Source organism: Poecilia reticulata, chromosome 2 (genome assembly GCF_904066995.2).
Source record: "Poecilia reticulata chromosome 2, P_reticulata-male-v2, whole genome shotgun sequence".
NCBI lineage: Eukaryota > Metazoa > Chordata > Actinopteri > Cyprinodontiformes > Poeciliidae > Poecilia > Poecilia reticulata.
In genome coordinates this window covers 34,027,732-34,267,322 of record NC_088831.1, presented here as the reverse complement: position 1 = coordinate 34,267,322, position 239,591 = coordinate 34,027,732, and the positions used below count along the sequence as shown (strand labels likewise).

At 37.3% G+C, this 239,591-nt stretch overlaps 13 protein-coding genes across 25 annotated transcripts; 8 read left to right on the top strand and 5 right to left on the bottom strand.

Annotated features, from left to right (window-relative positions):
- Positions 1 to 2,768: 2,768 nt before the first annotated feature.
- Positions 2,769 to 8,847, bottom strand: pofut2 (protein O-fucosyltransferase 2). The gene is made up of 9 exons (XM_008403886.3): positions 8,593 to 8,847; positions 7,774 to 8,027; positions 7,535 to 7,679; positions 7,227 to 7,337; positions 6,326 to 6,392; positions 5,986 to 6,111; positions 4,841 to 5,021; positions 4,432 to 4,555; positions 2,769 to 3,452 (listed from the first exon to the last, which is right to left on the bottom strand). The coding sequence occupies exons 1-9, from the start codon at positions 8,766 to 8,768 to the stop codon at positions 3,299 to 3,301; spliced, it is 1,338 nt and encodes a 445-aa protein (XP_008402108.1). The 5' UTR covers positions 8,769 to 8,847; the 3' UTR covers positions 2,769 to 3,298.
- Positions 8,848 to 9,500: 653 nt separating this feature from the next.
- Positions 9,501 to 14,072, bottom strand: LOC103461627 (tubulin alpha chain-like). The gene is made up of 4 exons (XM_008403887.3): positions 13,834 to 14,072; positions 11,165 to 11,384; positions 10,829 to 10,977; positions 9,501 to 10,665 (listed from the first exon to the last, which is right to left on the bottom strand). Exons 1-4 carry the CDS (start codon positions 13,834 to 13,836, stop codon positions 9,691 to 9,693), a joined length of 1,347 nt encoding a protein of 448 aa, XP_008402109.2. The 5' UTR covers positions 13,837 to 14,072; the 3' UTR covers positions 9,501 to 9,690.
- A 2,774-nt stretch (positions 14,073 to 16,846) lies between these two features.
- LOC103461628 (tubulin alpha chain-like) lies at positions 16,847 to 19,765 on the top strand. The gene is made up of 4 exons (XM_008403888.3): positions 16,847 to 16,925; positions 17,044 to 17,263; positions 17,527 to 17,675; positions 17,767 to 19,765. Exons 1-4 carry the CDS (start codon positions 16,923 to 16,925, stop codon positions 18,739 to 18,741), a joined length of 1,347 nt encoding a protein of 448 aa, XP_008402110.1. The 5' UTR covers positions 16,847 to 16,922; the 3' UTR covers positions 18,742 to 19,765.
- A 373-nt stretch (positions 19,766 to 20,138) lies between these two features.
- On the top strand, positions 20,139 to 22,968 carry tuba8l3 (tubulin, alpha 8 like 3). Its single transcript, XM_008403889.2, has 4 exons — positions 20,139 to 20,269; positions 21,292 to 21,514; positions 21,603 to 21,751; positions 21,871 to 22,968. Exons 1-4 carry the CDS (start codon positions 20,267 to 20,269, stop codon positions 22,846 to 22,848), a joined length of 1,353 nt encoding a protein of 450 aa, XP_008402111.1. The 5' UTR covers positions 20,139 to 20,266; the 3' UTR covers positions 22,849 to 22,968.
- Positions 22,969 to 24,931: 1,963 nt separating this feature from the next.
- dnajb2 (DnaJ heat shock protein family (Hsp40) member B2) lies at positions 24,932 to 34,693 on the top strand. Of its 5 annotated transcripts, none has more exons than XR_533161.3 (11): positions 24,932 to 25,545; positions 26,684 to 26,779; positions 27,085 to 27,194; positions 27,503 to 27,556; positions 27,719 to 27,832; positions 28,071 to 28,145; positions 28,298 to 28,421; positions 28,547 to 28,617; positions 30,861 to 31,820; positions 34,144 to 34,217; positions 34,354 to 34,693. XR_533161.3 is itself a non-coding variant. In XM_008403892.3 (11 exons), exons 2-10 carry the CDS (start codon positions 26,715 to 26,717, stop codon positions 34,170 to 34,172), a joined length of 927 nt encoding a protein of 308 aa, XP_008402114.1. In that variant the 5' UTR covers positions 24,945 to 25,545; positions 26,684 to 26,714; the 3' UTR covers positions 34,173 to 34,217; positions 34,354 to 34,693. The 5 variants fall into 5 exon arrangements, 2 of the variants coding, with proteins under 2 accessions (XP_008402112.1, XP_008402114.1); XM_008403892.3 differs by having other exon boundaries at positions 24,945 to 25,545; positions 30,861 to 31,145; XR_014086380.1 differs by lacking the exons at positions 34,144 to 34,217; positions 34,354 to 34,693 and adding an exon at positions 29,326 to 29,651 and having other exon boundaries at positions 24,938 to 25,545; positions 30,861 to 31,057.
- Positions 34,694 to 35,379: 686 nt separating this feature from the next.
- On the bottom strand, positions 35,380 to 59,164 carry ptprna (protein tyrosine phosphatase receptor type Na). Its single transcript, XM_008403893.3, has 24 exons — positions 58,804 to 59,164; positions 52,985 to 53,035; positions 48,067 to 48,177; positions 47,677 to 47,794; positions 47,436 to 47,583; positions 47,075 to 47,270; positions 45,239 to 45,385; positions 44,995 to 45,120; positions 44,824 to 44,858; positions 44,449 to 44,699; positions 44,235 to 44,321; positions 44,047 to 44,126; positions 43,829 to 43,893; positions 41,278 to 41,487; positions 40,533 to 40,799; positions 40,296 to 40,443; positions 40,040 to 40,113; positions 39,703 to 39,780; positions 39,203 to 39,322; positions 38,844 to 39,010; positions 37,293 to 37,346; positions 36,991 to 37,055; positions 36,531 to 36,604; positions 35,380 to 36,402 (listed from the first exon to the last, which is right to left on the bottom strand). Exons 1-24 carry the CDS (start codon positions 58,877 to 58,879, stop codon positions 36,331 to 36,333), a joined length of 2,820 nt encoding a protein of 939 aa, XP_008402115.2. The 5' UTR covers positions 58,880 to 59,164; the 3' UTR covers positions 35,380 to 36,330.
- Positions 59,165 to 66,773: 7,609 nt separating this feature from the next.
- Positions 66,774 to 73,648, top strand: desma (desmin a). Its single transcript, XM_008403894.3, has 10 exons — positions 66,774 to 67,472; positions 68,871 to 68,931; positions 69,084 to 69,179; positions 70,458 to 70,619; positions 70,691 to 70,816; positions 70,933 to 71,043; positions 71,267 to 71,376; positions 71,468 to 71,520; positions 72,048 to 72,133; positions 73,083 to 73,648. Exons 1-10 carry the CDS (start codon positions 66,892 to 66,894, stop codon positions 73,122 to 73,124), a joined length of 1,428 nt encoding a protein of 475 aa, XP_008402116.1. The 5' UTR covers positions 66,774 to 66,891; the 3' UTR covers positions 73,125 to 73,648.
- A 1,502-nt stretch (positions 73,649 to 75,150) lies between these two features.
- On the bottom strand, positions 75,151 to 110,118 carry tmem198aa (transmembrane protein 198aa). The gene is made up of 7 exons (XM_008403895.3): positions 109,152 to 110,118; positions 90,464 to 90,760; positions 85,004 to 85,242; positions 84,357 to 84,569; positions 83,484 to 83,607; positions 79,019 to 79,329; positions 75,151 to 78,474 (listed from the first exon to the last, which is right to left on the bottom strand). Exons 2-7 carry the CDS (start codon positions 90,600 to 90,602, stop codon positions 78,325 to 78,327), a joined length of 1,176 nt encoding a protein of 391 aa, XP_008402117.1. The 5' UTR covers positions 90,603 to 90,760; positions 109,152 to 110,118; the 3' UTR covers positions 75,151 to 78,324.
- Positions 110,119 to 111,351: 1,233 nt separating this feature from the next.
- bin1a (bridging integrator 1a) lies at positions 111,352 to 129,022 on the top strand. Of its 5 annotated transcripts, XM_008403896.3 has the most exons (20): positions 111,352 to 111,694; positions 113,499 to 113,579; positions 113,700 to 113,754; positions 113,851 to 113,945; positions 115,138 to 115,233; positions 115,533 to 115,643; positions 115,731 to 115,823; positions 116,638 to 116,723; positions 116,857 to 116,932; positions 117,336 to 117,391; positions 118,267 to 118,311; positions 119,365 to 119,434; positions 119,901 to 120,023; positions 120,243 to 120,326; positions 121,511 to 121,531; positions 123,851 to 124,237; positions 124,707 to 124,766; positions 124,996 to 125,070; positions 125,280 to 125,381; positions 125,677 to 129,022. In XM_008403896.3, the coding sequence occupies exons 1-20, from the start codon at positions 111,608 to 111,610 to the stop codon at positions 125,776 to 125,778; spliced, it is 1,905 nt and encodes a 634-aa protein (XP_008402118.2). In that variant the 5' UTR covers positions 111,352 to 111,607; the 3' UTR covers positions 125,779 to 129,022. The 5 variants fall into 5 exon arrangements, with proteins under 5 accessions (XP_008402118.2, XP_008402119.2, XP_008402120.2 ...); XM_008403897.3 differs by lacking the exon at positions 118,267 to 118,311; XM_008403898.3 differs by lacking the exon at positions 120,243 to 120,326 and having other exon boundaries at positions 111,353 to 111,694.
- An 834-nt stretch (positions 129,023 to 129,856) lies between these two features.
- LOC103461635 (indian hedgehog B protein-like) lies at positions 129,857 to 140,554 on the bottom strand. The gene is made up of 4 exons (XM_008403902.3): positions 139,489 to 140,554; positions 137,390 to 137,547; positions 137,047 to 137,150; positions 129,857 to 131,931 (listed from the first exon to the last, which is right to left on the bottom strand). The coding sequence occupies exons 1-4, from the start codon at positions 139,792 to 139,794 to the stop codon at positions 131,195 to 131,197; spliced, it is 1,305 nt and encodes a 434-aa protein (XP_008402124.1). The 5' UTR covers positions 139,795 to 140,554; the 3' UTR covers positions 129,857 to 131,194.
- A 30,553-nt stretch (positions 140,555 to 171,107) lies between these two features.
- Positions 171,108 to 180,444, top strand: snx4 (sorting nexin 4). The gene is made up of 14 exons (XM_008403903.3): positions 171,108 to 171,274; positions 171,882 to 172,006; positions 173,542 to 173,683; positions 173,802 to 173,951; positions 174,377 to 174,424; positions 174,574 to 174,629; positions 174,993 to 175,065; positions 175,406 to 175,467; positions 175,746 to 175,811; positions 175,966 to 176,055; positions 177,093 to 177,192; positions 177,406 to 177,551; positions 178,745 to 178,859; positions 179,021 to 180,444. The coding sequence occupies exons 1-14, from the start codon at positions 171,128 to 171,130 to the stop codon at positions 179,066 to 179,068; spliced, it is 1,368 nt and encodes a 455-aa protein (XP_008402125.1). The 5' UTR covers positions 171,108 to 171,127; the 3' UTR covers positions 179,069 to 180,444.
- A 3,482-nt stretch (positions 180,445 to 183,926) lies between these two features.
- On the top strand, positions 183,927 to 206,652 carry LOC103461637 (uncharacterized). 3 transcript variants are annotated; one of them, XM_008403905.3, is made up of 11 exons: positions 183,930 to 184,250; positions 190,938 to 191,047; positions 191,363 to 191,933; positions 192,780 to 192,859; positions 192,964 to 193,018; positions 195,510 to 195,545; positions 199,181 to 199,207; positions 200,124 to 200,147; positions 201,236 to 201,346; positions 203,162 to 203,224; positions 203,316 to 206,652. In XM_008403905.3, the coding sequence occupies exons 1-11, from the start codon at positions 184,187 to 184,189 to the stop codon at positions 203,360 to 203,362; spliced, it is 1,188 nt and encodes a 395-aa protein (XP_008402127.2). In that variant the 5' UTR covers positions 183,930 to 184,186; the 3' UTR covers positions 203,363 to 206,652. The 3 variants fall into 3 exon arrangements, with proteins under 3 accessions (XP_081460463.1, XP_008402127.2, XP_008402126.2); XM_008403904.3 differs by having other exon boundaries at positions 192,771 to 192,859; XM_081604337.1 differs by lacking the exon at positions 195,510 to 195,545 and having other exon boundaries at positions 183,927 to 184,250; positions 192,771 to 192,859.
- Positions 206,653 to 210,081: 3,429 nt separating this feature from the next.
- arsh (arylsulfatase H) lies at positions 210,082 to 220,073 on the top strand. 3 transcript variants are annotated; one of them, XM_008403908.3, is made up of 11 exons: positions 210,082 to 210,175; positions 210,651 to 210,806; positions 211,508 to 211,629; positions 211,749 to 211,871; positions 212,867 to 213,069; positions 213,711 to 213,931; positions 216,266 to 216,402; positions 216,625 to 216,762; positions 216,846 to 217,005; positions 217,253 to 217,374; positions 219,037 to 220,073. In XM_008403908.3, exons 2-11 carry the CDS (start codon positions 210,658 to 210,660, stop codon positions 219,429 to 219,431), a joined length of 1,770 nt encoding a protein of 589 aa, XP_008402130.1. In that variant the 5' UTR covers positions 210,082 to 210,175; positions 210,651 to 210,657; the 3' UTR covers positions 219,432 to 220,073. The 3 variants fall into 3 exon arrangements, with proteins under 3 accessions (XP_008402130.1, XP_008402128.1, XP_008402129.1); XM_008403906.3 differs by having other exon boundaries at positions 212,837 to 213,069; XM_008403907.3 differs by lacking the exon at positions 210,082 to 210,175 and adding an exon at positions 210,248 to 210,272 and having other exon boundaries at positions 212,837 to 213,069.
- The last annotated feature ends 19,518 nt before the right edge of the window (positions 220,074 to 239,591 follow it).

Sequence of the window (239,591 nt, the reverse complement as noted above, 5' to 3'; positions counted from 1 at the left end):
AAGGAAGAAAGCATTTAGAAATGCAGCAGCCAGCTATGTATAGAAAAGGGGCAGGATTTCAGACAAAAGAAAAACAAAATGAAAAGCATGTAATTTAAGTTGAACCACTTTTCCTTATACAGACGTTGTATAACCGCATGGCGCTGCTCTGAAGTTTTATCTAAGCCTGGTAAAAGAGCAGCTGTCAAGCAAGCTGAGCAACAAAGACATTCTTTCCATTGCAGTTCTTCTGTAACAACGTGAGCAAATGAAAGACTCTGGGTTGGGCCTTGTGGGGTTACGAGGGACATGTGACACCTTTGCTTTGCAAAAATATCAAGATGTCATCCATCATTAAGGTAGATAGACCGGTTTTTTATGCTGATATCATTATGTGAGGGTTAAAAGGTGTCACAGATACAGTAAAGCACGGTGTAACTATACTCAGTTATTTTTTAACAATAATTAACTTGTCTTAACAGCGAACAGACTTTTGAAGAATTAAGATGGTATATCAAAGTAAATAAATAAATGCAGTCATATTAATTAGAATGTTATTAAGAGGCACATTTTTGTCAGTAACTTAATTCACTAAGCCTTTATTTCTGTTCACTATGACGAGCCTTAACTTACAGCTAATGAAAACTTGACATTTTAGATTAGAATATTACATCATAGACGTAACAAAATCTGTTTTAAAACAGGAATGAGGGCTTGATGAAAAGAATGCTTTACATCTGCACATAGGTTGTCATTTTCAAACGGTATCTTTAACATGTTAATCCAACTTCACCAGAATGAATATTCAAATTGAACACGATTATATTCCAAAAAAAGTAAGCCAAATTCTTAGGTTTGGAAATCCACTTGAAAAAACGGTTTAAATTTTTTCTCAGAAAAAATAAGTGGTTTCATGTAAAATACATTTTTAAATGCCAAAATATTTTTAATGCAGAAACTGAATATTTGTAGCCACATAATTAATTTACTTGAGGTACAAGAATAAATTTCCATAGTCTTTAGAAATGATTTGTGAAGTCATGTTAATTGCTGGTGTTGGCTGTGATAAAAGCCAGTACAGGTTGCTTTACGGAGATGCTTATTTAATTTGCCAACACGACTTGGAACCTGCTCATAATCACTTCTTGCTTAAATAATCTGGGAATTGATACCACAGAGACATCTTTCATCAAGAGAAAGATGTCTTTAACTATATCAACGTTAGCAAGGCCATTGCCTTCCTGTGCAATTCCACTTGAAAAAAAATTCTCACTTGCAGCACATTCTGAGCTTTCTCCCCTTGACTTGGATTGTCTCCGGTAGATTTTATTTATGAGGCTAATTAGCGAACAGAAGGAGAAGTTGTGAACAATTACATGAATTTTCTGTGCTGTTTTTATTATTGTAGTCCGCCTGTAGTTTCAGCCACAGCAGCGGAGGAAGTGAACGGAATGGTTCAGTTTGTGTTGGCCATGCTTCTCTCTTTGCAATGGAGGACAGTTGTTTACACTGCAGACAATTTTCGTTAAACTTCTGAAGATCAAACTGGCACATGATATCTGCAATCGCTTCTCAACAGCCAAGAGCGAAGACCCTCTGTATGAAGCAAATAGGGGCTAGATTTAACCAGGCTGCCACAACGTAGTCTTGGAGCTATAGGGTAGGGTGGCAGCATCAAATACACACTACGCTGTTGTTGAGAAGGTATGATTCTCCACTGGGATTAGTTACACTGTAAACTAGGAGAATCCACTGGGATAAGTCATGAGGGAAAAACTGAGACTTTTTTTCCTTCCCAGCAATTCCCCTGTCTAGTAAATGATGAAAGCTGTCTTAGAATAAGAGTCCACCATAATACAAAGACTAAGGGTAAGATCAGAATAAAAAGCTGAATGGAAAAATTTGTTTAAGTTTCACATTTCCTTATACAAAAACGCATAACTATGAGAATGCTTGCACTAAGCTTTTACTTTATGTCAAAGGAAGTTCCAGAAAAAGGAGCAGTCAAGCAGGCCGAACAACAAACACATTCTTTCCATTTATCAGCAGAGGCTACAGCAGCCTAGCTACAACATGAGCAACAGAAAGCTTCACTGTTGGGCCTTACAGGGTTATAGGTGACATATGGCCATTGCTTTGTAAAAGATTGAGACCTCGTCACCAAGATAACTATGGAGCTTTCTTTCAGTCCTGCTAATATCATGTGGTGTTCATAGCCACAAACATAAAGGTGAAGGTGTAGTTAAAAAGTGAAGGTGTAGTTAAAACACCTTATGTAAGAGGGTCGTTTTCTAAGACTGCAGATGAGGATTCAGACTGACCTTTAAAATAGAGATATTACATAAAATCAATGTTTTTGAGGTTTATATATGTTATTCCCTCATCAAGAACAGAGCTGCTTTGATTCTTTATGCATTTCTGAGAAATCCTTGAATCTTTTGTCATGTCTATGATGGCAGCCATTCAGCGGTGGTTAGGCGCTTGCTCTCACAAAGAACCGTCTATTTCCACAAAGTTCCTCTTGAAGCAGGAGTCTCAAGCCAAGCTTCCCCGGTCCCTGTCCCCCTCAGTCCTCAGACTAGCAGTAGCAGCAATTAGCAATCACCTGGCAGAAGTACACATGTATCAAGCTCATCTTATGAACTACTTCTCAGTATTTCTGTGATGACGTCCTGTCATATATATAATGATGATGTCAGGATTTATACAACATTTTTTCATTTAAAAAAATTATAAATGAAGATAACATGTCTAAAATTTAACTATGTGCCTAGAAAAAAAGCATAATATCAAATCTTTAATCATTTAATAAAAAATGAATTTCAGTTCTGCGTACACTTTCTGTAAACAAATCTTCATTGGATGGTAGACCTTTACACCTAGCAAGCTTTGGTTCCTTCCTCTTGATGTGCTTTTGATTTTTTTTAATATACATTATTCTTAAAATACTTCATAAATCTTAAAACAGTAAAAAACATTTTTGATAATAACAAATCTAAATCAAATAGTCATACACTAGTGTCAGTCTCCACTTAACATAATTCACACCACATGTGAGTTAGAAATATAATGCATGAAATACAATACCCTTTTATGAAAGATTCACAGACCATCAATCTAAATAAAACTATATACAAATTACATTTCTGAAGCCTACACTGTTGAGCAGCAGAGCTTGAGCCTTTTGAGCACAGAGTTCAAACACAGTGGCCATCTAACACTGAAACCATGGAAAATAACCAAACAGATCTTTTTTTATAAATCCGTCAGTCGTAATACTGCTTTTGGCACTTGTGCTTTAGAAGAGGCGGAGGTAAAGTTAATAAACAATTTTCCAGTGTGTGGGCTGTTCACATTTTTTCTCAGAGTCTCCACAGAATCGATTGTACGTGGCTTTGGGATCAAACCCCAGGATTTCTCTTTCTTCGTGAATCCGAAAAGAGAAGGTGGAAACGGATGTCCCGATGAAGAACCTGGAAACAAACAATTAAAGATATAAATTAAGTAAATCTGTGAGAAAAAACAGCAAATAGAGGAACAAAAGACTATAAAGGTGCTTGAGAATGTCACTTGTGGTGAGAAACAGCACGAGTCACCCTGTCCAGCTTATCAAGTTGGGTGATTTTTACTGACAATCTGAAGATGTGGCTGGAAGATCTCATTACAGTCTATGAGCTTAGTATTTATACCCTGAAACATTGTGTAAAACAATGATTTAGAAACTTATCAGATGTCCTAAAACAATGCTCTCATATAACAAAGCAATTCAGTATCTTACCAGTCACAACTCACCAACTGTACATGTTTTAGTTTTACATGCTGTATTAAAAATGTGTTTTAGCTTAAAGCCTACCATTTGCAATTTGACCATAATGCTGATAATCAAAAATTTAAACGTGCAACATACCCTACAACTGTTAGTATACTACCACCGCCACTTTAGTCATTAAATTAAGGAAACAAATGAAAAGTAATGTGATCTCATTGACGTAAAAAAAACCATTCCAAACTATGATGATTGCATTTCACTTAGTCATCAAGAGAGGAATTCAATTCTCATTAAACACCTACTCTGGCAATAATGCTTTGCTGTAGAATTGGTCAAAACCTCAGTATTATTGCTAATATAAGTAAAAAAATAGATGGTATAGTAATAATATGGGGTATGACAGCTTGTCAATCACATTAAAAAAAGCTTTCAAATGAACATGTAATTTACTTCTATCTTCTGGTAAAATGAAAAGTTGGCAGGTCTGTATGTGTACCTGCATATTTAAAAATGTTACACTTCCTCATTTCAAAATTGTTTGAATCACTTAGGTTACTAGGCAGCAATTTAAAAGTGGCTACAGTTTTTGAAGCTCTAAAAACAACAAAAAAAGTAAAATATTTTTTTTATGAAAAATACCGCTAACGGTGGTCAGTAAAGTACAACCTGTCAAAGGAAATTACCTTGCATGAGCACATATCCACTGGTCAATAATAGCCACTCCTCCATCTCTGAGCAGCTCCAGATCCTCTTTGGATGGCTCAAACCGCACCATGTCTGGCAACAATCTTTTCAGCTCTCTCAGTTCTACATGGATAATAAGATCATTACCACTTGCTTGTTCTGTTGTCTTTATAACTTTTTATGGGATTTATTTGCTTGTTGAATCAAACATGATCTAAAAGGCTAATGGATTAGAGTTTGCATGTGATCAGAAAAAACAAACAAAAAAAAAAAAAGAATCACAGGTAGTAGAAATAATATTTAGGAACACAGGTCCAAAAGCAATTGGCAATGCATAAATGAGTGAAACAAATACACACGTTATTTTGAAAGATTTATTTCTTTCATTGAAGCTGGTCTGCCATTTACCTTCTCCGTCCGCATCAGTTGCAACAAACAGTGTCTGAAGTTTGTATTTCTTCATCATACTGCGTATCTTTTTGGCTGCCCCTTTCAGGCTGGGCACATCATCTCTGTGACCCCAGATGAAGTCCTTCCTGCGAAGATGAACCCCAATATATGGACCTCCGATAGCAGAGCCAGGCTTGGACTGACAGGAATTTAAAGGAACAAGTTTAAATTGTTGAATTATTGCTAGTTCTGCTCTACATAACTGTGTCTAACAATTATGTAGAGCAACAATATAGACTTATGTTACATTAAGCTAGATCTGCTAAGAAAAAAAGGCACACCTTCGACATGATGCTGCCAATATTTTTCCAAAGGTGTTGCACTGTTTTTCTGGGTGTTTGTTTTTTCCTTCTACTTCACAATTCCATGTTATTTTGAGAGGCTTTATCATAATAAAATACATACTGAGATTTGTTGTCGTGTACATGAAAAGATATAAAAAAAACATAATTCCTTCTACAAGGTCCTATGTAATCAGGATAATTTTCAGCACTGGGATTGTGCTGAAATCCCAGTGCTGTGATTTGTCACCCCCTCAAATTGCAGAATTTGCTGGTTCAATAAGCAATCAGATAACTAAACAGGGACGGGTAATATCTTATTCTTCATCATCACCTAGGAAAAGAAGTACTGATGATCTAAAATGATCTCAAATTGATCTCCAGATGTTCTAAAATGCTAAAAACTTCTAGCTTGAATGGGGACTTTACTGCTTCAACCATCATGAGAGCATCAGAAGGTGTTGTATTGAGATTTCAAAATTTGATCAAATGGAATTATTGTAGACTGAAAGCTGTGAAAAAATACACTCTAACAAACATTTGTTTCTTTTATTTATTTATTTTTTTAACTGGCTGAGATAAAATATATTTAGCTGGTTTCTGTTTGTATTGCTAATTGTCCGTCCCATGGAGTCATTACTTCTGTTTTCTTGTCAAAAAGGGTAGTGGTTTTACATAGATCAATACATTATATAATCCATCTACTTGAAAGAGACAAAATATCCCCCCACAAGGTTGTGACTATGGTCATATGGCAAACATTTCATAACATGAAATTTTCTAGGAAGCAGATATGTGATAATAGAGTACACAATGACTCACTTTCATGTGGGTCCAGTCTTCATTATATAGTGTGCGGTCTGTGTCATCTGTGGAGTTCAGATATTTTGCTCTGAAATCATCCCCTATGAGACGCAGGTGCTTGGCAAAAACCATGCTGCGCCGGGTCTAAATGAGGCGAAATAAATGTAAATATCTCTGTATTACCTAACAGAAAACATCCTTTAGCATGCAAATAAATGTTACATGGGCTTTCTCAGCGAGAGAAGAGCAATGCCCCAGGATAAGTCAACATTAACCTAAATTGTTATTAAGGAAAAAAACAAACAAAAATCATCCTTTTGTAGACCAAAACGTATAATACAGAGGTAGTGTTACTTACATTCCAGTAGTCTTTTCCAGCATAGTGATCATGTAGGAGAGTCTCTGCTCTGTCAAGCATGACTGAGCTAAAAAAAACAGAAAAAAACATCACACAACAATGCCCAAACAAGTTGATTGAATCTGAGTTTCAGTAAGGCCAACGAGAACAAACAGAGACACATCACTCTAAAACAACAAAGAATTCAGATCATTCTTCCCTGGACACAAACAAAGGATAGGGATGGGTTACCTTTGCAGGAATTTTGCACCTAATCTTTCTCAGTATTTGATAGAGTAGAACCTTTTTTTAGTTAGATTTAAATTTTGCCTGATTCTGTTTCTTCCCCCCTAAGGACTGAAACACATAATTGTCCTTTTATCCAAATAATAGCAGTTTTGTATCCCACAAAAAATAAAGGAACTACAAAGTAATTCTAATTTATGGATCACAGCATAAGCCTCTAACTTTGATCAGACTTTTATTAATTATTGTCAAGATGTGCATCAAAGTATATTCACATTGGTGAGCATTCTTAGATATGATAAATAATAATAAAAAATAGCTAAAGAAAAACACAATTGTTTTTTTTTTCAGTATTTGAGCTGCTGATTACCGATATGTCAGTCAAGGAAAACTGGAGGATTCTGATTTCTGGAAAACTAACTGGAGCATCGTCAGTGCTAAAGTGAGATCATGACGTAGTTTCAACAGTTTAACAGTAAATTCAATGCAGAAGCATTTCAAGTTAAACAAAACTGATTCACCCCAATGTATTTGGGAATTATGATTTATATCATTATATTCAATATTTTCTTTTCTTTGGATTTTATCATTTTTTTGGATTAAAAATGTGTAATTGTATATGGTATTTCAGAAAATATTTATGTTTGAGGAATGTGAGATATATTTGTGGACTTACACTGCTGTGAAGTTTTTCTGAAGAACTGGGGCCATGATGGATGCATGGCCTTGAGCTGATAAACATGTCACATTTCGAGCCCTTGTTTCTTCATAGCCCCAAAACCAGCCCCTGCAGAAACACACAGAATAGTGCCGAAAAAGAGCCTGTTTCTACATGTCTGATTAAACATTTCATCAAGATGAATTTATTTACTTGACATTTATTCTTTATCATTTCTACTGTGCTCTCAAGCTGGTGTATATTACACATATAGCCTCTTGGTCATGGACTATGAAAACTTGATTTGTATTGTATTATTGTTTTACCTGTAGTAGCCCTGTTTATCTTTGGTGTACAGTAGCTTCTCAATGCATGAACGCTCATCAACTTTTTCCTCCCATTTTCCATCAGTCCATCCCTCGGCATAGTTCTGTAGCACAAGCACCTGGTCTATGAAAGGGCCTCCATTTTCTAAATTGAAAAAGGGAACAAGTTCAGTTTGGCACACTGGAGTTGACATTTATATCAACAGTATAGTTTAAAATGTGCAAATTGGTGTTCTCACCAGCAATAAATTCCTCATACTCAATAACAGGTACGTTGGCTTGCAGGCTGGTCAGGCTGAAGAACTCTCCCCATGGGATACGAATCTGGTGGATATCAGGACTTTGCCAGTGATAGAGTCGACCCCAAGGGGGGAGGACCAATACCCAGTCATCCCCCTCTTTCCTCAAAGTCTTGACCAGTGAGGCCATGCGGATGTAGACATCTCTTCGCAAATTAAACCCTTCAGGTGGGTTTACGTCATATAAAAGGTACCTGATATGCAAAAAACATACAAACAAAAAAACATAAAAATAGAGATACATTTTAGTACTAACTTTACAATTATACCTGTTGTAGATCAAGTCTACATTTTGCTTATAGTGTTCTTACAAATCATAAGATTAGGTTTGATCGAACACGTCACCTTTTGACGATGGACAAAAAAACAAAGTTTTCAACTATTGCGGGCAATTTTACCACTGTAGGGACAAATTAATACTAGGTCTAGATTAAGGTCCATGAAATAATATTTTATCATTTATTCTCTATGCCGAATACATATACAGCACAATGATGTTAGGTTAACCTAGGTAGGCATACACATAAAAAGGGTTACTAAGTCGTATAGGTAGAAAGAGATTAAGATAACGTTTTTAAAGGAATCATGTGTAACGCTCGTCGGAGGAAGAGGGCTCGAATAATAGACACGAGGTAAACACTTAAAAGTCGAAGACTGTTGCCAAATAGTGACGTACAAATCAAAGTAAACACCAACTTGTAAAGAAAAAGCGACAATCTTCAATTTAGCATTTCTGACAAGCTAGGACAATAAACTCACCGAAGATCCCTTGCTGCAGAAATTGACACTGAAGCCGTGCGGCTCGCACTGAACTCATCTTCAGATTGTATTGTTTGTAATCCTGCAAAAGCGACGAAAATAGACAAAAAGAACGGGCTAAACGAATTCGTTGATGCCACACATATAAGAGGCATATGCAGTGGGCTATACGCCATTTTTCCTCCCAGCCACGCATTTCCGGAAGCTGGGAAAGCGTCTGTAGTTGCCAAGCAACTACCAAGAACTTCTTCTTCTTTTCTATTATGGCGGATCGTAAGCAACTTTCAGATGAGTACGCCATCTACTGCACATTAGTGCGTATCAATATAACTTACACCATTCGACTGTATTTTTTATATACATTTTGCATTATGAAGATAAACATTGCTCTCTTTAATCTAAAAGTATCATCTATGTTTCCTTGTTACCAATATTCATTTAAGCCCCCATTCATGTCATGTCCTTATTTTTCTTAATCCGTCTTTTTCAGGCTCATGTATGCGATTAATGTGTGTTCTACATTTTCTTTCTCTCAACAACCTTCACGTTTATCATTTTTCCTCCCAGTTAGACATAAAATGTAATTTAAATACATACATTATAGCATATTTTTTTAACTTGAGAATAACTAAAGTTTAATGATGCTAGATGAAATGCCATAGCTAATGCTTAATGTAAGATATGAAGTAAAATTGTTTACAGATACAAATACTTATTTTTATACCTCAAATTGTTATGCTACAAAACCTAAGCTCAACTTGTATGCTTGGGAAAGCCTTTTGAGAATATGGATTGTGATTGGGCTTTAAAGGCAAGCCATGAAAGACATAAGACTATGGGTATGTACAAACAAAAACAAATTATTTTCTTTAGCATGAGCATTTATTGAACAACAACAAAGTCAAAAATAAGATTAATATGTTTTAATGTTCTGATATGAATAAAAGACCAGCCAAACACTAAAAAACAGAACTTCACTGGGACAATAAAAAGAGGTCAAGAAGCAGTTTAAAATGGTGATTACTACAAACCAAATATTTGAAAATATGCAAGAAGTGGGTTCCATTCTTTAATAAATGACAATATCTTACTTTTTATTTAATATTCATCTCCTTCCTCTTCTTCTTCAAATGAGTCGGTGCCCACCTCTTCATAATCCTTCTCCAAAGCAGCCATATCTTCTCTGGCCTCTGAGAACTCTCCCTCCTCCATTCCCTCTCCAACATACCAGTGGACAAAGGCTCTCTTGGCATACATGAGATCAAATTTGTGGTTGAGCCTGGCCCAGGCCTCAGCTATGGCGGTGGTGTTGCTCAGCATGCACACAGCTCTTTGCACCTTAGCAAGGTCTCCTCCAGGAACCACAGTTGGAGGCTGGTAGTTTATCCCCACCTTGAAACCTGTGGGACACCAATCCACAAAGTGGATGGTGCGTTTGGTCTTAATATTAGAAATGGCTACATTTACGTCTTTGGGTACAACGTCGCCACGATACAGCAGACAGCAGGCCATGTATTTACCACGACACGGGTCACACTTCACCATCTGATTAGCTGCCTCAAAACAGGCATTTGTGATCTCAGCCACAGACAGCTGCTCATGATAGGCTTTCTCAGAAGATATAACTGGAGCGTAGGTGGCCAGAGGGAAGTGTATACGAGGATAAGGCACCAAGTTGGTCTGGAACTCTGTCAGGTCAACATTCAGGGCTCCGTCAAAGCGGAGAGATGCTGTGATTGAAGACACAATCTGACTGATAAGGCGGTTCAGATTGGTATAGGTTGGACGTTCAATATCAAGGTTCTTGCGGCAGATATCATAGATGGCCTCATTGTCCACCATGAAGGCACAGTCGGAGTGCTCCAGGGTGGTGTGGGTAGACAGGATGGCGTTGTAAGGCTCCACTACTGCTGTAGAAACCTGGGGTGCCGGGTAGATGGCAAACTCAAGCTTTGACTTCTTGCCGAAGTCAACAGAGAGTCTTTCCATGAGCAGAGAGGTAAAACCAGAACCTGTTCCACCACCAAAAGAGTGGAATACCAAGAATCCCTGGAGACCACTGCACTGATCAGCCTGTAGATGCAGAAACATAAATACTAATCAAACTATTCTAACAGCCTGTGTTATTTCTTGCATGGACTGTTGCTGAGTTTGATTGGATATGATCATTGACAGACTAACTCTGTAATGTTCTTAGAATTTAGGTCCAAATAAAAATATGATTCAAGTGCCTTACCAGTTTGTGGATCCTGTCCAGGACAGAATCAATAATCTCTCTGCCAATAGTGTAGTGACCTCGGGCATAGTTGTTCGCAGCATCCTCCTTTCCAGAGATCAGGTTTTCAGGATGGAAGAGTTGACGGTATTTTCCTGTTCTCACTTCATCTGATAATTTAGAAAAATAAACATATGACTGTTAGATCAATCTAATCAGTGAAAATTAGCAAAATTTTGACAATTTGACATTTACGTATCCCAAGAAAAGAAGTAAACAACTCCCAAAAATGTACTTATATATATATATATATATATGAAAAGAAATAAAATAATAAAAGAAATAAAAAATACTGACCAATCACAGTGGACTCCAGATCAACAAAAACTGCCCTTGGGACATATTTCCCAGCACCTGTCTCACTAAAGAAAGTGGTGAAGGAGTCATCACGACCTGTGGGGGAACTGCTTTCCATCTGGCCGTCTGGCTGGATACCATGCTCCAGACAGTAGAGCTCCCAGCAGGTGTTACCCATCTGCACACCCGCCTGGCCCACATGGACAGAGATGCATTCACGCTGCAACAGAATAAAGACTTTATGAGCAACTTCAAAAGGTTTGAAATAGTGTTATTATGCATTTCAGCCACTAGGTGGAAGCAAAACCAAGATGGTCATGGTAGCAGATGTCCCTAGATTTCATGTAGATGCTACAAGTAGAAGTGAACTCATGCTTGTTTGTTGGCTGGTACATCAGGTTAGCAGTTGCAATTCAAATGCAATCAACCAAATTTTATTTGTATAGCACATTTCAGAAGCAAGGCATTTCAAAGAGCTTTATATAATAAAAAACAGCATGTGACATTGAATAAACAGTAAGAAAGAGAAAGAGATTTTGAAAAAAAAAAGATTAAAAAAGATAAAAACATTAAAACCCACACCCCTCTTAGGACTTCAGTTAAACGTCGTTTAACTGGGACTCTAACCCTCTGGGACTTTAGTCAAAACGCTGTTTGACAAGGACTCCAACCTTTAGGTTTTTAGTTGAAATGCTGTCAACTTGGACTCTAAACCCCGTAGGACTTCAGTTATACGCTGTTTAACTGGGACTCTAACCCACGTTTTCTATGAGTGGGGGACAGTACCCGCGCCTCTCCTTTGGGGCTTTACATCAAACTAAACACAGCGTAAACGGTGAGAAAGAGAAATAAAAATAAATTAATAAATAGATAAAAAGTAAAGATAAAAACATTAAAAACATTGAAGATATCAAAACCCACACTCTAACCCTAATTTAGCCATAAGCAACTCTAAACAGGTGGGGTTTAAGTTGAGATTTAAAGGCACCCAGTGTTTCATCTGACATATCTGAACTTTGGTATCAACTATGTACATGATAAATATAAAACTCTACCTGGAACAGTTACCCCTTTTTTTGCTGTACTGGAGTCATCTAGAAAGTTGGAACTTGGATCTTAAAGATTAAGGTCTGCTCCATGTTCTAGTTGTATGACAGAACAGTAGGATTTGTCAACTGATGTGGTTGGTAACCAAGCAACAATGTATTTGTCTCCTTCTGTGCCTGTTGCCTCCATCAATGGGTTTTAAATTGATGGTAGTTAAGGGAGTTTAGGGTTGTGGCTGACATTTTTCTCCTTTGGAGTGCTGATTTCAGAGGACCTTCTCCCAATGTATTCAGACTTTTAATTTTCAAATGAAACACAAACTGTATTTTTCAATCAAAGATGTTTTTTAATGTCACAAAAAACACAATAAACTTGAAGGCCCAATTGTAAAAATACTTTAAATTGTCAGCATGTGGCATTTAGAGAACTTAGATTGGTGATTCACTCTTTGAGAGTTTACTGAGGTGATACTTGTAAGATGTAAAGGAACCAAAAGTTGGATGCAAAAGTTTTATTGGTTAACAGTTTCTTAAGCAATGTTGTACATTACAAATAAAAACTATAACCACTGTTGCTTACAATAGGCTGCAAAGTGAGTGCTGATGGTAGCAGCTGTTAACAGTACAGGCAATTTCCAAAGTAAAGTTCCCTGTTTTGAATTTATTACGAAATAAGGCTGAATGGGTAATTTGTTTTACTTGCCCATCATAATCAACAGTAATCATGTGGGAATTGGGTGGGAAACACCTTAAACACAACTGGTCAAAATGAAGATTGATTTTTTTCCCATCCAACTCTACAATTTTAACATTTATATGATCAAAAATTACTACACCAACAACAAAGGAACTAAATGTTATGCATCTAATTTTCTTTGGCAGGGCAAACATACAGCACCAGTGTACTCGGTAAACACTGATGACATTTCGTCTTTTACAGCAATTCTGTCTCTAACAAGCTGTGTTTACAGTACACAGTGCAAACAGAACACAGAGGGCAAAAATGTGGTAAAAACATAATTTTAAACAGTAAAATGACTAAAGTTTATCTGCTAGATGGGCCAACTTAAACAGACATGAAAGTGTTCTTCTACAACTGCAAAATGGTATTTATTCTAATTCTTAAAGCTTCTGGAGAAACATATTCCAGTGAACTCAGAAGAAGTATTTCCTGTTCTGCAGAGTTATTTGCGTCATCTTAGTTGCAACTGGTTTGTCACCTGACGTGTTCTTATCACCTAACCATCTAACTACACTGCTTCTACAATCATATTTAGTTTTTAAAAAATGTTACTTCATAGAAACAAGCATTTTTTTATTTTGGTTCACATAAAACAAATGCATTTAAGTAATGTTGGGAATGCAAACAGACATTTTGTATATTGGATGTCTTTTTAATGTTTTTCATTCACCTGATAATGACAATATAGACAAGTCATCAGCACCTGCTCTCACATCCAGCTCAGCTTTTACTGACGGTCTGACAGAGGGGTCCTGCTCCAGCAGGCCACACTAGGAAGCACATAAGGACTATTGTATCATTTTAGCACGATCTATCCAAATTCCGAAGAGACATCATACAAACAAAACTTTGGAGTGAAAGGCATACATGATTATACTTACCATGGTTTTAGAAGAGTAACCGCAAAAAAGAGGACTTTTTCAGACTGAGCTTTGCTTTCGTAGCGTCTCACAGCGGCCCTCAACGTGGTCCTGGTGAGTAGGTTCTGCCAGGTGCCAAGAGCTGCCACGAACTGCTGTGATGCATGCCACACCCATCTGTCAATTTGACGTGGACGTGCATTTCGAGCACGCACAGGTTGTTTTGAGGTAGGAATGTTAGTCCTCACCCAAACTCATTCCGCTGGAAAATAAATAAATAAATGAAAACCAAAATCAGATCTAACCTTCTCGAAAAAAACAAACAACAACTGACATTTAATCGTATTTGCAGTGTGGCTTGTTAAACACAAGGGGTCGCAGTTGGAATAAGCAGCAGTGCAAGGCGCCAGATATACATGCACGGTTCACATTGGACAGGGCGCAGGGCAGGACCTACTCAAACCTTTTCAGACTGGTATTGAAAACTATTTTTTAGTTTTAAATTGTGAACACTAGAGGTCGTAGTTTGTGTGAACAGTAGTTTGATGTGTCATCTACAGTCATAGTCAAGGAAATGGAGATGGAGAAAATAAACAGAATTTTCACGGATTTCACAGTCTTGTTGGAAGAAACGTTTTAAATGAATTGAGAGCATCAAAAATGTTCTCAGTACAGATGAAAATCTAGGGAGACTTGTGTTTCACAGTGATGACGACTGTGACGTGCTCTGTCATGCTGGAGAAAATATTGTTTATTAGCAAAATGTTCTTGGATCACTGGCCATTTTAATCTCATTCTTTCTGTGGTCAATGCAGCATTTTCAGGCAGAGCTGTGAGTGAGCTGACTCCCTTCGTAGAAAAGAAGCAACCTCACACGAATAGTCTTAATATTTTTCAATGTTGGCATAACGCAGTCCTTATGTTAAGAATTCACTATTTCTTTTCTACACAGATTCCTAGACCTCCCAAATAGTTGAAAATGGGTTTTGAAGGAAGAAAATTACTTTATCTCAGGTTCCTGCTGTCTAATCCATGTACGTCCTGTTGAGCGCCAAACTGTCCTTTGATACTTTGTAGCTCTTCTTTACACGAGGCCAGTGTCCAAAAGCTGCTGACTTGTTACTAAAGCAATTTATCCTTTGTATTTTAAATTCTTGATGATTTGATTCATAATGTATGTGGTTATAATTCTGGCAAGAGCACCTTTAATAACTTAATATGTATTAGAAAACAGCAAGGATATAAAATATAAAATTAGCGGCATTTTTTGCATGAGTCCTTTGCATGACCATTAAATTTATGTTCATTTTACAATTGTGTTATTTAGTAAGTCTGGTCATTGCTACTTTCTTGTCTACACATGTAGCAACCAAAACATCTTACCCCAACAGGCTTAAAGAAACATTTATAGAGAAATTTTAAACAGCAAGAGGGAAAGAGTCAATCAAATCTTCTCCCTACATGGCAAGTTAGGTAAAGAGGAATATCTAAACACCTGTAGACATTTCTGGAACTTACCTTTATTCTTGTGTTCACTGCAAGAAACAGAAAGGAGGAACATAAGAGAACTTTGGCCATTGTAGGGAGGAAATGGCTGGCGGTAGCTTCTGTTTACCTAAGCTACAGAATGTCTTGTACATGAAATTAAGCAAACAGTGCATTCACTACTGCATCGAAAGCTTTACAGTCCATGAACTAAAAGCTGTGGGAGGCATGATTAGACAACTTCAAAGCTTTTATTTCTGACAGGCTTCACACAGTGGAAGTCAATCAGAGATTTATGACTGAACCAACACCTCTAGGAGGCTAGTGTGGAGCATAAATATGGTAGATGGAAAAAATAGGTTGTGTGTTTCTCTCTCTTTTTTTTTTTTTACTATTTCATAGGGTTTTTATTAAGGTGTTCTGTTAAAATGTACACCTTAATGACATTCAAATGACATAACTTTGCACATTCATAGTACATACCAATTTCTTTGCAATTTCATGCTTTAATACATATGTTCACATGAGAAGGAGAAAAAAAGTTGCCTGACAATGAAGTATCACTTTAACCTTGGTCCCCTTATCTGTATCACCAAAAAACTTCAAAACATTCAGCTATTTGTTCAGTGCTCATTCACAAGGGCTTGAGCTTTCTATTAACCAGAGACACTTTCATTGATTTATCAGACACACAGGCTCTTGCTGAGTCAACAGCCCCATGTAGTTTAAAGTACCAGTAATGTGGATGCATCCTGATCTCGAAAGTAGTTTGACTTGTTTTAAAAACCTGGCAGAAAACCTGACAAGACCATGGCAGTTTACTAAGTTTAGGTTTTGGCTACTAGCCGAATAAGAAACACATGACATAAGGAATTTAAATTAATCAAAGTAAAAGTTTAGGTGTTCTGGGGCTTCTTTATTTTATGTTGTTGAATTTTGTTTTTGGCACAACATAAGAGGTCATTATTGTCTTTTCTACATTATACAACCTAGGGTCCGGTGAGGCATTTCACATGTATTTTATTCCACTTTAGGAACTTTAAAAGTCAGAATATATTTGTATAGGTTTCACCTTTGAAGTATCACTTCAAACTATAATAAAGATTTAGGATACTTATCTTAAATGTTAGTCATCCTGTTGATCAAATGTTTAGGTTGACATTATTCTTCTTGCTCTTATTGGGAAATTAAAACATTAAAAACAATAATGTTGAGGACCTATATTGCTGCTCTTTGAGAAAGACCTTTTCTCCATTCTGTTTGATTTAATATAATACAACACAAAAACATAACTTCAGAGCCAAAAGACTTTTTGTTTTCAAGATTTAACTTCCCAACCTCTGAATCTGTGGTTTTGCTTCTGCCTTCTGAAATTTGAGGTGCACACACACGGGAACAAAACACCACACATAATGAGCAGGGTGGTGACCTCCTTTAGCATTGTGTGTGTGTTTGTAAAATGGGCGATCTTATCCTGGTTTCACAAGTAAAGTTCTCTGATTTCATCTCAGGTTGAATCACAGTATATTATAGCTGTACGTGCTGTATATAAAAGCAGCGTACCATAGGCGTTTCCAACACTATCCTCTTTCTGATACCTGAACGTCAGGCAAGAGACAGAAAATATGGTAAGTTGGACATACCAAGTTTCTATTTTAGATTTTGGTGATTTTTTTTTTGTATTATGTCTAACTCTATAGAAAGCAGTATGCTTAAGTAAAGTTACATTTATTGTTGTGTTTGCAGCGTGAATGCATCTCCATTCATGTGGGCCAAGCTGGGGCTCAGATTGGTAATGCTTGCTGGGAGCTGTACTGTCTGGAACATGGGATCCAGCCAAATGGACAAATACCAAATGACAAGACCACTGGAGGGGATGATTCCTTCAATACCTTCTTTAGTGAGACAGGGGCAGGAAAACATGTTCCCAGGGCCATCTTTGTCGACCTTGAGCCCACTGTCATTGGTAAGTGACAGATATCTTTTATATATGTTAAATCTATACATGGGCATTTGAGAATTTGAGAGTGTTTTGTATTTTTCTACAATTTATTAGCATAGTTTAAATATGTACAAATGAATAATTACCTGCTTTATATGTTGTAAGTTTCCTTGTGCCATCATTTAGTGTGATGCTAGAGTATTTTAATGTTAAGTATACGTAGCAATATTTATATATTTATATGTATTGTTGTCTATTTGTTTTGTTAATTTATTGCTCATTTACAGATGAGGTGCGTACAGGAACCTACCGTCAGCTGTTCCACCCTGAACAGATGATTACAGGAAAAGAAGATGCTGCAAACAACTACGCCCGTGGTCACTACACCATTGGCAAGGAGATCATAGATCTTGTTTTGGACAGAACACGTAAACTGGTGAGTCTACGAGAGCTAAGGTCACTAGTTTGTAATGTGCAAGCATATCACTATTTGGTTATTTTAAAAAATATGAATATGTGATTTTCAGGCTGATCAGTGCACTGGTCTGCAAGGTTTCCTCATCTTCCACTCCTTTGGTGGCGGTACCGGCTCTGGTTTTACCTCCCTGCTAATGGAGAGGTTGTCTGTTGATTATGGGAAAAAGTCAAAGCTTGAGTTTGCCATCTATCCAGCACCCCAGGTTTCTACAGCAGTAGTGGAGCCTTACAACTCCATCCTGACCACCCACACCACCCTGGAGCACTCCGACTGTGCCTTCATGGTGGACAATGAGGCCATATATGATATCTGCCGCAGAAATCTTGACATTGAGAGGCCAACCTACAGCAACCTGAACAGGCTCATCAGTCAGATTGTGTCTTCAATCACAGCATCTCTCCGCTTTGATGGAGCCCTAAATGTTGACCTGACAGAGTTCCAGACCAACTTGGTGCCTTATCCTCGAATCCACTTCCCTCTGGCCACCTACGCCCCTGTGATCTCTTCTGAGAAAGCCTATCATGAGCAGCTGTCTGTGGCTGACATCACTAACACCTGCTTTGAGCCAGCTAATCAGATGGTGAAATGTGACCCACGTCGTGGTAAATACATGGCTTGCTGTCTGCTGTATCGTGGCGATGTTGTACCCAAAGATGTCAATTCGGCCATTGCCGCTATCAAGACCAAACGTACCATCCAGTTTGTGGACTGGTGTCCCACAGGTTTCAAGGTGGGGATAAACTACCAGCCTCCAACTGTGGTTCCTGGAGGAGACCTTGCTAAGGTGCAAAGAGCTGTGTGCATGCTGAGCAACACCACCGCCATCGCTGAGGCCTGGGCCAGGCTCGACCACAAGTTTGATCTCATGTATGCCAAGAGAGCCTTTGTCCATTGGTATGTTGGAGAGGGAATGGAGGAGGGAGAGTTCTCAGAGGCCAGAGAAGATTTGGCTGCTTTGGAGAAGGATTATGAAGAGGTGGGTGCTGACAACGTAGATGACGAGAATGATGAAGAGGAATACTAAGCATGCTTTCAACTAAAACAAGTTGAAATATAAAAAACAGAGACCCTATCCAACATTTGTAAATGTGGTTACATATTAATCCAAAGTTAATTCCATTATGCAGGTTCAAAATAGGACAACTGTGGAAAATAAGTCAAACTACGTTTTTTCCATCTCCGTTTTTTTTTTTTTTTGATATCCAGATATGATTGTGTACCCAACTTTTTTGCTGATGAAACTTTTGTTCAGCTACCAATAAAGTAGGCAATTTTTCTTTTGGCTAAGGACCTGCTTAACACACAAACAAAACTATGAAATAGATGAAAACTCAACATATTTATTCAAATCAAATCCCAATGATCTTACATTTGAAAGGCATAAACTGCACATTGTGGCACTCAGTAATAAAATAAATTTAATTTCACTTGTCCAAGCATTGTCTATTTTGAAAATGTACTGATTGTATTTGTAATCGTTTGGTGTGGTGCCATCAAAATGTTTCCATTTTAAACAGAACGCGGTTGTTTTTTTGTTTGAGCATTTCTTTTAGCTTTTATGTCTGGCTAGAAAACTTACACCAAACCCTCCACTTTGTTCCCCTCCCCCCCAGTATCCTCTCCCATGAGGAATGCAAGTTATGAAAGGACTCCTATGTCAGTTTCTACGTACCGTTCAGCTGTGACTCAGTTAGAGTGAGAACCATAGAGAATAACTGATGTCCTCACTGGCTGGGGTTGTTTGTGCAGCTCATTCTCAGACAGCGGGCTGTAGCAACAATAAGATCCCAGTTCAGTTTTGCATGCATGTATGAATAACAGCTTTGTGATTCTATTAGGGCAGTTTTATTTTGTCTAGTCTTGTGTTATGCTGTACTATACAGTTGTTTCAATGTTTTAACTCTGTTTTGAACTGATCACAAATTATATACATAAAAACCAGTGTACCATTAGCATTGTCATTATGTGTTCTCCACTTGTTCTATAATTAAAGCTTACGTCTGCCATGTTTAATGCCATCAATAAAAAATAATTTTTATTCCATCCAATTGAACTTTGTGTGATTATTCATTAAATTATTCACTTCATAAATTTGGCCATGAAGGCAAGTGTGCAGAAACAATTGCAAAAGTTTATTACAGTAAAATTTGTGCTTGTAAATGATTCAAGGTAACAAACAAAAGTAATTCTAGCATTTTAGGTATTGTTCGCAAATATACATGAACATATAGAGACCATTAAAAATTGCATAAAAGGTCAGACAGGGGAATTAAACTGATACCTTCAGAACTTGTAAGTGTTTTTGCAACGCCCTAAACACGGTATAAATGTGTTTTAAGGTGGCTATAATGAAAAGCAATGGCAGGAACTTGCCTCTTTTTTTCTCTTAACTGCTGTTCCCTCCCGCCAATAAACTATGCAGCTGCTTTCTGTGGTTTACTGCCAGCCCCCTTCACATCCTTGTGTATATAAGCCCTGGCTCTCCCTTTTTCCTGCACTTCTCCCTTGTGTCTGAATCCTCATCGTCAGTCGAAGGACAAGCAGACAAAATGGTGAGTAGCTGCTTAGCTGATGACATGGCTTGGAAATTTCCACTGTCTATTTTCATTGTTTACCTTCAACATGTGAGCCTCTTTAAAGCTAAGTTGCCTCTGCTGCAATAAATGTTTTGATACAAAGGAAACTTTTTACCCTGTGACAGTAACCAATGAGAATGAATTTAACATTACAAAGCCTTTCAGAGAGTGTTCATTGACTATTTGGAGGAGGGAAGTGAGAGTATTCGTAATTCAGGAACAAATTAACAATTGACTTGACAAAACTTGATCAGAAAACGGAGAATTCATATGTTACAAAACGTTTACTACTAGACGTTTTGTATGTCTTGTTAAGAAGCAGAAAACATATCCAAATAAGGACAAAGAAAAAAATCTAGATTTACTGTTCTCTTTTCTCAGTGGGACTGGTCATGGTAATCGTGGCAGTGGGAGGGATGAAATAAACAGGAAAGAGAAAAGAGGAGTGGTTTGCCTGCAGTGCAAGCTAGATGGCAGACATTTTGTAAGGAATCTTTGCTTTAGGAAATGTGGAGAAAGAGGAAGAGAGAGAGGGAGAGAGAGAGAGAGAGAGAGAGAGAGAGAGAGAGAGAGAGAGAGAGAGAGAGAGAGAGAGAGAGAGAGAGAGAGACAGAGAGAGACAGAGAGAGACAGAGGGAGAGGGAGACATCCCTAAGTGTTACACAGCACTACAGTCTGCAGCTGTGGACAGGATGGGAGGAGGGATTCAAATGGGGGAGGGGATGAGGAAAGGAGGAAAGGGAGGGATACAGGAATGGGAGGTGTGGGTAAGAATTTTCCATCTTCTTGACGCATGGCCTTCCTGTCTGCCAAATATTCTATTTTTTGAAAACTAAGACACAATGGAGACTTCCTCATATGTTTCAGTGACTCCCAGATATGCTTTTTAGTTACTCTAGTGCCTGCAGTGTTTGGTGCTCTGTGTGCAAAACATTCTCTCAAAATGTATGAATATGTACTGATAATAAAGTAATCAACCTTCTCTCCTCTTTCTTTAGCGTGAGTGTATTTCTATGCATGTTGGCCAAGCTGGAGCCCAAATGGGCAATGCATGTTGGGAGCTGTACTGTCTTGAACATGGAATCCAGCCAGATGGTCAGATGCCTTCTGACAAGACTATTGGAGGAGGGGATGATTCCTTCAACACCTTCTTCAGTGAGACAGGGGCAGGAAAGCATGTACCCAGAGCCATCTTTGTCGATCTGGAGCCTACTGTCATTGGTCAGCAGTCTGTAGATGAACAATCACTTAGAAATATTTGACATTGTGAATTAGTTGTCATTTTAATCTTTTTATTGCTCATTTACAGATGAAGTGCGTACAGGAACCTACCGTCAGCTATTCCACCCTGAGCAGCTTATTACAGGAAAGGAAGATGCTGCAAACAACTACGCTCGTGGTCACTACACCATTGGCAAGGAAATCATAGATCTTGTTCTAGATAGGACACGTAAACTGGTGAGGGTTTGAAGGCTATTTGCTGTAGCTTTACAGGATTTTGATTTATTGAGAGGTTGTGGTTAACTTATACTTCTGGCTGGAGGCAACTTCTAATTCGTCACAAACCTTTTTTTCAGGCTGATCAGTGCACTGGTCTGCAGGGTTTTCTCATCTTCCACTCCTTTGGTGGAGGAACTGGTTCTGGTTTCACCTCCCTGCTAATGGAAAGACTCTCTGTCGACTATGGGAAAAAGTCCAAACTTGAATTTGCTGTCTACCCAGCCCCCCAGGTTTCTACAGCAGTAGTGGAGCCTTACAACTCCATCCTCACCACCCACACCACCCTGGAGCACTCCGACTGTGCCTTCATGGTGGACAATGAGGCCATCTATGATATCTGCCGCAGAAATCTTGACATTGAGAGACCAACCTACACTAACCTGAACAGGCTTATTGGCCAGATTGTGTCCTCAATCACAGCATCTCTCCGTTTTGATGGAGCCCTGAATGTTGACCTGACAGAGTTCCAGACCAACTTGGTGCCTTATCCTCGTATCCACTTCCCCCTGGCCACCTACGCCCCTGTGATCTCTGCTGAGAAAGCCTACCATGAACAACTATCTGTGGCTGACATCACCAACGCATGCTTTGAACCAGCTAATCAGATGGTGAAATGTGACCCACGTCATGGCAAATACATGGCTTGCTGTCTGCTGTATCGTGGCGATGTTGTACCCAAAGATGTCAACTCGGCCATTGCCGCCATCAAGACCAAACGTACCATCCAGTTTGTGGACTGGTGTCCCACAGGTTTCAAGGTGGGGATCAACTACCAGCCTCCAACTGTGGTTCCTGGAGGAGACCTTGCTAAGGTGCAAAGAGCTGTGTGCATGCTGAGCAACACCACCGCCATCGCTGAGGCCTGGGCCAGGCTCGACCACAAGTTTGATCTCATGTATGCCAAGAGAGCCTTTGTCCACTGGTATGTTGGAGAGGGAATGGAGGAGGGAGAGTTCTCAGAGGCCAGAGAAGATATGGCTGCTTTGGAGAAGGATTATGAAGAGGTGGGCACCGACAGCGTGGGAGATGAGGATGAAGAGGGAGAGGAGTATTAAGGGGGCTAAAACCAGCTCACATTCCAAATGCTGCTCTGAATAGAGCACATTCCCAGCAGCATCCATAAATGCTGAGAAGGTGATCTGTCAGTATTATCAATAAAGGCTCAAATGAATGAATTGGGTGAATTGTGTTCTTTTTGAAAGTTAAAGGCATAGCAAATATGGTTAAAAGACTTATTCATCATGGGGTTCAATTGTGCAAAGCAAATGAATAAGCAAAAGCAATCAGGAGACTTTTTATTCTGTGACACACTCACATGACTGCCTGAGAGGAACTGCACAACTGTAGTATAAATGTGACTCATAATCAGAGTTGGCTAGAATATTCAAATATTGTACTCAAGTAAGAGTAGCACTTAATCAACATATTTTTACTGAATTAATACTAAGAAAGAATTGTCCAAGAATTTACTCAAGTAATTGAGTCCACATTAAGAGCAAAAAAAGTATTATGTAAAAAAGCTACTTAAGTACTGCGAACTTATCAGAAAATGTTATTTATAATTTAGAAAGTCAGACATACAAAAATATGAACTTATTTGCAAATTCTTATGTTTTATAGATTAAAATTGAAATTAATTCAATGAATAACATAACATTATATTGCATTACAAAATAACAAATACAGGAAGAAGAAACAGGAGGAACTTTCCAGATCAAATTAGTTCATTATAAAACATATAAACTATCACTCACAGTAGGTAATGTAAATACAACAGGGTACTTTTGGTGACAATACGTAATCTTTTTTTTCTAATTTTCTCCTAAAGTGACAGAAGTTTCCGATGATAGAAAATAACATTAAAATAATAAAACCTGTGGAAAAACAACAGGCCTCACTAAGCTGTAGATGTGTGTTTGTGTCTCACAAAATTTTGGTTAAAACAAGCTTGTTCTTGAAGGTGATAGAGTATTCAGAAATTTTATTCAAGCAAGAGTAGCAAAGCCTATGATGAAGTAAAACTACTCCTAAAAGTTTTTATTTCCAAAGTTACTCAAGTGGATGTAACTGAGTAATTGTAACTATTTACTACACCTCTGCTCATAATCAACATTAACCTCATTATTCAATAAGTACATCAGCAACAGTTATGAAAAGCCTTATTTTAATATATTAGTCATCAATAAGTACAATGTTTGCAGGTTTGAGGATTAAATACTTACATTTTGTGTTGAGTGAATTATTATTTACAAAAATGTTGAGCTCATTTTTGTTTAGTCATGGATACAATTGCCTACGTTAACCTTTAGACAGCAGTAAACACATCGTTTAGACCGAGCGACGTGGCGAGCTCGTTCAGTCACTCACCACTTACAACTTGAAAATTAAACAACAACAACAACAACAACAACAACAATCTCTGATTGTTTTTATGTGAGTACATCTATGCAGTAAAATTACCCCTGCTGGACATAAACGCCGTCACAGCAGTCTTTGACCAGGGCCGGGTCGCTGTTTGATGAATTTCAAAAATATAAATGTAATCCGTTTTATTTGCATCCATTCGTTAAGGATAAATTGGTTACAAAAGGTTTTGTTTCTAACTAAACCCAGGCTATGGGTTGTTTTAAATCTAACTAAACTTCTTGTTGAGTTAGAAACACCATAGCGCCACCTTCTGGCCTTTCTCCAGATCAGTTCAGATTGCGGAACTGTTTCTGGCTTTGTTTTTGTATTTTTCCCCCTCCGTGGGCTGCCACCTTATCGTAGTGGAAGGGTTTGAGTGCCCCAGTGATCCTATAGGGCTCTATTTGCCGGGGCTAACTGATCTTAAGTGAGGGATCGGACCAAGAGCAGCCCAAAGATCGCTTAGAAATATGAACACAGAATGTTCCTACTTAGAGATGGCGATATAGACGGGGTTCCCGCTTACAACCAGAGCTATAGACAGAAGTCTATACGGCATTGTAAGTTATTCAATTGAAATGAGGTGTAGGATTAAATAAGTGTTCTTCCATATTAATGTGCAAAAAGGAGTTTGCGGTGATCTGCATTTGTCTGTGTTTAATTTAATTTTGATAAGAACTTTCCCCTGTCTGATACTATTTTATTCTTTCTGTATTTAAAATATATTTTTTTAAAAGGTAGGATATTCTAAAATGATTAGCGCATACAACTTCGATAGCTTTTCATTTTAAACGGATAGGATATTCTTGATGAAGGAAGTGCTATTTTTTTGTGGTTTTGTCATGTATATAAATTGTTCCAATGACACGCCAAGCATAACTCCAAAGCTTCGGTCTCGTCACTCAAAGAATTCCACCCAACGACGATATTTAACATTAACGCAACCCGCTATAGTTTTCGGTTTGTAAACATGACAGTAGAAGTTTTCGACGAGAGTGGGCGGGGCTTGTGACGTCTAGTAAACGCTGGTATTTTCTAGACGCCTTCTGTCCACTCGCAGTGACGTAGCGGGCACGGCTCAGATCAGCCGCACTCAACGTAAACTGGGTTATCCGTCTTCATGTCCTCCCTACTGAAAACACGGGAGCACAGCACGAGGGCTTAACCATAACCTGCAGTGACACTGTATCGCCGGAAAACATATTCGTGACGAGACATCTTGGAAGCAAAACAGAAAAGGGAGGTGGCTACTTGGTTGTCACAAGAGAAAATTATTCCACAAGACATTAACTGTCATCTGTAAGGAGGGCAAACGGCTCAACTGCCTAGATCGTAACACTTGAAAGGTAGGTAATTTTTGTCTGCAGCATGTAAGGTGGTGGCTACCACCAGCTAACATTAACATTACACTCAGTTGTTTGTTTATAATAAGTGGAAATTCACCATAAAAGGAATATGTGGCTCTGATATTATGAAACAAAGGTAACTCCCCCAACTGTACGCAGTGAAACAGCCACAGCACCTGTGCATGTAAGTACATTTGCCGTGTTTAGGCTTCTTATGGCCGAGTGTCATGACAGCAGCAGTTGTCAGATGCCACTGTCCTGCATATAACACTTGTGTGAGCGCACGGAGTTCCCCGAGGGGAGATAAAAAGTTAAGTTTAGTTTCGTTTCTCCTGAGCCCTGAAGCCCCCCACTGCTTGGAAACTGCTGCAGGAGGAGACTAATGAGATTGGCATGATGGTTAACGTGTTGTGGCTATTATACATTTGCTGACTACACTAAGGTCAAGGACACTACAATACTTACTTTCAAAAACGTTTTTAATGCTTTAAGCAAGCTAGTATTTCTATCTGCATTTAGCTGATGGTTGGGATTTGAAGAGATTTTTTACTATTTTAAAAAAGTACTTAAAAATAACCGTAACTGATATACTTTAGAAATGAGCACAGGATTGTGTTTTTTTTTATCATCAATTTGCAATGCATGCGTCACATTTGTTATTATTATTATTATTATTATTATTATTATTATTATTATTATTAAAACAACATAGGCATTTTTAATCATTTTTAATGAAAGTTAACCCATTATGGATTTTTTATTAGCAAGCACATTAAAAAAAGTCGTGTTTTATAAATCTGATGCATGATTAACTCCTCAGATAACTTTACTTTCCAAACCATATACCTGTAAAGGAAGAAATAGTTTGAAATTTTAACTAAAATGTAAAGCACAAGATCAACTGGAGAAACTAAACAATCCACTATGCATTTTTCATGCACAGTATTATTTTTATTTTATGGCACCTTTGCTAAAATACCTATCAAGAATATTTAATATTATTTTGATAGTTAAGAAGTTTTGGTGATTCTGCCACAGCTGTTTAATTAAATTTTTTTTGTAATTGCCTTAGTGGACAATAATAATATTCAGAAAGATATTCACCCAGATTAAATATGAGTATATGATTGAATTTCAGAGTGGTGTTTTAAAGAGTGGCGGGAGGCGATATGGTGAACTATTATAGTGTGCTGGGAGTGTCCAGGAATGCCTCGCAGGATGACATCAAGAAGGCGTAAGTACAATAAGAGCATTTGATGGTTGTCTGTGGTATGATCAAGTGTGTATATATATATATATATATATATATATATATATATATATATATATATATATATATATATATATAAACGCTATTTCAAATGTAACTTATTGCTGGCTTGGCCATTTAGACGTGGCTAAATGAGAGGGCATTTATAATTCTTAGTTTCAGTTCAATTAATGCAATTAATTTTATAATAATACTATGCTATAAAACATGTTTCAATTGGTGTGGTTGTATATTTGGTATTGGCATTTGTTTTTGAATATCTGGTGCAGGTACAGGAAATTGGCCCTGAAATGGCATCCAGATAAAAATCCAGACAACAAGGAAGAGGCAGAGAAAAAATTCAAAGAACTTGCTGAGGCCTATGAAGTTCTGTCTGACAGTAAGTCATAACTTAAAGATTTGTGTTGGTGTGTTTTAAACTCTTCACACTATACTCAATTAAACAAAAATTAGAAAAAAACAAAAAAAACAACAAAAAAACAACAACTACCAGTCAGTCGATGAGATCCTCTTTCAAACAATCAAAGAAAAAAAAAAGAGGTCTCTTATTCTCAATGTACTAACGGAGCAGCATTTAATATTCAGCTTTAACATATTTAACATATTTTTCAACCTAACTCTTGTGTGTTTATTTGTGTTGAAAATTGTAAAAACACAGTCATTTAAGGGTGGGTTTTTTTTCAACAGAAAGCAGACGAGGTGCTTATGACAGATATGGAAATGACAATGTGCCACACTCGGGTAAATACACGTACCCTGATGTATGAAAGATCAATAGTTATTAGGCAACTTACTTTAATTGCTAACATTTGACGTTAGCAATCTTCATCTTGTTTTCCAGTTATTAATATAGTGATACTTGCTTTTTCCTCATCCACTAACTCTGACGTCATAATTTCCCAGGTTTTACCACTACGGACTTCTCAGACCTCCCAGGATTCACCTTCACATTTCGCAACCCGGATGAGGTGTTCAGAGAGTTTTTTGGCGGACAGGATCCTTTTGCTAGCTTTTTTGGTATGTCAAACTGTTGGGACAAGATTAAATTATTTTCTCTTCATGACTTTAAAACATTTTGGAACTTTCTTCTCAGTTAGGAAATAGATGTACATTAATGAAAAAGTCATTTAAGTAACAGATCTCACGTGTACTGGACAAAAATTACATTAGTGGAAATCATCATCCCTTTCCTTGATGCTATTCCTTCTATATTTATGCACTGGTATATGCTAACATGACTGCATTTCTCATCCAGATGACTTTGCATCGTTTGGAGTCCCACATTCTCACCTTGGCCCCAGTCGATTTTTCTCTTTTCCCTCAACTGGAGGTAAACACCTAAGGGCTTAATGCGGCAATAAGCAATTTCATAATATGTTTTCAGTTAAAATAGCTTGTTAGCTCTTATCTTTTAGCAAATGCTGGCTATCTGCAAAAATTCCTGTTTTCTTTCTTTCTTCTTTTTTTTTTGCTTTTCTGCAGTTGAATTTAGCTCCTTTTCCTCTTTCGGTGGTCTCGGTGGGGTGGAGAGCATGGGAGGATCTAACTTCAGATCGGTTTCTACCTCCACTCGCATTGTAAATGGAAAAAGCACCACCACCAAGAAGTATGTGAAACCTCCCCTTATAAAACCATTCAGCCAATTAAATACTTCCTTTAGAGTATTTTTTTTTTCAGATGAAGTGCATCTTTTTCTTTTTTTTCACTAATCCTAGTTTGTTTTATTTGCAGGATAAAGGAAAATGGGACGGAGAGGATAGAGATTGAAGAGGATGGGGTATTAAAGAGTGTCCTTATCAATGGTAAGAAACTGAACACTGGAAGTCGTGAGAAAATTTTAAATATATTATTTTAGTCATTAGTTTGTTTTTCCATTCTCACTTCATTTGGTAACCCTGTTAACCTTTCTCCAGTTTCATTTTTATAAAATGGAATAATTCCTATTCGATCTATTATGAAGAATATAGCCTTCATATTTAACTTCCTTAAATAAGAGATAAGAGTTGTATTTACTTTTATTGTTTGTTATTATTAAACTCTCAAAAGGACACAAATGCCTGTTTAAATTACTGATATCTGAAACCTAAAAAAAATGAGACCATAGTAAATCACTTCCAAACCATTTCCATCTTTATTGTGACATGTATAATATGCAATTCAACCCAAATACAAACAAGTCTGTTAATAGGGAATACATGTTAAACTAAAAAAAGTTAACATATGGGTTCTCATTCTTAAAGCTACAGTATGCCTTGTTGTTAAAACTGTCACTATGTTGTGACAGCATGGTGTAAGAGATAATCTGTGAAAAAATCTATCTCCTCCAAAAATTTTATAAAAATAATCTTCAAAAACTAGGAGGAGTTGTATAGTTGTGACTATTTTGGAAGTCATTGATCATGTCTACTAGTCCAAAAGAGTATATTAAAAATCCTTTTTATTGACCGCGACGTCCCAATGCTTAATTTTCTTAAAGGATTTTCTTGGACTAATCCAATGAAATCCTTCAGACCTTCTTGGCCTGTCCCTCTTCTCTCTTCCGAGGTTATACATTTTCATTTCATCTGACCAAAGTAGAGAAGCAAGTGGATGTTTGGTGGGGTGGGCCCAGAAAAACTGCGAGAAGAAAAGCAAAAAAGCCCCTAAATGGACGCAGAAAAGCCAAACTAACTCATATGTGTACCACATGAACTTCGACCGCTAAAACTGATTGAGGGATGGAGATGCAGGGAGAATTAGCGATACAGTGGATTCGTCATCGTCGGAGGAGGATGATGAGAGAGACGTGATCCAGAGACAGATTGAGGAAGAGGTCAGATTAGCTGCTGTCACCCCGGTAAGAAGGAGTCGAAATGTTCATGTAGACGCATATTTTACATGGGGAAGAGGGTAAATATTTTAGAGGGGTATCCTACATGTAAGCTGGCAACACAAAGAGCAAAAAAGTAGAACAGTTAGAAAAATGTGAAAGAAAAATTATTAGAGACATTTTTACTAAATAATATCTGGGGGAGTTGTAGCCAAAATGCGGAAATGCTCAGCATAAGAAATGACCACAAAACTTATTTCATTTAATCAAATTTAAAACTTGGCTAATAATATTATGTTGCAATGTTATGAGGGGTTGTGTAAACTGTGTCACTGTGTAAACTGTGTAAAAAACTGTGTAAAAGAGATGAGATATAACTGCTTTTATAGCGGTTGTTTTATAATAATGCTATGCTAAATTAATATGGTATTTGCTGTGCAACTTAGTAAGTTATTTTGATATACAAAGTTATGGTTTGCAGCAAGTGTTACACCCTCCAGTAATTTTTTCATAAAATCTTAATGAAACATTGCTTTGGTGAGATATTTGAATAGTTTATGGAGCAACTTAGATGAAGAGCTCTTTATTTTACATGGATAATTATGGTCTCATTGTGACCATAATTATGTTTTTGTATAAACAGTAAATTACAGAAAACGGTGAGAAGAACTCTCTAGAAGAGTTTCCTTGACATCCATTTTTCCACTCCAGTGTGGGAATTGTGATACTGTGACCTGAAGGGTGGTGAAAGAACATCTACGTTTTTTTTACCATGTACACTGTAGCCTCCTCCATGTAGGCTGCTGTGCTTTATTTAAAATTTTGAAACAACACACCCTGCATATATATCTTTTGGCATGTCGCGTACCTTCGCATATCATATAAATAATTATGACGGGCAGCCATGGCCAGAAATGGCCAGTGCCGTTTCTTTGATCCCAGTCCAGCCCTGTATTGCAGCCCTACTCTGTTTCATTCTGCAACAGCTTTGAATTAATTTTTATGCCTACTTGCATTTTGATATGTGAAAGTGTTTATTGTAGCCAATGTGGCAATTTTTTCCCTAAAAATGAAAATGTTTTATCCAATTCTGAAGGTTATAATGGTGGGATTGTTTCAACCACAGCTCTAACACTACTACATATAACATGAAGACTAATCTTGAGTATAAGCACTTAATTTGTTTGACCATATGTTATATAAACATAACCACGTCTTGGTGTGTGTTTCTCATAGGTGTGGAAGATGAAATGGCTCTCGCAATGGAGCTCAGCAGAAGAGAAGGAGAGAAGTCCTCTCAGAATCCCTCCATCACGAACGGATCAGCCCGCCACTACGACCGCTCTGCGACTCCACATCGCTCATTTAGTGCAGCTCCCAGCTACAACCATGTGGCTACAGGGGACAGTGAAGATGATGAAGAAGAAGAAGAAGATGATGAAGACCTTCAGATGGCTTTGGCATGCAGCCTGTCAGAAATGGAGGCCCAGCAGAAAGCCAGTTCTACCACCTTCATACCAGGTGCTGGGGGTAGGGGTAGAACCAAACGCGTTAACATCGGGGGCTGCATGGGAGAAGGGCTTGTAAATGGACAAAAAGTTAATTTGTCCAGTGGCTGCAAAGTAGCTGCAGGGGAGCAAGATGACGGAGGTCACTTTAAATCTGGCACAAGATCTGGAAATATTATTGAAACGAAGCAAAAAGGAACCAAAGAACCAGACACAGCTGCTGCCACTGCACTTCCGAGTGAAGAAAAGGTCAAACCTTCAGCAAAAACATCTGAAGGCTCTGTGAAAAAGAAAAAGTGTGGGTGTGTTATGTGCTAGTGTGGTTTAAATGCATACAGTATTTGGGAAGGCTTCCCATCTTTTTACTTACCATGGTGTCAGCTCACCACATTGCATTGTGAGTGCAAAAATCCTTCTTCAAGGCTAACGATTATGATGTCAAAAACAGCAGTTGAAAGAAACAAACTTTAAAGTTTTGCAGGTGTTTGTTTTCAGTGTGTAATCTTGACTTATGCACATGTGGTCAAGTGAACCTCAAAATTAAACTTGTTTGGATTTGTAGCTGCAAAGGACATCAAATGATTGCTTCTGAATGACTGTGCACGTGCCAGTTTTAATATTTCCACAGATGGGAAAGGGAATGTCTGAGTAGGATGAGAGCTGACAGGTGCAACGGGTAGGAAGTTAGGTGAGAAACGCTTTGAGTTTTGTATTCTTAAGAGAAATTGTTAGAGATTGGGGATAGTGTGTTTTTGGATTTGAGCTACAAGAGGTTTGGTTTTAGTAAAAAAGTTTGAACTGGGATTGTTCTTTAGCATGTTGGTGCTAAGGAATTAGATGAAAAATATTATGTTCTTATTAAGGAACAAGAAAAAGCCTTTTATAACAATAAAATGTGTAAGACTGCTTTCTTTCTGTGTGTGAGTGTGTGGGTTAACTGCAATTCTGCCACAGAATGTTCTTGTTCAGACTCTATGGCAAAGACTGAGTAATCGAAATGTGCCAAACCAATGTTAGTCTGAAACGACAAACTAAAATCAAAAAGCATCACACAGGACGTTCTCTGGTAGTTTTTATCTGTTTGATTACATAAGTCTTCTGTAATTACCTGAGAATCATTGATTAAAAATGAAATTATTTGAAGCACAAAGTTTGAACTTAGACATGTTCAAAATGCACACAATTTTCTTAACAAACTACCTTAAAGAACAGTGTAATTAAATGTACAGTGCCTTGGGAAAGTACCTCTTGGATAATTCCACCTTAAACGTTTTCTGCAGCCAATGTAGACAAAAGGCGTGCCAAATGAAACTTTTTGATCTAGATGATAAGCACCTTAAAGAATACCCAACCTAACACAGAACATCACCTTCAAGACACCATCCCCATTGTAAGACATGGTGGTGGCAGCGTCATTCTGTGGGTATGTTCTTCTCTAGGGAGAGTGAAGATGGTCAGAGTTGACTGGTCGGTCAATAGAAGTACAGAGAAACTGTTGTAAAGGCAGCCATAGCTACAGGAGAATGGTTTAGATCAAATAATCTTTATCTGTTAGAAAGGCCTAGTCAAAGACTTTAAAATGGATGCTCACTGATCAAATCTATCCAGTCTAACTAAGCTTGATCTGTTTTATGTTTTTGGTTAAAAATGCCTTTACATATGCAAAGATGTGCAAAGACATACTCTAATGGATCAGGAGAGCTGATGTTGTTGAGGTAGAGCTTCAGAATACTGTCAGAGCTACACTTACCTTGAATTGGATTGTTGTGACTTCAGGGAGGTAGTTGGTCCTTCAACTGGAGGTCACTGGTTCAATTCCCAACTTTCTCAGTTTTCATTCAGTGGCCTTGGACAAGAGACTAAAATCCCACGTTGCTTCACAGTGTGTTGATAAGCATCCTCTTACCTGATGAAGTGTAACTTTATAATTTCTATTCTTTCTTTTTAAGAAATAACCAACAGATTAAGACGACAGCAAATAAATTACCTTACTAATTCACAAGAATGTGAGGTTCACTAATAGCTGCCCTTTATATTTGTATGGACTCTATACTCTCACCTTTGCACTGTAATGGCACATTACTTAAACTACAGTAATAATTCTTTATGTGCAGATCAAAGTGTAGGAATTTAATAGGGTCAGAGAGCTTGTGTCTATGCGTGTGTGTGTGTGTGTGTGTGTGTGTGTGTGTGTGTGTGTGTGTGTGTGTGTGTGTGTGCGTTTGCGTGCGTGTGTGTGTGTTAGTGTGGACTATAGCTATGATTGGTGCCGTCTGATTTGAAAAAACCTTGTTTTAGACCTTAAATGAGGTAAAAATCATGTTAAATCATGGTACAATAATAACTGTGAAAAGGATTGTTGTTTTTGTGAAGATTGCATCTTAAGTTAAGAACAGTGTTGTTGGTGCCAAATGCCAAAACATTAAAAGTAAGTTACCAGTAGTGTCTAGTGTTAAAGGTATATTTCAGGCAGCATCTGTCTGACTTGATTTTCTGGCTCCTCATACAGCAAAACGTTAATGTTCTGGCACACACATTTCATCAGTGCTTTCATTGTTTTTCGTTGTGACTGTTTTCTATAAAATTATTACTATCACTGGTAAAGGGCAAAGAAATGAATTATTTTGAAAGAATAAAAGATCATTCCTACTCTTAATTGTTAGTGTGAAGAACAACACACTTAACAATAAAGAGGAGGAATGGTAGAATGTTGTATCAGTTGCCTTGCAATATTGTTCTAGTTTGCACTACGATGTTATTTTTTTAAACATTGCTTAATGGATAATAACAAATAAAAATTGAGCCTAAAGATGAGTTTGGATTATTCTTTTCAGGTTTTTATATTGCCTCTTTCAATCATCTTACTGTGTCTGAAATGATAGTTATATATTTTTTTTATTTCCGAGTGGTATGACTAAATCCTGTCTCATGATTTACATGATCAAATATTTAGTTTTAATCTCGGTGCATGAGTGAAAGCCCTGTCTTATACTTCCTGCTTCCTGTTTCAGACTCAGACTTCAAGGCCTTCACAAGCTAACCTGATTGGCTCTTGCTGCTCTGTGCCCTTAAGCTCAACTCAGAGGTAAAGGACCAGTGTGACTCTTGAGACACCCTGAACATTAAACATTTTTCTCTCCTTCTTTTTGATCCCAATGTAGCTTCCTAATGATCATCTTTAATATAAACTGTAACGCCTTTTTTAACATCTGTTTTTGCAGGTCAAAGGTCATACTCGCTACAATGCACTTTCTCTGCCCAAGATGTCTCCCATCTCGGAATTAAACTTTAAAAAGCATTGTATTTATTACTTTGTGTGTCTGTATTTGTAGCTGTTGGCAAAGAAAAGGAATGGTTTGAAAACCAAGAAAAGAGTTCTTTGTACTATAAAGTCTTTGACTGATTCTTACTAAAGTTGTGCTTTAGAAAACTGGTACAAAATATGTAAATTCTGTTCAAAGATTAGGAAATGACATATTTGCTTAATGAAGTTATTGGACAAATTAGGAACAATATCTTCAAGACATAAAGACGAGGAAATAAAGATTTTCCCACTTTTTACTTGGATTAATTTTGTGTTAATTTCCCTGTTGTTGGAAGAAGGATTAATTGTAATCATGGATGCACAGTGAAATCTGATTTTGATCAGAATCAGCTGAATTGAACTTGATTGGGCCTGAAAGGCTGGTTTAAAACTCAATTGGTAAGTGAGATTTGGAAAGAGTTTCAGCAGATAACAGGAAGGCTACTTTGCACAATCAAGTTGCTCGGTTTTTATTCTTTTTGAGTTTCAATCTCTGTCGTGGAACATTCTGGATCTGGAAGTGTTGGCAACATTTTGGAAAAGTTAGGATCTACATTCTCTGGGGAATGCACAGAGCAAAGCCAACTAGACTAATCACTAAAATAAAATTCAGAATATGCTTTGAAAATAAATGTCCCTAATACTTTTTATTTATTTTATTAATGTTGGTAAAACCTTGTTTAAAAGCAACTGCTTTCACACTGGATTGACGGCTAGAATTTGATCTGTTTTACATATGTTTAGCTAGAAATTGTAATCACCTGAAGTTGCTATCAGAGAGTCAAAGCTTCACAGGTACTGGGCATCAGTTGCAACATAATTGTCACATCTCTAATGGCAACTATTTAAGATGGAAATCAGTGAAAACAATTGAAACCTAATTTTTCTCTCTCCTCCATATCATTTGATAAAGCCCACTGTAAAGCAAAACGACTCAGAAATGTTTTTTTTTTCTGCTGCATCACATCACAAATTTATTTAGGTCAAGTCAAAAATACATTTTTATAGATATTTTCCGTTTGTCTGCTACATGAAGTAAACACAATCATCAGCATGAATTATTTACATTAATCACAAGGGCACACATTGACTAAGATGGCAAAAGAATGCGAACAAAGCAACGTCGTGTGCAGAAATAGAAAGATTTGGTAATAGCAATGGACGGCATCCGATGCTTAAAGAAGCACAGCTGGAAGAGAACATTTACATCGGCAAGGCAAAGACAAAGCCTCGAAGGAAAAAGGAAAGAAAAATGTTGACACCACTGACACTTCTTGTGACACAAAACACCACATCCAAAGATTTAAACTCAACAGTAGGCTAACCTTGCTTTGCCTTAGTAAAATTGATGGGACAGACATTGTTTTAATTTTGGTCTACTTATCAATGCAGCAAAAACGTCAGTTTGTCAGCGGGCACTGAGATCAATTTTATGACATCATAGTCACATGGAGGTATATTGCAACTGTTTGGTCACATATACATATACTTCCTTCACTCATTGGAGACGTTGTGTAAAACTTACATCTGTATTCAAACAGGCACAATTGTTTTAATTTTACACCAGATGGCTGAATCCTTTTGTAGTAAGGTGGGCTTATCAGAGACCAACGATAGATATTACATTTGTATTGTAATTGTGAATAAATATTGTCCTATCTGTATCCAGCCAGAAACCAGTCAGCACAATTTTTTCATGTCATTAAGCTCCAAACAGCTTAAAAAACAACAACAAAGGAAACAGGGAAACAAGGCTGTGATGACAATATTTCAGCAAGACCGAGCAGACTCTTCTCAGCATAATGAACCTAGATGAATGGTGAATATCTCCTTTGGAGCACATATTTTGGTGTGCCTGCAGGTGTTGCGGTCATGTTCCTCAGCTGCTGCGTCTTCACTGCGGCAGGGCTTTCAGAATGGCGTTCACCTCCTCAGCAACTGCTGTCAATGCAAACTCAAACTGGTCCTGATCAGGAGGTGCAAGGGAGAGGAAAACATTTGAGTTATGATGAACTTCATCCAGACAAAAAAAAAAAAAGTCAGAAAAGTTAAGCTGAAATACTTCACACACAACCAGATAAAAGGAGCTGGTACCTTGGTGCGAACCAGTCCAAGCCTTTGGTCTCTGATGTGCTCCAGTGTGGCTGCGATGTCAATCTCTTTCACTCCTAATGAAGACAAACAGGTACAAAAATATATTGTGATGGTATTGATACCACTCATTGAAAGTAATTGCTTCCATTCTGTGGCCAAACAAAATTTATGTCAATAGATAATGTTTCTGAATTTGGGGTTTTCATTTGCTGTAAGTCATAATCTAGCTCAGCATCTAATGAATTTGCACAATGTAAATCATATGTACCTGTCTATATCTATATCTACATATAGATACAGATATATAGATGCACCTGAATTGGTGACTATAACTCCCTCTGGTGTCAACTTATGTAAATTAAACTTTGACGTGCTAACAGCATGCCACATGTCAAATACTGGATCTTTGAAAATGTTCTTGAAATTTTCCAAATTGTGTGTGGATGTGTGAGTGACTCACCCTTAGCCATGCGATTCAGTACCATGTCGATGAGGATGTACGTGCCAGCCCTACTAGTCCCATCGCTGCAGAAAACCCCCCAAAATATATATTTAGTAAAGTTAACCTAAACAGAACATTCATACCACATATTGCATATATATATATATATATATATATATATATATATATATATATATATAAAAATATATATATATATATATATATATATATATATATATATTATATATATATATATATATATATATATATATATATATATATATATGTGTGTGTGTGTGTGTGTGTGTTTCTTTTTTTACCTGCAGTGAACAATTATGGGGCAGGATCGACCTCGGTAGCATTTATTCACCTTTCTGAAAAGAACAACCAATGGACAGTAAAGAAAGAAATTCTTGATTACAAATCACAAACTTCATAATATGATTTTTTTTTTAATTGAGAAATACATTGCACAATTTTCAATATGCTAGAAATATTAAAGGCATACAATGTGTGCCTTGCAAAAGTATCCATACCCACATTTTGTCCCAATTCAAACACAGACATCAGTTTTACTGGAACTTTTTGTGATACAACACTAAAAATTCCTTGTCAACATTTTATAAAACCACAATTCACTGTGATGACAGCTGAATTTTTTTTTTTTTTCACATTTCTTTCACCGTTGCAACTTTGGAGACTCAAGATTCAGTCAGACTGGACAGAGAACATCTGTAAAGATTCAACTTTCAATTCTTGGCAAAGTTTATCAATTGGATTTACCTCTGGAGTTTTACTGTGCCATTCCAACAAATAAAAGTAGCTTGACCTAAACTATTTCTGTATCTCTGGTTACATGTTTCAGAGTTTTGTCCTGTTGGAAGATACACTTTCTCCCCAGGCTCAAATCTGTTGCAGTCAGAAACAGATTTTCCCTTGTTTTTAACACCATTAAGAATTCTGAGAAAGGTACATCTTAGTTTTATTTGATACTTTATCCAATACATGTCTTGTTCCAAATGTTAAACTGTATTTCTAATGTTTTTTGTTTGTTTGTGTGTTTTGGACACTCTTCTATAAAAGCTACCCATATGGAGAGCAAGACAAAGAGTTACCATGCTGACCGATGCTGCGGATCTCAGCAGTTCCCCCATAGTAACATTATACCTTTTGGCTACTCCCAGTTTTGGTGGACTCACACAAGATCGAAATTGTGGTTGAAAGGTGTCACAATGCCAAAAAAACTAATAGGTAGAATAACTTTTGCAAGGCATTGTAAACACTGAGGCTTAAGCAGTTACAGGCTCATGTGGTTACTGCTAAAATGAATGACAATAAACTTTGTGGAAGCAGAATAAATATGGAAATATTCATTTAAAGGATCAGATTTGTGGCGAGAGACACACTGACAGGGCTTATAAAGGTTGCAAGTTTGACGTGAAGATGTGGGGATAGGACAGGAGGAGAAGGAGAAGCCTGCAGCAGCCAGTCACACCTTCCAATGTTCATTTTTGTGACTATGCAACTGGAGCCAGAGTACTAGCTGCAAACCACAAAAATGACACTGGGAGATGTTAAAATACAAACCTATCAACCTGCATACTGGGAAAGAAGGACAGGGAACCGGGGTGATTGATGGATGGATGGATGTGGTATGAAATAAAAAGCAAGAATGCCTCATTATATTACAGCGGTCAATGGTTGGAAAGGTACGAGAAGAAAGAAAAACATGGATTCGATGAAAGTATTTAGAAGTACTTAAACGCGTCATTCAGCAAACTGCACCCTTTTTAAATTATAGAAACGACTGAATTATGAGTAATGTTCATATGACGTACTAGCTGTTCCTGCACACTGTGCAGTTTCTGTACCTGCGAAAGTCGAGCAGCGGTCTTGTAGAGGTGGGAATGCCGTCACCAGGCCAGCTCAGCAAGTGAAACTGCGTCAATGTCCTTGTCTCCTGCGTCTGAACGTTCTTCAAGTAGAAGCTGCGCACCAGGAAGTCCTTACACCAGATATGCTCCGATACCAGATTCACCTGGGTGAGAAAAAGACAAAAGCAGGATAAAAAAAAATACAGGGGAAGGGTTTAAAATGTCTTGCTTACAAAAACTTGCAATTTTGCAAAAACCACCCTAGATATTCATGTTACAAAAAGGGGGTAATACTTTTTCTTACATTTATTTGTGATTCCCCATCATCTACTTAAGGGTTGCAGCTGAAAACAAACCTCATAGATGTGGTAGAGAGAAGAACCTTCATCAGGCCAATATCGTTCGCTTTGCTTCTCCCCATCTTCCACCAGAGCAGTCATCATCACAATCACTGTGCAGCCGTTCTCCCAAACCATCTGCATTTCAAAGAGACCACTTTGATTGTCACAGAGAATTAAGAAATGAGAAATGTCCCGTTTTCTGTTGAACCACATATTTGTAACGTTGCGATCATATCTTGAGATTTATTTTTCTAGTCAGATTTGTCCAGTTAATGACAAATGATGCATTCTGGCACCTGAGCCATTTTCTCTAGAGTTAACATGAAACCTGATTGTTTCTCTCATTAATGTTCTTCTAAATACTTTTGAAGTGCACCATAGTTTTATTACATTTTGTAGTACATTATACTGTCTTATATAAGTTGTCCCATACTTTATTCCACAGTTTCTTTGAAGAACAAATGCATCGCAATGCAAGGATGGGAGCACAAAAACCAATAAAAAGTCTAACTGACCTGCCAGAAATCAGCAACAGTGTGGGGCAAAGGTCCCTGTGTGGCAATATAGGCTGGTTGGCGAGGGTCATGATCAAACTGAAAGAGAAACAAGAGTCATGCAGATCTTCTGTTGGCAGGAAAGAAAATTAGGTGAGGGGTGAAAACTGTGAAACATAAACAAGGTTTCCCATTTCAATTTGTATACGTTAAGTGTTTGTCTTTTCATTATTATGTATTCTCCTAATTTAGATAATTGATTTTATAAAATCTTCACATTTAATAAGTGGAAGATAAAATCAGACTTTTTGGGGAGATCATATAGGCAATATTAATCATTGCATCAGTGATTTCTTACAATAAAACTGGCGTTGATGTAATCCTGTTTATTGGGGTTAACTTCTTGCTTCAACTTCACACGAGAGTGATCATCTGAAAAAGAAACATTGCTTGTAAAGAGTCTCCAGCCAACCGGTGTTTAAAATATTTGTAGAAAAAAGAAAAAAAAAAAAAAGCAGTCTCGTGCTTCTTTTCACTTTTTACATCAGCACTCGTTCCGCAGAGCAAACACAGTGACAGAAATGAACAGAAAGAAGGATTGATTGGTGACTAACAGGGGAGGGCTTCAGCGTGACGATTTCGGTCCATGTTGGAAGCCTCCTGGGCCACAGACACAGAGCAGGGCTCAGCCTGATAGGAGCACAGAGCCTCCCACTCCTTCTGCAGCCGGTCCTTGTTACGCAGGTGATCCTCCATGTATGCCTGGCCGACGCAAGAGAATTCAATATTCACACTGCATGCACCTGGAAGTACTTTTCCATTACTCTTTCTGTGCTCTGTTGTCCCCTCACCAGTATCATGTGGCCCGTGGAGATGTCCATATTAGACTGAGCTGGCTCTTCGCTCCAGGACGGGGTAGAGCTGTGAGTGGAGGACGGGCTGTGCTGCGGCCCGTCGCTGAACTGGGACGACACGCTGCTGACACGGGACGTGTCTGTGCCCCTCCGTCCGCCGGCTCCGGCTCCTGTTGCAGGCCCCGCCATGCCACTGCTCACCCCTCCAACACAATCTTGACGGCAGAGGGAAGATTTGGAGGCCATGTGCTGCCGACAGAGCTCCTAAATAAAGTGATAAAATGCATGTGTGTTTAATGCATTGAGCTAATGATACTGTACAAGCTTTACACAATAAAACGCATGCTAGAATTATGTGTCGAACTCTAGCGTTATCCCCAATTTCTCAATTTTGCTCCCATAGGCGACAGGAAGGAAGAGACTTTCTTTCCATTTTTTAAAATGTCCTCTTCAGTTTTTCTGAAGGTTTTATGGTAATTTCTTCTCGTTCTGAGTCTGGTGAACTAGATAGCATGCTGCATAATTTGTGCTTTAGAAAACAGCGTGAAACAAAGGAAAAGGTGCTAGTCCTCAAAATGATCTGCACCAGAGAGGTAGATTCTAAAAGTCAAGTTTTAAGCAATATAGAATAAAACTCGGAAAGAAATCTGACAGTTAAGCAAAATAAAAGCTAAATTTACTGTGTTCCATTTTAAGTTTGTAAAATACCCCTGCTAGGTTTACACGTTCTCTGTAGTCTCACCTGGTAGTCAAAGTGCGTTTCTGCTCCTCCTTCTGGCCCCAAGCCAAGTTTACCATTGGCTACTTGATGGAAATAGTGCCTGAAACAAGCTATGCCCATTGCCAGTACGAGCACACCTCCGACCACTGCCATGGAAACGAGGGTGATGACTGTACCACTGGATCCTGGAGGGACCCTAATTACCTGAGGGAGACCTCGTGCATTTGTTCTCTGAAAAAAAAAAAAAAAGAAGCAGCAAAAATTAGAGTGTACAACTTTAAAGAAAACTTAGTATTATCAAATAAGTGTTACTGCATTCTTGTCTTGAACTCCAGTTGTCAAGCTGCTTCAGAATCTGTGCTTTGTCATGACTCCGACTTAAAGGTCGCCTAATGTTGTTTTCACAATTGATTTGATTCTCTGTAACAGCACAAGGCAGCTGTGTGTGCTCATCGAGCAACGAGGTTGAGTTTCACAGACAGATGTCTGAAAGGTCAGAGTGCTGTGCTCTATAAATCTAGTAAAAAGACAGCTGAGGTCTCCATAAAGACCAACCAACCATCCCACGGGTCGCTATTCAACGCTATTCAAGCAATGCCAGGCCACCTGTTTGTAAAACAGTTTGTAATATGCAACCCACAAAGACAGAAGGAACAGTTACAGTTGTAAGATCTTGTGTTTTTACATTTATGTACAAATTATTAATCTCAATAAAAAAAACCCATAATTTTCCAAAGTAATGAAAAAGGCTTAAAATTAATTTGACGTGCAATCTGCATTAAGAAAATCAGCAGATGAGCTTAATTTCGATAGATTAGTTACAAATAAAACATGAATAAAAACACCTTTCTTAATATTATCAGTGATTTTCTTATTTATAACTTTACTTTTAGCTAAATTGGACATGCAGGGCTCGTTGCTATGATCAGATAATATAAAGGTCGGCTTTTAAAATGGCTACAATATTACATTAGTTCTTAAATATATTACCTACAGTGAGACTAAAGCAAACCACTCATTTTAAAGCAAATTTTTAGAAATGAATTTTTAAAAATCACTAACTATGAGCAACTCAAGAATAACTGAAGCATGTGCAATGAGTAAAACTATGAATTATGGAATGATTTAAAAGATAAAATACATAATATGGCAGGAACAGTAGCATATCTATTGTTGCAAATCATCTATGCTTAATTTGTCATTAACCTTTCATGCACAAAGCAGGAGATGTGGGGGACGCTCATTGTGTGAATGGCAGATACTGAGGTCACTGATGCTTGTATGACAGTTGCCATGGCACCTGGGATCTGGGAGTGAGGGGTGGGAGGTGGAGGAGTTTAAATGCCATGGCAACAAGTGAAGTACTGGCTTTCTGGAAGTGTCGCTTGACTTACTAGCTCTGGCTACAGATTTATGCACATACACACACACACAGGAGAAAAAAAAATGACTCACAGCATCACAGCTTTAAAGGTAGTGGGGGATGGAAAACAGTCCTTGAAGGTAAGATACATGCACTGCTGGTGTTTGTTGTGTAGCAAGGTTTAACAGTTGAGAACTAAATAATACAGCTCTAAACACTCAAAAATGATACTAGATTCCTGAATCAAAAATATGTATTATAATTTCAGTGCTAAGATTTAACTGTCATGAAAGGCACCCGACAAAACGAGTTAAAACAGAAGGTCAAACCTCATGCAAAGCACACTGTCTCACTTTTAAACTAAGAGTGGTGTATGGATTAGAAGTATTTTTGTCTTGATTTGCTGCAAACGTTTGTTTCACGCTTTCTTTTCTTTCCTCGTAGTGGTTAGCTATTGCTTGATTCTTATCCCATTTGATTCTTGGTTAGATTGGTTGTCTTCTATCCCTAATTCTTTACATTTGCGACCTGCGTCAAATTTTGTGCTGATTTTTTATGACTTTTGAATGAAGGGAATAAATAATCTTGGCGATTTTTTTTTATTTCAATATGCAAAGCTTTCTAGAAAGTAAGATAAAACCTTGCTTTCAGATTGGTTTAGATAATTTTTGAGATTGAATGTTTTATATATCTTAATGTAACCTAATGTATATTAAGGTATACAATGCACATGGAATACTTTTCAAGGAAGGAGCTGATGCTTTCCAAAATCAATCCCCACAATCAAAGTTGTTTTTGTTAATAACAGGGTGATGCTGCTTTCGCCTTTCACAGACTTTTACTTCCGACAAACAGTGGCAGTGTATGAGTCATCGTGGCACGGTTGTTATGGCTATTAATTCCTAAGTTTAAAGTCACGTCCTCAGCAACACTGAAAAGTTCTTAACCTGCTCATTAAAATAAGCACTTTTTTTTGCTTTCTGTAGATGGCAACTGTGATGCAGTCTTACCATTTTGTACAACAATAGGCAAATCAGGTAGACAATTGGTTTAAATTGTGTTATTTTATTTCGCCTCCCGCTCTAATGAAACTTGGGTAGAAGTAATTGTAGTGATCACAAAAAATAAATGAAAAGATGAATCAAAATAACCAACAGTCAAAAGTAGTTTGACTTTCTGTCAGTCTCTTTAACCATCTGTTTGAATTACCTCTCCTACACCAGTCTGGACGATTTTCAGGCCAGTCTCAGACTCCAGAAAGTTCTTCTCAGATTCTGTTGAGGTGGAAAAAGCATCTCAAAAAAAAAAAAAAAGACTGGAGAAAAGCACAAAACTGCAAGTGTGACTGAATAAAGTGCCCACGCACAATGCCCATGTGTATGTGTGGCTATGCATCATAAGTGTTAGAGAGAATGTGTGCATCTCACCGGCTTTGGCAGCCACCTCTGCAGCCGTCATGTTGTGTTCATTCTGGCGGATGCGGAAAGTCAACGCCTGACCCACCACACTGGTGACGCACAAAAAAAGCAAAAAAAAAAAAACAGCATTCATGTTGAAGTCTCATGAAAAAGTAAAATAGTTTCCCTCTGGCATGGTGACACTGTTTCACCTTTACCTAATGTTGATGAAGCTGCTGGTTGTCAGGTGTATTTTTTCAGCCAGAAGTTGCAAAAGCTTCACTCCATCATACAGACTCAGGGGACTGCAGAAAAAAAAAAGTTCCCAGTTAAATTAATCTTGTTGAACGCATTAGCTGTTCTTCTTTTTTTTTTTTTTTTACAAATGATTATAAATAATAAGTGTACATTGATATAAACACAAATGCTGACCTTTGGTTAGTGACGATGTACCCATACTCCTCTTTGCCTTCCATACCCTCTACTAAAGGCTCTTTAAAGCTTTTCTCAACTTCAACAGGAGCAGCCTGTGGAGGCTTGGAGGCAGATGTGGGGATGCTGGGGCTGTTAGGTAGAGCTTTATCAGGGACTATAGCAGAGGAGGCAGCAGGAGAATCAAGCGGACCAGGAACAGGAGCAGCCTTATCTGGTTTGGACACACTTTCTTTTTTTAACAACTGCATCTAAAAAGGCGATAGGAGACCAGTCTATCAGTCCAGATAGTCTTATCTGGCTGAACAATGTAAAAATGTATATGATAACATGTTTCGATTACTGCTAAATAGCTAAATATGATGGTTGACATACCTCTTTAAGAGCGATGAGATCCTTCTCATTTGGGTCTATTTTCAGAGACAAAGCTCAGTTTCAGACTAACTCATTAAAACATGATACAGCTTGCCTCCTAAAAAAATGAACCTTTTACTTTATTTTAAAAGAGGAGCAGAACTCGAGAGAAGTAAATATTTCATGCTGTACCTGTCTTGTCCTGCCCTGGCAGCAGCTTCAGTATGAGAGCCAGCTTGTAGAGTTGCTCCTGACTGAGTTCCCTGGGATCAATGTTGTACTTCTGCAAGACACCTGACATCCTCTGAAGCAAGCCATCTAGCATGGAAGAGCAGTGTATTTACACAGCTAGCAAGCAGGTTGTGCTAGATTTTACTTAGAGGTATTACACAACTAAAAAAAAAAAAAAACTGCAATCATAAGCCCTTTTGTTCACCATTATTTGCAACCAGGGGAGCAGACTCCTGTGGAGCTTTCTTATTCTGAATGTTTGGTTGTCTTCCTGCAGTACCAAGCCTCTCCTCTAGAGTGTAGTCTTCCACATAGTCCACTGGTATCTCTAAATCTTCATAATAAGGCAAACCTGCACATAAAAACAGAAAGTTATCATGAATGAATTGTGTGTGTTTATGATTTATCTGATATTTTAGCACGAATAGTCAATCATTACATAATTCCACCAACAACAGTGTTATCTACAATAATGATCTGTTAGATTTTAATTGCTTATTAAAATCTTTAAGACTCTGGCTTTTCCCCTTATTACAGGTCAGTTTCCTACCTGCCTGTTTTAATATGAACATATTTTGCTGTAAATTTGATCTAGAAAGCAAATAGTTGTTCTTTAAATAGAACTTAAAAAAATGCGTCATAAAAATACCATTCAAAGTTTTTAGTTTGACGCTGTCACTTGCAGTGTGCTGACAGTAACCAAATTCTTCTGTTTTTTGTATTTACAGAAATGCCAATCAAAACACAGTTTGACTGACATTTGACTGACATTATTTGGTCTTACAAAAACTGGAAGAGGGCTATTAAATAGGAACTTGTAGCACAAAAGAAAAAAAAGTGTCATATCTAATTATACAGCTGAGTGAGAGTAGTTTCTAAAAGTCAAATATCTAATAAACGGGGAAAAATGAGAATTGTAAAAAAATGTGTATATACTAAATTCATTTAATCAATCTATAGTACTGTATATTATTGGTGCTAATTTACTCCTTTCTTGTCTGACTTTAAAATTTTCCGAATTCAACTAAAGAAAAGGTAAAATATTGTTTATGATTGGCTGTTGTAAATAGAAAGACTGATCTAAAACTTTTTTTTTTTATCCGGTGCCTTCACAGCAGATTCATCATTTTGAGTTAAAATGTTCCTTTAGGTCTAAATAATTCCTGCCAGAAGAAAGTGGCCTAAGAAGTAATAATAATAAAAAAAAAAACTGTACTGCTCTCCTAAAATGTTGCAAGGGCTGGAATCACAGTACATTTCCATCCATCCATTTTCTGTACACCCATAACCCTTAGTGGGATCAGGAGGGTTAGTAGTACATTTCAGTAAACAAATAACTTTTATTGAAGATTTAAAAGATCACAAAATGCGTCTTGAAGTAAAATGTACTGCAATTTTCAATAAATTAGTGAGATTATTCATTCTGATGAGGCTCCTTGCTTTTTATAATTAACAATCTTCAAACATGCTTTTCATTATCCCCACATTTTTTAATCAAAACGCTTTTCTTTATATTGTTCTGATGTGATATTCTGATTTAAAACATCATATTTCCATTAACTGTCAGCATAAAATTATCATAATTACAAGAAATAAAGGCTTAAGTGATGTTTCACTTTTTAAATTGAGTTACTAAAATAAATTAACATCTAATATATATATATATATATATATATATATATATATATATATATATATATATATATATATATATATATATATATATATATATATATATATATATATATATATTTGATTGTTTCTTCATAATGAGTTTAGATTTAAGTGGATGTTAAGCGATTGCACAGTTACTAAGCCTGCACTCAGTCTCAAAAAAAAAAAAAAGTTATTCTATCTTCTCTCCCATCCACACGACACACCTGCTCGGTTCAAAATGATTCACCTATAGACTACACTTACAAGTTCCCAGAAACTTATAGCACAAATTCACAGTGCCTTCTCAAATAAAACGGATATTAAATATAGTATTAACAACAATCATAATAATATAAAACAATAAATAAGATGAATATGGATTTACCTGCAGGAGCTATGGGAGCAGACCCTCTATGCCGATAAGACGGCTGCGCAGACGCCAGGTATAGAGACAGGACTTCCTGCAGTAGCTGCCGGTCCCGCTCTTGTTCCCTCTGGCTGCCCTGAGACCTTGAAGAGGGGCGAGCATATCCGCCTCCTCCATTCAGAAGAGATCTCTCCACTTCGTCTTGGTATCTGTGCTGTGATCGATCAAGATTAAAAAACTATTAAATATAATGTGAATCGGCTCCATTGAGGATTGATCTTGGCTTGAGTTTAGATTTAAACGTTTGACTGCTGTGAAACTATGACTTCAAATTAAACCAGTCAACTTCGGCAAGTTTATATCAAGCGAGCTTTTATACCTGGTGATACATGTATGGATCCAAGGGTGCTGATTGCACACGCAGTGGGGACTGAGGAGGCTCAACATACATGTAGTCCACATATTTACCACCAGAAGATGTGGACCCTGACTTAGAGCTGGGATGGTGGGAGATGTGCTGTTTTGAGCTGTTAAACAGTCCAGAAACACAGACAAGAGTTACATGGGTATTGCTCTGCATGACTGTAGCTTGACTCAAGCATCTGAGTGCAAATGCTCACTGAGATGAATGAGAAGAGGGTGAAGAGGAGATTGGCTTTGAGAGAGCAGTGGTATGGGGAACTCTCTTCAGTTCTTTTGATAAAATGTACTGGGTGATGTCATCTTGCCATGACAGACCTGCACACAAAGCACACCAAAATTAAGCAAGACCATAAAAGATCCGCTTTAGGAGAGTGTGTGAAAAATGGATGCGTGTCAGAGGAAAATTTCTACATTTATTTATAGAATTTTTTTATATCATGAAAGGTTTTATGTCTAACATCACTCAAAAACATTGGGGGGTGACTTTATGAAGCACTACTCTCCTAACTGAACATAAAATTGACTTTTACCAGTTGTACTTTTCTAAATGTTCCCCAACTATTGATGCTTTTTATGATCTGTCTTACCTTGCAGCATGAGCTGTTTGAGGACTTCCTGCATCCTCTTCAGAACAGGAACTGTCACCTGGTACTGGATCTGGTCCTGCTTGGAGCTCCGACACTGACCAAACAACCCATCTGGAATACGCACACACATTATGCATTCAAAAAAGGAAACCTTATGACATAAGGCAAGTCGCCTTGCTCTCCTTGTGCTTTCTCAGGGTACTTCAGCTTCTTCCCATAGTCCAAAAACATTTTTTTTTATTTAAATATTTTAGTTTGCTCTTAGCGCATGGTTGTGTGTCTCTATGTTATCCTGCCTCTTGCCCAATGGCTACTGGAGATAGGCACCAAATCCCCACCCTGTGACCCTGCGAGGACACACGTTCAGATAAAGAATGGATGGACATCTATTACTCACGTTAGTTATTATTTGAAAAATTAGAAATCTACATTGATTCTCACTGTCGGTGTCCTTTACTGCCAGTGTCTGTTTTTAAACCCAGTTTAGCGAATCTGAAACAGCTGTTTTAAGCTGTAGGGACACTCTTGTTTGATATTTTTTTCCCCTTGATCACAGAACTTAGTTTTCTCAGATTTTGCTGTGAGAAAAGATCGCTGTATAGATCATAAGTGTAGTGAGAAGAAAGATAATGCAGGGAGAAGATTATTATTTTTTTTCATTTGGTGCACTGATGAGTCACTGCAGACACCACACCGGTTAAACCGCACACAACCAAATCTGCTACAGTGAGATAAGGAGGAGTAGGGGAGTGAATTTTATACTGAGCTGATAAGACAGTTTTATAACCAGAAACAGAATGGCAAAAAGTCAGGAGCTGCACGTGGGGGAAGGTGTGAGCCATGTTAGGTCAGACTGATTTCCAAGTAAAACAAAATCCTGAATGTGAATTTAAGTGTAAGGATCGATCCACACCCACACCCACGTTTAGCTTTTGTTTGTACTTTTGTAAGAGACTTTGTCCATTTAAATAATCATGATGGAATTTACAATGATTTTTCTCTATCATGGTTAGACAAAATATGGAGAAGGGAGTTAATGATGACGGAAGCAAGGGTGAAAGTTGAATGAAAACATGACAGAATATAGCAATAATTAGATGTTAGCCAATCTATAAATATGATTGTACATGTCAATATGCCTCTATGTAGCAAAGTCTAAAAATCTAATTATAGTTTTTCAGTAAAAAACTGTCAATACTATAAAACATGTTAGGTAAAGATACACTTTATGTTTTAGCACTGAAAATTTGTTTGACCTTCACAGTAAGCTTATTTTTGTTTGTGGTAAATGACAATGTTTATGATATTTTTAGATGTGTTTTATGAAGGACATTATTTTTATTTCAGATATTAAAATTCCAGAAATTTACCATCAGTTGTATATTATATTATATTATATTATATTTCTCAGGTCTAATTGGTTTACATCAGTTGATACTGAATAAGCAGCACAGTTGAAATTCATTTCAAAATATAAATATGGGCAAAAATTATAACAAGAGGCATAATAATAATGATTTTACTGATGGCTAAATTGTTCATGTTGTGATAAAAGAGGCAGAAAACAAATACATGCCACACTTTTCAGATTCATTGTCAATAGACTTCATGACCAAGTGTACTTTTCCTTCAATTTCAAAATCAGAGGCTACTATGTGTTTATGTATCATAAGAATGGCCAACTCTCGGTCACAAGTTATGCATGTTTTAGATGTGCTTCAATGTATTATTAATCAAATTACCACCTTTGTATGCGCTAACACCTATTCAACTCATTTTATAGGAGAACAAAGAGTAGGTTCTTAATGCACTTTCCTTAATGTACACTTTAAAAGAACAATAAAATGTTCAAGGTAAGTAGCTTAAACATCACAAAAAAGTTACAAATGCTTTATCTTTCCAATAGCAGAGATGAAACAAGGAAACATAGCAGAATGTGATTTTATTCCTTCCAGGACATAAAGGTAAACAACAGCATTGGTGTGTGTGTTGATTCTAAAACCGGAGGTTGCTGGTTTAAGAAGATTATCTTTTACTTTGTTGATATTTACTACCAGTACATGGAGAGCTGTGTTTCAGCAAATGCTTTTAAACATTTTATAGCAATTATGGCTGGAAGGCTACTTTTTGATGAACCACAGAATTGAAAAAGCCTAAGAGAACTCTACTTAGGAGACTAATGGCTCTTATTAGGGCCAGCATGAAAAGGAAATAATTGTTGTGCAAGTTCAAATTGCATTGTTTGGTTTAGTTTAAAGGGTCACTGTAAGTCCTTAAATGTCTGGTGCTTAAATGATGAGCTACGGTAAAGTAAAGCCCATTCTCTCCCTTTTTTGTGTTACAGCGATCCCAAACAATAAGTGGACTGAGCTTCTATAACCAGTTTTTTAGGCATATACCAAGTGATGTTGTTTGAATCACAGGAGTGCACCCTAGGATGCAGTTCAGTAGGCAGCTTGAGGTTAAGTACCTTGCCTTGAATATCAAAATGTGGCAGGGTAAAATGCTGGACTCTAAACGTTCCAGCCGGATAATGACTACTTAGCTGCCTCTCCCTTTTTGGTCCCACATTGTTAGTAGATTGTTGTGTTTATATGTTGTGATTGTCTTTCTGTCGTTTGTGTTTCATGTTCTTCTTTAATTCGTCTTTCTTGCTGCACTGGTCGAAGCCTTTTTGTGTTGCATTCTTTTCAAAATGCACATAACGTTGATTATGTTGCTCTAGGTTGTGAGTACGCTTACAAATGGCTATTTGTTGTGAATGCCTCTGTGACAGACCGGTGACCTATCCATGGAAGAATGTTTTTTGCGCATTGTCCTTTATAGATAGGCGCCAGTTGTTATGTGATCTTGCTAGCGTTATACCAGTTTAGGAATGGGAGGGTGAACAATTTGTCTTAATCCAAAAATTGTTTTAGTGATTCAGATCATAGGTTTTTTTTTTTTTTCTGCCCCCTTCTTGGTAACGTTTACCCACCTCCACTGCATAGACATTAGTAACTTTGGCCCATTTCTTTGATGGAATAGCTAATCCTGTTAATAGATTAACCCCATACCAGGGTGACCAACCATATACTAAAATGCAATATTGTTCTGTTTTTGACAATTAAAATACCCTAACTCAATCAGGTTGTATATTTTTCAACATTTTATGAAATCACTGTAAATCTATTTATAGATAAAGATAATACATTAAATGTGCAGATCAAAGCTCTCTCCTCAACCCAAAGAGGAAATCCATCAATGATTGGTCATTGTTGTGTCACAGAGTTATGTCTCCCAGCATTGGGAGGATATGCCTCATAACTTCAGTAGGTTTTGCAAAAACCACCAGCATGGTACAGTAGGTAAAATTTATACTCTCTGTAGTGGGAGGAATGTATAGAAGGCACACACCAGGGAATTTTTATTCACTTACAGAGGATTTAGTGACGTCAAATCAAATGCAAAAGAAAAAAAGAAAGAAAAAAATCCTCACAAAAGCAAGAAGCAGAGGAGGCAGAGAGCTGAATAGAAGCTTATTGCCTGCTTTAGATCTGATACAGCATGTCTAATCAACACTGGAGAAATGATGTTAACTTTTTTAACCTGTATAGACAAATGGAGTTTGATTCATTTTAATCTGTGTTTTCATTTAAGACAATTTGAAACAATATATCGAGAACATAACAAAAATCAGGCAACAGAATGCAAACCAAACACATCTTATCTCTTATTAAAATATAACAATCCACTTGAGTTACTATGTCTATAATTCTTGAAGGAAAATGTGCATCATATGTTTTCTTAAGTAAAATTATTGCTATTTTTAAATTTACAAAACATCAAAGTCAAAATAAGTCATTGATAAAAACCTCATTTAGGGCAACAGCCAGTTTTGATAAATCAAAATATGTTTTTGTGAAATCTTTATCCTTTATCACATCTTTAAGATCCAGAATTAGAAAGTTCAAATAAAAAAACTAGATGGACTCTGGATGCCATTTTTTTTTAGCAGAAATGAAACAAGACAAAAAGAAAACATCAGTATATTAAGCAAACTAAAGTAACAACTTGCAATCATAGTTTAGCACCAACGATATACAGAATACTAATCTGTCTAAAATAAAGTCCGCAAGACTCCTAACAGGGCTTTACTCCTAAAATAACTATAGGTGTTTGTCAACTTCTTTGTCATAATATTGTAGCTGAGTACCTCTCATAAAGTGTTGAATTTTTTTTTATTTTTATTGAATGCAATGGCTACCATTTTATTTTCTTCCTGGTGTTAAGGGTCTCTTACACTATTAAAAAAACGTAATCAGCCTTTATTGGTGCCAAATAAGCACGCAAAACATGGCTTATTTTGCGTACTAGGCTGTTGAAGAAGCAAAGTGGTATAAAAATAACAAAGTGTTTTGGGTAGATCTCCGAATGTTTTTCTCCTATTCTTCCTTTCTTTGGAGAGTAAGCAAGCTCACTTATCCATTTGGTATTCTGCTCAAGCGTCGAGTGTGTGCGTAAGTACCGTTTCCACAGAGAGGGACGTAAGTGCGTGTTAGTGACTCATCGCTGTATCAACACAACAACTGTGGGGGAGTTGGCCTCACCGTGATGTCAGTGTTGCTATGGAAACTGGGGGTCGTCGGGAAGGGGAGGGGTTTAGATAGAGATGACGAAAAATAGGGGGACAGGTGACGGAGAGATGAAGACAAATGAAGTAAAAGGGGAGGAATCCTCAATTTTTTTTTGTCTATTTTTGTACACAAACATTTAACCCTGTGACACTTAACACGTTTTAATATCTATCTATGTTTATGTGTGTACTTAAAGATCCTACAGGCGTAGACATGTTTTTGGGTCAAAAAATAAAACATAAAATTTAGACAAAACAGACATAAAGTCAATTTTTTTCTGCATGACTGCAGGTTGTACTCACCGTCATTGCAGAACTGATCCCTGGTGCACAGTTTTCTCTCAAACAGGCAACCTGAGACAGAACGACACAGAGAAAGCTGACAGATTACCATCTTTTGCAGATATTTCCATGCCAACAGCTGATTTAAAGCACACTTAGAGGGTGAAAAGAGTCCAGTCCAGACTCACTTACTAAAATTGGCCTTGCATACATTGAATAAAAGGTTTATTTTGAACCAAGTAGGATAAATAGTTTTGCAAAAACTGTAATTCAGATTTCAGCATAATTCAAATCAGAATTTTAGCTTGAGCGTAACTAATATATGTTGTTGTAAGAGTAATTTTTTTAATTGGTTCAAATAAAGACTTTTTCTATTCTGCACAGTACAAATCCCTATTTTTATCTATCGAACTACTTTTTTTTTCTATCATTCATGTAGTGATGCAACAACCTAAAGACATCTGCAATGCTTTGCATAGCTTAATCAGTCAATCCTTTACCTTTTTCCACTTCAAAGCGTTGGATCTGAAAATAACATTGGTACAAAAATGTCGTTTTCTAAACACGGGGAGCAGCTTGTGGTAATATCTCTGTCTTTATTTTTTAGTTGTTAAAATTTCCTATTTTAGTTTGGCGAGTAAGACCTTGATGTTTTAGTAGTGTGGGAAGGAACAGGTGGTCAGAGAAAGATATGGATGCATGAATAGGACTGGGTGGCTTTCTGTCTTTTCTCTGTCTCACAGCACACCTTGGATCTCTTTAAATTTGGAAATCCATGCTTGAAGGGACCAGTTTAACTAAATTAAACATTATCAGTAATCTGAATTTGCAAACAAAATTAAATATAGCACATAAACTTTAGTGTCGAGAATGATTTTATCTGACTAAATAAAATAAAAAGTGAAACTGTTACACGTATCCACAGAACAAAACACACACTTAAAATGTTTTGCAGTTTTGTAATTTCTCCTGAAACTAAAAGAATATTTATTTTAGTTTCAGGAAAGAAACATTTCCTGAGTGTCAATCTTGCATGCAAAGGTGCTTTCCTTTACAAATAACAGAGTCTTGTGCCATTGTGGACTATCCTGTCAGCAATGATTAACTTTTATGAGAGTGGTTGGAAAAAGAAGAAAGAGTCTAAACGTTGCTATTTTCATTGAACAATTGGGTTACATGTCTGTGCTAGTCATCAAACTCTGACTGATGTGAGGGACATAGCATCTGCTGAACCAAAAGGGAAGATAAAAAAAAAATCAGATTTCAAGTAAAAAAAATTCCAGTATTAAACATTTTCATAAGCAAAAGATCAGCTCATATGGCAACCTGTTTGAGTAACTATTCGATATCCTTGACATAAGCCATCACTTTCCTGCTCCTTTCTGATTTGTCACTTCACTCCACAATTTGCTCATGCTTATTCCATATTTCGCTGTACTTCTTCAAAATAACACTCCTCTTGCTTCATCAGACCAGAAGGAGCAACAGTCCTACTAGTTTGCCAGTGTCACACTAGTCACCCTGTAGTCCATACCAGTTGAAGTTGAAGTTAAAAGGCTAGTAAGGCAACAAAATGTCAACTAGTAAATTAATATGTTTTGTATGTTCTGCCAGTGATGATTTTTGACATGAATACTATGCAGCTTATCAACAGGGGTTTGCCATGAGAAAAAAAAAAAAAAACTATGTCAGTTGAACACTGGAACACTGAACAGCTTTCTATTTCTTAGTTTTTCTCTCTGGTAAATAAAAATGAGTGAACCTTGTGGTGTGCACCATGTCATCTATGCCTGCCTGCCTGTCTGTTTTTCCATTAATACAAGAAACACCACAGGATTGTACTAGATGACCAGTTGAGTAGAATGTAGACTGCAACAATAATAATAGTTCAAAATGGGGCTTAATGTTAATTAATTCTCTTCTATACTATTTTTGACGACATAAATGGAGTCTTATTATTAGACAGTGAATCTAAAAGTTCACTGATCAAGACTTTTGTGCTACTGTAGTGGCACTTTGGCTTAATAGTTGAACTTTTCTACCTGTATGTTTTACTGGAGAAGGAAAACATTGAACTAGTCCAACAAACGTCCAACTAGATTTGTATTGTTTCAAATTAGCAATCAAAATTGCAATCTCCTGGAGGGTGCATGGGAGTTCACCCAACCAGTCTACATGTGTTGTGTGGACTTGGAGAAGGTGTTCGACCGTGTCCCCAGGTGGCCTTCTGGGGGGGTTCTCCGGGAGTATGGGGTACCGGGCCCTTTGATACGGGCTGTCAGGTCCCTGTATGACCAGTGTCAGACTCCGGTCCGCATTGCCGGCAGTAAGTCGGGCTCGTTTCCGGTCAGAGTTGGATGAGGGGATCCGTTTTGGTGGCCTTGGGATTACATCTCTGCTTTTTGCGGATGATGTGGTCCTGTTGGCTTCATCAGATCGTGATCTGCAGCTCTCGCTGGAGCGTTTCGCGGCCGAGTGTGAAGCGGCCGGGATGAGGCTCAGTGCCTCCAAATCCGAAACCATGGTCTTGAGCCGGAAAAGGGTAGAGTGCCTTCTCCGGGTCAGGGGAGTCGTCCTGCCTCAAGTGGAGGAGTTTAAATATCTGGGGATCTTGTTCACGAATGAGGGAAGAAGGGAGCGGGAGATTGACAGGTGGATTGGGGCAGCATCTGCCGTGAAGCAGGCACTGTACCAGTCCGTCGTGGTGAAGAGAGAGCTGAGTCAAAAAGCGAAGCTCTCGATTTATCGGTCGATCTACGTTCCGACCCTCATCTATGGTCATGAGCTTTGGGTCATGACCGAAAGAATGAGATCATGGATACAAGTGGCTGAAATGAGTTTCCTCCGCAGGGTGGCTGGGCTCTCCCTTAGAGATAGGGTGAGAAGCTCGGTCATCCGGGAGGGACTCAGAGTAGAGCCGCTGCTCCTCCACATCGAGAGGAGCCAGTTGAGGTGGCTCAAGCATCTGGTCAGGATGCCTCCTGGACGCCTCCCTGGTGATGCGTTTCAGGCACGTCCTACCAGGAGGAGGCCTCGGGGAAGACCCAGGACACGCTGGAGGGACTATGTCTCTTGGCTGGCCTGGGAACGCCTTAGGGTTCCCCCAGAGGAGCTGGAAGAAGTGGGTGGGGAGAGGGAAGTCTGGGCCTCCCTTCTGAAGCTGCTGCCCCCGTGACCCGACCCCGGATAAGCGGAAGAAGATGGATGGATGGATGGATGGATGGATGGATGGATGGATGGATGGATGGATGGATGGATGGATGGATGGATGGATGGATGGATGGATGGATGGATGGATGGATGGATGGATGGATGGATGGAATTGCAATCAAAAATCCATTAAGGACATTAAAAATGTATATAATGATCACCTTACCCTACATACCAAAATGTAAAGTAAAGTAGTCTTTATTGTCATTGTGCATTTCTGTACAGTGTACACAAGCACAATGACATTGGTTCACATAAATCAACAAATCATATCAGTAATAAATAGTTTTGACTATTCAACATGTCAGGGTTTTTATTGCAGAATTTTGGAGCAAAAAAAATATGATTGTCAAAAACAGTAATATGACGATCATTGACTAACGCAGCAAAATCGTAATAGTTAGGACTTATGTGTCACGATTGTCACAGTTTTGGTTTAATTGTAGGACATTTGATCCTTCCTGATAGACAATAGTGTCACTAATCAAGTAAATTGTTTTTACATAAACAGTTTAGGATAACAACAAATAATCAATCATTCAATTAATCAATTTTATTTGCACAGCACATTTCAGCAACAAGGGAGTTCAAAGTGCTTTACATCATAAAAAGACAAAAATAAAATCAAAGAAACGCTGCACAGTCATCAACTGAGAAACCACATTTTGTAAATTGCCATAATCAAAATCATTAATGTACAAAAAAATATATTTATCAATGTTCCAATTAGATTCAAAAGCAAACAGGTGGGTTTTCCATCTAACTTAAATAACTACTTCTCAAAGACACATAGCTTTACACAACCATACAGCTGGCAAAGATTCCATCTTTTCACCATAATATCTATCAATTAATATCCATCCATCTATAGGCATTAAGCAGTCACAGTGAACACCCTGGACAGGTCATAAGTCCATTTCAGGAAAACACAGAGAAACACAGAACAAACAACCATGCACACTTACACTTCATGACACTTTGAGAGACCATCTAATTTAAGAGTCATGTTTTTGGACAGTGGGAGGAATCTGGAGTACCCAGAGAAAAACCACATATGTACAAGGAGAAAATGCAAACTCCTTACAGAAAGACCCAGGCATTAAACCCCAGACCAGTATGGGGTTCCACCCCATAGTGGATGTGTCACTGTGCATCTCCAATTATTATTCTTTCTTACAAAACAGATATCGTGTAACAAATCCTTGCAAAGTAGACCAAACATTGCAATCATCCAAAAGCAGTGTTTCTCATAGCAACAAGACATCTGGCCCTAAAGGGAAAAAAAAAAACTGACTGCCAAGACGTAAACGCAGACATGAGCATCATACAGTCGCACATATGGATAGACGGCTTTTCAGACAAACAGTTGGATAAATCTGGAGTGTGAAAAAAACAACAACAGTGGAGGGAAAAAGGTGTCAGTGATTGAAAGAGCCAGTACTGATTTTCCTCCAAGGCACTGACACAACCTCCTTGTTGATGGCAGCTGCTTATCAGGTTGTCTCTTATTTTTATGTATTATTCTATACAAGTTGATTCTCTGATATTGCTCTAATCAATTTTCGATAACAGTTTCATTTAATACATTTTGGCAATAAAAAAAACATTCAAACGAACTCATAAAGCAGGTCGAATAAACATTAATCAGTCTGAGTGAATATAAATTAAACATAGAAAAGGGAAGGGCAAGCCAATGGTGATGCTCTTTTTGTTTTCAGGTTGTTGAGCGTATGAGCAAAAGGAAAATACTTTAATTGAAGTCAACAGTGGCTCAATTTCTTCAGTGGAATGCTAAATTCAAATCACGTAAAGACAACAATAACAACAACAAAAAACAAAAATAAAAATACTAAGGGGCATAAAACTCACTTGTTGCACAACTGTCTCATTAGAAATGTCAAGTCAATGCAGCTACCAACAAAAACAAGTCATAATCAGTTCTAAATAATCACAGCAAGACTGTTATTGTAAATTATATTAATCTGCCACAAAACACTGCAGCTGTCATTGTATTTCCATGGACGGGAATAAAACACAGCAAACGTATTAGAAATTATAATTGTACCTCTACATCTCTAAATGTCCTTTACTGAGTAAAGAGCATGTTTAATGTGCTCTTTACAGAAGACATAGATGAAGTTGTGGTTTTGAAACACAAATAAGTCTTTATTTTATTTTATGTATGTAATGTAATTCTAGTGTTTTCATTCTAATGTTCCATTTAGAGCATATCGCTCTGTGTCACTCTGTCTTTATGGCAAAAACATAACTGTAAGCACAATAAAAAGCAGAGCCAAAGTGGTGAGATGTCATGAGCGAAATGCTCTAACCTGTTCTTTTATGATGCTGGAAGATAAAACAGCCTATGAAACAGACTAAGTGTTTCTCTTCCCCATCCTCCCTTATCTCCCATCTCTTCTCCTCCCCTGTTTAATCTGATTACAGTCCCCTGTATTTACCCACAGATGCAATCATTGAGTTAATTTGGTAAAGACATGTACAGTTCCCTCTTGAAATGCACAAACGCACTTGATGCACCATGCAAAGTAAGGATGTTTTGCAGTAGAATATGTAGCTGTTTACTGTTTACTCTCTTAACTAAATTGTAATATGCAGCATCATCACCTTACCGTATTTCTCAGAGACAGCTGGTTGGTAGAGCACCGCCAGAAGGAGCAGAGCTCGCCATGGTTTCAGATGTTGCATGATCCCCTGAAGCTTTAGTGCGACGGATGGATGGAGAGAGACAGACTCTGAGAGTTTTCCACCTGTTTTAAATCCCCATTATGTTTAACTGAGCCGTCAAGATCGTGTACAGGGAGGGACAAAGGGGGGGGGGGAAATTGAGAAGGGAATAAAAATGATGGATGGATAGGGAAGAAGAAACCCTCCCGATGAAAAGGCGGGGCGAGGGGAGAGAAGGGGGAGGGCACAGACCGTGGACACGCAGCGTAGTACCGACTCACGACAGCACCGCTGCGGAAACAGCCAGCAGTCTGTGGAAACCGAGAGCTCTCAGCAACAGAAGGAAGCAACCTGCAGCTGCGTCATCAAGGTGGAAAAAGAAACAACACAGAGAGAGAATACATGGGGGGAGTCAACGAAACCGCTCGCTTATTCATTCCATATTCCTCCCATTCAGAAATGACATGAGTGCAGTTTCTATTGCACCGGGTACACGCACAGAAAAACGTGGAGGGTTTATTTATGTTTTTTTTTTATTTTTATTTATTTACTGTATTTATTTATTGGTTTTGGTTTTTGCATGATTCAAGCTCTTCATTATTTTTACATATTTAACATAAGTAGTGAATCTTACATTTGTAATAGGGAAATTTAACTGTATATATTAGATGAAAACTCTTAGAATCTAACAATATACGTTTGTATTCAAACCGAAGGGGGAGAGATGGGGGTGCACACTACTTAATATCATCCATCCCATATAGCAGCCAAATTTTGCATTAAAAATCAATTAAACTGCAATTTTAGACCTAAAACAATCCACATACAATGTGGAAAAGATTACCTATTTGGTAATAACATGCCTAAATGTTAAGCTTTAAAGTTAGAGGAACCGGTGCTTTGAAGTTCATGTTGCTGTGCTCTCACGCCCTCTAGTGTTTGCGAAAACTTAGTATTTGCTTTCCCAAATTTTGTTTATTTAATCTTTATTTAACCAGATAAATAACCTTTGTGATTAAGTCCTTTTCACATGGATGACCTGGGCAACAAAGCACATAGCTGGTAAGACAATCAGACAACAATCACAGAATAAATATTAGACATATTTAATTTGACAATAAAGTGTACTAGATATTATTACAGTAATGAGTTAAGATTTTAAAAACAGTAACAATTTAAGGTTTTAAACACAAGCACTGTGAAAAGTATTTCTGCTGTCGGGATCTTAAAATGTAAGTTAGTTTTGTTAGCCACTGTGGGTCATAAAGCATCATTTAATTAAACATATATTTTCATAAAATTATTTGATATGACTTATCATCATGCACTTGTTTATTTGCCTCCATAATACATTTTTATATCTCTGAGTAAAAGTCAAGACCATTTCGCAAACACTGCCCTACACTGAACATTTGAAAGAAGTAGGTAAATAATTGATCACACATCTTCTAAATATGAAACAACATATAAATTCCTAGGAATGTCTTCTGCTCTGTATCAAAGCAGTTTCATCAACTAACAACAAATTGTAGAAATCCACAACCCAGGCATATATATTACAAAATTTTACTGACTTTGTTCAAGGTTTAAAACAATAATTTGTATCATAAATGCTTACATTGTTAGATTTTAGAAATCACATTATCTTTTATCCCGTAGAAAAAGAAAAAATAATATCAAGCTTTCCTACTCTTAATGTGACATATCTCATATTGACCTGCTCGAATAAATTTTGCTCTGAAAAATTTATTTAGATGAAATTGTTCTAATGTAACCCTAGATCTACCTCCTCTGTGTTTCAGTGTGTGGTGGTCTTTTGGTGACGTGCAGTGTTTTTAGATTTCTTTATTGTGCCAAACTTACCTTCTGGAATTCTGATCAAACGATTAATTTTAGTTTCACTACAGCATTTTTTAGTGTTACTTTCAGACTGTTGGTAAACTTGCTCACCAGTTTCTCACTCATCTTATTAACATTGAAAACTGTGGACCATTGTTGGTCCATATTTTCTACAATTATTTATGACCCCTTGTGGTGCACTGTCAGAAAGCTGTCTGAAAAAAAACAAAACAAAAAAACAAAAAAAAAACTCCTTCACTTTTCCCTTGGTTACAAGGAAGATAAATTCAAATGCTTGGAAGTGTTTCCAGTTACTAAATACACAGGTTTGTATTTGTAGCTCTCCTACTATGTAAGGAATGTCTGTTAAACATCTGACTGCAGACTCCTTTCCCATGAAGAAAGCTCTACAAATTAAAAAGCTTACATCCATCAGACATTTTTGTGTATATGAGAGCAGAATAAAATTGGCTATTATATTGTCCAATATTTAGTCAAATTAAAGATTGGAAATTTTGTGTTTTTTCTTCTATTTTTAGGCTTGTGTCTATATATCAAAATATCAATTATAGCAATCATTCTAACATTGGGAAAGAAGAACTAGATTATAAAGCACATTTTGTGCAAAAACTCATAAACTGTGGTACTTTCAGCTATTAATTCAGTGGTCTCTGTTATTTGCTGCCAATAAGTTGCATTTCCAGTTAACAATGCAACATGTAGTTTGTCTGCAGGGATTTCAGTATTTTCATCAGGAAGCAATAAATTAGGCAAAGGAAATTTGGATATTTCTCTAAATGTGATTTTTGCAGGGTTCTTTTAGCATCCAGTAACTGTAATGGAAGAACCAACAGATTTACCAATATGTTTGTACTTTTAATGTCAGACCTTGCTTGTATTATTTATTTATTTATTTATTTTTCTTAGTCAGATATATTTGCTCAATAAATTATTAAAATGGGACTAGCTGCCACTGAAATTGAACCTCTGCAACATAACTAAGTCTAATGATTTTACTTCAGGAACTCTGTAACCACTTTGATATCAAATCTCTCCCAAAATAGACCTGCACAAAAATGGGAACAACTGGTTTCCTCTTAAAAATTCAATATTTTTAGAAGGTTGTTAGGGTCTTTTGTGTTTCACACTTGCATGCAATCACAAGCATGCAAAACCTGTGACAGAGTCTGACAAATACAGCACTTCTCTGTCTTCCTTTTTCTCCTTGTTTCATCATAAAGTCAATTTTGGGCCGCAGCTCAACTGTTTGGCATGTTGTGTATGCCTGTTGGGTTTGTTGCTGGGCAACAGGTATTCTGCCTGTGTAAATGTTTAAACCACCTGCCCTTTCCTCACCATTGAGTATTATTTCCATCGTATTTGTGCACAGTTTTTTCAACATTCTTTACCTTTTCAATTTAGAAACTCATAGCTTGAGACATCCATTTTTGATTGTGTTGTCTATCATCTATTTATGTTTTAATTGAGAAAAAGAAATGTTTATTGTTCAAAAACATCTTGATACTTCATGCAATTTGTCAAGTTAAGTGTCAAAGAAAATTAGTAGTAGATCAAATTACCATCATCTCCCTCACATCCTTTGGCTTCTAACTCTGTTGCCTTTTCTGCCAAGCTAACAATTGGACAAAATACTTCTAAAAGACGGCACATTAACTTTACTCTCCCGATGTGTCCCAGACTGACTTGGGGTGTGATGTCAGGACATCAAGCCTAGACTTATAAAGAACTCTTTGTCTGGGTTTGTAACATTAACTGCATCACAGAATGGGTCTAACCTAACATCCAACAATTTGAATATAAGATTTTCCTCACCTTGTGACAAATTGCCATGCGTTATAGATCGTTTACTTTGTTGAGAATTGCTGCTGTTATTTTGATGCTGCATCTTTTATTCAGATTCAGGCCATGACATGGATGTTAAAATTAGTACCTGACTGTCATGTGCTGTTAGTTTTCCGAGACTTGTTTCCTGTCTGGATAACTGTTTCCATAGTCGTTTTTTTTATTAGGGTGCTAATTTAAGAGTGTCTTTTCTGGGATACAGTTCAGAGTTGTTTGGCTCTGAGTCTGTGGCTGTTAGGCAACCACTTGCTGGCTCACTGTCTGTCCTAGGCTCATGATGTAGTATTCAACTGGAAACCACTTGGATGACTCTTCATCTCGTATCAGCAGTTTATTTCACATCCAGCCCATATAAGATTTGCACTCATCTCTGTTGGTAAAAGTCCCCACCTCTTAAGTCCTGCTCACTTCAGCATTTGTCACTGTTCTAACCATATTTACTTCAACTTTCTCACCAATATTTGTTGGACGCCAAGATATTTTAAAGACTTAAATAAGTTACATATTATTACTCCAGTTGTAATGTTTTAATGGTAGCCAAATAGTCATTTTCTTTCATCCATTTCTAACTGATACCCATTGTACAGATTGGAACAGAGAAAACTGTAGCTACATCAATGATCTGTTGGCTTTTTACTTTTATCGATTTCCAACTCATTAAATTAGTTGCACACTACGGGCTGCATCTGTTTCTGAATGCATAATATGTTGAGGATTTTTTTTTAAAAACACATGGTAATTAATTTTAATTGCTAATAGGGTTGGCCTCTTCATGGAGCATAATAATTAAAAAATCTACTAGTTTTTCAGCCTCCAGCAGGAATAAGTTGGGGAGGAGACCATTACCACATCCAGTAATGAGCAGTCAACAACCTAAAACAGATGAATATAGAAAAAACAATTTGTCCTTAAGTTTTACATGTTAATTGAAATAATTTAGCTATATATTAAAAAAATCAAGATGTATAGAGTTCTACCCCCCATTTGCACTAGAGGAGATGAATCAGTTTTATTGGTAGTCATATAACATTTTATGACTCTTCCATAAAAACACCATTTTCAAACAGGTTCATCTGAGCATGTTTGGGCTATACCAATAGAGCATTAGGGATATGTGAAATATTTTCTTCCTCTTGACCTTTAAGACAATAATTAATGTGATTTGACCTATGAGCTTCAAATTTTTATTTTTTATTTTGTCAGACTTTTAATGAAAATTAAATTTGAGTCACAACAAAAATGTTTTAATATAATAATCCTTCATAAAATATGCAAACAGACAAATATTATGCAATTTTTCATTATTAATTGGAGTAAAATGAATCAGTCTGGCTTGAAAGAACTAATGTCTGTAATTTCTATGTGTTACGTTTTATGGCTAAAATGAGGATATATGACACAAAACTGAAAGCTCATTTTCTAAAGGTTCATACTTGAAGTAAAAAGAGATATTTAGTGTTTTGATATTAATCAGCAAAGTTTGCATGAAGTTGATGGTGCAGCTTCTCTCATTGTGACTATTTTATTAGCTCAGTTTTACAGCTCCGTTGTTAAAAGCTGGGTGGCCTTCGATGGTAAAGGAAGGGGCTTGGGAAGAACTATCTAGGAATCCAATTTCTTCTCTAAGACACATTGAGTATTTGTGTAATTTTTGCTGTTTTGAACTAAATGGTTTTTAACAACTAAGTCACTCTGGTTTTAGTCTCCATAAATAACGTATTATAGATTTGTGAAGTAAACGTTCTTTCAAATCTTGTCAGACATTATCGTTACCTTCTCATCAGTTATATTTACAACAGAAAAAGACATACAACAGGGTACACACTTGAATTTCTTTAATCAGTGCTATTATCCATTATCTGTACTCCTCTGGGGTCTTTTGGGACAGACGCCAAACAGGCTGAGCTCTGAATATGAAATCTAAAAATAGGGCTGCTGCCACCCACTGGAGCTGACAGGCACGCTGCTTTGTGAAACACAAATATGTGCATGACCACACACAATGACCCCTCCAGCAAATACCTATAAATACAAATGCACACTCATTAACACAGAGTGTCTTTTTAAAATCCAGAATGAAATCTTATAGGTTTGGAGATTAAACACAGCAGTTGTGTCACTTTATTCTGTGTCAGTTAAAGCAGAGAGTTTTGCAAGTACCTGGTAGTCGGCACTCAAAAGTTACTGTCGGTGTACTTTTTAGAGTTGTCGTTACTTACAATACATAAAACCACAAAAATAGTTATGACAGAAGACTGAGAGCAGGACTTTGAAGACTCTTAAATCTACTGTGAGCTGGGAGCCTGTGTGTAAGGTGCTTTCTTTTTTATAGATGATGTTCTTAACTTACATATATGTATTGTTAAGATCCTTGTACCTGAAAGCATTGACTACCTGAAGTTCTAATCTGAGCTGCTGACTCATCAGGTGCATTTGGAGGGATTTCCTCCCACTGTTCCTCATTCAGAGAGTCTTGTCAACTTCTGATCGCTTCAGTTGGAGAAATGTTCCCTGATTTCAAAACTTTGGCTGAAGTGGCCCTTGTAGTTCCATTCTACAATGTGGGAGCAGAGTGGGGATTCAGTCTCCAAAACAGCCATCAAAACGCTGAGACATTTGATTACATACAGGCGAGTGCGCAATTCAGGTGTGAAGTTTTAAAGTTAGTGGATGCTGCTTAAATTCAGGTGTGCTCAATTGTCCGGAGATTACGGTAGACTCATTTTTAACACTGTTTTAAGACCACTATTTTATGTGACTTTTTCAGTTCAGTGGGTACGAAGACTTTAGTAAACGCAAAGCTTGCATTGCCCTGGGCCAGCTTTTATTGTAAGATGATGTTTTGAAGAACTGAAATGTTGTCTCCATGTCAGTTTTATGCTGTATCAGTTTGATTACAAATTGTGAACACACCCTGAGTCACATAGATGCTTAACTTACATATACTGCTGCAAAAATTCAACCAATGCATCTGACCACTCACACATGGTGTGTGAGTGGTCTAAGTGCAGCGTGTGACAAATTGGAAGTGTGGTGTGTGACCTTCCTGGCAATCCTATCTGTCAAACTCTGATGGTACTTATATAACCGAGGACGAATATACACCTCTAAAACAACAAGAGTTTGCTGTAACTGGATTTAATTTAAGGATATCAGATGAAAGGGGGGTGAATCCATGTATCACTTTATGTCTGTTGTCCATTTCTTTGTGTCAGCTTACTTGATAAAATCCAAATAACATGTGTTAGAGTTAGATGTCATAATATAACAAAATATGGATTGGCCTCTGGCCTATGAATACTTTTGTAAGTATACTTTAAGCTAGGCATACATTCTTAAACCAGTTAAAATGTTTATAGTTCTTGCTTGAACAAGAGGTTATGAATTAATCTGAGCAAATATCAACACATATATTATATAATTACACTGAAATATTGAGCTAGAATAGCTTTTATTTTACTTTATCCACTCATATGTGGATCTAATATTTTACCTCATATTTCTACTAATATGGTTGGTTCAGTGAAGACCAGCATTTTTTAATTTTTTTGAAAAACCATTCTATGATTAGATTTAGAATATTTTCCCATAATTTCTTATTTAAGTCTATGACATTTACAAATTCTTACTAGTACAATCACTGAATGAGTCTGACTCTTAATTGCTCATGCAGTCATGTTTCAGAAGAGACAACTATGAATGCACAGCTGATCAACTTTACCAGCAGCTGAAACTGGACCCCTTGACAGCTGAATGTAGGGCTGGCAACAGACAAGACAAGGTGGGGGATTGGCATGTGAGGAGGGGAGATACTCTGAAACCATGATTGTTGGCAAAGAGATTAAAATATGTAACTCTACATATATTAAAAGACTGCAATAAACCGGTGTAAAAATAAATCCATGATTGTGAGCGCTGAAAATGGCATCCAGAAGCTTGTCTATATTTTGAGTTTATGATCAACAAAAAGGCTCGTTTGCAGTTTTATTGGGATCTGATACAACTGGCCATTGAAAAAAATCTCAGTAAACGTGAAAGTCTAGAAGTAATGTTCTCTAAACATCCTGTCTAATATATCAAAGGGATAGAATTGCTTTGCTTTGAGGGTGGTTGAGTGGTGGGCATAGGTCAGCAGGGTATAAGGAGAAAGAGGGAGGCCATAGAGGAGGGGTTAGGGGCTAGAGTGGGTGTGGATGGTCTACAAATAGTAGCTCTGAGCGCCTGCCATTTCTTCACCAAGTTTCTCTTCCACTGGCTCGGTGGGACTGTTGGGTCTTAACACCCGAAGCAGCTTCTCTGAACCCACAAACCAACCAAGCAGTCAAGCAACCATGAGCAAGTCCTACTCCTCGTCAACCCAGAGTGCCTCCTCCTACCGCCGGACCTTTGGTTCTGGTGTTGGCTCATCACCGATGTCATCCCTCTTCTCCTCCTTAGGAGGAGGTCGAGGCTCTTCTTCTAGCCATATGTCTTCCAGAATGTACGAGGTCAAGAGTAGCGCCGTTCCCTCCTTCTCCAGCTTCAGAGTTTCTTCTGGAGCTGGGGGAGCAGGATTTGGCTCCTCAACAGCTGTGCGTACCTATGGAGGGGAGAAGCTCGACTTTAACCTTGCAGATGCCATGAACCAAGACTTTCTCAACACAAGGACCAACGAGAAGGCCGAGCTTCAGCACCTCAACGACCGCTTCGCCAGCTACATTGAGAAGGTTCGCTTCCTGGAGCAGCAGAATGCTGCCCTGACCGTGGAGATCGAGAAGCTGAGGGTTCGCGAGGGTCCTGGCCGTGTGGCTGAGCTGTATGAGGAGGAAATGAGGGAGCTGAGGAGGCAGATCGAGGCCCTCACCAACCAACGTGCCAGGGTGGAAGTGGAGAGGGACAACCTGGCTGATGATCTGCAGAAGCTAAAGCTGAGGTAGGTTCTGATGGTGTGTCAATATGGAATGAATACATGATGAGTAGGCTCCAGAAAGTTTTGTAAAAGAGGCTAGAGGGTTTGCTAATTAACAACCTGAGGTGGTGCAGAAAAATTAAAAGCCATAACAGAATATTCTGAGCTTTGTGTCAACGTGGCAGAACTAGAAATTTGGGTAACTTTAAAACAAAAAGAAGAAAAAAAAAAACATTGATCCTCCTCCGTATGTTCTGTCAAACAATACCGAACAAGATATGAGAAAGCTACGTGGAAAAAAGGTTTAAAGACAAAAAACAGAGGAGTAGAAATACCTTGTTAATTTCTCTCTTTTGGAGAAAAGAGAAGCTATAGGTAAACCTCAAAGAATTTCAAAGTAGGCCTTCTCGTGTGAACGCTACAGTTTACAAGCTTCCTATAATTGTGCAAATGTATTCCAAAGTGACATCACTGAGAAAAATAGAGTTGGAGACAGATTTACAGACTCATAGGAATGAACCTTAGACAGACAGATAAAGTTTCAGCCAGGTGAAGAACATACAGACAGGAAGAGAGGTGAACAGACAGAAAAAAAAAAAAAAATTTCGACACTAAAAAGGAAATATTCTAAATTTCACTTCAACAGTCCCTTGCAAACTTTGTTTGTCGGCCTATATTTGTCTGCTTATAGCTTTTAGGTCAGTTTGTGTTTCTGGGATAACTCCATCATGACACTGGATGCATCATCGCTCACATTAAAGTGTGTAATAAAAATCCACCCCAACACGCACAGCATGCAGTCAGCTTCTTACACACACGCACACACACAGTCTACGGCACATACACGGTCTCCTGCTCTTCACATTCTGTTTATCAGCCCTCGTCGAGCAGCTGCCCGAAGCTGTGAGTAAGTCCAGCAAAAGCGCTTGCTTCACCCACTGAGATCAAAATACACACCCTAACCTCCTGCTTGCTCACAGCTACGGCACGTGAAAATAACAAGCAGGTATTAATATTTTCATGTCGTCCTCCAAAGATCAGTCATTACACGTTCCAAACCTTTGATGCCTGTAATTATGCATAGATAAAAAAAAAAGAAAAAAGTCTTTCTTTTTAAAAATGTTTGGTGAAATGCTAAATGTGGAAAGAGCAGGAGTGGTTCTTGTTATCACCCCACGGCCGCTGACAGTGGGGGAGCAGCTGTATTAAAGCTTTAGGGCTAAAAGAGCAAGCAGGCGAAGAGTCGTGGGTGTGTGGATACAAGCAGAGTTTAAATAGAATACAGTTTGTGTCTCTCAGGTTTTATTTTTAAGTACAAATGCAGCAGCACCCAAATAGAAATGAAAGGCAAGAAGAATTTGTCCTTTAACTTTCCTCTGTTATTGTTTTTTCCCCCTGTGGGGTAACTCTTCCACCTTTTAGACTGCAAGAAGAAATCCACCAGAAGGAAGAAGCTGAGAACAACCTGTCTGCCTTCAGAGCTGTATGTCTTATTTATTTATTTATTTATTTTGCTTGAACTTTAGTTTAACTTTTGAAATAAAACTCTGTCTCCGCCTCATCTTTTTTGTAGAACAGATTCTTAGTCATTTGCCTTTGCCTGAATACATTCTCTTGCTGTGTGCTTGTTTGCAGGATGTTGACAGTGCCACTCTGGCCAGGCTGGACCTGGAGCGGCGCATCGAGAGCCTGCAAGAAGAGATTGCCTTCCTCAAGAAAATCCATGAAGAGGTTTGAAACGCTTCTAAATGTTCAATGTACAGAGGCATTGTTTTGTCTCTATGATGGTTTATAGAGTCTCTCACCCACTGATGTTAAATCACATGCACTAACACATGCATATAAATATGTGCATATGCACATATTTTTGGCAATAGCCAAAAAAAAACACTTTTGCACATTGCCTTGCCGAGATCAAAGGACTGGATGAGCCACAAGCTCAGCTCAGTTTCAGTGCACAGCTGAGGATCCATCTTGGCATTTTGTCTTTTTTGTCTCAACTTTGACCTCCCAGAAATGCTTGAAGTGCTGACTGGTTCAAAGGAGCATGTCAGCTGTTGCGGAAATAGCTGAAGTGTGTGTGCTTGTATTCATGGCAACAAATGGATAGCTATTTTAAACTATTTGATTAAACCGAACGACAGCTGAACGCAACTTAAGCTTGTAAAATTATATATTCTTATCGAGAATAAAGGAATTGCAATTGCTGCTACTAGAATTTACACTTTTAGTACTTTCTCCCGGTGCACATAAAAGGAAGGATTTATTAGTGTCTAGATATTTTATTTGTAATGTCAGTTAAGACAGGAAGTGCATTATTACACATACAAATTTAAGAAAGTGCAATTACACTACATTGTTACACTGAACTTGTAATTTTTTATACAACTGTTTCTGTTGCCTTTAATTCTTTAAGGAGGTAGAAATACTTGTAAGATGATTACAGTTAAAAATGTAACTTGTTTATTGGATTCTTTTAATGAAACAATTTAAAAATTTTGTTTTCTTTCTGATTGGTTTTTGTGGTTATAACCAATCAGATAGTGTTTTTTGCATCTTGCTCCTTGTAGAAACATTTTATGAAAATTTTTATTTTTTTATGATTACACAGAAAAAAAAAACCCAAACAGGAGGCTAAAAACAGTCAAAAGAAGACAGTAGTGAAAGTGTGTTTATCAATTGAACTTTTATTATATGGGTTATTGTGTGTGTGGGTTTCTACAATTTTTGTGGCACATAAACTATGCCTTTTTAGTTGGGAAAATAAAAATAGGTGACTATAATCTCCTATTGTATCAAATAAGAATCAAATAAGACGCAGAGCTAGAGAAAAATCTAGATGTGTACTTAAAAAATATAGAATATTATTTCTTTTGTAAGGCTTTGAAGGGTTAATCTGCAGTCTGTTTCTCTCTTAAACATCCATGAATCTCTTTCTTTTTGTCACATCATTTTAGTAAGTTCATTTTTGCTCAAAATGAATCTTTTCTTTCCATGAATGCCTTGCAGGAGATCCGAGAGCTGCAGAACCAGATGCAGGACACTCAGGTCCAGATCCAGATGGACATGTCCAAGCCCGATCTGACCGCTGCTCTCAGGGACATCCGCATGCAGTATGAAGCCATCGCTGCAAAGAACATTGCAGAGGCTGAAGACTGGTACAAGTCCAAGGTAGATCAGAAGCCCTTCATGAGTAAAGTTTATGCTAAAATGCTTAAACACTCACCTGGTGTCTCCTTAAGGTGTCCGATCTGAACCAAGCTGTGAACAAGAACAACGACTCTCTGCGCCAGGCCAAACAGGAGACCATGGAGTACAGGCACCAGATCCAGTCCTACACCTGTGAAATTGACTCTCTCAAGGGCACTGTCAGTATTTATTTAACTCACTGTATTCCTGTTATTTGTAAACTAGGCAGCTTGAATTTTTTATTCTGCTGTCAGTCCAGTTTAAACCTGACTTCACCTCCTTGCTATCCTTTCAGAATGAGTCTCTGCTGCGCCAGATGAGAGAAATGGAGGACAGGATGGGCCAGGAAGCCTCTGGCTACCAGGATACCATTGCACGGCTGCAGGAAGACATTGCCAAGATGAAGGTAATAACCTTTAGCATTTCATATGAGGCATGCATTGTGACAGCAGATAATAAAAGCAACAGCTGTAAGATACAAGAAGTGGGATTTTAGAAATACACAACCCATCTTTACCAGTTAATTTCAGTATTTATAGTGACAGTGTGATTTTTGTTGGCAGGGAAACTTTAATTTTAGGAGTCAATAAGACTTTTAATTAAATTTTTTAAAATGTTTTGATCTAAAGGATGATATGGCTCGCCACCTGAGGGAGTACCAGGACCTCCTCAATGTGAAGATGGCTCTTGATATTGAAATTGCCACCTATCGTAAACTGCTGGAGGGAGAGGAGAGCAGGTCGGTCGGCTATACACGCCATTTAGAAGGATGATAACAAGCTCGAATGACCTAATTTTACTATTATTTTCTCTCTTTCTTTCCATTGCAGGATCACCACCACTATGCCTGTCCAGTCTGCCTATTCTTCTATTGGATTCAGAGGTAACATGAATAGTAACATGTCCTTTTTTCAGCACATAAATACTTGGTAAATCCATTTTGCATTCCAAATGAGTCAATAAGCAGGATGATAACGTTTAATTATAGCCTGTGACTGAATATGGTAGATGCTATTTTCAGTTTTTGTATCATGCACCTGCAGTAACACTTTCTGACCACTGGGTGGAGACGTTAGACGAGACAAAATACCTCACAGGCCATTGGTTTCGCAGATAAGCAAGCCAGACTTAGATGATTATGTAACTCTGTCTTTTCCTTTTGTCTTCAAATGTGTTTAATTTTACATGTTAAGATATTATTGTGAACAAATATTTAAAATAGAAATGTAAAACTGGAAAACAATAAGCAGCTTCAAAGTCTCTTTTCTGATTCTCTCCCTAATGTAAAAAGCTTAGAAGATACCTTCTTAATCAATAGTAAGCAACACCAGTGCCTTTAAACTGAATTGATTTTGTGTTACTGTAAATAAAGTTAATTTCCAAGCTAATTAGGTGAATGCATTCTTACAGAGACCAGTCCTGAATCCCAGCGCGGGTCGGAGGTTCACTCCAAGAAAACTGTTCTTATCAAGACTATTGAGACCCGCGATGGAGAGGTTTGAGCTCACACACATCCACGTGTCAACAACACAAACAAACCAATCACATGCAAACACAAGCTGAATTACTCACATGGGTGAAAATACACATTGTAATCATTGTTTTTAAGGATTTTTACACTTGGAAATATAACATCTTTACTATTTTTATACTTTATAGCAAGATTTGAAAGTAATACAAGATGCAATATACCAGCACACCTTGATCTAGGCATCCCAGTGGGAATTATGCCATTTAAAATTTATGAAGTGAGAAAATGGTTCCATTTGTGAGTGGATTTGACAGCTCTGCTTCCACTTCTATGTGTCTAAGGGTGAACCACTGAAAAGGTGATATTTTTAAGGGCTACAACATCATTCATTTTTGCAAATTCCTACTGAACAAACACAATGGGATGTGCTAGCCCTTAGAAGCACATGGTAAAATTTTAAGAATGAAGAGGCAATAGGTGTAAAAAGGATTCAGCAGTAATTACCATAACACAAACAATGTTAGAAAAGACTGTAAATTGGCACACTTATGTGGCAACAGATGATGTTTAATATATGACATTCCTAGATGAAATATTCCATGAGCCAGGGTGGTAGTGCCGAGTGTGTAAGTTTAGTTTCATTGTTCCACCTAAACTTTTAGCAGCTGCTCACTTGCTTCTATAGATTTGCTATAAGCATGACAGCGACACTGGAATGATGTGGAAAGTCTTTGTTTCTCCTTTGTAAGATGATGTAGATTGTAGGCACTTTTTCCTTTTTGAAACTGTGACACTCTGTGACGCTCTGTTCTTCTTTGAACTGTTAGCTTCACTGGCCGGCACATCACTTCACTCCAACCAATATCTGCACAATTTATATGAATCTACTTAGTGATTTTTCTGCATTAATTACTTGGTTCTTTTACTTGAATTATCCTTGACATTAATTGGTTTTATTTCTTCCGTCCCTTAAGGTTGTCAGCGAGTCAACACAGCATCAACAGGACATCATGTAAAGAGACAACATGAAATGAAAAATAATAAAATATGGAGAAATATTTCAATTGTTTCCTACCATTACTATAAGAACAGATAAGCTGAGCCGAAGTTTATAGGCAGAATTAATAATGCAAGCTTCAAGCTAAGAACATAATTTCAGTCGATTGTATTCATTATAAAATAGATGCAGGCAGGTTGCCTTTAGCCTGGTTTTGAATGAATAGCATTCCAGGATTTTAAACTTTTTTTTAGCATTATTTTATATTTTGGAAAAGCATTCGACTTTGCTGTTTCTCATCTCTGCATTTCCATTTTAACAAGCTGTTGTGGTTCAGCATAATAAGGGAGGTTTCTGAGCTTCAAGACGGATCAGCGAGCCCGAAACACTGTGGTCAAACATAATACTGAAAGGAGATATTTTCACTGTGCATATTCCATTATTTGTTTTAGCACAAGTATGAACATAGGATCAGTTAGGGGCAATTGCTGTTGCAGATTTAATGAATGTGTCAGGTTGGATTTAAATAACAAATATATATATATATATATATATATATATATATATATATATATATATATATATATAAAATATTGAACTAAGAGGGAACTCAGTCATGTTTAAAGGTCGAGCTTAGTGGCATGTGTTTAGTGCTTGTGAATGAGAAGGTAAAAATGGTTTGATGTTTCAATCCAAATAAACCTCAGAGGAGATGTCCATAACTGTGTGGTTTTAAATTGTTCTCATTTTAAAACCTAAACCTAACAAAAAATGTTGGTTTTGGTCTTTTTTGTTCTTTTTTATTGTCTGAGACTGCATACACACTCTTGCAAAGGCAGCCCTTGACCATTCTCACAACAGGACAGTTGTGGGAATGTTTTTCACCTCTAAGGGAAGAAAAACTAGTCAAAGTTGGTGGAAAAGTTGATTTAGTTAATTATATGAGAACAAAACTACTTGATTGATGAGACTTGATTTGGTCTTAAACTAAATAAAATATGTCAAAATGTTTTGTAGTGTGTTGTAGTAATGTGAGATCTGAAAAAGTTCAGAAGGATACCTTTTCAAAGTACCATATCGCTGATCATTAGCATTTCTTAAATAACATGCACATCTTTGTATTGACTCCTTTATGAACTGTAATTATACAAGCTTTGTCAGTCAAGCGTGACACTGATATTTCAACATTAAATTCACTTAATGTGAGGGAGAGAGAATGAAACAATCAGTGCCCTAACAGATGCAGGAGTGAGGGAAATGTGAACAATGGCCGGGTAATGAGTTGTCCCTGGTCACACTTTGTTTCCAGCCGAAAGCAGATTAGAAAGCAACAAGACTTGCAGTTGGTGTCGTTTGTCTCTGAAACCACTGGAGTGAAAATGTCAACAGAGATGAAAAAAGGCCACGGCTGTGAGTGTTGAAGACAGAAAAGAAACAGACAATAAATGAGCATTCGATGAAGAACAGGAGAGAGAGAGAGAGAGACAGAGAGAGAGAGAGAGATGGTGTTGCAGGCTGAAAAGAAGAGAAATGAAGACGGTGAACTGAATGAAAAGGTTATCTGGACAGAAAAAGACGCGAGAAGAAAAATTAGATAGAAGAAACTGCACAGACTGCTGTAAAAGAGCCCAAAAAGAAAGAATATGATGGCTACTACAGTAATTAGTGTGAGTTGCATTAGTCTGAATATTCTGCGGTCATTTTTTGCAGCTTATGTCTAAAAACGCCCCACTCATTATGTAGCAGGTCAACAGCAAAGGGCAACTTATTTCTACTGTACCTTCTGCTTCCTGTAAAGTCAGCTTACTTTATGATTTCTTCCTACATATAGCTTCCAGTATTCTAATTCCAACGAACATTGGTTTCTAACCTCTATGCTAATTCTATGCTTGACGTTTTTCTTCCGAACATAAGCCATCTTTAATTTTGTAACCAGGAATATGTTTTTGGAAAGATTCCCAAACATGTCACAGTAATTACTGATCTGTGCTTCAAACAGGCATGCAGCTGGAATGGGTTTGAGGAAAAGACGATTCAAAGCCAAATTTAAATTTCCAAGTTTAAAATTTGTCGGCTGAATTCCATCATCACAGGCTCAACCAGCAGAATGAGAAACATATTTACACAAGGTCAAATAAGAAAAAAACAAAGAAACAAACATTCAGCAGGATCACAGCATAACAGGTCTACTCCATTAAAAGTATTCAGCTGCAGAAATGAAACACAACATAATGTTAAAAACATTAAAACCGAGTCAAATATTTGCACATTGAGATTATTTACAAGTCAGTATCTACAGTCAAAATATTCTCACAATATATAGTACAATATTCAGTGTAGCTGAATATTGTACTATATGAAAAAATAAAAGACAAACAATATACATAAAAGAATTATTAGCCCACCCCACCAATTACAAGCAAGAAAGGAGCCAGTGATTAGCATTTACATATGATAACGTACACCACCACTACAATAAAAACACAACCAGGACATTAAAAAGAGGACTAAAAATAAAGTTACACTATTACAGACATTACGGTGAAAGACCATCAGAGTAATACCATAAAGTAGAACAGCAGGTGGTTTAAATGAAGGAGAAATAGTTCAGAATTGTTTAAAGTAGTTCTTGTTAGGAAGTTGCAGTTGTCTGCTGTGGGTGATAATGCCCCACAGCCATCTTTGCATCGTCATTTAGTTATAAATGAAAATCAGTTGGTTGATGAGGCTGAAGCTAAAGTGTAATCTGAGGGGAGCCCAGACCAAAGTCGATTCGTACCACATTAAAAACATTCCAGTTTCAAAACCTTCAAAGTGGTTTATGCAAGCAGCTTTTGATCATGTTTTGAACTGTCACTCTGTTTTAGCTGGGCTGCTTGTTTTCGCAGCGAATGGAAATAGGATGTGTCACAGTGATGTTCCTGTACAAAACATGCACCGCGAACTGCACATATACTGCATCTTGTCAGATTAACCACCTACTAGAAAAGTGAGTCGGTGTAAAAATCAATTAAAACATTTTCTAAACTACCGAAAATAGTTTTACAGTTTGACCAGAAATGCTTTACATATTTAACCTTCAGCATGTTTAATGCAGGAAGTTTACTGATGGTGCACCACATCCTACCTCCTGTTCCGGTGAAAATAACCACTGACGTCTTTATAAGTAATCACACAATACAAACCTGATGACAGTTATAGGGTTAATAAAAGAGCACCCACATAAACCACCATGATGGTTTTGAGATTGGAGGTCTGCTTCGGTCATGGCCTCTCTCAGACTGGCCATTAGCTTCAGCCTCTGGGACCAACTAATCAGGATTTATGCTACTGGAGGTAAGATGTCAACTGCTTGTAACAGAACCTCACTTTAAATATTCTGAAGCATCCATCTAGTAACAATACATGTCCTTTCAAAGGTTTTTACTTGGACAGCGTAAATATACAGAGATAAAGAGGTGTTTATGCACCCTTGGTGAAAAAAAGTTGGAAATCTGGGGTTTCCGCATGGCAACAATGACACAACACAATGGATACAGGTATTACACGAGTTTTGTCATGCAATAATGGAGTATAACATAAGTAATTGTGCCCCTGTAAGAAAGAACTGCAAAATCTGCAAAAGTCAAACACTATTAAATCAGTGCGTGAATGTTTAACTGTTGCGCCGCTTTGTTCTGTTCACATTTCAAATCATGGCATCCTTCAATTTTAGGGATCAAATTTAATCCATTTCTTATTTTTGCATTATATGGCAGTATCATTTGTCATAGCTCATTGTAATATTTCCTTAAGTAGGAATTGTGCGTGTGTTAAAACATCTCTGCTTCTGTAAGGCGGAAATCAAATAATGTTAAACATGACGTCTTTACGTAAAACACCGAAATCCACCTCTCCTCTCTGGACGGTGGCTCAACAGCCTAATTGCAAGAAATACATAAATTAAAAATAGAGTAACATGTAAATTTATGTTGACACAAACACACACATAGAGAAAGTCTAAAAGACAGGTCCAGCAGTAAACATTAGAGGGTGCCATTTGCAAATGCTTTCATCTTCTTACCTCTTTTCAATGAGCTAATCTTTCTTTAAGGCCTCCTCTTCATTACATAACATGTCATGAAAAACCTTCAGAAGTTAATCCTTTCAAGCGAAGCAGTATGTGGTAAAACAAGAGGGGGAAGAGTATTGTACGGCATGCACGTCTGACATTTAAATGAATCCCCCTCGTGTTTGCTAATAATTGGGCCAGCCCATCAGCTGTAGGGCTCACGTGTCCACTCAAACACAGAAGCAGACCATTTGGGACCAAACATGGAGGAAGGTCAGTGATGAGATGTGAACACATCTGCCTTGGAGAATGGCACAATATGCAGAAAGCAATACTAATTTAGAAGAGGAATTAACAAAAAAACAAACAAAAAAAAAACCCTCTTTGGTTTGAACCGCTCAGTTCGATTCACACCTACAATTTACCCCCTCTTAAAAAACCCACAGGATTTGCCAAGCCACTTGCTATTTTCTGTATTAACAAGCTGTGATGAAAAAAAAAAAAATAACCCCAGTGAAATAAATATCTTACTTTACACAGACATCTCCAAGTGGGAAAAAAAAGAACAGTAAGAGCTTTCAGTTCAGTGTTTGCATTGCACCTTCAGTTTGTTTTAGCATTTAACACCGAGCACTCTCCTCAGAAGTAAAGTGTGTCATCCTTTAACTGCCTTGAAGGTAGAGATACCGAATACAGATGAAGAAAAAAAAAAAATTGCAATTCCCCGATACTCTAAAATACGCACAATTCCATTTCAGCTGTGACGTTACAGAGTATGACAAATATACCCTCTTCCCTTCCCAGAACAAGTCACATTGAAAAATTACTGAAACGGTTTGCTTGATAACATATAAAACAGCTCCATTTTCCTTCAGTGCCTCGATGGAAAGCAAAAGCTCCACTGGAAGCTAGATGAAGAATCTGATGGCCATCAATTTGTGCTCCCTCCAAAACCAAAGTCTTTGTTCATTATCATTCTAAAAAAAAAACTAAAAAACAAAATGGTCGGCAAAAAACACCAAACAAGACGAAACCATTTTGGGTTACAAATCATCAGAACATGGTAATCTTCAGTTGGGTAAACTAACAGTTGACTGGGCTGTTTCAAGTCTTTTACTTCTGTTGGTGTCCAAGAGTTTTGAAGGTGGCAGTGACTGTGTGAATGTGTTTAGATCCGAACTGCTGGTCCACTGGGGACTGTGAGAGGCACTTGAGAGCCGCAGTCATAGTCCAGTTGAGCCATCCGAGAGCGACTCATTCGAGTGTGGGAGTAAGCCCGTCTTTCTGTCTGTCTGTCTCTGAAACTCCTGATGTAGCTCTGCGGATGGACAGAAGATTAGAAAAAGTGAACAAATACCCCTTTTCCTTCTCCTCAACTGTGTCTGTGATATGTCACAGGTAATGTTTGATTAATGGGACATATTTTACTCATTAGATCACACTAAGTGGACTAATCTGTTGACTTCAAATTGGACTGGATATCCGGTTTGGACTGATATCAGAGTAGAGGGATCATAACACAAACATGTGCCACACTTTGCAGGTTGTATTTGTAAAATGTTTAAAACCATAAATCCTCCACATTACAATTATGTTAGAATTTTATGCTAAACTGTAACATGAAAGACCCAAAAAATACAGTTAACTGTGATTTTAACAAGGTAAAAAATTGGAAGAGTTGAAACGGTATGAATGCTTTTTCAAGACACTGTAAATCTATTTAAGCGCAGGACTGTAATATAGGATCTCAATAAAATCTCAACTTTTGTGGGATCATTAATTCCAAAGAACAAAAAGACAAATGTCAATAAAACTTTTTTTTGTTTCCTCTTCCAGTTTAAGAATGAGAATAAGAATATTACCGGAGACAGCACATCTCCATCAAAGCGTCTTTTGGGGTTGGGTTTGCGGTGGTAGCCGGGTTCCGTCTGCGAAGGAGGAGGAGGGACCTTAGGCTGCTGAGAGCTCTGGGTTTGGTGATGAGCGTGGGAGACCACTTGGTGGTGGTACTGCTGGTGATGGTGGCTGTGATGGGTATGAGCCTTCTGCTTGAGGGTGGTCTTCTGGTTTTGACGCTTTTTCTTATTCTTATTCTCCTTCTCCTTTTTCAGCTTTTCCTCTCTTTGTCGGATTCGCATGAGCTGAACCCGCCGCTGCTGTCGACTCAGTACCACTGGAGGTCAAAAAGAACAGCAGGTTGATTATGTGGGGAGGGAAAGGAGAAAGAGAACAATAGGTAATCAAACGGGAGGGCCTGTATTGTATCAGGGAAAGCCAGTGTGGAACAATGCGCTTGATAAGAGAGGGCAGATTAAGATTTGAGTTTGCTTGTGTCACTTTGCGGTACTGTGGGTTGTTTTTATAATGCAGAGCAACTTGAAAAAATGAAAATGTAAGAAAAATGCAGACAACTTTTGCCTTTTTTTTTGACATTTCTAATTTGTGAGGCGACTAATTTGCCATGCTGAGTCTACTTGCACCAAGCTGCTCGGTTTCCTGACATATTGCGCGTGGGTGAGTGTGAGTTTGCTATTTTAACACGCTTTTTTTAGCAGAGGATGTCCAAAATCCACGCCGTCTTATGGTCCATTATTTAAACTAATGAATATACTTAGCTTTGATTCATTCATTTTACATCAACACAAATGCTGCTTCTGTTGCAGATATTTGTCGATTTATACTGTGTCTTTTATGAGCGTCCTCACAATGCACACAGACAAAGGAGCCGTGTGTCCATGTGTGTGAAAATGTTTGTGTGTGGACGTTATGCGGTCTATTATTGTTCCTTTGTGCGTGTGAACATGAGGCACCATCTGCCAGGGAAACTGAGTAATGATACCCCCTCCTTTTCTATTTCTTAGTTCATTCTATGCCAAGCCTCTCTGCGCACATGATTCTGTGTGTCATAGGAGCGGCATACTCGTGAAGCTATCTTTTAAGGTCCAATGTAAGTTTTTTTTTTATTGTAACAGATAAATGAAAATGAGATACAAATAAAAATTTGACCTAATTCACATTCGTTCATGTTGTGTTGCGTTCGCTGTTCTGACAGAAAACATGATTTCCTTCACTGTTTCACTTGGGTGCCCCTGCTTACCCATTGTGCCCCGTTTTGTGCCCTTCCCCCCACACACCTGCTCCCTCATTACTCTGTCCCTTTTCAGTCATTCCATTTCTCTTTTGCACTATAGTTCTTGTCGACATTAAATGGCACTTTTAGCAACCTAATGCATTTTTATAGCTAATTATATTTTGGAAAACACAAGCATGGATAGTTTTACTTTGAAGCTGACAGTTGTAAAGTAGTATATACATATTTTTTTTTTATCACCATTAAGCTTTTTATTTTTATCTATGATTGATTAGTTTATAATATTTGACTTAAATGGATGCCCACCTATTGAATTTACCTTTAGAGAAATGCTCAAACATGTTGCTTCCTCCTGCTACATTGAAGAGAAATCAAACTATATCAACTGTGATCTGGTTAATCCTTGGGTACAATTTCCAGTTGCCAGAAGATACCACAACCTTTGTATTTTAGCATAAGCAGAAGAGTAATGTTTAGTCATCATATTAAATTATAACGAGGATGTGATCATTTTCTCACAGATAAATGTCTTTTCAGTGCAAAATGTGCTGGTTGAAGCTAGTAAGAATTGTCATTATTCAGAGAGAAATTAGTCATGCACTGAGATGCTTTGGCAGGCTACTACGAGAAGAGGAAGCTCATAAAAGCATCATAAAGTGCCAAATTACATTCTCCAAATGCACACAAGAATAAAGAATCTAATTTCCGGAAACATATTCTCCGCTCTGATGAAACAAAAACTAAAATGTTTGGCCACAACGACTATGACGATATGACCCTAACCCAAGAATTCAGCAAAAATGAAGTACTTTTTTAAATATTATTAAGTAGTCTAAAATAGTAAATGTTTAGTCTGACAGGGAAAGGAAAGAAAAGAAAACATATGTGTCTTTCTTTCCCTTTTTGTACAGAAACAGCAAATAAAACAGCAAATGCACAGTGCTACCTTTGTGTTTAAGGCTGTTTTGAATTTAAAAGAAACCAGTGCTGTTCTTTTTATTTCTGGGCTTCTTTCCACTATATAGAATTTGATTTTTTTTTCTTTTTCAAAATACCACTAAGAGCTTCCTCCAACTCTTTGCCCACGTCCTCTGTGTGGTAGCCATGGCAGCCTGCAGTTTAATCCTATTATTTGAGCCAATGTGTAACTTATTCTATGAAACTTTGCAGCTGTGAATGCCAGCAGAGATCAAATGAAGTGTGTGTTTCCATCATAGACATGTGTGAGTGAACAAAATACTTTGTACCGATGCATTTTGTGTGTCCCTCCAGCCCCTGCATTTGATTTTATACAGGAGTTATAAAGCGTTTGTATGCTGCATCCAGAGATTCGCTTTGCGCGCAATTTGACCATCTGTGTTGTGGTTGCTTTCAGAATAGATTAAGGCTGTTTCTGTCAATAACAGATTCTGGTGAAAACATTGTTGCTGGTATATTCAGACTCTCCATTGCAAGACAACAAACACACACCTACACACATTAGCACAAAAGCTATATCTAACTTTTGGTTTATTTCTGAAGCTAATTCATGTTCATCGGTATATTTATGAGAACATATGACCATTTATGTTACATATCATAAAAGTATTTCCACGGGACAAACATCAAAGATGATGTTTTCTGGGACATGTTTCGCTACACTTTTCGAACGGCAAAATCTTGAATTTCCCACATAATGTCATAAAAATAAGGCCTTACACACGCTTGGAAAATATTCTCCAAATTTCTTACCAATTTCTCATAGTCATCAAGCTATAATTCTTTATAAGTGCAGGGAAAAATGAATGCATCAGAAAAAAAACAAAAAAAACAAAAAGCTTCAGACTTGACATAAACAATAGTTTGTGTTAGCTAAGGTGCCTGGCAAGGGTTTATGGCGCTTCATTCTCTTCATATGTTTTCATGTTACTGCCACAAACTACAGTGTGCATCATGTTTTAATTTTGTGATAGACGTTTGTATGTGTATTTTTGTGGCTACAACCTTACAAAAGGTAAAAAAAAAAAATATATATATATATATATATATATATATATATATATATACAGTTTTGGCTACGAAGCTTCTTCATTTGTTTTCTACAGTTTGACTTGAGCGTTTCACATATATGTTTTTTTTTTTTTTTTACTGTTTTCCTGTTAATCATTTTTTATTCTCCAGCCACTGTGAGAACTGTTTTTTTTATTTCAGTTTTCATTTTCATCTGTGAAATGTTATAAAAAGAAATTAAATTACTTACAAATCCATGCTGAGCTTAAATAACCTGTCTCCTGTCAATGCTTTGAAGTCAATTCTGCATTTAACCGGATGAAAAGATGCATTTACATGTCTCTGTCCTCTCTCTGTCCCTGGAACTGTGAATCAGCTTATGATCTGCAGCTACCTGTGGTGAAGTGACACTGTTTAAATCACACCCATGTTTTGTTTTTTTTCCAGTTATAGTTGACTTCAATGAGTTCAATCTTCTTTTTTTAATTTTAAGAAAACCACTCTGTTTTTTTGTTTGACTTCTTTTGCAGCACTATGTAATATCAATGTCATCCTGCACGATGAGCTTCAAATACTCTATCACATGAAGAGAAACTGAGAGGCACAAAAGGTTGACTGCTTTATTTTGAACGTTTTCCTCTGGAGAAGGTTAAACAGTTAGAGTCTGACCATTTTCAGAGGGGGCTGAAAGTTTTTCTAAAAGTGTTCATGTTAGCTTAGATTGGTTTAGAAAAAAATATATATTAAATTAACATATTTTCTTTTTATTTCTCTTTGTTCTGCTCCCATCTCATAGCAAGACCAAAAATTTTCCTCATCGGATGGAGGAGGATTCAAATCAAACTATTCTGTGTGGTAATTCAGGAGGATATGGTTACATATTGTTAAACTCTGATTGCTATTTCTCTGCTTCATGGGGATTTGATTAAGAAGGCAATGAAGCATGATTTGATTTTGTGCAACACACTGATTGGTATGTGAATACTATAATCATTTAGTCTATCTCTGAGTGCATCAATTATTGTAGGTTACAAAAGAAACAATAATTAACTAAAAATTGGGAAATATTGCTTTGATTTTTTTTTTAAGAGAACAAAATCTTTCCAAGTCAGGTCAACAGAATTGTTCTCTGAAGCAAACCTCTTGTAGTTTACAATGGGAAATTTCTTCTAAAACAATTTTGGTGTGCATTCCTATTTAAGGCAGTGTTAAATGAATTATTAGCTAATTCGGGTTTAGATGCTTACCCTCTGTGTGAGAAAATCCCTCTGCAGTAACTTTCCATTGGATCAGAACTCCAAGGAGGGTCAAGACAGGCCACACCCCTAAGATGACCCAGGTGAACCAGCAGACAGGCTTCTTTGGTGCCACCTGTAATTAACATCAGTACAGTTTTTTTTTTTTTAACATTTGCTTTATTAGATGTAGTAAATTTCCAAAGCTTAACTTTATATATATATATATATATATATATATATATATATATATATATATAGCAACTTTCTGTTGGGAAACACAGTTATATTTCTAAGCATATAATAATTTGTACTGTTGTCAGACATGACATATAAAGCATATAATAATTTTTATAATAAAATTTGTATTTTAGCTGTTTGTCATCATTTCACTGTAGTAAAGCACAAGTTGTTTGCCCACTGCTGTAGACACCTTCATTTCAGTGCATTCATAACTACTTGTACTCAGTTTTTTATATAGTGCCTTTTCATCATTAAGGTAATCTCAAGGCACTTAACAAATTACTTTGGCAGACTGAGAGGTCTATAAATCCAGATCTCTGTTTTGAATTAGGTAGAAAAAAATCTCTGATCTAGCTTGACACCCTTAACTGTTATAAAATGAAGAACATAGAAGACCGCATTGATCAAAAGTTATTTTTGAGCGAAAAATAACTTTTGATTAATTCACAAAAGTTTGACTTAGAAATCAAATGGTATTGGCAGAGATGTAAATATGGCAGATTTCATCTGTAAATTTGCAAACCTGTCAATCTGACTTTCACTCAAACATTAACATGTCATGAATTTTCATCAGAAACTCTGCCTCAAGGTGAATTCAACTCTCGCACTCACAAACACACGCTTGCATGCAGCTGTCCTAACCTTGAGTCTCTCATAGATGTAGTGCACCAAGGCAAACAGCTCTATAAAGTAATCCACTGTGACAGTGATGATGGCAGAGCCAAATGTTGCCGTGGAGAAGGTGACGAAGCACCGTTGCCACTGAAGAGTGAGGACGGCAAACAATGTCCCAGAGCCCAGAAGGATTCCCAGAGGAACCCACACTGTTTTGGGGTGATAGAATTCCTCCATAACCTGGAAAAGGGAATGTCGTTTAGCAGTTGCTCTTTTCTGCGTTAGCTTGTAAAAGCGTGTTAAACCGCCTCCATTACAAAAGAAAATCAACACTGATAAAACATCCAAAGTTTTTCTTTGTCTAAGATTCAAACAAGAGCCTAAAGGCAGCTTTGAGCAAGTGGGAGGGTTGCTAATATAGACAGTTAACATGAAGGATAAAGAAATATAAAGAAACATCTTCAGATCTGTTCACTCTAGTTTTTTTTTTTTCTCTGAATGGTTAAAGTTGATACTGCCTGGAAGCTTTACAGATGCTACTTGGGATTATAAATCTGGTTGTAAATGTCTGATTGGTGCATCTCTAATAATAACTATGAAATATCTTCATTGTATTTTATATATCCACAAAAAATAAAAATAAAAAAAAAACAATGAACAAAAGGAAGATTTACCACAAGTGATGCAACTCCAACCAGCAGGCCCAACAGCAGGCCTACCATAAAAAGGCCCACGCTGCGGACCAACATGGTCACCAGGCCACACAGTGTCCCAATGCCCAGGCCAATACCGATAGACGCCTCTACGCTCAGCTGAGTGTCCATCACCCTCTCCTTGTAGCACAGCATGAAGATGACCACAGAGCCAAACATCAGGCCTGTCAGAAACAACACTGCCTTGAAGCACCGATAGCCTGAAGGGAGAAAACAAAGCACTGTGAGGTTGTGAGGCAGACACATGCATTAGACATTTGGCAGCTCGATGAGTGCAAACACTAATTAATATTGTATAATAGTGGTCAGTGATTTATTGTTTAAAAGAAGTAATGCTTAATTCATCAAAACCATTATGTGTGATCATACTCACACAGCGTTAAGACTAATACACAGTAAGAAAAGTAATGGTCTCACTATTAATATCGTCAAAGAAAATGCACCTTACTGGTCAATATTTCAAAAACAGGGAGGTGAAAAACTGTGTTTTTTGCTTTCTTTTTCTTTGTTTGAGATAGATATTTTGTGAAGGTTGCAGCATTCATCATCGAAACATCTGGAAAAAGTATATTTAGTCGTAAAAAAAACCCAACAAAAAACTGATGACGATAACAACCATTACAAAGGAAAACAGGACGGAGGATGCATGACTGTATCCGCCCAGAAAGATAAGGACTATTTATTTAGAACAGCTCTTCAGATAAGAACCTCATTAATAAGACACACATGTAGGGTTTCTTTGATTTACCAATGTATTCTCATTATCTGACTGCACACTTTCCTCCATTTGGAAAGTGTGCAGTCTGAACACTTTCCACTGCAGAAAACTGCATAGATGCAAGCATTTCTGAAAATAAAGAGCAAGTTATGAGATTTTACCAGAAAAGATCAAATATAACGTGGAGGCTGCACAATTAGCAGTAGCAAAAAAAATAAAAAGATTCAAAAATGTTTTTTTTTTTTTTTCCTGAAAGACAAGTGTGCTATCTGTACTGGAGTACTGGAGCAAAAAATAAAAAATAATAGAACTCTTAGGGTTGGGTTAGAACTCTTATAAAGGAGGTGTAAAATATGCTAACCGTTGCATTTTGAAAGGTCATCTACATTCATCCATTAAGACGTTTGCTGAAAACAACAGCTGCTATCCTCATTTTCTGTTTACCATCATTTGCTCCTGCCTTTTCTATCTGTTTTTTTATGCATTTTATTCAAATGAAAGCTTACAAAATTCTCCAAAGCATTAAAAGCTGAGCTTATCGACCATTCAAATCTCCTCTGCCTTTGCTTTTGTGTTTATTAATGTTTTCGTTATTTTTTTTTTTTCTGAATCTTTGACCGGCCTTGGTCTCGAGGGTACCCAACCTCAGATTATTATCTTTGTTTAATCAGGCATTGCACTGCTGAGCAGCACAATACTCTTTCTCTTATCTAAGCCAATGTCCAAGCTTCTCCCCTGTGACCGTAGCTCATTTAATTGACATGCTTCTTGTAGCTTTCCCCCCCCCCCCCTCCCTGGTATACAGTTCTCTGAGGGATTTTAGATATCTTTTATCTGGGATGTTTGTTGAAGCCACTGTGGCTTTTTACAGTTGTTTGCACATGCGCTACATTACGCCCGAAGATATACAAATCATAACTGAAGCATCTACTGCCATTATAAGCATTTGTTTGATCGCTGGCTGCTAACTAATTCCCAACATGCCATGACTTCTATTAATCAACAAATGAATTTTAATGTCACTTCCTATTTCCTGCTAATGATTTCAGTGACTCATCCTTTCCTCTCCCTTTCTCAGTCGCTCATCCCCCCAACTGTTCCACTGCTCTTCTCTTCTGCTCATCCCTCCCTCTCTATCTTTGTTCCTTGCTTCTTTCCTTTCTCTTCCTCCAGCCATCAGCCAATCCCATCTGTTCATCCCAGCTTAATCAGCTCATGTCCTTCCTCACATTAGCTCTCGTTGGCTTTGCTTTATCAGTCCTATTTCGGCAAAACCACTCCTGATTTATACCACAACTGTGTCTGGGTCAATTAAATGAATGCAAACATTTTTATCTTCCCTTCGGTCTAAGATCAGCACCCACTACTTCAGAGATGCAAGCAATCTGAAATAATCCCTCCTCTGACTGATCACCCTTACTAATGCGCCGTTGTTCAATCCTAACTGGGGAACTTCTGAGGCGTAAACAATTTGCTGTCTTCTAAATCTAAACTGCAGCTTATTTTTTATATAATATTGTGTACAGCTAAAGAATAAAGCATAAAGAAACATGAAACCAGGTTATTGAAGTTGAATGTGTCTTTTCATTTTATCCTTCTATTATTTTAATACCATACTTTGCCCAGTTAAAGTGCTGTTTTTTTAATAAAGACACTCATTGAGCTAATGTTAAATATTTTATTTAAAGTTTATATATATATATATATATATATATATATATAGTCCATCTCAACATTAAATGATCTAAAACTTCTGCCTTGATAAAACTGGATCGTAGTGCTGAGTTTGGCACATTGTCATGCACCCTCAAGGCTCCGTTCTCAGGCTGCTATACTTATTACATTTATCCGTATCCCAGTAAATTAAATGTGTGCTTCGGTGAGGCTTGTCGGTCAGATTAAATGTTGAATGTAACTTTTGGAAATAATAACCAAGTATTTAACATACTACTTAAGACCACATTTTTTGTACTAAAAAAATGTCTGATCTGGTACAATATTGTAAGAAATTAAAAGTCATGTTTTCATTCAAATTAACAGACAAAGAGGCGTGTAAACGTAAATATATGTGTAACAAATCTACCGTCTAAAATGTGTTTCACTTAAGGGAATAAGTTACTGAAATAAACAGACTTTTAAATAATATTCTAATTCATTCAGATGTAACTGTATGCTCCGTGTCAGACTGTGAAGTACTTCAACATCTCTTATTTTATGGTGATGCATTTTTGTACTCTAATATTTCTGTTCCATCACTTGATCAATTTCAACAGCTGTCGCTGAGTCAGTATGCCTTTTCAATCAATGTGTAGACTGGTTATAATTTTCTCCAACTTAATCCTAAAAAACAAGTCTTTGGTCTTGGTCCCAAAAACTAAAGACAGAGCAGCACTCATCCTACCCCATCCCTAAAAGAGGCTAAAACCATAGACCGTGGAAAAATCCCAGGTGTTACCACTCAGACAATAATTCTAACACTGAGTTTATTACTATTTTTGAAATCATTCCCTAGAATAAAGAGATTCTTATTGTTGTTCCGAGAGGCACCAAATGGTGTTGGGACCTAATACATTTCAGAGGTGCTTGTCATGTATCAGCTTAAGAACCTTCTAGTCATCAGAGACGTTTTCTCTGTTGTCCCAGGACCAAAACAAACCAAGGAAGGGTGAAATGAAGTTTATTTGATCTTCTGTTATGGAACCAGCTCATCTTCCTTGTTGTTTCTCATGCGTTTTTCTTTAGCTTTGCTCCTTTATTTTCCTCTCAAGCGCTTTGAATTAACTTGTATAGATTGTGCTAGGCAAATACAACTCCCTTGCTTTTTATGATTTACCTGTAGACAGACTTCACATTTTCTTCTCCTCTGGTGTTAAAACTCAATAAAACATTTTCTGTTTTATTGTTTCTAGAAAGGTATGTCTATGCAGTGCTGCTTACTGTGTTTGCTAAGTTTTTGAGCAGCCTACCTATAATGTAACATCTGACAATAGGTTTCACCTGCGCTTTATTGAATCTTCATGCTGTCTACACGCTTCAGTGCATCTCTATTTGAATGCAACAACCTGCTGAAAAAGCTCAACACATCAGTATTCATCCAAGGACACCACCGAGTGGTTGTCTTCCAAAAGCCTGGGTTGTATTTTTTTGTGGGGAAATGAAAAATGTAATCAAAAAATAAACAATAGAAAATATATAATGCTTTGTTAGCCCTATTTTAAAACTGAAAGCTGTGTTTTGAGATGCTTTATATGCTTATCTATTAACACCAACTAGATGTATTGCCAAAAAATGATCAGGATGATTGTCAGCTCAAACCTAATTAACTGAATCCAACTATGAAAAGATTAATTACCAGTTTGACGAACCCAGGGGGTGGGATAGAAGTGGTCTTTGGTGCTAGAACCAAGTTTTTCTCCTGGTGGAAGCACAAAGAACTGCTATTTATACAACCACTTAAAAACTGGAACTGATTTTTTGGACAAGATGGCAAAAGGGATGTTTTCTAACCAACCTTTAAAGCCTTCAAAAAAACAGTTGTATTTATATTGACAATACATTTCTGGTAGGTTCCCTCTGTTTACATTAGATATACAAGTGATGCAACCCTTTTCAGATCATCTGTAAAAAAAACAACAAAGAAACACAAAGACTGTACACTTTCCCTTCAAACATTCAGTTATTCACTACTTTGAGTTGATTCATCACATGGGGTCTGAATGCTTCCCACTCTATTTTCCTGACCTGTGGTTATTTTGACACCTCTCACAATTTCTAATTTATCAGTTGACCAATCACAGCAGACTCTGTCTCACATGAGTGAAGCTATTTCAAACAAAATATAGGAGCTGATGGATTGGAAGACGAAAAGAAGCAGCGCATCTGCTCTTGTGTGTTGTAACTGGGAATATTATGGGTTGTTCATGAACTGCTCTTGCTTGACAGTGAAAACTGCTGGGTGGTGGCTCAGGTCAAGCATATTAAGTGTGTGGTTCAGATGGCGTGTGGTCACACTTTGCATCTAACTATAACCACTGATAAAGAAGCATCAATCCATTGAAAGACAGAAAGCAAAGATGAACAGTCACTTATAAAAGTATTCACACCATTTCAACCTTTACACATTTTGTAAAGTCACAACCACAAATTTGAAAGCATAAATCATGTTCAAATTTGTTAAACATAAAATATATATTTTAAGGGCAGTTGAGTAAATGGGAAACAGAAAATAAATCAACACCTCACTTGTTAGATTAAGATTAATAAAAACCTTTAGGAAAATGTGTCTTTCCCTACCTCTTTAAAATAATGTTGTCTTTGTCTACCGCATAGATACATTCACGCTGGTGGGCGTAACATGACAAAAATGGAAAAGTAAAGTTCAGTTATGCAGTGAAAGGCACCGTATGATATTATTGTTCCTTTGGAAATATTTTCTGTAATTGTTTATTCATTACTCCATTGTGTGCTGACCCCAAAATTGTCTACTGATGATCTAATACGTTCTATTTTCAGCCTGATCATAAACTAACCCTCAAGAAAACGCTTTGTGTCTTAGCTGATTGAATTAAAACAACCTTCTGTATCAACATTTATAGCATTTAAAAAAATAAAAACTAACTGGTTTCAGGTTATTGATATCTATTTAACACATATTAGTGCTAAATTTCACATTAAGTCAATGCTGGCATTCTGTTTTCACTCACCAAAGAAGCAGTAGATGATTCCAAAGAGGCAGCACATGGAGCAGACCACTGAGGGCACAATCTCATACCTCCTCTCGATCTCCTGGTCACACTTTAGGCCCATCTCGGCTAAACCCAGAAGCTGGCTGGTGGAAGTCATTGTGGCTCCTCTTGAGGGGGGAGGGAGGGTTTAAGGGTAGCAAGGAAGGCAGGGAGGGGTGAGAGACACAGGGATTCCTGGCTCAGTGGACCTCACCCATGGAGACGTGTTTGCCTACAAACAGGAGGCGTGTAGAAAGGGGTGATGGAGAGGGGGCACTGGAAATGAATGAGGGCATGAAAGAAAGAGAGGAGGAGCATTATTGATTGCTCTTCTAAGTACTCAGCTGTGAGTGCTGACATTGCAGTAATGATGTGCCATAATTTTGAAAAACGAAACAACTGAGTGGAGAAGCCGGCGTAAGTACTACTTAAGATGAAATGCAATGCGGCCACCATTTCTCACCAATATGTGCATAAACATGCTGTAACAAATAGCCAGGGAGGATGGTGCAGCACAAATAATAGTTGCTATAGAAAGCTCAACCGAATGCATTTGCATAAATTAGCATTCCGTTGGAAATTTGTGGCACAAGTACAAAATACCTCGTGGGTTTTTACATATATATGTCTTATAAAGCAGCAGATCTCAAAGGCTTAAAAGGCGACATCTACTCTGACAACTCACTTGAAACAACCCAGCAGGAAACAAATACGATGCATTTACAGGAGTTGATCAGAGCTGCTTTGTTTAAATGTTCAAGGTGTTGTTATGACTGTGTGAGGCTTTTACTTTTTTGCGGTTCAGCACAGTTATGTTGGAAAATGTATTTTCCTCCATGACAGCAATGCACTTCCATGACAATATGCTTCCGTAAAACTAACATTAATATAAATACCAATTCTTTAAAAAGTATTTTTAAATACTTTTAATTCCTAGCTAACTGACAGTAGTTCTGCATGTACAAGCACTGTTTGATGTAATTGTAACTTCAATCAGATCAACAATCTTAGATAGGAATCCATGTTCTGTCTTGTTTTGTCTTTTAGACAAATAGTTGCTCATTGCCGACTTCCTGACATCAAGAAACACGTGTTGTCTTGTTTAAGACATCCAGTATCCTTCTTTATCTTGTCTGGGTATCTATAATAAAAAGTCTAATTGGCATATCTCTGCTCTGATTGTTGTCGTTAAAAATGCACAAGAGCTAATCATCAGCATAAAAACAAAAACATAAATCCTGCACAAACAAAATAAATGGAATAAATGTAGAATATCATGTAGAATAAAAAAAATAGTTTAAAACATTCTTCTTTTGTAATTGTACATTGATGAATGTGTCGGACATCGAATAGACTTTAAAAATATGTTTGCTAAATGTTTTAAAGATTTAGAAATGTCCCACATGCTCAGCAGGAAAATGCTTTAAAAAACATCTTAAAATACAGTTTTAATGTAGATGCAGTGCAATGTGTGATTCATGTACCACAGACTGTTGCTGCCAGCCAAACACCCACACACAGCTCCGCATTCATTCATGTACCAAATCCCAGTGGTTACATTTCTAGCTGAGACACAAATTAAGACCTTCTTAGTCAACAGGCTCGCTCAGCGGTAGATACAAGTGAACAAAACCATCAGTGTTTTATTATATGCACCAACTCATTTACCACTCGCCATATTTGACCTGTAGCCTACCTGGTTTAGAGATGTACTTCCATTGACAGAAAGGCTTGTCAGGCTTTATCAGCCCGTTCCTGAGCTATTGTCTGCTCTCTGTCGCTAGAGGAACCAAATTTGGGTCCTCGGCGCTTGCCGCAACAAGATCAATTAAAAACACATGCTATACATTTATCAATATAGGCATATTGCATATCCACGTAAAGGGAAAAAGCTCTTCTAAATGATAGGATCGATATTTTCTTCCTCAACAACACCCAGAATGAACACTAAGCAGATTGATAAAAAGAAACGCAATTAGACGCTAACGAGGCTAACGAGGCACACCCGGTAAAAAACGCAATAGTAAAAGAGCAAGGAGGCCCGATGTACAAAAACTATTAATCAGAGTAAAGCCGAAGCTCTGAGGTTTTTAACAATACCAGAGTCACCACGCTACGTGCAAAACTCACTGAACCAGCAGCTAAAGAAGAAAAACAGAAATAGCTCATTTCACGAAGGTAAAATCAAAACTCCAGTCCTACCTTTGCCGTTTCGTGGTCATAATCCATATTAGAGTAAATATTTCCACCTGGTCCGATAATCCCTTTTCCCTGAGTACATCTCACATGGTTTTTGGTTCGGCGCAGAGGCATTTCCGTGTTTTATGTGGATTCGTATTACGATGGGTCAAAATTGGTCAATTTACGTCACATGCCTTTTTTTCGCTGTAATTGGTGAATAACTTTAGTTTCCGTATTAATGTCAACGCCCTCAGATTCTATTGGCTCTGACGGTTCGAACGACATGTCAATCGTCAAAATTGACCAATGGGTTCCCGAGAAACTGCCCCGCGTAGTTTTGAAAAATGAATGGGGAATTGGGAGGTTTTACGCACAGAGCGCAGAGCGCAGTTATTGTAATGTAATTATGAGATATATTAGTTTTTCCTCTGATCATATCATTTTGACAACTTAGTTTTCATTGCTATTTGCATTTTCATTGTTGTATAATTCTATTTGAAGTGTTATTGTGAGTTAATCTGTTCCATTTTCAGTCTATTACAAATTTTCTCTTTTTATGAATGAATGCAATGTGGATTTTTCAAAAGAACCCCCAAAAACAATTATTAGATGTAATTACTTATTTATGATAAATAATAATTTATTATATGAAAAGAATAAATGATTAAAACAGACCCTACAGAAATAAAAACTAAGAAAGTTCAAATGGCACAAATTGTGCCAAAATGGCTCATTTGGAAGGTCCGCCTAGATTTTTATCTAGTAGCACCTCTCTAAAACTCATATGATTGACTTTTTTTTCATGAAACTTGGCACAGTAAAAGGTCAGATTGTGTACTGTTGTTACTACTTTTTTTGGCTTTCACTGCATGTTTTGAAAGGAGCATTCATAGATTGAAGTGGTTTTTTTTAGGCGGAAATTGATTTTTTTCTTAATTTCTGCTGTTTATCATATTAATACACTTTCCCCAGTAACAGGCAGGGTGGTTTTTAGAGCTGTAACATGTTCTCTAGGGTCTTGCCTTTGTTTTGATACCAAAACAATTAAAATAAACTCTGTAGTTCTTGAGATACATTCAATTCATTTTGGGCATGTTATTTTCAGCCATATTGCTCAAAAGGAGGCCTTGAGTCGAAGAGGTTAAGAAAACTGTATATTGAATAACAATAATCTGGCATATACAATTACATAACAATTAGATCTTGGTAGAGGTTAAGGAAAAAACTGGTATTCTGAAGCACGTTGGGTAACAGAGACTTGTGTGTTAAATGTCAAGAGTTGTTTCCCTGTATCCATTACCTTCAAAAGGTTGTCTTATTCAGGTCAGTGAACTCTTTATGTCTGACAACAGAGAACAGACCCACATTTTTTTATTCTTTCTATTTCACACCTGTCTGGATCATTCAAAAATAGAAATTGCACATGGTGAACACACACTTTGTGTTTTCAAACAGATTTGTACACCTAGGACTCTTTCACATTTTTGTCATATCCGAAGAACGTTTTAAAATGTGGTGTGCATGTATATATTTACAAAACCTTAGACACCTTTTGCTCCATTTAGAGCAAGTCATTTTGTGGTATGTCTTTGCAAACTTTTCGTAACGATGAAATTAAACAATTGCCCATCCTTCTACACAAAACAGTTCAAGCTTATTCAGGTTGGATGAAGATCGACTGTGAACTGCAACATTTAAATTTTGGCAGCAGTTATTATTTGGATTTTGGTCTGGACTCCAACAGGGTCATTTTAACATCTGAATACTTTGGGAAGAACTACCATCCTGAAACCTTTGGGTGCGTTCCTCTGCTACCACACCTGGATCCAATGAATGGCTAATTACCAGGCCTCTACAGAGCTGAATAACATGCTAAGGGAATTTGGCCATTTCATTCAGGTCTACTGGGCCAGGGATTCATCTTAAAGTTGAAGGATAGTATCTCCTGAGGACCGGAATTGGAGACACACTCTGCTCATATATATTTGTAGTAACTTTTAGCTGGTGGGTCATTGTGTTTTAAATGTAATCATAAACGTTTGTTTCTGTTGATCAAAGAGGCACAATATGAGATTAAACTGTTTCTAGCATCTCTGGCATTTCTCTTTGCAGAACAGGTTTAATTTCATCAGCACGACAGATTAAAGACTCTCTCTTGCAAATTATGAGCAAAACAATACATAAAAATTGTTGATCACCTGAGATTGTTCTTTTATAAGCTAGAAGATGAAAAAGTGTATTTGTCTTAAATTTAGATGCTTGAAGACTGGAGTACAGCTGCTAAAATAGCAGAACATTTGTACCATCTTAGATCAGCTCTTGTATTGACTTCTTAAAGATTGCAGTATTGAATTAGAGTTTACATTATGCCAGAAAGGCACATTTCTTTCTTTATGTTGTTTCTTCATGTACGTTTGTTGCATTCAAATTTGGTAGCAGATCTAAAGTTCTTCCCAGCGTAAAGTGATAAATTCTTGGAAAATGTATGCTGTTGCTTGGATACCATGCCGTTGCCAACAAGCTTTCTAACGTTAGAACTGTTCACACTCTCAGTCAAAGATAGAGTCATCATCTTATAAACATACTTGTAACTTTAATGACTGGAAGTTAAAATTTAATTAAATCTTCAATTTAAAAATCCAAGACATTGTTTTGAGGGGGCAAATGAATGCTGCATTTGTCACTTTGTTTAAACTAATACATTTTATTCATGTTAATATCCACAAAATCCTTTGTCCATATGGAAAGCTGTCATAAATTCAAGAGTAAACTTCCAGAGTCTACATTTGACCTTTCAAGCTGAATGTTGTGTCACATTTTGCAGTGACCCCAGCAGCGCCACAAGCTACAGCCACATAGTTGTGGTACAGTTAGATAAAAGCCAACCAGTCAGGTTAGAAGAACAAGAAATAGCATATTATGCAACAACGTCACGTAGTGACTGTTGCTATAACAACTAGCAGAAAGAGTAAGACCTTGCAAATGGGTCATAAGACTCGTCTCCATGGGAATGTACAGAGGCAATTCATGATGGCCTCCTTTGAGACTCCTAGCTGTAGATAGGCCTGACCTCTGACCCTATTCAGCTGCTGGCTTTTTAGAATTCACTCACATGTTGGGGTGTCTTCGCTGAAAGCGCTTGATTTACTACTCATGAGTAGTATAGCCTAAGACTACTCTTTCTTGCTGAAGTGAACCAAGCACAAAATATATGCTCGGCTCACATAGATTAAATCAAATACATTCATTTGTATAATTCACCATTTACAGATTGTAAGCAAAGTTCACTGTCCTCACTAAGTTAAAAATGTAATTCTACTGTAATTCCTGCTGAGACAAAGTCTAAACCAAAAAATTAACATCATGTGTAAGTTAGCATATCAGCAGCATCATTACACAGCAATCTGGAATCTGCAGTCTGGTTGTTTTCATCTATTTGCTTCTAATCTCTTTCTTTATTGCAACGTGTAAATGGCCAAATTAACAATAAGGCTAGTCTAAATTACATACGCTGATGCTACTGAAAATCATAAGTGGTTTTACACTTGAAATGTGAGAAGTGTGACATGCATTCATTTTAATCACCCACCTAAGATTTAAGTAAATGAAATCCGGTTTAGCTGATCGCCTTCGTCATCTAATTAGCAGGAGGAGCTGCAGAGAGCAAGATAAAAGTTATTTTAAAAGCTGTGAGAATTTTCTTTTGTATTTCGCCTCCAGTCACATAAGAGACACAGCAAATCAGTGAAGATGATGCACTTGGCCAAAACTAACACGTCAAATGGAAACCTGCTGCAGAAAACACGCCTGCAAAACTCAAAACAAAACTCTTAAAACATCTGCCGAACATTGTGGAGGCAGCCTTGTGATGTGGAGAGGTTCACTTTCTAGAAGGACAAAGATCCACAGAGCCAGAAAAACAATGGAATATTTTTCTATCAAACCATATTTATTTGTGTCAATAGGGCACTGTCAAAGTCCAGAACTAAATTAAATTATGACAAGGCTTGGAAATTGATGTTCACAGATCCCTTGTATGCAATCTGACTGAGTTGAAGTTATTTTGTAAGGTCATGGGGACTTTCAAGCGTACTTGAATTTGATAAACCAGTTAAGAAAATACATCATATGACGTATTAAACTTGATTGGTCTTTGCAGTGAAAAGCTATTTATAAAACAATATAAATATTATACTAAGCACTTTGTTCCCACAGAAAATGAGTCACTTTTTTCTTGTGCATCCATAAATTTTGATAGATTATGGCAACTGTATTTGTATGTGTATACTTATGTTATGTATTGCTAATAAATCTGCAACTTCCTTAAGTGATTACACACGAGTTTAAGTTCTTAATAAATATATATAGCATAAAAATATATATGATGGTTAAAAGCAATAAAATATAGCATTTTGGTACATGAGTCAAAACATTGTTTTCAGAATACAGAAAAAGAAAAACAAATTATGTGTTTCATCTGCTCCCTCATGAGCTGTAGTGTGTGAATGCTGCACTAAAACCAACATCTAAATGATGCCTCGCAGGCTTCTTCTGCCTCCCTCTGACAAACAGGCCTGAATCAGACCTAAGCACCCTGACACAAATCACAGCACACAGTCCTCACTCCCATCATCTCTAACAACATGGGCAATAATTTAAGGTCATATAACAAAACCACTGGCGATGTAATAACTTTTCTGGGTGTTGATGCGCTTTCTCTTTAGTGTGCTGCTTCTTCATCCACTCTTCTAAAAAGAAAAAAAAAAAAGAAAAAAACTTGATACTGCAAGAGTACAGATCACATACGGACACTGCTGGCACTGCAAAAAGGTTTTTGAGATTTCTTCTGCTATATAGCAGCTTTTACTTCGGGCAAAAATTGCATTTATCATTCACTGTGGAGCAGGACTGTGCTTCTGCCATTGTGCTGACCTTCCTAATCTTTAACTGCACACTTGTAGGGAAAAGAAAAAGATCACATCATGCATGCATCTTGCCACTATTACTGGCAGAGCAACTGTTTGAGTTTGTATTTTTATGACGTTAATAAAACCCCAGAACAAAGTATATGAAATCTTGACAGAATCTTCTAAAAAGAGATCAAATGTTCTCATAAATATGCAGTGTGAAATGAATATGTATTTGCAAGTAGTTTATTTTATTTTTTTTTAATTTTTAGATTTTTACTCCCCATACCCCACTGTGAGATGAATTATTATTTTCTAATCTTCTGCTGATACAGAGCAAACTGTCAGGAAGAAAAACACGGAGCGTTTGAAAGTGTCAGGCCAGCGTGAGTTTCTGTGTGTTGTGTATGTGTGTCAAGATGAATATTTCAAAGGCCGCACACTGAGTGACGGCGACAGAGCATCACCAGAACGGGGACACGCTGCTCTTCCTTCTGGTGGTCGGTGGAGTTGGTCATAGCAGAGAAGAACAGCAGCCACAATTTTTAGATGTAGAAAAGTTCAGTCAGAAATCTGAATTGCGACTTACTAGTGCAAAGAAAAACCAAACAAATCAAGACTTACTTTGCTATTTAGGAGTGAGGTTGATTCTGAGTAAATTTGAAGATGAATTGAGTTATTCGTCTGTTAGATTACTGCTTCAAAACACATGGCTGTGATTTCTTTGGATGAGAAAGCAGTACATACTGTGAATAGCAATTTCCTGTGTACTGAGCAAAGAGGCCCAAGAAATATTTTGACAGTATATATTCTGGAGATGGTGACAGTTACCAGACTGTCTGTTTCTCAAGGTGATTGTATATGCATTAAAGTGGATATAACATGTAAAATCCACTTTTCTAGCCCTCAAATACCTATGTTGTGTAGTTTGAGTGCAAAACATTTTAATGTATTCTCTCCCAAGGCAGCATGGATATTCATTTTGGGTCATATTTTTCAGTCTGTTCGTTTTTCTCTATTCTCTTACGTTTTCTTATCTATTACTTCACTGTATTTGCTGTGGAACATTATGTGCCACAGCAAAAGTCCAAAGGTCATGGACTTTTGGGTAATCAGTTTTGTGAATCAGCCATTTTTTCCCCCCGCAGTGATTTTGTACTTAAAGTTCAGTTATGCCGAACAGCAGGACAATGCAAATAGAGCATACTACTTGGCAAAGACCACCATATTCAATATTTTTATCATTTGTGGATATTGGCTCTAGTTACCTTTTTACTTTGTCCAGGTGTGAGAGTAATCATGACTGACTATTATGCTGGTGACTTTTGAGTTAGTGTGTACAGCTTACTGAACAAAAAAATCAGCACTTAAGTGTTTTTTTGTGCGTACTAAGATCTTGTTTGAAGAAGCTAGTAAGGAATTAAATACATTTTCAAAGCATTGTGCAGTAATTTTATCTCAAGCGGAGCCACAGTGCAACACATTTCTAGGGCAAAGAAGACCATCACAACTCAAAAATGCCCTGCATACAGAAATATTCTGACACCACAAGAAATGTAACTAAAAGCTATTGAGATGATTCTGTTTACTTTGTACCCTGCCTCACTATGCACACTCTGTCTGCACAGTACAAACTGAGTCACCGTGGCATACTGAAAGCTTGGATTGATTAGATTTATGAGATGGCAGATTAGCTAGACCTTTTTTCCTGTTTTTGATGTTTATGAGGTGCACTCATAAACATCATTCCTCATCATTTTATTGCCTGGCGCTTTCAGAAGCGCCATATCTTTTTTTATTTTTCCTTGGCGCTCCTGGATTGGTTCTCCTCCCAGTAGCAGAAAAAGAAACAAGCAGACGTTAACTTCTGCTCTGGTACTAAGACGGTTTCCACTGTGGATATTAATGCACATTCATTTATTACATTATATTTGTGTGTGAACTACTGAAATAGGTAGTTAGAACAAAAAGTCTCAGATATTCACAGATTTTAGCTATGTAAGGGTGACTTTGGTCACTAACCCACTCGAATACTGGAGGTATCAGTGAAAGACAAGAAACAGTGTGGCAGCAGCTTAAGTCCGATCATTCTTAAGTGAAATGTTACTGAGTTAAACCTTGTTAATACCACTGAAGCTAATACCCAAATGTCAAGCTTGTTTGCTTAATGAGGCTAATGAGTATTATAGATGCAACAAGGAAAAGAAAAAAAAGAAAGAAAAAAAAGAAAACATGACCAACTCAGCAGCTTGCTTCACTAAATTAATTCACAGCATCTGGATAAGCCAAAAATTGCTGCAGTCAAAATGTGATGGGTATTATTTTAATTTACTCCATGTCTTATAACCCCATCCGACAGTGCAATGTCTGGATGTACAGAACAAAATAAAATAAATGAACTGAAGAAGTACCATTAGATATTGTTCATGAATTAGGCAGCAAAAAAAGAAAAAAGTCAACTCCAACATCAACAATTTGTGTTCAGAATACCTGATGGTCACTGATGGTGATATTGATTATCACGAGGTTACATATTAAATATTGACCTGATGGTCAATATTTCATATGTAAATATATGTAAATATATTTACATATATTCATATGTAAATATTTCAAACCCTCAGGTTTGAAATATTTGCACAGCCTTGCTTTCTATCCGTACAGCTGCTTACCACGTCTAACTGCTCGTCGGCTAGCGCAGTGAAAACAATATATTTAAAAATGTTGTCATTTATATGCGGCATTGAAGGAGAAGAGAAAGTGAGAGCATGCATGAGCATATGAGTGCTGATCTAATGATTACTAACAGTGTGACTGAGCCTCAATCCAGGCCATCTGCCACAGGGAAGACTACTACTGTGTGCTTGTCTGCGTTGGCAGCTGGGGGGGGATGAGCAGAGAAATAGTCTGCTTGGGACTCAATACAAATCACAGATGAAACTGTCATCCCAATCCTGCTCAGTGTTGACTAAGAAATATGTATGTTTATAGGTATTGCATTCGCTTACCGAACGATTACACTGTTTCTGGTCAGAAACAGTGTCTGGTTGAAGATGTTATTTTTATTTTAATGATGATGAGAGTAGCTAACTAAAATCTGTACATGTAACTATTGACCTCTAATCCAAAATACCGTCCTCTTGAGAGATAACGGATTTGACATTGATGTGCCGCTTGCAAATATTTGCTACGGTGACTTACAGCATGTTTTCTTACATGGTTGCAGTTTAAAAAAAACTCTAAAGATGCCTCACTTAAAAAAATAAAACATGCTATCAGTAGTAGAAGTCCAAACATTCACTATTTTCAGGCAATATTAAGCATATTTTGTTTATTTTGGATGTTTGGATGTTTTGCTTTATGTGCAATGAGTGGACTTTGGGGATTTGTCTGCTATCTAATGTAATTTACAGACAGCATATTCGATTAATTTGTCAACTAATTCACTCCTGATGAAAATGATGCAGGAATGGTAACAAAGTAGATTGTACAGTAATGGTGAACTACACCTCCCATCATCACAGTTGGCATAGTAACCAGAAAGGAGCAGACGGCCTTGCTTTATTGAAAATAACTTCACTGTTGCATCCTTGATTGACTGGCTTGCCAAGATGGAAATTTTACCCTCTGTACAAATTCTGCATATATTGGATATCCAAGTCCTGCAGCTAAGCAATATAACTGAACAGGTTAGATGAATTACACCTTGACACTTCATAGAAAATCTAATATCGCTCATGTAGGATTCTGTAATTTTGTATCTGTTGCTCAGGAAACTGGTTTTGAACAAATGTGAGCTCTGTTTCACATTTACTACAAATTTAAGAACTTCCTTTCAAATAAAACAAAGGAGCAAAACACATGTACTACACCCTAACAAAATATATATTTTTAAATGGAAAAGAGATATTAACAAAATAGGTTTTGTGACACATTCAAAATAATCTCAAAAGTGACTTTAGTGACTGTTTTCTTGCAAAAAAAAAGGACTGGAGCGATAACCCCAGCTTGAAGCGAAACATAATTTGGCTCATAAGAGACACGACAATTTGGCAATGCTACTGGGAAAACAAAAAACATAAAATTTCTGATTTAACAAAACAAAACAAAAGTAAGATTTCACAGATCATTGTGTTTTAAAGAACCAATAGTCAAAGTAAAATGTCCCAGTCAGTGTTTGACCAATCCACATTTTAAGCTTTTGGTATATGAAAGCCAAAAAGTTACTGGAAATGTGTAGGCTATATGTCATCCTGAATTTTCATAATGACCCATAAAAAAAGCTCCCGTCTTCTGTTTGCATCTGATTACCACTATCTACAAAAAAGACCGAAACTTAGTTGAGAATAAAAAACATCTTGTAGCTGCAACAGAATTCCATCAAACTGCTCTGACATAGATATCAAAGGAACAATAAATGAACAAGATTGAGTCTTGAAGCATCTATTACTAAAGTCAGACGCTGAAAACCGTAAGAGGTTACAAGGAAAAAGCAGTGGAAGCTCTCAGGGCGGAGGTAAACTGAACAGCAGTCAGAAGACGATTGCAGCCGCTGTCACACAGCACTGATTTCCCCCCACAATTTCTGACACTGATCGACATTTGTCACCGCTCATTTGCTGTTGGGCGAGAGCTAAATCTGGCAGTTGGTTTTTCTGTCACACTGAACAACTGCACACCATTAAATTTAGCTCACTGATGGAAATTTTCTTGAAATTCTTTCATGATGAAAGACTGAGTGAGACTGATCCCAGTGTAAACGTGGCTTCAAAGAAGCTGTGTTCAAAGTAAATCATCTCGTTCAGGTTTGTTCAGTTTATGCATCTTGAAATTTGAATTAGATTAATAAAATCTAGTCCAGAGTCACCAAAAAAAAAACTTCTGAATAGCCCTACTTTAAAAATTTTTCAAATGTACCAAAAAGAACAAACTTTTATGGTGGTTAACTAAGCAAAGGTTCTGTTACAGGAACTTTAATACGAGAAACAATTATGTCCTCTGCAGTAACGTGTATGTAACTGAGTGCGCCTTAAAGTTGGTGGCCTCAGCATTGATCCATATGTAAGCCTTGGTCATTGCTCATGGCCTGAAGGAGAGGTGACAGGGGAGTAAAGAGGCTTTCATCAGATTACGGCTCATTCTCCGTCTTTCGCCGTCCCTCTTTTCAGCACTGACTATCTCTCAGCTGCTTTCAGCCACTTGGCTCCATCCCTCCTCTTTTCACTGCTTTGCTGAAAACTGGACCTGCTTTAAGCGACCGCATTAAATTCGTCTTCAATCCCACAAGGATTCATTGCCTTTTCCGACCTAGCCTGAAAGTGGCTATTCAAGAGCAGGAATATGACAATTTGAAGTACGATGTATTTTTGAAATGTTTTTTTTTTTTTTTTTTATCATATTCAGATATTTGAGGTCAGAGTTTTTTGTTGTAGTTGCAAAAACACTTGTGTTTTTACCAGTAATTCCTCCAGCATTGGGGCTGATAAAACAACAAGGATGCAAAAGATCAAGTGATATGCGCGTTTGGCCGCTGGCCAATATTGTGTGGCTTCTGGCCTGGGCTAGAGTGGAGTAGAGGGAGATGTTTTAATATGATTAGCTCCGGTGAAGCAAATTGTTTCACATAAGTCTTGTCTAATCTACCACAGCTTTGAGAACACCACACCAGTATTGGCTCACATCCTTTGCCCTGCAGCTGTCTCACAAACTGAATTGTTGCCATTTCAAAAGAGTGAAAGTTAAACATCCTGCCACTGATCGCATCGATGACATTATCTCAGCCCTGTAGAGTGGAGATTGCAAAAAAGGACTTATTGTTTAAATAGAGACAACTGCTCTAAACCATGACAAAATGATGATATGATGGTAAAAGTTTTCATTAACAGATTTACTTGTAAAACTTTTGAGTATAGTCTTCAAATGTAACTAAATACTTTTCTTTGTAATAGTAACCAGCTAGTTTTTGTTACACGTATATACAAGTCTACAAGTTTGAAAATTGTTACTTCAACATTTGCATGCTAATAGAAGGAAATACACTTCTAAATAAGAAGTGAAAAGTATTAGTGGAAGAGTTTTAATTTAATTGTGTAAGCTAGAATATCATCATCTTTCATATACAAAGACCCAACTGTTGAAATGGTGATCAAAATTACAATTAATAGAAAATTTCTGTAATAAAAAAAGTCTTAAAAGATACAATTAACTTCCTTCATCTACCTGTTTGCTTTGAATAGTTCTAGGATTGTTTTATCTGCATAACTTATTAAGGTACCCAGCAAGAATAAAATCAGAGTACGGATCGGTTTCTTTGTGCACATGAAATAAAAGTAGGTTGGAATGAAATTGCATTGTGTGGGTATAAAATTGGAATATAAACTGTCAAAGGGGTGAATAAACTATTCTGTTCTATTAATGGCTGCCTCACACAAGCTGAGACCTGGAGTGAATGAATTCAATTTATTTCCGCGAGCAAAACACAAACAGTAGGTCTTGGCCGAGTAGGGGCGAGCAACTAGGAGGAACACACTCACATCACCTGCTGTTTCTATTAACCGTGCCTCTCACATGCCTGTCCCTCTGTAGGCCTGTCCTGAATAACTGAATTTCAATGCAAACTCTGCTTCAACCACTTTAATTTGTTAGCCAGTTTCACTGTGATCACACCACCACACGCACGCACACGCATGCACACACACACACACACACACACGCACACACACACACACACACACACACACAGATCACTCAACAAAAATATTCAGTCAGTTAGATTTAAATTGAAAAAGTGAACAAATCTGCTTAGAAAAACACAAAAAAAATACCATGCAAAATGATCAGAACCCTTGGATGTTTCCACATCTTGTAAAGTACATCACCAGCTTTAATGCATTTTGTTAGCTGATTCTCCCACCTGAGCTGTAGATCTCTGTAGCTCCTGCAGAGTTACAATGAAGCAGTTTTTAATGCTCTCCCTGTCAGAGCTGTTGATGCCCTGATATATTTGCTGTTTTGCCAGATTCCATTTTCAGATGATTGACACAGGTGGGGTCAACTAATTAGGTGACTTTTGAAGACTAATGTAAGCACTAGACTTTATCTATGGGTATAGGTAGAGTAAAGGACACTAAACACAGAAACACAGCACTCTTTTTAATTTGTTATTTGGAAAAATATGAAATGTTTCATACTGTGTATCCTTGTCCTTCTGATTTATGATTAGGTGCTTATTTGTGTTGGTGCCTGATAAAATTTTACAGGGACAGTGCTGTGTATTTTCCAGGCACAAAGTGTCATGTCATTTTATAACACAAGCAAGTAACTATGTTACCATCAGCTGTCAAACAATGGTGTATATATCAAACGTGACTTAAAAGAAATTTGACTTTATAATTTGACATGAATTTGGACTCTGTCTCTTTAAGAACCCCCTGCTCTTTCAGACACTCTACCGTCAGCATGTCATCACAGCACTGCCTTCCCATTACTCCGCTTACGTTCTTTGGAGCTTTGGACTGAGAAGTAGATTATGATAAGCACTGCAGGTGCACAATCCCACCAGATGTGTGCAAATTGCTGCAGCCGCTAGTCTGAAGGAGCTGTGTGGGGGAGGAGTGCTATGTGAGGCGGCTCAGCCGGAGACCCCAGCTTCATGGAGGGGCTTTGTGGAAACAGGCAGCACTTTGCACGAGCAAGCGATTAAACTCCCCTGAATGGTTACCATGGGAGTTCCAAGGATTTTTTTCAAACATGCATGACAGAATCAAGGTATGTTTTTGTATTTGTGTTGCCATTATAACATGTTATAAAGCTAAAAGAATTGTTGATATTACATAATACCCCTTCTTTAAGGGTATACATTACAGTTTCTGCTTGTTACATAAAAAAGAGCTGAAAAAGCCCAAGCAGTCTAAATACCTTCTTAAGGCACCATATTTGAGATTACTGGAACCCGCTACGTGGCAGGAGGTAAGGGCACTAATGTGTCTGTTGTGATGGTATGCAAAGACCCTTCCAGCAACAATATAACAGCCAAACACAAACATGCAACATAGTGCGCTGCATTGCCAGAGGGTTGTTCCACGCTGGGATTTCAATGAGCTGTTTGAAACCAGAGGCTCCCAACATGACACTATCTGCATCATGCTGATGGTGCACAGACCGGTGTGGAGAATTTAGCCTGAGGTGCTCTTATATTGTGAAGGGAGCGCATTTGTGAGCTGAAAACTAATACGGAAGCATATCCGGCCACACCTTTCTTCCAGTTTGAATGGCGTTTATAAAATCAGCCCACGTGTGTGTTAATGGTATTAGGATTGACTTTTTACTTTTTTTTTTTTAGGATTGACTTTTAGAAAGCGAAATTAAAGTATGAGTATTTACTCATACTTTAATTTCCTTTCTCTGTTAAATTTGCTTCCCCGTCTTTGAGCTCACATCCTTTTTACAAACACATACTAGAAACACTCACTTTTTTTTTACTTATTTCCTCTAAACTTCATATATCAGTTTTAGGAGCAGGCTCCTAAAACTCCAAATATACACACACAATTCAACGCTCCCCATCCACCTTATTTGACCTCCTCCCTAAAGAAAAATGAAGAAAAATACTAAGGTTGTTTTCTGCACACTAGACACAACTATCTCTCCAGTTTTCTGATCGGTTTTCTTAGCTTGTGTTTGCCACACTAATATAACTCTTTGTCAGAGTGGACAGTATCTAAGTGATGTCCTCCAGATGAACGATAAGTTGCCTTGTATTAATTTTAAGATTAGCTTTCGATTCTAACTTTTAATTATTTTGGTGGTGAGATCTGTCCTTTATCATTAAAGTGTTGGAATAGAAATATTTATTCTGTATACTTATGATGTTAAAAATGTCTCCCTTTTCTTCAGGCGTCAGACTGTTTTTTTGGAGAGGATATAATTTAACACTTTTGATAAAACAGAGATGCCATAAGGACAAGGAGCTTTTCAGATCTGGCCAGACTCCTCATCAACCGAGCCTGTCGCTTTGGCTAAAGTCCCAAGTCTGAGGACTGGTTGGCTCACAGTAATGGTTACATAAGTGTCACGGAAGTGCCATATGGGAAACTCACTGGGGATGAATGCGTAGGTTTAAATTTCAATACATGTCACACATCTCTATAGCTGCTTAGTGCTCCCCAGTATCTATGTCTTGTTATATATTTTTTTGCTAAACAATGTAGCATTAAAATACAAAAGTCACTAGTTAAGGTCATTAGTTAAGCAATATCAATGTCTGTACTATGATATAATAACAAAGTACCGCAGAGGATCCTTTTGCCAATCATCATGAATTACACTTAGTGTTAATTAATTTTCTGTCTTTAAATCTATTATTGTAGATCGGAAGCTGAGCCCTGGTGAAACAGCAATGATTCTAGACATGCTGTGCTGAAAAAAAATTAGAATAATAATATGACAGTAAAAAAGAGAGACATGAATTCCAAGAATTGATTCTTTTATCTATTTACTCCCCTCAAGGTTATCTGTTTGAACAGAAATATCAGCTCAGAAAATGAATCACAAACCGAAGGGGAATTTTCTTAAGGGAAAACAACTTTCAAGGCAAGGATGCCTGTAGGCAGACATCAGGACGCTTTCCGAGGCTTCTTCAGACTAAAACAAAAGTATGATGTTGACAGAATGCTATTTAATAAAAACCTAAGTGTCCTTTTGTTCCTTTTCATATTTAGCTTTATTGATTACTGTGCTCTATGTTGTTTCTGCATCTCTGTTTAAATCAGTACGAGTACTATGAGCACGAAACTTTCACAGTGCCATGCATATATGTTCACACCTGTTGAAAATGTTGAGATTTGCCACATCACAATCAAAAGCTTCAACGTTATGTCAGAAAGCAATGCACAGCAGTAAAAAAAAAAACGGTTTTCAAGGTTCTCTAGAGACAAGACAGAATCCAGTGCATCCATGGTCTGCAAAAGGGACCTAATATGTACATACCGCAGTAGTCAACTATAAAGGAAGGCAAATAAAATGGCTGACCACTTGAGGTTACAAGCGAGGTGTTGAGAGTGTTAAAGTAGCATGATGGGACATAAGGTGTGATCTATGGTAGAGCTACAGGAGCTGCAGAAAGTCACAGCTCAGGTGGGCGGAATCTGACAACAAGATAACCACTAGGTTTGCTGTGAACTCAATAAATCTGGCATTTGTGGAAGAGTGGTAAAATAAAAGAATCTTTCGAAAGAAAGCCTTATAAAAAATATATATGATAATAGAAAGTATGCTTGACATGAGCTATATGTTTGGAAGGAAACAAACTCTGCACATCACCATGAACACACCAGTCTCCACTTTGAAGATTGCAATGATGTCATCATGCTTTGAGAATGCATTTCTTCAGAAGGAACAGAGAACCTGGTTTGAGTTGACAGGAAGATAAATGTTCCTAAATATCAGAGAGTCCTGGAAGGAAACAAGTTAGAGGCTGTTAGACAGAGAGAAGGTCCACTTTCCATCAAGATAACAACCTAAAGCCAGGGCTGCAGTGAAATGGTTCATTTCAATGCTTATAATAGGCTTAAAAGTACACTAAAATCCCTGCAGAGCATGTACCTCACTTTTAAAGTCACTGTTCCATTTATTTTTAAGAGGCGTCAGTTGAGAGAAACCCTTTTCTTTTCTGTGACAATATTTCTGTCAGCAGATGCTCTCCATCCAGCCTGCCTGAGTTTGAGCTACTTTGGAAAGAGGAATGGGCAAATGGCTAAGTCTCTGAAGCTGTTGGACACATCTCAACTACAGAGAATGTTCAAACCTTGCATGGGGTCTTTGTCCGATTGCCAACAAATAACGTTACGCTGGTCTATCATAAAAAAATTAAAAGAAAACACATCTAATTTATGTTTGTAATGGGAGATAATGTGAATAAGTTTGAGCAATATGAATACTGTACTTGCATTTTAACCACCAACCATAGATAGATAGATAGATAGATAGATAGATAGATAGATAGATAGATAGATAGATAGATAGATAGATAGATAGATAGATAGATAGATAGATAGATAGATAGATAGATAGATAGATAGATAGATAGATAGATAGATGGATGGATGGATGGATGGATGGATGCAGGCGAATCAATTTGACTTTCTGTGTTTACCCCATGTCCAACCCCGTTATGTCCAGGAGTCAAATTCACCCTTTATTCTCCTCTCCATTATGTATTCCTCACACTCAGAAAGTATCCGTATGGCTGTCACTGATATGTGACCTGTGAGTGGTCTCGGAGCGCCCACGTCTCTCGTTGTGGAGCACCAAATGTTCTCTCAGGCATCGGTTTGAAAACAATAGAGGGAAAAACAATAGCAGCGCCGATGCGCCATGTGTCCACGGTTCAAACTGACAGGCATGTACGGACCACAGAAAAAAAAAACCTGCCTAAGAACCTGCGCTGTGATAAAGGTGGACTGTTCATTCACTAAGAAAGAAAGAAAATAGACTAAAAGCAAAAGTCGTTTTTATTTAAAGCTTGGCGATCTATAGTTGAAATTACTGTAATTTGCGGTGAACAAAGACATCTCACTCACCTCAGAAATACAACATATTGGCGTTCTCTTCTATTGTCATTTTCGCAGCTCCAAAGCGCAAAAAAAAAAAATAAATAATAATAATAATTAAAAAAAAATATCCCCGTCCCTCGTCGAACTTGGTTAGCTTCTCCAGTCCAACATCACGTCTCCAAAGCACGTGGAAAAAACTCCAGAAACCTCACCAAAGCGAGGATGAAACAAAGCTCAACTCCTCTTCTCTTTCCTTCACTCTTGGCTTCAGCTCCTCACTCTCTGACCGCCTTTCTTTCTCTGCACAGACAGACAGACAGACGCGCAGCCAGTATAGCTACTACCTCATATATTATTAAACACCTTTAATGGACAACTGCGGCGGATGGACGGAGGGGGGTGGGTGGTGCAAAAAAAAAATGGAACGATGCCTTTCGATATTTATTCCGTGTTTACATCATGTACCCAATTATCTCCATTCAGAACCATCAGAATGTGCACTTCCTTTGTGCGCCCAGTCTCCCTCTCTCTCCCTCTCAGCGGGTTGAACCATTCCCTCAGCGCAGTAGGGGGGACGATAGGATCTATTCATAAGAGTGTATGGGAACGAATGGGTTTGGTGACTCGTGGCCAAATGTTGTTATTGTCGTGGGATAAAGAGATGGAGGAGCTGTGAGGGTGATAGGAGGGGAGGAAAGGAAGAAAGTGAGAGAGGGGTGGGAGAGGGGAGACATGCAAGTAACTGAATTAAAGTGGAAGATTTTTAAGGCGGTGATCTATAGAAATGGAGAACAAGAAGCCAATCTGTACAAATGTTCTACTTTGGTGTGAAACGGGTTCCGTCTTTCTTTGTTGTTGTTTTCTTACACTGCGTCATACTGGAGACTGGGTGATACCCCGCTTCCCCTGAAACGACGCCTTCACACACCATTTGTTACCCCCCCCCGCTCATGTATAAACAGAGGTTCTCTCAAGCATCCTGTCAAGCTCCACTGTGCAACAAATGTATAATTACACCCCGCATCCTCATGGTGGAGACGTAAGGAACCAAACAAACAGACTGCTGTCTGTCTGTTCCTGCGAGTTCAGGACCTCGGAGAGCTCCAATTTAACTCAACTCCACCTGTTTACCAGTTGCGCTACCACGGGATAATGGAAACACCCGCAAATGTGGTGCCCTTCTTTCAGGCAGCATATTTAAAATTCAAATGCATTTATTTTTGGTTTCCAATGCTTCTTTTGTCTATTTACACCTAAAAATGTAGATTTCATACTCAAAACTCCATGAAATTTCATCACTTGACTATAAAGTAGATCGGTCATCGTGGACTTTTGCTTATTGTATCTGTTTACTCTTTTCCGTCTGATCACACTGCTTGTTCTGTCTGTTCTACCCCACAATAAATTAAAGGTTGGGGAAAATAAGCGACGTGCTGGTAGCGCCCCCTCCTGGAGAAAAGTTCTCTACTTGTTTGGAAGCCAGGCACATTTTGAACAAGATCAAACCTGTTGTTTTGTTGAACTTGCTTCAATACTGACCCTATTAGAGAAGACAGCAGGGGTCCAAAGCGCTGCTTGATGAGAAAGCGGAGCTGTCAGCTCGTGTGGTGCTGAAGCAGCTTTTTATTCTTGAGCTGCTGGGACATCAGTCTTAATTATTATCAACCTGATGCAAGAACGTTGTGAAAATAAAAAAAATAAATAAGTAGAATGGACGTTAGCAGAATATATTTAAAAAAATCATAGAATATTTTACAGGTGTATTGTGTATATTTTCAGTTACACTTTAAATCTACTCTGATCGAATTGAAATTCTTTCTAACCTGTGCTTTTTAGAACACATTTTATACAGCTATACTTGAATAGCTTGTTTAAATATGTTTTAGGGAATTCATTTAACAGATGAGTTGCTCTTTAGAGATAGCCTACTTTAGAAAAAAAAGCCTGTCATGATCCTTCATGTTACATAATATTAATAGCTGACTCAAGCTGTAATGCCGCACTACTACCGTAAAAAAAAACTGATCAAAACAGTGCGTGTTCACTTTAGATTTTGAAAGGAAATTAATACCTCCCCGCCCCCGCTTCAATTTTTATAAAAGTAAAAACATAATTCATGCATTTTCCTTGTCTGTTTGTATTTTGCGCACGTTTACATAGGTGTTCAGTTTTTCTGTGCAGACAAGAGGAAAAGCGAGAGTATCTGTACCTTTAAGATCATCGCTCAGCATCCTCCTCCTCTGTCAGGGACGCGCGCACACGTACAACAGCCCAACATTACAGAGAACAGGCTACAATCACGCTTTGCCCACACATCATCATCATTATTATATAGAAGGGAGAGAAAAAAACATCTCCAATTTGCATTTGTCATCGTCTTTTTCCTATTTGGACATTGATGCCTTTGCCTCAGCGGTCGCCGTAGCGGTCCAAGCGATCAATTTCCTTCCCTCCTGCATCCAAAGACTGATCTGCGCTGCAAGATGGCTGAGCTGAATTTGGGGAAGGGGCTGACAGCTGGGAAAGTGGCCAGCAACGTTCAGAAAAAGCTCACCAGAGCCCAGGAAAAGGTAATGTGTGCCCCGCCATCTGCCTGTTTTTAAAAAAATACATGGGGAATTATGGTGGTTAGGCCTTTTACGCGCCTCGGAGCAGCGCTGCCGCATCCTCCGCTGAGGCGCAGTGTCGCATCACGACACCATAAAAAGAGCAAGGATGACTAGTTTGTGGTTGTTCGTTTTAAATACGTCCTGTCCTTAAATAATCTATCGATGGACAAGTGCAAATTGCTTATAAAGTGCACCTCAGTGTAGGCTCACGCATATTTTAGTCTTATATGCCTGGTATTTTAAAAACCCAATGGTATAAAAACAGCTAAACGAGTGGATTTTTCTCGTTTAAGCTCCACTCATGCACAATGTGTATCATTTCAGCACTAAACGCTTACGCTTTCTGCAGGAAGTGACATATAATAGGCCTGTGCTTTCAAGCACCTGCACGTTGCGCAGAATGAATGCGAGGTGGCGCTGTTTGTCTTCCAAAACACGTGTAAATAGGAACAGGGCAGATGTTTTGTTACTTTATCTGCGTATTTTCCCGTTTAATGTAATTGAATGTTTATTATGTGTCTTCATGTCCTTCACTGTCATATGAATTGCAAAAATAGTAAAACCTTATTAACATATTTGCATGTTGCCACAAAACAACACACGCTAATTTATTCTGGTGGGATTTTATGTGGTAAATCGACGCAAATAACTGCCTAACTGTGAATTACAAAGAAGTTGTTTTAATGAAAAAGAAAAAAAAAACTTCTGAAAACTGTGACATGCATTCATATTCAGCCCTTTGACTTCAATTCATAAAATCCAGTAACCAAATGCACCCACAGCCACTCAATTAGTTAACAAAGTCCATTTGTGGCATCAGAGATTTTTTTAGAGAACATTTGTGAACAAGTTAATCAATGAACACAGTTACATTTGTTAAACTAAAATGGTATGACATAAATGCAAATATACTAAGTATGGTGATCCACAAGGCCGGCAGCCCTGGCAAGGAGAACATTCATCAGAAACAACCAACTTCTCCATGAAATCTCTGGGGGAGCAGCAGTGAGCTATAGTTCAGGTAGCTGTTGGGAAAAAAAGTAAGCATTATAATGCTCCATATAAATCTACCTTTTATGAAAATCTAGAAAGAAGAAATTAAATTTTCAAAAGAAGCCAGTAGAATACCCATTTGCAGTTTTCCACAAAGTCATGAAGTTGACACACTAAGCAAGTACAAACATTTATTGGGTCAAAAAAGAACAAAACATTTCAGCCAACAAGCAAAGTGTTATACATGCAGAAAACTAACTGCACATCACCCACCATCTCCTCGGTGCCATACTGTGGTTGCATTATGCTGTGGAGATGCTGAATCCCAAACAAAATTCACATTGGAAAATGCGCACAAAATTTAAAAACATCTCTTTTTACAGACGCTCTTCATCCAGTCTGACTGAGGTTGACCTGTTCATCACAAATCAACGGGGAAAATGTTCCCTCTCTGGATGGGCAACGCTTGTATAGACATACTGCAGAGAATTTGCAGCTGTAATTACAGAAAAAGATGACTATACAATCCATCATAGTCAGTTCTTGTGAGCACACAAGTGTAGCTCAGCTCTTCTCTTTTTAGGTTTTGAAAATGTCTGTCTTATTCTTTCCACTCTAGATTTATATGCTGCTTTGTGTTGTCAATCACATAAAATCCAATTAAAATGCATCGAGGTTTGTGGTGGCTACATGCACTCTCAATGTTATGTTTACTGATCCATCTAATATTAGCATCTCCCTGGTTTTGATCACTCATTTCTTTGTTTGACAGGTTCTACAGAAGCTTGGCAAAGCAGATGAGACCAAAGATGCTGCTTTTGAGGAGTGGGTCATCAACTTCAACAAGCAATATGTGAGCCTACATGCATACACTTTGTTACATGTACAAGTTACTGAATAAATCAGTGTAACATTAGTTAAACAGCTGTAACACATATTTTAATTATGGACTTATGTTAAACCTCATCATTAGACTGAAGGCAGCAAACTCCAGAGGGACCTAAGAGCATACCTTGAGGCAGTTAGAGGTACGGTCACATCCATCCAAGTCAAGCAAGTCTGACCATCATTGGGGGAAAGAAAAAATCACTTCCGCTTATTTGCTTTTTGTTCATGTGTTTTAGCTATGCACGAGTCCTCCAAGAATCTACAGGCCTGTCTAGGTGACATGTATGAGCCGGACTGGTATGGCAAGAATGAAGTGGATTCTATTCTGGAGGTCAGAAAGGATTTTTCTTTATTGTGCTGAAGTACACCACAATGGTCTTTGTGTCTGCATGAGGGGATGAATTTCTTTTCACTCAGAGGTCAGAACTAACATTAGCTGACTAGGTGTGAAAAATCTATCCTCCTGGCTACTACAAAGATTCTGGCTAGCAACAGCTGCAAAAACCAGTGTAAAAGGTTAATGGCTAGAAATACATGGGGCATTCATTTTAGTTTTATTTTTTTAGCAGGATAATATGCTATGAATCATGTTTACAGCATTTACAATATTGTAATACTAAACATAGCAGTGATAAAGACTAAGAAAATGTACGCTACAGATCACTGCAAATATAATTTTATTGAGCAGTAAGAATTTGTGCTTACTGTGAGAGAAAAAAGGATCAAGCAATGAAACGTGGTGGTCTTAAAATGTAGCAGCAGTCCTACAATATATTTTAGAATAATCTGGACTGGCTCTGACTTTAAACAGCAATAAAATAAATATTTACATCAGAAAAATAAAAGGGGTGTCCACTTTTTGATCTTGCATACATTTTTTGTACAAGGCTAGAGCAACATAGCTGTAGCATGACTTTTATTCACCTCTTAGTTGAAACACAAAGAAGGAAAATATCCTTTGTATTTAAACGACACAGGAGGAAAGGAAAGTTGAATACTAGAAGTGGTGGAAACATTGTCAGGGTGGATTAGATGGTTCAATGAAATCTGATGTTTGACATTTTTGTTCAGTTTAAGTTTGAACAAGGGAATGTGTTTTTCTTGAAGCATGCCTGATCTTCAAGAGGAAAGTATTATTTACAATAGCTTGATTCTCTGAATTCTTCATGATATAAATGTTGCAGTGCATGTTTGGTTTAAAATGTTAGAGGGGAAATAAATAATTTTGTGTTTTACAACAAAATATTAAAAGGAAATACAAGAGGGATCAACAACGCCTCTTTGAAGACTGAACTATATAAACAGCAAAGGCAGAAGAATTTGTGAAAAATTAAGTTATTTTTCAACATAGTTCTTTTTCTTAGCATTTTAAAACCACACAAAAAAAAACATAAAAAAAAACAAAAAACAAAGACTGACCATGCCGCTTCTCATGACTTTGTAAATGTGTAACACTGACATTAGATTGTAACGGCATGCCTTCTGTTATTGTCTATGACTGTGCATGTTAATCCATCACGCAGGACTGTGATGTGCTTTGGACTGATTACCATCAGAAGTTGGTTGATCACGCTCTGATCTCCATGGATACCTACCTGGGTCAGTTCCCTGATATTAAGGTAAGCTGTGAATTCATGACCTCAACCCAGGATTAGTTGCATTAGTTGCCGATCCACCGGCACCCTGGATTGATTTGAATGTAATTCGTAAACCCAGAGCATTATAGATAAAGCAGGCTATGCATATTTTACTAAACTGAGATCCAAATAAAGAGTAAAACGTGTACTGATGAAGGTTCTGTCTGCAGCTCAACACTTACTGTGGTTTCTTTCTTTCTTTCTTTCTTTCTTTCTTTCTTTCTTTCTTTCTTTCTTTCTTTCTTTCTTTCTTTCTTTCTTTCTTTCTTTCTTTCTTTCAGGCTCGCATTGCAAAGAGAGACAGGAAGCTGGTGGATTACGACAGTGCCAGACATAACTATTCTGCTACACATAAGACTAAGAAAAAAGACGGAGGCATTAAAATTACAAAGGTAAATGTCATTTATTTATTTGTTTCAACATAGGCTGCAAATAAAATGAACATAGTCTAATACGAAAATATGTATCCACTTTTTTAGCCGTCCACCTTGTTGGAAAGAGCCACTCCAGGTTGGGCTCAGGGTATCTTGTCTGCACACAACCTTGCTCAGACCAGTCTCTCCAAGAACCAGGTATTCTGTAGAGTTTATGGACAGTGATATTACTTTATAAAGAAATCAATGTAATAATATCTCAAGATTGTTGTTTTTTTATTACAATATTTTTTGCTAAGCTAATTAAAGCCAAAATATGCTAAATCGCAATGAAATAGTCTTTATACAAATACTGATATCAGACAAATTGGAATGGCTGGAATTAACTTGATTTACTATTAAACATTTAAAAATGCTAGATAAATTCTCCATTGAATAATGAGTGCATATTGTTTTTGTATAATTTATTTTAAAAAAAAATCACATGAACTATTAGCAAGTATGCCTGTGTGCATGAGTAGTGGATGGAAAGTTGCAGCCACCATCTGGTTGGGTGCAGCACTTCTTGTTATTGACATTTCCAGGATTATGTAATATGCAGTTAAAGAGCATTGTGAACATTTCACCTCATCGTCTGTTGTCTCTGTATCCACTCCTATGTCAACAGATACATAATGAGGAATCATAGTTGTATTGCAGCTGCATTATTGAGATTTGAAAAAAAAAAAAAACTCTTATGAACGTCATGGAAGAAACGTAGTGCAATAGTATTCAGAATCCATGATTTTTTTTTTTTACATTGTCATATTATAGCCACGACCTAGTTTGTGACTATAGCAGGTAGCACTTCAAAATAATAAAAGAAAATATATTTAATACATAAAAATAAATTTGAAAAGCTTAGACTGTTCACTAGGCTTCCAGGGATGCAGCATGAGTGAAAAAAACATAATTAAGTTAATACGTCTTAGCCAACAACGTGGGTGTTTGCTTGTTTGTTTGTGTACTTCAGGCTGAGGAAGAGTTAGAGAGAGCCCAGAAGGTGTTTGAGGAGATTAATCTTGACTTGCAAGAAGAGTTACCTTCACTCTGGAACAGGTGTGTAATTTTTCTGCATATAAGTGCCTGTTTAGATTGTTTTATTTGCTCACTAAGATACCAACCGAATATTAATGCTACAGTTGGATTCAGCAGTGACATTGATATCTCTTCCTCTCTCTGCTTTCTCCAGTCGTGTTGGATTTTATGTCAGCACCTTCCAGAGTTTGGCGGGCTTTGAGGAGAAGTTTCACAAGGAAATCAGCCGGGTAAGACCCTTCTGCAGACCTCCAGTACAGACAGGGCTGAGGGTGGATACGGGAGTGGATTAGATTACTGACACAGTATATCAGGTGGTAGGTAATGGAAAATGTTGACTACGTGAGACAGAAACAGTCTCGCATCAGTTGATCTAGACATGTTGAAGTGTCTGCAGGTTTTATTCTTCTACCTTAGCATGAGATGTGTAAATAGTGTTTAATGAACAATGAAAACTAGGCAAGGAAATAAAGGGAGTTACATTTGGCAGTACATTGTCAGAAAATACAAAAGAGAAGAGAAAAAGCACAAGATAGTAATACTGGTGTCGCATGAGGCAAAATACTTTGAAATGATGAAATGCTTTTTGGTGTTGGATGTCGCATTTCACACTTCACTCTGATATATTTGCAGTTGGATCAGGATTTGTATGATGTGTTGGAGAAATTGGAGAACAGCGACACAACCAGGTTGGTTTCTCGTATTTTAATAAAACTCCTAAAGGCCTTCTAGTGGGTTTGATGAGCAACAATCATGAAACAGTATACAAGGATCAAAAGAAAGACACCCTCAATTCACTGTGTGCTTGACCTTAGTGTCAGGAAATGTTGGTTCAAGTTGGCAAATAAACTGGTGACCTCTAAATGAGCTTAAGCCAAGCTCAAGTATGAATAACAGATTCTGCCGTGGCCTCATTTATTAACAAAGATTTAAAAAATGAGATTTGTGGAAAGCTAAGTACACTAGTATAATGCCAGCATGCATTTTTTAAATAAAACCAAACAAGTGTCAATGTAGTACAAGCAGTTTAGATTATGCCTGAGAGAATTTAAGGAGTTTTTTTTTTTTTTTGGACAAGAAGCATTACTTTGTTCCTTAATTTAGATTTGCAGCTCAAATCATTTTGAAAAAACTTATCAGAGTAATCATCTTCAAGGTAGTATATCTCTGATTTTGTATTCCTGACCCTTGATAGATGAAAAACTCTGGCTGATTTTTTACCCAGCACAATAATTAGTGGTTTGTGTCATATAAGTCAATTTTTTTTAGACCTTGTTGCTTGTTTGATAAATGTGTATGGATAATGAGGTTATTACATGATTAATGTGAAGAGAAATCTTACCCGACACATATCTTGCGCAAGACACGCATCTTGTGAAAGATACGTGTCTTGCACAAGATATCATAAGACACATATCTTGCCATATGTGTCAACTGACACCTGAATTTTATTTTGGCTTAACATGAAAAAAATAGATAACATTAATAAATACATCTAGCACTGCGAAGAAAGGAAAATCAAGCAGTAACCCAGAAACCCCCTCACCTTAACTTCCCCTTTCAGAAGGACTAGTGACCTTGGCACAGCATCGTCAGGACCCAGCAGGAGGTAACTGGCAACAGTTGTGGTAACAGCGGTGACACAATGTTTGTCTGTCCTTCTAACCTGACCTGTCTGTACAGCTGGTGTATGTCAGTCAGTCTGCAGATGTGGGTAATGTCAGGGAAACCGATGCTTGATTGTGGTAGTGATTTCACACAATGAGGAAGTTGAGTGCTTGGAGATGGAGGTAAAAAAGGAGCAGAGCAAAACCTGCACATGTTTATTTGATGCCCCAACAGGCAAGAACAGTCCGCAGTAATAAATCCACAAGATGTTGCTTCTTTCCCCAAATGGGACTTGAAAGTTATTAAATAATGAAACTGAAAAGAGATGATTCCATGGTGTTGGCAGAGCTTCACCTAAAGGTGTGTGTGAGGAACACCCCTCAGCAACTGGGATGAACTATTACATGAGAAACGCCTCAGTGAAATATTTTATAACTTTATCAGATCTGGTAATGTATCTCAATAATAAAATACAAGCATCTCTCTCTCTTATTATGCTACTTCATTAAGAGATTTGTTGACTTTAAGACGTTTCCAGGTTTATTGCGTTAATAACTTTGACCGACACCAAGTGGATGGGAGCGACTGTCAACTTATATATAGTGAATAATCTCCTCAGCAGTTGCTGTTCAAGTGTAGCAACAGGTTTTTCAAAAAATACATCTTTTTTGAAAAAGATGCACGATTGGACAATGTTGCCTGTTGCAGCAATGATGTGCAAGTGTATGCTCGGCTCTTTAATTACCTAAAGCTTGGAGTTTGTGTTCATCAGCGCCAGAATATTTTCCCTACAACAGCAAATGCGTCTCACACTGCTCACATATAAGGATTTACTGGAGGCACCAAGTCTGCTTGCATGATAGGAGATGGACGGCGGAAACGGATGCTCACTTTTCTTGCATGACAGCTTTTACAGTAACATGTTCTGCTTGGACTCTTGTAGAGCATGCCCTGTTATCTTCCTCAAGTCGGTTTAACTTTTGACAGCTGTTCAATAGTTCTATACTATACTTCTATACTTTCATATTATCTTTTTCATGTCCTTTTTTCTTAGTGAAAGAGAGGACTCTAACCACACTCTCAGACCAGGAGGACCACCTCCAATCCCCAAATCCCCATCCAAGGTGAATTTTCACAGATGTTTCCTTCTCAGAGTTGAAAGAGTTGGGCCTTAAAGTATTTCTTATCATGAAATATTGCTGTTTTTAAAGGGCAAGTAATATTGTTTTTCTTTGTCTTTTACACATTTTCATTTTCAATTGTGTTCATGCTTGTAGATCGTAATAAAAAACACATAGTTTCTGTGTCAGTGATCAAGAAATAAAAAAAGAAAACGAGATAAAAAGGAAAAAGAGGCAGCAAAAGGTTGCCTAAACCATAGAATGTTGTACTTGTGGAATGAAAGGAGAAATAGCAAAGTCTCCTGTTGTAATGTGGTTCATGAACTTTATGTGGTTCATATAGTGATTTATTAATTAAAGAGGAAAGAGAACAGGAGAAATGTTATTTGAGTTCAGGAGCTTATAAAACCGAACAAACCGACACCCTACAGGGGAATTTAAAAGTGCTCTTTTTTCACCTAAATTCTAGTTAAGACCAGCAGTGCCTCCGCCACCTAAGGTAACCCCATCTAAGGAACTAAAAACTGAGAACATCATCAGCCTGTTTGATGCTGCAGCAACTCCTGATATCAATGTCACCTCTCCTACAGAGGTGAGTAGCAGCTCTCAATAAACCGTAAACCAGCCCTTTAACTTTCCTCTTTTCCAGGACAGAAGACCCAACCATTAATTCCTGGACTCCCAAAAACATATTCTATTCTATTCTATTCTATTCTATTCTATTCTATTCTATTCTATTCTATTCTATTCTATTCTATTTCCCTAAGTCGTTGACCTTTAAACCCAGTTAGCCTGTTCCTGTCATTGTCAGTTTGACAGTCCTGCAGTCAACAACCTGTTGGATATGGACCTGGAGTGTTTCAGTGAAGCAGCCAAAGTCTCCACAGTCTCTCAGGTGGACCATTTATGGCATGAACATAGCGATCGTAGAGAACTCCACCGTAAGATGTGCCAGTCTTTACAAGGAATTTCATGTTCTGCTCAGATTCCCCTGCAGTTTATTTTACAGTTTTTATGAATGGGCTCATCCACTGTCACATTGCTGTTCCGATTAAAGATGTCAGCCAAATAAATATAAAACTTTTGGTGACATATTAAACGCTTTACATATTGTGCAAATGGCGGTTGATCTAAAATATATAAAATATATGAATTGGCGTGACAGTTCTGATAGAATATGAAATTGCTTGGTAAGCTTGGCACAGTTTGAGGTTTTGCCTGCTCTGCTTCTTTCCAAAACAACTAAACCCGAGGTGGATGATGGCATGACGATCTTTTTAGACCTGCTTCTAGTGACCACTTCTTTCTGCTTTGGCACTATGTCCACGGATCACATTTGGCATGAACTCCAGACTGTAGCCCTGCTGTGATGTCATTTCTTTCTCATTGGTACTGGACAGATCTAATATGACAGTATTGTAACCTATAGGTACTGGTTATTTATATTTATAGATTATCATTCCAGCGATGAATATAAGGAAATTTGATTGAGATTTTTTTTGTCTGAAAAAATGCATATTATCTTAATTAATGTTTTGAGGTGTGGAAATCATGTGAAGATGAAATGCTGGTTTGAATATAAAGATTGTTTGTATCCAAGCCTTTGTTCAAAAACTTTAGATTTTCCGTGACAGATAGTGTAGACTGGCGCCATTTTGGGTGAAACAAAGTTGTTCACTGCAATGATTTACACTGAATAGAACACAGTAATTACTTCAGCTTAACAAGAAACTCAATTGACAGATTAAAGCTTCAGAAAAATATTTATCATCATCATAATAACACTGAAGGAAAGCAGAACCAGTCAAAAAGTATACTCTGAATCTCAGGATTATTGTGTGACGCTCCAGAAGGCTTTGTCGCTGACACCTTTCGTACAAACCCTTTTTTATGCGTGCAATGATTAATCCTCCATGATTTAGAGCTCCCTAAATTATTTTCTTCTCTTCTTCTTAAATCTAGTGCTGTGGGCTTGTAGTTTCAGAGCATGGGTCCTGCTGTGGAAGTTTTACATTAAATTCAACAGAAGTTATGAAAAATTATACTGTGATGCTCATGTTGTCTCTCTATTTTCCGCAGCCGGCTAACTGGGATTCATGGGTAAGTATAGCATAAAATGTACAAAGGTTATAAAGAAAATATGGCATGTGCTCAAAATTGTTACTTACAGAAAGATTTGAAGATGTATGTATGAAGCAGCAATGAGTTAATTAACGTTGTGAACCCATTCACAAGTCACACCCATATCTTTTCCATTGTGTTTCTTTTGCATTGTTCCTTTTAATATAAGAAAACATTTTCTATGTTTTGGTCTCACTTGTTTTTCCCAAATCTGTGTGAGTTTTGTCTTTTGTCTGCAGTGCTCAATGTTGTAACAAAACACTGAAGAAATTGTCTTGCAACACAAATTGAACTTGGGAATGTGCTCGAGTCAATTCAGTTTCAAATTGACAGAATACTGACTAGCAGTAAAATGGGTGACTCACTGTGCAGTTTCACATTTCATGTTCAGATTTTACAGCGTCACGATAAAATACAGAATGTATAAGAGACTAAAACTCAGACATCGCTTGTTTATTTCAATATAAAAAGATGTAGTTCTTTATCTGTGTGGTCTGGAAGAATTTGTAACTGAATTCCCTCCTTTCTTTGGTTTTCCTTCATATCCTCGTGTGTTCACATGTTTTTATAACTAAACATGTAACACTTACTTACATGTGACCTTCATGCTCACATGTGACACACATGGATTGTGATTTTTTTTATTTTATTTTTATGAAAGCTTAGTGAAGTTGCTCACAGTCTTCCAAATTGCTTGTCAAGAATTTATAAGCAGCTTCCCCAAGCCTTGCGTGTTGGTAGACCATGTGACCATCAACTAACCCCTTTTTTTTTTAAATCCTGCCACTGTAAAAAGAAATGTGTCTCAAAAACCATTGTGTACTTGTATATCAGAACTAAAGATAGAGCAAGCTTTTTTTCAGAAATGTTCTGATGATACAAAGGCACTAAGACCACACCTGCAACGCAAATATTCAACATTTGTTTTGGAGGTGAAACAATACTTCTGTTTTGCATTTCTGCTTGTTTCTGCTGCCCTACCTGTTTTTCCTTAACCTTTGGTTATAACTGAACAATATCTGTAAAGGTTAATACTTTATGCTAAGTTCTTGTAACCTAATATGGGTGTCCTTATATCTGCTGCAATTAAAAATTGCAAAACTAATTTGTTCCACATTAAAGTAATGCAGATAAATTGAAAAGTTCTGTGTGAAATTTCTTCTATTATGAATTATTAATAATAATGCTTTTTTAAGACTTTAAGTATGTGAAGTATTAACCTCATTACTTACTGTTTGATTTTTTTATTGACTAAACTCCTCTTTTGACAATGAATACATACAACCATGTTTCCAAAAAGTTTTAAATCTGTGTGAAATTAGCAAAAGGTGCAACATTATCATCATTTTGCTCTTTTAATTTGCAAGAATGCAAAACGGCAGAGTTTAGTTTGTTAGTTTGCTTCCTATTTTGAATGAATTAAGTAGACCAAAAGTTTTTGTCAGATTTTACATTGAACCAAAACAAATGCATCATCTTTTCCCCTCTAATATACAAAGAATATGTTTTAACTGAGGGCAAATATTTATCTTTGAGGACAAATTATTCTTTCACCACAGTGCGCAACTTTTTTGGAAACAAAGCAATAACCCAACCCTTTTGAACCCTTTTTTTATATCAGATCTCACTCCTACATTCTTCTTTGTACAGTTGCATCTAAAATTATTCAACCTTCATTTGCTTTATTGGTAAAATATGTAAACTTCAAGCTGTTTGCAATAAACAAATTAAGAAAATGTTATCTATATAAAGAAATCTCTTCATGGGGTTGAATAATATTGATACTGCAGTCATCATTGAACAGAGGGTTTAACCCTGACTTTTGAAGAAAATCTACGAAAGCCCTAAGGGGACATGGGTAAACAAATATGTTGGTTTCTTGTATTGGAAGCACATGAGAGAATAATGTTAAATTTGACAAGAGATATAACTTACCTTGTCTTCTTTGAGTTTTTTTTTAGATGACATTATTAAATTCATATTTTCGTAACGTTATGCAGCCATTTTATATTTATAATATCTGGTGTGCATAAAGATCAACTTTTTTTTTTTACTATTATTATTTGTACCCACATCCCCTGAGGGGTTTTGTAAAAATCCTGGTAATTGGTAGATATACTAAGTTTTGTTTAACTAATTAAGCTGTTCTTTTTCCTGCAAACTCATGGAAAATGTCAATAATCATCCTGACCTTAATATTCATCTAATTTTTAACAGCCTTCATTGTGTATAGAAAAAACAAAAAAAAAAACATGTTCTTTTCTTCTGACCACTTGAAACCTGACCCTTACCCTTCAGTCGGAGGATGCAGACGCACAGGAAGAAGAAACTCAGAAGCACTTTGACCCTGTTGCTGCTGCTACAGAGGCCTGGGGTGACGATGGTACACAACCCATCCGCTATGATCCCATAGCAGCAGCCTCAGAGGGCTGGGGGGATGACGGAACCCAACCTATTCGCTATGACCCTGTGACTGCATCGCAGGAGGGATGGGAGGATGATGGGAGCCAGACGGCTCACTACGATACAGTAGAAGAAGCCCAGGAGGGATTGGGTGACGAAGTAGAGCAGCCTGTCAAAGAGGAGCCAGCTGCAGCTGAAACACCTGCTGATGAGGCTCCGTCTGATGTGGTTGAGGAGGACAACAGTCCAGCTGCTCCCGAGCTGGATGAAAAAGAGGGTCAGGTAACTGCGGACGTAAAAAAAATGGAGAGATGCATCTGGACGAAAAGAGTGGATGCATCAACCATTAACAAGGAGAATTGAGCATGCAGAAACTAACTAAATGTATTTTGCAAATACATGTTGACATGGAATAATTTAGGATGCATCTGGACCAGGTGTGTAGATGCATCAGCCGAGGTTGAAGAGGTCAGGCTGAAATAGAAAAAAAGAGACATATGGTTTCAACTGAACAGTTGGTTTCTTTTGCTGATAAACAGCGTTGGTATGCAACAGCATTTTAAAATGAATCATGCAACTTATTTTGTCTCTCTTCCTGTGGTGAAGTTTAGGTTATAGACTTTTTGGCTTGTGGTTTTGTCTGTCCTTGTTTCGTTTCCGTCTTCACCCGTTCATTATTTCCTCGTCTTTCATGGCCTACTCCTTCTCTCCGTTTGAAATCCCCTAATGCTTCTTGCTTTTCTGGTTTCAGGAAGATTCCTCAGCACCAGCTGCTGAACCTGAAGCAGAAGAAGAAGCAGCAACAGAGGAGGTGTGTGAAGAGGGATTAATCTGAGCATGGAGTAGAAATGTTGCTGTTAGATTTCTAGAAAATGTTAAACAAATGAGTAAATAAGTGTTTGAGAGATGCAAAAATCTTTCCACTGAACACACAGATTCTCCACTAGCCACACTATATAAAAATAAGATCAGAAGAAGTGTTCTGAAAAAAGTGCCTATTTTTATTTACCTTGTCAGTAATTCTTGTGTCACACCTGCAGACTCCGACCACAGCAGCAGAATCAACACAAGATTCATCAGAGACTGCAGACATGCCTCCTGGCTTCCTGTTCAAGGTAACACACACACACACACACACACACACACGCACGCACGCACACACACACACACACACACACACACACACACACACACACACACACACACACACACACACACACGCACGCACGCACGCACTCAAATACAAAGACTGAACAGCCGAGGACATAATAAACAGATACATTTAAAAAGCTCATTAATATCAACCTTTGTGATTAAAAAAAAGGTCCAGGTGATGCATGATTATGCTGCCAATGACACGGATGAACTAGAGATGAAGGCTGGTGATGTGGTGCTCGTAGTCACCTTCGACAATCCAGATGAACAGGTACGTGACCTCATTATCTCTGAAATAGCAAAGGAATCCCACCACATAATGTTGCCACTAAATCTTTAAAACCTTTTACTAACACCACTAAAATAGCTCTTATCATTGTGTGACAGAATACATAGAGGGAAAATACAAAATCATTGTCACTGTTTTTCAAATAATGTTGAAGGTAGATGATTTTTCCAAACTGAAAAAATAGCTCAAATAAAGAACTTCTGGCACTGCACATGTATTAACATACCAGAAGCACAAAAGCAGCTGTGTCATTTATTTGTCCCGTTTCTTCCTGTAGGACGACGGCTGGCTGATGGGACTGAAGCAGGACGATTGGCAGCAGAAAAAAGAAAATGCCACTAAAGGAGTATTTCCTGAAAACTTCACACAGAGGCTGTGAAAGAAGGGGCACGTTCCTTTGTTGATACTCTGTTCCTCTTGCCTATTTATGTCCTTCTCCTCTCTTCCCCCTCAATACTGTATCCTACCAAGGACTTTGGCCATATAAACAGAGCTGTGATAGCCCTGGATGAAGTCATGCATTTCTAAGATCTGCTGCACTGTGGATCTTTTTATTTACGTTTCGTTTCTGTTTTTTCATGAACAGATGTAGCCATTCCGTGGGTCTGTTTGCCATCACACTGCCCTGTATTTGAGGAGTCCTGCTCATTCAGGATCACATGTACTGATAGTAACCTGTTCAGTGGCTACATTGGAAATCAATTTCTGATGACTCAATCTTTGTCGTGTCATGTCGCATCAACTGAAATTTAAGATTTGTTATTTTTGTGGCAGATTGAGAACCGTGTAAAATACGTAAGATGTTGCCAGATGTACTAGAAAACCCGAAAAAAAAACATATTGTTGTAAAAAGTAAGTACATCCTCTTTCAGTTACAAGGTTTACTTGAGAAGGACAGTGCAATACGTCCCGTTTTAGTTTGTTAATAGGCATGAACCAGTTATCAGTGTCAAGGTGTATTGAGGTTTTAAAAAAGTAGAGTTAAAAAAAACCCCACAAAAATGTTTAGCTTTACCACTCATAGGTTTAAAATTATTTTATTAAGATGTGAGGGAAAGTATGAAACGCCATACTGACCGTCCCCCATGTGGTACCACACACTGCCAGACAGCTGGCTGAAAGAAGGCTCTTACCCTGCTTCCCCTCTTACAAGATGGTGAAATTTGGCTGTTTGTAGGTATTTTCAGGCATGAAAAACACAGACAGTGAAGTGGACTTTTAACATAAACCTTTTCCCCAACTAAGCTTGAGAGGTTAGATCAACATAATTTTCCTATGCAGTAAGATTACAAAGCCTCTCCTGAATTTTGAGGTTGTTTATTTTGGACTGTTTCTTGTATGTAAAATCAAATTATCAATATATATATATAAATGTACAGTAGCATTATTATAACTATAATAAATCAATACCTTTTATTGATTTAACAGCTGTACAAATGTGCTTCTGGTCTAGTCTAAACAAAGCCAATTAGATCATGTTAAATAATTTTATTTTAAATATTTTTAGGCAAGTATGGCGAAACTGTGGAAGTCACAGTTCATACTTGCTCAGTTCCCTAAGACCTAGAAATAACCTAATGTTTTTTGGGGGATTAAGTTCTGGTGTTGAAGTGAATGTGTTGAAGTGAAAGAGGGTGTACTTTCATTTTACCTGTGAATATAACATATAATAAGACCTAAATTTTGCTTTACAAAGATAAAAAGGGGCAAAAGTGCTATTCTCTAGCTGACCAAATGGGCAAAAATGTTCACTTATTTGTCTAGTTGCAAAAGAGTAAAATAAGTACCATTCCAGAAAATGCAATTTTATTTAATCAAAACTGAAAGCTTTTTTCAAAACTGAAATGAAAACTTTTAATAATAGTCCCACCTGATCAGTCAAGACGCTTATCTCATTGCTGGTGGAGTTAATTTGATTGATGATTAAACTCCTCACACATCGCCTTCAGGACATGTCCAGCAATTCCTATATTCTTACTTCCATTGTTTACTTGTGGAAAAGGGGCCTGTGGTTGTTGTTGTGTTAGTATCGAGTCTCTGGTGGCATAAGTACAATCCTGTTGTAAAAAAAAATAAAATAAAAATCAGATAGTGACAAATGTAGAAAGCAGCAAATTCAGACAGACAACGGGACTCCAACATCAACAGTTCCCCGAGAAGCTAAAAAATAGAAATCTCTATAATATATTTTGAAATAGTTTGAAGTTGTGTGGTATGATCTTGTTTTCACATGATTCCAGATATGCATTGCTCAGGCTGGCCATAAAGCTAGCCAGCATCACAGAGAAGCTGCTGCTGGTAGTATAATAGATGACACACTAATTGTAGTCAAATATATAACAACTGAGCCAGCCTAACTCATAAAAAAAAAAATTAAAAATGTGCCGAAAACAGTTTCCTCTGTTTGCATAGAGACTTCTAAACTCCAATGCAGATGTTTAAGATTATGCACCAGAGCAACTTCTTTTATTTTTATACGCTGCCGAGCAATGATTACATATAGCCTAGTGTAACTATGTCGACGTAATTGCCAACTGAGGATGATCTGGAGTATTTTGTACTTATCTGGGGTTCACTGCTCTCAGTGTAGATGCATAGATATGTAGTACAAACCCAGTCGTTCATTCAGTCTCTAACTTAAAAGTCTCAAATCTCATTAGGTTATTAGTGTGTAATAGGCACGAGAGAGAATGGGAGTGAGTATGTGCGGCGTCTGAGGAATGCAAATGTTTATCTGTAGGAAAATATTATTAACAATACCACCACCACTTACAGAGGAATACAGTCAACCGCATCAATGGGAAGGTTTTATGATGTTACAGAGGCAAACATATGGGTCTTTTTCCACTGGCTGGTATTATGGTTCCAGGTGTTATAGTGCATTTGTTGTGTATCAGTGTAATTTTTTCCAAGCTGTGATGACAGATACATATTCTAAGAAGACATTCATATCTGTATGTGAGTAACTGTGAGCATGCTGACTTTCCACGTGTTGTTGTGTGAACACCCTTAATTTAAGGCGGTGATACTTGGGTCACTTTTGAGGCAGTTGCAACAAGCTATTTTTTTTCTTTCTATATTTTTTATTACTTTTTTATGGCTACTCTTGGTAGAAGAGATGGTGCGGGCATTACATGGTTTTCTTTTTCAACATTTTCTCATAAATTTATCCTGTTTTTTTTTTTTTTTTGCTTTTTTTTTTTTTCCCCATCTGCCGTGCCTCAAAATGTTTCTAGGTATCGTGGTCCAAAGCAGAGTTAATTATAAGGGAGGCAGGACTCATAGAGATAAAGTTAATACAACCAGACTCAGGTGCACAGATTTTTTTAAATGCTTTTCAGTATTTAGCCACTGTGGATGTGAATTTTTTTTTCAATGTGTATTTGAAAAAAATAAAAAATTCTCAAATGTGAGAATAACCACCTTCATATTTGGGTAAATCACACAGTCATGCTTTGTTCTCAAATTTTGTGTATGAATTGGAATGTTTTACCTGGGTCTGGTTCTGTCTCCAGCTTTATGGATCAGTCTCTAATGGTGGTGTCTGGGATATGACAAAAATATTTTTATTTTTTTTCCCTGTACCTAAATGACCAGTAATAATAAAGATTACTTAGAATCTGCTTTACTGTTTTTATCTTCCTTTGCAGTAAGTGTAATCATGTTTAGGAGGAAAACAAACATATGATTTATCTCATAGTCACATTTATTGATAGGTCATCTTTTAAGCAAACTGGTCTACTGTGTCTTGCAAAAGTACACCCTTCTGTAAACTTCTCAACAACTTTATTTGTGACCTGTCTGCAGTGTGATTTAGCCTTCATGAAGCCCATCGTAAAGCTAAGGTGAACTCTGAAATCAAATGAATGCACAAAACTTCACTTAGGGGCATTAGGGTAAAAAGATGCATGTGACACTTTTAAGATTTTCAATTTTCAAATTGCAACAAGAAAGAATAACAGTTATCCTTTATTAAATTTGGTAGTACATCAAAAAGGAAACAGTCCAAGTGGTTTAAATTATTTTCCAAGTAGCTGCATTTTATAGCAAATATGTGGAGTTCCAGCAGAGTGTGCTGTTTTCAAATAGTAACTCTTCATCCTAGAAGAAAAACAAAACAAGCCCCTATCATCCACAGCAGCAAAGTGGAACTTCACATGGTGCTGCTGTCCTTGGTACTGAAACCAACAAGCAGACCACCTTTTAACCACAGTCATTCATGCATTGTCTCCATTGTGCTGGTAACAATAAGTCCTTTTACCAACAGATAGTCAGTCGTTGGATGTCGTTTGAGCAAGTATAATGTGTACGCTTTTCTCACTTGGACCGTAAAATGTAAAAGGCAAAAGGCAAAAAACAAAACAAACAAAAAAAAAATATTTTCCCAGTAATCAGACATGATTGTGAATTTATTACATTCCAAAAAGGAGAAAATAAATAAACAAGACAGGACACAATTCGTTCTTTAAAACTTTTATGTGTCAAATACAAAATTTATATACAAAGTTGCCAAAAATAATAATACAAACAACATTTTTCTAAAAAATAGATCTTTAAATAGTTTATCCAATAGCTTTAATATACATATTTGACAATATTCCTGCGAAAAATGCCTTGGAGTTACAAGATAATTGCATTGTGTCTTTTCATTAAGCGTTTTAAAGTCAACACCAGAAACAGTTCAGGCAATCTGAAATATATATTAGATATTTCTACATTTCTATACAGCCTTCCATAAAATTAATATTGTCATTGATTAAAAAAAAAAAAGTACTGCTCCAATGTGGGTGTTTCAAAAGAGATGAAGTACAAACATAATCCGATATTAGCATTGTTAAATTAGAAACTCTTTTCTATGTACTAATTGTGATAATTACTGATATTTAACGAGATGCATAGATGATAATACAGTAGTTGAAAAAAGCCTGAGTCATATTACTGACCTGAAAAGTGACACACTAAGACAATAATCAAACAATTATCTCTTCATGAAATACGCCTGATAAAAAAAAAAAAACATAAACATCGTGGATAAACATGTGAATAAGAGAAGGATCAAGTAGTTTTAAAGCTGATGGAAGACTTGAAAACAACTAAGGTGAGCAAGTTCACCGTACGACTATCTGTAGAGAAAAAGTCGTGGCTTTATACGCACTTTTATTCCCTGCTATTTAGTGGCTTTATTTAAGCCTTCTATAGATGTTTAGCAGTTTGTGTATTACTGCTCTACATCACACTGAGTGGACTTAAAAAAAAAATCCTGAAATAACAAGGCTTAGATTTTACAAAGAGCGATGAAGGAGATAATTCTGGAAGTAAACCTTTACATTATTCCTACATAGTTGTAAGTGTATAAATATCTATTTACATACAAAAGCTTGTCAGCTTTATAAACTTTTCTCTTTTCTCACTCTCCCCCTTAATATTCTTCAAATGTTTTTTGCGTCGACCTTCTTCTTTCAGTGTCCCAAAATGGGGATCATGTTTATACACAAACAGTGAGGGTTTTCAGAAGGAATTGAACAATTTAGAGACAATACTTGTTTTAGCTAAATAAGAGCTCCAGTTGTTAATGCAATTGAAATTATTCCCTCCTTAATGTCTTACACAAAGACATACATAAGAGATTTATAGAAGTACAGCAAATACAGGCACTTGGAGTACGTACAAAATATATTTACACTTTTGATCAGTCTTCTTCTAAAAACAGTTGTGCTTTTCCTTATTGTACCCCTGCATGCAAGCGAATAAAATATGCCATCGGTCTGATATTTATTGTCCTCCTTAAGTTTATGTCACTGGTCAAAGGCCCAAGGGTGGAAGTGTTCAGTGCCCAGCAGCACTTTCCCCAGCCTTTGCAGAATCCAGGGGTACCAGTGCAGCCCATCGTTCTGCACTTCAGAGTGTCCTGTTATTCTGTAAATAAGTCTCAAAGGAGCCAAGACCCAGTGGGACAAATAGTGACTGTCCACGGCGGCGTAGCAAGATGCTAACACGCTGTTCACCACTACTGACCCATGCTGGGTGAGCGGGGCATATAGCCCAGTGCTTGTCTGCTCCTCAACAAACGTCACAACTGAGAGTCTTGGATGTGACTTTGATCTGCCAGAAGATGTAAAGACACACTGTCCAGGCTGGACTTCGCTGGCAAAAACTGTCCTCATACCTGCCTCATGTCCCCTCCTCTGCCAAATGGAACCAAAAAGCTTTGTGTCCTGAGATGTTTCTTCCTGCCCCGACCCAGTCAGTCTGCTGGGACATTCTGTGACAAAGATCAGGTGAGCGGCCGTGAGGGTGATGTTACGTCCCCCATCCGTCCCGATAACATAGAAGGTCCTGGTGGCATTGGGCTGGCGGTCCAGAAAAGACACAACAGGGCTGTAGAGGAGCGGAGCGTGGACATCTGTTGAGGAGGACGCAAGGACACGGTCGCCAGGGAGGAGGTCACGCATCTGTTTGATGCGCCCACCTTCAATGGTGACCTGAGCGTCACCAGGGAAACATCCTCCGGTTTTGGCTGCCACTGAGTGCTCTGAGGGAGTGAAAGAAGAAGAAGAAAAAAACATTCATCTATTTATTTTATTTAAATCTATTATGTTGCGCTCTTTATTGAATGGTTTAGTTTGATGTACAAAACATAAAAAAAAGAAAACATAAAGAAGGGGAACTAATGTGGTTGAAATAAAGTACTGATGCTTCCTAGCTTGATTTTCTACTACTAGAAAACTTCCCCTGGTGAAGTTTTCTTCACATGGTGAAGTTTTCTAGTACAACTAGCTAGATTCACTACACCTGCTCTTTATTCCAGGTCACTTAGTGATCCATAAAGCAGGTGAGACTTTGACATGGACTCAAGAGCAACATTATCTCAGTTCAATCACTGAGGGGTTGTTAACATTTGTATCGCAGTATGACTCAGGTTCAAACTATTTGCTCTCTGTCTGCCTTTGGGCTCTCCCATTATAACTGAAAGTCAAGTGCATGACCAGAACACATTTCAGAAACACATTTTCCACTGGTTGCTTATGAGTTGACATATTTTATGAGTGTTGCTCTCACCCTTACTTATCTTGGATATGCAAAAAAAAATAAAATAAAAAATCTTTTTAGACTGTACCTGGAGCTAATTCAAGTCTCTTTAAATGTTTTAAGAATGTGATGATATTCACAAGACAATTGTAAAGAGAGTAATCGCTGGGATTTCTAAAATGCTGACCTACTTTCGCAATTTATCATGTTTAATGGGTGCTGCTCTCAGAAAAACAAAACAGCTTCCCAGACATATATTGATATGTCTGGGAAGAAACGCCTCTTCACAAATAATTAACCATTACTCTTACAAATTTCAAAAATTCTAGAAACACTTTGATAACAGACTGGACGTTCTTACGGTACTCACTGAAGCTCAATATGTATTTAGAGAAAATAGATCTTCTGCACTAATAGATTCAATAGATAATAAACCATTTAAAATTGAAATATTCAATTACGTAAAAATGGCTTTTGACATTTTACTGATGAAACTTAAGTAGTACGTAATCAGGTGAGCAGCATTATAATGGGTAAGGAGGTATTTGATGATCAAAAAACATTTTGTTAAGAAGAATGAATTTTGTCTCATATGTTTGAACATTCCTTGTGGGGTCCCCCAGGGGTCAGTGTTGGGCCCAAAATTGTTTGCTTTTCATGATCTTTGCAAAGTATATGTTCTTAAACCAGCTTTATCTGCAGATGGCACTATAATAATTTCTTATACTGTGCTATGAATAATGAGACGACTAAAATATATTTGCAATAGAAATGGCTAATTGTAGACAAATTAGTTGGGAATCACATATAAAGTGGATAACAAAGTATAGAGAAGTATATCTCTATTAATATGAAGCCAAAAAGGTTCTGGATAAGAAAGTACTTTTAAGCTAATTTGAATAAAGGAGTAAATTATTTGATAGGATCAATTGGAATATATGTATGATTGAATTGTAATGACTTATTTTGTAAAATCCCTGAGATGACATGTTGTGGTTTGGTGTCATATAAATAAACTGAACTGAATTAAATACATTGCTTTATTGTTAATTATGTTTAATTTGGAGATGGGGTAGAATTAATTAAGTTTGTACTCCTTTCTATGTCGTCTTTGATATGAGATTGTATTCATTTTATTCTTTGCTTCTTACACTTTTGTCTTCTTTACTTTTTATTATTGGCACTATTATGATTATTAAGGGTGTCAATCCGCTGATGAAAAGCAGCTGTTGCTTCATTCTAACTCTCAGTCAAAAGTAGTTGTCCTGTTTATTTAGTTGCTTTTGTGTATTAGTTAATAAGGGTTGTTTTTTGTTATTGGCTTTTTACGGCATACATTGATAAATGAAAATTGTTTTTCTCAAATAGATTTTGCATGTTTATTCTTTCAATAGATTTTAAAATAAAACTTAACATAAATCTTTATTTTAGTGCAATAATTAAAAATTCACAGTGAAGATTACAAATTCTTTTCAACCATCCATTGAGCCATGACGGACTGCAGAAAAGTAAGAGACTCAGTTCAACTCACTGCTCTCTGTCACTTGCTTATTTACGGGGATTTGTCACTGCAAGGCAGTGATTTGATGCCACCGGCTGGGTTTCGTTAGACAGAAGTTTTATTTTTTTCTTTTTTTTTTTATCATTTAAATGTTTAACGTGACTAGGCTGGATTGTTTGATAAATGTGAACAAACATGATTTTGAATTTGTCTGTATGAATGGACTGAATTAATTTCTTAGTAAAATTCCTTGAGATGAAATTTGTTCTGAATTGGTGACATATAAATAAACTGAAACCAAATTCAATGTTTGAGATAAAATTTATGTTGTTAATCATCTATAACTGATCAACAAAACAAATACTATTCTGCTACATATATCCAGAGAGACTGGTTGGGTTAAGAAGATTAAAGTTTAACGTTTCACCTTGCTTCAGCTTTAGATAAAACACAAGCTTTTAAATCAAAGTTGAAGGTGTATGCAATGTATAAAAATCTAGATTTTTCCCCCTACTGTCTGATACTAAATCAGAATAAACCATTTCTGTTTTAAGTCAGCTAGAGTTCCCTCATTCATTTCAATTAGCCAAATAATAATAATAAGGGAGACACGTTTTTGGAGTTACGTCGCCCTTCTCACCGAAAGACATTTCAATCCATGTTATCAGATTTCTCTGTGGATAGTGATATTGTCTTTCCAGCATCAACACAAGTTCTTTTTGTTTGCTTATTTTTGATTGTTTCACACATTTTGGATTACAATATGTTCATATGTGAGACACAGAACCTGCCCTCTTAATGGATGATACGATGGCTGGAAATTCCCATAGTGTTCATACCGGCATATTTGAATGGATAAGTGTGGCACGTTCAAGGGTCTGGGAATTATACCCAAGGATTAGGAAATTAATAAAAAATATAATGATAATAATTTAACAGTAATTTCTTCATTAGTCTTGTATTTGGAAATTAGAAGCAACTTATGGTAATCCTAACTCACTAGGCCAGAAACAAACAAAACAAAACAAAATAAAAATAAAAAAAATCAGGTCAAACAATGAACAATGTTTTGTCTTTTATTACAGAAACAACAGCTGCATATATCATTCAGATGCATTAAATGGTAGATAAAATTACTTGTTTGGCCTTTGAGGTGCATTTCTTCACCCACAATTGTCTGCACAATATATCATGCTTAACTCTGCCTGGATTAATGTTCCCTTTAAGATGCAGTGAGATGAGGTGGCAAGAAAGTGTAGTCGGCAAGAGCTAATGGATAACCAGCTGATTGTATCACCGCAGTCAGAGCACGGACCGAGGTCACGGAGGCAGGAAAGCACACAGACTCAAATGTGGTTCTAGATACCGTTTGGACTGCAGAGATTTAAACCAAGTGACATCCTTATTTTTGGTTCCTGTGAGGTTAAAAAACATCCGACAAAATCCGACAGAAATAAGAAATCAATCAGTATAAACGTGCATATAGTTACGTGTGTATACGTATGTGTGTGTGTCTGTGAGGGAGGCTTGTCTTAAGGCAGTCCCAAGTCAGCCAAATATTTGTTCAAGGTGTGTGTGGGTCTGTAAGCCCGAAGGCTGCACAAAAAGGAGGCCTGTGATAAGATTCAGATAAGAGATCTGAAAGAAACTCACTGGAGGCAAAGCAACGGCAAAAACAAAGAGAGAGTTAATCATCTCACAGCCTACTAACCTAGGCAGACTGCTAGAGTGCGGTTTGGCATCAAATAACTGGTGGTACCAGACGTGGGTATATGGGTTTCAAAAATGTTTCAAAAGTTACATGGAATGTTGTCACTTATTGTTTTTAGGAAAATCTAATCTGGTAAAGAATCTGTGGTGGAAGATGCAACTTAGCTGTAACAGTAACACATGGCAGAAGCAGTCTGTCAGAAATGGAATCAAGACATTCAAATTTAGACTAGAAGGACGTACAGTAGTTTTCAAAAGTATTCATATATCAATTTAGCTCTGGTGCTTTACATTGTCATTGTAACATATGAATATGGTTTGATCTAAACCAGGGGCTTCCCCAAGTCCAGTCCTCAAGATCATCCACGCATCCACTCTCCAACACACACAAATCAAATGGCTGAATTCCCTCATTAGTACGTCACTCGGCTCTGCAGAGGACTGGCAAAGAGCCGTTCATTTGACTTGAGCGTGCATCTAAAAGATTTCAGTATAGTAGCTCTCGGTGGACACCACCCAGATCTAAACCATTCCATCAGCTTTAGGTCATCAGTGTGAGGTGAACCTCTGCTCCAGTCATTCAGGATTTTCAATTAGGATTGCCCTCAACCTAGCTGTAGCCACGTCACCAACTCCAATCAGCTGCCATCACCCTTTTAAAAAAACATCTCCATGTCATGATACTACCAATACCATGTTTTTAAGCAGACATGTTGTGTTTATGGTTTTCTTCGAAGTAAGCCAAAAAGTTCAAATTTGGTCTCATCTAACCAGGGCATCTTCTTCCACATATTTTCTGTGATTCTTTTGATGATGACGGATTAAGCAGTGGTCTTTACTTATTATTTTATAATTCACTGGTATCTAAATGCAACCTGTCAGCCCACAATTTTTTTGAAAGGTATCAAAGTATACCAATAAATGAAACTCATGTATTCTTCCCACTTTGTCTACTATTTTTTGTTGGCCTGTCACATAGACTACCAATAAAAGATGTTTAAGTTTGTGGTAGAACTGCAGCAAACTATGAATGTCAAGGACTATGAATACTTTAATAGGCACAGTATTTTCATATGTGCACTACATTCTGGAAAAATAGGTATGTCGGACAGGTATTATATGTGCCAAATTCTGATAAACTGATAAATTTATCATAAGCCCTGACGATAAGATGAGACTGCAAAAAGCAGAGATCACAGGTGCACACCCTGCTTTGATTGGTTCCCAGTAGGCTTTGCACACAAACACCTTCACAAAGTGATAACACAGGTGCTCAAAGCGAGGCTGCGCAAGTAGGGAGTCACCCCACAAGGTGTCTCGCATCAGCCTCATTAGTGCTAACAACAGCTGGCCGCAAACACAAAAAGACACTTTGAAATACACAGATTTGTTAAAGGTAGTTCTTACCTGACTTCACGCTACAGTGAACGTGGGCTTTAGACTCATAGTAGACCCAGTCAAATCCAGCCTCTACAGCCAGGCGGGCCAACATGGCATACTTATTTTTGTCCCTGTCAGAGGAAAAGGTCTGAATCACAATAGCGAAAACAAAAAAAAGACATCTGCAAAAATCAAGAAATATTCAGTTTCACACTTAGATTTTAGAAGAAAAGTACATATAGTTTGCTTTTTGAAAGCTTCACATGTTAGCTTATTGATAGGTTTAATAACAAATCATTGATCATTTCAAAGTTTAAATGTTAGTTGAACAGTTTAGACTCAAAATGTGTATCGAGTTTGTTTCTCTTACTTGTCTGAGGTGGTGATGTCGACAGCACGCCCCTCATAGTGCAGCGAGTCGATTGAGTGATGACCATCCTCATCCCAGCCCTCTGTTACTCTCAGCTTCACACCTGGCCACATGTTCATCACAGAGATGGCCAAAGAGTTCAGCTTGTCTTTGCAACGCTGGGCGAGACAAAGGAAAAGCAAAAGTAGTTAGAGAAAAACAATCGAGGACGATTCAGCTTCTGTTTGATTTATTTATGTAGCACCGATTCACCACAAATACTCTCTCGAAGTACTTCACAAAAACTAGCCAAAGAAATTCTTTTTATAAGAATATATGAACAAACCCATCCAAAATATTCTACACCTAAATAATTTTAAAATCAATTACATACATTTGTATTTGATCATAGAACACTCAAACACAATCAATCAAAGCTTTTTATGTACATTTATGTACATTTAAAATCAGTGTAAAGTGTAAAGCTTTAGTAATGAAGAAACAATAAAAAACAACTTTAAGATATAATTAAAGAGGTAACAGTCGAGAAGCTTTTTGTACCTCTGGTTTTGGTTCTAAATTTGTATTTGCAAATGTTTAACAATAGATGCTATTTAAATATCCGAACTCGTGCTCGAGTGTGATGGTGTAGTAGTGTATACATTTTTAAATCCAAAGTTTATCTGAGGGAGCCTTTGAATCGAATCACTCATTTTGCATAAATTCAATTGAGTCAAAAAAACATGTTAGTGATCCCAAAGGGAAATTAAAAAATTCACTTAAATAAATCACTTATAAACATGAGGTGACAGTAGAAAAGACTGATTCCCATTTAACAGGAAAAACATTGGTTCTGTTGGATTAATATTTCTAAATTATGTTAAAACAACAACCCATCCGATCACACCGAGTCACTGAGTGCACAACAATCCCTCATCATGAGCAAGCACGTGGAGACAGTGGACAGAAGTGACTGTGTAGAAATGTCTTTCAGGATCTGACCCAGGACGGGGCTTATGCCAGAGCTGGATGGGAATTAAGAAAACAGTGCAGACAGACAACGATCACAGAAACAATAGAGTTTGTGGTAAATACGACTCCATAACTGTCTTTATCTAGAAGAGAGGCACAATAAATCAAAAAGTACTTTGGCAGTAGTACAAGAGTGAGAATTACATGTGCATTTATCTAGCTGAAGTATTATGGTTTTGTTCAGGAAATAGATATGTTTATAGAAAGACAAAGCCAGGTTGATCTTCATGAGAAGAATAAAAAAGATGATCCGAAAAGCTGACTCTGTGAGACCAAATTTTGATCAATGAGTTTGGCTTTTTGGTTATTCAGCAATGCCAAAAAATGACCAAAAGACTCCAGAAGTATAATTTAATTTAAAACAACTCATATCAGTTCAATAGATATTTTTTTCTAAATAGTTAAAAAAAGCATAAAGAGCACAAAAAAAGAAAAAACAAAGTTATGCACTGAAACCAAAACGTTGAGTCTCTGAGTATAATAATATGTGCACTTCAAATAATTGCTGCATGTTCCAACTGTGTCAGGTGAATGGTCAAAGTACACACAACTGTGATTGCGGTGTTTGCTTGAGATCCATTCAATCCGAATACACAAACCAGGCTGAAAGTCAAGGAGTGGACATGCATTTTAATGATTTGCAAATATGACAGGTTATTGCGTAAAATAACCACTGCTCAAGCTGGCAGGATGCAACCGGGATAAAAATAGATGTCTCTTATGCAAAAGCATCAAATGAATCAAGGGTTAGGACTACTTCCCAATGATTCACGTATGTTCGGTCAAATGGAAAATTATAGCCAGATCGGGGTCAGTGAAGGCAACACTTGAAGGCAGCCTCGGCAGCTAAGTATGTCAGGTAGCAGAATCCAGAGGTGAAACCAAGAGTTAATGGAATCAATCACTGTGGTTTAAACATTCAACTGACAGCAAACATTCAGCAGACAATTGGAAGCAGCAGCGTGGCTAATCTGGTTCTTTCAGCTCCGTGTAATTTGATCTCCCTGATAAACAAAATGATCTCGAAAATGGCACTTCAGCCGAGATAAGACCCCGTTACGTATCCCGCCTCCCCCACCCAGCTTTACCTGAGTCATAAGCCTGTCTGCGCCCGTGTCCTCCTCATCTTTAAAGATTATGTCTGTATTGTAGTTCGGCGTGAGCTCCTTGAAGCGCTCGGAGTTGCGCGTAATTTTCCCCTCGGGTCGCCCGCTCGCTCCCAGGGTCTTTTCGGCCACGTTTGGGCTGAACTGCTTGTAGGCGAGCGGGATGAGCTTCTTGGGGAGCCGCCTCTTGCCGTATCCCCTCCCCGGCCCGCAGCCCTCCGAAGCAGGTGCGAGGAGGAGGACAGAGGCGCACAGAGAGGCTGCGAGAAGGAGGAAGGAGATCCGCATCGCCCCGGGGGAAGGAGGGAGGACTCTCCCGGGGGGAGAGAGAGAGAGATGTCTTCAGTGCCACTCCGGTTTAGTTTCCATTTGTCCGGGAAGAATAAAGCACAGCGTCTGAAAATATTGGATGAAATAAGGTCATCCCCTGGTCTCCATGAGGCACCATTGGAATACCAAAAAAGTTTTCTTTTTTTTTTTGTACGTCTACAGACTAGAGGAACTCCGCGCTGAGCCGCCTGACGGAATCAGCAGTAAGTGTGCAGGCTGTAAAGTCCGTGTATTTAAACAAACAGGTTCAAAGTCGATTTGGTGGGTGTGAGAGTTAAAGAGAGAGAGTGCGGCTGCTGTCATCCAAGTTGCAGTGTTGTGGTTTCTCAGCCCTCCTCTTTCTGGTGCACCAGGGTATCTGGAAGAACATCGGCCCCTTGTGCGCTCTTTTTGCTCGATGCCTTGCTCTGGACTTCTCCATATGCGACAAGCTGCAGCTTTCCAGTTGAATTGAAGGGAATTGGGTGATCCACAGTGATCTGTTGCCACTTCAGACCGCACCCTGCCAGTCCTGCCCTCCCCTCCTTCTTCTCCTCCTCTCTCCCTCTGCGCTCTCTGTCCCTGCGCTCTGCCACCCAAACCCGCCCCTCCTGGGCACAGGGCGCACTGGAGAGTCCGGTCCTCATCTGCTGGAAGGCAGGAGAGCCTAAGGGCTTTCCCACCGTTCCTTCTCTGTCTTTGTCCTTGACCACCTTCCATGTTGATGAACGGTTTTTGACATTAAACAACAAAATCAATTAATCTAATCAATTTCGCAGAGGCTGCCGGTAGTTCCTCTCAACTGGATTCCAAACCCATGTGATCGAGGGGGATTGGTTGTTTGACTGTTTACCAGTAGAGAAGTAGAATACTCTGCTTAAATGACTCACTGATTTATTGGGTGACTGAATGTCTGGTTGATTTACTTACAGCAGCAACAGCTTATGAGGGTAAAACACATAATCATTTCCAATCATGCATCAATATAAAACCTATTATGCTACCAAACCTACCAAAGAAGCTGCAAAAGATGCAATTGTTTGTACCTCAGAGGTTTGTTAGAAATCAATGGTGAAAAAGCAGCGTAATGAAGACCAAGGAACACTGGTCTTCATTTTGTTGTCATCTGATCAGATGTTTGTTTCTGGCCTACAAACAAAACCCAGTATTGCGGGAAAAAAACCAACAACACTCCATATCTTCCTAAACACACCACACACGTGTAGTTCAATTCAGCTTATTTATGTAGCACCAATTCATATCAAAAGGTACTCTACAGGTTTACAACAAAAGTTATTTCAAATTAACCACACAGACTTTCCAATTGGCCCTATTTATCAACAGTACATTAAGCTCAGATAATTATATCAATGTAGTTTAAAAAGCTTTCGACCTGGTTCAATTCAAGTGGCCATCTGCACTGATCGATTTGGGGTTTACTAAGACAGAGCAGATACACAAAAAAACGAAACAGAAGAACTAATGTAGGATTACCTTCTACCTGAATGAAAAGTAAAAAGTTAACAGCAGGAGAAGAAGAGCGTTTAGTTGTTGGCAGTATCTCAGCTGATCCTCCCTCTGGGAGGATAATATAGCCAAACATAACTTCAAACCAGATGTAACTTCTATGGAGAGAGAAAAAAGTGAAACATGTTGAAACATGGTAGTGTCAGCATTATGCTGTGGGTATGATTTTCTTCAGGAAGGATGTGGAGGCTGTTCAGAATTGAAGCAAAGATGGATTGAGCTAAAGTCAGGAAAATCCTGTCTGTCAGAGGCCGCAAAAGATGCTAATCTTTCAGTTTCGCAATGACCCTAAACCTATAGTCAGAGTTACAGTGCAGCATATTTATGAACCTTGAATGATCAAGTCAAAGTACACACCTAAATCGAATTGAGAATTCAATTAGTAAATATGTGAAACTCTTAGATACATATCCCCAAAGACGTCCAGCTACAATTACCACTAAAAATAGGTACATAAAGTACTGGCTCAGCAGTGAGCCAAAACCATGAATCACTTTTTTCTATGTCTCTACAAACACAGATTATTTTATTTTGTTAACTCATACAATCCAGATAAAAATATGATTAAGTTTGTGGTCGTAGTTGTAGCACGTCAAATGTGAAAACAATATTTTTAAAGATACTACGTGTGTTTGATGCCATACATTTTAGTTCCCAGTTTTCTGGCTGCATGTGCATGACACACATGAAAACCAGCACACACATGCACATCAGCAAACTCAGTCCCTCCAAATTAGCTCTTCAAATATTTGCCAGGAGAAAATCAGTGGTCTCACCACTGTTTCTCAGGGCTGCCTCCTTTGAATGAATTGAACTGTGCAGAGCTGAGGGTTTTCCACAATTTGTGTTTTATTATTTGTGGGTGTAAACACCATAAAGAATTTCTTACTGCACCGCTGCTTTTTTCGTGTATCTAGGCGGAACAGAGAAGGGCAAAGAGAAGGATTCCCAAACAGTAAACATCCAGCTATAGCTGTGTTTACCCTCCAGCTAAAATAGAACCTCTTTGGACACTTGTGTAAATTGAAACTTTCCTGGGGGGGAACAAACAAACAACGTTTGACAGAATCAAAAATTGCCATTAGGATGGTAAAGTTTCCACCTCCATAAAGTAAGAAGGCTGCGATAAAGTTGAACTTTGCTGCGGGTACAGAATGTCTCTTTGCGTTTAAGCAAAAACATATAGAACATTTATTAGAGTTTTGTTTTCTTTTCCATCCAATCTTCTAATGATTCCATTTGAAATAAACTCACCAAATTCTAATAAGAAATGTCTGATGGGAAACAGGTCGGCGCATTGCAGTGGAAGCCATAATGCGCCACTTGTGAAAGTAAATCTGTTGGGTTTCACTCTGGCATTCAGGGAGCTACAAGCTTCACTGCCAGACAGGACACATATGACAAAAATATGATATGATAAAGAAGCATCACCAGAATCTCAAGTGTGAACTGTAGATGGCACGGCCACTTTTTAGTTGACTTCTTTCAGTTGTATTTTAATTGGTTTGTCCTAATGTGAGTATGTGAGGGGAAAGTTTACTACTCAAAAAATAAAAATAGAAAAACAGCCAAAGGAAATGTAACTGAGCTTCTAGACAAGACACAGAGTGTATTAGACCTCTGTCCAAGGGTTGCCTAATCCACCACTATCATCTCTGAAGCTCAGCAATTAACAGAGGTTATCTTGGTTGTTACCTATAACACGTTGCACTTTTCATAAACAATATGTTTTTGTCAGGTGATAGGTACCTTCAAAAAGAATAGAGACATGTTTTGACAAGAAATCTGAGATCAGTTTCGTGCAAGATAGAAGTGGTTTGATTTAGCTCAGTATGGTAGCTAACCAGTAATTAGTACCTATTAGAAAATACAGTCAGATAAAGGAAGGCTACATCAAAGACTTTGGGCTCCTTGCAAACTCTGTGAAAAATATAGATGGAAACATTGAAGCATCTGGGCAACCATTCTGTATTGAAACTAAAGACTTTTCCATTAGTAATTGAGGAGGGTATAAATCCTTTTCAACAAGCCATTTTTAAAACGTAAAATGTTCAATAAAAATAAACACTATTTTAAAAATTGTAAATTTTTTATATTGATTTCTAATATTTGGCAAAATGCTTCTCTTATTTCACATCAGAAACAGATTTCTTGGTTGATTAGAGAGATTTTTAAATCTTAATCTGCAAGAGGTATAAATAATTCAGACTTAACTGTATTAAACATAATATGATGGGTCTGGATTTTCCTTTATACCTAGTGAGCTACTATCAGATGTGGACTTAGACAAGCCTCTATATTTCATGGTGGTGCTTATTTGTTCTTTAATTTTTGTGACTGAGATTTTAAAAAATGGCAATAGATTAATATTTCCACTCTAAGGCAAAGATGCACTTCTAAAGACATGGATATGACCATCCTTGCTGTCTGTAAGATTAATTAATTCAGATTAAATGTAGAGTGTCTCTTTCCCTTTGTTTTTCAATAGCTTTAATGGGGTAGGGATTTCTTCTGTAACCAGTGGGTTGCCGGTTCAAACGTCCACTCTGTCTGTCCCAGTTGTTGTGTCCTAAAGCAAGACACTTCACCCTCCTTACCTGCCGGTTGTTAGCGGCACTGATTGTTTAGGAAACTCACTTTTATCAGCCCCAGGGCAGTTCTGGCTACAAAATAGCTCGCCCCCATCAGTATCTTGATTTATCAGACTTGATAAAGAACAAGCCACTGACTATTTAGTTTTTAGAGTTTAATTTTCCAAACATGGCAATGCTTTATTGAGAATGAGAAAACTAACAAATTTGATTTGACTGTTTCAGCACAGATGCATCCACATATTTTGGATACTTTTAAATCCAAAATAAACTTGGCCCACTCTGTTTCAAGAACCCGCTGTAGGTTCTGTGATGACATGAGTGTTTTCAGCCTCTTAACGTCCTTTTTTTCAGGTAAGCTTGCCTGTATGTCCAGATTAAGGCATCCTGGCAGTGATTCTGTTTGTCACCAACTTGTACAGTTCAGTAAAATGGAATCAAATTAATTTTAGGCCAAATAAAATCAGTTTTGAGGGGTGTCATGACGAGGCACAATGTATGTCGTAATAAAGTATGAGCCAAATTCCTGTTGATTATTTGCCGTTGAAAATCCTTATGCAAATTATATGAGAACCTGCGTTTGCAGAAGCTTGGCTTTCCTTTAAGTATAATCATTTTGTGGGTGCCACTTGGTGCGTGTGAGTGTGTGTCTCATCCTTCCTTTGAAGATCATAAATACAGGAGTGGTTCAAGGGAAAACCGTCTTTTTTTCAGTGTGGCTGTCGACAATGCTTCAGAAGTGGTCACGTTTTCCAATCCAGTCATCTCTCCCTAAATCTATTCATCTTTTAGTTAACTTATGCTCCCCTAAAAAGACACCATAGCCTTTCAAGGAGACAGCTTTCTGATCAGGTCAAACCAAATGGAACCCTGATCTCAAAACAAAATCTTATTTTTTTTCCCCCCCAAAACTGTTTCTTTGACCTGTGCTATTCCTGTCACCTTTTTTTTTTCCAGACATTTAAATGGTTTGCATGCTGCAAGGTATCAGCTAAAACATATAGACACTCACATTAGGCTCCAAAAGCATGGAAAAAAAGACACACAAAAAAGACACACATATGCAGGCATGTGCACACAGTCACCAGGCCAGCTGACAAGCCAACCAAGCATCAGGCCCTCGCTCATTGATGTTTGTCAAAGTTATTAATTTTCTCTGTGAAATAAGAGGCCATGGTGGCAGGACAGAAGGAGATGGGTGCCAGCCCCAGAATCTCCCTCTGCTTTCATCTACCGACATCGAGGCTCTAAAAGTCCACAGCCTTTACATGGGCATCGGGGTTACCCACGGATACCCAGGGCCCTAACCAACAAAGGTTCTGTGTCGTCCAAAAGGAGGAAGATACAGATGAAAGACATTTTTTTCAGAAGATGAAAAGAAGAAGATGGAAATGGCATAAACTGGATCACACAAAATGGTTAAGTAATGAGAAAACTGTGTGAGATTAACAGTTTCCTATTAATTGAAGTAAACATGTGAATTAATTCATTATTAAACAATTGATGGAAATTGTTTACGCGTTTAGTGGGAAAATGATACATTAGATACAAAGTAAAAAAAAATTGTTCTACTTGTTTTACGTCAGTTTCAGTTAACATCAATATTAAAACATGCATGTAATATTTGAGTTTACTCTCATCGTAGTGTATTTAGCTGAAGTTAGCTGTTTTTTCTCTTCTTGGAGTCTGAAGACATTTAAAAAATATACATTTGACCTTGCCTTGATGACAAATGTCAAATGAAGCTGACTGAGAAGACTGTGATTTGACTGATAAGGAGTCTTACAAAATCTGGTTCACATTATTTTTTTCACTATTTTATCAGGCAGGTTTGCTTTTCAAGCTCTTACTTTTGTTAATCGTAAACAAGCAAAATATGTCACCTGTCAGCTGAGTTTGGATATTAAAATATTAGGAGGGAAGACAGCAACATTCTGCACAGCTGTCAATATGGGATGACAGTGTCAACGTCAGCAGCACATAAAAACTGAAAGTGGAAAATTATATGTTTTAACAGAAATAAAGGCTTTTCAATAATATTTAGATAATTTCACCCTTTTACTCTTACTTAATTAAGGAACTTCTACATCCTGCAACTAATTTGTTCTTATACAAGTCAGCTAATATGAGGCTGTGACTACTTTATATGGTGAGTTATGACAATAGCAGAGGTGGACTGACTTCAACCACCTTCATCTTTTCATTAAACATAAGGAGTCTTCCTGTCACCTTGAGTCTGATGTGAATACTCAACCTTTACCCAGGTATTTGTTCAAAAGGTCAGTGCAAAAGCATTTTTTTTGGACGATGTGTACTTGATCGGCTCACTGTGAAGCAACATTTGAAGGTGACTTCATCTTTGAAGAGCAGAAGTAGAGCCTCCTGCACAACCAGCAAGAATAGAGTAAGTGGTCTCAGGATAGTAAGTCAACAACAACAAAGCAGTTGTCTATTCCAGCAGCCATTTTACAGTGCATACAATGATAAAACCAGCTGACTAAATATCCTGGAGCTTAGCTTGGGTTGCCAGGTGACGGGCTGGGCTTTGCTGGGGTTGTTAGGTGAGAGGCGGTGCCTGCTGATTTGAGACATTACATTCCAGAGGTTTTTGAAACGGGTAATTTCCCAGACACCAAAAAACATTAACTCATTTCCAAAAACTGGCAGCAGTAGGGACCCAGATGGAAGTATAAAAATGTGCAAAATGTGAATTTTGCACAGTACATTTCTTTTAACACTCAGCGACTACAGAAGCATAGAAATAAATGATTTTCATAGTAAATCATACACTGTCCCAAACCATGATATTGTTCAAAGGTGAACATAACCTGAACAAAACAGTATCTTAATTTTTACTATCTTCTTTAAGAATAGTTTCTTCAGTTTCCCACTTTGTTTGAAAGAATGTCCACATATATGGGATAGGCACAGCAAATAGAGCAGTTTCTTTTTAAGAACCCAGTGCCTTCTTAAGTGAGAAAGCAGGAAGTGAGTAATGAAGTTTGAGAAAACCAAGAAGTGGTGTGAAGGGATTATGGGGCAGTGAATTCCATAAGGGACATTATTTTGTAAACAAGTGAATTTGAGTTGTTTTTCACAGTAAGCTTGCATATTTGTGGTTTGTGGTGGGTTTCTGTAATTGGGGTTAAAGGTAACTCAAGGTAACAACAGCTGGTGGTTAAAACCACTATTCCTCTTCCTCCTCCTTTTTTTCCCCTTTTTGTCCCTCAACACACACTAGAGCATCCAACCCCAGACCACAATAAACACCTACCGCTATCTTTATGTGTGAGGGGCATGGGAATCAAAGAGGTTTCATAAATCTCACTATCTTTTATCGTCTCTGACATGTTGATAGCATGTCCTGCTTTGCAAAACTAATATAAATCATTCACACATTTTGCCATATATTTTTGGGAATAAGTGCCACTTGGTCAGCACCAGTACTTTAGAAGTTAAAGTGTAGCTAACATGGCAGCCAGTGAAAACCACAATGACCAAAAGTGTCTGTCAATGGTTCAGAGTGGCACCAGTACCAGTCTTTCTAAAGGCCAGTTCAGTGTAGAGTGCTTGGTCAGAGCAGACAGAAGGAAAATAGGAGCAGGAGGGTATAAAAAAGGAGCACAGGCTAAATGTGTCTTGGAGTTAGCGGGTAAGGCTAGCCACCACACGGCTAAAGCAAACAAAAAGCTTCCCAGGGGACAGAAGCAGGGTAAGCTGTGCTCTGACATTAAGTACAAATGCATGAAAGAGTTGGAGACACACATGAATCCATTTAGAGGTAAAGATACAAGCAACCCAATTGATTATTGGGTATTTATTACAAGCTCATGACAGCATAGCATGCATTATTAAAAGAACTTGCAACCGTCACGTACTAAATCAGTAATGCACAGAATATTTCCAAACATTTGTATTTCATACTCTGAAGGGTATTTATTTTTATTTATTTTATTCAACCAATAAGGGCGGATTAAAGACAATTTCTTTATAACCCCAATCTGGCAAAAAGGCAGGGCCTCTTGAGGGAAAGAAGCATAAGAGGCAGTAAAAGAAGACAACATTTAAATAACAGATAAACTTGTATGCATAGTTAATAAATATCTTACCATATACAGTTTTAAAGATGTTACTAACTCAACATACAGATTTCTACAACTATTAAGGCATCAGCAGGCTGAGGAAGACATTTGTTCATAAAACTGTTACATAACACTTCTAGTTCCTTCCTAAATCATTCAACGCTCTTGAACTTGTTCATCTTTTTATTCACAAATTTTAGTGTTTAATGCGGAACAAAAAGCATTTGCCTGTTACAGAATTTCTCATTTTCGTTGTATCTAATTGTTTGAAACCAAATCAAACTAAATGTTTTAAATAGGCTGTCAAGCATCTTTGAGCTTTTGTGGATTAATTTGAAATGTATGTAGGAAATTTGGTCCCATTCTTCTTTGCAGAATTAGTTTAATTAAACCAAATTGGGGGTTTCATGAATTAATGGCCTGTTCAACATTATGGCCCAGCATATCATCAGATTTAAGCAAAGGATTTAAGTATGTCACTCTAAAACCTTACATTGATTATTGTCTTGCTGCATAACGTCTTAACCAAGGACTGATTCAAGATTTGTTTTTGAGACAGTAAGATTGATGATTCCACAAACTATTACAATATCCTAAAGCAGTAAGGGAGCCCCAAACCATCTCACTCTAGATTTGCATGTTAGTAGTTTTTTTTTTTGTTTGTTTGTTTTTTTATAATAATTTCACGTAGATGAAATGGGATACATGTCCTGTGTGTCTCTGTGTTGCCCTGCGACAGACTGGCAACCTGTCCAGGGTGTACCCTGCCTCTCGCCCGGAACGTTAACTGGAGATGGGCACCAGCAACCCTCCCGACCCCACTAGGGGACAAGGGTGTCAAGAAAATGGATGGATGGATGGATGGAAATGGGATACACACTCTCCATAACACTTCCTTTTGGTCTCATTAGTCACCAGAATATTTTCCCAAAAGTTATTAGGATCACCAAGAGGTGGTTGTTTGTGTTATTTTTGGTCAGCAATGGTTTTGGCATTGTAATTCTCTGATGGATACCTGTATCTATTATAACTGTCACTTACTTATCGGTGAATAACAAACTTTGACCCAAGGAAAGTGAGGCATGTAGAGCTTCATATGTTGTTTTAGGGTCTGGATGCATTATTGGTTGGCCAGCTACTCCTGAGAAAGTTCAACACCTTTTCATGTTTTCTCATTTAAGAATTATGGCTCTCGTTGTGGTTTGCTTGCGTTCTAAAGCCTTAGAAATGGCTTTGTAATACTGTCCAAACTGAAATATGATGTCTAAATCTTGATTTTGTTTTTGAATTGATTTATATTAAGGCATAATGTGGTTCTTTTTGAAATCTTTAGCCTACTTCATGCTTTCAGACAGGTTCTATGTAAGTAATTTCTTAAATGTATCTGTCTGGTAGGATTGTGGCATGGGTGTAACTAAAAAACTCAGCCTTTTTTACCACAGCTATGATCTGCGGTTAATTAATCAGAGCTAAGTCATGATTTAGAAAGAGGCAGTTACTGTTTTCGATTGTCTTGTGGCAAACTGCAAACAGTTCTGTTTATGGCTTTCTTTTAGCAGGCTTCTCATTGCCTTCTTTCTTAAGGTGAGAGTCAGAATACTTTGTCCTGTTGAACAATTTTCCTACCTGAGCTTTTCAGTTTCTTCAAAATTACCTTTGTGACAAGCTTAAAACCATTCATCAATGTTTTTTTAACATAAACTTTTCCTCTGTGAAAAAGAAGAAGAGTTCTGTACTGATGACTGCTATGGAACCACTGCAGATCATGGTGCAAAGAAAGATTTTTAATAAAATCAAGAAAATTATGGACAGGCCTGAGCATCCTCTTCATGAGACTCTCATAGAAAAAGAAAATGTCTTCAGACAGAGGCTTCTTAAAACTTGACATAATACAGACTGCTACAGGAGCTCTTTCTTACCCACAGCCAACACCATCTACAATAACTATTTGAAGAATCTTGAAAAATCAAGAAATATTACAGAAGCATTTAATTTCCCTGACCTGTCTGCTTTGTACATGGTCTTCATGATGCTGTTTTGTTGATGAATAGCTTCTCACGAACCTTTGAGGCTTTCACACAGCAGCTGTACTCAAAGCTACTGCTGCTGTAGCTATAAGTACATAGCTACTTATGTACTTATAGCTACATAAGTAGCTATAAGTACTACTTATAGTACCACTATAAGTAGTAGCACTACTACTACTATAAGTATGTATTCCCACTATGTACTTATAGTGTGAATATTAAACACACAGGTGGACTGTTTACTAATCAGACAAGTTCTGAATGCAACTGGTTGCAATTGGTTTATCACAGATTATAACTTTTATAATATTTATCTGTGAAAATAGGCAAAAAAATCATATGTCATTTTATTCCTCTTCATAGTTAATGCACTTATTTGTGGTGGTCTATACTATAAAATTGCAATAAAAATGAGTTTATGGTTGCATCATCACTAAAACGTCTTTGCCTGTCTAAACAAATACATGAAAAGAAGATGAAGATTATTATTTAATATATTTGCAGTTGCTGAAAGTCTTCTAATCTTCATAATGTCACTTGGATGTTGTAACTGAGTGTGTATCCAGCAAGAAAGGATTTTTTTTTTAAACATCAGACCTTTATTTTGGAATCGAGTCAGATTTGTGTGGTTTTGTTTAATAACGAGTCTCATAGCCTCTTACTGTGAACAAAAAATGCCGTCCAGTGCTCCTCCCGTTACACATGTCATAGGGTTTCTTCACTCCTCCCACTCCGCATCCCTCTCCCTCTCTTTCCCTCCTGACTATGTGCCACATCTGTGGGCTCTGTGGTGATGTTTCTCTGCTCAGAATGGATTCACCAGCTCAAAAACGTCCTTATTATATTTATATTTTACTACACCACTAGAAACCCATGCCAGCTGGGCTGCAGAAGTTTGGGCAGAAAAAAGAAAAAAACAGGGGAGGAGGGCAAGTGAGAAAGAGAGGCAGCAATGGAAAATTGTACAAAATTGGTAGATGCAAACAACATGTAAGAAGAGGGCATAGATCAAAAGTTTAAACAGGAAAAAAGTAAGAAGGAAGTTTGAAAAATATTAAAAAGGTTGAAGAAAATGGAGTGATCATCTATAAATTGTAGCAACAGTAATGCAACATAAATACATGCTTAAAAGACAAAATAGAGTTTTAATGAGATTTACGGAAAGTTATGGACAAACATATCTTCTGGTGACTTTAGTCAAGAAAAAACTAGAGGGAAAGATTTAACATTAAGAAAAGAAAATCTACCTTGGGTTTGAGGTAAAAAAATGTACAACGATGAAGGATATGGACATAAAATGACAGAAACGTTTGACAGACAATTTAAAACACAAGCTAATAGAGGAAAACATTGTTGAAGATAATACAATTGCAGAGAAGATAAATAAACTGTACTTTCTAAACTGTCTCGTTGCTTTATTGTGAATTATATGTCAGTGTCATCCAAAATATCTGAGAAAAGAGCCAACAGTCTAAAATAAAATATATATTTGAAGGTGTATTTGTTGATAAGAGTTAATCTGGTGCTTTATGAAAATGTAACAAAGTTATGCAAAAATTCATTAGTTAAAGTTATGCATCACTGAAGTGTTTTGATCAAAGCTCCAGTGTTCATTATTCTTAATAATGAACACTGGAGCTTTGACTTAACTTAATACAAAGTTAATTTGTCTTCTAAAAATGTCATAGAACTATAAATCTAAAAAGTGTGGCATGTATTGGAATTCAGCACCTCCGTCAAGAGTTTGTAGAACCACTTTTTGCAACTTAAGCTGCAAGTGTTTTTTGAGTATTTTCCTATCAACTTTAAACATAAGCAAACAGAAACTTTTAACAATTTCTCCTGGCAAAATAACTGGAGAATAGTGACATTCGGTTTGTGACCAGATTTAGGTCTGTACATTGACTAGGCCATTTTAACACTTGAATATGTTTAACCATTTCTTTGTAGGTTTAACTGTAGGTCTAGGACCCTTATACTGTTAAAGGGGGTTAGGTCCGTCTCTTACTCAAGTTTTCCTCAGCCTCCAACAGGTTTTCCTTTCAAGTCATTTTTAATAATTAAAGTATGCATTCTGACTGCTCTCATTTGTTAGATTAAAAGTATCTAGTCTGCAGCACTTGAGAATTTCTTTTTTTTTTTTTTTTGGAGATCATTGGACTATCTGGGTATCTGCCAAAACATTTATGATGTGTCATTAAGCGGAACACATATTCTGCACAAAATGTCCCACTGAAAACAGCATGTGTGAACAACCACTGAAGAATGTCTGCCTAATTTCAAACACATTTTTCACATTCTCTCCATTATTCACATGTAAAAAGGCCGCAGACCAGGCAAAAATATCCAGCATTAGCCTCTGAAATAAAACTGTCTTTTCTGAGAAAATATTGCATTACATTGTATGAACATAAGCACAATGGAAGACGACCCTCACAAAACAAATGATGACACAAAAATGTTTTTATTTTAAATTGAAAATAACCTGTGCTGCACAATACACATACAATTTTCATTATTAGAAGTAACATAACTAAACTTACTGAAACCTCCTGACCTATCACATCTTCTGCAGGTAACAACACTTAGAGACATAAGAATTTGAAACTCTGAGCCTGTCTGAGCAAAGGGAGGTTTTGAATTATTTGATCCCCCATTTTTTGGACACAGTCCAATTTTCTTAAACAATAAAGAAATACATTCATAAAGATTTTTTAGAAAAGTATGTATCTTTACATAATTTGTCTTGATTAAATTTTACAGCAAAGGAGCATCTAATGGATCACAGTTGCATAAAAGCCCTCGCACCAAACATTGGAGCAAGTGTTGTGATCTGCATCAACATGTTATTCTGGACAGAAAGCATATTTGCCGTGGTTTCCTTTGAAGTTAAAAGAAAGTTTTGAAGTCTTGATCAGGAATTTGTTTTCTGCATTCACTGCCCTGTTCTCAAACACTATATTGGTCACTTGGAAAATCCAGTGCAAAGCTTCATGGCTTAAATAAAGATAATGAAACACAAACACAGATCGGCTCTAAGATAAACTCTACTGATCCAGATTCAGCCTGAAATTTTAAAATGTCATGTTTTATAAACAAACAAAAAAAAACTTGTTTTAAATATTGTTTCTTTATGCTAAACACAGTTATTTTAGTCTCTTATCAAAATGAACAGATAGCAGGAGGCTAGGTTAAGTGAATTTAAGTTGGAATTGTATAAGTTCTACTTTGTACCACTTTCTATCCATATGAGCAAAGACCTAAACAAAACCAGAGCATGTCGGCCACTAATGATAAACACATGGTTTGCATTAAACACTGCTGGAGATCATTCGACTGGTCAAATTAAATACTGGCATGTAGAGTGTGAATTCATGGTGTTTGAAATGTTATATCCAACAAATATCACATCCAAGTAGCCCTTTGCAACTGTGAGATTACAAACACTGATGTTACAGTGACAAATTCAATCCAGCATATTGAGCAGCTCTAAACATGTTAAGAGTGTATTTTACAAAATCTGCCACTGCCATATCTGACACCTTAAAATGACCTCTGTCTCTTTAAGAACTCCTTACTCTTCCCCATGACGTCCATTGATGCCATGTATAAACTTCCTTAGGAGCATTGTAGTTTGTGTGATTTTCCGCCAGTTCCGCCAGATGTATGCTAATTGCTGCTGCTAGTCTGCTGGAGCTGAGTGGGGAAGGTGCATGGAGGGGCTCTCTGTGTACTCTGAGCTCAGCTGGGGACTGAAGCTCCAAGGTGGAGGTTTTGGTTAATGGGCAGGAGGGGGTGGAGTAATGCCATATTGACTTTTTAAAATCCTCTAAAAACGTTATAATGTGATCATGTTGTTATGCTTTGACTCATTCATGCATGTTTGAGAAATCCTTCAGTCTACTGGCAGCCATTTAGGGGGTGCCTTAATGCTATGAGGTTATTATGAAGGTTGGAATCGCTCTTGCAAGCTGTGACCTCAACACAGTTGAACATTTGTGCACTAAAAGCAACAAACACTAAAAATCTAGCTCAAGTTATGTCAAGAAGTAGTCCGAAAATTGGTACAAGCTTGTTAAACAAAAAAGCTGGTGGTCAAGGTATGTCTTGATAAGAGACAAAACCACATTTAAGTAATTTGGTACAAGTAGTATTTGAGTTTATATGTAAAATTTTGACTATGAGATCCAGGTGAGAATAATATGTAAACCACTTACCATTGTCAAGTATGACTGAAGGATTTGTTGTCTTTCTGCCCATAGCAAACTTTTTTTTTACAACAATACTGGTTCACTGAAGGCACACATTATCCCCCACAATGACATCATTTGGTAAATCTGGTCGGATTTAACCTTCTGATGTTGTGGTGTTAGGTCTCTGTAAATTGTATGTAAGAAGGCCAGGATAAACCGAGTGTTATAGTTCTAAGTCTGTGCATGTGCTCACATCCTTCTAAGAAAAAGCAGGTCAGTTATTTGCCTTATTATAGCCAAATCTTTTGCATTCGGTGAGAATACATTTCTCTTGTATAACGTAGACAATAATTTAGGTACATTTATTTTTACAAGTATCACCTGTTGGAAAATCAATAAGCTGCATAAGAAATTTCCTCAAGCAACAAAAGAAATAGGTGAGGCTATTGCCTACAATTAATAGATTAGCTTTGAACATAAAGGCATATTGTGGTGCAATCTGCACATTTTTATGCAGCTAACAAATTCTACATGTGCACATCAAACATGTTTTACAGAATTGCATAGATGTTACTCTTCTAATAAAAACGTAAAGAAAGAAGGAAATCAAAGCAATGAGAAAATGTGTTGTTTACAAAATTTGTATCAAAATAGATTATTATAGGAGGAAGAATAGTATTAGGGCTACTTTGGGAAAACTGAGTAATCTATGGGATTACAGATGGAAAGTATTAGCCATAGCCACATGCTAATAAGGCATTTGATTAAGAAGTCATGAACCAGTATTACCATGTCACTTGGTATTTTACCCGTTATAATGTGTGGCATGCGTATATGAAAGGACGGCACAAGTATGGCTTTTTCAGAAAGTTAACGTGAAAATGCATCTTCTGCTAAAAATCTATTACCTACTGCAACTGTAACTCAAAAAATACTCATCAGTTTACAGTCAGGACACTCAACTTGGGATTTTTGATGGTTAAAATGAGATTTAAACCTTTAATTACTTTCTGAATAATTCAATTGATATTCTTATGTTCAGCAGGGGTCACCTTTAGGTCACTGAAATGCCATTTCAGATAGTGAGTTGTTCCTTTCATCTGATAAAGTAAATAGGTAAAATCAAACAATAATGTCATGAATAACTAAGATGAATACTAATGAAGAGCGAGAGAGCAGTTTTAGGTTTGTAAAGTTTAGTCACAATGAACCTTTGGACTTCCAGGACTTCCTTTGGACCAGGATAATCAAAGTAGTAATGGTTGGCCTTAGCACACCAGCAAAAAAAATAAAATAAAAAATAAACTTATGCCACTTGATGAGATCACAATAATGAAGAGACGATGATTCTGAATTGTTTTGCAGCCATAGTACTCGGAGATCATGCATTTACTGAGTTGATTCTCTGTATACACTGTGGGTGACTGTGGCCCAGCGGGAAGAGTAGTGGTCTTGCAATCTGATAGCTGTGGGTTTGATTCCAGCTTCCTTATGACAGATGTTGATGTGCCCCTAAGAAAGAGACTTAAACCCATAAGTTGCCTGCCTACTTTCATATTAGCGCATGAATGTGTGCATGTTTGTGAGAGCGACTGGATGATTGTGGCTCTGGTGTAAAGCAAATATTTAGTATTTCAGTCCATTTACCATTTATAAGTATAAAATATTAGAGAGGAAGGCCATATCCTACGCCTGTGTCATCACTTGGACAATAATCCCAAACACAGCAGAAAACTAGCAACAGAACAATAGAAAAAGAAAAGAATAGAGGCGTTGTAATTGCCCAGGCAAATTCCAGACCTCAAACCCTGTTGAAACATGAATGAACATGAATGAATGTTCAAAAGGCTCCATGAACTAAGAGAAAACTGTACAACAGAAATAGAGACGTTTCCCTGAAAATATGTAACTTGCAAAAGTTAGAAAGTCTCAAGCAGAGATATTGAGAGAAAACAAACAGAATGTACTGTATAAGAAACAACGGAAAATGGAGAAGAAAAAGATAAACACTGTTAACTAATGAAAAATACAGGAAGATTACATACTGTTACAAAAAGCAAGCAAAAAGCAACTCGAAAAGCAAAAAAGAAAGATGCATGACTACAAGGACTGGTACTGATCAGTAGCTCTTTTTGTGATGCGGCTTCCATATTCCAGCCCACTGATTGGTCAGCTGCCTAACTTGGAACATGCGTTCCCACAATCCCTCAGCACCACTTCAATTGCACCACATTGGTTTACCACTCTGTGGTTCAAAACAGTGCCTGCTGGCATGAGTAACATATCAATAAATTCATTATACATTTATACTGAAATATTTATACTGCAGCAGTGTGTTTTGCACAGCAAAGGTATTTATAGAATGTGGGTGCATGTGTTTGTGTGTTTCTGTGTGTAGTCACTGTGTTACACTGAAGCTGTGTGAAGCTGCGGTGAGACAGACGTCTGGGGTGTGGGCTTCAGAGTTTGGGGGGCTGTAATGCAGAGGAACAGAAAACAAGTGTGAAGGAAGACTGGAGGAAAGTTTTTTTTTTCTTTTCAACTGAGATGTGGAAGATGAGAAGGAGGAAATCCAGTTAACTCACTGACAAATATGGGAAAAAGCTACACGAACAGAGAGAAGCAGCACTTAGAAAGTAAGAATTACCCAAAGAGTCCCCCAAAATGAAACAAAAGCAGTAATCACTATTGATGCAGATACAAAAAAAAAGTACAATATAGTCCCAACCAACAGAAAATAAATGAAATATTCCTCCACCCAGTAACACCCACCCTTGGCCTCACTTTTCCAAAAACGTAGAAATATTTATTCAGAGAACAAAAAGAAACCAGGGAAATTACACGATATCCTATTGTTCAGCTGTTTATTGAATGAAGACATTCCCATTCAAAGGGCCATTTGGATACTTCACTATTGTTCCTATGATCACAATAGTTTTTAGAAAGTCCATTCAAAACAGTAGCTCATGACTACGTGCCATCTAGACCATGTCAAAGAGGGTGAAAAGGCCACAGAAACATCAGAAAACCTAAAGTTGAAGAACTGCCCACAGCAAACCAAAGAGAGTTTAATAACACAATCTAATGCTGGAGGTTAGCTCTTAGTGTGATTAAAGTGACTGAGTGATTATCTTACCTTAAGCTCTTAATAACTCACATAGTGTGCATTTATATGATGTGTCATCCTAAATTGTTTGTTTCAACTTAAACTTTACAAAATAAATAGATGAGAAGGAGACAGAGAACTATATATACTATCTATATACTATCTATATAGACATGTTTAATATTATTCAATCATTATATGGACGTAGACTAGTAAAAATAGCTGTATTGATGAAAAATAAGTGAAATATTGAAGAATTAAACTTTGTTTCTTTGCATACAGTTTTCTTGTTCTTCTTGTGGTGTTTTCCTGGTGCTCCAGTTTCTCTCTACCCTTCAGATACTTGTTCTTTAGACCAGCATTCTGTCAAATGTGACTTTGAATAATTTCAATTTTTTTATAGTCTTACAATTGTCAAAATAAATTATTCAGAATTAATATGTATTTTTGATTGTCATTAAATAATTTAAAAGGCAAAACAAAGGTTAATTTAATTACAATGTACCATATGATTGTTGGACTTGGTGCACTTTACCTCTCACCTGACTACAGGCCCCAGTTTATACAATTTCCTGAACATGACTAAACAGACTCAAACCATCAAGGTGTGAATGCTGCTAGACTCTTTTCCAGGGAAAAAAGAATATATTAGTTAACCTGTCTGTTTGTTATAGTCGAGTCCTTTTCTACACAAAACATTACACAGGAAATTGGGATGCTCTATTCTATATCACACACTTAAGGTAAATTAGCATAACAGAAACTGATCATTTTAATTTGCCATGCATTGTTTCCCATGTAGATTTGGTTTTTTTAACAGCTCCAGTGGTTAGCTGTTAATGCTTGCCAATCATTTAACTTTTAACTTTTAAAGTTCTTTTAGACAGATGCTCTTACTGCAACCGATTGCAGAAATTGAGATTTTGCCCTTGTAGCGACCAAACTGTTGCGCCTGTACCAACTTTTGTTGCTATGTGTTACAAGCATCAAATTTCAAATGTATGGATATTTGGAAATATAAAAGTTTATCATGTTTAACATTAAATATCTTGCCTTTGTAGTGTATTCAGTTGAATGGAGGTTGAAAAGGATTTGCAAAGCATCATATGCTTTCTTTATTTATGTTTTACACAATATCTCAATTTCATCAGAATTGAAATGATAAATGTGATTCAGCAAAGGGACTGTATAACATTTTTAGGTCTTAGGTAGGACTAAAGAAAGATTGTTTTTTTTTAATTTAGAAGTAAATATGCTAAATAAATTTATGCTTTTGCACCAGTTCTGTTGTTATGCCGGATGTCGTTAAATGTAATAATGCATTTCTCCTCACTCACTCAAACCAAAACTTTGACCAAGATGAAAGAGCAGCAGTTTCTAGATCTGTGTGAGAAAAAAAAACTAAAAAACAAGCAATGATGTGAAAACCTGAGAAGTTGACAGAGACTCACAGAAACTGGGAGAAAGCAACCAACAGACTGAGAAATTAGGGGCTCTACTGACCAGAAACGACTCTGACTCAGGCAAAGTCAACATCTTCGCTGACATCACTGACCTTCAGCTCCATCATTTCAACTTTAAAAGCTTTGATGGCTCAAACAGCCTCCATTTGTTTAAACCCACAAGAGTTTTTACCACCACCACTGAGACATGGGTAGCTCTGTAGCCCCATGAAAAAAAAAAAAAGTAAGTTTTAAAATATGAAATCACTGCTCGGTTTTACATCACATAATTTACCATTAATCTTTAGTGCTAACAAATCTTCACTTCAATAAGAAACAAGCTAAACTCAAAACAAAGTTTGGTGGATGGGACCCCAAGCAGATTTTTATTGGATGCCTTTTTTTCAGAGGGGTGTTCTAAATAAGGGGACTGTATGGTGAGATGAGAGGGGTTGACAGTTGACCACAGGCGTCCTGCTGGCACCAGTCAAATATACACAGACTTAATTAGCACTTTCACGAAACCCTTAACAAGACCAAAAAGGTGATACTGGGTAGATTTTCATAAATTTAAGCATGCATCAAAGAGTCTATGAATAAGTTATTCATTTTATTATGTATCTCATTAAATGGTACTGAATAACTTTGATAGATTACAAAAAAACAGAGAACTGCTTTGCAGGAAAATAACAGTATTTGTCCACTTTCATGTTTTTTGTCACACTTAAATGTTTCAGAAAAGCAAAAAATATATATGAAAAAAGTAAGAAAGACTAAATATAACAATCAGTTTTGAAATTATTAATAAATTCATTAAAGGTAAAAACTAAATAAACTGTATGTAAAAAAGTAATTTCCTCCTGATCCTAATAACTAACAACTAATGCCATCCTTGGCTGAAATAACTTTCAATGAGTATTTCAAATATTTTGCACTTTTACATCACTGCAGTTTTGTTCCTCTTTTTAAATATATTCATTTTAATCCAGCCACATTAGGGTCATTAGGAGATAGAGATTTGAGAGAGTTGTTTCCATAATGAATGCCCTGTTTATTGCATTGCATCTTAATAGGATATAAGACTGGGCTGTAAATAGACTTCCACAGTCTTTCTTTATATTTACTTTTTTTTTGGGGGGGGGCGGGGATGTTTTAATGTGTGCTTTGTGTTTTAAAATGACCACTCATTTCGCTTTCAGGTGTTTCTCCTTTTTCACTTCTTCAGGTCCTGAAGATGGTGATGTTCCGTCACCATCCCACCATTATGTCTGATGTGGTTGGGTCGGCACAATGGTCCTTTTCTAAAATGCTGCCAGTTTTTCTCCAGATGTAACAGGATGCACAACTTCTAAACTGTTCTCCTTTAGTCTCTTCAGTTCCCAGAATGTTTTTCTAAGTCTCAAGTCAATCATAAAGCTGTTAAAGAGGAAATGTGACATTGTCTTTGTGTTCTCTTTAGTAAGGGATTCATTTGTCACGGACACTGAGCTTAACTGAGCTTAGTGAGGTTTGCAGAGCTTTTGATGTTCGGAAGGGTGAACATCAAAGTGATCTCCTGGATGAGTCGTCACTTTGCTCTTGAAGTCATTGCCACTTCTTAAATGTCCTGCAGTTTCTTTATTTATTTTTTATTTGTGGATAATGTCTCTGCATGTGGTCCTCCGGATCCTCCAACCCAAAAGGGGAACACATACCGAGAGCGCTACACCTCATCATTTACCACACTGTAATTTGCGTCTTTAATACACATTAGATATGTTGTGCTGAGGAGTGCCAAGACAGAGAAAATAACTGGATTCAGGCTTGAGCAGTTTTATCAGAATATTGATGCTTTTGAGTAAAACAAGTGTGAAAAAGATTACGAGGCATTGCCCCTTGGGAGCATCAGTCTCCAACCAAATACTCCCATCTGTTGGTTGATAAAAAAAAGAAAAAAAAGAAAGAAATCTGTTCTTTTTTTAATCCATCACCACTATATATGCTTACCTAATTTCTGATTCATTCATGATTTTCTTTGTCCATATATGTTGTTGTTGCAATTTTTTTTTAAATAATTAAGTAGTGGTTTTTGCAGTCATCAGACCTAGGAATTGCTTGTAAATTTGAGTCAACTTTATTTAAATTAAATACTATATATCTATATCTATATATATATCTATATCTATATATATATATATATATATATATATATATATATATATATATATATATATATATATATATATATATCACTGGTGACTTTTAATTCAGCAATGAGTTCTATTGTGTATGTTCACATAAAGCCTGGGTTCTTTAAATAAATAAAATCACCATTTGAAAATTGTATTTTGAATTTAAATTGCATTTTGATAATGTGTGACGTTACACTGTAGGGGGGAAAAAAGCAAAAGCACAGAAAATTATTTAAGGAGGGAGATACTTTTCAACAGAATTGCTTTTGCATTTAAGAATGCAAGTCAGAATGTTGAGATTGTTTTTTTTTTCCATAATCAGTGAAAGAATTTGAAATACAATAAATACATTTGTCATTTTTCAAAACTGACTGACATTACATAAAATAAATCCAAGATCTATCCAAATGGTTTTCAGGTACAAGGCTGTGATAGTCCCAGTGGAGGATAGGTTCGGTATGATTGGAGAGAAGGGTTGGGGACACATGAGGGGAAAAAGGGGGTGTCAGAGTTTGGAACCAGCAGCCTCTAATCCTGACACGCTCCCTCTGCCAATTATAAGGCCTTCAAACACAACCGGTGGGAGGAAAAAACATGACCAAGGAGACCAGACTAGCGTCGAGGCATATTTAGCAACATACAGGCAGACTGTAATTACATATATGGCCAACAGAGAGATTTAATGACTTTCCTGCCTCAACTGATTGACAAGGCAAGAAAGGATGGAAGAGAAGCTCAAGTCAACAAGTGAGAAAAATTCTAATAACTGCTGCAGCTGACTGATCCAAGCTGTAACATTGATGTCAGGAGACATGAGAGATGTTTACGTCATCTCTTGTGAGAGATTCCTGACAATCTTGTGTATATTAGATTGTATTGAAACAGCTTTTTTTTTCTTTTTTTCTTTTTTTTTTTTACCATTCGACAGGAGTGCAAAGAGAGAAAATAAACTGGTAGTAAAAAGTTATTTATTTCTAAATTTATGTACCTTAAAAACAAACAAATTCTATTTCTCTTGTCTGACAAATATCAGTAAAGAACAATATTTCAATAGATATTTGAGATCAAACAACTGTTTGGAGGGAGCAGCTGCTATTATGTCTCAAAGAAAAAGCAACTGAAGCTGGAAGAAAATCTTAACGCTGGTGATGAAGAGGTGTCCAGGTTTCGAACATCTGTGTCTGCCCTTTAAGTGCTTGCACAGTTGTAGTCATTTTATGAATTATGTGTTCAAAAAAACTCATTTTCTAGGGAATCTATTGATGCAAATATTACCTATATTGCAGTGCAGGAATAAAGAGTCATTCCCATTATATTTTAGCACCAAAGTCTTACTACTTTTAAAAATAACCCACTCTGCAAATGGAATGAATATCTATTGGTAAAATGGTAAAAAAAATAAATAATAAATAAAATAAAAATAGAGGGTGAAATAAAACAAAGCACAAAAGTCTATGAAGACTCAATTGTTGGAATGTTCTAGATCAGTTTAAAGTACTTTTTTTAAACACAAGTGAAGCAGATTTTGATATGTAAAAGTGAGAAGCTGATGATCAGTTTCCATTTAATGATGGCAAAGGAATAACTTATTGCTACTTTCAAATGCGTCTGACAAGTATAAAATCGAACAGCATTTGAAAGCCTCAGTTAATTCACAGTGAATTTACTCTTGTCCAGCTAGGAAAAGCATATACCGAAAAGCTACACAGTACACTCAGTTGTTAAGATTTTCCTGTCTTTCGAAATTTAGAAAAACATAATGTTCCCATCTTTCGAGATAGCGTGCTGTTCTTGTTTACTCCCTTGTGTGCATCTCACATCATTACAACCACAGCAACATAATAACAGCATACACTGCAGATGCACACGCCAAGAGACCAAAGCGCACACCTCATACCATCCTTTCATCACACACCACATTCACACTTCCAGTAAAACGCTGGCTTCTTAACGATGGGTCGGACCCCGAGATCATTCTCAACCCTGTTTCCGGTGGGTCACCACATGATAAAGACTCCACATATTGTTTATTGAACTTGCATCACATGCTGTATTTCCGCCTCAGTCTGAAAAGCAGTAGATAAGAGAGTCCGCCCAAAGCACTCTGTCCGGTTGCTAAGAGATCTTCCCTTTTTCTTTACATGAAAAAGTTGAGTCTGGTTTAATGTTTGTTCTTGTCATTGTGATCCTCCATCCTTAATAGGGTCAGAACTCCCCTACTATAAGACTGAGTGTACAAATAAAAAAAAAAAAAAGGAACATTCCATTAAAATTTTCTCTCAGATTCGAAGTTGTGGTTATAACAAAATGCAAAAATGCTTATAAAAATCAAGTATTATGGTCAAACAAGAAAAACAGAAGAACAAAGAAATACCTTGTCTTGATAAATATAAAAATCACATCTTACCATAATCACACAGCCCCATATTTATTCTCAAACTGGGTGAAATCCCACATGGATGTATTACACTTTCTAGGAACATCCTTCTCGAGCATTTGGAGTTTGGTATTCTCCTGATTAGCAAAAAGAGAGGAAACATATATAATGTGATCCAAAGAGCTCACAAGTCTGGTAAGCCAACAATTTCTAAAATGGCATTGGACTAAAAGTCAGCCCTATCTATACTGTTGCCTTGAAATAAACAGCAGATTATGGAGAACAGTTTCATTTTAATGGGAAGGTGTGCAGAAGGAAACATTTGAATCCTCACTAAAGCCTCGCCACCAGACTAAAGTTTACCAGAGAGGACACAGACAAAGATCAGCACTACTGGAATAAAGTTATTTGAACAAGTCCGTTTAAAACTGACACCACTACATATGAGATGTTTGTCAGTACCTTATGGTAACTGAGCAGCACAGAGGTGGAGGTGTTATGGTTAAGGGATGCCCTGCTGTATCCAGTCTGCATCCCATCACAAAGTCCAGCATGAATTGAGTGAATATCAGTGCGTGCTTGAGGACAATGTGAGAAAAAAACATGAAAATATATACATATATTTAACAAAATAAAGCTGAAGCAGAACTGCTCCTAGCTACATGACAATGATCCAAACCATATGATAAAATCCACAAGAGACTGGCTGAAAACTAAGAAGTGTAAAGTCCTGGGCAGAGTCAAAGTCCAGATCTTGATCTGTCTGAGATGCTGGGAGATAACTTCAAATGGCTTTGCATAAAAGACACCTGTCAACACCTCCCAGCCTAAAGTGAATAGTGGGGAAAAGTTTTCTCTGAAGGATGTAGGAGACAGATAAATGGCAATAATAACTTCCTGACAAAGCTAATTTTGATGTAAAGGGAAAATTTCAACTTTTAAGGCTAGGATATAATAATATTTTCCCCAACAGGAAAATGTTTTGTTTGTTTTTGTGATCTTCTGTTTAAGATGTAATAATAGATTTATTGATCTTGTTTTAAGTGCATTGAAATTGGTTTATTTTCCAGAGATAAAAAAAAAAACATAAATATAAATATGTGGAAATTTCTTAATGGAGTAAACATCTATTGAGATTACGGAAAGATATTGAAGGATAAAAATTAACACAAGAAAATATATTTTGTTTTAAGTGAAGTTTTTAAATACAACTAAATGTATTTATTTATTTATTAATCTAAGGTTTCTGGGTTTATATGATGCATTTGAAACTTTGATACTTAAACCATTTTTTTTCTTTCTTAAATACATATTCCAAAGCACCAAAAGTCTCAATATGGGGCTTAGTCTCATTTCAAAAGATTTCTCCATTGGGCAAATACTATTTAACAGACTGCTTAACAAAATATTACCTTCTGTAATTGGCTAACTTTTGGTACAACATGACAAATCTGGTTCACTGTTGACCTTTCATAATTCTTCCAGTTTTGTCAGTGAGCTTATGGATCTAAGAGGGAAAACACAATGTAAATATGTCTTTAAATATGGTCATAATCTTATTTAAAATATTTAACCTTTAATGGTGTGTTTTGTAACATAAAGCAAATAGTGTAGGATGTTTTCCTGCTACCTTTTGCTGTGCTGCTATTACTCAAAAGGCTTTGAAAACTCAAACTGAAATCCCACAGCAGGGGTTCCACATGCACATGCTCACACATACAGGCATACACACGCATGCACAATAAAACACATGTACATATATCTTTTGCTCCCAGCAGATGTTTCATTCACCACCGCCTTCCCAGAAACCCACAAGTGAGCGTATTTTCCCGCCGCAGGGTCGGGGAGCAGAACCACTGAAGAAGACCGCTGCACCCCAACATAAAACAAAACACCAGAAGACGAAAAAAAAAAAATGTACTGAAAACCTTTCAAAAAGGGAAGGAAGGGAAAAAAGCAAAGGATTTTCTAATCCATCCTTTATTGAGGTGGCTGGTTTTCGGCAGCGCAACCTTTTTTATGTGTGAGAAGGCTGGCCTGTAATTTGGGTAGCCACGTCGACCAGAGGGACTTGTAATAAAACGAGGCTCTATTCTGGGATGCTCTGTAATAATGGACGCCACCATCCACTGCTCTTGTTAGGGATGGATGGATGGATGGATGGATGGATGGATGGATGGATGGATGGATGGATGGATGGATGGATGGATGGATGGATGGATGGATGGATGGATGGATGGATGGATGGATGGATGGATGGATGGATGGATGCATTACTGATGAATAGATGGACGGATGGATGGACAGGCAGACGGAGGAAGATTGGACGGACGGACAGATGGTTTGATGGATCGCACATACACAAATTGCTACGGGACATTTGTGGTGAAAAAGTCACATTACAGTTCACTGGACTTAATAAAATAATAATACTTGCTTACAAGTACAATGTCTGCTAATAAAGTGCCGTACTCTAGCTAACATTATCAATTTGCTTGTCTGGAGTTCACATCAACTGCAGATGTTTTGAGTGACCATGATGCCCTTCAGCGCTGTTACAAGTCTGTGTGGTTGGATTGTTGCATTCAGACACCTCTCTATAATCTCCACGCCATGTTAACAGTCACCCATTATGCCAAGGCCGTACTTAGGAAATCACGTTGGCATACACATCCTGTCATTAGAAGTGTCTATTGCTATTGCATTGTAATTACATTTTAGTAGGTTGTTATTACACCATTTAGAAGTTGTCCATCTTACCTCAATCTCCTCCTTAATTGGTTATGTTGGTCTGTCCCGCCCCCCCCAGGTCCGCCCACCTTTTTGACGGAACATTCCAGTGGTCTGGGCATTTTAAGCCTGAGAATATTACAACTGAGGCTAATGTGCCACAAAATGAATGAAGTAACGAGAAGAAGTAAAAAAAAAAAGAAAAAAATAGGGAGAGGAAAGGATAGAAACTGGAAAAGCGACAGAACTCGGAGGAGTAAAAAAGCAGGGCTGAGAGGACATGAAAGAAGCGAAAAGGGTGAAAAAAACAGTTTTCTTGTTGCATGACAGATTCCCTCCCAGCCAACCAAGGCTTGTCCTTTAATACCAAGAAGCCTTCATGTGGCTTTTCAATGATTGGACATGGGGCAAAGTTGACCACATTTCTGCCATGCTACTTATTATACTGCATTGCTCACACTCTGCATGTGTGCTTGCATATGTGTGCCTATGTGTGTATGCCTATTTACAGTAAATGTGTGCGCACACGTGTGTGTAAGCTTGACTGTGGCAGGGAAGGATTCAATGAAAATTGCACCTCTGAGTTTGTCAACAAGCTGATGATGGACGGCAAATTCAAATCTGAAATTAAATAGCTCTTTAAGTAATTTTTCACAGCAGTGTTGACTGGCCGCAAGCTGTACACAAAGTTAAACAAGTGCAAGGCTTTCAAATCCTAATTTAATGATGTTGCTACATGGCTGAAATATGACAGACTTCAAATGAGTCATTTGAAATATGCTCAGTAATTTAGCAATTTATCTTTGTGTTTATGTAGATTGGAACATACTCAATTTGTCTAACACTACAAAACAAATTAACTAAAAAGTGAATAAAACTATTGCAGTTTATCAAGGTATTACAAAGGAAATTACTGAAGTAAACTCAGACTGGTTTTTACATTGCAAATTTTCTGTAATTAGCATCATGCCACTTTTTTTATTACGGTAAGTCCTGCACAGCAATGGGCTGAAGAAGATGACGTAACGGATCAAGGCTATGACCTCAGTGACTTTCAGAGATGATTTGATCCAAGCATTTGTTAAAATCCTCTTAACAAATGAAAAATATTTGTTAAGTGTTATACACTTCCTGGTTTTGATTCTGAGTATTTTACTGAAAAACTTGGTGTTGATTTTGTTGTATGAGCAAGTAAAAATAAATCATCTGTAATGTTGCACTTTGTGCATTTATGTTCTGTAATATTTTTATAGACCAATAAATATCTAAGCCTCAGAAGTTTCTTTCAACATGCATGTCATTTCCTGGGATGTTAATTCTCATCCCAGCAAATGACACACTATGAACACTTTATCTTTCATTGGATATAAAGTGCTGTTGAAATGGGCTGAAAAGCTGCTGTGGCATTCACAACTTAACAAGCATTTTTACTGCTAATTGAAATTAAATATTTATAAGTAGACGCAATGTTAATGAGCAAAGAACACGGCCCCAGTCTTTCTGCATGGAGTTTGCATGTTCTCCCTGTGCATGCGTGGGTTTTCTCCGGGTACTCCGGTTTCCTCCCACAGTCCAAAACCATGACTGTCAGGTTAATTGGTCTGTCTAAATTTCCCCTAGGTGTGTGTGTGCATGGCTGTTTGTCCTTTGAGTCTCTGTGTTGCCCTGCGACAGACTGGCGACCTGTCCAGGGTGACCCCGCCTCTCACCTGGAACGTTAGCTGGAGATGGGCACCAGCGACCCCACTGAGGGACAAGGGTGTCAAGAAAATGAATGGATGGTATTATTTTGAAAGATTTTTGGTGGTTTTCGAAACCTTAACATGTCAATATCACCACCAGCCTGGTTCTTGTCCATTACACACTGCCCCTTACACACTGATTATTGAAGACAGCCCGTCCAAAGGACTGGGCAGATATGGCAAATGAATGAATGGCAGAGAAAACAAAATTCTTACTCATTTTACTGTTCACTTAAATTTTTCTCTAATGTGCAACAGGTTGCTTCATGTGGTTTTTTGCTTCCCTCTGCTGTTGAACTGGTCAAACCAACTGGCAGATAATCATGACATTAAACAAGTTCATTGGTTCTGGTGCATATTTGACAATTAAATAATAATAATATATATTTTAGCTAAAAACATATCTGTTACCAGTATTTATAAAAGTGGGTTGACATATTAAAAGTCACTTATTCTTGTTTTGAACCAACTGGTATTTTTAATAGTTCCATTTGTCAGTGCTGTGACACACTTGGCTTTTAAATCACAGTGAAGACATAGTGCAATTTTAAATAAATATGCAGTAATCAAGGAAATACACAAACATATTATGTGAAAACTCTCTTTCTCTAACTTTGTCTCTCTCTGTCTGACTCTCTCTCTTGCTTTCTTCCTCCCTCCCTTTCTTTCTCTGTCTCACACACACACGCACACACAGTGCAATATAAATTGCTATTATTGCTTCTGTTGGTCAGACAGTTGTAAAAAGTTGTCAAGTAGCCAATTATAGTAAGTCAAATTGGACTTGATGTGTGTGTGTCAATATGTGTGAATGCCCATGTGTCCGGACAGGAAGTTGTGGTGACTGGTTTGAGGTCAGTGGTAGGAAAGAATGGGAACTATGCTGCTGCTGAGACAACGGCTGGTCACAGCACAAGCTCTGGGTTTCCGGACACGCTGCAGCCCCAAACCACATCCCACCATTACCCCCTCAACCCCTCCATACCTGGTGAGTGTGCACTACTGATCCTTTTACAGCAATTCAGTGTGGCACTTTTTCTCCCCTTTTTGTGCAGTTTCACTTCACCTCGTTCTCCTTTTCATCCGTGTCACATCCCAACACTCAGCTTCTTTCAGTGAAATTATACAAAATGTTTCCTCACTAAATGCTGCCCCACCCTTCTCTTTAAACATTAAACACTGCACAACATTGTGACCACAGGAACTCAAGTGTCGTATCCCGGTTCTGTTTGCTAGCTTGAGTTATCCCACATTCCACTCAAAAAGATGTGGGTCTATAAAGATTCACTAAAAATCCTCAGAATATGTCTTTTTCTTTTTTCTTTTTGCAGAAGACTTACAATGTTGCTCGAAAGGCAACCTAACCTGAGCCATGGTGCTTCTGACACTGTTTTCGGCCTTAGTCGCCTTATTTTCTTGAGCTAAAGGAAAATTTTATGCTGCTTTCTCTAACAATCTAAAATAAAAGGTGAACTCTACAAAAAAGCCAACACACAAATTTGATGATAAAGTATTGCAACCTATTATTTTTTTTGCTTGTAATATTACACCACCTTGTTAAAGGTTGATTTTGCATTCAATTTTATTTAAAATTATCTAAAAAGTGTGGTGCTCACTTCAGATTTTCTTTCAGTAACCTTTATTCTCATAAAACCCCATGTGTAGCTTGATGTCAGGATCAATACTGATTTTTTGTAAAGGCTTCTGAGGTTTATTAGACAGAATTAGTGAATAAGCAGCAACAGGAAGTCCAAGGAACGCATGAGACAAGTTAGAAATAGTTATTCTGAACTTTAAAGTAAGGTTGGGAAGTATAATTGTTTCTTTAGCTTTGCACATTTCACAGTGCACTGTTCCATCCACCATCAGATAATAGAAAGAGTAAGCTGCAAATCTATCAAGACATGGCCATCTGAGCTGAGGGGACTGACAATGAAACCTCGGATAATTCTGGAAAAGATGTCTGCACCTCTATTATTTGTGTGCTTTATATTCATGACCTTTACGTTCAAGTGGTCAAATAAAAGCCGTTATGTAAAGTCAGCCATATAAAATCTTGTTTAAAGTTTTCCATAAGTGATGCAGGAAATACAGTAAATACATGGTAAGAAGATGCTCTGATCGGATGAAACCAAAATACAGCATCACTCTGCATCCCCATAATGAAAGGTGGTGGTGGTTGCATCATGCTGATGAAATGATTTTCTCAAGCAGGGAACTAATCAGAATTAATGGGAAGATGGATAGAGTGCAGAATAATTTAAGACCTGGTAGATTTATAAGATCTACCAGCATCTTATAAAACATGCAACCGGAGTTATTGGGGTGATATGAAAAAAGTGATTAATTTTGGGCCATTCTAAGATGGACAAAACTGGTAAATACATAACCGAAGGTCTTGCTGCTGTAACTGCAGTGAAACTTGGATCCACTAAGTGTTGACTCAGGAGGCGGAAAGAATGCCATGCTTTTTTATGTGTTAAAAGAATCTGGAAACTGAGTATTGATTTACTTCCACTTCAAAATTATGAGCCAATTCATTTTCACGTATCTCACACAGTACCAATGAAAATACATCAAGGTTTGTAGTTTAGGTTTGACAATATATCAACGATCAAATTATTTTGTTTTCTTCTGTACGTTCTTTCTTTCTTTCTTTCCTTTTTTCTCTCCCTCCCTTTCTCTCTCTCTCTCTCTATTTATTTATTTATTTATTTATTTAGTCATGTTATAAATTTTCAAAAGTTGGTATGTTTTTGTGGTCAAAATGAGAATCCAAACAGTGCATAACTGAACCAAGGGGAAAAACAAATCACTACATTAATGTAACACCAGTAGATGTCAGTCTTGCCAAAGAAAAGGCTTCAGGGTGAAAACAGTAAACATGCAGAACAATAAAACATTAATAAAGTTATATAAACTTATGATAAAATCAGTAACGTAGGAGTGTAGAATTATTTTGTTATTGTCAATAATATTATTCTCTGTTGTGGTGTTACATTCACTCAAAAAAATTCTAATAAAAACTTTGTCAACTGAAAAATGGAAAAGAAACTCTTACTCTTATTTTGTTGTGCTATTATTGTCCTGATACGGACTGTGTGGTGTTTCAAATTCTTCTTATTATTTTTTCATTTGTGTAAAAAAAGACGTGCTTTACATTGCTCGAGTAAATGAATGCATGATGACTGAACCTTTTTTCTTTTTTATTTAATTCCAAATTATGAGTGGCTTCTTTATTCGTACGCTCTGTATTTCTTATATTTTTATTCATTATTTTAAGTCCAATTTTAAACCTCCAGGGCTGTTTTTTCTGTAGTGCGCATGCGCGTTGCCAGCTCAGCTGACAGCAGCAGCAATAATAGCAGGAGTCAGATGATCATGGCAGACTCTGGAAGTAGCGACGAGGTAGCAGTGATTTGCAACACCGACATCACTTCAAAGGAGTCGGAAAACAACTTAATAAACACGGTTGTATTTTATTTTATTCTTTTTAAATTAGCGAAGTTTTTTCTTCTTCTTTTTTTCAAGCGACTTCAAGTTATCCCGAGAGAAAACACTCCCCGTATGGCCTAAACTAGCCGAATTATGCTTAGCAGCTGATACTTTTCCATTGGGTTTCAAAGAAGAATTTGCGATTTTATGGAAGGTTTGATTCAGCGATAATTTCAACCTTTGAATCTGCTTGTTAATGTTAGAAAAATACGCTTTAAGTGCGTGTGCTCAGAGGGTTCAATAACTTTTTAAACTTTGCTCTCGGTGTTAGCTTGCTAGTTAGCAGCCGAAACAGGAAGTTTTGTTTACTTTGAATGAGATTTATATTCATCCAGGTGACTCGTGCTCCGCGGTTTTTTTGTTGTTGTTGTTGTTGGTTTTTTTTTTGTTTTTTGTTTTTGCATATCATAAGCTAAATGACAAGGTCTATTTTTTTCCCCATACTCATTTGACTGTTGTATATATTTGTACTGTGTTTTGCTCAAAAGACTTTACAAAGTCAGAGCTTTTTGCTCACCTGGACTTGCATTGCCGTGCCTCTGCTGCTCTTGCTCATGTTTCTGGTTCATATTTCCGGTTTTAGATGGTGGAGAGAGGCACAGCTCTGCTGAAGAAAATGGAGATAAGCGTGGCCGAGGCAGATAAGAGGACAGGAAAGAACACGGTTAACATGCAAGAAACTTACACTGTCTACCTCATAGAAACACGGTAGGTTATGAACTGATGGATAGCTGATCATATCTGCTCAAGCTTTCTTCAGTTAACCAATGTACCAGAAGCATTTCAGTCCAACGGGTTCAAAACGGGGGTGTGGGTAAACACAACGGATTGGCTCTTACCACATTTATTGGCATAATACACTCACAGTAACAAGCTTTTGCAATGCAGTAGAAAACCATTAACCCACTTAACAGATTTCTTCTGCTTTTACCTTTTTATCACACTTGCATGAAAATCATCCATCAAATTTGAATACTGGACAAAAGTAACTTGATTAAATAGAAAATGCAGTTTGGAAGTGAGAAACTTATTCATTAATTAAGGGAGAATACTGTCCATATTAGCCCAGATTGTCAGCCACAACAGCCATCAAGCATTTTTGATAACTGGCAAAAAGTCTTATATTTATGTGAAGAAATGTTGGCCCACTTGTCTTTGCAGGATTGTTTTTCAGCATGGATGGCCTAGTTAAGATCACGCCAATCGGATTTAAGTTTAGACTTTGATGACAAGACTTCAAAACATTAATTTCTACAATCTAGTCAGGCGTGAACTTGTTGATGTAATTTTGGTCATTGTACTTGTGCATAAGCCAAATGACCATGAGCTGACGGTCAAAAACCTCATGGACATTTTCCCTCAGGGCTTTCTGGTAGAGATCATTTATCGAGTTAATTCCATCAGTTCTGTCTCAGTTCTGCCAAATGCAGAATAAAACAGGATTCACGCATTCCAAGTTCCACTTTTCTCCCATAATTGTTTAGTCCTGAAGATTAAGATGCATTTGGCAGAACTGAGACAGGCCAACCTTATAAGTGGTTTTGAGTATCTCATCAATGCCACTTCTTGGCCAGCCTCTGCCTACTTGTGCAGCAATGAACACTGCTGCTGACAAATGAGGCCTGCAGTGTTGTAGATGATGAACCAGAAAATTCATGTCTTATCGCTTTTCTCTCTTCTCTCTTTCTTGCCACTAAAAACTGGACGACAAAAGTCTTTGGTCTCAACGTTTACAGAGACTTCATAGTTCATTTTATTTGCTGTTTCTGTTCTGTTTTGTTTGTTTATTTTGAATATTTAAAATGTGTTCCAGTTCCAGTGTTAAATGATCATTAGAATTGAAAGTTTATTGATCTTTGAGAAAGATCGCCAACAGAATGAGCAACTTATAAACATTTAAAGTCTAATAAAAGTGGGAAGAACTGTTGTATAGTGGACTCTTGTCTTGGATTGGTTCAGTTACTAGAAAAGCATTAGAAGTGCTATGTTTGTTTGTTTAATCACTAAAATTACCCTTCCACACAGAACTGAAATATGCAAATTAGATGCATCAACATCAGATGGTTTTTGACAATGTATTTTTTACAGTGCTTACAAATACTGTAGTTATTTTTTATAACTACAGCATCAGTAAAGCATGTATGCTTTTTCATACATGTTATACATGCACTTAAAACATTAGGGTGAAATATCTTTTGTTTTCCTTTTCTACTGTTTAATCCCATTTGTTTTCCTGCCTGAAGGCCGGCTGAATCCGTCTCAGAAGAAGGTACACCAGCTGCACCTGACACTTTGTGGCGACGCTACAGTGAGTTTGAGCTTCTCAGAACATATCTCCTGGTCGCATATCCCTATATCATCGTCCCTCCACTGCCAGAGAAAAGAGTGAGTGAGACTGAACTATGTACTACTAATTAAACCAGTTTCATAGTATGGAAATTGTTGGATTTGTGTTTTAACCTTTACTGATTTTGATGTGTTGATTTGACCGTGTCTCTTGCAGGCAGAGTTTGTGTGGCACAAGCTTTCAGCAGATAACCTCGACCCAGATTTTGTAGAGCGACGGAGGGTTGGTCTGGAAAACTTCCTGTTGCGTCTTGCATCACATCCTGTCCTGTCAAACGATAACATTTTCTTCCTCTTTCTCACAGAGGTTTGTAACCAAATATCCAACTCATTATGACCCTTTTTTAGTCCACTGTTGCTTAACGTCTTGGAACATTTTTTTAGCAGATCTAAAACCTGAGGTAGAAAAGTGATGCAAATGTTGCTTTGCGACTCAGGTCAATTGTGAAAAAACAGAATTTTAGCTGAAGATCATTTGCCATTGAGCTATTTCAGACTCGGTATAAGGTTTCCATTTAGCAGCTTTCATTGCAACTCTTCTGCTAATTTTATGTTGTATTAGTTTGAAAGGATAAATGATGCACAGGTACAGCAGTAAGTATACTCTGACTAAAAGGTCACAGTTTTAACCCTTTTGTTTTTCTCAGTCACTTTCAACTTTTATTTTTGAAGTGATAGTGTCGACCTCCAACTCTTATCTCTGTCTGCCTTGTGTTCTCTGAATGTCCTTAGGAGAAGGGATGGAGGGAAGCAGTCCTGGAGACAGGTTTCCAAGACAAGGTTGGATCAAGTTACTGTGATTGAATGTATTTGCTTAGTGTTGGTAGTTGTAAAACCAGTTGTGTCTTATGATATTAAATCTCATCAAATCTGTAGATTTTCTGTTTGTCATGTATAAACAGAAAAAAATATTTCTTCTTTTCCAAAAGGCGGACTCCAGATTAAAGTCATTAAGTGCCATGTTCAGAGTCAAGAATCCTGACAAGTAGGTGGACAAAATGTTTTTTTAATTAACTGAAATAGAAACTATCTTACAACATAAAATAGGCTAAACCAAATCACAAAGCAACACATCATCCTTCTGTCTAAAGAAATTCAAGAAAAGGAAAGAAAGAGACACCGGTCAGAAATTGTTCTTTCTTATTAAAAGAATTTGAACTCCAGCAAATCACAGTGAGGTTTCTGGAGCTGAAGCTTACACTTTTATTTTAAACAAAATCCATGAGGACTGCAGCAAAATCGGTTGCAAGATAAAGAGGGATTCTTCACACATGTACTTGATATTTGCATCATTAAACTAAAGTTTAGCAGAAGCTGCAAAACAAATGATGACTTGTCATGTTTTTAGGCGGTTCACAGCTCTGAAACAGTACAGTGAGGATTTGAGCACCGTCATCTCTCAGTTACTCAGGATAAGAGCGGTAAGTTTGGAAACGCTGTAGATAATCAAATACACATAGATAATCAAATATACATGCTTAGCTTATATTTTGTTTTTATAGATCTATGTTTGTAATATGATGTTTCTGAATAATTTTTAACGTAAACTGACATTCAGTCTTTTAATTTCTGTATGTAATTTGCTATTAGCCTTCTTCCTTTTGGAGCAATACTCACATGCAATTAGGCACCATGTGACATTTTTAGTGAATATTCTGACTTTAATTGGAATGTAACTTTAAATCCTGAAATTAATAGTATGCCTAAGGTAAATAAAACAAACAAACAAAAAAGAAATCATGTTGCTGTTTGTTATTCCAGCGAGTTGCAGACAGACTCTATGGGGTTTATAAAGTTCATGCCAACTATGGCAGAGTTTTCAGGTAAGAAACTATTATCTATGGCATTTTTTTCTAAATTGAACAATTACATTAAAATGTTTTGATGTTGTAAATATTTTACATTCTTATTAAAAATTACATTTGTCAGAAATGTTATGCTTTAGGTGCTATTTTAATCATTTTAAAGGTGGTTACTAATCCACCTCTATATTTTCAATAGGAGAATATAGAGAAAAAATAATTATTTAAAATTCATATTGCTTCAACAAAATTACGAGTACTGTTGGGGTAAATTAGTGCTCAAAACTTTTGTTTTTCAGTGAGTGGAGTGCTATAGAAAAAGAAATGGGAGACGGATTGCAGAGTGCTGGCCACCACATGGATACGTGAGTAGGAGCCTGAGACTTTCTAACTTTTACCTTTCTGGTAAAACTTGATTATTTTATCTAAGTTACAGATTAGCACTGTGTGCACACACACTGATACAACATATCTTGTTCTAGCTTATCTCTACACAAATGCCTCTGTGTTTGTGTCTAGGTATGCTGCATCAATAGATGACATTCTTGAAGAAGAAGAGCACTATGCAGACCAGCTGAAGGAATACCTCTTCTACACGGAAGCTGTCAGGTAAATTACTGTAAAAGATTGACACTCCTATCAGCAGCCATAAAATATTAAAATGTGATCCTCCATTTTGCTTCAGACTCAAACAACTTTACAAATCAGTACCACTGTTTTTTTTGTTGTTTTTTGCTGTTGTTTTTTAATAACTGGTTTGGATTTTTTTTTCCTGAAATGTTTGTGTTTTCCATCTAGAACTACTTTAATGTGCAAAATATTAATCATAGTACAGGGAAAATCAGAAGAACAAATAGTAGTTGGCATTTGTCACACATAGTTAAGAGTTGTAATTTTTATAACGGTAAAAAAAAAAAAAAAACGGCAAACATTCTGCTTTTTGAAATGCTTACTTCATATTTTAAAATATGTGTAATGAAATATACAAACAGTCCACAACTCTGTTTATCTGTGTAACAGATATTCTACAAGGCCTCTTTTAACTCAAAGTATCCTTAAAAATTAATGATTACTCAAGAGTGCTACAGTTATTTTTGGACATGTATCAAGGCCGTGTTGATTATGTAAGACATAGAAAATCAAACTCCAGTTACCGCTTGTAAGGCTTGACATAATGCAAACACTCTGAACCGGTGGGCGTTCTGCCTTTCAGTTGGCTCGACGGTTTTTCCTCATCTACCAGTCGGCTGTTTGGTTTACCTAACTCTCACAGTGTGTCCCGTTTATCAGCAGATTTCTGTTTGCCTTTATTTTGTTTTTAAGGATGAATTAAAAACATATGGGTAGCAGCTTATGGTACAGTTGAGCAGCTGGTGCTGCTGTTGCACAGTTGCCAAGCCACAACAAATTGTAAGCAATAATGCATGTCCTCGAAGAGCCTTTGACTGTGTTCCTGTTTGGAACATCTGCAACGCTGCCATCCTGTCAGAACGTCTGTCTGTTAATGGAGCTGCATAAAAAATATATGTCCTTTATTCTAATCCTTATCTTTACATTAGGTAATTTAAGGAATTCTATTGACTGGAACAAAAATGAATTTCAAGTTTATTTACTTTTTGCATTTAAAAATAAATTGTATGCTTTAGGTCAGTCTGTAGGAAACATGAGTTGATCCAGTACGAGCTGGAGATGGCAGCACAGGACCTCTCCTACAAGAAGCAGCAGAAGGAAGAGCTGGAGACTGGGGTAACAACAACAACAACTTCTTTCTCACTCATTTGTACCAAATAAAAACATGTGTCCAATTCAAAACACACCAATAAGATTTTTTAACCAGTGATGTATTTAATTCATTTTTTTTTTTTTTGTAACTAAAGTTTGGAATAGTTGTGCAACTAGCGATGTGTTGACTCTGCTTTCACTTTACACGGTTCTTTCTTTTCTTGTGTGTGCACGCAGACGGTGCGAATCTTTTCTCTGAAGGGAATGACCAGTAAATTATTTGGCCAAGAAACTCAGGAGCAGAGGGAGAGCAAGGTGGCAGCCCTGGAACAGAGTATCCAAGAGGGAGAGGAAGCTCTGAAGGAGAAGAACGCAGAGTCCCAGTAAGGCCTTCCTTCATGCTTAAACTTTCTAAAGTTGCAGTTCATAATATGAAACAACCTTTTAAGTTAAGGCTGGTGAATAATTGAGTAACGCCAAGGCTTTAGGAGTATTTGTCCCTTTTCGGATTAAATTTGTTTGTACTTTTTTAGTCTAATTTAAATGATTCATATCATCAAGCAATCATTCTTGGGTTCATTTTCATTCCTGTCTTGATTGCCTGACTTGCAGAATTAAAAACAACCATCTGATTAAATAGAACCTGTCTTACTATAAAGTGAAAGATAAAGTAACACATGATATTCCTACCTAAAGAAATTCAAGACCCTGCCAAAAACCCTGGGGCTTATTATGCCATCACAGTAGTGCATGTACTAATTGGGAGATTGCATAACTCGGACTGCAGGTATTTCCGTTCATTCTCATGGCGAGCTGGAAAACACCGTCTCTCCATTCATTGTCAGTTTTGGGGGGGCGATAGCACTTCTGATTAATTTTATTGACAGGAATGAAAACATGCTCTTGGAATTGAATTAATTCACTTCTTTTTCTGCAAAGGCAGCTCACTTTTTAGGGTTCATGTTAACTCTGAATCCAGAACAGAAAGACAATGCACATTTCTGTATACAGCTGAGAAAATGGTCATCATGACATTGCAAGTTATTCAGTTGTTGTGCGGACATCTAGATTTGTGTTTTATGCATTCAAAGGTTTTCATTGTGCATATCTTTCAGTCAATGTTTAATGGCCAATGTTTAATGGAGAAATTCTTGATGGCGTGCAGACAAAAACAAAGACTTTGCTACTTTTTAAGCTCTTGTGAGTCATTATGTGAGTTTCTTCTTAGAGCAGGACTGAGTCCACAATTCCTGTCTTTTCTTTCCGACAGTTGACACGGTTACCTGCCACGCTGTGTCTGCTTAGACGCTTGTCCCTGCCAAACAAACCCTGCTGAGTCTTTCTTTCAGCCCTGTAGTCGATAATGCATTTCTATGATGTTGCACAGCTGCCTGTCTAGTCAGTGGTTTCCTATACAAAAGCCACCTGCGTGAATACAAAAAAAGAGGAAGTGGCACATGAATAACTGAAGAGCATACAAATTCATCCATTGTTAGTTTCCTCTTCCTCTCACTTATCCTCGGTTGTGTTTCTTCCTGACAGACAAACTGATAATAGGATGTGTTTGTGTCATCAGAGAGTTTGTGGAGAAAGCATGGAACGACATTGAGCGGTTCAAGGAGCAGAAGGAAAAAGACTTGCGTGAAGCGTTGATCAGCTACGCCATCATGCAGATCAGCATGTGTAAAAAGGTTCACTTCTCGTATTTTTTCCAATAAATTCTCTTTATGTATTTAGTACTTTTGATTATTTGGCATTCTCATTTCAGTTTTTTTTTTTTTTTCTTTTTTTCCATATAGCGTTCCTCATAATTCAAACATTCTCATTTTCTGACACCTTTTTGCTTTTTCAGGGAATACAAGTGTGGTCCAACGCCAAAGAGTGCTTCAATAAAATGTGAGCCTTCTCAATGGCCAATCAACCACCCAAAAAAAAGAAATCACCCTTCGGCCGGTCATCATTTCATCTCACGGAGACAGGCTGAGACCGCAAACACTGCCTCCTTTTTGCTTTCAATGTTACTGATATTTTTTTCTCCCAACTCCTCCTGTCTCGTTCACTTATTTACTTGAAAACAGCCCATGGAGTTAAATACAAGTATTGAATTGAATCATATTTTATGAATGCCTGTGTCTTAACTGTACGTCAGCAGGCAATCAAGACTTTATTCTCCCATCTTCAGCCTAACCAAGAAGAAAATTTGGTACAAACTGTTCAAAACTCTAAAATCAGTGTGCTTTTTGTTATTTTGTTTCTTTCTAAATAAATGGATTTCACAGCAGATTTCTTCAAGTCTAATCATGAGAAGGTTCCTGTTGTATGTAACTCAAATTAGTGTTGCCTTCTGTGGAGAACTCTTCAATATTTAATGAAACTAAGTGCATGAATTTGAGGTGAATACTTGCATCACTGTTAAACAGCTTCAAGTCATTTTCTTTCTTTTTTTTTTTGCTCATTTGACATTTTTTGCTTTAAATTTCAACAGCAGTTTTTGTAATATTCAGGAGTTTGGTGACTCGCCAAAGACACGTATATATTTTGAAGCACTTTCTGCCTCACACTACAGACTCAGAAAACCACTACATCCCCAAATTCCTTTAAGTCTGGTTTTTAATGCCATACTAGACTTGGTATATCTGGTACTGCTAGTTGAAAGTTGACCAATATTGTGATGACCAAGTGCTTTTAAGGTACAGCTGGCTGGTGGATAATATGACTGATTGACTTTGTTTTTCTAAAAGAAAGGAGCAAAGAGTATGTTCAGCCAAAGGTACAACCTAAAAGTCAATGCTGAGTGTGTACTACCTTGCATACCTTGTTAGCCTGTGCGAAAAGCAGCACGTATGTGAGTTCAAAACTCTGCCTTTTCTGTACTGTTGAGCTTTATTGCCTTAACAAATCAAGTGGTGTTTTAAAAGGAATGGCCCAGAAAAACCCGTCAACCTTTTATAGCAACCGTCAATGTGCCTCACCATTTGTTTTCCTCTGATGTGACCAAAAGAAATGGTAACTCATTAACTTCATTTTCACTGTTTTATATTTTATTAACCAGTTAAATGCATAAGTAACTATTTCATCACAACAGTTTAGAGGTGAAATTTGGTGCCAAATGGATCTGACATCTGAATGTTGTGCTGAGAATTGCTGCAAATCTTTGTTTTTTTTCAGGATGTACCGTTTACCAATATGTTCTGAAGCTAAGGCATTATGTTCGTTTTATAGTAAATGAGTCAAATGTAATTATTGTACTAAAACTAATTAAAAACATCATTTTGACTCATTTTGTTTCATTTTTCCCAAATATTCAGCATTTGTAACATGAATCTACTAGTTTTACATATCTTAATATCTATTATTTGACCTATTGTGTTAAAAATCTGACTTTAGCCGGACAACATATAAAGGTCAGTCTTTTGAATGTCATTTGGCTAACCACAAACGTTTTGCCTCCACACCTGCTGGTAATAGGGAAATCACCAGGGTGTGTTCCTGTTTACATTCAGAATATCTGATGGTGCATTGATACAGAGTTTTCTTTGTATCCTTATTTTCTATCTAACCAAAAGCAATTGGTTTTGTTGCCTCCCAGAAAGTTTGAGTTTGATATCCTCTATTCCAAAAATAAAAATCTTGTTTACCAAAACAATTGTACTAAATTGTAACAAGCCATTGTTTTCAATTTATGTACTGAACAATTATGTTTTATGACTAGTTAAAACCTTAGAAAAAATGTGCTAAATGTTTGCAATTGGTTCTGTAACGCCATGGAGAGAAACTTTGCAGTAGAAAACAGCTAAATGGCGCCACCTTCCGTTTCAAAATTAGGCCAGAAAGAATCCCCCCAAAATAGGTGGAGTAAAATGTTTGATGTTCTGCCTGTGAAAATAGAGGCATTATGTTGAAATACACCAGAAGTCTTGCATTCATTTATATTTTTGGCTATTCCTAGAAACATGTTTTTTTTTCTTGTTTTTTTCTAAAAATATACAGGCTCTTTGGGTCACAAGAAATACCCAAATAGTTGAATCAAAATAATAATGAAGGCCATTGCAATTTTAGTATTTAGATTTGAATGTGATGGAAATTATTATCTGCATATCATTACCAAGCTCTTAAAATATGCCATACTATTATACCTATTGTTTTAAGGAATTTTAAGGAACAGCCTGACGAGCGGAAAACATTGAGGATTAAAAGTTATCAAAGTTCTGATGGGAAACAAAATCTCCATCTCCATTTAGCTCGTCATCGGAAAGAAGTACAAATGGATCCAATTACACATTACACTGACTTTTAAACACAGTGGACTAACAGAAGGTGATGCTGCTTCCCAGATCATCATTGTCTGCGGAAGCTTTACCCTCCAGCAATTAGTTTTGTTGCCTCCAAGAAAGTTTAAGAGTTTGATTGTTAAAAAAGAACTTAGGTCCATGAGAATCCATCCTCTCATTTTCTCCACAGCCAGGGTAAGATCCTACTGACATCCCTGGTTGTAGTAGTCTGTGTCCTGAATATCTATGTTTGGAGGCTCTTGAAGCCGAATGCACGCCTTGTGAATCTCTGCCAAGCTCTTGAGTGAACATCGCTTGTAAACCTTTTTCTACTACATTTTTTTCCTCACTCTGGGTGGGGAAGATGATTCATGTTCAGTTAATATGTTTAGGTTGAAAATACTGAAGACAGCGTGTCACAAGCACTGACCTTTTATGCCTTGTCAGCAGTCTTCTTCAAGATTCTTCAGGACTTCTAACATTATCTATTACAAATCTTTTTAAAATTTGATTGTATGTGGTATTCCAAGATTCTGAAGATATTTGGACAAATTTAATTAACAGTAATAAACACTTGCATTTGTCACTGTGTGTGTTTCATTTTTTTAAATGCACTTAAATTCACTTTTCAGTTATATTACAATAGAAGTGCAAATGTATGAGCAGTGAAATTGAAAAGCTTACACTTTTTTGTGATATATTCTTTATTACAGCAGCAAAACCAAGAACACAAATCCACATTCAATGGCTGTATTCTAAACTTGTATGTAGTAAGAGTCATGCTTTTAACCCTCCTATTATGTTGCGGGTCAAATTGACCCGTTTCAAAGTTTAAAAATATTTTTAAAATAGTTGCAAGTATTTTTATTGCATGAAACTTTTTCTATTTGTCTTAATAGGTGAACTCTACATATAAATTGAAAATTTATTAATTTTACACATTTGTTACATCTATACTGTTCGGGTCAATTTGACCCGGCAGTCAAGTTAAAGTGCAAAAAAAGATTAAAAATGTCCAATTCTGTTTGTTTCCTTACAGCTATGAACCTTATTTCACCACACACACACAAACACAACACAACACACCACACACACACACACACACATGCACACACACGCAGACACACACAAACCCACTTTCTCCCTGCTCTCTTTACTTCACGATGAACTGCGAGAAAGCAGGTGTTCATACAACTTTTGACGGGAACCTATTCTGTTCCCGTGGGTAAACTCCACCCACACTGAGTGGACACTCAGTAGAAGTGGAGGGGAACATAAATACTCTCTGCATGACTCATTTATCTTGACTTTAATTGGCGGGTCAATTTGACCCGGAACAGTATGTGTGTCTCAAGTTCAATTATAAAGATCACCCTTTGAAAAAAAAAATTAAATGTAATATAAAAAAATTTACCAAAGATCACTTTCAAGGAAATTATTGTTTTTTTGTGTCTAGGTTTTTTTCAGTGGACATAAAAAATGTAAATCCCATTTTTATGTAATTGAGTAAGTTGTCGTCATTAATCCTTAATTTCTGAGAAATAAAAAAACATAATTGCACAAATTTTGATTGAGATGGTTAGTATTAGAGTTAATAATCAGATAAAGAAATGTTTTGGAGGAATTTTTTGGTTCCTGACACTATTGCAGGAACCAAAACTCTCCCCGGGTCAAATTGACCCACGAACTTTATTGCTGTACCTCAGACACAAACATAATAGGAGGGTTAAATATGTTTGTAGGTTGATTACAAAAATATCTCAATCCAACTGTAACGTTTTGGAGGTTTTTTTGTATTCTTGTCTTTTAGGAGTAGTTTTACTGCACTGTTCTATTTACTTTTACTTACCTAAATAAGTGCCACTACTCTTATTTGAGTAAATTGTCTGGCTACTCCACTGCAAGTAGCTTTACTGAGAGAGGATCAAGCATGTGTTAACCAAAAATTTAAGGCACAGACACACCCCGAGTTTATGTTAAAGTGGGACTTATTTTTTTTTTTTATAAAAGCTTCTTTGGTCTAATGTTATTTTCTATTTGCTGAGACTCTTGGTGCCAGTAGGATAGACGTGGGGCAAACAGGAGTCTGAGGAGGTTATGCCTTGTGATTTGCACAATGTATTCAATATTGGCTATATTTAAGCGTGTTTAAGCATGTTGCATGGTAAGTACAGCTTACCTCTAGTTATGAGTGTCTTCAAGTTTCCAGGGTAGGAAATGCGTGAGTACATAGACAAGTAAGTAAAGGTTGCACGGGAAATATTTATGTATGTCCTTAGTTCCCATGGTTATAATGACGAGAAGGTGATTCACAAAACAAATTTCAGAGGGAAAAACCGGAATAAAAACAAATACGTGTTGATCAGTCACACTATTGGCATTTATGCTGCCGAAACAAATGAAATCACGGATCAATTCGTGTTACCACAGCAACAGTCTTGCCCGCCGGTATTCGGGAGACCCGCCCACTTCAATAAAGACCTAACCCTCTCTCCTCCAATCCAGACAAAAGACGGCTGCAGTTCCGCGGCGGCGCGCACTGAGCCAGAGCATCTGGAGCACCTTGAAGGGGCAGCACGGCGGGACTCATTCGAAAACGCCGGAACGCACAGCAGGCACGCCGACAGGACAGACACGCCCTCTAAATCCACCTGAAACCCCCCGAGCCGGCTAATTGACCTTGGTAAAGGACACAGGCAGAGAAAGTGAGCCCCCATTTATCCGTAAAGGCAGAACAGCGCGTTCCCATGATGTCATACCTGTGGATTCTGCTATTAGGGAGCCTGCTGGCCTCACACGCCAAAGCGCAAGGTAATGGATTCATGTTCAATTAGTTAATGTACTCAGGCTCTAATTTTGTGCAGATGTTGCTCCTTCTATCTATCTATCTATCTATCTATCTATCTATCTATCTATCTATCTATCTATCTATCTATCTATCTATCTATCTATCTATCTATCTATCTATCTATCTATCTATCTATCTATCTATCTATCTATCTATCTATCTATCTATCTATCTATCTATCTATCTATTTCTTTCCTCTCTTCTGTCTGTGTGCATGCTTTATTAATCTCATTTTGTCTATACTGACTCCCTACATTCTGCTTGGTTTAATTAACGTCTAATTGGATGACCAAACAGATTTTCATCTTCTGTCTGTTCAGCCGGACCATCATCAGTGAAGACAGATGTCTCACCCTTTCTAAAATGTGTCCAGATCTTTCTCTTAGGGATTTCAAACCTGAGGGGTGTGGTGGACCCAAGTAACCGTCTCCCCATTTTCCTGTTTCCTACTGCTCATTTCTCTGTGCTTACCTGACTACTTCATCCTCATGTCCTGTTTTTGTTTTTGCTTTTGTTCCAGGTGTCTTTTATTTGTCGTTTTTGTCTGTCTCCCCTCTTCCTTCCCCTTCAGCTGGTTTGTAAGCTCCCCCCTTTTTTTTTTGGCCTGCAGTGCATGCAATGATTTCAGATTGCTCAAATGCGCAATAAAACTCATATGGAGAGAAGGGGAATGGTTGAGGAAAAACACATAAACTGAGGGAAAAGCAAGGGGAGGTGTTGGAAGAAGATGAAGGATAAATGCTTGAGCTGATTGAGAGGGAAAATAGAGACACAATGAAGGAGAAGTAAGGGCCACGCTATCGTTATGCAAACAAATTCAGTTGAACGTTTGGTGTTCGGAGGTGAGGTGGTAATCTCACTCTACCGGTTTATTTTTTTTTGATACTTGACAAACCGCCAGGGAGAAAGCACCTTTAAATGTATCGTCTGTCACACACACACATACAATTTTTTTTTTCTTCTCTCTCTGTAAACCACTCTTGAGATAGTGTAAGCTCACTGTGAACTCAGTGGACTTTGGTGCACTGGGACCCTGAAAGTCTCCGCAGGCATGTCTCACTGACATGCACGTGTGCAAGAGAAAGCAGTTTATCAGTTTACAAGATGAAGTGTGGGGTCAGTTGTGCGCATGTGGACATCATTTACGGTGTGTGTGTTAAGCTATAGAAGGGAGGAATAGGGAGTGTTCGGTAACCAGATCCAGCTCCAGCTGTAGACAACACCCAACACACACACAACTAGCTTCAGCGCCGTCCGTTCCTCCCGGGCCCTCTGTGTTTCTACGTCTGTGTGTGTAACTCAGAGAGGGTGGGGTGCACTGCAACTTTTATGTACAGAACATGTGAGAGTATGGGAGAGCTCCATGCGTTTTGTGCGTGAATAAGCCAACCATTAAACATTTGTGTCTGAAAGGCAAATGAAGAGGGTGTGAGGTGTGCCAGGTGTGTGTTTTATATGTGTGTATTGTGAGTGCGCCAACTTGTCTGTGTTTACACCTTCAACTGCCAACGCATAAATCATCCCTTTGTGGGTTAAGTGCTCACACACATGCACACACATATTCTCTCCCTTATGGGTGCGTTAAGGTGTTATGATTGGAGTAAACAAAACACTGTTCACAAAACACACCTGAGAGAACAATGGTTTGGAGAAGCTCCCATATCATCGGACACATGGGTACAAAAAGTTGCGCAGTTAGGACACAAAGCGTGAGATCATTCACTTCCACTCAGGTGATCTCACACAATCGTTGTGGAAACCAGAAGAGTCAAAAGATAAAATTCCTTTCATTGCTCCAATAGTTCTGTTCGCACATAGCCGAGCTAAGGCTGATAAATGGTTGGTTTCCGAGCTTTATTTAACTAGCACCACCTCAGTAAATACCAGGCTTGCCAGAGTCCGCCATCTTGTCAATAGTTTTAAAGCGATCGCAAATACTCTGGACTGCTAAGTTCATTACGTTAGCTAGAAAAAAGAAAAAGAAAGGCAAAAAAAGGCAATAGGTTTGAACAAAAATGTAATTGTAAGTTGTAATTAAAAGTCTGAAATTTTTCACCAATATAAAAAATTATGATGACGGCAGCTTATTTGGAATCCTGATGATTTGTATCTTGTATATCACACAGACATATAAAACCTAATTCAGTGACCAGTAAAATTTGTCAGTTAGCTTTGATGTTATTCCTTCAAACAAAGTTCTGACCTCACCAATAAAAGCATAGCACATGTAGCCACCAGGAATTGTTCTCGGTTTACTGTCATTCACTAATTCTCATTAAACTTCTTTGCATTTATCTTGAAAATAATTATTACCCAAACTGAGTCATACATCAACCCCAAGCTCAAAATCTTATATGGTGGTTGTGTATATAAAACTACATATAAGAGAAATGTGATTCAATTGGGTTTGATGTCACTGATTTGGTATAATATGCAACTCTACTTTTTTAACCTTTGCCCCATTTTAATCCTGAATAGTTTCAAATCTCTTGAACGTGTCTAATATTTTGTAAACAATGCCAGCAGCAACATGGAAATTTAGCAGCAACAGAAATCTTTAAAATATTCATTCAAACTGATACAATGCCATCATGTGACCATTAGCTGTGCCTAAGTTTTCATTTGCTATTTTACACCCTGCTGGTTTTTATGTAAACATTCATAATGTCCAGACATTTCCTGCTAAATTTCAAGCTGCATATGAAAAATCTGAGCCGTTGAGGACTACAGCAATCCTGTTAGCCTTGAGGAAGGTTATTATCAGTAGGATGACCTTGATGAAGACCAAGGTGAAACCCTTTGGTTGGTCAGTAAAGTTGTTTTATCAATATCACAAATGCTGCTGGAGTCCTTTTCCTTGACGAATCACTGTACAGTTTTTATTCGTGTTAGGTAAACCTGTGACGCCCTGTTCATTTTTGAAATAGTTACCAACCATTTTCAACCCTGACAAAGAAAAGTAAAAAGGAATGAATGGCACTCACTGTCAAACTTTTACTAGTAGGCTGCATTGTTACGCAGTTCTTGGTACAACTGACTTGCAGCAAAACTTCTGGGTTCGAATCAGAGCTGGAGCTGTTGAGCGTGTATATATGGGATCTTTTCATGTACTGGTACTGTTTTCTTTATTTTTAATGTACATTAGGTTAATTGAACACTTTAAATTGCTGTTACCAGTTCATAGTTGTCTCCCCACAAGTTCCCTGTGACTGAATACATGGTCATAGTATGTAACCCAATGTCTTCTTTGCTATTTGTAGCCAAAAGGACAGTGAGATATGTTAATTAACAAGATGGTGTACTATCTAATAAATCCACTCATTGTCTCAAATTAGAGCTTTTTTGGCTGCAGTTGTCTCTGTCAAATGTTTCAAAAAAAAATTTGCAAGAAAGACGGATTTGTGTTTATTTGAACAAAGCATTTGCCAGTTGTAAAGAGCTCACAGTGTACTTGACCATGTGTGAGGATCACATGGTCAAATACACTATCAGTATGTACGCATCACATGGTTTCAGTTAGGAGTTATTCCCTCAGGGACCTTTTTGCCGTTCGCAGTAACATACAATCGCATGCAGTCATGCTGGAGACTAAGATGACTCACCAGCCTCAGGGGGAAGTTGTGGCAATGAAAAAGAGAGAGTTAGGACTTTGTGAGTAAGAAAGAGAAGGAAGAAAGTGGAGTAAGAGACTCTAAGAAGAAGCAGAAGAAAAAGGAGGCAGAGGAAGTTTAACTGCTGGGGTAATAGAAAACAGGACTCTCTTTATTAAAAGTGTGAGTAGACGCAAACATGAAGCTTCCCTTGTGTGCAAATGGGATTGTTTGTTCTGTTACTGGGGGGAACAAACAAGAAGAAGCCTGACCAATTTCTATTCATGCACGAGTTGTATTTCCGCATGTTAAGGTAGTAAGGGTGGCTGAATGAGGTAGTGGTAAACTGATAAGTGAGAACAGAATGTTCAGTGAAGCAACAGAAGAAGTTTACATCCAGGAGCAGCTTCCCTCCCTGTGCATGTGCAGGCTCACATTCACTAAAGAGTTAGAGCACTTACATGAAATCCACCTAACCTCCCACTCATGTGCATGCAAGCTCTAACATGTGAGATAAAGTCGGGACTCATTTCCACATGTACTGTTTGAGAAATTAGAAACAAGGGTTGTCAGTGCTAGATAAAGATAAGCACTTTTTTTTGTATAATGTATAGGTTATGTTTTCAGTGCTTTATCACTAGCATTTGAAATGCCGAGGCTCATCAAATTCAACCACGTGTGCCGCAATTCATCTTTGATTAAGACAGCGATTTCCAAAGAAATAACGAGGAAACTGAAACAACCACAGTGCCACACCCATACACACATGTGCATACAGGGTGATTCATTAGGGGCTGTGATTAATGTTTAGCTTGGACGCAGAGCTGATAGCGTGGCTTTGGGCTCACAAAGTTAAAAGGAAGCATCAGAAACTCTTTCGTAAATGAGTGAAATGAATGTATGCAGGTTTGTTTATAGCTTGTATGTACGTGTTTAAATAAACCTAATTTCTAAGAATTTTGAGTTGTTCCCACTGAATCCATGCTAGAATGACAAGAGCCAGGGTGTCATCAGTGCATCTCGCCTCCAGTTGATTTACGGTGCGATAGAAATACTTCAGATATTGTTCATGCTGGTCTCCCTCAAGGCATCACTGACTTTTATGCAATCTGACTTGGCAGGTGTAGGAATCTATTGAAAATTAACTTAGCAACAAACGCAGTAAATACAGGAAGAAGAGATTTTAATATCACCCTAAAGGTTTGAGGGTATAGAGCTTCTATTTTCTTTTGTCTCTTCCTTCTATCATAGTGTTTCCCATGTATAGTTTAGCTTGGAGAATAATGTTATTACCTGGGTATGTAGTTATGAGATACATGAGGTTGTGATGATAAGACGAGATTATAGCTGTATATTTTAGAAAAATGAAACATAAAAAATGCAGCCCTATTATTTTTAACAGTTCACACCAATGGAGTCAATACTCCAGCAATCTGTCTTTGATATCGGCACATTCAGTGTGATAAAGGAACTAGCCAGGCTAGGCCGAGGTGGCATGCAGCAGAATTTGATTTATTGTACCTTTTCCTGTTAAAACTACCTCTAACAGTGTTTCAGTACGGATTTGGTGAAATTTGCGGTGAACCAGATCCTTTGTGAGTTTCTCCAAATCCAGTTAGCTTAGTCCGACTCTGTTTCTTCAAATGCAAGCTGACAACGGGATGACTAAGAGGAAAGAATAAACACAGCAAAACAAACATATGCCACAATTGTTGTATTTGTGTTGAAGCTGAGGCCTAGTTCTTAGGTGGTCCAAATGTCCTTCTATTTTGTGGTTTTAAAAGTAGCGTGGCATTTGCAGAAATGTAAATCCATCTTCTTTCTATGAAATTTGAATCAGTTTAAGTATTTTAGAAGTCATCAGATGATGTCCAGATTCAATGAAAAGACTAAGAAATACCCTTTAGTTTAGCTGCGATGGAAAGCGATTTAGCTCACCATGACTTAGATGTTGTTAGAGGCTAGCAGTTAGCCAGCCATGGTTTTCTCTGAGGGCTTACAAATTGTTTACATTTTGTCTGCTAATCTATTATTTATATTTAGTTTTTTTCAGAAATAACTGCAATGTAGTTAACTTCAACATGGTGGGGTTAGGATTGTGATGTGGCCGTATATAGACCACAGCAACCACCTGAGAACTGCTTCCTTTATTATTACAGAGGATTAAACATAAATACAAAAGCATGTCAAGTTTTAAGCATCTTCATCTCCATGACTCAAAATAGACGCTCATACTTATTAAGAGTTGCTTGTTAGCAGCAACTGGTGTGGCTTTGACTTGAAAATGTGTGGAATTTTAACATAAATATCATTAGTAATCACTTCAATTATTGTGAAGCGGAAAAGTACTGCTGGGGTGACTCAGCCTCAGGTTACATGTGAAATCAGCTGAGTAAAGACAAATAAAAACTAAACAGTGTTTGTTGCTTTAGCTACTCACACGAAACAGGGGAATGTCACAAATCTGACTCCAGCACCCCCCCCCCCCCACACACACACACACACACACACCCGCGCACACCCCCACACATACACGCAGTCACACAGCAAAGAAGAAGTGTTCTCATTAGTGCAAAGCTGCAACAGCTGTCCTGAGGTTGAGATTTTTGTTGAGTGCTGCCTGGGGTCAGATGTGATCGAAGTGCATGTCATCCACTTCAGAGCTGAGTGTTAACATCGTGGATCAGTCAGGACGGGGTGTGGCCCTGGATCTGCGTGCGTTCTCACAGACCTTGAGGAATCGTGCCAGTGTTTCCACAGTTATCACCATGAAGTGTTGTTAGCACTGCTTTAAAGTGAACACAGGTTTTCACATTCACTAACAATAGAGTACATTAAATATTGATCAGTGTTGGGAATCTTTTCAGGAATTTACCCACTGAAAGAATCCAGAGACAATTCAAGCTTTTTGAGACTTGGGCGGCCAGATCTCTCTAATTTTACCCTTTTTTCTTTTAAAGCGGAAGAGTTGGACCTTTCGCTCAAACATGTGTCAGTATATAATGTAAAAGTCTAATGTTATTCTGTTGCCTTCTTATTTTTTCACATGACTTCATCCAGATGAGGGAGACGTAACGGTTGCTCCAGAGACGGAAGACACGGCAACAGAACCAATGGATCTAGCGGTTGATGGAGAAGCTGATGGAGAAGCTGATGACACAGCGGAGACGGTGAGGAAAACAAAATGCTTCCCTTCAGTTTGATTTTCTTGTTTCTAATGTGTACAAGATGTTACCTTAAAATCACAGACTAAAAAGCTATAATTTTTAATATATGCAAGTGAAAATTTGAAAACTGAGAGTGAGAGGTAATGACATAAACAGAAGCTGATTTTTTGTTAAGTTTTGTGGAATTAATGATGTACCAGTTGATTCTTCATTAGTTTTTGTGTCTCACTATATAGTGTAGCACATCCTTATTCTGCACTAATAACTACAAACACTCTCAAGCTTCAATTGTGTTAAAAAACAATCTGTTAAATACAGGAAGCATCAGAAACAGAAGGTGAATTAGACACAGCAACTGACCCTGCGCCAACGTCAGACAATGACCCAGAAGCTGACCCTGAGCCAACGTCAGAGCCTGAACCAGTAGATGACTCTGACCCAGCGGCTGACCCTGAGCCAACGTCAGAGCCTGAACCAGCAGATGACTCTGACCCAGCGGCTGACCCTGAGCCAACGTCAGAGCCTGAACCAGCAGATGACTCTGACCCAGCGGCTGACTCTGAGCCAACGTCAGACCCTGAACCAGCAGATGACTCTGACCCAGCGGCTGACCCTGCGCCAACGGCAACGCCTGAACCAGCAGATGACTCTGACCCAGCAGCTGACCCTGAGCCAACGTCAGAGCCTGAACCAGCGGCTGACCCTGAATCAGCAGATGACCCTGAGCCAACGGCAGCACCTGAACAAGAAGAGGACGCTGAGCTACCGGCTACACCTGAGAATGATGGTGTTGTAGAGTCAGAGACATCCACAGCAGGAGTTACAGCAGTTACACCTGCTGTAACTTTCACAGTGGGTGCTGAAATTGAACCATCTCCCACACCACAAGGTAATTTAGAAAATAATTATTTATTTGTGCTTATTTTAGATTAATCTTGCCAATTCAACGTTTACCTATACTCTCATAGTCCACTTTATATTAAGTGTGCTAATAAAATGATAACATTCCTCAAAGATTTCAGTCAATGTTAAGATAATTGCGTCACACAGTTGCTGCAGATTTACCTGCTGTGCACCCAAAAGGCTCTATTGGCCTGAGAGCTGGTCACAGTTGAAGAGTCAGTGTGATGGTCCAAAAACCTGTAAAAATACGCAGGTAGGCTGAGGTGTTTTAATGATGCTCAAGCCATAGCTAGGGGCACAGTGTGGAAGTAAATATTCCCCCGACCACCAACAACATGAATTGTAAAGACAAGACAGAATGGATTGTGGGCTTATGTGACAGAAGTAGCATCTGGTGTGATGTTCTTCTGATTCCTCTAAAAATGTTTGATTATCTGAAAATGTTATTCTGTGTACCTTTTTTTTAACTAGATGTCTAAATGCTTTGAGTTGAGTTGCTGCCATTTTATTGACTGATTCACTGTTTGCATAAAAAAGCAATTGAACTGGGGTACCTGTTCAACTAGTGTATGTCATATTGCATTAATATTACTACACTAATCCTTTCTGAATATTATCACTGTAAAATATTTGTAATGATCAATTTTCTTGAAGCAGAGCCAGGGGGGTAATGAACTTTTGTGAAGCTGATATTATTTTTATGATACAATATCTTCACTGAGAGTCGGCAGTGACTATTTTTTTTTTTCTGTACACTGTAATAACGTAGAATTAGGCAAGCTATTTCATGTCCTACCTCTCTGTTTGTTGGTATTTCACTCAGATGATGATGATGATGATGATGATGTGGAAGAGCTTGAAAAAACAACTCCTGCACCTGAGGTTGCTGACCCAACTGTTGCACCCTCTAAGGTCAGTGCTTATAATGTGAAGACTTTAAAAACCATTTAGTAAACGTTTGCTTTGACACATCTTGTTTCTGCTGGTTTATGTGTGTTATGGTTTATTTTCAATAGCCTGAAGAGGGGGTCCCCCAGGGAAAAAAATTTATTCCACCTATCGAGGAACCAAGTAAGAACTTATGTGATTACAATGTTTTGAAACAGAAAATTAATGAAGATGCAACATTTAAATCCTGCTTGCAATAGCTGATGCAAAAGCATCCGTGCCCGATGAGTGCTTTCACTGTTTATAATGCTATAGCCATAAATGGCTGTGTGTTCAATGGGATTATATGTGACACGACGTTGTGGTTAATTATCAAGTGAAAGATAAAGGATGCAAAGTGTTCATGTATCTTTCACCAATCATAAAAACATGAAAGGTGTGATTCACATTTGTATTCACTGCTGGTGTACACAACCATAATGCATAATGCCCCTACCACCATGTTTTACCTTTGCAGTATTAGTTTAAACTATACAGGGTTTTAAAAGTTGGCAAAATTCTGGTGTCATCTGCCTTGAGCCCGTTTTTTTTTTCCTAATGTCTATCAAAGGGACGCACCGTCTTTGTCAGCAAGAGTTACCATCTCGACTGGTTGACAGATTAGGTAGATAGCGTGCCTTGGTAGGTTTGCAGTTATGCAACACTCTTCCCACGATCTTATACAGGATTAAATAGTTCTTTATGGGACATTTAAACCTTGGAATTGAAAACTTCACCCTCATTTAAGCATATTTGTATTTGGATGTAGTTAGATATGTAGAAGGAAGAATTTTGGGGATTTGAACTGTTAAAGGAATTAAACAAGAATACACATTTTTCCTTTCACTTCACACTTATGTGCTACTTTGTGTTTATGCTTATTGCATAAAATCCAACTAAAAGATTGATGGTTGTGACAAAAATGTGAAAATGGTATATGATGGGTTATATGATGAGCTCTTGGTATAATGCAAGTATATACTGACAACAAGCAAATGAACTAACCGGCAGGGTCACCTTAATGCTTTCTTTTTATTCATTTAGAAAGAGAGCAGACCCTTTCAAAAGACACAGAGACATTGGTGATTTGATTCAAAATCCATTCAAGACTAATTTTATACAGCAAACCATGCAGTCTTTAGAAAGCAACCACATTTGTAGTGGAAAAGTGGCTTCCCTCACGGAGTGTGCACTGTAGAGTGCTAATGGAGTAAAAATCTTAATGTTTGTACCATCAATCTGGTAATCAACCTGGGTATATTGACTCTTATATGTCTTTTATCTAGCAAAAAAGGACGTGGTGCAGAAAGATCTGAACACAGATGATTCTGAGGTCTTACTTTGTGTTCTCTCAATGCTGTGAAACTGTCCAGACTTGTTTATACAGCTGCCGTCTCTCATTTTATGACGGTTGAACAGGGAAAGAACCTATTCAGTAAATGTGCCATATAATCACACAAAATAAAAACAACACACCCCTCATCTTAGTCCGCCTTCAGAAGTTTCACACCTAAATTGAGCTGTGCATATTCCCAAGTCTGTGCCAATGATATTCCCATGTTATTCTTTTTGGGGGAAAAAACAGCATAATACCTCAAAAAACACTATTTGGGGATTTTATGGAAGCTGATAAAACAGGCAAACAAAAAAAAGAAACGTTAAAACATTCCTAAAACCAATGTTGTTTACTTAAGACAGCAGGGAACTTTGATCTCTATAGAATAATGTCTCCATAATGCCTATTTGAGCCATTTCATGCCGCTATATACATATGGCTTTTCAAATTTCACTTTGTTTCACCCATATATCACCGTTTCAGCCACAACTGATGTCAGTGGAAAAGAGGTCTGTTGTTTCCCACAGTAATTTTCTCCTGGCAAAATGTTGCAGTTTCCATTACTTACTTTTTCCATGTCTTGCAAGACACTCACCTTTCCAGATAGTTGTCAGTCAGCATCCTGTTTGATGCAGACTGTTTGCTGCTGTTTGATCCGTGTGTGACAAAGCATTGGCAGATCTTGTTGTAAATTGGTTATTCTGGGAGGGAACATTTGTACAAAGGAGTTCCCTGGTAATTGTCAGGCTCAGATTAGAAATTCCACAGCAAATTAAACAAGTCTGTTAAGTTCCAGTGTATACTGCTGTTAAAGATCAGTTTTTCTTCTTGTAGATACAGGCATTTATATTACAAGCTTAATTCAAATAAAATTGACAAAGAATTTTTTTTATCCCCAAGGAAAAGTGGCACAACAACCAACAAAAAATGTGATTCATCAATTAAATATGTTTGTTGTGTTTGCTGCTATAAAATTCTCTCTTGAACAATTTTTGAGTGAAAATAGAACAAATAAATCAGAAAAAAATATTTCCTTCAATCATATTTTTGTTTCAGCTGTTATGTATGTTAGGTTTCATTACCTTGCAGTAATCTGTTCCTTCTACTTTGATACTTACGTAGATATGCACCTATACTTTGATATTTGCATAGGTTGATTAATTAATCTATAATGTATTATCTAAATATTGTTTTTCATGTCATTTATAAATTATTTCATTCAGAAAATTTATTTTAGTAATTTTTTGCTGTTTTTTTTTATTTACCTGATATATTAATTTCTGTTGTCTTTTCCTACAGTTGTAAAGGCGGATGTTAAAATTAATCATAACCAAGGTAAATTTTGTTTAACTTTATTCATTCTGATTTGGTTTCTATCTTATTTTAACAGTCCTTTTGATATTAGTAACTCAATGTGGACATATTTGTGGAGGTTGGCCCTTTAAAGCTTCACCAAAGCTGCAGAGATCAGGGAGAAATAATTGGATAGTCTCAAAGAACAGAACTTTTTTTGTTTGCTTGTTGTATTTAAAGTGGAAGAGTAACTGTTTTATGTTGTGAGTTTAGAAGGATTAAGTCCTAAACTTAAATTAATTTGAGATCAAAAGTGTGATTCACTTTGTGTGCAACATCAAAGCTCTTTTAAGTTTGTCAGGAAATATTTAAAGACATGTCAGATCTTTGTTTTGTTCTCTTTTGGTTGTTTTAAAAGAGCTCATGTCTTTGGTTTAATTGTTGTGCAGAGTTATTGCATCTCACTAATTTCTGAAAAATGATGAGTAACAGATGTGCCGTTTTGCTTAAATATACAGTTCCCAGGGATTGCATTTAAGGTGGGAATTTGACTCGCACACTTTTACCTCCCACATTTGGGTGTTGCCATTTGGTTGTTGAAGACACCTCCCCAATGATTTACACTGACTTTACAGCTGAGGGACCACTCTTTATTCTCTACATTTCACTGTGGTGTTATTCTCTTTTCTTTTTCAAACCGAAGTGTTGATTTACGAAAGGCACAAGACTGTGGCGGTCTAATTCATGTATCAGATGTCAAGATAACACTTTATTACGTGTATCAGTCATATAAAAGTAAAAACCGTTAAGAGATAAAAAGGTTTTACCAACAGCGTGTTAAAGCCCCGATCGTAGTTCTCCCTCCTCATCCGTATCTGTTACGTTGGTTGAGCCACACCCATATCCGTGAATTAAAACACCCATGGGATTTCCCCTAAGATAGAGTTAAGTAAGGCATCGTTTGTGACAAATTATATCCTTTTATAAAAACACCTCACACTGGTTCACAGGATCTCCTTTAACACCCTTTCTGCTGTTGTATCAGACTTGTTCTGTAGAAATGCGTCGGACTTCCAGGGTACTGTACTCAGGAGTTCTCCGATTTATATTATCTTAGTATATGATTCAGCAAGGAAACATTGAAATTAAAATGTGTTTGATAGTCTCCTTATTTAAATTAGCATTTACATGAAATTTACTTCACTTGCAGTTTTTATGTATTTATTTAATTTCAAACATTGCGTTCAACTCAGAAATGTATAGCAGATAACCCACCTGGTCAAGGAAAGATATGGGTCACAATAAAAGTATTTTAGTTAGCCCAAGTGATCCGTAGATCACTGTTTTCATCAGGTGTATCGAGCTGCTAACTAAAAATATTCTATTACATTACTCAGTTGTAGCTAAAATGGTTATTGAAACCAATAAAAGAATAAAATGATGATGGTAAAGACATATTATCTTGATCAGTTTTTATCTAGGTAGAATCTTATCTTATTTCTACAATCGTTTATATTGGTTTCCATGTTGTTATAAGGCTCAGTGATGCAATTTTTTTTTTATCGCAGAGGGTTATCTACACAAGCAAATACAAGATGCTGTGAATGATATCCACTTGGTCCTTACAGACAAGCATGCTCCCATAATTAAGCTGTTTTTTATAGAGTGCAAAAAGAGAACTTGAAAGATAGATTATAGTGATTTCTCACCAGGATATCAATACAATGTTTGTCCAGAGACATTAATTATCCACACCGAAAAACAACAGAACTCTGCTCTTTGTATTTCATAAAAATAAATGTCATCATTGTGATTCTTCTTCTGACATTTTTATTATGTGCCGTGTGTTCGGCAACCCGCTCTGACAAAGATTGTAAATTGTAATTTTCCCTGTCAGGGTGCACAGTCAAGGCACAGTCGCAAAACATTCTGGGTTTCACATAAAGAGTTAAAGCACCCCATTTCATGGACAGGGCTCATAATAAGCTCAGATTTATTTCAATTATCCTTACCTGGCTGTTGCTATGAAAGGCAGGCTTCCATTTACTAAGAAATATTTTTGCATTTTTGTATTGTAATAGCGTGTGCTTTGAGATCTTGTTACAGTGTAATAAATAATGGAATAAAAAGTTTTAAAAAGTCACATTAAAAATGATGCCAATGCCAAAATACAGTCACTCACGGCAGTGGCGGGCCGGGAATTTAGTACCTGGTCCTTCAGAGGGACTTTACCGATTTAATCCGCCATTACCACGCTACAAGTACACAAGCCACCACTAAACTCAATATAACAAGATCTGGTCTTACAGAGGTTTGTTCAGCCCTGTCATCAACATCAGTACTGAGTGAATGGATGTCAAGCGTCCTGCTCTAAATGCGTTATTCAGACCAGGTATTTAAGTACATCCTGAGAGATCACATGGATCCTAACTGTGCTGTTTGCAAATAAACACACAAAGACAGCTAAGACGTCATTATGGAGATTTTCATCTGATATGTTTTTTTTATATGATCAGGATGTTTATGAGGGGCGTGCAGAGAGACGGAGGAAGGTGGGGAGTGAATGAGACGGTGCTACATAAATTACACAGCAGTGTTTATCTAAGGCTTTTCCTCGATGGCTTGATGTATCCTGTTATATATACTGTTTTACTTCCCTAACCTAACATCTTGCAGCCATGATGTAATGCTGGAAAATTTTAGTCCTCATTCAAATATTCTTTTCCTTCTTTTCCAAAGATATTTACGCTGTAGCCTTGTCAAACTGGATGTCATTTAAGTTAAATGAATAAGTTCAGAAATCCAAAGAGATCCTGTAACCAGTGTTTGTAATGTGGCCAACATGAAAATATTCAGGATGTACCTACATACTTTTGCAAGACACTAAGCCCGAGATTAATTTAAAATGCTTTTACAACACATATGTTTAAATTTCCTGAATTCTGTTCATCGTGTCATGTCTCTGATTTGAATAAGCTGAATCACTTGTCACACTTGGCAGTTTGACTGCGGTGCATTAAGTAGAGATTTTCTCAGCATTTACTCCTTACTACCCACATGAAAGCAGACTCCCTCTAATCACTACAATCATGGATTTTGTTGTGAAAGAGTTCTTCTTCAGCAGCTTTGTCAAGTTGAAGCAGGCTGGCAGTCGCCATGACGTAGCAGACACATTCGGGCAAGCAGAGCAGATGGTGATAATGGACCTGTTGGTACACAGGTCACTTAGATCAAAGATTGCCAAAAGGAGTTTGCATCTGATATGTTATCTCTGTGATGATATTAACACATGTGTAAATGTTCTCAAGTGACAGTAGATTTAACTTTTTTGTGGACATGACTGTACATGTTGTAATCTGTTTGAGGATCTTTTAGTTCTTCTCAATTTTGCACTTTTAACATCACAGTGGTGTACACGTGTAATGATTAGCTTAGTTGATGGCTATCATATCTTCCATGTCAAAATTATTGCTTTAAAGGCCTGTTCCCTAAACAGTTAAGACAGTGCAAGTGCTTAATTCTCCTAAAGTATAATCTGCCACAAAGAGATTAAACTTAATCCTCCTTCTCGTTTTTTTTTCTCTCTTACATGTACTGCCAAGCCACTTCACTAATGCTTTTTTCCCCTGCTTTTTCAAATTACATATTCTCCTGTCTTTTTTTTTTTTTCTTTTTAGCTCCAAAGGCTGATGCCAGTTCAGAAGGTAAGTTTGTTTTGTTTTTTTCTGTTTATCATCAAAATATTTATGACTGCAAAAATGTTATTGTATTGCGCCAGGTCCTGCTCATATTCTTTAAATCAGAAGAGAAAACAGTGGGGCTTATGTAGAGCTGAAACTTGGTGAAACAGGATATTACTAGCATACCTTTTACAAGACAAACGGAATAGAAAAATCCATGCAAAAGTTTGTAGTTTGTGTCTGATGATACACCTTAGCATTGTATTCCTTTGTTCAGGAATACAATGCCATAATCTTTTACATAATTAAAACCTTGACTATTAAATGTGTAGCACAAAAATTATACCATAAACTAAAATGTAAGATGAGAAGATTTGAAAAAGGATATTTGTACACTGCCTTATGTTATGTCTATAACTTAAATAAATTGAAGATGATGCAAATCAGGTGTTGACAGTGCAAAATTAAATCACAATGAGTCTTGTAGCTTTTTTTCCCAATACATTATTTTATATGTCTTCACTTGAACTCAGACACAATCTGGAGACTTTGCTTTTGCTAATCTTTTATTGTGCGGCCACTGTGTTGTGCTTTAATGCCCAAGTTTAGATTTCAAAGTGTACCATCATCACTCCTTTAGCTGCAGTCTGTGTTTTTTGGTGATGGTAATGAAAATAACTATAGCATAAATTAAAAAGTAAGACGAGAAGATTTGAAAAGGATCTTTGTACATTGCCTTGTGTTATGTCTAAGTAAGTAAGTAAGTAAGTAAGTAAGTAAGCTTTATTTCTATAGCACTTTTCACAGACCAGGATCACAAAGTGCTGCACAAAGTATAAAAAATAAAACAATTTAAAACGACATACAAACATGTCTATAACTCAAATAAACTGCGGTCTTATTTTCCAATGTTTGTTAATTTTGTATATTTTCCTTCCAGATCCAGAAGCTTCCAAGCCTCAAGGTGAGTTATCTCTCTTCTGTGTTCTGGTTACACCACATTCTCCCACCCTCTCAGGCTCTTCCCCAAACATACCTGCAGCATAAGATTTGCCCTGCTTAGTTGTGTTATGTGTTGGCCTTAGCTGGTTCGTGCATCACATTTTCAAAACCTCCTCTTTAAACTGTGGAGATTAAGTATGTTTGTAAAAAATGACTAGAAGCATCAGTCACAGAAGCGGAAACAAAATGTTAAGGAGTGCTATAGTTATTTCTTCTTGTTATTATTACTTCATTTTCTGAAAGACAAATTGTGGCTTAAACTCAAATCATAGATTTGCTGCTGTCTTCTTTTCAAAATCATTTCCTTTCACTGTGTTTCTTTACCTTTGGTGTGCTGCTCTTTCTCACGTGCATGTTCATGCATGTCTGACATTCACTTCCTTCTACTGACTCACTACAGTCTCCCGTTTCATCCCACCCCCCTAATTATGTTGACTCATTCTCTTTTTTCACCGTTTATTGCAGTTCTCTGACTCACTCCTCTCGCCCGTTTTTCTCACCTTTTCCTGTTGCTGCATTTTATAGTTTATTCAGGTGTGCATATGTCGTGGACTCCGCTTTTATATCCCATCAATCACCTTCCTCTTCAGTCCTCATGTCACGTGTCAGGTCATCTCAGTGTATCTTGCCATTATTACTCTCTGTTGAATGAAAAGCAACCCCCGGTACAAAAAAGCCCTTGTTTTCGTATTTGAAATACATTGAGGTGAAAAACTGTGTGGTATGCCAAGCAGCAATGCAGATGCATTCCATTCATATGATGTGGTGAATTGATGTTATATGCCGTAAGTTATGTTAATAACTGACTGAAAACAGGTAATTTAAGCAAAGTTGTTGCTGCGTAAATTATTGGGTACAGTGGTTCTAAGCAGACAATCGTCTTTACTTATTTGAGCTATTTATATTATTTGAGACAGTGGTGTTACAAAAAAAAACTACCCAGGCTGGTTTAATTGTAAATGAATGTGGACATGTTATTGGCTTTTCAAGTGTTTTCATCATCTTTTATTATTTCTTTAATAATTTGTTTTATTTTGTTTCTGTGTGCAGGCTCTACACATTTAGCAGCAATCCTGTCTGGAATCATTGTGTCTGCAGTGGGAGCAGTCTGTGGGTACTTTGCTTATCAGAAGAGGAATGTGTGCTTCAAAAAAGGTCAAGGTAGGTTTAAGAAATGGGTTTCTTTGTAATACAGCAAGTACAGAAATTCCAGCTGTTCATAATTTCTACTACCAAATACAATGCATTAAGCTTTCCTAAAACCAGATATTTTCAGAAATTTGATGAACTACAACACAAATGTCTTCTTCAATTTTCAGATCTGTGTCGAATTTACAGTGTTAAAGCGTACTGTGAACGTTTTTAAATTTTCTTACATTATACCTGCTGACATTAACTCTGTCCAATTTGACTGAACTTGAGCTGTGCTTTAATAAGAAGAGGAGAAAAAAAATAATGTTGCTGTCTTAAATGATTGGAAATGTAGCCCAGAACCCGATATATGCCAGGCTGTAAATTTGGAAAAAAGTGGTTTTCAAACTATCTAATCAGTAAGTTTAATTCAATGTGCATGACACCATGATATGAGTTTTATTTTCCTTCCTCTTTACAATTTTTGAGTCCTTTGTGTTGATCACTCACATAAAATTCCAGTAAGATATATTTAGGTTGGTAGTTTTTACATGACAAAATGTAAAAGCACTGATTTGTTGAAAAATACTTTTGCAAGACATTGTATACTTATAGTACTACCAGTTAGTGGTAGGATGCCACAGACGATTGAGCATCTTTGAGTTAGATCAGAACTGACCGACCGTCTTAAATTGATCTCCTTCAAGCTCTTTTCTGGTTGAGAAGAAAGTGTTGTCTCAGGGTTTGTCTTTTAAACTAAATCGCTGACCTTTCGAAGGTCAGCTGTCTGCAAAGACAGCAGACTCAGCTTCACGTCTCAGTGAGTGTTGGCAGTTACAATTAGCTCTCATACATCCTGCGTCCCAGTATTGCCTCTTCAGCAAAGTTTAAATTTACAGTAAACACAAACTGTTCTGCTTTAGCAACACATACAAAGAAGCAGATTTAGACTGTTTGATACTGGCTGAGTGTTTAGTTTAATTGTCAGCTAGTGTTAGTGGTTTCTATAGCAATCACATTTAGAAATGTTATCTTGGAAAGTCCCAAAAAAACCTTACTCTGGGGAGATTAATACATTATTGATATTCCTTTTTTTTTTTTTTTTATAAATTTGTAATCCTTACAATTATGTAAAGGAAAGACAAAAGAGTGAAGTTAATAAGAAGTTATGCATAATTCAACCCAATGCCTGCAGATAAAATCCAGTAGAGTTTTATAATTTACTGTTTAAGGAATACTAATATTATTTTACTTGTCATATTCTCCTGTGTGCACTGTGGAACAGTGGGTGAAGCAGTTATCTTGCAATCTTAAAGTTGTGGGTTTGATTCCAGTTTCCTCCTCTCGCACGTCCCTTGGGCAAGGCGCATAACCTCAAATTGTTTGCCAGTCTGCATATTGGAGAATGAATGTGTTTGACTCTAAAGCTCTTTGAAAGATTGAAATGACATGGGACGGGCTATACAAATTTTGTCCAATTAACAACTGTGGTGTCCAATTTCAGTCCGTAAGAGTTACCACGCTGCTACTGTTGGATGCATTCCTTTTCCAACACACCTGGATCAAATGAATGGGACATTTTCAGGCCTCTGCAGAACTGAGTTACTGCTGGTGATGGAAAGTCAGCCTTTTGGCTCAGGCGTGTTGGAGCAGGGATGCATGTACAAAGTGGTAGCAGTCGAGGGCTGGACTTGAACACTCCTGATTTACAATATTCGACAACTTTTTTTTAATGGGCAGGAAAGTGATTAGTAAGCAACATGAAGTTTTATGATGCAGCGTTTCCTTTTCTTTTACTTGTTTGTTACCTTTTAACTGACTTTATCACTTTTTTTTTCCAATTAGAACCAGATCCCGAGGGTGGAGCAGCCAGAGCAGCCCCACCAGACGCTAAGTCGGAACCCAACGGTACGACTGAAACACTTATTAACACTCACCAAATATAAGTAAATACAAGCATTCAGAACATTCAAACATTCAACTGTTCTATTTTATGCAGAACAAAACACCCTGCTAGAAAGTCCCAGTCAACAAACGTCTGACTAGCCTGGGCCAACTTCATTCAAGCAGAGGCAATCTCACTGTTAGGCTCTGCACCGAAGAGCTAAACTACTGTGAGGCCTCAGAGCAGGCCTGTGTGTTTCTGATCGTGTAAGTGTGTGTTGGTCTGCGTGAGCTTGTGCGTGTGTATGCGTGCGTGTGTGTGTGTGTGTGTGTGTGTGACTTCATTCTTGTGTGGGGCAAAGGAGTTAGATAAAGATCTAGTGGTTTCTGGTTATTCCAACAAGGCAATTTATTAAAATGATCAATCAAAATCCAACTTTGTTTTTTTTTTGCCAAGTTGCCGTCAAAGAGATTAAATCTCATATCAACTGTGACCGTAAAAATATCCCAACTCTGCAACATTTTTCTTTTATTTGAGATGGCTACTACATTGTTCTGGTAATTCAATATAATTCAAAACCTTCCATAAAATGGCAGGTTTTTTGCTCTCCGTGAGTGAAAAACCTCACGGAGAGTAACGGAGGGTGATATTGTACGTATTGAACTAGTACTTTTTAGCATTTATTGAGCCAAACATATGATAATGAAAGTATACAAATGTCCTAAAGAAAAAAAATATATATAAATATAACATAAGTTATCTCTTGTAAAAGTGTAGAATAAGAGGACAAGAAGTGGCATGAATTACTATCACTGTACTTTGTGAATTTTGACATAGGAGAAGTGTTAGAGGATTTTATTCCTAGTTTTAGGGGAATGCCCTGATTTAGGTTATCATGTGCTTGGAATACCAACGGCATCACTGTAGTACCATGTTTTCTTTAGTTTTGTCCTGTTTTGTTTTGTTTCTCTCTGGTGAAGGGACTCAGACTTAAATCTGGTTCAGTGACTGTTTCTCCGTCAGCTGAATAGATTAGTCGTTGACATTTCTTATTGACATTTGAAATAGACAATAATCAGATACAGACAGTTCATACCCTTTGATTTTTTTTTTGTCACATAACAACCACGATCTTTATTGTATCTTGTCGGGATTTTTACGTGACAGACTCGGTCGAAGCAAAGCAGAGTTGTGAAGGGGAAGCACATATAGAGGCAGATCTTTTGTTCTTTTTTCTTTTTTCTTCCAAAATAGTTAAAACTTTCAGATTCAATGGAGGACATCCATTTTTGAGTCTTCACTAAATTAACGTCTAGACCATTCTATAATTCTGTAATCCGTAAAAAATATAGTCATTTGCATTTTGGCCAAAATGTTCAGCTGTTTTCTCATTTGACCAGAACAGCATATTTGCTGCGTCCTCTACATGACATCTCATAAACTTTTAAATTAAGTGAAAACTCTTGCCAGAGTCTTTCCATCTATGGAATGATGATTTGAATACTTAGTGAGAAGTTTAGAGATTTGGCTATTGTATTGTTTTTAATCTAAACCTGCTATTCACTTCTTTACAACTGAACTAGTGAGTTAAAGTACATACAGTCAGGTTTTAAGGGAACTTCAGAAGTTCGTCACACTATTTATGTTTCTTTGGGGACAATAACATATTGGTTGTTATGTGACAAAATATGAAAAGGCTCAAGAAGTATTATCACACAACAATCATTGCTGGGGTTTTTTTCCAATATTTTAAATTCGCCTAAATTTAATCCAAAAGACAAAGGGACATCTAACAATGAAAAAGTAAAAAAAAAAAAAAAAAAAACTTAATGTAATTATGTATATGCATTTGTTTTGTTAGTTTTGTTTAGTTTTTTCTGTAGTATGTGTAGTTGAGATGCAGTAATTTCTTTGTTATAGTGCCTTTCACTGTCACAGCCTGGCTTGATAAATCTAAAGGCACACAGAGAAGACATATGGACTAATAATATCAAAACAAGCGATTCACACAAAACAATAAAAGGAAGGTGCTGCATGCTGCTCAAAATTTAAACAAAATGAATTTGAAGGTATGGTACACGCAGGGTGATGAGAGCAACAAACAGTATGCTTTAAACAGGCCGGCTTTGTTTCTTCAACAAACAATTTTACCAACTTGATCTGATTTTATGTGCAAAGTTCTCCTCGGTGTGTGTCTCTTCATTGAAACAAGCCAATTAGTGCTGTCAGTGTTTTTGTATCATTCATAGACGGACAACATTCACCTGTGACCTTTATATGAATTTCTACCATCTTAGCAGTGGTGCCTCTGAGCCGACACTGATGGTTTTTTGAGTCCACTAGATTCCTGTGGTATTTTGTGATTTTTGTGAAAATGCCTCAGAAGACGCCGCGCTACTGCCTTTTTTTTCCCTGCCTCCTGCCACTGTAGCACAAATTAACTTCTGAATGTCTTTTCTTTTGCCTTGAAGTTTTGTACTTTCTGTACTTATTTTAAATAAAATAATGTGGTTATACTGGTGGTATAGTGTCGCAGTTCCTGAGGTGTTAGCTGTAAAGCACTACATAGCTGCAATACAGGACAGAGACTGTTGCTAACAGCCTAGCCTTGAGCTGAGAAATAGTCTGTGATGTCACAATAATTGTTTTTTATGAACTGTGGGCCGAACGCAAGTTTGATGCTCTGCTTACTGCCATCTTATTCTGTAACCACCGATAGACAATAGACAGTTTTATCTTGAGATGTTAAAGCAAGTGGATAATATGTCTGGCGTAGAGTGAAAATGCACAAACTACCCATTGTATAACAGTACAAGCTTTCTTAGATAGCCATCAATGCCTTCAAAACAGATTATCTTCCTTTAAGTGCAGCGCTCTCCCCCTTCTGTGCACATTCCACGGGATGCTTTAAGATTCAGCAAAAGCACTCTGATGTCCTGCAGTGTAAATTCAGACTCATTTAATACGCAAGAGAATTCCTCAGTGCTAATCTGCTTTACACTTTTCCCCTAAAAGTCCCACAAAGGCACAATGTATTGGACTGCAGCATCCAAACCAGAATGTAAACCTTTGGGTCCTGAAGTGCACTTTCCAGATCAAACAAAAGGGCATCAAACATGACGCTAACCAGTGCTGCCTTATCATTTATATCATCTTGAATATTTCTGAGAGGGAAACAAAAGAACAGCGTCGACATCAACAGAAAGATGAGCAGAGATTTTGTTGTTTTGTTTTGTAAGAACATTCTCAATTGGAGAAGCACTTTCCTATCCTGTATACACATTGACTTATTAAATGCATTTAGACAAGTGTAAAGCTTTCCCTGTTAATTTAATATTCCATGTTGATATTTCATGTATGAACTGTCTTCTTCAATGTCATTCAAGCACTTGTGCTCGACTGGAGTTGTGTAAATAATGTTTGACAAGTCGATTAAAAACTTTTCGTGGGAGTTTCTGGTTGGTTTGTGTGTTTTTGTTTTTTTTTATATATTTTCCTTCCCAACAGATTACCAGCAAAGATAAATGATAAGAAATAAGTTTGAAAAAAAAAAGACCAAGAGATGTTTGGGAGAATCTTGCTGATGGTCCATTTCTTTTGAAAGAACTTCTCCCTTCATTGCACATCAGACTTTCACAAGCAACGGGCACGAGACGATGATAAAGCCCTCTGAATCACCTCTAGACTTTTGACCTGTTGCACCAATAAAGGAAGTATAAAGGAGTAATCCAAACCTATCCATAAAACGTCATTTGAGTTAATCTCTACGCTTAAAATTTGTCCCTGAAAAAAGGTTAAAGATAAAAAAGTTACAAATTACAAAGGACCTGATTTGCATCCCATATACATTAGAAAATGAACTTGAAGAAATTTTGTTAAGCTGTCAAAAAAGAAAAACGAAAAAAAAAACAGTCACTAACTGGATATACATGAGTGCTGTAATGGATATAAGAACATACTCCTTTCCTTTCTAGGATTTTATAGTTCCATTATATAATACTACTGATTTTATTTTAGCTAAGTAATTTGAATAACTTATCAACTGCATGTTTTATTTGCTCAGGTTATCAGTGTCTGATATAAAATTGCTTTTGGTGATCTGAAACATTTAAATGTGTCAAAAAGTGAGAAAATGCTAAATTCGATAATATTGAGGCGTTGTGACATTTGACTACAAAAAAAACAAAACAGTTTGTAACTGTGAGCCTCACACCACTCTATGCACCTGCTCATAATAACAATGACCTCTATCAGGTTCTAAAACTATTTTAATCAAACCTCAATAGATCTGCTTTGATTACAAATAATTAAGGCTGAATCTTCCCTCATATGACTCATAATGAATTAACGATGAAGGGTTCGGCTGTGTATGTCTGTGAATAAACTGACTCATAAATACAGATAAATCTCTCTTACAATAGTCAAATTATGCAACGCCAATTCAAAATACACAGTGTCATTTATTACAAAGATGAAGCAAAAATGGAAAAGCCAAGTACCTTACTGATCCAGCAAGATTTCAGAGGAAAAGTTTGTCAACCTCTGTAAAAACAATTTACTGATTTGAAGCAAGCTAGCAGAATGCTAGGAAGGAAAGAAATCACTCATTGCCCATCTGAAAAGGGGTTTGAGACTGTTTAGAAACATTTTAAAGTCCATCATTCTAAAGTCAGAAAAATTATTCAGAAATGGAAAACATTTAAGACAACTAATCTTCCGAGGAGTGGCTGTTTTGCCAAATTCAACATAATTTTCAGAGCATGCAATGCTCAGAAAAGTTAGAGAGAACTGGAAAGCTCCATCTGAGACTGCAGACTCTAAACATGGTTAAAGAAGCTAATTTTAAAGACAAGATTATTTTACTATGGGTTGTTAAGGACAAACCCTTGAACTGTCCGTCAGCTGTTGGATGTCCCTTAACTTAATTGTTATTTCATTTTTATAGGTCTCAATGGGACTTTTGATTAGAAAATTATAGCCCGACAATGTGGACCTTCTGGGAAACCTATCGTAATGTTGCTAAGGCAATGCACCCCAAGGACAATAATGGTAAAAATTGATCCGAGCATACAAACGCTTTATGACTAAGGCTTTGCAAAGCCAATATAATCCTGCGCACAAACTCTTGAGGAAAGATTTATTGATGCAAAGTTTCTACTTGTGAATGAGTGTTTCTTCTTGTTTTTCGACTTTTACAGTGCCTTTGAGATGTCAAAAAGTTTATAGAACTCAAGAGGAAAAAAAAAAACTGAACCACGAAGAGATCTAAATAAAAGAGTTGGAATGTCAAGTATTTTCTAGATGGAAAGTCACACATAACAAGTGCAGATTCTGTGAATGATTTATAGTGACAGGCCTATAAAGATTCACCTGATTAGAGCCTTAGAATCGAAGTGTGGGAACCTGCTTGAGGTTCAGCTTGCACAACACAAGCACTGTTGATGCCTTTACATGTGCACATATTTATTTCGTACCCTGAAGCTGCTGCACCCACACAAAACCATTCTTTCTAACCAAGTACAAGCAGTGCGAGCAGAAACCTGGTGATGACTAATACATTTTCTTTGATTACAAAAAATTGAGGCTGAATTTTCTCTCACATGACTCATACCAAATTAGAGAAGAAGGGCTTGGTTGTCTATGTCTGTTAAATAAACTGACTCATATAAATACAGATAAATCTCTCTTACAATGATCATATAGTAGCAGTGGTAATTCATATTTTCTGTCTTTGTGTCAGAGAATGGATCATATGTTGCAATACTGTTGACAAGGCATTTCTCTTATGTTTGAATCTCTCAGAAACAGTTTGGTGTTCTCTGTCTTCAAAGTATTAAGAAAAGGTTTGACAATCAGGCAGTTAAACTTGTTAGACAGCTTGACATGGAAGTTATCAAACTGTGAGTTGCTAATAAAGGCCAGGTGGTTTTGTTAGTGGCTTTTTGTCTGGTTTATTAGGTTTGGCATCGTACATATTCCTCTTGGCAGTACTGCAAGATCCTGATTATGCTATGCTACCTCTGCTTCATTTTTGAACACCCTTTTTCCTTCCACTTTACTTTCTTCTGATATGAATGGATTTGGTACGCTGTGAACAGTCAGCTTCTTATATGTATAAGATTACACATCGGTGACAGCTGATTGTGAAGCCCAAAATAAAACATTTCTATGATTTAAATTATATTTTATTAATCTTTTATAATATTTTAATTGTCTTTTTTTTAACCTTTAGGCCATAATTATTAAAATTACCTGAAACTGATACTAAAAATCACTCTTTGTCAAATTTTTTTAAAGAATATACTTTTTATTGAATAACTGAAATAAATGTAACTTTTCAGTAATATTCTAATTACTGAGGGGCACATCATTTAAATTCAGGTTTACATTGATCTATAAAGATAGAGAGTTATGTAATGTTTTAATGACGATTCAAGTGATGACAAGGAAGCATTGTAACTAAAAAAAAACATTTTTCAACCAGAGATAAATAATCAGTGGAAATACAGTCACCAATTGTAAGAAGAGTTTGATTGCTGCATCTAATTTCAGCAAAAAAAGGTCTCATTATTTCATATCAAGAACAAACTTTTTTTGTCGAATGAAAATACTGCACATCTCCTAATATAATAATGCTAATATTCCTCAAAACTAGTACTTACCTAATTTTCGTAGGCTCTGATTATTATTTTGTCTATTTAGATTTTCATCTAAACTTGCCCAAATTTAAAGGTGAAAACCACCTTTAAATTTATATAATCTTTTCATTGTTTTAACCTTTTATTTGTTGTATTTTAAAACTCTGACGACACCTGGACGCAGTGCATGAGTGTGTATCGTCGTGGCGCATGAGCTACATGTTTTACGGGAGCCAGAAAGGTGTTGCGCGTTAGTGACATTTATTACTGTAAACTCCCGGAGGAGGGACCTGAGTAAAGCAGGAACAGCTTTGAGCGTAGAGTAGGTTTATTGAGGTGAGTTTAAATTGCGAGGAGTTTAAATACATTTTAACGCCGCAGTTAACCAGGAGACATTCAGTTTTATTCACTCACGTCGATGCATTTAATTGCGGTACATTTGCTCGAAGAGCCGTGCGGACCCTGCCAGAGTTCACACGTCAAATGGTGTTTTATAACAGTGTGTCTGGATCTGGGCGCTCCTTCCTTACATAAGAAGTGTTCAGATTCACTTCATGTGTTGGGATTACGAAATAACATGCAGTCTTTAAAAGATCTCCGTAATAATTTGCACTTTAGGGGCAAAACAAAATCACTTGCAGAATGGCTATGCAGTTAGTTAATGCAATGTGTGTTGACAACATAAAAATAAAATAAAACTTTTCTTGCAAAATGTAAAAGTTCATGTCAATCAAACTAACGCGACGTAACTTTTGGAGAAAAAAAAAGAAAAAAAAGAAATAGGAGTAATATATGACTGTCTTCTGCTCAGGTCTGCCATGTTGGCACCTCTTCTTCTTTCCCTGCTCCTGGCATCAGGAAGTGATGTCAAAGGGGAGGTGGAAGACAAGAAGCCCAACTTTGTCCTCATGATGGTGGATGACCTCGGGATTGGGGACATAGGTTGCTATGGCAATGATACCATCAGGTAAACCAAACACAATCCATATTTTTGATGTCCTTAGTAAAGATCTGTGAAATTGAAAAATGTTAGAAAAATGAAATGTATTAATGATGAGAACATCACAAGTAAGTGTAGCTACTTATGAAGCTGTTTTTATTTTAATCTAACATACATATTTAAGTTGATCAGAGTATCTATGATGTAGTTGCTTTTCAAAATTGGAAAGCCAAGAAAAAAATATAATTTAGATAAAACAGATTTTCATCTAAACTTGCCCATATTTACAGGAAATGTTTTAAACAACTAAAACTGTGACAGAGCTATTCTTCAAAATGGGACAGAGAGGAAAAAAAATAGACTTAGGTAAGAGTTCACTGAGCTTCCTAAATCAGGAAATGACTGTACAAGTAAAATATCTGGAAAACCTGGAACTGTAATAAACAAGGATAGATGAAGAGGCAAGTTTATACTGTCATCTTTCACAATGAGTAGGATGATAACAAATGGAGAAAAAAATCTTCTGCATTAACATTTTTCAGTTCAAAAGTATGCTCCTTCAGAAAAATAACAAATTACCAAGGCTGCACACATTACACACAGCTGGATTAGCTGTGTGTAATTAGATCTGGTCTTAGTACCAAGTTTTCTAAAACAATCCAAAATAATATTTGTGTTATACTATGTTTTATATTACTCTTTATTTTTATTTTTTACTGTTCCTGTAGAACTCCCAACATAGACAGACTGGCTTCAGAGGGAGTAAAACTGACCCAGTACATCGCAGCAGCTCCTCTCTGCACTCCAAGCCGGGCCGCTCTGATGACGGGCCGTTATCCTCTTCGCTCAGGTAAATGATCCCCTGCTTAGGGCCAAACATTTACATGATAATGTATAGTTAAATCTACCACATGCAAGGTTCCATCAGTTTTTATTTAATTTGTTTTTGCGTTCATACGTGTTGACCAGGGATGGCCAGCCCAGGCCGTGTCCAGGTACTGTTGTTTCTCGGAGGTTCAGGGGGACTTCCACCTAATGAGACTACCTTTGCTAAGAGGCTGCAGCAACAGGGATACACCACCGGCCTAGTTGGTAAGAAGCGATCGGGTTTGCTGTCTGACTCAGAACTCTTCCAACATACTTTTATTAAAAATTGAATTGACAATTCATAAATCAGTGACATTACCTCCATCCTTTGTAGCAATTTCGCTTCTGCTATTCTCTTTATATGTTGGTCAGATTCACAAAGAAGCCTGCACGAAATTCATGGCGATTCAAAGCCTCTCATTTGCAAGTGAAGCAAATGAGAGCAATTTGAACTTGCTATTGTATAAGCTCAAACTTGTACTTAACAGAGGTAAAAATTAAGATATGGAGAGTTTTGTTTTATAGAATAGAATAGAATCCTTTCTTATCCTTCCTAGATAAGAAGGAGGGATAATATCAGTGAAATATCATATTTCACTGATATTTCCCATCAGTGAAATATGGAAACTTGCAAATTCAGACAAAGATAAAATATTATAAAAATAAGGGAACATTTACAACAAAAGCAAAAATACTGTACATTTGTTAAAAATAGCACACTCAAGTTTCACGAAATTGAGTAGGATAGTTTAAAAAATATACAAACTGTGTTTATACGTCTGTGCTCAATAACACAAGCCCAGACTATTTAAAAGAATCTACAAGTTCTAAAATCCACACCCTCACAGATCTTCATCACAGATTTAATTTATTTTGTCACTTTTAATGAACCCCCCGTGAAGCAGGTGCTGAAGTTTCCCATAATTCTTGCATTTCCTGCATCAAGCCACCAGTAGACAGTATTTTTTCTCTCCAGTCTTCATAGAGCAAATAGCAGCGGCCTTTTAGAATTGTTTCTTTGTCATTCAGTCTTATGCTCATGTGTGATGACACATAAGGAAAGACATTTTAAAGAACGTATTAGGATCTGCTGAATTTTTCAATAGAACCAGATCAATTTATGCATGATGAAAGGTCTGAAGATTTATGTAGTGATGTGGCCTCTTTGCTCGTTTTTGTCTTTACAACAGAGTTCTGCTTTCAATCTTGTGCTCCTGCAGGTAAATGGCACCAGGGTGTGAACTGTGAATTCAGAGGTGATCACTGTCATCACCCAAACCAGCATGGTTTCAGCTATTTCTACGGCCTGCCGTTCACCCTTTTTAACGACTGCGTTCCCGGGGAGGGCAGCGATGTGCTAGTGGATCTTCAACTTGCACTCCAACATCTAACCCTACTGCTTGGACTGGGACTTCTTACAATGGTGGGTGTGACTTTGTCTTGGTTTTATTTTTTCTTTCTCTACATTTATAAAAAACAGACATGTGTTTTTTTTGTTTTGTTTTGTTTTTGCTGGATGAAAAAGAACACATTCAAAAAAAATAAAAAAATAAACAGTTGTGTTAAGTCAAAAGCTTAGCAACTCGTGTAATCATGCAGACAAGTGCCAAAGGGTTTGAGGAGCAAATTGAAAACAGAAACTTCGGTTGTGAAACTCTGTTGCATGAGTCAGAGACTCACATTAAGGAAAAACCCAATGCTGAAGCTGAAATTCAGAAGAACTGGCAAGGAAAGTTGCCTGTGGGACAAATAGAAACCAGCTGTTCCACAGGTAGAGCAAAGGAATCAGCACTTGAAGCAAAAATTGTAAATGAAAAGAAATTCATAGAAGCCTTTAAGAGTGACAGCCAAGTAGAGTATTTTCTAGTGATAGTTCAAGAAAGAAAACAGGTTTAGTAAGAACATTTAAACTATTAATATCTAATGGCATGAATCTCAAAGTGACAACCGTGTAACATGACATGCGTCAGTATGTCTCAATATACCAAAATCAAACTGTAACATAAAAACTGCATGTAAAAGAGTCAATACATTTGTGTGTGTTCGATCCATATGTCTTTTCAGGTGTGTGTCCATCTATGTGGGCTTCTTGAAGTTAGCCTTTGGCTACTGGTGCTACTTTTCTTTGTCAGTATAGTAGCAGCAGCTATGTGGTATGTCCCCTTTGGGCTTCTTCGAACCTGGAACTGCATCATTATGAGGAACCAAGATGTGATAGAACAGCCCATGACAGTGGAGACGCTGCCCCAGAGACTGCTGGCAGAAGCACAAAATTTCATAAAGAGGTAAGGTAAGCATTTCGGTGCAAAATAATGAGCGGCTCTGTCCTTTTTTCCCCTTAGAAAGTCTCAAAACTCACAGATACACCAATTTTGTCTTTAATTGAACATTTAGTTAGCAAAAATGTATACTAGATATATACCTCCTATATCTGCCATTGATTATGTGTTTGTAAATTTGATACTTTTAAAATATGTGTGTATTTTAGAACAACCTAAAGTAAAAAGCCTCAAATAAACCAAAGGAATTCTCCAAAACTCCTATAGTTTCGGTAGAGAGAGCTCAAATTAACAAGTAATCCAAATAAAATGACAAAATGGTCAAAATAAAGGAATAATTTAAACTAAAACAAACAAAACTGATAAAAGTAGTTCCATATTCATTCATTGATCAGCAAAAAAACGTTCCTAGTTGATATATTAGTAGAATATGTAGCACTCAACAATAGGGCTAGAAGGGTTTTATGTAAGACCAACGTTATTTGAACTTCATTAAATGTTTTAATGTTATTCATTCATCAAAAACATTCATGGAGTGTCGCTTTGATTATCCATTCATGTTTGACAAATCCCTTAACCTCCCATGTCAGCTATTTGGGTGTGCCTAAACGCTTGCTTAGGCCAACCACAACCTATTTACCCAAAAACTCTTCCTTAAAGCTGCAGTCGCCAGCAGGGTTCCTGTCTCACAGTACACCCCTCCCCTGTGCTGTCTCCACTCAGCTCCACCAGACTAGCAACAGCATTCATTAGTAGGTATGCTGAGTTTGCCATACAAAATACTTCTCAGTTCAATGCTGCTGAGAATATTTGTAAATGACATAATGGAGGAGCATAACATTTCAGGGCATAAACAACTGAAGAAAATAGTTACTTGATTGTGCTATAAAATGGCACTATGTCCCTGGAAAGTATATGATGCTACCCTTTGAGATCAACTAACAGCTTGTTGTTTTTTTTTTTTTACCATTTCAGTTGCTTTTTAATTATTACTTTGACTGTAGAAATAAACACTTTTAGGCCAGTCAGTATTTTCTTTTATATTAATTTATGAACATTAACATAAATCTGTCTCTTGCATTTCTTATTTTGAAGAGTGCCCAAGCAAATTCAACCTCTTCATATTTACACCCCATAGAAACAGAAAATTGTCTATTACTAAGTCAAGAATTTTTAAACATGCTGATCAATCTGAAAATAACATTTAAAAAAAAGGAAATTATATTTTTACCTATGCACTGGTGATTATTTTATAACATGAGTTTATTTCCATGAATCAGTGAATGTACTCAGATAAACCTATCTGAGTACAGACATGTATTGTCAGTATTTTGCAAATCCAAGAGTGTTTTTAGTACACTCTCTTGTGTACTTAGACCTATTGTTGCACAAGAAAACAATATGGTTTAAAACTCTTATCAGCTTGCAATATTTTTTTATGGATTTAAATTACACCAAATTTAGTAAAACATAATAGAATACCAATTGTTTTCCAGGATTAAGTGTAGCTCAGTGGTTGTCACACCAAAAAGCTACTCTAGATTAACCTCACTTGTTACGGATATTATCTTAGCGTGCAACCTACGCTTAGAAATCCTTTATTATTTAATATTTATAAACTGAATGTGAGGATTGTTGTTAAGCTTTATTTGCTTTGTGTTTTTTGTGAAACACAGGGTTTCTCTCAGTGCGTTATATTAAGCCTGGTGAGCCACCAGACTTTACTTGTGCCCCCACCAGGCTAAGCATTGCTTATTTTTTAAAGTCTTTTTAAAATGTTTGCATTTTTTAATGTTTTGTAGTTTGTGTTGAGGTATTAATCTTACATTCTTTCAATTACACATATTTATCAAGTGATATTTTCAAATTTCCTGTCAACATGTTTTAACTCAAAAACACGACGGGCTGCTGGATGAATGGCTGCCCTAGAGCCCAACCACCGGGCTTAGCAAGTTTTCTGGTGGAAACTTTGGAAATAGATTGCTGGAATGAAGCAACAGGAAGTCATCACCCCAGTTAGTAAATTATTTTAGTTCACTTGAGAATTTGGCATAGTGGGAACTTGTTATTTTGCTAGTCTTGTCCACATTATCATGTATGTCCATCTAAATTGTTTGTTACAACATCAGTTAAGGTAAATAAGGGCTGGGCCTCAAAAGAAATTGAACATTGAAGAACAGGAGGGAGACTCTGCAAGCAGCACCTGTTATTGGCATTAGTTTATTGATGTTTACGGCTGACTTAGAAAAAGACACAGATAATTTGTGACATGTCAACAGCATGAGTAATGGTTAAAGATATGTTATGCCTGAGAACATCTCTGGCTCACTTCCTCTTTAGGAATGCTGATCGTCCGTTCCTCCTCTTCTTCTCTTTGGCTCACATCCACACGCCTCTATTCACAACGCCTGCCTTTGCTGGAAAGAGCCGTCACGGTCGCTATGGCGACAACCTAGAAGAAGTGGACTGGATCATTGGTAAGTCAAAAGGCGTAAACCTAATATGTTAATAAGTGCAGATCTTGTGTTAGACCTCAGAAGGCAGGAATTTTTTGTTTTACTGCAAGAGTTCATAACTGACTAAAAGCATATGATTTCAATAAACTTAAAGTTTTAAAGAGTGGAAAACGGAAAGAATGAGTGACCTTTTACTGTGTTATCTCAGATCATTGCATCTCACCAACCTACACTGTTTTTCAGGTAAAATAACGGAAACGGTGGATTCACTCGGCCTGGCCAACAATACCTTCATGCATTTTACTTCGGACCATGGTGGGCATTTAGAAGATTCTGATTCTCTTATCGGTCAGAAAGGAGGCTGGAACAGTATATATAAAGGTCAGTCATACGTCAGGGTGATTTTGATCGATGGCACTCCCACAAATATTTATGTAATTTCTGTCTTTTTGTCTCATCTCCAGGTGGGAAGGCGATGGGGGGTTGGGAAGGGGGGATCAGGGTGCCTGGTATTTTTCGCTGGCCTGGCAGACTGGCAGCAGGAAGAGTAGTTGATGAGCCTACAAGCCTCATGGATCTCTACCCCACCTTGAAATACTTAGCCAAGGACACCCAGCCAGATAGGTACAGACCAATACTTTATAATATGACACTTTTGTAATCTTCAACAGCTCACCTAGCCAAAACAACAAACAAAAAAGAGAAAATGTCTGGATGTGAACTAAATCTCACTTTAATTCCTTTACCGTAAAACACAGGTGCACACACTTTACAAGGGAGGTTATCAAGATTTTTGTCACAGAATCTTCACATACATCTAATCTGTGTTGTTCCTCATGCATTCCTCACAGTCCTCTCTTCTCTTTCTCAGACATTTAGATGGCTTTAACCTCATGCCACTACTGGAGGGGAAAGCTGCACGATCAGAGCATGAGTTCATGTTCCACTACTGCGGTGTGTACCTGAATGCGGTGCGGTGGCACCCACCTGATAGTAAGTTCACACACGCAGAAACAGAAATGTGCTCAGCCATTCAGCAGATGTATATTTTCAGATTTAATGAGGCATGAAATATTTCCATGAGACAGAATTGAAACAGATCTTATCATGACTGTTTTGTGACATGTGGCTTTTCACTAAAGAATGACAGAAAAAAACACACTCACATAACTCACATATTGAACATAATATATGATAATGTTATGTTAAATGGTACGTAGAGACGTATATGTCTGTCTTTTGTAGTTAAATTCTACTCTCCAGTAAGGTTTCTCCCTGTCAATACATTTTTTTTGTACAGCAGTAATGGGAGTTATAACAACATCTAAGTAAAAACATTCTTTTCTGCCCTGTGTCTTCATTAATGATCTACAGCTGGAACAGTGGTAACATCACCTGTGTGAGAAAACTGAATCTAAAAGAGAGCTTTACTATTATTTGAAAACAGAAAAAATACAAGATGACATGTCTTGTGCATGCAATTATTATAGTGACCATTATAAATAAGAGAAGTGTCCCAGTATACTCCATTGAGAATCTGAGCTTTCCTAAAAGGTTCCATTCATTCATTTTCTGTTACATAAAAGGCAGAAGTTGTTATGTAACAGGAAAAAGTTGTTCGGATAAACCAGAACAACTTTGCTGAACTCCATTCAGCCTTCCTGTTTTCTGCTGAAAGTTTTGTTCTCTCTTACTTTCATGCAGCCCCGATACACAACATGTGAAAGAAAATAGATCCCACATGTAGGTAGATTTGCATTTCTCTTTTCTTTGTCTCACCTGGTTTGAGATATCTTGCTGAAGCAGAAAACATCTAAGAATGAGTCTTCTTCTCTTGACTACATCCAAACACCAACCCAGCTTTAAACTTCCCCACCACTTTCTCCCTGATTTGTCGGGTCTGTTTGTTGATCATCATTATGCTGTTTGTGTTGTTCCCTAATAAGCTTTTGTTCTTTTTCTCTTGAGATTAAATTACAAATGAATATGGACTGTGAGTTACCATTTGGTGATGTTCCAAAGGTCGTTTGCTGAACTCAATTTATTTAGGGGTATAAATGTAAAAGGTGCTGCATACACATGAATGGCACATTTTAAAAAAAAAATATTTGTTAAAAATATGAACTTATTTTCTTTCCACTTATTGATTTTGCACTAATATGTTCAAGTCTATCTCAAATAATGCCAATAATGTATTGCTGCTTGACATCAGACTCTTCTGTCATTGTGAGTGCAATATTACGTTTTGATTCTCTAGCAACAGAAATTCATCTCCAACCAAGTTTTCTTTCTTTTCTTTTCTTTTCTTTTTTTTAAGATTTGAATTGGGTTTTGTTGTCAGACTGGGCTCTCTGGTTCTTTTGGTGAACTGCTGCAAACATTTACTAGCGATTTGTTTTCAACATTGTCAGTGCCCAAACTGCCTGTTACAACACGTTTCCACTTGTCAAGTTTTTTCTCTTTCCTGCTTCCTGGTTTTAGTGCCACATTTTTTTTTATAGATGTTCCCAAATAAAAGCAATGACATAAAACAAAACATTGGGCAGGCTTGTTTCCACTGGTGATGTCTGACGTTCTCGGCAAAACATTATGCAAACATGCGGATGGTGAAGAAATCACTAAGTGTTTCTGGCTTTTGTTGTGTGTCTCTGTTAGGCAACTCCATCTTCAAGGTGCATTTTTTCACGCCAAATTTCTTTCCGCCGGGCGCTGGGGGGTGCTATGACACTAAGGTTTGCCTGTGTCATGGCCAACATGTGACCCACCATAACCCACCGCTGCTGTACGACCTTTTCCACGACCCCTCGGAGTCTCGACAACTTACCCCTGAGACTGAGCCTCGATACGCTGAAATCCTCCAGCAGATTGCCAAAGCCGTAGAGAAACATAAGAGGACCTTTCCAAGTAAAGAGGGATCTGATGACTCTCAAGTTCAGCCCAACACAATTCAAAACCAAATGAGCTGGGAAAAGATTTTGTGGAGACCCTGGCTGCAGCCGTGCTGTGGGACCTTCCCTTTTTGTGGGTGCAAGGAAGACAAAAACATTTAAAAATAGGATTCAGATTAGTGAAGTTCTTCCTCTGCAGGTTTACTGCTTTTACTAATATGTAAATTTACTAATTTACATATTAGTTAAATTTTTTAATTGTTTTTTTTTATCGTCATTTGACAGAAGTGAACCATGTATTTGGAATTTGAGCATTTCAGGATGTGCAATCATTCTGTATGGAAGCTTTTTTATTTGAAACCTTGTTCCATGTTGCCATCCCTATCAATTTGTTTTAGAAATAATGTGACAATCACTATGTTTCTTTCAGTAAGATAAATTAAGAAAGAGAATAATATAACTTAAAAAGAGAGTAATTTAAATGTGAAACAAAATGTAACCAGAATAACTCAAACTGCGTTGATATGAACGAAGCAATTTAAAGTAATGTGCTGAACAGACAGTTTTTATACTGTGTACATCATTTGGTTTATCCAGAGAAACTCCTTTTAGTTTGCATTTTGTGGAGTACTTATTCTTATCCAGCAACCCAGAACAGGAACATTTAGTTCAGGGGTCCCCAAACTTTTTCCTGTGAGGGCCACATAACTTTTCCCTTCTCTGGTGGGGGGCCGGAGTCAGTTTGTAACAGAAAAAGTGTTACATGTTTATCACCTGCGCTGCCGGAAATTGTTGAGGGGGGGAGCGGGGGGAGGGGGGAGGGGGGGGGGGGCTTCTCGATTCATTTTTACCCAGAAAGCACAGGGGCAAAAACCGTTAGTGAAACGGTCACTGGGACTGACTAGTATATATTTCATTGAGGGAAACCTGGAATGCGGCGTTCATAACAAACGTGTGTTCATCTGCTCTACCGCTAGCAAACAACCGTACTGAACATAAAAGTCAAGCAGTTCCCTAAAAGTCCAACAGATGGCAGCAATGCGCCATGCAAAACAAAACACCCACAGTTTACAGGACACACTTCCTGCTAAAGAGCCCCCTGGTGGTTGAAGAAAAATCCACATATAAACCGGAAAATACAATATATGAAAAAAAAATCTGAATGCTCTGGTATTGTTCAGGGGGCCAGACCAAATGTGGCGGCGGGCCGGATCCGGCCCGCGGGCCGTAGCTTGGGGACCACTGACTTAGTTTATATACTTCAATCCATCCAGAACAGGAATCAAAAATAGTACGGCAGTTACAACAAACAGATTCAGAGAAACTCCTAATAGTTCATAATTGTGAAGTACTTTTGTTGTTTCTTTTCTTCTGTTTTTTCTGTTTGTTTGTATTTCCTCTAATTCATGTAAAGCACTTTGAACAACATTGTTGCTGAAAAGGTGCTACATAAATAAAATTACCTCACCTGATATTTTCCCACATTTTGTTGCAAGTCAGGCTCATCTTCATTGTACAGAATATTTTTAATGCTCATGAAATAAAAACTGCATCTTGTACTTGTTTGCAAATTTATAAAAGAATAAATAAATAACAGTGCAATGTACTCTTGTGTTTATTACCTAGATTTATCTAACCCTAAAATTTCTCAAGCGAAGACAACTCTTTATTTTTTTTTCCTCTGCTGAAGCTGTCAAGCATAAACCAGGCTGAATAAGAACAGCTATCAACTCTTCCCATAAATGCTCTACTCAACTGACATCTAGATGAATATGGATGCCTTTTTTTTTTCTTCCAAAAGTCAACCCTGTGTTGTGCTGATAACATATTTGACCAGTTAAAAACATTCTGGTTTAGAGGGTCCAGAACACCAGCGATGTCTTTGTGATGTTGTATGCTCTTTTCTCTCCAGAAGTGTTATTTCTATAATGAGAAATACTAAAGATAAGTTTGCTGTGATGACTCTGCCATTGCTATGAGCACTGGGAACATTTATAATGAAGGGTTACTTGGTGGTTTGATTTCTCTAAGGCATGCTGCATGAAGTTCTGCTTAAAACTTGATATCTGGTTCTTTTTCAGGGGTTCATAGATATTTGCTGGAAAGCAGGTCATTTTAGACTCTGATTTATCATGAACATGACCCATGGGAGGTTTTTGAATTTTCTTTAGCACTTAAATATTTTAAAGTGTCGTTTTTATTTTATTATTTTTAATGCCAGATTGTTTGTGCTAAGCCATTTTACAAAAAGGCTTAGGTCCTGCTAAGCATTTTGTAAAATGAAAGTAGTTAACTCTTTGCACCATTAGGGGGCAAAGTCAGACTGCGGTTAAAACGATGAATGGTTCTACAGTGTCTTGAGGTAGGAAAAAAATGCCAAAATGAGGTTGGAATTCTGTCTGATGATGAATACGATAACATTATTATTAAGCATTAGTTTGCATCTTTTTTGCAAGAAAAATAATTCACATTCAGCCACTGCAGAACAGTGCTGCCTTATTCAGCATTCTAAGTTTTGCGTCCGGTGTTCTCTCTATTCTTTGTTCTGCACCATTTTCCTTATGCTTCTTCCTCACTGTCTCCTCTGACCCCTGACTTCATAACCTTCTCCTCTTTTCTGCAGCAGACACTATAATACTTTTATCTCTTCTTTTCACTCGCAACCCGTCATTAAGATCAAGTGCACAAAGTCTGCTTTACTGAATTAAACCAGTGCCAGGCGAGGGGAGTTGAGGGGGAACTGACCTACTTTGACATGCTTTAATAATAAAACACTATGAAATACAGTGTGAACTCCTTCATCATAGGTGTCATCACCATTTGTTATCACCCTTATCATCGTCGTCATTGTTTCCCCTCCAGCCATGGCAGGCAGTCCCAACATCAAAGTTAGCCAAAGCAGCATCTGATAATTTCCCTTCCTCCTCTGTTTACTCTTCTTCAAAACTCATTTTTGCTTCTCCTCCTAATTTTTACCCTTCCCCTGCAGAAAGTGCTCATGTCGTAAGTGAGGAGACAAATTTCATCACCGTCATCATCACCACTGTAATTGCTGCCATCACAGATGTAGTGTTTATTCCTGCCACCCCGCACCTGCATCCCCCCAGCAGTGTCCCGTACATCAAACACTCTGCGAGTTCATTACAGTAGCCACTCCATTATGTTCCTAACGGTAAATCATGCAGTCAAGCATACATAACGACATTTGGCTGTACATCAGAGTTAATGATGGCTGGTGGGGTAGAATGTTTCTGGCCGTACATCATGTCACACAGGAGGGCTACTGTGTGCACACACACCCACATGTAAACCGTGGTCATGTGCATGGGGCCCAGACGAGCGCACATTCATGACCGAGCATGTGCACAGTATATCATTGTGATATAGTTTGGTGGTTTTCTGTAAAGGTCAGTGTTTCATAGGGTGCCGTAAAGCATTTTTAGAACCCAGCGTTTGTCGTACGCAAACACACACCACCTTGGAAATGGAGGACTGAGGCATGAGCGCGTAAACATGCTGGAGATGTCTTTCCTGGAACAGCACATAAAGTTAGAGGCTGGTGATGGGTTGTTGTCACGTTTTGTTTTTACTTTTGATATTCATGTGACTGTGACCTATGTATGAAAAACATGAGAAGAGGAGGTCATTATAGACCAAGGATGCCTTTTTTAAAAAATTCGTTTTGGAAATAATGTTTCTCATGTTTGCAGCTGGATTTATTTGCCATTGAAATTAAATGTCAATGTCAAGGCTTGACGATGTTGTTGTGGCATTTGAACGCACACAAATATAATGTGACAGCTAGGCCATCAATCAGATTATATACTCTTTTGAGATCTTACAAATGAACATCTCAACTTTCAACTTTCGGTGGAGTATATTCACAGTCTGATGGTGCCTCATTACTGTGTGTTTTTACCATCTGGGAACCACACAAATTGGAGAAAATAATTCATGAAACAACACTACACAAGTTAATTAGCGATCATTTATTTTTCACAGCTTGAACTGATTGCACTTTCATGTTTTATGATCAAAAGAACAGTATGAATACAGCTTAAAGTGTAAGCCAGTTAAGTAGTCGAGCACGAGGAAGTGTAGCAAGATATTACGCTACTTTTAATTTGAGATTTTAAACCAAATAGTCTCACCGCTTATCAGTAATAAGCCTAAATAGTGAGTTCTTTATCTCACCAAGGAGCCATGTCAAATAAAATGAAGCATGAGTAGATTTCTGTGCCTTTCTCAAGATGAGAATAGATTAATAATCCACACTAAAATCAATTTTCCTAATCACTTAAGAAACCAAAAATAAACATTTTTGCCAATCAAGCTGGGATTTACTCAGGTGAGATTTGCTCTCCAATTAGACATGAGAAACACAAAAGTCTACTCCAACAGATTACAGGGAAACTTTATAAATTGGAAATTATGGCTCAAAATAGTGTGACCTGAACTTTATAAAAGTCGGAGAATCACCAGGAACTTATGAAGTTCTCGTCAAAATAAATAGGTTTCATGTTTGTATGATCTAGGTTTATATCTAGAGGTAAAACTTAAATATGACCAAGATTTAGAACCAGTAACAATTGATCAGCTTTCAATATAAGAACTGCCACAAGAAAACAAGAACAGCACATTAGCTGAAGTGTCTGGATCTGTCCAGGTGTGTTCTGGCTCCTCTTCTTCTCTTCTTGGCTGATGGGGAAATCTTGGCACAAATGACTGTTAAAATAAACCCAGAGGTCAGATGAGACATGGTGTTAGTTCCAGTACAGCTCTCTGGACAAGCTAGGTGTTTCCTTATTTTTGAGTAATAGCTGACGCTATCAATATTCAACATACAAAGTTACAACTAATCACAGATTATTTTTAAACTTTCTGATTTTCTGACATTTATTATAAGGAAAGTGCACAAATATAAAAGAAGTGAACAAAGTTTTAAAATACAAAGTATTTTACAGGAATTCCTACTTGGCCAATTAGCCTAATAAGAAGACCAATTCTGTTAGAATCAGATTTAGCTTTTTTCACTAAGCTGTGCGCACAAACAAGGAATTTGACTTTGGTTCCACTTTGCTTTCAATTAATACATTTGAAATATATGTATATATATATATATATATATATATATATATATATATATATATATATAATTACAGTTTTGTATTATAAAAATGTCCACAATACAGTGTTTTTACAAAAGAGGAAAACATGGTTCAATGGGTATGCTATGCATGTTGATCCGTTCACACTCACTCAAGTGTTCCCCAGAGTGATAGAAAAGGGGAAGAAACTGTCTGTCAGCTGATTTCAGCAAATATTGCTCTGTAGCGTTGCCTGAAGGTAAACGACAAAACAATTTGTGTCCAAGGTGTGGGGTCTGCAGACATTGCTGCCTTTCTCCTGACCTAATACCTGTACAACTCCTGGATGTAGGGAAGGTCAGCCTTTATGATTCTCTCAGAAAACCTAATCGTTTGTTGAGGTTTGGACCTGTCCTGCTTTGTGAATGAGTCAAAACACACAGTGATGGTTGTGTGGAAGAACTTTATAGGGAGTCTGTACTTCTTGTGTTGCTGTATTGGGTTCAGACTCTGCTGGACCTTCTTCTGAGCTGTGTCTATGTGTGAGGACTATCTCAGGTCCTGAAAAAGGGTGTGTCTTTTAGGAACTGGAAGTGATCCACAGTAGACAATGTGCAGACCTTCAGAAGTTTTGCAGATAGGTTTTCTGAGGTGCAGTCACTTGTATACAGACAAAAGCGGAGTGAGGAGAGTATGCACACTTACAGGGTGCTGATGGTTCTGGTGCTGGAAGAGGATGCTCTCCAGCCTCACCTGCTGCTGCAGGTCAACACTGACATGGGTGACTTCTGGTGAAGGGTGTCTGGGTTGATGGTGTTGAAAGCTGAGCTCAAGTCCACAAAGAGAATCCTGGCTAACATCCCTGGGTGGTTGAGGTGGTGCAGGAACATGGAGAATGAACATGGAGTTGATCATGGGAGACAGACAGAACCCAACAGAAGGAGCTAGTGAAGAACAAAGAGACCGGGCAGCTTAACATAGTGAGGAGGAGTGCAAATGAACTGATTACAGGTAATCCGGCTCCACTGCTCACTTCCCAGGCGGTCATTTCGGAGCACCCCAATTTGCACCGCTTGCGTCCGATCTCAGTTCCACTTCGCCGCGAAATACAGAGCTCCTACAAGATCCATGTAGCGATAAACAGCGATAAATAAGGATGAGTGGTGTCATAAACTGCTGTGGTTCTTAACTTCCAAAATTATTATTTTCCATTCATTCCTCTCCCATTTCCTCTGCCTTGTCTGGCACTCCTGCTGTGACCTGAGAAGAAACTTGACGTACTAGGTTTCACAGGTAAAACCAGGCGTTTTGTGTGTATGCATAGCCACATCTGATGCTGACAGCTTATGTATAAATATAGCCATATTTTCATTAATATTGCTGGCATTTTGAGCAACTATAGGGTGAATTATTTTGAAAATACGGATGGCATGCTTGTGCAATTGGTTCTAATTTTGGCGGATGGCTCTGTAGATGTGCAGCGGACACAGTGTAAATGCTTTCATTGATTTAATGGGTGAGCACTTACCGTACTGTGGAGGCTGCAGTAAACAATAACAGAAACAAATACTAAATCTAGCAAAATATACCCATCACCTGAAATGGATCTGAACTAACAGAAGGAATAAACTGGGATGAGTTAAAACAATGAAAATGATCAATACAAAAAAATAAAAAATAAACGAAACAAAGACTCCAAACAACTTATGACAGAAATGCAACTATAACAGCAAAGTCTAGCTATAAGTGTGTTAATTACTAAGATGTAATTTAAAAAATACAGCACAGGCATATTGATGTACTGCAAGCCCATGACATTCCCTGACATTCCCTGCGAATGTGTATGTTTTAAGCAGTGTTCCCGAATGTGTATGTTTTAAGCAGTGTTCCCATGGTGACATGTCACCATGTCACCATGTGACAAATGGGGAGTTCAAATGATCTCTTTGTGCAGGAACTTTCTCTATACAGATACACAAACTATTTCTCAAACATTTCATTTTTGTTTTGTTTAAAATGCAATTCAAAGGCTAATCTTAAAAACCTTAGGAGTGGGGGGTGCAACTGCTTTAAACCAAGCAACCATGCAAGGTTGTTATGTGTGTGTAAAGATGTCATGTCTGTGATTTACATGGGTTTGTGTTGTGTAGTGCAAAGTCTAAATTACCTCTCAAGGCACCAGGCAGGAAACAGAGTGGCATTCACAAGCAAGCACACCCATATATATATATATATATATATATATATATATATATATATATATATATATATATACACACACATATATTATCTCTCCAATGTAATTATGCTGACAAACACTTTCAGAGAGTCATATAGGCAACATGCAGCTGTGAAGTCAATCAAACAGACATAAACCTGGTCAAGATTACATTTTCGGTTCTCCTTTAGTGCGAGAAAGTTTTTGAGAAGGTGAAGTTTGATTGAAACCAGATAAGGAAGATGCTACACACATGCAACAATTACAGTTCAATACACTTAGAGATGCACACACAGCACAACCTCTCTTCCTGTCCTTAGGCCTCAAAAACGGACAAAAAGTGGCTCCAAAGCTATCATATGTTTTTTTGCTTAGCTCTCAGAAGTAACTGCTCTGAGGTTTCTTGTTGCAGAGACACACTTTGACTTTGAGGCAAAGCAAAAAAAAAAAAAATTGCAGCAACGAGCTAAACTACTTCCAGTTTCTTGGACGTCTCAGGGTGGTGTGTATAATTTAAACCAATTATAGGTTTTCAAAGAGCTACCTTCTCCCACATCACACTATAAATTGCAGACTCACACTAAATCACATCCAGGCGGCATCTGTGTGGTTTATTCTCAGGATGGAAATATGACAGAAATGTCAGTATATGGGCTGTAGGAGATAATAAAACTTGACCTGCATTTGTTTGAGGCAACAGTTAGAGTTCGCAAATTCCTGGGTTGACTTCTATTTGTTTTGAGATTTAAATGACCTTTGGTTAAAGCAAATTTAGTTGGAAAAAATAGTTTGTACCACTACTTAATACAGTTTGTATGGTAAATTAACTGACGTGTGGTTTTCGTAGAACCTACAAGTTGCATTCGCAAAACTTGTAGCTTACTTTCACAAAATGTATCATGTTACATAACGGAGATTATGTGTTATTTTCAAGAATTTACAGGTTATATGCAACTTACAGATGCGTTTGCGGAATTAATACAAAACATTTTGAATACTGGCTCTCACAGACATTTTAATATAGGCTGGTTGTCAGAGTAGGTCTTATGTAAGGTCTGTTGTAGTATTTTTATTCTAGAAAGTCCATTTAAACTTGTAAATTCTGAAAATAACTTGTAGGTCCTGTTTAAGTTTTAAAGAGTAAACTGCAAGTTCCACAAAAGTAACCTGCAATTTGAGGGTAAAGTAAGTACTGCTTGTTCTCTACAAGTACCTAAACTAAAAGCACAGAGTAAGTTATGGTAAGAACACTATAAAATCTGGATAGTCCGTTAAATATTTTGAGAATTTTAAAATAAAAGATAACTACAAAATAAACTTGCCTGCATGTTCTGTCAGTTTCTGATAAATTATGAAGCGATTACTTACTTGAGGGTCAGTTCTACTACATAACATGTAGACTAAGACTAAGTTGTACCTTATGGGTAAAAGTAATTAATATTAAAAAGACGAGGGGAAAAATATGAATCAAATACTAGAATGAATTCGATTAGTTCCTTTCATCACATATACTATATCTTCCCAAGTAAACTCACAAATTGATGTCAACATTTATATGAAGGTTTTAAAAAAATATGCAAATGCAAACAAAATGGTATTGAAATATCAAAAAAACCCTGCGTCTGGATATCCATTTTAGAACTCACCATGGCAGGGTCTAAGCTGGTGAATAACAGAGGTAACAGAGGGCATAAGAATGAATAATGGAAAAAATGAGCCGATAGTGAAGGAGGGATGGGAGACGTGACGGTTTTATAGAAAATGTAGAAATAGCTCTAAGAGATGTGACCAAAAAGGTACAGAATGCCTAGTTTTTGTCACAGTAGTCAAAAAGAGATGGAATATAAAATAAAAAAAACTATAAAATAAAGAATGACAACAGCTTTTGTAATATGAGTCAGAGATTGACAAAAAAAATGGAACATGTTATGGAAGAGACAGACTGCAGTGATTAGCAGGAAAGAAAATCTGCAGAGAAAGATGCTAAAATAGGGATGGGAGAGAGAAAATGATTCCCAAATCTTTACAGCACTTCCCCACCCCCTCTTCCACTCACACCCACCTCCTCAGGACTCACTTCAAGGGTGAATGATAAAAACCTGGAATAATTAATGTGGCACAAATGAGGTGTTGATGTTGTATTTCTCTGGAAATATAGATGTGCTCTTTAAAAAAATGTGCTCAATGTGTGAAAGAAGCACAAATAGGGAGCATGAAATGGAAATGGTAAAAAAGAAGCAACACATTTGAGACAGAATATCTTACACAGTCTGGAGAGTTCAATTGTATATCCATTTGCACACTATTAAAAGAAGATATTGCAGTTGGATAGTTGGTTTTAGTACTTTAGTCATTAGTATATTTAGTAAGATTTTTCCAGCTAACAGTATGAATTATGGTTTGATAAAACCCACTGTCATGATATCAAACTCTAACAATTTAAATCTGGCTCAATTTAATGTTTTGGTTGTAAATATATGTGTACTATTCCAATTACATTTCTGGCATTTACTTTGATTTTTAAATCAAATTAGTTGAGTGGTAACCTCTTAACTTTCTGTTCTGAGACCAAAAGTAATGAATTCTGTCTTCTCTGCATAAAGCTAGAGATGATTCTGACCCATCCAGTGACTGATATTATGGACACAGGCACTGAGGTCATGAGGTCACATGGAGACACAAAAGTGAAAAGGTGTTTAAGCATCAGCAGCGTATTTAGCAAATTTAGTAGACCTAGAGTTTGATATCATTTACATCTCAGTTTTCTTTAAGCTTCCAGCTCCACTTCAGAAAAGCAATGTACTTGTTTTTCCCAATAAAATCTCAGTGCTTTAATTCATAAATATATTAATAAACCTAAAGTTCTAAATTCAGTAAAGTTGTTTGTTAACTTAATGATCTAGATGGCGGGTTTGACAGAGTAAACTAGACTACCTGTGATTTTAATTTGCATTCCTTCCTTCATTTATTTTATTTTAGATACCACTAGACTTTCAATAAGCTTTACACTGAGTAAATCAGAAGACATTTTTGGCAGAGTGGGAGACACAACTTCCACAGGGCATCATTTCTAACAATTTTCAAAGGGAGTGTTTCTTGTTGATTGGCCTGATCAGATATTTGTTCTGAATTTTTTCTCATTTGCTAAACCTTCCCAGATGACTGCAGTTCTTGTATTACTAGAATAAAACCTTTTGGGACCATGCAGAATTGTCATGGCATTGTTCACCTGTAAGTTAAGTTGTTTGAGTTGGAGCTTTAAAGGGGCATATATAGGATATGGCTACATGTGAAGAAATAAATATAAGCCTTAACATGTTGAACGGAGAGGAAAAAAGAGAGGCAGCTTTCTTGAGCGATGAGTGAAGAGTGATGGAATTATTTGTCATGGCTCGGGAGATGACGAGAGAGGAGCAAAATGAACCAAGGGTTGAGTGAAAGAGAGATGGAGTTAGGAGAAGAGATGCAAAGAAAGATGGAGAGGGGTTCAGAGGGCATAATAATGACAAAATGACAAGAGGATGATCGAAGCATGGGTCATGTTTACCCACAGGAGAGGGAGGCTGAGAGACTCTGCAGGCCGCATAGTGACAGCAGGCTGAAGGGTTACTGTTTACGGGGGAGAAGGAGAGACTGAGGGATATCGATGGGGGGAGGAAAAAGAGAGATGAAGAAAGACAGTTCTGGATGGAAAGAGGGCTTCTGGCGCTGAAAGGAGAAGCAGCTGATGAAGCTGAGGAATGATGAAAGCTGAAAGGGGAGAATGAAATCTCAGAGGGAAGAGATATACTTGAAAATAATTGAAAAAAAAAAACAAAAACAAAAAACAAAGTGGAATCAGATCTAATCAGAATGAAAAGTCCACTGCAAAGGAGCACTTCTTCGATGGTTCAGATAGATGTGGGACATGTAAGGGTCTCCATACTCAAACAGAAAGACGTTAAACTTAACTGTTTTGGGTGGGGTGAAGCTCAGAAGGAAGAAGCAGTGAAGAAAGCAACTTGAATTAGTTTGCAAAGGTTCAATTTTAAACTTGAGCTGAGAGACAGTTACATCATCTGTAAAGTTTGATGGAGGCATAGAAAGGGCAACCCTGAAAGAAAACCTGTTAGGCTGCAAAAGTCCTTCACCTGAAGTACAGTACACCTTTAAGAATGACAACATCCCTTGCAAACCATAGCTATAAGAGTATGATTTAGATAAACTAAAATTCTGTGACAAACTTGAAACATTGCTATATCTCTTTCCAATCCGGCTGACGTTGAGCTATTTTGCAAAAATGGAAAATTGCTTCTGTATGTACTCTTCAGATTTCAGGAAAGGGATTTTGAACGCCACCATTTTCTTTACATTACACAATTATATCCATTTTATATCATGTAAAATCTCTATGCAATCATCAAACATCAGAGTTTGTAGTTGTGGTAAGACAATGTGAAAGGAATTGTTTTGCATGACACTGTGTTCAAGTTGGTAATCAGCCAGAAATAAAGAACACGTCGGATCATGAGAGCAAGCCTTTTTACTGTTGACTCAAACTGACTGGCATATTGTCTGCTACATCACGCTTCTGCAATTTTACCTTGAGGGAAAATCAAGAATTGTCCAAGAAGTGTCTCTGCATGCAACTCTGGAACTGTTAAGGTCAAAAATGATGTGCCTACAATCAACAAAGTCACCACATCCAGCATGTAGGTGGAAAAGATCTTTCTACTCCAAAGAGTGTTGCAAGTAAGCTATAGCCTGCCAATGATGAAATATTCATCACATATGCACACAATTTGAAAATTGGCGTACAGATCTCCTGAGGAAGGCAAATGACACTGAGGCTGCAGTGCAAAAAACCCTGCAGGATATACCCATAAACAAACAAACTAGCTTATTTTAGCAAAAAACATCTAAATTCACTGCAGTCAGCATATAGTTAGAATTTGCTAATTATCAGAAGGTGCAAATTGATTACAGCATAGGGTTCATTTATTTCCTGCACAGATAAACACTGATTGCAATTTGTCAAGTTTTAGAAGTCATTATAACTTGACTGTATGCCTTGGAATAAAAAAAGAAAAAGATATTTAATACACTTTTTTCACAGTTGTCAGAAGGAAGAAAAAAAAAGTCAGTCCAAATTTGAGTTACATTCAGATGCTTCAGTGTTTATCACAGCTCAGGACAGCATACAAGAGTGGGGTGATTATTTTGTCATTAGAGCCTAATGCGTTGAGATAAACAAAATGAGAGAAAATTTACAGCTCAATAATCCAGCCAGTGCTAATCACAGACTGCTTACCAATTCTCGGTTTCTAAAAGGTCGCTATTTTGGAAAAATGAAGCCCTGTGAACATAAATCCGACTTGACTGAAAGAATCATTACCCGACTTTTTGTAATTCCTTTGGGAAATTAAAGAAATGTACACTGTTTTCTCTTCATCTTTCTTTTTAATAAATGCAGTGATTTAGAAAACATACAGGAGATTGTTTTACTTCAAATTGGGGACCCATGCTACGCCATTAAAGTCACCTTTTCTGGGAAAAAAAAATGAAAAAGTACATATGGTGTGTGTGTTTGCACTTCATTCAGTTTTTTTATATAACTTCTGATGATGGTGCAGTCAGGTCTGTAAGGTGAATGAGTGAAACCAATGAAGAAGCCTGAGCTGCCTTTCCTTTTGTGGCAGCATTTTGAGTAGTTCGTAAAAAAAAAAAAAGAAAAAAAAAAGAAAAGTAACTGCGACTAAGTGACAAGTTAAGATAAAAACCCTGAAGTTAAAACTGAAATAAATGATTGTTTCGCACCTTTCTTTGTGTTTCTGGAGCACATTTGATCAGCCCTCATTTAAGATCCAAAATCTCATCTTGACTCATTTTCCTGTACCTAACATCATTTTACAGTTTCATCATAGATTCATTATAGTTTTACATTGTCATCATAATAATGCTTATTCATTCTTTGCTTTTTACTATGGATTTTACTGAGACTACAAGTAAAATCCACAAGTAAAATTAATATAAAGGATATATTGAAGCAGGTCATATAGCACAACTTTACACTGTAAGTCAAAGTTTGGGGGTAAGGAAAAAATAACTGTCAAATTCTGAGTTTACCTCAGAGGAGAAGTCTGTGTGAGAAATAGATGAGCGAGCAAGATAAACATGGAGAAACCGCTGAGTCAGCCTGATGGGGGGAAAAAATGGTTATAATGAGGAAGCAGCAAGCAGCGAGTGGGAGAAGATGAAAAAAACAACCTAAAATTTAGAAAGACAAAGACAAGATAGAAAAAACCCTAAAAGATAAGAGGCATAAATAAGAAAAAATATAAATAGAGCAATGAAGACAGCCGCCGAAACGAGGCTGCACTCTTAACTGAATTTGTTGAAATGTCCCATGACAGCCTATTTAGAAACCTCTTTTTTAGGATTGGAGCTTGACAGTGATGACAGTAGGTGAACAGTTCAGACTGCTGACTACTTCATGAAGTAGAACCATCTGAAAAAAAAAATCTGTTTTTTTCTCCTCTTCTATTTTACCCACTCCCACTTCATCTTACTTGCTGACTGACATTGTTGACATCCTGCTATTTATGAAAACATGCCAAATGACATCATTCTTTTCCTGTCAGAAGATGGAATAACCTCACCCTAAGCATCGTAAGCATACTTTATTTGCAGAGGTAAAGTTAAAGCCTCCAGCAGTACTACACCCTTCCTGCTTAAAGGACATCGCTGTACAAACGATGAGTTCAGAAACTTCACATAACTTTATAGTTCTTTTACCAACAGTACAATAAAAAATACCAACAATTTACAAGATTATTTCATGGACATGTTTCCACTGGCTCCTGCTCCGCCTCCAGCAGTCTCTTCTTATATTAGAAAAGATTTCACTGCTGTTTTCAACAACTAACGCTGAAGAATAATTGAGCCTCTTCTGAAAACAATTTTAATCTCATTGCCAAAAATACAGTTGTGTAATCTCGTGCAAAAAAAAAAAAAAAAAAGTTGGAAAATTACATCTGTAATTTCAGGGGGGTGTGGCGGAAATATCCCACAGTAATAAAAAATGTTTCCATCACAATCACAATTTTTTGCCTCCCAAGCCGTGCGCTGATTGTTAAATAGGCAGTACTTAGTTTTCCCCTTTAAAATTTAACAAGGTTCAAGTATACAAGGGGTAAGTTCTTTGACTATTCCTTCTTGCCCAATCACGCTAGATTTTCCAATATATACAGAGAAAAAGAGAGACTTAAGGCTATTTTTCTGGAACAGATTATGCACGTACACACATCTTTATTACAGGTGCCAATAACATTGTTGACATCTGCAAGCATCTTTTTATGGGTTTCTTATTAGGTAGTACGTCTTGTATTTTTACCCAGAAAACACATATCCTATGTGGTACCCTTCAGGACAAGATCACTTTCTTATATATTGTTTTGCTATTGCAATAGATTGCACAAATAGCCTAGGGAATATTTTGAACAATAGAGTTCTTTGTTCCTGTGTTGCGATCAAGAGGTGCAACATATTGTAGGAATAAGCCACCCTGCTTCTCCTGCATCTTACTTACTGAATCTGTGTGTTGCAAGAGTTGCATCAACATATGCATTACAATAATCTGTTTCAAATAAAAAAAAAAACAGTCACTTGCCAGTGCTGACTTTAATGAAAAACATTTCTGTTATTACGACTCAATAATCAAAGGTTAAAGTGAAGCCTTTGCCTATGACTCACATGACAAGACTATAATCAAAGCAGATGGCAGAGGCAGCATTTGAATTTTTTTTAGCTTTAAATGCCCAGGAATACTGAACGTGCGCTGCATATTTGAGGCAGCAGCAGCCAGTGAATCTCTGTCAGTCCGGTTAAATTCAGCTGACAGAATGACTCCTGAGTTTGGGTCTAAATATAAGGTGAGCGCTTAAGGGGATATTTTCTCTCCTCTCCAGTCCTCTTACTTTCACATTTTGGGTCTCACTTCTGCGTCGCCCACCTCTCTTTCTCTGTTTAACTGACAGTCTCATTTTCTCTCTTCTGTTGTTTCTTTACTCAATTTGTTCTTAAGTCTCCTTTTGGTCCTGTAATTTATCTGTCTTCTGCTTTTCGTATAAATCCTCAATTACTCCTGGGACTATGGGGGTGTTGTTCCACCAGAGACAGTTTACTTTGAGAAAAAGCATCCTTCTATGATCTCATGAAGATCTGCAAAGGGCTCTTGGGTTGTCTTACTTTTGCAGAAAGAAAAAAACATACATATCACCACATAGGAAAAATGACATGTCTGAATCTAGTTCACAGGATTTGTGAACTTTCCAAGTACTAAATCCAAGCTTCTTCAGCGTCAAAACAGCAGTGTTCTCAGTTCTTTAAGCTCATCTTGATGTGGAATTTAACTTTAATTTGAACTTTTCCAGATTGCACAGTCGATGACCTAATTTTGAAGGACACTGTTGCATTCTGTAATCACCAGTCTCATTTTGTGCTTTTTCACAGTTTTTCATGCGAAAAACAAACATGGCTTGCTTTCAAATGCATCAGTCTGATTGTCCACACACGACTGATCACAGTGCACCAGCCGTGAGATGAGTCAGACCACCTCCGGTTGGTGTGACTCAGAAACGTCTCCTCTTACATCTCTGATGGCTTTGCCTGCTCCCTCTCTGTACCGTCTACCTTGCACATGACTACACACAGGCACCAACAAAAAGATAAATAAAAATAAATAAAAATTCCTAGGTCACATAATATGGCAACATGCACATAGAATAAAACAATTTTCACTTCAAAATATTTACAGAAAATTAGGTTCATGAGTGGTATCTATATACACCACTCAGAATATTATCTTAACCACAAATGCCACCACAGTTTCTTTTGCTCAGTCATGTGAGCTTGTCACTGACTCTGCTCTCCTCCTCTTGTGCCTGTTCTCTTACTCAGCGAAGATGGAGCTCCTGTGTGCATCTGCAAAAACAGTGAAAACAAAAGAAGTGACATGGGAAGCAGACTCGAGACTACTCTCTGTGGTTGAAAACACTTGGTACTTGTCTTTTCCCCTGTGCTGTTTTGTACATTTTCAGATTTGATCACATCCTACTGATAAACATTATCCACCAGTGAAAGTTCACTCTGAGATATTTTTGCTTTGGTGATGGATCATCATCTTTCATATTTAAAAACATAGTTAGCTATAGCAAACACCCCATCCTCTAGACATATATGATCCAGTTAGAAAAAGTGTGCTGCAGTAAGTACTGAAAAATATATCTAGTATAAATAAGAAAGTACAGCTCATACACGTCTTTTTCTTATTATGAATTTACATTAAAGATGGTCACACGTTCTAAAAATGAGCTACTCAAACACATTTGTAAATCATGGAAGCTTTATTTAATAAGTTTACTGGCAAAAATCCACAATAACTTGTACTAGAGTCCATAAAAGTTTCATGAAGTTTCAAAGCGATGGCTGGATGGGGACACACCACAAAAACTCAAAACCTTAATGGGAGATCTCACAAAGAGGCTGTAAAGGACAAAAAGCCCCCTAAATTATGATACAAAGGAAAACAAAAACAATGAAAAAAAAAAATCACAAAATATTTACTCATAGTACACCTGCCAAATCATTGTACCTCACTGAAATCCCTTCTCTGATAGTGCAACTGTGTTATGAGCAACAGATAGAACTCAAATTAACTGCAAACTATGGCTATGAACCAGTCTGTTAATTAACAGAACAGCCTTTTCAGAATTTGTGAACAAATTTCTGAAGAAACCATCTCGTCACAGGAGCAGAAAACTGGGGTTTTATTCAGTCTGTAAAACACAAATTGATACTCTTTCTTTGATCAATAAATCTTATTTTTTGCATCTGATTTCTATGCAACCAAACCAGAAAAGGATCACATACACACACAACACACAACTTGGCAAATTACACAAAATAATGTCAAAGCAAAATAAAGATTAATGGATATGATTACATGAGGTTCTTGTTACTCAAATCTTGCAGTGCTCATGCACAAGTTAATACACTAGCCAAGTACTGCAGCTTCATCTGGAAATATTTACAAGCTCCCTTTAATGTCGTACTGTATATGTCATAAGGTACATAAGTAACTACTTTCCTTCATGTCAGTTCAGAGGAATCTGTCAACTCAGCGGCTCTGATATAGATGGATCACCACATTTAAGCTAAAACAGACACAGAGGATGAAGAGGTATATCTGAAGCTCTTTCTGTAAGTCACTATACTATAGGAGAATCTTGATATATATGTAGGCTGTGACAGGGAATAAAAGGACATAACCATGGCCGGGGATTGATATTATCCAGTCTTTATTCAGAGTGTGACTTGGTGCTCCCTGTCTTCTCATTTTCTCCCAGTTGACACTCTCTCTTCCTTATTGCTCCGCTTTATTCTGTCTCCCAGCCTGAATCACATCCCAGAGGAAGAGATTACATTAGCAAGGCCTCCTTTACGTTTTTTTTCTCAGAGGAAAAGAGCATAATTACTGCGCCTAGGCCTCTGCCAGACTTCCTCAGTGCTCTTTGTGTTTTAAGAAACTCAATTTTCACAGCTGAGCCAATAAAATTGAGCAAAATAATTGAAATGGTACAGTAAAGTTTTCACATGACATTATAAAACAAAAATATGACATGTTTAACTGTGATATGAAGATGCTCGGTAAGTTTTAGACAAGTTTAGAATTTTTGTTTTTAACCTTTTAACCCTCTAGAGCTTGACATTTGAAAGTGGAACGTTACATAATGATGGGTTTTTTCCCTTAAATGCATGGAAAGTGTAAAATATATCAGTACTGGACATGAAAGTTTTCAACAAGGCTTTAGGGACATGGGGCAAGAAAATCACTTTTATGCATCCCTCCTGCTTTCCTAAGACTTTGGAGTTTTATGGTTTTTCTGCTACTAATCAGTTCTTTTCTGTCATGAAGGGTTTTTTTTAATAGTTCACATTGTGAGATGTGAGTTGTTTTCTTTTTAATAAAATAACCCACACTTAGTCAGTTTGAACACAGAATATGTGAACATCAGTTTCTAAGTCTTACAAGAGATCTAAACTAGTTATAAACTTGAACTTGTTTATTCTAACAAATGAACATGTGTTGTTTTGAACCATTTGCTTGTATTTACAGCTGACTTTGAAGGTCTTGCTAGTCTCAAGTCTTTTGCATCTTCTCAATGATTTACGTGCTTAGCTCCAGCCACCTCCACAGCATGATGCTGCCACCACTGTGTTTTATAGTGAAGATGGTGTGTTAGGGTGATGCGAAGAGATATTTTTTTCTGCCACACAAAATGTTGTCTAGAAAGTTAGATTTTTGGTTTCCTCTGACCAGAATACCTTTTTATGTTCCTCCTACATTTATGGCCAAATTTAAACAGGGTTTCTTATCATTTCTTTCAACAATGGCTTTCTTCTCACCACTCTTTGTTTCATAAAGTTTAGATTTATAGAGACCTCAACCAACAGTCATCCTGTTGATTTTCACCTGATCTGCAGGTATCTGCAGCTCCTTCAGACATACATTAACCTCTTGGCTTTTCTCAGATGAATATCTCTGGCATGTCAGTACAGGTAGAAAGCCAATGTATTGCTGTTGCTCTATCCTGTTTCCATTTTCAAACGGTGCATTGAACACTATACTCCATCAGATGGACTGACACACCCTAAGAAAGATGCACACATGCTCACACATATTCCCAGAAAGAGAAGCCAAATGAGGACGAAGCATCTGAGTTCCGCAGCTTTATGATAATGTCTGCTTCTTCCAATTAGATGCTTCTGCCCCTATAATATTTCCCACCCTGTCCCATTCTCATCCTCTCTAATTGTCTCCCTCAGCCACTCTTGCTCTTTTTCTCTTTTCCTGAGACTTGCTATCAGCCTGTAACCCGCCCCTGACACAAAACAGATGTTTCTCCACTCCCTTCTTTACTTCCTCTATCTCTTCCTGCCCTTCCTCCTCCCTATCCGTGCGCCTAATCTGAATCTCCTCCTCTGTTTAACACTATATTTTTCTTAATGCCCCCTTTTTTTCTGTTTTTTTTTCTTTTTCTTTTGTAACCTAATGTGTTTGTGTCTCACACTACGTTTGCAATTCGGTGTTACAAAACATATCATAATGATTGGCAGAGGACTTAGTCATGTGATAAGTATTATTTGACTCTCTTTGTGAGAGAGGCCTCTTGCATTAACAAACACAGATAAATCAATGCTGTCTATGTGTCTCTTTTTCACTGAGTTTGTTTAGGCATTTTATGGCTTGATTCTGTTTCCGCATTTATTCATTGCAATTTCTTTATTGTGTGCGATGTTCTTGCAACTTCCCAACTCCACCCAGTGTCCTGACAGTGGTTCAGTTTGTCTTAACATTTTGTTCAATAAATGTTTGCCTTAAAACCAAATTATACAATTTACTGACATCTGTCTATTTGCTTGCTTCGTTGATACCCTTCATTTATGGCTTCCTAGACTCCCTCTTTTCCAATTATGGTATCCTCCACTAATCCCCTTTATCCCTTATCACCTGAGGCAAGCCCACCTGCTGCACAGTTGAGTGAAAGTCTTATTATCGCTGCCACCTGAAGAGCATGTGCCAGCATTGGTGAGCAGCTGTGAGTCTTTGTTTGCTTGCTTGGGTGCAAAGTGCATCGTGAAAGTTCCTCTTGTCATTTCAAAAATGTTTTCCTCCCACCGCTGCTCTGTGGTATACAGTTACACCATTCATGTTGAGGGAAACATGACAATTTAAGCCATAAAAAAACATAAAATCCCCTGTTTTGAATCATTGCCTAAGTTTGTTGCAGGCCTTCCATGGGCCCCAGTGCAACAGTTATTTGTTTTAAACAACCACAGTTCCCATGCAAAGATGATCTTATCCACCCTGAAGAGATTTCAATACTTTCTACTTTAAATCACTGACAAACAATGTGAACAGAAACAATCCCTTCTGCAATTTTTCCAAGCACCCCTCCCTCTATAAATCCAGGAGTT

Bases quoted from the DNA above. Each gene is read 5' to 3' on its own strand.
- pofut2 (XM_008403886.3), bottom strand. From the start codon at position 8,768: ATGGCGTATAGCCCACTGCATATGCCTCTTATATGTGTGGCATCAACG. The intron at 6,112-6,325 runs GTAAGTAACACT...CGCCTCATTTAG, and splicing joins CTGGAAAAGACTACTGGAAT to ACCCGGCGCAGCATGGTTTT. The intron at 5,022-5,985 runs GTGAGTCATTGT...AATTCCTGTCAG, and splicing joins AAGACTGGACCCACATGAAA to TCCAAGCCTGGCTCTGCTAT.
- LOC103461627 (XM_008403887.3), bottom strand. The intron at 10,978-11,164 runs GTCAGTATTTTT...CTAAATTATCAG, and splicing joins TCTGGAGTCCACTGTGATTG to ATGAAGTGAGAACAGGAAAA. The intron at 10,666-10,828 runs GTAAGGCACTTG...CTGCATCTACAG, and splicing joins TGGACAGGATCCACAAACTG to GCTGATCAGTGCAGTGGTCT.
- LOC103461628 (XM_008403888.3), top strand. The intron at 17,264-17,526 runs GTAAGTGACAGA...GCTCATTTACAG, and splicing joins CCTTGAGCCCACTGTCATTG to ATGAGGTGCGTACAGGAACC. The intron at 17,676-17,766 runs GTGAGTCTACGA...TGTGATTTTCAG, and splicing joins TGGACAGAACACGTAAACTG to GCTGATCAGTGCACTGGTCT.
- tuba8l3 (XM_008403889.2), top strand. The intron at 21,515-21,602 runs GTCAGCAGTCTG...GCTCATTTACAG, and splicing joins TCTGGAGCCTACTGTCATTG to ATGAAGTGCGTACAGGAACC. The intron at 21,752-21,870 runs GTGAGGGTTTGA...CCTTTTTTTCAG, and splicing joins TAGATAGGACACGTAAACTG to GCTGATCAGTGCACTGGTCT.
- dnajb2 (XM_008403890.3), top strand. From the start codon at position 26,715: ATGGTGAACTATTATAGTGTGCTGGGAGTGTCCAGGAATGCCTCGCAG. The intron at 27,195-27,502 runs GTAAGTCATAAC...TTTTTTCAACAG, and splicing joins CTATGAAGTTCTGTCTGACA to AAAGCAGACGAGGTGCTTAT. The intron at 27,557-27,718 runs GTAAATACACGT...ATAATTTCCCAG, and splicing joins TGACAATGTGCCACACTCGG to GTTTTACCACTACGGACTTC.
- ptprna (XM_008403893.3), bottom strand. From the start codon at position 58,879: ATGCAACATCTGAAACCATGGCGAGCTCTGCTCCTTCTGGCGGTGCTC. The intron at 44,700-44,823 runs GTATGTCAACCA...TCGCCTTTTTAG, and splicing joins ATCTCATCGCTCTTAAAGAG to ATGCAGTTGTTAAAAAAAGA. The intron at 44,322-44,448 runs GTCAGCATTTGT...TTTTTTCTGCAG, and splicing joins TACATCGTCACTAACCAAAG to TCCCCTGAGTCTGTATGATG.
- desma (XM_008403894.3), top strand. From the start codon at position 66,892: ATGAGCAAGTCCTACTCCTCGTCAACCCAGAGTGCCTCCTCCTACCGC. The intron at 70,817-70,932 runs GTCAGTATTTAT...CTATCCTTTCAG, and splicing joins TTGACTCTCTCAAGGGCACT to AATGAGTCTCTGCTGCGCCA. The intron at 71,521-72,047 runs GTAACATGAATA...GCATTCTTACAG, and splicing joins TTCTTCTATTGGATTCAGAG to AGACCAGTCCTGAATCCCAG.
- tmem198aa (XM_008403895.3), bottom strand. From the start codon at position 90,602: ATGACTTCCACCAGCCAGCTTCTGGGTTTAGCCGAGATGGGCCTAAAG. The intron at 84,570-85,003 runs GTAAATCTTCCT...TCCCTTTTCCAG, and splicing joins TTGGAGTTGCATCACTTGTG to GTTATGGAGGAATTCTATCA. The intron at 79,330-83,483 runs GTAAGCATCTAA...TTTGACCTCCAG, and splicing joins GGGATTTTCTCACACAGAGG to TGGTACTGAGTCGACAGCAG.
- bin1a (XM_008403896.3), top strand. From the start codon at position 111,608: ATGGCTGAGCTGAATTTGGGGAAGGGGCTGACAGCTGGGAAAGTGGCC. The intron at 113,580-113,699 runs GTGAGCCTACAT...CCTCATCATTAG, and splicing joins TCAACTTCAACAAGCAATAT to ACTGAAGGCAGCAAACTCCA. The intron at 125,071-125,279 runs GTAACACACACA...ATTAAAAAAAAG, and splicing joins CTCCTGGCTTCCTGTTCAAG to GTCCAGGTGATGCATGATTA.
- LOC103461635 (XM_008403902.3), bottom strand. From the start codon at position 139,794: ATGCGGATCTCCTTCCTCCTTCTCGCAGCCTCTCTGTGCGCCTCTGTC. The intron at 137,151-137,389 runs GTAAGAGAAACA...TTCCTCTGACAG, and splicing joins GACATCACCACCTCAGACAA to GGACAAAAATAAGTATGCCA. The intron at 131,932-137,046 runs GTAAGAACTACC...TCACTCCCTCAG, and splicing joins TCACTGTAGCGTGAAGTCAG to AGCACTCAGTGGCAGCCAAA.
- snx4 (XM_008403903.3), top strand. From the start codon at position 171,128: ATGCGCGTTGCCAGCTCAGCTGACAGCAGCAGCAATAATAGCAGGAGT. The intron at 171,275-171,881 runs GTTGTATTTTAT...TTCCGGTTTTAG, and splicing joins AAAACAACTTAATAAACACG to ATGGTGGAGAGAGGCACAGC. The intron at 175,812-175,965 runs GTGAGTAGGAGC...GTTTGTGTCTAG, and splicing joins GCTGGCCACCACATGGATAC to GTATGCTGCATCAATAGATG.
- LOC103461637 (XM_008403904.3), top strand. From the start codon at position 184,187: ATGATGTCATACCTGTGGATTCTGCTATTAGGGAGCCTGCTGGCCTCA. The intron at 184,251-190,937 runs GTAATGGATTCA...GACTTCATCCAG, and splicing joins CTCACACGCCAAAGCGCAAG to ATGAGGGAGACGTAACGGTT. The intron at 193,019-195,509 runs GTAAGAACTTAT...CTTTTCCTACAG, and splicing joins TCCACCTATCGAGGAACCAA to TTGTAAAGGCGGATGTTAAA.
- arsh (XM_008403906.3), top strand. From the start codon at position 210,658: ATGTTGGCACCTCTTCTTCTTTCCCTGCTCCTGGCATCAGGAAGTGAT. The intron at 211,630-211,748 runs GTAAATGATCCC...CGTGTTGACCAG, and splicing joins CCGTTATCCTCTTCGCTCAG to GGATGGCCAGCCCAGGCCGT. The intron at 217,006-217,252 runs GTACAGACCAAT...TCTCTTTCTCAG, and splicing joins AAGGACACCCAGCCAGATAG to ACATTTAGATGGCTTTAACC.